Genomic DNA, 288,358 nt, shown 5'->3' with positions numbered 1-288,358 from the left:
GCTCTATTGGTAGCTGTAAAGTACATAAAATAAATAAATAAATAAATAATGCAGAATGAATATTATGTTATGAAATAATGTAATTGAATAGAATTTTAGGTGTAAAAAAAACATGCTGACCCAACCCATGTGGACATGATGATAATGTCTAATAATTTTAATGGTTCCTTAGTTATTTACCTATTTATTGAGATTAAGAAAGAAGAGCTGTGCTGATGAGCACTGTACTACTTTTTTTAATCACCACAGTAACACCTGCATTGTTTTACCCTTTTAAAATACTTATAATAATAATTATATAATAATTATTATTCAACTGAATATTATCTGTTAACTGAATAGAGCTGCAGCCCTTAAACAGTGTCTTTAAAAATGAAACCAAAATCTGTACATACCATCAACCCCTGTGAGCTCATACATAGACTCCAAATCTCGAACGTTTTTGATATCGCCATTGGCAACGACTGGGATGGAGAGACTATCCTTAATGGTCTTTATGGCATCATAGTGCACGGGTTGATGCCTCTCATCAGCTGTACGTCCATGGACTGTGATCCACGACACCCCTGCTGCCTCCACCTTCTGACAAAGGTCCACAGTCTTCCTCACATCCTTATGAATTCTGTAAGTAATTATAAACAACAAAAGTTACAAAATAAATAAATAAATAAATAAATAACACCACTACAGTTTGATGTGATTCTGTTGATTATAACTGATGGTACTGTATATCCATACCTTATCTTAATGGACACTGCATAGCTGGGATTGTCTACTTGGTTTTTTACATGTCTCACCATGTCTTTCACTAGTTGTGGTTTATTGATCAAGCATGCCCCATAGCCCTCCGCCATGGCCCACCTACAAATAACACACAAACCAGCCTGACACCAACAGAACATTGCAGTACAATTGAGAGATTCTGAACCCTTACTCTAAACATGTGGTCAGACAATATTAGAGCGTCTTCCTCTTTCTTTTAGCCACAACCATTTAATTCAGGAATACCTCTGAGGGCAGCCGCAGTTCAGATCCACGCCATCAGAGAAGGGAGCAACCACGCAGGCAGCATCTGCCAGTGTCTGAGCATCTTTAGCAGCAAACTGGATGATCAACGGTCTGTCAGCTGGTATGAATAAAGAATAAGAGGCATTAGTTTCTGAAATATTATTACAAAAAATTGGAAACCTTCAGGCGTACGTACACTTGCTGGTTGTGAATTCACTGTCCCTGGCTTTGACAGAACGCATGAAATCAGCCGCAACTATCATAGGAGTGTAACAGATGTCACACTCATATTTCCGCACCAGGGATCTGAAAGACAGCCTGGCAGAGCGAGGGGAATAGATTATTATAAAATCAGAGAATAAATATTATATAGTAGTACGTTCGTTAATTACTCCACTTACTTAGAGTAGCGTACCATTGGAGCACAGACTTTAACAACTTTGCCATTTTCGAATAAGTCCATGGCGCTGTTTAAAGATCTAGCCGTATATACGAGCGAAATATCAAGAGCACACAGAAGCCGAATGGATCTGCCTAAACGAGACACTAAACGAGTAAATAAAGCCGCGTGGTCTCAACTGAATGAAACTTCGTTTCCTGGCTAGCTACTTTATTTTGTTTTGCCTGATCTGGCATGCATGCGGACCGACATTGTAGTCAGCGCTGCGAATGCATGCTCCAATTCTAAAATAGCTCCCTACTCCCCATGTAGTGCCCTGCGAAGGTCCTGAAATGTCTTCCGCACCCAAAAAGCGCAACTGGCATTGAGCCGTGTAAAACAAGTGAGCGTAAAGGCCATAAGTTGGTAACTCACATAGTGCACTATATAGTGAGTAGGGAGCAACTGTTATTAGGACATTTAGGGAGACCATGGGTTACAGATCCGGTTTAGTGCATATGCATACACCCCGCCTTGCTCTTACTCGATTTCCGGTTGCGATTTGCACAATGCCATTGGATAAATTGTCTAGAACGGGACCGTCAATCAACGACCCGGGCTAGACCCAAGATGCATAGGTAGATATGCATGTGCCTGACAAATCTATTTAGCAAAATATTGTAAACATGAAGCCGACTTTAGCCTAACACGCTAATGTCAACATGGTGGACTACAGCTAATATCGGCTAACTGCTTCGACTAACTGGTTTGTTGACTCTGAGAGGAAATTAGGACGGGGGTGTACGACTAGACATCCCACGGCTGTGTCCGAAATGGCACAACTGCCTGAGAACTGAATTCTCCACTGAATCTGACGTTTGCTTGATGTCGCAGAGTTCGTGCGTCATGAATGAGGTGGCAGCAATGGAGGCTGAAGGCGAAGAGTCAACTACAATTTCGCTGTTAAAAGAGTTAAAAGACGGTAATGTAAACGTATATGGCTCCTTTCTTTGTATGATAAAATACACAGACCCAGTGCAGTATTTCTGATAAACACGTCTTAACTGGTGATGGTGGCATCTCCTCTAGAGTGTTATGAGGAGTTCCTGAACGAAGAGTTCGACGCGAAAACATACACAGCGCACGCCATTCATCATGCAGTCATCGCCGAGCATCTTGCCAAACTCGCACAAGGCATCAGTCAGTTGGACAAAGAACTTCACTGCCAGGTAAACTTTCCAAAGGCTTAGGAAATGCAAATGTGCAGCTGTTTCCGTGTCCATGAGTGCACTGTCTCTGTTGCCCAAACCGGTCTTGTTACTCACTCAGGTGGTGGCTAGACACGAAGATCTACTGGCTCAGGCAACTGGGATTGAGTCTCTTGAAGGTAACGTTTTTAACTCCCTACTAAGAACTTGGTTTTGTTACAGAGGCGATCTGTGTAGTTAGCAAATGAGATTAGATTTTACATTGAATTGGGCCCCTTTGTAAAGGTAGCTATCACCTTTGTCAATTAGCCAGCACACAAACCTATGCATATTAGAGAAGTGGGGGCCACTGCCCTTGAAGGATTTGCTAAGGTTCCTCAGAAACACTGCCAGCAAGTCGTAACAGTAAGTAAGGGTGGTCTACTAAGTACTGAAGACGCTTGCCATGAAGGGGTTCAATAGATCTGAGACTGCAGTGGCTATTTGGTGTTGGATTTGGAGAAAGCACTTGTTTTATTAGTATATTAGTGTTGAGCTATTTAAATTGGTCTTGTTTGACTGGTTTATTTCAAACATCTGAGATTTAGATTTTGCTAATAAACCTGATTTGGAAAGGGGGGTTGAATCATTTTCATTGCCACTTTATCTTAAATCACTAATCTATTGGGTGCTGCATTCTAAACTGTTTGCAGTAACAGATGCTTTGACTAGGATGCACACTGTACATTTGCATGCCACTGTAACCACACGTAATAATTGATAATAATAATCTGTAACATCTTAATTGGACAGTCATGTAAAATTCACAAATCATGAATTTATTTGACAGTTGTTTCTGTCAATCTTAATCTTGTCTAGTGATACACATGAAAGCTTATGCTTAACAGTATTGCTTAATTTGTGATGTTTTGGCAGTCATTGAATTTGGCAACTAATTCATTCTGATTGTCAAGTTAATTTTTTAGGCCTTACAAATCAACACAAATCAGTAATATGTTGTGTGTGTTTGTTGTTGTTTTTGTTTGTTTTTTTATATGAAAGACAACTGATTTTTTTCTGGTTAATGTAGGTGTCCTTGAAATGATGGAGACAAGAATTGCAGCACTGCAAAGTGCAGTGGACAGGTATCCAAACCAGCTCCCTTCTAAACCTTGTCATGTGTTCTAGTGGCTCAGTGTTGACAATCAAAATTAATCACTAACTTCTGCTTCCTTTTCCTACCTCTTTCCCCTCTGTCACCCCCCCCCCCCCCCCCCCCCCCCTTACTAAGGATAAGGACCAAAATTGTTGACCCATATAATAAAATTGTGGTTCGGACAGCCCAGCTCGCACGACTACAGGTATCCACACTGCTTCATGTGTCTTTCACAATGTCTAGTATTTCAGTAAGCTTTGAGACTTTCATTTGTCAAATGAAAATGTATTGTTTTTGTTTGTTGTCTGCATAGACTAAACAGTGTGTAATCTAAAAATATCACTAGGCATACAGCCAAACAACATGCATTGCTTTTTTTCAAAGTGTTTGGACAAGGGTATCATTTTTATTTCATGTATATCTGTACATAGTCCACAGTTTGTACACTCTAAAAATTCATGTGTTTACAGTGCAGTGTTGTCAGATTTTAATAAAGCTGTTAAAAAAAAATGCAATTTAGCCTGAATATGTCATGTTTTATACATAGCCTGCATTGTAGTTTTGAGCAAGTGTTGTTTGTTGGTGGTATTTATCTTATGGTAGTCTATATTGGTTTTGAACGAGATGTTGAGCAAATGAGGTGATGTGGCAAGCTAGCCTATTTGTGTTTGATTGTGAAATTTTTACCACTTTTGTTTTTTCTACATTTAGAAAAAACATGTTTGGGTTGAATCAACTTTTAGTAATTCAATTTAATTTAGTCTGTTGGATACATGGATATTGATCGGGCCATGCAACTTACAAATGGTACACATAAAAAAAGAACGCTGCTGGATTATACGTTTTCTTGCAACACATGCCTGCAAGGCAAACCCAGCTTTCATATAGCGTGATCCGCTTCTAATCACAGACAGTTGACTCAGTGTATCATTTTGTATTGAGGGTGACATTTGTATGACTTAATTCGTTTGCATGTTTTGAGAGATATGAGGTTGTGTTGAAACTCAGTCAAGTGTTGATTAGATTATTTCAGTAAATTCACTTATACTGCTGGTGTTGAAGGTGAAAATCATACAGGAGGTGGGTAAAATCATACAGTTTGACTGGTGAAGAGGAAAGCAAGAACAAGCCAACCTTTATACTCTAAATAGTAACAGTAGAGGAGTGATCATAAAAGATTTAAAGTTAGCACTTACTGTTAAGGTACGGTCTGAACCTAGGCCCTCTTCCTATTATAGATGTACCCTTGGGTAGGTATAAGGAGTAGAGGTATGTATTTGTTCTAATATACCTTGTTTAGTACTTTCAACCTAAACTTTATTTGTTCAACAATTTTAGCTATTTTTCTTTAAATGAATGGGTTGCATAAAGGTTTTTATGTCAAGAATTATTAATGGTATTTCAATAGGGAGTTTGGGACCAAAACTATATGGCATAAAATGACCTCTCTTATGTTTAATTCACCATTTAATGGGACATTTCTGCCTGGTAAAGGACTCAAGCCTTGCCCTCTGAACCTTAAGATGTAGACTACATATTTAAATAAGAGTATATACCTTATGCAACTTTTAGATGTAAGTGGCCCAGGACCTCATGAACATGGCTTGTGCCTCACTCAGACACAGTGATACAAAGCTTTGGTTCTTTGTGTCGATGTACTTGTTAACACAAAACCATGACTGGAACTTTTGTTTGCTACAGATTTGCGGTACATGTGGGAATGCAGAGTTAGTAGTTGTTTGCTGAAGATGTTGTAGGATTATGTACCAAAACATAAATCTGTAGCACACACTTTATGCTGCTCTCTCATATTGCTCAGTAGTGCTTTCTGTACACAAATTTCATTTTAAGAGTCATAATTCTGCAAGAATGTCAGTGGCCTTCCAACAATTACGTTCTATTGTTTTTGATTTATAAAAGTGTCTGGTGAAATTGCTGACCACAACTATTGTTCATACAGGTGGCATGTGATCTGCTGAGGAGAATAATTCGTATCCTGTATCTGAGTAAGCGCCTGCAAGTTCAGCTTCAAGGGGGAAGCAGGGAATTGACCAAAGCTGCCCAGAGCCTCAACGAACTGGGTGAGAGATCAGCATGGTCTAGAACATGTTTGATGTCAATTAAATCAAGTGATAATCCTCAAATGTCAAAGTCAGTCCAATAATTGTAGATCATTGTTTTTTGTAAAAGTTGACACGCATCAAGTTAGAGCACTTAATTACAGGGATGGTTTTGGAAAGTTTTGAGACAAGCATTTTCTGCATAGATGAATATTAATGCACTCACTTTTATTGTTATTATAACTTTTTTTTTTTTTTTTTTGCAAAACCAGTGATCTAAACACATCATCTGCCTTTTGTATTGATAGCCCAATTATTCATTTTGTATGCACTGCTTATTTGTGGTCTACCCACAGAGTTTTACATTTTTGAAGTCTGTGGCCTATGAGGACCATGGCAAAACCATTACCTCCAACCTCTTCCATTGTGGATTTTGAGAAATGCTGGGTATCATTTCCTTGCCAAAAAAGCCATCCTCTTTTTATCATCAGCTTTTTTGTATGTTGTGGTGATTGCTTCCAGAATTTAATGCTGTTTTAATTAATTTCTTCCTTTTTCCAGTTACATATTTTCCATGCCACTGGCTGCAAAACAAGCCCAAAGCATGGTCGTTACACCCCCTTGTTTAACAGTTGGAGAGGTGTTCTTTACATTAAATTCTCTACCCCTTTTCTCTATTTTAATCTAATCAGTCCACAGAAGTTTCCTTTATTCAATATTTCTGTTGTGTGGGAGATAGCATCATCTGGCGTTTAAGTATGCCATTGCCAGTGTCTGTGGTGCGTGAGGTATGAACATAGAGCATTGTGAACGGTTTGTCGCCATGGCACACATTCAGTTGCACATTCATGTTTGCACTGTATGAAACAGTCAATAGATAACACAGTGGTTTTACTGTGTTTTCGATGCCTTGGGTCATTGGGAACTTTAGCTTTGAATGTAACCGACCAGACTTAAGCCAGAAACGACTGACTGCATGTAAGAAAAAAAAGCATTAATTTATTGTTATTTGAATTGAAGAGTTTTAGAGACCTAAAAGGCTAAATTCATCATCTACTGCGGCGACTAATTGTGGCAGCCCTACAAGAGAACATATGAATATCTTCCGTTATTAATGCTCTCTTGTATTGTAGTTCTATCCAAACTATCCTTTTTGAAAAAGCTGCCTTTAAAAGATCCAGATCTGTGTGTAAAATAAAATTTTTGTCTTTCAGACTATTTGTCTCAAGGAGTTGATCTGTCTGGGATTGATGTCATTGAGAATGACCTGTTATTTATCAGTCGAGTGCGCCTGGAGGTGGAGAACCAGGCTAAAAGGTTACTGGAGCAGGGAATGGAGATTCAGGTAGATACACACTCTTGTTGCTGTTTCAGCTTGACAGAACTGGATGTTTCTGGAATTTGATTGTCTCTGTACCATTCTGGTTTGCATGTTGGAAATGCATATTTGTGTTTGATTAGTTAATATTTTGTCTGTATGAGTCAGCCAACAGAGCGTCTGGGCCAAGTCCAGATTCCAGACTAGATTAAATGATTTAGATGCTATTTAATGGTGGTTTTGCATATATATTTATCCTTTCTTGAGCAAGGTGATATACAGGCCAACATTGTAACATTGCCAATCAGCTGATGAATATGAAATGTTTTGATTGCACTGTTGATGAAAATAAGGGTGTATGATAAATGTATATCTATATAATGTATGTATAATAAGAAATGTGCCCTAAAAGAGAATTAGAATGGCTTTTGGATCAAATGTAAATTAAATGTTTTGTGATGGAGTCTACATTTCTGAAAACTGTCAAAACACTGTGCAGGGTTGACATTTCGTCTTTTTTTCTGTTATACACATAACATTAGCATAACATTAGAGTTAGTAATTAAAAGGCCAAAAGTCTGCTGAGTACAACAGTAAAAATTACCGTTGTGGTTTGTAGTTTACATACATCCAGGACCTGTATGCCATGGGAATATTGCACTCACTTCCAGTGAGTTGTTTTGTTTTTGTTTTTACTGGAGCAGCATGCTGCTGGCTATCAGCATCCGGAGTCAGAAAAAACACAATTGGACTTGCTCTCTTAGGGGTGGGTTGATTGCATTTCCTCCCCACATCACTCCTAATGTTGGTCAGCACAGGTGTCTGTTAGCTGTTGTATCAGAGCCAGATAGCTGTGCTTTCCTCCAAGTGTGCTGGCTGCCTAGCAGTGCTGCTTCACTGTGCTGGTCTGCCCTGACTTCTCTGATTACCTAGTAGAAGCACTTTGTTGGTTTTATCTGCTTTTACCTGCATGGTTCAGTTTAGACTACAGGGATTTTATACAAGGAAGCTGTAATGGACGTATTAGGGCCGCTACGTTACTTTTCATGGTTATAGGTCAATGGAATATGGTTTATTCAACTGCCAACTTTTAGATTCAATCTTTTAAACTCCAAATAGGGTCATGTTAAATTAGAGAAATGCTTTCTGCTTAATTATTTTACTTTATAGTGGTGCTACATTATCTAAAAGTATACTCTAAGCATTTTGAAGAGCTGATGAAAGTTGTCTGGGAGGCTATCATTAAAACTACAATTGCCATGGACAATATTAGCTGTATTTTTTGAGTTGAGTTTTGTTAAGTCAGGTGTGAGGCTGCATTATTTTGAACAAAGCCAACAGAGTTTAGCATTTACACACACAATTTTCCTAGTGTATACTGTGCTTTATCGAAGTTTACTTCATCGAATCACACAAACTAGATGGTGTACAGTATACACACACAGTAACAAACAAATACTGCAGCATAATGTAGGAGCTTCAACTTTTTTTCTCCAAGCTTTGTTAGGGTATTACAAAATCTAGATTTTAGTATTTTCATAACTTTAAAATATATTATCTTCTCTTCTCTGTTCCAATTCCAGAACCCATCTCAGGTGGGCACAGCATTGCAGGTTTTCTACAATCTTGGCAGTTTGAGAGAGACCATCATCAGCGTGGTAGATGGCTACAAGGCCTCTGTCCAGGAGAGCATAGCAAGTGCCCTTGATGTTAAAGTCCTTACTCAACCTGCTAACATCAGAGGTGAACCTTTGCTTTCAGTAATTGGTGTGACCCCCTTAGCAGTAGCAGTATATTCAACCAAGTGTTTACTGGTGATCAGTCCTGCACAACAGTGTTGGATGGGTTTTTGATTCATTCTTTTATTCACAACTGCTTGAACTAAGTGATGTTTGTAGGCTTCTTTGCCTTTTTAGGTGCTTTAACAACATTCTAACGCAACGATCCGGCTGTTCCAAAATGTTGAATGTCTCTTGCTTTACTTATTTGTGTGCTTAAGGTTGTCATGCTGCATGATCCAGTTACAATTAAGTCTAAGTTCACAGCCAGATACCCTGACATTCTTCCGTAGGGCTTCAAGTATATAAAATTCAAAGGTCTCTCAGTAATGGTAAGCCATCCAACAACAAAAGCCCTTACATGCAATTTCAATATTGGACAAAGATCTTGAACCTTATGGTCTTAGTCAAAATTAGAAGAGGATCTGGTATAACCAGTACTTCTAAAAATATATCTTGTCAGTAGATTCAATATAAAAACTAAATATAACAAACAAAATATAAAAACAGTTTATTGCACTTACAAATCCTGGCACTTACAAAACAGGCCTGATTTCTGAAGATCATTGTGAGTTCTGTTCTGGACATACAAACAGTCTTGTGTAACAGTTTGGGAACCACTGGTTAATAAATAAATGAATAAAATGGCTTAACACAACACAGTCAAACCCTTTCAAAAAATAAAACAACAATTATAAAATAACAGTTATGTCAGCCTAAACGATGCTTAAGAATCCAGAATCTAAAAGCTTCTCAAAGTGGCTGTTCCATTTGTAATTATATCTCCAGTCTTGCAAAGGATATGTGAAGAACATCTTATTAGGAAGAATGCCCATTTTAGATTAAGTGATCAGAATGCTAAAATGAATGCTAAAATTTGTAATTGATAACTATCTATTTTTGTCTTTGTGCACATTTTTTCATTACATGCAAAGTATCAGAGTGTTTGTTTATGTATTTTCCATTTAGGTGCCCCAGGTAGGGCTGTTATACCAATTCCAGGAAACACAGCGACTTTTCGTGCTGCTCTTTGGACCAACCTAGAGAAGCTAATGGACCATATTTGTGCTTCTTGTAGTCAGGTATGCTAAAAACTAAAGTACAATTTAGGCTACTTTTATTTAATATTAAGATATTTACTTGTCTCTAGTGTTTACATAAGAATGGTTATGGGTTGCAAATATTTTCCAAATGTAGTGTATCCAAGGTTTTCACAATTTCTTTTAAATGTGTAGGTGCAGCACCTTCAGAAGGTCCTAACCAAAAAGAGGGATCCTGTCACACATGTGTGTTTCATTGATGAGATTGTCAAGGTAAGCAAACACTTAAAATAAATAAAACAAAACAGCATTTTTACCCCATTAATCTACACACGATACCCCGTAATGACAATGTGATTATAGAATTGTGGACATTTTTACAAATTTGTTCAAAAGGAACATCTAAAAGCATTAGGGGTGTTTTTCAGCAGTTGGGACAGGGAAACTGGTCAGGGGATGAGGGAAAGCTCAATGGAGCAAAGTACAGAGATATTCTTAATGAAATCCTGATCCACAATCAAATATGGTACTACCCAAATCTTAATAAATCTACTGATAATGCTATATTAAAGTAAGAAAGATTGAATCAAGTGGTCAGAAAACCTTTGAGATAAGATAAGAAAACCCTTTATTAGTCCCACAGTGGGAAAATTCACAGTGTCACAGCAGCAAAGGGATAATTTGTGTGGTCGTGTGGGAATTTTAGGTCACTGACTGAACTAGTGTGTCAGTGTGTGTCAGTGTGTGTCAGTGTGTGTCAGTGTGTGTCAGTGTGTGTCAGTGTGTGTCAGTGTGTGTCACACCAGAGTTATTTCCAAAGCAAAGATTTAAAAAGCAAAAACAATTAGAACCCTATTTTGTATTATTTTCTGCAGGATGGCCATCCAGATATCTTGTACATGTTCTGGAATTCAGTCACTCAGATGTTGTCTGTGGAACTCCAAAAAAGTACAGAAGGTAAGTGAGTTTAAGTGTTTGTATGTTTCCTACTGGACGATTCAAGACAAAAAAAGATTAAGCCTGGTGTTGGATGGTTGTTGAAGGGAAGTAAGAAGGAAAAAAGGTGTCTAATGTGTTTTGATGAGAGCACACTGGAGCTGAGTTTACACTCCACTACACTAAATAAAATGGGTGTTAAAATTAAGATTTGTGAAGTGGAAGCTTCATAAATTCACTTATTCCTCTTTTTTTGGATGGAATAATAGCAATGCAGAGAATTCCTCAAGCTGAATGTTTTTTTAAATCATAAATGCAGATAAATCTACAAAAAGTTGATGCACAATGAGCGGACAAAAAGAAAATGCTGCATAAGGCATGAGACAGTTAAGCTATAATATAATAAGCTTCACATGAAACTCTTAAACATGAAATCTCTACCATTTAAGATGATCTTAAAAAGCTGTAGAACTGATACATTAAAGAGTAAAGTTCTCTGTAGAGAAAAGTTTCTCTGTATCTGAACGCAAGTGTTAATACGTTTCACTTATTTTGTTTTTATCTTCTCTCATACATTTGCCTTCCCCTTTCTCCTCTTTTGTCTGATTTTGTTTTTCCTAAGCCTCCACATTCTTAAAACAGGCTCTGGAAGGAGAGTACCCTAAGCTCCTGAGACTGTACAATGAATTGTGGAAACGGCTACAGCAGTACAGTGCCAAGATACAGGTGGTCCCGGTAGGCAGTGGCTCAGGGCTGGAGTTTGATTCGACAGTGTCCGAAAACGACATTCAGGACCTCTTCACAAATACAAAGCAAGATTATGAGTGAGTATGCGGTTTCATGCATATTTATTTGTGCAAGGTAAACATATGCCATTTAAGATTGGTAAAGTGCTTACATATGTTCTAATTCTGTGGTAACAAGTTGTTCATGTCCATAACAAGTTGTTAGATAAATCTTCTGTTTTTTCAAAAGAATGTGGGTAGTTGGTGAGAAAGCTTTTACCTAAATCCACTACGATTTCATATAATTCTGTCTTAATAATACAGCACATGCATCCTTTGTGTTCCCTGAAAGCAAGATAATGTTTCTATGTTCCAAAGCACATAAAGGCGCAGTAATTATTTAGGTGATGTAAAACGTCAAAAACTAAAACTCATATCTTTATGCAACCTGCATGTGCACGGGTTTGGCTGAATAACAGCTCGGTTTACTTTCTTGTTACACTTGCCAGAATGTCCTAAGATCAAATGTAGGCTAGAAATTTAGGCTGAAAGCTACAAAAACACATTCAGACAGCCACACACACAACCACTCCAACGCTGTATTTAAGTCTGTTCTTTCCCTAGCATATTGCTAAAAATTTTACTTCCTCAGGCTTAGCCTTTTTGCATTGTAGAAAAATTATAGCATCAGATATTCTGTTTACTTTGCAGTAGGAGGGATAACCAAGTAGACAAAGATGATTTTTTTTTTAAACCATGTTAGTGTAATTATACTTATATACTTATTTCAAACTGATGCTATCACTTGTAGAGAAACAGTATTCTGTCTTTCAGAGTCTATTTAAATTGTTTTTTGTGCCATAGGTATGTTTGTATATCATACTATGGCTGACCATATAAAGGCACAGTGTAATAAACAATGCCGAATCAGGTCATTATTTCTCAGTTCTAATGCCACATAATTTCATAATTTAATGTATTTGTAGAAATAACTACTCATAATAATGAATTTAAATGATCAAAAATAATTAATTTTATATAGTGGTAAAGCAGATATTCTACTGTAAAAGCTGAACACGCTGTACCTACAAATGGTAAAATGTATGCTCCAATGCTTTTTTTTTTTTTGTATTGCTCATTTTAACTTGTCTTTTCACATTTCACAATCTTTAATATAATAACTAATATGTTGTAAAATATTTTATTTACCAGTGATTACAACATTATTAGATAATTAGACAATTAGATAATAGCAAGTAAATAATTTGTTTGGGTAAAATAGAAGAACTAGAAAGTTTAACTTTTTTTGGTAAGCACAACATAATTATTTTATTATTTCATCTAAATAAGTAAGTTTTGCTGCCATACTATTACCTCATTACCCACTCATTACTGATCTACTACTGGCATAATTTGCATTAGTATTTGAGTTCAGACATGCAGCCACAACAGCTTTTACTAGGAAGCACTTTTATTTATTTTATTATTGAGTGTGCTTGTGTCTATGTGTCCATAACGCTTTTTAATCTGTAGCTGAACTGAACCTGTCATTTCAACAGTCCAGAGAAAGCCCTGAAGGAGTCCCTGCAGCCATATGAAGCAGCCTACCTCTCCAAATCACTCTCACGTCTGTTTGATCCAATCAACTTGGTTTTCCCGCAAGGGGGGTATAGCCCCCCGGCCAGTGATGAGATGGACAGTATCATCAAAACCATTGCCAGGTTTGTAGCCCCATTACACATTTAATGGCTACAGGTATTACTGAGAGTTTGTGAGCTAGGCTTCATATATTGTGTATAATACCACAGCTCCAGTTCCAGCCTCACAATATCACTGACCAACAGGCTTTCTCATGAATAATGGTACCCATGAAGTGGGCGGCGGCAACAGAAACCAAAACGCACTTAACGACAAAAAACCTCTCTACACCCCCACCTGCTGCAGAGGAGATAGCACATTTTAGTATTTGAAGTGTCACACTGATGCTCCATCTCTTACTTTAATAATATATTTTGGATACAGTACGTTATTTTTTATTTTATTTGTGTGTTTATTTGTGTTTATTTTTTATTAAAATCTTGTTTTAGATTACAACTGTGGGATAATTAGGAAATGCATAATGCACCGAGAAACAGTTATGCCATGTATTTTTGATTGATATTGTGTGATTGTGCATATGAGATGCAACTAATTTTGACCTACTGAATGTATTTAGATACAATCAGAAATGTGCCATTATTTTATTTTATTATTTTATTAGTATTTGTTCTTACATGAAGTGCTCGAGAAGAAGAGAAAATATATGCTTGAAATTCACTAAATTGTTTGGGTCATGTATGTATCATGTCCTACAACGCTACTATAAAGGTTAGCTTTTGTTCTATGTTATTAAACTTTTAAGGATTTACATCATCATAGTGTAATAGATTTTATTAGATATAAAACTGTTGACTAAAGAAACAGATCTCAATTGTTTTTCCTTTTTTTTTTTTCTTAAGCTTCTGTCTTTAAACTCTTCATTTACACAGTGGAGTGTTGAATCAAGTAGAATAATTTACACACTGTGTAAACTCTAAATGTTTGTGTGGTGTTGCAGTGAGCTGAATGTTGCATTGGTAGACCCTGGACTGACTATTGCCGTGGCCAAGAATGTTGCCAAGACCGTGCAACTCTTCTGTGTGAAGTCTGAGCAATTGGTAGGTGTATCATCATTAGAACTTGTATTAACATATGGTAATATTATGGTAACAATTTGTAGTCATCTATGAATGAAATGCCAGTTGCCTTATTACTAAATAGTAAGTATGTAATTCTAATGGTAGCAAGTTGGTAATAAAAATGGCATAAAATAATGATAACACTATGATTACCTGTAAATAAAATACTTATGTTCCCAGTTATGAAATAGGTGGGCAGTAACTGTCGCAGTGAAAATTAACAATATATTTGCAATACATGTAGAATATATATTCAACTAACTATAACACACACAAACATATGCAGGAAATACAGGTAGGAGACAAAGCTTTTAATGCATAGCTTTTGTCAGTCTGTGTGTCATAATCAGTTCTGAAGAAACAGCTTATATAGTTTGTTCTTGTGATGAGTAACTGCATATATAAATACAGTTTTTTTTAGCACTTTTGTGGGAAGGAGAATACACAGGCAAGTAACAATGGACTGTGAAGAAAGAAGACAACTAATCATGCTTGTATACCACATCCAAATGCTAATTAAGGAACAGCCGTTTCAGAATTTAGCTATTTTGCTTAATTCAAAGTATTTCTTGCTATTATTAGTTGATACTTTATTCTTTTCAATGTTTCACAAAGTCCCCTTCTCTTACTCTCTTGATGACTTCACACACTCTCTCAGCTCTGTACCCAGGGTGATGCCAGTCAGGTGATTGGACCATTAACGGAGGGTCAAAGGAGAAATGTAGCAGTGGTGAATTCACTGTACCAACTGCAGCAGGCTGTCGCTAAAGTAAGTACCAGACAAATTAGACGGGTTTCAGAAACGGAAACTGGTGTCTCCCAGTGAATTCCCAAAATCATGGTGAGGATACACTTATTTCACTGATCATCTCTTTTGTATTATGCTGCTAATATTGTTGATGTATATTCAGAATACACATTATACATAAGCATATGTTGACAGTTGTGGTCTGAAGTTTACATACACTTATCATGGACATAAATGTCTGGACATAATGGATATAATATATGACATTTCTTAGAACTTGTATTTGTCTGATTGGATATTTGGCCACTTTTGTTGGCAGAATTGAACACAAAAAAACAAATTGCTTGGTGACAACAAAGAAATTACTGCAGGTTGAGAGAATTTATTTTGCCCCATTGTTTGCATTGCATTGTACATGATCACATTCGCAAGAATTGCTTCCAAATATTTGTTTGAGGTCAGTGAAATTAGTTGGTAATTGCTATGGTGAGCTGAAAGCATCTCAGACTGTAGCCATGAATAACCTTAAGATGTATTGGCTAAAGCAGCTGAAGACCACCTTGGGTTCCACTTCTGTCAGCCAAGAACAGAAAGCTGAGGCTGCAGTGGGCACAGGTTTACCAAAATTGGACAGTTGACGACTGGAAAAACATAGCCTAGTCTGATGGTTCCATCTGCTGAGGCATACGGATGGTAGAGTGCAAAAGTGATCTCAAACTGATTTCATTAACATGATGAATTTAGGGATCTCCCATGTGCTTCCAATCACTAGATTTAATCTAACAGAGGATATTTGGTGGAAATCTGGGGATAGGGCATTCTGTCTGGTCCAAAGCACTGCAACTTTTCATTGGCAATACTGGCTGAGTTTTTGAGGAGTAGTTCTGGAGAAGCTAAAAGTGTTTGCCCTTGCTCTCTAGTGATGCTCTTGTTTTGTTTTTGATTTTTTTGGGGGGGGTTTATGTCCTGATTAGATTTTTGTTGTCCTGATTCAGTGTTATGCACCACTGTCTTTAGTTGGTATTTGGTTAGAATATAAAAAATAAATAAATAAATAAACTGTGCAAATAGTTGTTGGCTATGTAGTTATAATTGATGTGATGTGAGTTCATTTGTTTTATAAAAGTCATTGCCCCAAACAGGGGCTTACAGGGCAAATGGAGAAACCCTTCCTACTTTCAGTGGTATGCTAAACGGACACTAGAGCAGGACACAGATCTGTTTTGGATTCCGATTTGTACCCGTACCATACCGCACTGCACGTATACCAGAGTGACTTTGTTTGTTTGTTTGTTAATTTTGTTTTGTTTGTTTTATTTTTATTTTGTTTTCCATCATAGGAGCTACCTGTAGGTCTTATGATGACATTTTAATATTGTTGGAGACTTCTTTATGCATTTGTCTGCTCTTAGGCTTAGCCTGGAATCCCAGACTCCTATACATCTTCAAGTCTTTTTGAATTTCTAAAAAATAAATAAATAAGTAAATAAAATGGTTTAAATAAGATGGGTTCCTCCAAAATCCTCTGCAGCTGATGTTCGGTGCATGATTCTAATTTTATTATCAACAATGCAACAATCCCAGAATGTATTTCACACCACGTAACTGTTCCCGTTGCAGAAGCATTATTGTCAATCAAAAGACTAGCTAACATTTTCTCGGTGGTGCTGTATCTGATTGGTAAATATTGTGTTAAAAACATTTTTAAGACATGTACCAATTCTGTGTATATGTTTAGGTGATTTCTGGACTTGTCATCTCTGTGGATGCAGAGCAAGCACTTACAACGTCTTTGGAGGTAACAAACACATTGATTTAATGCTGTTTTATTCAGTAGCTTATACAACATATACAAAGTATAAGTATAAAATATAAGTATTTGTAAATGAATAAAGTGACTTTAAATAGCATATTTAAAATGCAATATTTGATTTTTTCTAAACATTCTTACTGTCACACAAAAGCCATTTTAACTTCATCACTCTTTGAGAATAGTCTTGGTGGAACCTGTAGCCTGGAACTCCCTGTTGAGTCTTTTTAACACCAGAAGCCCAAAGTGCCATGCTTGTTTGACCTACTTATACCACAGAGCACCAGCCATGTTTTAAAAAAAGAAAAAAAAGTTTACATGCATTCTTCTTTTTTAAGGCATTCCAGTCTCAACAGTAAGGGTTACCTTTAAGGAGCCGAACTATCTTTATTTTAGTGGCCAAAACACAGTTTATTGACGTCTAGTTTAACCAAAGAAATTCCCCTGTACTGTCTTCTTTTATCTCATTGTCATGATTATTTTTTACAAAGTTGTCTTGCACACAAGTAATGCTATGACCTATGTATGTTGTGTTTCAGTCTGTGCAGGCTCTCATGGGCAGTGCAGTCCAACCGTTGTTGATGTCCGTCACAGACTCTGTGGAGGCCATTCTCATTACTATGCACCAGGAAGACTTCTCTGGGTAAATAGATACCCGGACATTTTACATAACCACATTTATGAAAACAAACCATGTGACCTTAAGGCACACCTTCCTCTGCTTATAGGTCTGTGTGTTGCCTGGTCTTGTCTATGCCTGGTTAGAACTCTCATTCTCTGAACGTGCTTACTTACATTGCTCTCAGTTTCATGGTATAATAAACTAGATTTAAATGTGGTGTGAACAGCATAGAACGCATAAACTGAAGAATGGAAACCTGTCTATACAAAAAACTAACACACAAAGTAACACAAACTTTCTTTTAGGATTGTGACACATTTGTAAATAATGCATGTTTACACTCAACTTTTACAAGCAGCTTTATAGAGATCCAGATTAAAGCCCTAAGTAAGCAAGCAAATTACGCAAAAGTTGTCCATCACCCACAAGGGAGTATCTTGCAAGCAAGACGTGTCTTCAGTAAGCTGTAGAGATCCAGCCTACTCCAAGTAAAAGGTTTCTTTTAAAATACTGGAGTTTACAGTATTTCATGTAAATCGCAAGTCACAGGTCATACATTATCGGTTTTTGTTGTTTTGTTTTCTAATGTAATTGTCAAAATATACTACGTTCTGAGGAATGGAACAGTCCATGAGTGACGATGCACGGTGTCTGATTCAATGTGTACTTCCATTGGAAATAATTGTTTCAAATTCTAAATTTAGATTTCAAATTGTTAGAAACTTATCACCGGGAATAAAGGTAACACCTAAGATGTTAGTCTTTGCGTGAATAAAAAAAAAAATATATATATATATATATATATATATATATATATATATATATATATATATATATATAATTAGTTACGTCTTTAGTAATGTTTTTAGTATGCAGGGGTCAGTCTTATCAGGGGGATGAAGCATACTGATAAGATTTCATGGTAAGGTGCACATGCGGGCGGCTCCATGGCAGGCAGTAAGAATTCCAGTCAACTTGGGTGCTAAGACACTAAGATTCTGTTTGAGGTGACTAATTCAATTTGTGTAGAAAGCTAGGTCAATTTGCTTTCAAATTGATTATTGTTGAGCCTTTTAAGGCTCTGTTTAGATGTGGTAAGAAGGAAGGTTGGTATAGGAATATGAATTAGCATGGTGCATGCAAATATATTTAAACCTAGTTACAGAAAAGTTAGTTTAGAATCATAAAGGCTACAGTTTGGTCCGGTTTTATGTAAAATTATTTTTTTGTGAATTGGCATTTGATTATGTGAAAAAGATTTGATCACATTAAAATGTGATTTTGTGAAAAACATTATTATTTTTGTCACTGTAGCCTTTAGCCTGTAAAGTTCTCAGTTTATCTGAACTGTCCTGTAGCTGTGCTCTACCAGACATGTCAGCTATGGCATTTTCAGAGTTTTCATGGGTATTTATAAGTAGCAAATATTATGTTAACATGGTTAAAATATGTGTTTGCTTTTTTGTGTTCTCTTTAGTCCCATCCCTGCAGGAGATAAGCCAGACATGCCTTGCTCTCTATACATGCGAGAGCTGCAAGGGTTTGTGACCCGGGTTATGAATGACTACTTCCGCCCCTTGCAGTGCCTGGATTTCCTTTATGACAGTACGGAAGGCATTGCCCAGCGCGCCATCACCCTATTCATCCGGCATGCGTGCCTACTGCGGCCACTTGGTGAGGGTGGAAAGATGAGATTGGCTGCTGACTTTGCCCAGGTGAGGGCTGTGAATGGGAGGCTATACAGAACTGTCCATAAGTGTGTCCATACATATGTGTTGATTTACTATTGCATGAAAAGTTCTCTCTCTCTCACACACACAAACATATACAAACACACACACACTTACATCAGTGGTCTTGCCATTTGTACCTCCACTGAGCTAGCTAACTAAGCTCTAAGGTCTTGCAGCCTCGGAACTTAAAACACTGAACAACTTTGGTTTGGTGCTACTGTTGATCACTATAATAGCCAATTAGATTGCTGTGTATTATATCACTTTAGTAAGCTAATTGTTTAACTGATAAAAGTGTTGCTGATCAGATCATAAACAGCCACAGTAACCTTATTTCACTTAGAAAGCGAAATGTTTAACGATAGGAAATGTGGCTGATCAGATAATAAATGGCCACAGCAACATGGGCACCTCCCTTCCTACCTAATTGAGCTTGAGATGTAGTGGGTTATTAGAGTATGGGGGAGGGGATGGACTCAGCCCTATGTGTAACTCCAGTTGTTTGATGCAGGATTTTGTCATTTTCATGTAATATTTCATGTGTGGTCTTTCTTCACTTTATTTATTTAAGATCTTTCTGTGACCCAAGTGCTTATAGCAGAGGCAAAAGAAGCCCACATCATTCACTGTTCTCTAAATACAACTTGCTGTATTGTATGCAGTAACCTTGAACAGGTATTTATATGTGTGTCTGTGTTGTTTAAGATGGAATTGGCTATTGCTCCTCTCTGCAGACGAGTATCAGACCTAGGAAAAGTATACCGCTTGCTGCGTTCGTTCAGGTAAGTATGTGTGTGCATGTGTGTAATGATTTGAAGAATGCTTAAGCTGTAATATTCATTTGTATTCTACCACAAACACTACAACTGGTCTGACCATCTTTTCTGTGGCATTTCTCTTTGAAAGGCTGAAATTTTGTTAAAATGTTCGTTTTTCATTGGTATTCACCCTCCTAAGCATTGCTGTTAGTTCTGTTACTGTAATTAGTTAAGAAAGTAGAATATAATTAAAGTAATACATTATTTTGAACATTTGAAGCAAGATCTGTTTTGCACAGTTCATAATGTAATGGCAAGTTACAAAAATGGCAGTTAATAGGAATGGTAGAGGTCAAGTTTAGAAATGGAAGACCTGGAAAAGAAACCTCCAAAAAGAATTTTGAGTTTGTGTTGCAGGCAGTAGCACTGAAAACATTTTAATGATAGAGAAAAGAATGATGAGCAAATTTTTAAACAAACCTCACACATGTTTGTAATCACAGCTGGAGATGAAGAATGGTGGCTTTTGCAGCAGGATAAAGATTCTAAGCTACACTGTACTACCAAGCTGAAAGTTTTGGTTTAGCCCTCACAGTCCACCGACCTAAACATCATCAAAAATCTGTGGGTAAAATTCAAAACAGCAGTGCAGCAAGAAAGTCCAGGAAACTTAATCTTATTAAGCTTAGGATATGGCTAAGACAAATGCACACACATCCTATTGCTCTAACTACTTTAGGAGGTGAGCTGCTTCTCTGCAAGACACATTAGACAACCAAAAATCCTCCCAGTACAACTGAATATTTGCATATTCTGTCCCACACAGCAGTTGGATTTCAGACTCATTTGACTACCTAGTGAAAAAGCATGTGGATTGAACAACACCAGATTGCTCAACAAGTCACATAAAATGTTATTTATTTGAGGACTTTGGAATTTGGAATTTTTGGGAATTATTATTATTATAAAATATTATAAATATGATTCGCATTTTAATACAATCATGTGAATAACTTTCCCCATTTTTAAAGAACTTTTTGTGTTTGTGTGTGTGTTTATGAATGCATGCATGTCTTTCAGGCCTCTTCTTTTCCAGACAAGTGAGCACATAGCTAGCTCTCAAGCAGTGGGTGATCTGATTCCATACAGCACCATCCTGCACTTCCTCTTCACTCGTGCCCCAGCTGAACTGAAATCTCCTCATCAGGTACAAGGACATACGTGCAAGAAATGATATGCTTGCACACAGAGGGCATATTAGCTTAGCATATTGTATATACCACATACTGTTGTCATACATTTGAAATGCTGTTTTAACCCTATAGAGAGCTGAGTGGTCTATAGCACGGTACTCTCAGTGGCTTGACGATCACCCTTTAGAAAAGGACCGTCTCGTTCTGATCAGGTAACCTTTCCAAGTTTCTAGTACTGTTTGTGATAGTTGACTATGGTACACTTAAAGCCCTCAGAGTAGGCCTGCTGAAATCTTCATCAGAGTTTAGTTATAGTCCTTATTAATCATACCCTTTTCAGTTAATCAAAACGTTTAGGGGCATCTAAATGTTGCATCTAAATGTATTAAAACTAAACTGTTCTGGGACTTAATACAATGAAAAAATAAAAAAAGATTAGTCACCAAAACGTGCATAAGCAAAAGATTTCTACAATACAAGCCTGGCAGGGCAAGAAGATGTCTCAGAGGTGATGTCTCAGTTGCAGACTTGAAGCAGGCATTGCATGCAAGGATATGCAATAAATAACAGAACATGATTAATTTACTGTACATACCACTTCTCTTTGTCCAACATTTATAAAAATAATTTCAAATGAGGGAGGGTCATGATTTGTACATGTAAAGAGCATTCAGTAATTTTACTTTGTATTTTTTCCTCTATGTTCAGGGGGGCTCTGGAGGCTTATGTGCAGTCTGTAAAAGCCAGGCAAGGGAAGAATTTTGCACCTGTGTATCCTGTCATGCTCAATCTTTTGCAGAAGGCCACCAGTGGGACATGAGGATTTTGAAGAATCTGGAATTAACGGAATCACAAAATCACTGTTAAATAACTAATATTTGTAATGGAATGTGCAAGCAGTGCTTATCATTTTATGTTTTGTATATCTTCAACATTTACATTTACATTTAATTTTCTCCAACATTATATGCTTTATATGACCATATTATGTGCATATGCTTTTTCATGACTTTTTTTTGTTGTTGTTCAGGTTTCATGCGTAATAGCAGTGAGATAAGAGGTGTAAATGATTAATAAAGTAGAAAATAAACCTAAGCGAAGCTTAAATGAAAAAAGATATATATAGCTTTAGGCTATTCTAGTATGGATTCCCCTATCATTGATAAAATATAGATTCAACATACAGAGTCAGTCCTTAAGCTGTTTTCAGTGGAGAGCCACTGTAGCAACACCAGATCACCCAGTTAGCAATACCTTAGCAAACACTTACTATAACATCACAGCAATCACCCAGGATACCATAGCAATTTCCCAACACTAGAACCAACCTTGAAATCACATTGGAACTACCAAAGCACACCTTCTCAGTTCCTATAGTGTTTTGAAACCATTTAACATTAACTGCAAAAAAAAGGTCTTGTAGTCTTGAACAAAGAAGTTGGAATCAGATCTTCCCCAGGTTTTCCATGCAGCCACAGAAGAACTATTTTGCATATCATCCCAAGATGGCACTGGTGCATAAAATCTGCAGGGAACTGCTGAATCATGTCCATGTCTGGAGTATGCGTTATTTACCTAAGGGCAGGTTGGTGCTCTTCCTAATATTGCTTATGGAAAGATGCATCTGGGAGCATAATTTGTGGTCTCTGGATAAATAAAAGACTAAAGACTTTCCCCACCACCTGTAACAACCAGAGTATTCATTTGTGCACTTAAGTGTTTTAGCTGTGGCATCACAGAGCACAGATTAACCCTTATGAGCCAAATGTCTGTCACTATTCGACTCTACAGTCTTTCACTATGGTGACCAACAACATGTCAGAAAATCAAGACTGACGGGCTTTGATGCATGAAACCTAGGCCACCCCAGCTAGCAGAGAATGTTATAGAATTGCTCAGCAGTGTTTTCAAAAGGTTCTAGAAAGGTTAGCCAGTCATGCTATTGAGACCATGTTCCAGGAATAAAAAAATGATGGAAACATCTGAAGTAATGTCCAAAATACTAAAAATACAGTAAATAAAATACAACAAAAATGTTAATAAAAATCATACTAGCTGGGACAGACTTTGGTAACTGCTATTGTGACAGCAGTGACAGCCCTCAATGTTCAAAGAAATGTCCAGGCAGGTTATCTGGGTGATGTTACTGTTTGCTATTATATGTTCAACATTTGCTCCCTACCACCAAAATAATCTGTTAAACATAACTTGGATTTTTTACTTTGTAACCTTCAACCTTCAGCCTGCATTTTGTGTTTCATAATGTGTCTTTTTAATTTAATTAATTTTGTTGTTTGAATGTATTGTAATGGCTTTAACTTGCATTAACAAACAAGTTAATAAATGAATCACCTGTCTGTACAGCACTCTTAAAGTCCCAACAATTAATAGAAATGATTCATATTCAACACCATTACAAATTAGGTTTATAAGCAAAATTGACAAACTCTTGTAAATCTGGTGGCAAATCAGGGGCTTCATTAGTTGTATCATTTGTGCTTGTGATAAAACACATCAAATTCCTGGACTGGAGCTTGTTGAGCTTGTTGACACAAACAAGGGCTGCGTCCCAAGTATGTACTACACACTAAAACTGTATGGTTATATACTATATACTAATCTTAATAGTTTGACAAGCTAGTACATACTAGTCTTACCCATTTTGTACTAACAGGAAGTGATTAAGCTTTGCTTTGCCAACATAGATCACTGCAAGTTATCTTGCAGTCATTGCCGCTACACTTGCATTATCCATTATTTTTGTTTAATAATGAATCTATTAATTTATTTAATGTATTCTTTCTATTTATGTTTAAATCATGTATTTTGGGGTACTTTAAAAGACCATGTGATATCAAGAAGAGTGGTAGGTTTTTATTACAAATAAGTTAATCAACATGAGTTGCCAAGATGGATTTTGTCTCTTCCCAAAATGACAAATAACACTGGCAGATGATTTAAGCTCATTTCGGAGATATTTAATTACCCAAGAACAATTTCAAGTTCTTAAGTATTTATGTTGTCGCCTCAGAAAGCGATTCCATCTGAAACCTAAAACACACATTCACAAAATATACTTGTAAAACAATAAAAATGGGGATTACAGACTAAGAAACAGAGAATGTCAGTCTCACTAGGCATTTAAACCACAGGCTTTGACGTGCATCATTCTGAGATGTTAAAATGAATGTGTGGCTTGTAATACTTAACACATACGGTAGGCTACATCTCTGTCATTCGCACCAATAGAAAGTACTACAAAATTGTCTCTGTACAAAAAAATGCCATATTTTGTTAGAAATCATTTCTCTGAACACAAACAAAATAATCAAAATTCTACCTGCTATCCTTTAAACACATATGGTAGATGCTAAAAAATGCTTTTTTGAAGAGTTCTTACAATGACTGAACTTTGGCTTGATAAAGGCATAGGTAAACTATATGATGGAAAAAAGTAATTCAAAAAGCAGGAAAATCAAACATGAAAAGTTGTGAATTGGGCTACTGAGAGATGGCTCGATGCAGTTTAATTGCTACGTACCATCTGACACTTTTACGCCTTATAATTTTTTTTTTTTTATTGCAATGTGGTGTACCATGCCTCGCTCCATTAAAGGATGGGACAAAGGAGCATGCACTCTAATTGAATGATGTCAGCTGATGGTATGCTGACAGTGAGACAATCATGGTAAATCATAAGAGAGAGAAGTATGCTTTCACTTGACTTTGAGCTTGTGTTGCTTCAAACCATTCACAAACTTTCTTTTAACACAGTGTGTACTGATGATAAGCCTGTTTTTTATATTTAACTTCAGTGTTTACTGTATACTTTGAACATAAACAAAAATGTACATAGAGTCCTAGTAAGGTGGTATTAATGTAGTATTAATGTGGGCTATCATGAGTCCCTGGAACTATACAGATTGGACCAAACACCATTCTTCTAAACAATATTTCCACAGGGATCGTTTGATTATAGTGTTTGTAAGGTTTTTTAACACGTCAGCTCAAAAACTCCTATATGTGTTTAATTGGGTAGAGAATACAAATGTTTCATATTATAATAAAAGTAATCATTTAGAATAACGTGTCAATAAATTTCATATTTTTTTCATTGTGTGTTTACTCAGGTTGTCATTATCTTATATTTAAATTAGTTGGATAATTTGAAACATTTAAAACATTTAAATATGCAAAAATAGAAGAATTTGGGAAAATACTTTTTATAGCACTGCATGTGCAATTTTGTGTAAAGTTTTCTTCGTGTTAAGATCACTTTAACAAGTATAAAGACTGTTTGGTGTGGTCACTTGAGATTTAAGTACCATCTCTCTTTTAAGATGCTTTCAGGAAACCCAGCCTAGATTAGTTACACCTAGCAACAAAGGGGGAGTTCACAAAAAACATCCACATCTGATCTTTGTGTTTTGAACATTTCCTTGAAACCTTTCTTTACCAGTGATTGTTTTGCTAAATATTTTTCAGCAGATAAATTTATACAGTTGCAATCAATTATTTAACCCCCATTGCAACTTAAGATTATTAGCAAAATTTAAACCAATCAATCATGATTATTGCAGTCTTAGAATTATTCAAACTCATTCGTATTTAGTAGAGCACCCTTCTGCTGTTATGACCTGCTGCAAATGTTATGCATATCCAGACTGCTGGATTTGGCAGCATTCCTGAGGAATCTTAGTCTATTCCTCATGGGCAATGGTAATTTGATTCCTTTTTTTTATTGCAGTTTGTAGTTTCTAGTACATGGGGCCAAACAGGGCTCCAAGCTAGCTGGTAAACTATTTAGCAATATTTGCTGATTCTAGCTGATTCAAGTCTGGTATTTCCCTCATTTCGACAGTGGTTTGATCATATGTTCTGTTGAACTATTTTGCAGAATTGGCATCCTGTACCTGCAAATAAAGTTCACTAAGATTAGGAATTTTCATTGAAGATGAATGTTTTATCATGCCCAATAAAGCTCATGATAGTTGTCATTTTTTAACATCAAAGGCAGGTAAACAATATAGGTTTGTAGAATGTTGTTTATGATTAAAAAAATGTTGACAAAGTTATTACAAGGAATTATTACAGTCACTCAAGGCGTGTCTGTATAATGTGTGTAATATTTTGTCACTGAATTGAGCTCTATGGGAGTGCAGGAGTTTTTTTTTATTTACATTACTTTTAACAAAGTATTTTAAAAAATAATAAAAATGCTTAGAAGGGGGCTCAACCAAAAAATAAGGTGAACTTCTCCTTTAAAATAATAACACATAGCTAAGGTAACTCCTCCTTAGTGCTTGTAAGGACAGTACTACAATATACACTGATCAGAAATAACATTGGCAGCACTGACAAGTTAAGTGAAAAACATAATTGATTATCATCATCTACAGTGGCATCTGTCAAGAGTTGGATATATTAGGCAGCAAGTGAACATCTTGGCACCAGATACCACAAGACACCTTGAGAGGTGCAATTACATCCATTGCTTGAATGTTCAGATCTGTTGTAACGGCACAAGGGGGGACCTCAATATTAGGCTGTTAGTGTTGGCTGATTGGGAAACTACAATAAGGGGAACAAATCAAAATATGCAGTAGTAAGGTGAGGTAATCTTTTGTGCTTTGTCCTATGTCACATATTTTCATCACTGTGTTTACCTCTGAAAATGCACACTCCTCTCTAGCCATGCCTTTGCCTTGGTGTTGCATTTGTTGGAACAGACCTTTGAACATTTTGAACGAATATTTTTTTAAAGGCTGAAATGGCCTTGGGCCAGGGGTCTCTTTACAACACTGAATTTAAACACGGCCTCTCATAACAATGTTCTTTGTTGTTATGTTTCTTTATGCCATGGAAATAAGCCAAATCTGAAAATCAGCAAAGACTTGCAATAATCAGTTCTGTCAGATAGCATACAATACTTGCTGTGGGTCAGAATATATTATGTTACTGAAAAACAACTGCCACATCAATAGAAGACCTTTTGACAATTACATTTTGCACTGTTCTGGGGAAGAACCTGCCACAATGGTTACATTTGACCAGGTTTTGCTGCTTAATTGTGTTCCATACAACATTCTTTTTCATATTAGATATGTGGCTTTGATTAAAAACACATGAAAAGCTAGATGAATTTGATCATTATATCCTGCTTTCTAAATAATTCTGTTACACTAAAAAAACCAACTATGAACCATTTAAATAAGGAATGAAGTGGCTTCACTCTTCACCCTGTGAAACTCTGTTCAGTGATGTGCTGACCATCCACTGGTACTAAAAAAAAGAATGGTAAGAAAGAGTCATAGCATCTGATTCTGTTCCTAACAGTGTGAAAGAAACTGCCTACATTGCTTAAAAAGCTTGAGACTCCAGGATGATCGGCAGAAGAGCCTATACAGCCTATGCAGTTCAGTAAGGGTTTGCAGATCTGTTATGCCCAGTTTTCTGTATTTCCACAGGAAACAGTGTTTTGGGACGAGAGCTTGATCTTTCCAGGGCGGCCCTAACGCATTGTGGGATGCACTTCTGGTTCAGGCTCTCTTGTGCCCCAAATGGACTCACCCCCTGAGTGGGAGAGAGGTGGGGGAGGTGATGACCTTCAGGCCATGGTTTCTTTTCCTGGCAGTCTTCTGTCATTGAAGGTGTGCATGTTGATCACCTCCTCTGTTTTGACGATCGCGGGAGGCTGTGGTTTTTGTTTGAGGCGCCGCTGACACTTCAGAGATACAGTGAGCTCATCCACCATGGCACTACAGAACGACCTCTGGAAATGAGGAAGAAGAGAAGAGGGAAGTGTATGAATAACATCAATCATGAATAAGACAAGCTATAAAAACTTCCATAAATGTAAAAAAGCCAAGGAGAAGTGGTTTTCTTTAATTCACCATCAAGCTTTTAAATCATTTGAAAAATATTCTTCCAGAACCTGGGGTGTTGCCCCCTACATTCAGAATAGTTTTAATGCAACTGCTAGTCCAGTTTGTGCTTGTTTTATTGTTGTGCTTATTGCATGACTGTGAGATACACCCAATAAAGTACTAATAAAGTTTTGGAATTCACCATTAAACCAAAAATTCAAAACCCTTACCTTCTCCATCTGTGCATTCTGCTTGGATTTGTAAAGCACTTCCCCTACTGCCACAAAAACAGAGAGGACCAGGCCCGCCGCCAGCACGATAAAGATGCCCCCAATGTTTTGCACTCCTAGAGCACTAGCCTCCTTGCTTTCCTCCTCCGGACAGCCATTTCCTCTCCACCACTTTTCCTTCATCATGTGCAGCTTCCCTTCTTCCTGCAACTGCAGAATTGCTATGGTGATCTTGTCTCGGTATGGAGAGCCTACAGACACAAGGACACACAAAAATCAATGTGACATTGGATCCATATTTGCCAACTCTTGTCATCTTATTCTACCCATATAACACTTTAAATTCTTTGCATAATGCCACAATTACTATTCATTTTTTGAAAATATTTTTTTGTGAAAAAATATCAGTAATTGCACATTAACATTTGCAGAAAGTGCAATGCTGAGGTTGTCTTTCACAAATCAACAAAAATTCCTTTGGACAAAACTTATATAATTGCATATAACTGTAAGGTGTTTAGCAGATGCTCTTATTCAGAAAATGTAGTTTTTCTCCACTCAGAAAATGCATCCATATCCAATGCAAATAAGAGAAGTCTAAAGATACTTAGTAATACTTAGATGCTATGATACACAATACCAGACTGCAAGATACAAAAATACACAATGTGGAATAAGACATTTCATAAATGTTATCACAGTTTAATTTCTTGTATTGAACCGTGATTTTTGTGAACCATTAAATGTATTTTCAATGCAGATGAATAAATAAACAAACCAAAAATATTTCTATGTATATTACCTCTCCATGTGCATGTGAATTCATGGGATGCTCTGTTCAAGCACTGGAGAGCCATCACTTAAAGAAACCGCTGTGATGGCAGGTTTATGGTGTTTGTAATGGCCATCTGAATCTAGCTTTCACTCCCTTGAACTCCAGGCTCATCAAGTACATAGTATCTCAGATGTGCAGAGATTTATGTCTTTGTAAAAGCAAATATGAAAACAATGTCAGGAATAAATTTACTGGGTCTGAGCTGTGGTCTACAGTGCAGCAAATATGAAGTTGTTGAATGGTGGTCTACGCTGATAAATGTGGGAATATTAGATCTAGGAGATGTTATGTGCCAGATTCCTGCTAATTATGTACTGCAGTAAGAAAAGCTGTAATTTACTTATTTAATTTGCTTGCTACAGTTGCATGCCATACAAATATTTACCCATGGGTGTTCCCACTCCGTAAGCCTTGGAGTCGATGAGGCCTCCGATTTGAGTGAGGTTACAGTTTCGCTGGGTGACAAACTCGATAGTGGTGGATTCCATGAGGAATGCATAGTCGGATGTGAGAACACGCTGGATGCCTTCCTCTACACTCTTCACCATGACAGATTGCCGCCTACTGTTCATAAACTCCCACATTTTATCATAAGTGGAGATCTTTGTCTTCTATAGGGGCCAGAACAAAAGAAAAGTGCAGCAAACATGTTTATTGCATTTTCACTTCTGGACAATGTTTCAGGCAGTATTCTGGGCGAACCTTCAGATCATGCTTTATGATATCACTGACATTTTGTATCACTGAAAATGAAGAATTAAAATGGACCTGAACCTTCTACAGAGCTTTAAAAAAATATGATATATATATATATATATATATATATATATATATATATGTGATAAAGAATTGCAGTAAATACACCCTGGCCATACACATCTGCGTAACCTATCCAAGCAGCACCCGCAAATGTGGATGCCTTTTTGAGTTGTTGCCAAACAAACTTTAGAGTGCCTCATTCATTTCTAAAGTACATTCTAATATACAATCTACATTTACTTGTATTGGTTGTTGTTGGACAGTCTCACCCTTCCTAGCAGCTACAGTGTGCATTTGTTAATAATCACATTTCCCTTTTATCTCCACTTATAATGTAATAGTTATCAAGTACCATGTCAACATTGTCAATATTGGCAATTCCCATAACATTTAGCCATGCTATTGTACCTAGCTAACCAGAAGCCTAAAACCTTTATGTTTAGCATATTTAATTGGATGTTTATCCCTCAAAAGCTTGATTTCACAAAACAGAAAATACTGATCTAATAGAGTGACATGCAAACAAAATAAATATAATTTGAAACTGATTGATTCTCATTTTTGCCAATGTTCATCGACAGAGCATGGGCAGGTCAATTCTAGTTGTAGCACCTTGAAGAATGCCATGGTAGCTCCATCCTCCACTACACCGTAAGGGATCTTGGTCTGCTTGGCCAGATCGTCAGCCGAGTCAATGGGAGACTCCATCCTCTCCACAGTGAGAAAGGCAGCCAGGTTGGCCGTGTAAGAGGAGATGATGATCAGGGTGAAAAACCACCAGATACCTCCAACTATTCTGGTGGACAAAGCCTTGGGCATCAACTCAGACCCTGTCCAACAAGAGTGACATATAGAAGACAGTAGAACATTGAAAAGGACAGAAAAAGGATGGCAAAGTGAACCATTTTACCTGATGAGCTCCATTGCTCAGTCTGGGTCAAAATCCAAAATCATATATCACTCACTTAAGCTTGTACATCAATGTTAACTAGATGTTTTAAAGCAGTGATTTTCAGCATTTCAGGGTAGTGGCCCTCTCTCTACAGAAACACTCTACTGCAAACGTCTCCACATTTCTGCTGATCCACACTACAGCAATTGCATTTCTTATGACGTATACTAAAGTAACCATCTTCACATGTCTTTTGACACACACTGCAAAAGTTTGGGCACCTTACACATCAGCATACGAGCAGTACTCTCTGTGGGTTTTTGTGTTCTTTCAAATATTATTTTGAACTCCATAGTTCCTGTGAAATAACATTCAGCACAGAAAAACTCTTCTCTGTGCAAATCACATCACAGGCTATTAAATGAGCCTTTCCCTGTGTAATAGACAATTTGCTGTGAGATTTATGCAGGGTCTGAAAGTTGGGTGCTTAGTGATTTGACATTTTCGTCTTATAAAACTAGCATGGCTCTGCTTGACGATTCTAACCAATTCTTTGGAAACAGGAAGGCTGTGTCAAAATACGGACAAGTATTTTTGTCTCTGACACGAGACATGAAGCTGGATAGTTTAGGCTTACAGTTATGATTACAGTTACAATTATGAGGGTATTTAATGACGCCAATATTTTAAAAAATCAGGACAGTGAAATTTAAGCACATTTTCCCATGAATTTAGAAGGGGCATAGTAATGAGTGTTAGTGTGAGAGAAAAACTATTTCTAGAGCTTAATAGTTGCAAATAACAACTGGTGACATGTCACTGGCCTGATTTGCTAAACAAGGAGTGAGACATTGTAAGAAATCAGAGCTTTTACAATGCTTCAAGTGTGCAAACTTTTGCATAGGCCATTAAAAGATGATTTAATTTTTTAATTTTCTTATAAAATTAAAATGATAAAATGATTTAGTGACAACATTGTATTTTATTAGCCTTTGATTAGCTACAATGAACTCTCAAAAAAATCTAAATGAAACTAAATGAAACACATTATAATATTTTTTCTGATGCATCATTAAGCAGAATAGAACAAAATACTATACGATAGATAAACTGTTTTCAGATCCTCCTCTCACCCAACTAGTAACTTGGTTGGATCTTACGATCATGTACCCAAGGTAACTTCATACCCTGTCACCACCGCTCACTGACCTCTATGGGGCAAACCACAGAGGCAAAGGACTCAGTCTGTAATGCCCACTCTCTAATGTACAGTGTGTAATAAAGTAACATATGATAATATAAGTAAGCTCTTACAATAACACTGTATTTAATAACAACCAAATATCCTAAAGATCTCAACTCATACTTAACTGAAATTACAAGAGTAAGCTTACCATGTATATCAAACACTAGTATTATACAAAATAATGAAGAATTATAGAGTATAATAATAGCTGTAATATTCAAATGGATGCAAACTGGTGTTCCTTAGCCTGGAGGGCCAAAACACTGCGCAAGTTAAACATTTCACTACTTCAGACAATGAAAAAATATGCGCAATGGTGCCCCACTATGAAGTCGAAGTAAAGAACTGTATAGAGTAAAGCACAGAATTATAAACATGTCAAATTTGTATGTCAAGGTTTTTTTCAATATGAAGCATGCATAGGAGTTCAGTGTAACTTACTGGACAGCAAAGTGTTATTAAATACATTCAGAGTATCTGTCTGACAGTTGGGTCAGATTTATAGCATTAATATAAATCTATAAACTAAGACTAGCTTATCCTCAGTAACACTCAAAATGCATGAACACACAGAGTCCCTTGCATCCTGCAGTACAGCACTAAAACACAAGGGGGCCCCAAAGAGGCCAGGTAAGTGGTGGAGAGCCGTTAAAACAGGGCAGCCAGGCTGAAGCGTATACCTTGTTGCATGAGAGCTCCAACTCCGAACCAGAAACTATTTAGCAGAGTGAAATTATTCTCCACCATGTCAGAATCTGGGTTACAGGGGTGAGGGTTATACCACTCATATGGGCTGAACCTGATAGAGAGAAAAAAAACATGGATGATTAGAAAGTAGAGAAAGGGAAATTTGCAAAATAATACATTGACTGGTGTGCACACATATTTTGAACTTTAAGCATGCTTTAAGCATCCTATGACTTGTCATAGTTTATTAGGGATACCTACACTATACCTATGCACATATGCCATCAGGTACTCCTGTAATACATGTGCACTTTGTACAGGTTTACCTCTGTTGCAGCACAAATGATCTGTTTCCCTCTACTCAGTGGAGTTTGCTGGTTTTATACACACTCACAGGTCACTTTTCTAGACATACCTCTTACCTAATAGAAGCACTTTTCAAGCATTTCCAATGAACACTTTTTGCTGTGATCTCTTCTACTTCTTCATCAGTGGTCAGTTCCTGACCACAGGGTCGTTATTGTCTGGATATTTTTGTTTGGCAAACTATTCTTAGTCCAACAGTGATGAGTAAACCTCAGTAATTCTACTGTGCCTAATACACCACATGTGAGGTTGATAAATTGGATGGCACATTAGTGGCACAGTGTCTTGGTGGTTAGCACTTCTGCATCTCAGCACTGGGGGCTTGGGTTCAAGGCCCAATCTGGCAGAGTTTCTGTATTCTCCCTGTGTCTGTGTGGGTTTTCTCTAGGGAGATTGTTTCTGATTGAGATTATGTGGTGAGCAATTGGCTGCTGCTTCTTGCCTGTGTGTGTTGATTGAGTTGGTTGGTGCGTGCTGAGTATAAAGAACTGTGCAGAGTGTTGATTGTAAAGCGTCATTAGAAAGATGCAGCATAAGCATACCTTTCATTCAATGATTTAGGTCTCTCAAAAACCTGTCAGTAATTGTATACACACAAGTTGTACCTAAGGTAGGTTTAGCTGGTTAAATGGACACTGAACGTATTCCACGCCACACTGATTTGTTTAAAGTAGATGTACTTAATAAACTGTCAAATCAGTGTAGTGTGGAATGCTGCTGTATTACACAAAATGTAAGGATTCTCTTTACTTTGATTTACGCATAGTTGTCCAGGTTTCAAAACATTAGGACATGTCGGAAAAAAGTGGGTACTGTGCAACTGTTTGATGCCGAATAGCTCTTTGAATAGTTCAACAGGTTAGTTACAAATGAATAAAGATTCTATATTCAGCAGCTGAGACTTTGACAAATAATGTCTAAAGGAGCATGGGCATTAAATGATTAGGCAACACATTTTGAGTTAAGACCGCAATGTCTCTTAGCACTGAAATCCACCCAAGCGATGTCTCTTGGCTCATTAAAATTCATGAACTGAGTGGAAGCCCCCCGAAGGAAGCATATGATCTCAGCCGAATACCTAAAATAGCATAAGCTACTAATCATTTACCACATTTTTTGAGACAGTGAAATTACGAAATTGTTTAATATTCCAGTATGCATTTAGTGTAATCAAATGATGGCACCGAAGCTCCCCTGCAGCGTAAAATCTGCACTCTGCTAATTTGTTAGCAGAGTGCAGATGAGTCAGTTGTAATACAAGTTACCAACATCACTGCATAAGCCTGCTTACTGAGGTCAAACCAGTTCATTAGACTGATTGGGAGCAATTAGGTAAGCATTATTTTTCAAGAGGGCTCCAAGGATATTAGCTTTTAACTGCTCTAAGGAGAGCCAGTTTATACTGCATAATGTTTGTTCGTCCATATATTCTTATTACAATATTATATTATTAATGAGTCTACATATTTCGAGCTTGTGTAGAGTATGCCCCCCCGCGTAATAACCAAATTTATCTATAATGTCTATAAAATAAATTGTAAATCACGTTGCATTTATAAATATTAACACAAATTAAAAAAAAAAAACATTTGCATAACTGCAACAGTTGGAGTAAACGCCATAGAACAAATTGGAAGAAAATGAGTAAATTAGAAATCAATCACACATACACAATATAATCAGCAGAAAGTTCTGCCCTATGAACTGAACAATAAACTTACCTATCACACCCAAACAGAAAACAACATTTTTCTATGCATATTCCGAACCAACTTAGGTGACAGTTGTGGCTTTCTGTTTAATAATCATAGTGCCAGTAACAATAAGAGTCAAAAGACATTACCCACAATACTTTTGAGGGCCTTAGAAATCAAGACAAGCCAATCAAAAGTCTTGAGGTTAATGCATGCTGTCATGATTCTATCATTTAATTAATTCATGTGCTTGTACAGAACGAACTAATGAGGAATACTAATAAAGTAGTATCCTGTCCTAGGTGTTATTGACAAATAATTAAATAATTAAACAAAGTAAAAACAAAGAAATGTTCAAAAGTCATAGGAGTCATTTTGTAGAGGTTGAAGTGCAATGAAGGTGAGTTGGGAATCTGGGTCTACTTTTAGATTCTGACCTAGGTTTTAACATACATATTGACAATGGCACTCAATCTGTCTTTTTTCACTTGTGGAACATTGGTCATGTTGGACCATACATTAGTCTGCATACAATACATAGTATGCAGTACTATGCAGTACGTAAGAGAAAACCAGTTCTGCCATCACTACACTGACTTCCAGTATATTCAATGATATGTTTTAAAGTATTGCTTCTGTTTTTAAGCATTAAATGGATTCGCACCATCATACATTACTGACTGTCAATAATTTATGTTCCAGGTCAATTTTTGGGATCAAGTACTGTGAGTTTGCTTAAATTACCAAAAGTTAATAAGAAGACAAGTGGGGAAGCAGTGTTTTGTTTCTATGCAGCAAAACAAACAAACAAAAAAATTACCAACTTACCAACTGATATTAGACAAGCACAAAATGCAAGTACGAAATTTTTAAAGGCAGCTGGACACATTATTACAACTATGTTCATGATTTCTCTGATTTTATTTGCCTTGACTAATTATCACTTTTTTATGCATTTTTTAATAATTTTTTAAAATAATTTTTATATTTTTAGTAATTTGTAGTTAACCTTTTGTATTTTCATTTAATTTGACTTTTACAGTTCTATAATATCATACACTGTTAATATCATTTCTCTGATTCTACCGTTCTACTTATTACTAAGAGATTATAGATTTTTTTCTGTTCCTTTTATCATTTATTATAGATTTTTTCTTATTTTATACCAATAAGAATAAGAAATAAGACCTTATTTTCACTTTATTTTATAGCTTCTCTAAATTGTATTTATCTGCTCCTTTATAAGGCACTCTGTGAAGGTCTGTATGAAGTAAAGTGTGAAGTAAAGTCACTAACACTAACACTATGGTCACTGTAGTAATTGCAGGCTAAACTTTACCTGTTACCTGCTATATCATGCACAGATTCAAATGTTATTCAGAGATAAATTTCTTAGCAATGATGCTGAAAATTGTTAGCATGCCTTTAGAACTTCGTCTTGACAATGTTTTTTCACTAAACTTGACATGTTACCTGGCTATGACAAACAGCACACAACTGACACCCAAGTAAGCCAGCAGAATATACATCCAGATATCGGGAGAGAGGGGGTTGAGAAAGGAGAAGACGCCTGGGTTGGTGCCATTGGGCTTGCGGTACAGGATGCTGATGCCCAGTGTCATGAAGGGCTTTGAGAAATCAATCACCTTCTCCCTCACATATGTTATGGCCAGGGGAGCCACTGCCAGGTCTGCTTTCTATCAAACACAAAAAACAGTAATAAGAAATTAAAACATGGATTTATCACCTCTGTATAATGCCTAAACATATTATTTTCAAAGGAATATTCCACCATGTTTAACCTCATTTTGTTACTCCAACTGTGACATGTGATGATGTGTTAGGAAGTTAGGAGTTAGGAAGGTCTAGCATATGCTTCCTCAGAGATATGTGGAGCACCACCACACCACTGCTGCTAATGCTGGGCAGGGTGGCTAAGGCATAACCAGGGATCCAACATATAATCTAGCGCCAGTTGTAATAACTGTAAAGAATATTAAGGACCTGCCATATTAGGTTAAAAATATAAACAACTAATAGTGTTCCTAACCATTAGGAACACTATATTAATAAGACCAAGACCTTCTTTAACCATTAAATTATTCATGACACAGATTCTACAAAATATTGGAAATATTTCCCTTTTTTAAATTCGTGTCCATCTTGACATGACTGTGTTCTTCTGAAGCTTTTGTGCACTGAAGAACACATGTTCATGAAGTTATTTTGAAACAACATTTGCTTTGTGCCATTGTGCATTATTATGCTGGAGATATGGTTGCAATGTAAATTATTTAACCTCCATTGCAAATTAGGATTATATGTAAAATGTACTTTTAGCTTTGTAATACATTAATCAAACAAGAACAGTTTAAATAGTTCAACACAACTAATATGACAAGTGGTTTCTTCAAATTCAACATAAAATGCTGAATTGCACAAAAATGAATTTTACAAAAACTACATCTCAAATCAGGTGTTGTCTCAGGCACACCTGATGCAATAATCAAGGGATTTATTAGTTGAATTAAGTGTGCCTGAGATAAAATGGGCAGGCAGAGATTCCTGAGGAGGCAGGTGCTCAAAAACGTCCTAGGAGAAAACATCATTACTTTAAATAGCACAGTGATCCCAAGCATTCCTCAAAGTGCACCAATACTTGGTTTCAGAAGACATCCTGGAAGATTCCAGAGTGGGAGTCAAAGTTGGCAGACTTAAACTCCATAGAAAATCTTGGGGGGATTTGAAGAAGGTGATCACAGCGCGCAAACCCAAGAATATTAATTTGAACTGGAGGACACTGAACTGGAGGATTCTTGTGAAGAATGGGCTAAGATTCCTCAAGAACACTGACAGGTCATAACAGCAAAAGGGTGTTCTACTAAGTAATAAATATGCTTGTCATGAAGTGGGTTGGTTAATTTTGAGACTGCAGTCAGTTCTCTGTTGACCTCTCTCATCAACAACGTGTTGCAAAACTCCATAGGCAAAACTGCATTTTGCTGAATGTTTTTTTTCTTTATTGCACCATCCCCTGTAAATTCTGGAAACTGTTGTGCAACTAAAAATTACAGGAGACCAGGATATCAGCAGTTCTACAAATCCTCAAACCAGCCTGTCTGGCAGCAACATTTACGTTCTGCTCAAATTCATGCATTCAATGCATTTCCCCCATTTTGATGGCTCACGTGAACATTACCTCAAGCTGCTGGCCCATATCTGTATGCTTTTATGCACTGCACTGTTGCCACACAGTTGGCTGAAAAGATAATTGCACGAATCGCTGTTCCTAATAAAGTGCTCTGTGGGTCTAAATTATAGCAGTTTGCAGCAATCTGAACCCCACTTTAAAATGTAGAGTAAGTAATGATGATCCTATATTATGAAATACTTAACCAATCCACTAAGATCAAAAAGAAAGGAGCTGCTCTAACTAATCATCATTCAGCTGATCACACACTGCTAATTTGAGGATTATATCACTAATTCGTGTAGTGGCCCTCCCCTGTGTCAGGTTAGAGCTGCTCTCACACATGGACATGCTCTGACTACAGTGTCCGTTAATAAGGTCCCGGGAGGAAACCATGTTCCTATAACCCACCATGTTCTCCATTTCACACTGGCAGGACCAAAATGATGATCTGGTATTGAAGTGAACATCAGATTTGTGGATCATGCACAACATTTTCAGAATTTTAATTTGCATGTATTTTTTTTATGCAATCATTATGCAATCATTATCTGCTCAGAAGAATTTATATCTAAGTTGTTATTCTATCCAGAATCCAATACCTCACATTTATGACTACATATCTTATATCTTAGTTTCATTGTCCATCTCGTGAGGACTGGTGTTTTAGTCTGACTGTCTAAATAATTAACTAGCATGTCAACATTAATTAAAGTAACATTTTCTCAAATGTTCACAGTCTCAAATGAAGTTGTATATTTAAAGTAAACATGTGAAACTATACTTGAATAACTGCAAACATCTCCCTCCTCTACCGCAGATTTCGGGATTCTCTAGTATATTGATAGTGGCTCCCTGAGGCCTGCAAAGTACATACAATATCAGAGAATTCTGTATATCGGGCTCGCTCATGCAGTTTGGGAGTGAATGAGTGAGACAAAGCGAGAGAGAGATACAGAAAACATCCTAATTGGTCTCTCATTTTGCTTAGTTGACTGCTCTCATTCATTGTGCATCAGTTCAGTTTAGTGTCCTGCAGCTTTGTGCCTATATGTAGGGTTTAAATAATTACAGTGTTGCATTTTTTATTGCCTCAATAGTTAAATAAATATAAATGACAAGCTCAGGTGAATTAAAAGCTGTTATTCCTACATTAGCATAGCACATGTTATATACCAGCTAACTAGTTGTGCTGCTACATTGTTGTCTATTATTATAAGTATTATAGTTATAATAGAATACAAATGTTGATGCTACCTACCTGAAATAGGGTTTTACAGGGTGAGATGTATGTACAATATATAGGGATTACTCTACTTTCCTATTTATTGAAGGGGATAGTGGGGCTTTACAGCCTTTTGTTGACAAATTATTTTAATACTTGAGAGTGTCTGCTTGATTGCTCTGATGAGTACTGATGACTTGCTAAACTTGACTATGTGCTCAAATATTTTATTTTTATTTATTTATTTATGTGTAACTGTTCATGATAAACTAATAGTTTCCAGTAGAAACCAGCATATGAAATGTTACTTGTTCTTAGAGTTCAAGGCTTTTATATACAGATATATAATGGATTATTTGTGTGTGGAAGTCATACTTTAATAACCAGAGTGAGGGGACATGTGAACAGAGCTGAAGTCAGGGGTGCTCACAATGTGGTACTGCTGTACTATCTGCAGTGACATAACTCTACAGTACCTGAAAGAAGAAATTTCTGAAATATGCCCAAAAACTGTTCTTCTGCAGTTGGATACAATTGGCGCTGGTTGCAGATTTTTGCTCAACTTGAGCAGCTCCCAAAGCCTCCAAGCCAACACATACAGATGTAATTAAAATAACAATAATAGCTATCCCAGCTAATATCACAATAATCCAAAGCATACATAATAAGAAGACGATAGTTTTACATTAGAGTGTCAGTCATTGTTTGGTTGACTGAGGATAGAATCTGCCTCCACCCAATTCTGATCAAGCCTGGACTATATCTAGCCTATAATTCTTCTTGCATGCTATTGCATGAAATTTTACATTTTGCATAAAATGCATTTATCCACCAATTTCTTTACCAGACAAATAATCGGTGTATGACATTCAGCCAGTACAGGTCTGTGTTATGCTGATAAGAGACCACTAAAACTGGCAGAATTTGTTGCATAAATTTAGTGTTTTCAGAAATTGGGCATGTTTCCTGCAATTTCCATCGCTGCCAGTTTCTCTACTAGATACAGCTGTTTCTACAACATGGTGAATGCAGTCATTAGTGAAGCTATTTTTAATGCAGACACAGAAAGAAAGAGATGCAGATATGAAACCACACAACAGATATTCAATAAATCACCACCAATACAGTGCCTTTGATACTGATACTAAAACTCATGAGGTTCATGAGCTCTTGTACAATTAAAAAGCATTAGTTCATAAACATATTTCTGTCTGAACAGAAGTGACTCTTTGCTGAATTTTGTGCAGAAGTATTATTTTAAAGGGAAAATGTAAAGTTTGACCCTTGGAGCAAAAACATCTTCCCATTTTTACCAACATTTTCAACAAACATTTTCAACATATATTTGCTCCATTGTTTCACTGGACAGTTAGCATTTGTGGTTGTCATTAACATTCGTGTGTGATCAATGAAGTGCTTTTCACTCAACGATTAATAAATTGCTCCTGCTATGCCTGTCTCTTTGCACTTCCTGTATGAAAAGCATAGCTCAGCAATGCGTTTCATTCCTCAGGAAAACAATTGCTCACTTTTCCTCTGTGGCAACTATAGTGGCACTGCAACACTACCTAGGAATCATTAAGTTGGTGTAGACTTTAAACACAAAATAGGAATAGCAGAAACCAGAAAATAGGAATCTAAAGAAACAACCACTAACTAAAGGATTAAGTGCTCCTCTTTTCTTGCCTCACAAAAACTGCCCAGCAGTTGTCTGACAGCGGGCGTATGGTCATCTCAGTGACACACATGTCGCACAGCTCGCCATTCATTGCAGTTTATAGTGGGGCATGTGATTGTTGCTTGCCCTCTGCAAAGTCCTTTTGAGCGGTTTTCTTACAGTGGGTAGTGGGACATATGTGAATGTGTAGGATGTGTAGGAAACAAAAGGCAAAGCAGTTATTACAGCCCAAAAATGGGGCTGTAATAACTGCTTTGCCTTTTGTTTCCTACACATCCTACACATTCATCCTACACATGCTAAATTTATGTACAAATATGGTTTAGCTTTACAGTAAACAGACACTCTTGAGGGGCCTTTTTCCCTATATTCTTCAAAAAGTCACCTCGTATGAAAGTGAAATAAAGACTTACGTGGTCCATTAGTTCACGGACCATGCCATTCCACTGGCCTGTGCTTTCCTCCAGTGCCCCGTATTTGCCATCCTCCACCAGCTGGATCTCATAACGAAAGCCCAAAATAGAGGCCAGTTCCCGCAGCAAATCCACACAGTAGCCCTCAAAGCGGTCATTTCCACACAGAGGCTTATCTGACTTCTTAAACATCACATAGGGTTCTTCCTGCAGGCATTGGAGAGAAGACTGAAACTCTGGTAAAGATCCAATGTGACACAATAATATAGAAACAGAGAAGTTGGTGGCACTCCAACTCACTCAACTACACTGGCAGTAAAATAGAATTGAATATATGCTTGTGGATTACACACCAATGTTTAGCAGCTGTTTTGGATGTGTGTAACCACAAAATAATGACTTGATCTGCCACCAAGACAATGCAAGATGCCACACAGCTCAACAAGTGATTAAGTAAGTAAAGTCGAGGCAAGACGAAGTTCAGATGACGTCATGAACAACACAATCACAAGATTTAAACAACACAGAGAGCTTGTGGTACTGTGTTGGGTAAATGTGCGGAGAGGAAAACTCCAGCCACTGGATAGGGGTGGGAGGTGTGTCAACAGCGGTGAAAAATGAGTGTGAAGCATTTCATTTAAAAGAAGGAAACGTTATATGAATATATTAAAGTAGTGTGAGGCAGTTATCAAGACTTTTCAGTTTTCTGTTAGTTTCATTTGATTTTTAAATTTGTGAATCAGTGATCACTATATGTTTGTGCATGTGTGTGTGTTTACCAGAATAGTGGCAACCCTTAGCGATTTGTTGGACAAGGAGTTTGTAACGTTTGTCATTTTACTCTTGTGAAGCTCTGTCATATTTAGGCCATTCACAGGTTCCCATGTGCCAATCTAAAGATGCAGATAATAAGACGCATGTGAAACCAGTACATGTACACACATAAGCAAATTCACTCAAAATAAATTTGCTACTATACTGCTGTGGAAATTCAGACTAGTGTCTGAATAGTGTACTAGACTGACTAGTCTGTCTAGTCCTATGCTGATTCTAAATGTTTGATTGAGATCCCATTTGTGTTCCTATAAGAGAAGATTATTATATTGTGAAAGTGTACTGCACTGTGCCCACAATGCACAGAGGTTATTTAAAGGGCCCACATTATTATTTAAAAACATTTATTTCATTAGATCCACATAATAATTATGTAGATTTCATGGTCCCATACAGTTGTAATTCATTTACATGACATGACACAACAATAATGAGCAAAAAAATAGTAGCTCTGCTCAGATTGTCTATCGATTTATTGTGTCTCATGCAATGCAGTCCGGACAAAAACCAAGCTAACCAGACAAAGAATTAGTCACCTATGGCTAAAACGTACCTAAACGTGTACATAGGCGACATCAGGGTTCAGCCACTCTTGCATAAAAGAATTAAGCAGTCCGGACATATTTTTACATGTTTTACAGGTTGTTCTATGTAGTCACACAGATTTTCAGGCCAGTCCAGTGACTACTCTTGAATGTTCCTTTAAACTATGGATTTGGCATACCCAAATTCAATCACTCATTTTTGCCAATCATTAACATGTACTGTACCACCTCTTCTCAATGTATTGGGTGCATCCAAATTACATACTAATTACTATTACTAACTAGTTTTTGTGTATAAAATATGTAGTACAAAACAGTATGTTTGTTTTTAAGTGTGGTTTCGAAGGATCCCACAATGCAATGCAAAACAGAAAGGGAGGAGCTACTCACGTCAGGAACAATTATTAGAAAAAAATGGCGGACAACAATGCTTGGGCAGTGACAACGGTGGTTGGAAAACTTACAGAAACTTCCTGTACGACGGAAAATGGTTATAACATTACATTTTGTGTACTAACCTGCCAAACCTGCCCTATTAAGATTAGTAAATAGAATATGCCTCATAGAATTCATCTGTAGGACGCAGTTGGGACGCAGCCTATGAATCCTGTTGCAAACCCTGCAGGTATTTATAGCCCGATCATCCTCGTGCAAAGCCATGCAGGAGCATGGCGTTACTACCACCTTAAATACCTTAAAACCCTTTTAAAGGTGACTAATTTCTTGTCCAAGGAGCTTGTATATGGACATACACACACACAATACACCTTCCAACACATACACACACCCACAGAGTACCTTCTCCAGTCCATCCTCCTTCAGACTTATCACATCTAGATCAAACTCTGTTCTCAAGCCATTTGTTTTGTTGAAGAGAACCCGCCCTGTCAGACCATCCCAAGAAGCCTTTAAAAAAGACCATATAGTGACACTTTATTAAAACATTGTAATTAACAATCTATGAACAGACATTCTACGGGGCATTCACGTATGCATCTCTCTATCTAGTTCTGTGATAATGAGAAAGGTGATCAAAAAGCACACGCTGCTGGCATCTGGACAGAGTGCCACACTACAAAGACACTGCCAGCTTCATTGTTCAGGAAGCTGACTGTGTCTGAAGTCTGACATCAAAGCTTTCAGAACATCAAGCAGAGAATGAGAGAGAGAGAGAGAGAGAAAGAGAGAGAGAGAGAGAGAGAGAGAGAGAGGGGGGGGGGGAAGGATAGAGAGAGCAAGGAAATGGATAGATTAAAGTACAAGATATATAGAGAGTACAAAGAGGCAGTAGAATGTGCCATTTTCACAAATTACCTACAATGACATTGTCTGAAGAGCAGTAGAGGCACAAAAAATACAACAAAGAAAGAAGACATAAATGGTTGTTGCATGTAAATACTGGACAGTATATCTGTACAAGGCTGAACATACAGACAAAAAGCCAAAGGCTCACACAGTTCCACTCTAAAAACGGTTGGGTTGTTTTTTGTACCCAAATGCTCGATTAAACCTGCTGGGTCAATTTGCTGGGTTGTCCATAGGGTTTGTGAAGCCCAGCTGTTTACTGTTTACTGACTATGGCACAGTAATAACCCAGCCAATGGGTTTATTATCAGCCTTGTAGATTTTATAATGAACTGCACCTAAGAAAGCTGATTAGAACAACTGCAACAACCAACAGATGGATGAAATGTCACGCTGCTGAAAGTATTCTGCATGGAGGAGTGGAAAAAACCTTCTCCCAGCCAATGTCAAAAAATTGATAGACGGTTATATGTCTAATTGAGGTTATTTCAGCTGAAGGGGAAAATATCAGCTATTAGGCTAAAGGGTAACTTTTTCCTCACAAGAAAATTACATTTATATTATTTCTATTTTGCAAATGACTAACTCTATTAGTCCCACACCAACAGCTCAGAAATCCAATGTAAAAGAAGGGTAAGAATATATAATGTTTGTTTCCACTGACTTACTGAAAGGACAGTAGTACTTCATGATATTTTCAATTTATAGCTGAAGAATAAGCTATTTCAACATATATATGAATATTATCTGTGCAATCATTTTATTTTATTTGATTAGCTTATTGTTAACCTATTGATTACCTTGTTAGTTAACAAACTACTACTTATTGGCCACTTATTGACATAGAAAGCCCTACACAGTCTCACCCCTGAGTACATGCTACTTCCCAGAATTCAATTCAGAAAGGTGCTCCCGTGTCTGTGTTACCTTCTGGCTCTCTTCTATTTAGTTATCTGGCCATTATGATCATTATGGTCAGATGGTCAGATCAGCCACACTGATAACATCCACATTCCCCGTACTCCATAAATCCACACAGATCTTTTTCGTGTCAGACCAGCTTCCCACCCTCTGGTTACTGCTATCTGCTTTGGAGTAGTTTACCACTATTAACCATAATCATTTCTTTTACCGCTATCATTTCTTTTTTCTTCACCGCTATTATTATTTTACTTATGTGCAATGTTGTGTGTTTACCTCTTTTATAAGGCTCATGAACCTCCCTCCGAAGCGCCAGGGCTTGTGTCGGTTGCACTGTAGAGAGCTAACAGTGATCTGCTGGGACTGCTGCACTGCCACTGCTACAACATGCACTGCATCATACATTAGCGCTGCATCTGTCTGTGAACACATATCACAAAAATGAAGCAATGGAGAGGTATGTAACTTCCATTAATTTCATTTGTAATTCAGTTTTTGGAACTCTTATGGTTCAGTTAATTTCCTATGCAAAAGGGGGGGAGTAAAAAAGAGAGAGGGAGAGAGAGAGAGAAAGAGAGAGAGCAAGAGAGAGAGAGAGAGAGAGAGAGAGAGAGAGAGAGAATGTGAAAGAGGGAACAGGAATCTGTTTTGCCAGACATGATGAGGCATTTTTCTTGGCAGGGGTGCCCAATTATCATCATGCCACCCTGCACACATGCAGTCTTCAGGCAGAAGGCTCACTCCATCTCTAATTACAGAAACACACTCACACAAATGGAATACCAGCCAATTATTTACAATAATTCAAATTATAAAACATACCAAGAGTAGCAGTTAACAGTTTAGATTACAGTTTGAGAGAGCCCTAAAGGAACATGCAGGCTAAGTGATGAATCTTGACAGCATGTCAACCAGCTGGCCAGCAAAGGTCTGTTGATCCCTAGTTGTCATGGCAAGAATCCTCTCAATCTTGGCTGTGCTTGTAAAGTAGAAATATGGAGGGCGGACTAAGTCTGCTTCATCAATCGCTAGGGACAAGGAGCATTCATTGTGAAAGCCGCTGGAGGTGGCTACTGATGCAAATGTAGACTTGTTAGCATTTCCTTCTTCAGGGGAAAATTTAATTTTCATTGCATTAATTAAACTAGCCATACTGCTTGGGCAGTGGCAGCGACTGCCTGAATTAAATATTGCCTTGAGCAACTTTAGCTCTTTGGTTGTCTGTCTGAAAAAGGCACATCAAAGTCTATTTAAAGTCCAGAGCATTTAAAACATACAAATCCAATCATTCAAATGAGTTCAGGAGTTCTATGATGCATTTGAGTTTTGAGTACATGGTATAGAGTGTAAACGCATTCGTCTCTCTGAGACGCATTCGACAACCAAAACCCCTCTAGTACAACCCAAACACCAGTAGTAATTGCTGCGCAATTAGCGAATTTGCAAAATCCAATCCACATTTGACTACCCAGTGTAAATGCATGTGGCTAAAATCTTAGCAGGATACAATCCAGATGCTAGTCACATTTCACCAGTTCCCCTCAATGTAGTCATTTCAAATTCCTACCCATTAGTTGGGACTTCTCCGTGATGAGATGCTACTAGCACTTGAGAGTTCCTCCATATGTTCCTTTTTGAACTGCTGCTAACACAATGTCATTGGATAGCTGAATGCACTTGGAGGAGAACTCCAGTGTTGTTATGTCAACTAACGGACATCCGCCCTGGCTGGCATCTCGCTGAGTGATGAGGGAAAGGGTGATACAAAATAGAAGGGAACAAAATGAGGCAATAGGACCCTAACATAAACACTGATTTGCTCACCATCACAGACTCAACACTTACACTTACATTTATTTAGTGGTAAAGAAAAAGAAAAATTGTGTTGAAGAAGAGGACGATGAGGACTGTCTACTTCAATCACTGGTCCCACTGGTCCCATCTGTTTTTTGTTTTTTTTTTGGTGTGTGTGTGTGTGTGTGTGTGTGTGTGTGTGTGTGTGTGTGTGTGTGTCAGATGAGCTGACACTGTGTGCGGATGTATTACTAAGTTAATGATGGCTTCTAGCTCCAAAGGCTGTAATTGCAGACGAGTCTTAGCAGTGGGGATGACATTTCAGTGAGTGTGCATGTGTGTGTGCGTGAATGATAGCTTTTGTGTGTGCACTGTCAAAATAAGGCAAAGAGAAAAGGGATTGTCTTCAGTTTCATCTCCATTCTCTTTTGCCTTTTTTCATTTGTTGTTTGTTCCCAGTTTTTGATGTTAGTTTCTCCCTTCAATGTGTTTAGTTATGTGGTTTAGTAAAATCACAACTTTTTGACTTACTTTGGTGGTGTCACAGCATTTACTATCTTTTCTAAAGTACCTAGGCTTACTGTAAAATACTGTACTGTGTAAAATTTGTCAATATTATTGACTTACTGAAACTTCTCGAGATAATTCATAGGTTAATAAATAGAACAGGCTCCAAGTGGCTCAGTAGACACAAGTTCAAATCATGCTTCTTCGCCATCTACAGCCGGAGCCTGAGAGAGCACAATTGGCCATACTCTTTCTGGGTGGGTAGATGCTGCTCTCTCCCCTCATCAAAATAAGGAAAAGAGAAAAAGGTTTGTCTTCTGCTCCCTTTTCTGTCTTTTTTACATTTGTTGTGTGTTCTCTGTGTTTTATATTATGTGCTTAGTTCTGTGTTTTAGTAAAACTGCAGCACCCAACTGCAATGCTGGTGGGCACAGGTGTCAATTGGCTGATGTATCAGAGCTGGGGATCTGGGCTCCTTCCTCCAAGCACGGTGGTTACCTATTAATGCTGCATTGAAGGCAGTTCAAAAAGAGGCAATGGCAGACTTCACATGTATTGGAGGAGGCACGTGCTTGTCCTTACCCTCCCAGTGTACAGAGCATGCAAGTGACAGGGGGAGTCCTAGTAAGTGGGTGGTTTAATTGGCTCAGATAAATTGTGGAGAAAATTGGGTAAAATTAAATTAATAAATATAACAAAATGATACAGTTAAATAAGAGGCGCACAACTGGAATCTACCTCTTTTTTTACTCCAAACAACTGAAAGGCACCTAAATGACTATTCCAATTTTGGCAGATTTGTGTTGTAGTGTGTTTTGTGTGTCTATCCTTGTATCATTTTATTTGAGTTCATGTTATTCAAATAAACAACTGATTATTTGTTTGGGAGAGTGCTAGTTTGGTCTATTAACCATTATAATTTGTATTATTATATTATTTGTATTATTATTTGTATTGGATTGTATTTTGGCTAACAGAAAGTAATGTGTTCATGTGTTTAGTAACCCCACACAGTGGGGTACTACCAATCTGCCATTGACCAGTTTGGTTGATGTTACATCCATCTTTTTTTTGTTTTGTGTGTCTGTGTTTATTTACTGCCATTCTACAACAGCTTCATTTCGACTGATTGCTTCAGTTTCACTTGCATGACCTATCAGAAGAAATGACATTAGCAGGCGTAATTGTCCTCAGCCTAAAGATGCTGTTAAGATCACCATATGTCACCATACACCACTCAGAAACTTTCAGACAGATTTGTGGTAACAAAGATTTTATCTTATCGTGCATGTGCATGTGCACATATTGCTGTAGATTACCCAAATAGCAAGTAATTCTTGCCCAAATACAGCCTGGTTAAAAGCATTTCTATTCCGGGCAAAAACTAGCCCAACTGTCTTCTGGCAGCTGAATGAATTCATCACCATCATTTCACAACAGTATGTGGAACAGATGAGACCGGAACTGACAGGAGTGGTCTTTGTTCACCAAACATAAAACTTTGCACCCTCGTCCCACCAAACATACTTTTGATCATTGCGGACAAATATCCTATTTTAACTGTTTTAACAGGACTTTCCAAAATGCATCAGCCTTGTTTAAATGTTCCTTGTCTTGAGGATGCGCGAAAGGCTTCTCTTGAAGACCATCTTCTGAATCCTAAAGGTCTTTTGCAGACAAAAGCCACATTCCTTTTAGCAATCATTCAAGCAGGCTGCATCTTGACCTCCACCTGTTAACTGCTATTGCTTAATTACATTACAAACTGAGAAAAAATATAAATTAATTTATTTTCACGACTGTACTCTTTCTGAACTTAGAGTTCATGACACACATACTTCCAAGGCCCAATTATTTTGGACAGTTGTCGTTTGATGTTTCCATGACTGAACAACAACCATATCTCCCTCTCTCTTTCCCCCCTGCAGTGGCTCCTAGACAGCAATAAATCACAGGACACTGACGAATGGGCTGAAATCACCGTGGCAACCCTCATCCCACCATAGCCCTCCCACCGTATGGCAGCAACGTAGCTCCACTATGTCAGCTCCCGTTTCCATGGTAACTCTGCCTCTCCGGTAGCAACCGCTGTAGAGATGATTGGCCAGGGCTGAAGGAGTGAGAGAAGAGGTGCCAAGCTGCCAGGGGCCATGATTGTGCCAAACCACTGCATGTGTGTCTAGGCGGATCAGACCAGGGTCGATGTACGTGTCTATGTGTGTGTATTTCTGCATATACATATGCAACATGTTATGTCTTGACATTGTATAAAAACAAGTGTTAGTTTGTGTGTGTGTATGTGTGTGTGTGTGTGTGTGTGAGTGAGAGAGAGAGAGAGAGAGACAAAGATGTTTGTCATCGTCAAAGCGGATGGTATTTCACACGCTCAGCAGGAGATGTATATGGCCAGATCCTTCTTACTCAGTGTCTCTCACTTTCTCTCATTCTCATCCCTCTTTTAGCACAGGATAAACACACTGAAGGCGACATGGATAACGGGCTAACACTGAGAGAACATTTGTGTTGCAGTAAAAATCTTAGATGTGCTAGCAAATCTTACTTCTTTTTATCAATGTACACTTTGCCTTTAAAATGCTTAAACAAATAAGGTGTGACCATCATGATTTGCATATGTCTAGTATGTTTCACAATGTAACCTACGCACTTAGCATAAGATCATTTTAAAAAGTCTATGGCATTAGCACAATCCACCAATTCTCATTTTCCCCCAACACAAACTCATTTATTCAGATTTCAATGCAAATCATGTGGTGCTGTTGTCAGCAGCTGGTACGCTCAAATAAATCATTCCCATAGAAATGCTGCTTGCATTGCATACTGCAAAAGCCATGTTTTTCCATGTTTTTCTAAGATGTAACATTCAAGACTGTTGCATGTGGACTGAAACTAAATATATTAAAGAAATTAAGCCATAAACCATAAACTGAAAAATATGAAATGGGGAAAAATAGTCATCAATTAACTCTCTCTCTCTCTCTCTCTCTCTATATATATATATATATATATATATATATATATATAATATACTTTGGATTTCAGATGTGGAAACAATGCTATATTTCTGGTTATTGCATTTGTAGATCACATTGTCCCTTCAAACAGTTTTAGCAAATAGACAACAGCTGCGAATTGAATCAATGTGAAGGTGGTGTTACAGCATGAGATATATATCTCTAGGGGAGAGTCTTTTAATGAAGCTCTTTATCACCCTCTTCTCAACCACTAAATCATTTATTTATTATTTAGCAAACTTCTTCATGCTCTGTGATACATCATAACGGTTAGAAGGGGACATGCCCTGCATTTTATTTTTCCTCCTTAGGTCCAACTTCAGGATTAAGCAGGCTATTTTATTCACTGTACACTTTCAGTCGGATACATGTGAATGATCTTCTTTCTAACTAGCTGCTCTGTATTGGACACAATTACGTTTCCAAGAAAAAAATCCTCAGACCTGTATTTTAGAATGTACAGCTTTGTTGTAAAGCTGAGATTGACAAAATTTGATTCTCATGCCACGAAAAAGACAGGCTAAATACTTGTCTAAATTGAATTCAAACTGATCCACATATTATACCCGTCTGATTTGCTCATCAAATTAACATACCACAGCAAACCACAAAAACAAATGTACTAAAACATTTACTATATCAATACTTCTGGCCCATGTTTTAGTTTATAAAATTATATTTGAAGAACATGTTAGGTGTAAGAGCAGTAAACAACTATTTTATTTTGTACTGCACCAATCATGTTATCATTGTACCAACCCTGTTAAAAACACCCTCAGCCTTGTTATTTACAAATATTTAAGAAAATTATATATTTGATTGACATATTTATGTACTAAACATTAAGGGAACAGAGGAATATTAAGCAAGCTGTGCATATTTAATAATACAATTTTCTCTACAGAATAAGAGACTGTTGATAAAATGTATTTGGGCACTAAAGAAGTGATATATAAAAAATGAGTTGCAAGACTTTTCCCAGTCGCTTAATTTGAGTCACATATCTAAAAGTGGGCTTTCAGTCAGCCAGACTGCAAATGTCTACTAAGTAGTCTTATTAGCCTAGATGGTCAAAGTCTTGGAATCAAAATCTGCAGAAATATAAAAAACTGATTTTCTTTTACTACCTTTTACACAGCATGTGATGACTGATGTAGACCAATAGTGGCAGTGAGAAGACAGCACTTAAGTAAATTACATCAGGTGGAGGAATTACATTACTGGATAAACATTTATGTGTGTACCCGTGTGTATAGCTAGCTTGCTATGTGTGTTGGTGCATTAGCTAACTAGCACTAGATAGCTCCATTTGGTGAAGCTTGTCACTGTTTTTCATTTGATTGCTATAACAAAATTACATAAGAGCACATATGTTTATAACCCTAATTTATAAGTAAAAAAAAATAATGTTTTAATAATTAGATTTCTCTTTTACATAAGTACTCAATAGTGAAAAACAAACCTTAACAGAACAATATTTATCTGATTTGTGCCTGTGCTTAAGAATCCTTTGATATGTAAAGAAAGTCAGGCACATCTTGAAGGCAGTAGAGTAAAAAGCTAGACTGTGTTCTGAAAGTGTCCTTAGTAGAAAAAACTGGAGACAGTCTGACTTTTTTCTAACAGTTTGGAATATCTAAACTATTACAGTGCTTCTGTGAAAGAGGGTACATAGTGTCTTCGTCTTTCAGTCGTGAGTGTGCTTTACTCGGCGCACACTAACTTAATTATGGAATAAAGACCTTGAATCTGACCACTGCTGGCACAACACCTCGCTCTGGAGGCATCACTTTAAAATCACCTTATCACAGACTCTCCTTGGAAAAGTACCCCGAAAAAGCCCTTTATTTATATCCAATTCTCTCTTACCCGTCTCTCTCTCACTGTCTCACCTGACAGGCCCTCATGGTTTTGGCAGGGAGCCTCTTTTTAGAGCATTAGAGAGTGGACGGCGGTGAGGATAAACGGTCATTACTACTAACACCATGTGGAGACTTTGGCTCCAAGATCAGCTGCCTGAGGAGGCAGAGTGTCTTGTGTGTGAACACAGCCAAATAGTGCATGTATAAGCTGATAGATCTGCATGTGGGTGAGACTATGTGGACATATCTATGTGTGTGTGTGTGTGTGTGTTCATACTGTGTCAACAAATGGCTTTCCGTTGCTTGATCCCTATTTACTCTGAGAATGCTATTTAGTTACAGTGAGACACATTTTACTATCCCATGTTGCACACACCACAGCAGAACACTGATTAAGCTGTATACAAGCTGTAACATAAAGCAGCACCACACATATTTCATATTTATGTTCTTAGTGGCTCACCGTCATGAATCCGTCCAGCAGTCCTGAGTCTGGCTTAGGAGGAGCTTGCAGCCTCTCCATAGACCACTTTTCTACAATAGAGGACACCTGCGTACTCTCTGTGTTCAGGATCCTAAAGCCGGTCATGTTCACACCGCTGTACCGATACGGTTCCATGTCCAATGCAAACAGGTCCTGGAATAACATATTACTATTAGACCATTACTTTCATAAGTATAATAAATATATAGTATAGCAGGAAATCAAATAAACACAGCTTTTACATTGTAATCAATCAGCCAAGACATGTTTGACATCCAAAATGTGCTTCTTTAGTTTTGCACTAAACATGATGCTAATGTAGGTAACTGGCATTGTGCAAACTGCATGCCATACCACTAGTCTAATCTTGCTTTTGTGACCCCTCATTTTGGTAGCAACTCATAATGTAATTTGTTAGTTCAGACCAAACCATCAGCATATGATGATTTGGGAGGAAACTGAAAAGAGGAAAGAGAACTCAGAGAACTTTGGACTGAGGTTCAGGTGACTTCTGCTTGTGGTAGAAGATCCACTATCTGCTTGTGGTAGAAGTCCCTCTATCTGATGTTGGATGATCACTACCCCACCTCATTCTTAACTCCCCATCTCATCCCAAAAGTACTAAATGGAGCATCATTATTCCAAAGAACACAGTTCCACTGCTCCACAGCTTCTAGAGGAAAAAAAAAATTCCTGACCTCCAGAAATGGACTGGACAAATTTATTGGCCACTTTTTGAAAAAAAAAAAAAAAAAGTAAAGTAACCATGAATGAGTTTCCTACACCTCTCTACTGGAATTTTGGACAAGATTTGAAGGGTACCTTCTCCCAACTGTTGTTTTGAGATCTCTTCACAGGTGTTTTATAGGTTATACCTATATCTAAACTCATTGCTGGCCACTTTAAAAGTCTCTAGTGCTTTATCATAAAGCATTTCTGGGTCCTTTTTGTCCTGCTGAATCACACATGACCTCTGACAGAGACTCAACTGTCTGACGCCGGGCCCTACACTGCAATCAATTCTTTCGTAATATTCAGATTTCATAATGCTCTGCACACAGATTATTTTTTTGTAAATGGTACAGTGATGTGCAAGTGCAGCCATGTAACTCCTCTGCTGCATTCTCTTCACTGGCTTCCAGATTCAGACTCTGGCCTACAAAGCCAAGAATGGACCAGCCCCTCTGTACTTGATAGCAATGGTCAAAAGCTGATTACTACCAAAAACCCTTTGAGCTTTAAGCGCGGCTCGGCTTGACATCCTTTAAAGTCCACAGAAGAGAAGTATCCAGGCTTTTTTTGTTCTGGCACTTCCCCTGGGTGTCCAAGTGGCTGAGTCGCTTGCTGTCTTTAAACGCTGACTGAAAAACCACCTCTTCAAAGAGTACTTGGGCAAAGTGTAGTGTCAAGTATTGAGGTCTACATACTGACTTTTGTATTTAGTGGCAATTAATAAAAAAAATTATTTATACAAACTAGCTAAGGATATTTTCTGAGTAAACAGCAAAGCATTTTTGTAAGTCGCTCTGGAAAAGAGCATCTGCTAAATTCCTTAAATGTAAATGTTTACCAAAACCAAGCCACCATTAAAAAGTAATTTGTTGCAATCTTCCATAATTTCTTTTCTTTTGTCCACATCCAGGAAGGTTAGCTACAGTGCCATGTAGACATGTGGACACAGGAACATCTCTGGAGACAGACTTGTAGCCTTGTAGAGATTATCCATATTTTTCCACAGTTTTGGTTTCTTACATTATCAGACAATTCTTTGCTCTTTTTTCTTTTCTTCCTGCTCAAGGTGGTTCATAAACACAAAGACAACTTTTTGCCAACTTCTATGTTCTATATTTTTCCAATGTAAACATAAGTAAATAAATCAGCAAATTGAAAACTGCCAACATAACTGTAATCCTGTTTCTCCTCTAAAGTGTTCTATATGCAACTGCTTTAATGTGTCGCAAACTGCAGAGAGCACAGGGGGATGTTTATAATAAAACTATGGATGAATGTGGGTGCATGTGTATGCGTGCAGCCTGGCAGCCTGAGATAGCTGGCATGATTGCTGAACGTCCTCCAAGGTTGTGTGTGTGCACTGTGATTTTTCACAGAGGGAAACAGAGTTAGAGAGAGCCTTGAGCACCCGAGCGCACACATGCAGATACACAGCCAAATCCAATCACACACAATGACAATGAAAGACTAAGCACTGTACAGTTGAGACAGCTGTTACTTAAGCTGGCTTCACATGAGAGAAGTTCTTAATGTTCAACAATTATGGATGACCATATAATCTAGTTTTATTGTTGATACAATTGTACTCTTTAATTAAATATTTGTGTCCCGTGTATAAGTGCTGAAAACACAACAGTACAAGAGACAGTATGAGAATTCTGCTGTACATCAGGGGTCTCTTCCGGCTGTTTTCAGACTCATAATTCAACATCAATTCAAAAATGGACTACACAATCAAAGGCCAGATTTTACTTCAGAGCTCCCCTTCCCCAAGGCTTACTTGACCAATTCATTTTAGCCTTTGTTTGTTTAAACAGTTGTTCAAACCTGGTGGATCCAGTACTGGGCCCAAGACATAAATCTGCCACACGATAGCACCCCATTCATATCTACACAAGCCACAGAAAAAAATCCTTTTCCATGAGGGAGAAAGGTGTTCCAAGCAGTGTTACTATAGTTATGATAATGGTAGTTTATGATTTAATGTGATTTAATTACATTTTGTTTTTTGGCATTTTATGAACGTCTTACCAGTGTTGTGAAGATGTAGTGATAATACTCTGTCATCATGCCCATAGATAGAGCCTACAGAAAACGATACAAATAACAATACATTAATACATTTGCCTGAAAGTACCCTAAATACAAAAGCCTAGCACTAGATTTATGCGGTAGCAGATCATGCTGAGACATTGTGTGTAGAAGATCATGCCAGGACAAGATTTGAAGTAACCCCTCTAAGCATTATTTTTATGGCTGACAAAAGGGTTTTGTTACCCTCACCAGAGAGCATGTTCTTATTAATATGACTGTATTTAATCACATCATCTCTAATTTCTCCTCTTTATGCCTTTGGGGCAAATTGTCTGATTTAATTACATTCACATTTTGAGATGCTGCTCTCATAATGATATAGTGCTAATAGATTCAAACAGATGAAATATGACTGTGTTCTAGGAACTAGCTGGAGGACCCTGCCAATGTCCTGAAACAGTAAAGTCAGAGTAATAAATGCTGCTGTTTTATTAAACTGTTATGCTTAAAAATACAAAAGTATTTGATCTTGCACATCTAGGATTGAAGCACACTGAACCTTAGCCCTAAAATCACAGGTTGTTCACATTCTTGTTTTGCTTTTTTTTGCAGTAATATTCTTTCCACCAAATGAAATGCATGCTTTATTGAATGGAATTATTATACAATGCTTTGGCATTGTATAAAAACTATTATGATTTAGATGCAGAGTGAAGCAATATCAAATTTAATCTGAATATATCACAGCCAACACGTTAATGTGGGGCTCACATAGGTAGAACATGGGCTAGATTGGTTCCAGGTGGGCGTGGGCTCTGAGTGGGTTTGTACATACTGGTTCCAGCCCACTTCAATCTCACATGGGTCTTCTAGGCCTCATGTGCAGTTTACAATCCAGAATGGGGTCCATGCTTAACCCCTCCTGGCCCCACCACTGACCCTGGTGACTTTCTGGTTTCCAGTTGTACACCTACAGGCCCCCACATGGTTAGCTGGGATATTTTTACCAAACAAGTAAATTCTATGATTTTAGCATCATCAGGCTTTAGTTATTTTGCAAGGAAACAATGGAGAATAAATATGTGAAAGTAAGAAAGGAGAGAGAGACAAAGGAGAATCAGAAAGAGTGGGGTAGAAACCTGCTTGAGTATCCAGGCAGCCATTTCATGGCCACAGTCGAAGATGACGTGGAACTCTTTTGCTTTTTTCATTTCCTTAAGCAGTGGTTTGGCATCCTTGGTCTCTGCAGGCAGCTGGCGTATCTTCAGACGGATGTTGTATCTGGAGGGAGCCTTGATCAGCTCTTGTAGACGAATCAGCCCTAGAGAGACAGAGGGAGAGAGAGAGAGAAGAACAGTTACTGCTGTTTTTTACTGAGTAAAAGTCCAAATCTACACAAACAAGCACAGTATAAACTTTGTTTAATACTCAAATGTTTAAAATTCAAATTAACTGTTTCAAGGATGTCATTGTAGTAGAGGAAAACCAGCATTTTCAATATGTTTTAATAACTGGAGAATGTGATTAATTTAGAATTAAATATGCTTTCTTTAACAAACTTTCATCAGTTGTGTTTTGGAAAGTATTCTAAATTACTTCTTAAGCAGAAAACATAGCTTAACTAACCATGGAGAAATGGAGAAACATTCTTCAAATTGTAGTAATTGAAGTAATTAATTTTTATGGTTTTGCTGCATAAGCAGTAGTTTTTGCTGTCGTTTATTAATGCCTAAAAACCATTTTTAATTACTCATTGTTAACTTAGTTAGTAGTTCTGTATCCTGTGCTCAATTTACAATTTTGTCCCACGTTGGAGAACTGTCCAAAACACTGCTTCATTCATAGAAAGCTTACACAAGCTGCAACAGATCGATATTTGGCTGTATGTCTCTATCGCTGCAGGATAAAGACAGCAATGCATGAAGGGCAGCCAATGCAATTACACTACAGGAGAGGAGTACAAATGGCCACAAAATATGCTCTCTCTCTTTCTCTCTCTCTCTCTCTTTCCTTTTTAATGAAAGAAAATCCACACATCAAAACAAGATCTGTAGTATGCCTGTTGATATAGAGTGAACAATACACTTATTGCTTTCATTGTTTCTTCTGAAATCAAGGGTATTAAATATTATTTATTGATTATGTTGATTTCTTGATTTTGTTGGAGTAACTGTTTCTACTTTCCAGGGAAGAAGTCTTTCTATTAGATTTTGGAGCATTGCTGTGAGGCCTTGATTGTATTTGACTAAAGCATTAGTGAGGGTAGGATATCGGATGATCACTATCCCATCGCATCCCCAAGTCTTCACAAAAATATTGGAAGTATTCAAGAGAACACATTCCAGAAAACACATTTCCACTGCTCCACAGCTCAATGCTGAGGGGGGCTTTACACTCCTCTAGCGCATACCTAAAATTAGGTATGGTGATAATAGATTCATGTTTATCTGCTCCAGAGAATCCTATTCTATTGGCAATACTTATCTATAGGGACAATATAATATGTTAGACTCTCACAACTACCTGGAACACATCAAATATTTCAGGACCATGGACAACATTTTCTTAAAATGCACATAATACTGTAAAAGCCAGCATGAGCTTCTCCAGCACACATAATTTTTAAGCACATGTAGTGATGATGGGTCCGACATTCAAGGCCCATAAAAACACTTAAAATACAATATTTACAATTTTGCAAATTAAGCCAAGGTTTATTCAGTGTAAGTGAATATGCTTAGGAACTGACAAATACAATAGATACAACATCTATCATCTGAGATAATAAGGAATAATTAGTTAAGAAAGAAAAGAAAGTAATTTATTGTCTTAAATTATAACAACGTAATTGAATCATACGATTGCATTTGCTCATCAAATGTAATTTACTCCCTTGGAACAAATTACATGAATGGATTACAAATGACAGTCTCTCTATCTACTGGGGCCATGTGAGTTTTTTCATCAATATTATTTTGTATTCCTCCCCATTAATATCAGAAATAAAGCTAGGGAATTTGATGTTTTAGTCAAGTCTAGTATATACCATGGATATCATATTGATAATATTAAACTTAACTCTTATAAAAAAGAAATTTAGACAGATTCAACAATTAGTTTATAGTAACTGCATAGTAACAAGTAGCTCACTGGCTGTCCTATGGTGACAAATATTTTTAAATAGGTTGTTTTTATAATCAATAAATTAAACAAAATGTTATATTTCTAGTTTTCTGCCATTGTTTAAAATATAGCTTTCTGTTTCCCCTATAAAAATGAAAGTGTATACAAAAAATGATATTGTATGCAAATATTGTTGTATGTGGAAAATTCCAAAATGTACATTGAACACTACCATATTGTTAGTGTACACTTCTTTATTACAATTTCATTCTTTGTCCAACTAAACTTATTCACAATAATTTTCATAGCCTTTTTAGCAGTTATCTCATTTGAGTGTGCTACTCACCTGTGCTGTCGTCATACACCACAGTGACTGTGTCCCACCTGAAGAAGTGAACAAGGTCCAGAATGGCACGGCTGAGGGAGGAGAAGTCAGGGTATAGGCTGACATAATATGAGTCCCGGTTATCTGAGACCTGGTGCTTCCACCTGGTCTGAATGTGTGGCACACCCAAGGCATTGGAGATGGACTGTACCGCGTTGGCTGAGGAGCTGTGGGAGGGACCAAATATGGCTGCTACACCTAAAGAAAGCTGCTCACAAGCTGGAGATTGAAGGGGAAAACTGACGGTCATTAAAAGAAAAAACAGTTACTTAATCATAAGAGATGTGAAGTTCCGTGAACTTGTGCCTGATGTTTCATAACAAAAAAAAGCAGTTCAATTAACCTCTCGCTACCTCTCACTTATTTTTCTTTTTTCATATCCTACATGGGTTTATGTACCATACAATTTATTTCCACATGATTATTTTCTAGATTTTTTTTCTTCCTTTCTTCCTTAAAATATGATGTATGTAATTTATATATTATGTATGTATCTCTATTATTATTGTTCTATTGTGCCTTATCCAAAGCTGCCTGAGCTGAAACACTCTTCATTATTGAAAAAGCAGTATGCTCACCTTCTATATAAGGACTATATTAATTGGGGAGTTAATGGTACATTTCAAAACATTATCAGAGTTTACATTCTACATCAAAGTTTAAAACGGGGAGAAAGATTATATAAGCTCTTTATATGTAATTGCCCACTCTCATAAATAAGATTAGTCTAAAAATAGCCAGCAGTTTTTCAATGGTCTGCTGTGCTATGCCTCATATTCTGTAAATAGCAAAAGGTGACTCAGAGGTCACAATTAGGCCCTAATGCACTTTCATTGTGTGATTTCCTGGGTCCAAAAAACAATGGAAAATCCCCAAACAACTTTGTGCACAAACCCTTAAGGCCATTTTAAGAGCATGCATGAGGTCACATATTTGAATACACTCCAGGAGCAAAACAGCTCTGTGGTTTTACATGCAAATGAGCTCTGCAGCCACAAAACTGCCTCACCTTTCCTTGAGGCCTCAAAGCTGTCAAAAACGTTGATCCTCTGAATGTCGTAGGTGAGTGTGGTGTTGGGCAAAAGTGTTCTGTTTCTGTTGATGGTGTTCAGTGCAAATTTGAATGCTAGCTCCTCTGCTCCAGAAGGGCCACTCTCAATGGATTCAAAAATCCCTCCTGTTCAAGAAAAAAATAATAATTAAAGCTTGACATTCTGTATTTATAGTGCATCTGGAGAAGGATGTGACTTTCGGAGATTTAAGAGATCTGTGTGGCTACTAAAAACATGGATAGAGCCATGGCTAGAGCATGGGCATAGACTTAACTTTAAAGTTATAGGGACACACAGGTGGGGACTATGTTAGAGAAGGGGTAAACTAGGATTATTATTATAATAACCTCATCATACAGGCATAGAAGGTTTTTCACAACTTTTTTCAACTTTCATATACTTTATGACGCACACAAACATAAACATACAAATAACCCTGTTAAAAGTATATAATTCTGAAGGCGGTTATTCAGTTTAAAACTGTAAAGGAACCTCTTTTTGGAAGTAAAAAGTTCCTTGAAGGTTCCTCCATAGTTTCAAACTGAAGAACATTCAAAAGTTCCTCAAGGATCTTATACTTTTAACAGTGTAGGTTACATAATGTAAATGCACTGTTTTGCTTTATCAGCATGTACAGAAGTACACACAATGGACAATATCTAGATGCTGCAGATTATTTCAAAATCTATGCATGTCGATTCACTTAATCAGGCATAGTAACTGATCACATTTGTTACTATTTTTGCATACCTTTTATTTTGGTGTTGAATTGTTTCCGTCTATTTTCAATCTTTTGACAAAACCGGACGCTTTTTTTGTAGTATACCAATGGCTGAACTTGTCATGCTACAAATTCTTAACTGTGCAACTTCTAGTGAAAATGACAAATTCATGACAAATTAAACAGAAAAAAGTCTGAATTAGAGTTATTTCTATGGTGAGAAAAAGTCCCTCACAACAACTAATCAAGTCAATAAAAATCTTGAGAAGGTAGGCATATCATTGTCAGAGTCTACACTGAAGAGATACATTCATTAATGCAAATGTACAGGGTATACTTAAAGAGACAACTTTAAGAAACAGAAGTAACAGAAGGGCAAGGACAGATTAAAATAAGATTAACTTGAATATGGAAATGAAAGGAATAGTTCATGATCTGAAACAATACAACATCATTTGTCAAACACAGTGGAGGCACTGTAATTACATGGACATGTATACCTGCCATATACTAAACACAAAATCCAAGGCAGAAACATCCCACAAACTCATAAATACGATTATTCTAAAAACATTGCCAGCAGTTTTTCAATGGTCTGCAATGCTATGTCTCATATTCTGTAAATAGCAAAAAGTGACTCAGAGGTCACAATTAGGCCCTAATGCTCTTTCATTGTGTGATTTCCTAGGTCCAAAAAACAATGGAAAATCCCCAAAAAACTTTGTGCACAAACCCTTTTTAAGAGCATGCATGAGGTCACATATTTGAATACACAAATTCTCTACATACTAAGTACTAACCAGGCCGACCCTGTTCAGCTTCCGAGATAAGACATTCTTAGTGTGGTGTGGCCATAAACAGAAGCAAGTTTGTAAACTAGAGTATTCATAATTCAAAGCTAAGATTTAAACATCTATATGCTCGCCATTCGACCTTTAGACTACAGTAGAACATCCAACTTGTACAGATTTCTACAATAAAAATTTAACATCTCCCCTGAAAATCATGAAAATGAGAGTTGTTCAAGGTCCATGGAGTAGTTCATGGTGTATGCCACTGAAGAAGTTTTATTTTCACTATTTTGGTTGGATTTATTCAAAGGTATTTCTTTAAGTTAGACAATTTTTAAGATAACTATAGGTGCAAAGGTGGACAATCAACAAAGATAGTTAATTTCTCATTTGGCACAGGTATTTTTGTCAGGGTCAGGTATTCCACAGATTTTAATATTTTTTTTACAGATTTTACAAATTTGTGTTAAAGATATAAAGCAAATAGAAATGTAAGCTTTAATAATTTTATATTAGTGCCTTACTAATGTTACATAGTGCAGTTAGTAGTGTGTCGAGTCTGGAGTAGTGATTCTGTTATTTTAGGGTAAAAATGCTACGTAGTGCTGTTTTTAATCAGATCATCACATACAGTTTCAGTGTTGTAAAACCAACCCCCAAGAGCCTCAGAAAGGACAGCTGACTGATCAAATGAGTTTATCAGACTGGCATTAAATGTGTTAATGTGGTGGTGTTCCAAGAGTGTGAGTGTGCTAATGATGCAGTGTTAAGAGGGCAGACTGACATTTCTAAGTGTGCAACATTCAACAAGATATATTTCAAATGGAATTTCTCTCCCTCTTCTCTTCTGTTTTTTGTGTCAAACTTGTTTCAAACCGTCATTTCCTCTCTGTGAACTCTTTTTTTTTTCTGTCTTGCTATTCGCGATGTGCGTTTTTTGGGGCTTCTGAAAAGGCCTTTGACATTTTATCTGTTGTTCATGTTTAGAGGTGTGTGTGAAGGAGGTGGAAGGTTGGGTTTTTGTCATGATTTCTCATTTTCTGTCATCATCTAAGGGCAGCAGGGTCATTCTGTCCATTTCAGTTTTCTACAAAGCTACAGCTCAGCCATCCAGTGAAGTTGTATGTAATAGGATTCTGCATACTGTTAAGGCATATTGTTGATTAATTTGTTTGTGCTGTTTACTTCTCTTATACAAAATGGAAACGCTGCAAAGCAAACTACCAATGATAAACATTTAAAACAGGTCCAATAACTACTTCACCAACCAAATCCAGAAAATCACATGTTTAAAGAGCATAAGGGAAGTGTATTGATAAACTGTTTTTTTTATGTGCAATGCTGATAAAAAGAATCAGAAAAGGACTTGATGCGCCTTTTCAAAAGAAGGAAATTGATTAGTTGTTTATTAGGACTGCAAGATCACCTAACATAGCCCTTCATTTCTAAATACTAATTACTACTACTACTACTTAGTACATATAAGTTTTACAGTAGTTACTGAATAATGATATTAATATCTGAATAATACCTTACCGTTTACCTTACCTCAGTAGATTCATGGGATACTTCTTTCTGGTGGGAATTATAGGTCAGATAATAAAAGTTCTATTTAACTGTATATAAGATTTATCTATATGTGTTGGTGTTTATACATATTAAGGGGTGTTCTTACAAGCAAAAGGCCTTTGCTCACTTCTGCTCATGAATGAGGAGAATCTCCTGTAGACTGGTATTTTAGTCTCTGCTGGTAGATACACCAGAATACTTCTGTCAGCCAAGAACAGAAAGCTGCAGCTACTTTGGGCATATGTTCACCAAAACTAGAAAGTTAAAGACTGTGAGTCTTAGCCTGGTCTAACAAAACTCTTTTCTGAATTTCTAATTTCTGCTGAGGCACACAGATGGTAGGGTAACACCTACTGTTTGGCACCAACAGCATGAATCTATAGACACAACCTGCTATATGGCAGTGGGCCAGACAGACAACTACCAATCTACCAATCTTATCTAAGAGCCTGGTGTTAACATGCATTTTTCGTGATCGGATCACATTTGGATTTTAATTGCCCCTATGAAAAGCCAGGTATAAACCCGCCTGGAAACATTGAGATCAGATTATGATCCAATCACTCAAACAACATTTGGAAGTGGTCAGAAATGAATCTCATCCACATTTAATACAGGTGTAAAGGAAAAAAACTACAAGATTCTGGCTTCTCTTTCCCACTTGCTCTCTGTATCTCCCTCTCCCTGTGTTTATGTGCGTGTGTGTGCACATGCTTACATTTGTGCTAATACACCAATAGGGGAGAGCATTATTTTAGAGTTAGTCCCCTTGCGGTTTAAATAGTCATATTTACTTTACATTTTTGATAGAGCTGTTACGAAAACCATTTATTATTCCACTGTGTTGTAGAACCCACACAGTTCCTCTATACTGTTCACATACTGTTCACCACTATACTGTCTCCCAAAGCCAGACAACCATGATGAGAAACTGTTGTTTACAGGAGGTGAAACAGAACGTATGTGTTCACACAGGAAATCGGATTTCATCTGATCACAACTGTAAACAAAATCTGGTCAGGGCATATCCAGACACTATCCAGTTTCAAAATGCATGTTTCATAATGCCAGCTATGAACAGGCTCTTAGTAATTTTAAACAGGTTTCATGAAAACAACATGAACAATGTTCTTCAGTGGATATCCTAGTCATCAGGAAAGTCCACAAAAAAAACCTTGGGATGTGATCGAATGGATTTACAGAGATTTACAGCACAAAAGTGCTTCTGAAAAAAAACATTAACTGCGAGACGCATCATCTTTTATAACCCACCTGTATCCACTTTTACTCAGTATGTTGTTATTTTATAACCCACCTATATCCACTTTTTTATAAACATCCAGTTCTATTGAAACATTAAACATTAAAATATTAAACAACCACATTGACCCTCTGTGACGGGCACAGATAGAATTCCACATCTGCATTTATCCCATCCATGCAGTGAACACACACATACACACCAGTGAAGCACACACAATGCACAGTGAGCACACATGCCCGGAGCGGTGGGCATCCATTGCTCGCGCGGCAGGAGAGCAAAGAGGGTGAAGGGCCTTGTTCAAGGGCCCAACAGCGGCAGCTTGCCAAGCCCGGATATCGAACCCACAACCCTGTCATCAATAGGCCGGAGCTCTAACCACTGAGCCCCCATTCAGCACACTGTTCTTTTACAACCCACCTGTATCCACTTTTATTCAGTATGCTGTTCTTTTATAACCCACCTGTATTCACTTTTATTCAGTACATTGTTCTTTCATAACCCACCTGTATCCACTTTTATTCAGTACACTGTTCTTATATAGCCCACCTGTATCCACTTGTACTCAGTACACTGTTTTTTACAACCCACCTGTATTCACTTTTATTCAGTACACTGTTCTTTTGTAACCTACCTGTATACACATTTCCTCAGAATGCTGTTCTTTTATAATCCATCTGTATACACTTGCACTCAGTTCACTGTTCTTTTATAACCCACCTGTATACACTTGCACTCATTTCACTGTTCTTTTATAGCCCACCTGTATCCACTTTTACTCAGTATGCTGTTCTTTTGTAAACCATCTGTATCCACTTTTACTTAGAACACAGTTTTTTTGCACCCCTCTTGTATCTAATTTTATTCAGTACACAGTTCTTTAGTAACCAACTTGTATCCAGTTCTACTTAGTACCCCGTTCTTTTAAAGGCCCACCTGTATTCACTTTTCCTCAAAACGTTGTTCTTTTATAACCCACCTGTTTCCACTTGTTCTCAGTACACTGTTCTTTTATAACCCACTTGTATCCACTTTTATCCAGGACTACAAGACAGAATTTTCCTCCACAAATTAAAGATCCCTCTGAAATAATTTAGCAAGGTTCACATGAAACACTCTCTCTACCATTTAAGCTGATCTCAATACTTTGACGCTGTAGAGTTCCTTTTTATCTAATCACTGTCAGTACTGGTTTCACTAGTGTGTTACTAGGTAAAAAAATAGTCACTGCAGACAGAGGGGATTATTTCTGACCAGAGTCTAGCAGCAGGGACTGGCGTTATGCAGCAAAAGTGGGCTTTCACACAGGCACGTGTTTCAAGCACAGTCATGCGACGCAGAATACTCAGCTTATCCGTTTGCTTACGCAACACTCTATGCAGTTCTTGCTCGTGACAATCTGCAAAGAACATTGCTTACATTTCTGGGTGGAACTCGCACTTGTGAACTTTGGTTCCACATTACATTCATCAATCTGATCACATACTTATTCTCTATGAGAAACCAAATCATGACCCCCCCTACCGTAAGTGTTCAATACAAACATTCGTACCATTATACCGCTTTACACACCATTGCACACCATTTCTGCTTCAGTCCAAACTCTCACTTGTTTGTGCTTGTTTTTAGTTGTGTAGATCTGCTCAGATCTGGGCAGATTTTAGTTTCTTTAGGCAATTTCTTCTTAGTCTGCTGAGGTCATTTCTTTTAGTCCACTCTAGCAGATATGTAATGGATGGTATGGGCTTTATTAATGTATTAATCTAGCTACAGCCAAGCATGCATAATGTTCATTGTGTGTGTGTATGTGTGTGTGTGCATGCATGCGTGTGTGTGTGTGTGAAGAGACTACTCAAACCCTTGGATTTGAAATTAATAAGAGATTTTCCACTGTGTTAGTCATGTATCTCTACAGATATGTGCTCATAAGTACATTCATTGATGCTGTCATCAAAAGCAAAGCATAGTTTCAGCTCTTTATCATCAAAGAATACTCTGTGTCTCTGTCTCTCTCTCTCTTGCTTTCTCTCTCTCTATCTTCTTTCCTGTATTGCAGCAGCTCTCTTGCCATAATCCTCTTTTTCTGCTGCTAAAATTGTTCATCGTTTCTGCTGTATTTAGCTCTCAGCATAAAGGTCATGTCTCTAGAGAGTGAGAAGCTTCACATCTTTCATCCATCTGGAGATGAGTGTCCACAGCACAGTCGCAAAGAAGATTGTCCTATTGAGAAGAAGTAGATAACTATCAGAGATTAACAGGCTCCATCTCTGCATCAGGCCTCAGATGATTTACAAAAAGGACGTGACTATCAAAGAAGGAACTGTTCCTTCCACACAGCTCAGCGATGTGCTGTGAGGGACTGTACAGGAGGAAAGAGGCAAATATTGCTGCTGTTGCAATAAAAATGATTCAACCCTCCTTGCAAATTAGGTTTACTAATAAAATGTCCAAACTTTTAGCAGTTAATAAATCAAGCAAACAAAACCGATTTAAATAGCTCAACACACTTAATATACCAACTGGGATGTGATCGAATGGGAGATTTACAGCTTCTGAAAAAAAACATTAACTGTGAGATGCAATCATGTCAACAGAGTGCCTACTTGTATTATGCTTTTACACTGTTCTTTTATAACCCAACTGTATCCACTTTTACTCAATATGTTGTTATTTTATAACCTACCTGTATCCACTTTTTATAAACATCCAGTTCTATTAAAACATTAAACATTAAAATATTAAACAACCACACTGACCCTTTGTGACGAGCACAGATGGAATTCCGCATCCGCATATATCCCATCCGTGCAGTGAACACACACATACACACCAGTGAAACACACACAGTGCACAGTGAGCACACATGCCTGGAGCAGTGGGCATCCATTGCTCGCACGGCAGGGAGCAAAGAGGGTGAAGGGCCTTGCTCAAGGGCCCAACAGTGGCAGCTTGCCGAGCCCAGATATCAAACCCACAACCCTGTCATCAATAGGCTGGAGCTCTAACCGCTGAGCCCCCATTCAGTACACTGTTCTTTTATAACCAAGCAAACAAAACCGATTTAAATAGCTCAACACACCTAATATACCAACTGCTTTCTCTAAATTCAACACAAAATGACACTTTTAATGACTCCTGCAGTGTTTTATTAGTCAACCCCCTGAACAGAATCTCTCATAATAACACATATTTGCAATTCAGGTGGCAAATCGAGGGCTTCATTTGTTGTATCATTTGTGCTTGAGATAAAACACATCAAATTCCTGGACTGGCTAAGAGTTTGTTGACTGTGATGTTTGATAGCATGTTAGAAATTTGGTCAAGAGAGTTGTTCAGAAAGTCCAAAGAGATCATTGCCTTGCTGAAAAAAGAAAACGCACTGAAAGCACTGAATGTTGCAAAAGATACAGTTGAAAGCATAGTTTACAAGTTCAACATTAAAGGAACACTACCTGGACATAACAAAAGAGGACACTATCACTAGCTTCAGATTCCTGAGGAGGCAGGCAGTCAAAAACCCTCGAGTGACTGCAAAAGACCTTAAGCAAGTTTTGGTGGCAGCAGACACTGAGGTTTCAGTTTTTAACCCACATACTTGGGTTGTCAATTTATAGAGAATTTCTGTAATTTTACAATGTTTTGTGTACACTTAAAAAAAGAAAACTACTTTTAAGCATATTTATTTTCCAAAAGGCTTAAATAATTGAATAATTCTGAAACTGCAGTAGTGATTAAGTGTCATTTTGTGTTAAATCTGGAGAAAGCACTTGTTCTATTAGTTGTGTTAAACTATTTCATTTGGCCTTGTTTGATTGGTTTATTGCAAATGACTGAAGGTTTGTACATTTTCCTAATAAACCTAATTTGCAAATAAATTATTTTTATTGCATCTGTATATTGTGGCTTATTGCTACTAGCACTGTGTACAATGCCTTATGGTGTTTATTATACATATTTATATATAAAAACAGCTGATATCAGTGTAGGAATTTCAGATGTTTCAGTGTTTGTACATTTATTTTAGAATTTAAGATTTATAATTTCAAGGTTTATAATTTCAAATTGGCTTTGAAAAAAGAGAGAGAGTGAGAGAGAGCAGAAACAAAGGAACAGTGAGAGAGTAATATGGGAGAATGGAGGATATGAAGCATGTTCTCTCAGGCTCTTGAGATAATGATTAGCCTTTCAAGATCCCTTTTCCATCATACTGAGAGTTGCCATGGTGAGCATTAGACATGTTTACCAAACAGAAGCTGACAGGTGTGTGCGTGTGTGTGTGCGTGCAGCAATTTCAATTGCTGTACTAATACTAAAAAAAGATTTATGTGTGTCAGAGTGCATAGTAACAGTACTTTATAATGTTTAATGGTCACAGTACAGTACTTCTGGGATAAGGGGTGATGATCATCCAACATTGTGTGCTTAATAATGCTCCTGAACACAGCTTCTAATCTGTTGGACAGATTTTTTTACCATAGTGAGGATTCTTCTGCCATCAGCAGCAGGACTAAACTCTTTGTGATTAATAGCGATTAACCAGTGCACTCTTTCTTTTTAATGATTTTCCACACCGTTGATTCTGAGGTTTGACCGATGTCTAATGGTTTTAATCTTGTTTTTGAGCCTTATAATAGCTTCATTGGTTTTCATTAACACAGCTGTGTATTTATAATACAAAAGAGATTGTAAACCGATTTGTTGACCCCTCCCCTGAAATGCAATAATACAATAATCAAATCACTGTAACATAAGATTCATTTTGTATTTTTGGATTTTATTATTTTGTATTTTGTTTAAAATACATGTGCTTTATTTATGTCTTTATTTATTTATTGTCTTGTTTTTGCTATACTTACTGGAGCAGCCAGCAATCAGAATTTTGTACTGTTATACATTTTTATAGATAACAGAATGTCATAAACCACATAATCAGTTGGGATTATTTAACAACTCAAATGTTTTTTGAGACAAGTGTTTAATGATTCAGATAGTTTGTCCTGTTCTAACATGTTAATAAAGCTTTCCTTTCGTATTAGTTATAATAACTTTAGAGCTTCAGTGCAGAAAAGTAAGGAAGCAGATGTTGATCACAAAATACATTTTGGATTAATTACTTTTATTGGCATTAAATTTCATTTTTTTACTCGGCTACTGAATTCTTTTACTTGGCTACTGCGATTAAAATAATAAAATAGTTGTCAGTCATTCCAACACATTCTGTTTTTAGTTTCTCTTCCTGTGTGATCAGAATGTCATTTTTGTCCTTTTTAGTGATATTTTATGCACTTCTTGGGCAGTGTGAGGACTTCTAATAAATTACATTTTAAGAACGCTTTTAATCATACATTTCTGAACCATAAATCTCACAGGAAGGACCTTGGACTTTGAGCATGACCTACTGAATTCATGCATCTCTCTCTCCCTCTCTCTGTCTCTCTTTCCCTCAACCCTTCCCTCTAGCCGTTGTGTGTGATGCATGCTAATGCCTAACACGTCTCGGCTTGGTTACCTCAAAGCTGTTGTGAGCGGCTTCACTGTGGCTCCATGTTTCTCCATGTTAATACTGAATGGCCAATATGTGAGGCAATATTGGCTCTGTTTAAACAGCAGAAAACAGATTCACAACTAAATTACTTATTTCATTTTGTTGGAGAAAATAAGCGAAAAAAAGCAGTTGTGGATCAGGCTCCAATATTAAGAATATCTACAATCGCATAAGATCGCATCACAGGTGTGATTCTATACAAATCTGCAGCCTGAAACCAGATTTGGCTGCTCCAGCTTTATCAAATGTTTTGCTTCACCTTTGCAAAAAAACAAAAAAAAACAAAGATGTGGTATACGGTATTACCAGGGCCGGAGGCTGTAAATTGCACCAGTACGCAAATGGTTCTACATTTAGGTGGCTTCTGACCCACCTCTGACCCACCTCAACCAAGTCTTATTTTGCAACTGAAAAATGATCAAATATAAAGCTCTGTTTGCTCACAGAGTGAAAAACAAAGTGGACAAGCGCAATTTAATATTTTCTTGAAATGTTTGAAGTTTTTTTTCCTCCATGGTTTTAGACCTGTGGCCCACTCGCTAAGCTAGGCTTCAGTTTAGCTGTTTGACTAACTGCTAAGCTACCAACACAAGCGTTGAGAATGCAAACTTGTGTCTTGGAGCGACTGGTCATGGGAGCCATGTTTAGACTAGTCAGCTAGCACTATCTTGCTATATTTTTCCAGTATGGCAGTTATCAGAATACCAATCCATGAATGAAATCCATGAATCAAAATTAAAATTCAGAAATCCAAATTATTTAGCACATCTCTACTATTGCTCTGATATTTTGATTTTTCTCTACATCACTTGCAGTTTGCAACAATAAAAAACTACAGTTGCCAGGAATTTTATATGGTTGCCAGCAAATGAATCATTTATTTTTATATCACCCTTTTTCAGTGGATTCATTGGAGGGCAGCTTGATCCCACAGATAATAAAATAAATACATTCTCTGTTACATCTGCTAGTAGAATAATCTTTTAAAACATCAGGGAAGGCACACTGTTACAAGTATGATGTTTTTTGGAGGTTCTTCTGTTTGGAACTATGGAAGAACCTCTTAAGGTGCATTGAAAAACCTTCAAGGAACCCATTTTTTCTAAAAACCTTTTACTGAAGGTTCCTTAAGGCACCCTAAACACAAATTAAAGAACTTTCAAATGTTTCTCAAGGATTGTATGCTTTTAATAGCGTATTCTATCACTGCTAATTATATAAGTGATGAGGTAATATTATTAATCTACTAACTGTTTTGATGATTACATATCAAGGAATCAGAGTTTTTAAAGTGACCAAACAATACAATTGTTCGCCTGTGGGGTTCCAAACGAAAACAGAAAACTACTTCAGGCATGTTGCTGAAATAGCTTTTACAAATACATTTTAAGTGAAAATCAACACAGTCAGCTGAAACCTAAGTGGCCCACTGGGAAAATTCCTGTTTTTTCTGATTTGCCACCAAGGCATTTTGGATGACTCTTCACACTCAGCAACAGCTCATCTCAGGAACACCCTGCTGGGATGCCTAAGGAAGCATACTGAGCAGCCAGAGCAAAGCCAGCAGTATTCAAGCAGTAAAAGAAAACCTGCACTAACACACATGTGCTATGTAATTCGTTACTCTGGCATTGGAGTCAGATGCAAGGCACAGGCTAACTTGTGTAAAACAACCTGAACAGCAATCAATTAAAGAAAATCAATTAAAGAATTCACAGAACCACAAAAAAAACATAAGAGCAATGCATAGACATTTCATACATTAAGCAACAGTGTTAGCTACTTTTAATCTGGTCAGTGTTGTTGTACTGTACAAATACAGACATGAAATTAAGCAGGGCGCTGTAGGGTCCTGTAATTCATTCTGAATGTTATGCTTTCACATAACAGACATCCCACCTCTCAATGCAACTCGCAGGATTCTCCCACATTTTGACAGTGGCTCTCCTGAATCCTGGATGTCCTGAAATGACATACAATATCCCAGGAATATGAATTGTGAATATCAGGCTTGCTTGTACACTTTTTGGGAGCAAGCGAATGTGACGGAGCGAGAAATTGACACAGAGAGCATCCCGATTGGTCTCTCTTTTTGCTCAGTGTTCTCTGTGGCAGGATTTACAGTTGAACACTCATTCATTGTGCATCAGTTCAGTTCAGTGTCCTGCAGCTCCATAGCAGAGTGTTCGAAATAAGGAAATAAAGAACTACCCCTGCCTATAGGGTCAAAAATAATGACACTGTTGCTGTTCTGTTTACAACAGTGACTTTTTCTGTTGCCCCTGGGGGTTAAATGACTGTGAAAGACAACTGCTGTCAATCTTTTATTAGAATAGCTAATGTTATATACTAACTAGCCAGCTGTGTTGCTCCACTAATGTCTTTATTGATAAATGTGATGAAATCCCAATATATAGTAATATAGTACATATTTATAGTACATATTTTCAGTATAGCTACCCAATGTGGTTTACAGATTACACAAAATGACACAAAAGTATAACACATGTATTTCTGTGTGTGTGTGTGTGGGTTTGCTTAGTGCTGCATCTCTGCAATTTGTAGGGTGGTATGTCTCACATGATCGCTTGTGTAAAACAACTACATGAAAACATTTTGGAAGCTCTTAGCAGTGTTACAGATACAGAGCACTGTACATCTTGTGGTGCGAACATACAAGTGTATGGGGGCTTAACAATCTACCAAAAAGAAGCTAAGCTGAGTCAGGCTTTCAACTGAAAGAAGCAAGGTGTGTGAAGGATGAGTAATGTGCTGTCACTAGTGTGCACGCACATACGTTCTGGGATTTTATTCCATTATTCCAGACTCAGCTTTCTGTGATGCTGATATAACGCCCTGTCAGGCTTGTTCAATCCATGTGGCTTGAAGGAGCTTTTTTCATAGATAAGAAAGAAATGATATGTAAGCAAATTTATCTCTACTTTCCATCAGTTTACAGTGTCCATGATTGTAAAGCGGTGTGGTTTTGCAAGGTGTCAAGCTTTCACAGTCATTCTAGAGTGAATGACCTTCTATAATTTGCTGAGTCTGGAGCTTTCTCAGATTAGTCCTGTTCGAATCCACCTCATGGTAATGGAATCACAAACCTGCTGCTGGAGAAAAGGGTCATTCGGTGTGTTGCTAATTGTTTATTGAGTGTCACGTCTGCAGTGAAATGCTGACATCTCTGCCCTGGTAGTCTCACGAGCTGTACTTCTTCCTATCATCAGACTACCATTTTCTTTCCTCCAATGGCTATTTGTGATAGCCAATTACTCAACCCACTCGGTAGTACTCTCCCCCTATCACATGTAATGCTCTTAACACTGACACATGTGTAATTATCTACAGCCTCTTATCAACTGCTGACTGTGCAGCATCACCGGGCCACCAACATGCAATGGTACCTAGCTGTGATGCATCAGCTAGTAGATGCCCCTGCCGGCCAGCATTACACTAAAGTCATGTGAAGAGAGAGATCAAGCCATCTACACACCGGGAGTAAGCAAGACCAATTGTGCTCTCTTGAGCTCTGGCTGCTGATGGCAGGCAGCATGACCAATTGTGCTCTCCATCCTACATTATCCTCGGGTCATAGTGGCAGCACCTTAGTCCGCTGGACCACTTGGAGCCCATCAGAGTACCATATTGTTGACTACCAAACAAAACAAGCAGTCACAGCCCACTTAGGGTTTGGGTGTGATGTATATAATGTGGTGTTATATTCCACTGATATATCTCACTCTAAAAAGGGAATTCTTCATCAAGGTGTCCAGTGCAGGCAGATGTTCGCTTTTCATGACTAAATTGTAGCTTGAAAAGCAATACTTCAGAAGTGCATATTAACTCTTAGCACAGAAAGACTTATTACACACTAAGGCGTATTATCAAGTAACTACAGGTCAGATTAATGCATAATAGATACCAGATATCTGTTATCTGTATACATGTGGGTGGAACATCTAAGGCTGAGATTAGCTTGGGAAAATTACATAAATGCAGTGGCATGCAGACAATTTCGTACAAAAATGATCTTATCTTTCTCAAATACTTTTATCATTATTTAGAAAAAATAGGTTGCTAGGTTGTGCCCCACTTCCTCTTAGTCACTCTTCTGTGAGAATGATGTCTAAGCAATCTATTCTTCTATTGGAGATGAAATGGTGCAGATAATGAGAGCAGTCAGATAGGAGGGTGAACGGCTTGCAAAGTGATTATTTACAAATATCTCTGCAAGGAGAGCACACAAGCTCACACGCTAACCATACAGCAAAAACCAAAAAAGGTGGAAAAGCGAATTCAGACAGTGGTGCTTGTGGCTTGACTTTGTTCTGGGACAGAGAAGTCAAAGTTCTGGCCCTGAGAGTATAGGTTATTTCCTTCTGCTTGCTCATACTGTCTAGCTCCTCATCAGCAGTGCACTGAATGGCTAGGAGCTGCACAGTCTCCACAAATAAGCCTCAGAAGAACAATTCCCATGGTAAAGAACCGCTGCAAGGGAATGTCTCCTCCTCACAAACAAGTAAATGAGACCAAAAACAAAAGCTTTAATTTGTTTGTTTGCTCTGATGTTGTCATGCCTAGCCCCCTTCACAGCTTACTGATATACAAATCAACAATTTTAGCAATGCTGTGCAGCATATAGTTTGAACTAGCATATATGAATACTCCTATGAAAATGTCACAGCTTAGTCCCATAATTTAGATTAGCTTCCATGCATGATCTTTCACATAGTTTCACAACTTCCTCTTTCTTCAAAACAGTGAATTGATAAATTAAGTATTCATCTTGGTTGTCTTAATTTTCAGGTAGGAAATGCTTTACTCTGCAGGGTGTTTTGTTTTTGACAGACTTGCTCTTATTTGTTATTATCTTATTGTTCTTTCTATGTTATTATTTTATGTGTACATTGTTGTCTGTTTTCATGGTATTGCATCGCAGTTGTGAAGTAACAGGTTTCAGAAACACTGTACATATAAAAGGTTTAGTATTATTATTTAGGCTTAAATATATAGCTTTACACTTGCTAGCCTTTTTGTAACCTATCGCTCCTGCGCACATACTTTTAAGTCGGTGCCTAGAGAGCTTGATGATTAGCTGATGAGTTGAAACAACTGTGCAATATGTCTATATGTCAAACTGCAATACATCCAGGTCATCTGGAGTTTACTGGAGCTCTGTGAAGAGTGTGTCCCAAATACAGTCCTGTGGTTATCAGGTATCAGGTCTTTTCTGAGCTATTTAGATATGTTAGAATAGACAAAACACAACAATGGTGAGGGCAGATGGGCCACCAGGGCCAGAGGTAAGAAACTTTGCTCCTGGTGATTGTAATTGTTACTGTAAATTTGTTTGTAAAAAAGTGTTATTTGAAGCTATGCCTTTAAATTAGCCCATTTGGTTCTCATAAGAACCTTTCTTCTTTTTTTCTTCCTTAAAGAATTTTTTTTTAATTAGATGTGTGAGCATGGAGAACATTTTTAACACTTTAAATAACCTCCACACAACATAAAGTTTCTGTTCCAATAAAATTTATTTGACAATATAGTTCTTTAAAGCCAGGCCAGGGTGGACAAATTAAGTACTTAAGTGAAAGTGTGGCAACTGTCAAAATCTGTTTTAACAATGCTTTTAACAGTGTGACAACATTAAACATTGTTAAACTCACTGTTCCTTTTCCAGTACTTGGTTATGTATCCCCTTGCTTTAATAACTGTCAGGCAATGATTACACTAGTCTCAAGTCTCTCTCCAGTTTAGCCCACTCCTCTACTAACTTTATGTTCAATTAGAATGGTGGATCCTGGTACATGGTGGAGAACAGGGACACTTGAATGACATGCAAAATCACCAGATCTCAATTTCAACAAATTCACACAAACTTCAGCTAATGTGCATGTAGTTAATGAGAAAGAAAGGACTTAAATGGACAGGAACTGAAGAGACTGGTGAGTGACACTAAGGCAAGAGGACACATAACTAGGCATTAGAACCAAAATGATGCTTGGAAAGTATTTTTTATTGCAGGAATACAGGTTTGGTTGGTCGTTCTCATGGTCTTTTTTCATTGAGAGTTACTTTGTAATTTAAAAGTTTAAAAAATATAAGGAGTAATATGGCTTTTGTTTTGTTTGTACACATGACAACTTCAGTGAATAAAATATAAATGTTCCAATATAATGCTTAAATATGGTGGCAACATAATTTTTAAGAGATCTGCATATTCCAATTATTGTGATTTTAAAAAGGTAATATATAAATAATAATCATAAAGAACTGTTACATATGAAAAGACATTTTGTTTTGGGATTTTTGGGAACTACCAACATGTACCTTATTTTAAATCAATGAAACATCAATGTGTATCAGCTTTCTGTGAGGTAGCTTTTTGAGACTTCAGATATCTGGTTCCCATCACCACCACTGTGAACAATTCTGGATTTGTAAGTTTAGTGTATTTTACAGCCAATTAGTGCCCTTATCTGCATCGTCATCATTTAATTGAGCTGCAATTGCAAAAAGCCTGTGGAATTCCCCTTTGGTATTCCCACTTCTGAAACCAAGAACCATTTAGGAGCCTCTGTGTTAAAGACGGTAGGCCCTGCCACGCTTTTCTGCTCCGCCTAAACTGAGCCGCTGTCCGCGGTGCTGAAACTGACGGCCTCTAGTTGCAAACAGAAATATAATCAACGCAGAATCAACGGAGGAGGGCATAAATACGGTTTGGCTCCACAGCCAGGAGGGACTACCTCTCGTGAATCACTGCAGCGCGTCTGATTTGTAGTACACAAGTCGTCTGTTCGTCTCCCGAGTGCACATGAAAAGGAAATCGGTGTAGCACGGAAGCGAGGGCGACCGACTGCATGCGTGCACCCCCCCCCCCCCCCACACACACACACACACACACACCACCACCTCAATCCCCACCCCCAGGCTCCACAGCGGCAATGTGCACACGCGCTTTGACTCTCAAACAGGGCATTCAGACCCCTCGTACCCCCTTCGTGTTGACGCCGATGGATGACAGCGGTCACTAAGCATCTCGCTCACACTCGGCTGCCACGTTCTAATGACCGGGGCAGTGGTGCAACTCACAGTCATACATCAGCTAGGGGGTCGTCGCCCAGCGGCTTTGCATAACATTGTTTGGGTGAATTATGAACGGTCGGCAGTTGGAGCCTTTGTCTAAAGGCAAATATTGTGTACTCGGTGTTATAGTTCCCACTCAGCAACAGTACTGACGAGCATGCAGCTAGATCACTTTTTGTAGCTAGGTTTTGAGAGAGAGAGAGAGAGAGAGAGAGAGAGAGAGAGAGAGAGAGAGAGATGGAGAGAGAGAGTATCTCCCAGGGCTTGTTAGATCTGTGTCACAAGCCTCCAGGGGCAAGTAATTCGTTTTAACGCTAGTGTTTGATAGATCTCCGATCATGTCGGGCCTCGTGGGGTTCTGTATTCAAATACAGATTAGGAATAATAGCTTACCTCCAGACAATAAAGCTGGTGTTAGACACAAGCTGTTTATAAACCAGCCCTTGAGACGATCTGATCTGATCTTGCCATACACACACGGGCTGCTAAAGTAAGTAGGCTAAATTCATTGCCATGTTCAGACGCAAGCACTAGGTTGCACAAATGCATTCTCTGAAAAGCCATGTCATGTTTTTGGGGCTATTCTGAAACCAAAGGAAGGTCTTTTCAGTCTTTAGGCTCTTGAATATTCACTGGTGAACTTACTACAGGGGATCGAATGCAGGACACACACGAAAGGCAACCAAACGCACATCCAAGCAAAATGTAAGCAATAGCAACAAATGTCTCCTACCGAATCTTAAAACGTGAGGCATCCCGAGAGACCAGCCTAGGAGCAGCATAAAAGGCAGCAGCAGCCACGGCGAGGAGCCCGGCATCGGTCCCACTAACCGTGGAGGACTTCTGCTCATCTTGCTCGCCTGCCCTAAGCGAGCCGCGCGCGTTCGTGACTCCGAATCGTCCACGAGCGCTTCGTCAGGGTCGAAGGGGAAGCATCACGGCATGGTCAACTTCTTCTCAACACCGAAAACATCAGTGCTCGACCCCCCTCCCCACCCCGCTGTTCGTGTCTCCAGCGTCTTTACTGCGCCAAGGAACCCCTCTCCTGCTCAGGAGCTGCAAGGGCCATCCATCGCTGACGGAGGAGGAGATCCGGTAACGTGTACTGCAAACGAGAAAGAGGAAGAGGAGGAAGAAAAAAGGGAGGGGGGCGCGAGAGGACGAACGGTCGGCGGAGAACCGCGAGAACCGCGAGCTCAGTGTAAACGTGGAGCCCGTTACTGCTGCACTGCTGCACCGCTACTGACGTCGAGCCAAGGTGAGTGGGAGCGCGCGCGCAAAGAGGAACGGAGGATGAGACTGGTGAGAGAGAGAGGGGGGGGGGGGGGGTGCGAGAGTGAAGGAGAATAAAAGTATGAAGGGAAAGAGAAAGAATAGATTAGAAGGAATACAGAGAAAGAGATGGGGAGTGGAGGAAGAGGAAAAAACAATGGGGAAAGGGAGAGAGAAAGGGAGAGAGACAGAATGGGAGAACGAGACTATGGAAAGAGAGAAAACGGGAGGAAAAAAATGAAGGAAGTGGAGGGAGAAGAAGAGAAGAGAGAATGTGTAGACAGAATAGGAGATAATATATAGAAGGAATGTGAGAGGGTGTGTGAGAGAGAGAAAGAGAGAGGGGGCGAGAGTGAAGGAGAATAAAACTTCATTATGATTTAGTGTGATAGTTGTTCTACCGATTTATTCTTCTGATTTCTGATCCATAGAGCAGGATTCATTTATTCCCTACATTTAATGACCTAGCAGCTTCACAGAGCACTGGGTCCAAACCTCTTTATAGGAAGGTGAAGGCAACAGTGACAAGGAAGAACTTCCTCACACTGAAAGGAAGAAACCTTGTGAAAAAGCAAAGTTTAAAAGGTGAACCCATTCTCCACCAGATAGAATAAAAAATAACAGAACAACAAGAATAACTGCACAGAAAGAGTAAGATGATGAAGTGTATTGCTAATGTGACAGCAAAACATGTGTTTTAAAAATGTGAATGAGTGTAGGGCACATGCTCAGGCAAAGTCCATGCTGGCAAAGCAGTCAAAGGCACAGATATGTAGTACTTAGAGTGGTGTGAATGAATCAATGGGTAGTAGAGATCTGGGTTGGGCAGCACTGAGACAGAACTGTAGGAACAAGGGATCTTAATACATGGGAAAGAGATAGGAAAGAAAAACAAAGGGGGTAGGGGAATTCTGGAAAATATTAGCAAGTTTACACAGCAGGAAAGCCTGAACCATGGGGTAGGAAGGCAGCAGCATCCAACCAGGAATGGACTAACACTGGCATGAGCAGACAACAGGGGCCAGCTCAAATTTCATCCATCTGAATATGTTCACCTAACAGGAAAGTGAAGGACTGTTATTCAGAACCTACACTGTGAAACATTTTGCAGAATTGTACAATATTTAACACCATTTATTAAACAGTAAAATACTTTATTCAGCATTTTATTGTGAACTAAACCTATCCTTAGATATCTGCTGTAACAACACAGCAGAGTACTGTAAAGCTGATGAAGAACAGTGTCATAGAGCACTATGGGATATGACAACTGAGACTCCATCATTGTGAGCAGAGCTGTGGGAGGGATGGATTGTTGGAGGCAATATTTTAGTTACTTTAACCATAACAACTAGGCACAGGAAGCAGAGTTAGTATCCAATTAATTAGTTACTTAATGTTTCTCACAATGCTTACAAAGGTTTGTAAAGCTATATTACTTTAAAAAGCACCAACTAAGAGAAGCTGCATAAGTTGTAGTAGCACTGCTGTTGGCAGGCTGTATGTTCTGTTTCTTTTTTTTACAGTGTAAAGACAGCATACATTTGTCAAACTGCAAGAGGCACAAAATCAGCTGAGGTTGTTATAGGAAAGACCACATGGTCACAGATTTAGTTAAACTTAAACTCAGATCAGAGCCATATAGAGACAGAAAGAGGGTCACGCCAACTCTGTTCACTCTTATGGGTCACTTTTTTACAGCAGATCATGGAGCCTTTCAATAGTTCCCGGAAGTTAGCAGCAAATCCGAGCAGTGCAGCCGAGCAGAGCAGAATAGAGTATTTATGATACATTTTTAAAAGGTAAGACGCTTAAAATATCAGATGGAACATCAGCAATATTATCTGAATCAAATTAACATGTGTATTAAAGCATGTTCGTGGAGTATCCCCCATTAAATTAGTAGATGTTAATAGATAACAGGTTGGACTAGGATACAGAATAATAGCAAGTAAGCAACTCATGACATTATCCATCAACATCAACCTATTCATTGTAAATTTTATTGTGATATTTATATTTAAATATAATAGTGTATGATTCAAGATTTTATGACGTTTTATGATGTAATTCAATTATGTATATGGATTTTGAGTGCATATTTCTAACCAGAAAACAGAAAGGTAATTTATGAATTAAGCTTTTCCATTTCTCTTGATTGACATCTGTCTATGGTGTCTATGTTATGTTGAAGCTCAGTTGATTTTGGACTGATGGCAATTTAAGTAAGATATAACTTAAAAAAAAAGATTTTAAATAGTTTTTGGAATGTTAAAGTAAAACTAAATTATACTAGGCCAAATGGGAAATTATACTATAGAAATAATATGCTATGGTGCTATATTGCTGCATTTTATTTGTTATACTTATAAGTAATCTTGTTAGTTTTTTAAAGTTTTAGGGTGAAAACCAATTACATTACAGGTCAGAAGTTCTGCATGGTGATGACTGATAATGTTATAGGCCAGGAGCGATGTGGTCCAATGATGTTAGAGGTGGAGGAACAGTGATGTTGAGTGGTAGGTGGAGAACTTCATACTTTGTTAACCTTTAGCAGCAAGAGCAGTTGATGATCACAACTAATGATGCTCCATAACTTATGTTGGGTAGCAAAGACATCATCTCTTTTCCAAGGCAGTTTCCTGTATAAGCCTATTGAAATGTGTCTTTTTCTTCCTCTCTTACTCTCTCTTTCAGTACAAGAACCACAGAGAGATTCAGTGAACCCAAAGACTCCCTGCAATGAGACCACACTTTCAACCTGTTCCTTGAGTCTCAGCTTCTTGTTTTTTGCAAGTCTTTCTCCGTTTCTTACTTTTAATAAACCAAACATTAAGCTTCCCAGTGGTGTAGTCTAAATATGATTACCTTAAAATTATAATTAGCTCAAAATTACCATTTTGTGATTTACATGATAAAATGTGTTTACTGTAGAATTCACCCACCGCTACATTTTTCACCATGATGCTTATAGAGCTACAGTTACATACTGTATTCAGGTTCTACAGTAAGAATTTGTTCATTAAACAATAGAAGTGATGTGAAAACTACTGAAAAAGAAATTTGTGTCAGTGTAGGACTTTATTCCTTTATTTGCAATTTATATCCAAATTGTTACCTATGGTGTGCTGCATGGTGTCAGTGTTTGCATATTTACTCACTGTTGGTCTGTGGGTTAGAGCATGTAACTTCACACATTAAAAGCACAAGAGTTGAGCTACTATGTCACTTTACATCGTCCCATCGTGCCACAGAGAATCCTTAAGCTGGATTTGCATGGTATAGTGGGAACTGTAGTGGTTTCGGAATATTGTTTGTCCCCTCTGCCCTTCTTCCTCCTTTCCATTTTCTTTGCTGCGTCTAGAGAGAGTAACTCTTATTTCAACTCATAAAGTCATTGTGGATTGGACGAGGACAATGTCTGGGTTTTGTGTGTGTGAATGCGTGGAAACACATTGATCATGCTAGAATATACAATTATCACACTATAGGCTGTATTAACCTCAGTGGGTCAATATGATATTAGATAAAATAATTTGTAACTTGCACAACTGTTGGTTCAAATTAAATGAAAAGAAACCTGGGTTAGTGTTTTTTTCCCCACTTTGCCGTACTGAACATTGAGGTCTAAGCCATGCTTGCAAAACATAATAGATTCAACCCCATGCTTCACAGTTGCTTCAGTTGTCAGATTTTTACACAGTTGCTTAGAGAAATTCATGTTTGATAGATAACATCAAAATATGTAGATATGCATCAAAATGTCTGATGTTTTTTTTCTTCAGTTTAATTAAGCTCGAATGTTATTAATATAATAACTTTATTTAGATGGTGTAAAAACTCAACAAAGTAAATGTTTCGTAGAAAGAACTTTATGTATGATCCTGATTATAGCAAAGCTGAACACAGGGCAAGTCTTCCTCCCAGTTCACAAACCAGTCAGTATGTAAACCGCTTACACATCATATTTATATTCAACTTTTTTTAGGTCATAAATACAAAAAATATTTAAGAACATGTTCTTTGAAGAAGGTCTTTTGGATTTTGGATTTAGAGCAGGCAATGTAATAGATTATTTTCATGAGCTTAAGATAAGAGTATAATAAGATAATAAGAAATGACTACCAACTCTCACTTATTAGTATGAGATGCTGTTATTATATGATCTGCATTACTTCTGAAAACCACACAAACTTTATGAGAACTGGATAGAATCTGATGCAAATGGATGTATGAAGGGGATCAAAATCAGCCACTGCAACATGAAACCCAAAGAAGCTTATTCAAAAATTAAGAGCTGCTGCACCAACCTTAGGTCTAAGCAAAGCCCAAACATGGGGGGCTCACTGCTTGTTTCAAACAACTATAAACCTACATATTTAATTTCTATGCCATCAATAAATAGGTACTAATCACATGCTGCTTTGACATCCTTGAGTTTGTTTTGTATATTTAAATAAGAGTATTTGGGCAAAACCTGTTTCTCTGTAATAGGATATTCCTCTTCCCCTGTAATATGGTTAAAGTTGTCCTGGATACAATTATGTATTAAATAGCATAAATTCTAGAAGTACTGATGACACCCATGATGTGCAAAAGAAATATATAATAACAGTGTAATTATATTTTAAAATTAGCTAGTAGGTTTTACTTACAGTATTAATGAAATTGGAAGATTATTTCATCATTTATCATTGTAGTTTTAGATCTGGATTTTTAAATCATCTGTCCCAAAATTATTGTAATATAACATTCACTATAAAACAGGAAATATCAACACTGCAGTCAGTGTCAGCACTGGCTTTGCACTGGCTTTACACATTTGAACAGATGACGATGCATTTGTTAAAACTTTCCTTCAACTATCAGTATGTCCTCAAAATATATTAAAGGAATTAATGTAGCAATCCAGAATATTTTCTACCTAATTTTCTACCTTATTTCTGTCTATTACATCTAGAACAAAAAACACTGACCCATAATATGTATTGTATTTACATATATTTTATCACATATAAGAGTGTTTTGAGTGTGTTTCTTTTTTTGGTTTGTTTTCACAGAATACAGTAATTGTATTCCCAAATGATGGCCTGTGGTAATCATGCGCATGCATATTCATGTTCATGTGAGAATTCTTTTATAGAGCTTTTTATATTTATGTATGCTTTTTCAGCATTCCATAGTACCCAACAAACAAAGAAAGATTGACCAAATGCGTTTATTAGTTTGCATTAAGTAAGTAATGCTTATTGATTAACCAAATTAAACCTCTAAATAAACATCAGGCTCCTAGTCTTTTACTTCAGTCATGACAGGGTACAGGTACAGTTTTATATTTTATTTTTCATATTATCTTTAATAGTAGCCAATTAAGTTTGATTTCTTATTGTTAAGATCAAGAATGAAGAAGATATTAAGTAATAAAAAGTAAAAACAAAAACAAACAAAAAAAGTTTGTCTGTGTGTTTGAACTTTTAATCTGAATAAACAACAAAGTACTGTCACTATAGTGGTCGCAGCAGCCATTATACTATGTTAGTATACTATTTCTGAGAAAATATTGCGGGGGAATAATGTGGGGCAGCTTCATCTTGGATAATCTTGGACATGGTGGATCAGATGGGGATCACTGCCCGTCCACTGCTTTAGCCCCTTCGGATCACCTCTTTGGACGACCAGCCCATGAGGCCAACCCCAATCACACACGTCACGGCTCCTGTTCAGCTAGCTGCCAACTGGCTCCACTCCGAGGAGACGGCCTTCTTGATTCTACCAGTCTCTAACTACGCCGTCATCCTCTGTGTCCCATGGCTCACTAAGGACAACCCCCATGTCTCCTGGCCGGATAGGGAGATGGTGTCCTGGTCTCCTTACTGTTTAGCTCATTGCCTTGGTTCAGCCCCCCTTAGCCCCCCATTGCCCCCAGACTATTATGACTTCCAGGACGTGATCAGTCCCAGGCCACAAAACTACCCTCCATCGCCTGTTTGACTATGCTATTGATTTAGAGGACAATTACACCCTGCCCAAGTCACAGGTCTACCACCTCACCCGTAAGGAAGAACGGGCGATGGAAGAATATTTCATGGAGCCCTGGCCCAAGGTTATATCACACCCTCTAAGTGGGATTCCTCCAGTACCAGGGTTGGGGCTGTCCTCTCCCAACAACATGGAAGGGAGGACAAATTCCATCCCGGAACCCACATCAGGCTAGGTGGTCCCTCTTCTTCTCCCGGTTCAGGCTCTCCATCACTTACCGCCCTGGTTCCTGCAACACTAAAGCGAATGCTCTGTCTTGCATACACCAAGACCTTCCTGCGGTGCGACAAAGAGCAGGCAGACAGGTGGAGAGGGTAGACCCCAACCTTCCAGCCTGGAGACCGCTTGTGGCTATCCATGTGGGATGTAAGGGCTGGGGACCCTCTCCTCAAACTCAAGGCTAATTTTACTGGTCCCTATGTTATCACTAAAGCTAATTTAGAAAACTAAGATCAACGATGTGTGTTAGAAAATCAAGTTGCCCCCCGCATTTGCATGTCCATAATTAATTTCATGTCTCTAGGTTTAAGCCTGTGGTGCCTGTCCCCTTGGACAAGGGACCCCTTGCGGAAGTGCTGGACTCATTATCTGGCTCTCCCCTGGTGCGATCCCTGGACTCCAAGCCCAAATAAGGAGCTTGGGATTGAAGCTTTGCTTCATGTTTTTTGTTAATTGTTTTGTTCATCGTTTCTCCCGAAGCTTTGCTTCGTTGTTTTTTGTTCATTGTTCTTTTCATTGTTTTTTCCAAAGCCTTGCTGCATAGTTTTTTGTTCATCGTTATCCGAAACCTGGCTTCATAGTTTTTCATTCATTGTTTTGGTTTGTTTATTCCCCTGGTTTTGTTTTATGTGTTCCTTGTTTTATTTTGAATACTGCTCAGCTTCCTCCTAGTCCCAGGTGTGTTACTTTGTCTGGTTTTGTTTGTCATGTTCTGAAGTTGCTTTCACATTTTGTCTATATTGACAAAGATGTGATAGATTGCTAGATAGATTGCTGTCACCCTCATTGTGTTTTCCTTTGTGGTTTCTGTTTGCTTTGCCCTGTTGTTCATTAAAGTCTTACATCGTCCATCCCTGCAAGTGTTTCCTTGCTGACCAGGCATGACAAATGCAGTGTAAGTGATAATGTCTCATTCCAATTAGTATTGGTTATTTGCAGAAATAAGTCATACATTTATTTCTAATTTTAAAAACACATTTCAAATTGGAATATTTATGCCACAGTCTTACTTGTTCTTCCTAGGGGCACAGAGCAGTTTGGGGGCTTTAAAACAGTCTTTAAACATGTCCAGGCAGGCTAATGTGTGAATGACTTCCACTGATGTAATAGATGGTGATACACTGTGAATAGCGAGTAGAGCTGAAAGGGGGCTTTGATTTAGACTTGCTTTCACTTGGAAGAATCAACAGAATCTTTGTGCAACTGGAAAAGTGACGGAAGTGTGTGTGTGTCTGTGTGTGTGTGTGTAATGTCAATATCATAATGCTTAATAGCAAAACCCAAATCTAACCTTAATCTTATTCAAAGACAGCCATATACTTCATTGCTATATAGTATGCACATTTATGTCTACATCATTTGAAAATACCAGGTGCTGATGAACACCTAAGTAAAATAAGACCTGATATTTTACACTTGAGGACACTGAGTATGTTCATCTGTTCTGTAATTAAGACATTAAATATCATAAATTTGAGGCCACTAAGTACATTAATGAACACCTGAGGACACTGAGTACACCTGAAGACATTGAGTGTCTTACTATACAGTATCATACACTAAGTATCTAGTACATATGTGGGCATTGAGTGTCCTACTGTACACTTGAGTACATTTAATATGTTTCTGTACACCTGCGGACACTAAGGACACTGACTACTGTACACTTGAGATCACAGAGTATCTTACTGAACACTTCAGGATGCTGAGTAGCTGACCATACCCTTGAGGACACAGAGTATATCTTTGGACACTGAGTCTCTTACCAGACACTTGTGGACATTGAGTATCTTACTGTACACTTGAGAACTACATACTGGAGGACACTGAGCATATTGCATACACTTAAGGACACTGAGTATACCTTGTTACACTGAGTGTCTTACCATACAGCTGAGGACACATCGGAAAACTCACATCCACTGTAAAAAGAGTAGTTCACCATCAGAGACACACACCATCTGTGACATTAACATAATTATGGAAATAAGCTGTGAGAGCATGTTACTGACAGATTGTGCCTTTCCCCAGCAGTTACAGTCTAAACACACACACATACGCCTGCAAGTACACAAATTCATTTATACCCTACTTTCAGCTTTTATAATGAAATTTGTATGGCAATCCATTGCATTACTCTGGATGTTATTTAAATGATTAGTCAAATATAACATTCAAATTATCATTTAAATCAACATTTAGCTTCAGCACAAGTGAACAGTGATGTTGCAGGACACCTAACTCTGTTAGATATGCCCATAGCATACTAAACCTTTTTTTCTTTTAATGTACTCATTTTAAGTAAATGAGTACATTAAGTACTTAAGTAGGCTATGGTCCATCTGTGGGCCGAAGGTATCATTAAAAACTTTTATTACCAAAGAATACCCCCTCTTTGGGTTCTTCAGTGTAAAGACTTGCTACTTTAGGGAGTTAATGTCATATGATTACATATACTTTTCCTTTTGCTGATTATTCTTATTTTGCTCTTGACAGCATTATTAGGTGCACTTGATTGTCTGGAATCAATTGTGTTCTCCTAGCACTTTGTGGTTTCTCTGCAGACTGAGCTTAGCTTTATCAGGCAAATGTTGTGCTCTGTGATGGTCATCCTCCCAATTTCTTCTCTGAACAAATTTGCTGATATTCTGATAAATTCATTGGTCCTTTTGGGCTAAGATGAAACAATTCAATGGATGCCTCTGTTCATTGAAAAGTACTGTTCTTTTGTCTTTCTCAACAGCACAAGCCCAGAGGTGTGGTGATCTGCACTGTCCTTGTGGTAAAACTGGCCTCTGTCTTCATTATACTCATTATGTCTGTAGGGGGTTTTGTTTCTGTATACCCTTATTCTGGAAGCCTGGTTCAACAACATGTACAGATACTGGCAAATGTTAACTGTATAAAGATGTTTATTGATTTAATCTGACTCCATGGCAATACAACTCTATGAGTAATGTTTGAATAACTTCAGACTTCATGTGTACCCAACGAACATTACTGAGAATTAGTATGGTATTACAGTATGTTTTTAATTATAATTCAGAAAAAAAATATACACACTACAATTTCGTAGGCATATACAGTTGCAAAGAAAACAAGTCAACAGCCATTGGATATTGTGTTTATTTTTACTTTCAGCTGTTTGCAATAAACCAATCAAACAAGAACAATTTAAATAACAAAACACAACTAATACAACAACCGGTGTCTCCATATTCAACATAAAATGCCACTTTTAATAACTACTGAAGTCGTTTCACGCCGACCAAATCACTGAAAATGACAGAGGGACCAGAACCAAGACAGTGACGGGGACCGAAACAAACATCGTGACAGGGACTGAACCAAAACCAGAAACAAGGACAGGGACAAGAACAGGAACAGACATCGGGACAAAAATAAAGTTAGGCCCAGGACTGGCAAAAGGCTGAGGTGCAGTCCGAGGGGCCAGTCTGGGCACAGTTCTTGGTACAGGCCGTGATGCACGACCTGAAACGAATGAGACCGTCGGCACTGGAGCAGACACGGCGGGCGCCGCTGGCACTGGAGCAGATGGTCTAGGAGCCGGCACTGAAGCAGACGACCTAGGAGTCGGCACTGGAGCAGACCAGCAGGCACCACTGGCACTGGAGCAGAGTTTTCCATAGCCAATTCAAAGATAATCCTGCAGTTCCCCAACACGTGCACTGTTTGGTCTTGGGTAATCCTGCTTGTGTTGTTACTGTTTGGTGTTTTGTTAGCTGTGTTAGCGCCTTGCCCTTACTTCCCTTGTTGTCCTAGTCTTGTGTTTGCCCTTGTCCCCATGCCTCTTTGGTTTTGTTTTGTTTTGTTATTTATTGCTGTTTAAAGTTTTATTTCTCCCTGTCTGCATTTGAAGCGTTGTTTCATAGTTTTTGTTATACTCCTGTTTTTGTACACCCAAGCCCTGCTTGTAGTTTTAAGTTCTCTTTCTGCCCCTGTTTCCTCCTGAACAAGGCTCAGTAGTTTTTCGTTTATCCTGCCCTGTTTTGTTTATCATGTTTGTCCCTAGTATACCCAAGCTCCTGTCTCTTCCTAGTCCCGAGTTTGTTTTGTTACAGTCCAGCCAGAGTTGTTAAGTTTGTATTGTTTGTTGGTTTTGTCCCTTAGTTGCTGCTGCCTTGGTTAACCCATCTTGTTTGTAAACCCCCATCTTGTGTTACTCTGCCTGTGTCTTCTTGGAAGTCTTGCCTCGTCCATTCCCTGCAATTAACAGTTCCTAGTTTTTTACTGCCACGCCTGACCAGGCATGATGGGTAGTTACTATATTTTCTGTAGCAGTTGTTGTTGTTGTTCTTCTTGTTCTTAAAACAACCTTTCAAAAAGGATTACTATATGCCTAAACATGTAGTAATCTTTATTTTAGAACATGTGCAAATCAGCCAACCAGTCTCCTGATTCAGATGCTCCACCTGCAGGCAAGATAGAAGTTGGTGCAGTTTAGTACTGTACATTCCAGAAGACAGAACTGAGTATTTACAGCACCACTCAGTTTGTGGGGACATATGTGCCATATACCTTCCATTTCTTTTTCCGCCCACTTCTTAGTTATACAAGACAGTATGTAGTTATGCTAATACTGCTTGCCCTAGTCTCATATTAACTGAATAAGACATGTTTTGTTTTTAAGTGTATTCAGTATCACTGTTACTTTGTTTTAAGTAAATAAATGGAACAGAAATCTTGCATGATATTTGGATGAATAATCAGACTGTATTGAATGTATTTTTAGCCATCATGACAAAACATTTCCTTCTTTTACATAGTAAGTAATAGTTTTTTTGTGTGTTTTTTGCCTTTGTGTCGACATAGGATGTAAGATCAGACTAAAAAAACAATAAAAAAGAGACAGATGGTGGGAGATAAGGGAAAGAGAGTTTGTGGGTTATTGTTAGTTGCAAAATCAGAACGCAAATGAGCTAATCGCTAACTGTTTAGAGACACCTGAGTTGGCAGAAAGCCACATCAAAGCTTCAGATCACTGTTCGGAGTACTACATGAGTGTGTTTCTGTAATTCTGTCTCTCATTCATACCATGCAGCATCACTGGGGCGCAACTCTTGTCACCCCTGAGCCGAGCTGCTGCATAAGGAGATATAAAATATTATTTCCATTTGAGGCTTTTATTAAAAACTGTATCAAAAGTTTACCATATTCTGGTTCTGAGGTCTTCTAAGTTTTCAAAATGCCTTCATAAAAGTTGGCTGGATTTGGCTGTGGTCTTCAGAGACTGCTTTTTCAGTCTTTAGTTGTTGCTACACAAAAAGTGTTACAACGGTAAGATTGTTTTATACATGTAACACAAATACAAAGTATTTTCCAATTAGGAATCAATTTTACAGCATTATACACTCTTTCTCTTTCAAATAAATGGAGATGGATGTTATTTCCAAACTGCTCCAAAGACATTGTCTGTGGTAATTTACAGTAAAAAAAAAAAAAAAAAAACATTTAATGCAAGTCAATATTAAAAGTTTTTTTCCAGATCATTTAGACCATTTCTTTTGGTGTTGTTTATTCACCATGAAATTGTGACACAATGACACTGCTAGAGTCACATTAGGCCAAAGAGTGAAAAGCACCTTTTCTGAGAATTTGGACTGAAGTCCAGGGTGCTTTTGCTTTAAGCTAGCTTTTGCTTTGAACTAGAAGGCCAGCCACCCTCTGTGAAATACTGAGATGCTGGGGTATCAAATCTTTGTCACAGGAAACAATATGTAGAAATTGACATTTGTAGGATGCTTGGCTAGAAAAGAGCTTCCGCAGTGGTTCTCTTTCTTGTAGATTGAATTCCATTTGAGCTGCAGATATGTGTCAAAACATCTGGAGCCAAGAGTTTTGGTGGTGCTTTGGTGGTAAAGAACAGATGATTTAGTCAGTTATGCAGTATTAAAAAGACTACAGTGGTCCAGCGGACTAAGGCACTTTCACCATGTCCCGAAGAACTCTGGTTTGAATCCTGTTGCATTAGAGCTGGGTACTTTAGAGCTTGTTGGTTGCTTGGTGACATTGTTTTAATAGTAGTTCAAAAGAGGCGGTGGCTGGTTGCGCAACATGTTGGACGAGGCGGAGGAGGCATGTGTCAGTCCTCTCTCTCAGTGTAATGGGGGAGAGTACGAGCTTGTGGGTTGGGTAATTGCCAACCTGAGCCAATTGTGGATACTTACAACAATTTAAAAAAATATTATTATTATTATTATTATTATTATTATTATAAAAAATAAATAATAATAATAATAATAATACTGTAGACAAACTACAGTCATAAAAAATAAAAGTGCTATAAAGGTTTCTTTGAAGCTGTGCATGATTTCCCTACTCTGCACACCTGAGGAAACCCACATGGAGCTTGTTCATTAGTTCAGTTAAATCAGGTGTGATAGATGAGACAAAGCCCAAAACTGGTGCCATGCACTCTACACTATACACATAGAGGAACTATGAGCCTCCACCACAAAAGAGACATTTTGGCAAAACTAATAGCTTGTTAAGTTATGGTCCTGGACATAAAAAGCATGTTTTATGGCTCTCAATATGGCATCTTGTACATCACTCAGCCTGAATGGGTGTGAAAAATAATATTAATCAATCACATCATGTTTTACCTCCCCCTACCACTGAGCAAATATAACTGTGCTAACAACTTTCAGAAGACTTCAAAGAATATATTTTGTTAATGAGATGCGAGAGTATAAAGAATCTATTTAAGAAGATTTATTTTTATGAAGGTCATGAAAACATAATGAAATCCAAAGTATAGTCTGATTTGTAAAGTCCAGTAAAGTACAAAGTAAAGTCCTGATTTGAGTCCTGTGGGAGATGTTAAAACAGCTGTTTGGTACAGCTTAAAAAAAGCGCACATCATTTAAAAAATTTGTTTTGGATATAATAAGGCCAAAGGTTCTTAAAAGCATTGTTCTCTCTCTCTCTCTCTGTGTGTGTGTGTGTGTGTGTATTTGTGTGTGTGCTTTATTTCAGTGCCAGTGACTAGCTGTTTGCCTCACACCTTCACAAACAGACCAAATTCTCCAACCCTGGGTAGACTTTTGTACACTGACTGCGTGAGTGAATATGTGTCAGCATTGTGCGCATCCTGATTAAACCCACCCAGATACGCCATGTCATCCCCCTCTCCGTCATCTCTAATACCCACTTCATTCATGCACTCATCCCTCCATTCTTTCATTGTCATACATTCAGTCGTCCACACACAATAGATTTACCGTTACACCCATTCAGCAGATTTGAGGTTGGTCACATGGAATATCCTGTCTATTTACTGACCTTTCTCTTTCACACAACTCTCTCTCTCTCTCGCTCTCTCTCTCTCTCACACACACACACACACACACACACACAGAATTCTTCCACTTGTATTTCCTCTTTCTCTCACTCTGTCTCTGCATTTCTGAAAAGTATATATAACTCTTTCACACTTTCTTCTTTCTTCATGCATTTGCACAATCAAGGTTTATCCACAGTGGCCTTTCTAGGTCATGGTTACAGTCTAAAAACACCCAGTCACACTTTCCAAATACAAATTGTAGGTGTTTTTTTTTTCAAATTGGCAATGGTTTCATAAATGTAGAATGTGCTTGTATGTGCATGATGCTCTTATTGAGCCTTAACTAACCAATAGTAGGGAATTAATGGTTCATTACTGCCAGAGTAGTTTAACACCTTCCCATGTGCTTTACGATGGATGTACTGACAATAACTGAATTAATACACCAAACAAAATAATTGTGATGGGACAATCTGTCTACTTTTGTAGTTCATTACATGTTTAGTTGAGTGTGCATAATTTCATGATATATTTACAGAAAAATGCTCAAATTACTTAAGTTACTGCTTAATAGTAATGTGATGTCAGCTAATTGCCAGCTACTGGCTTCTTAAGGCTAAGTAAATGCATTACAAAGTCTTATGCCCTCATACTGAAGTGGAAAAGTTCAAAAGGGCATTCAAACATTCAACATTACAGAAATGACTGTATTGTTACTGTACAATTGATTTTATTCTATTATATTTTTCCCATCTTACAATCACAGGTATTTGTACAAAATATAAGCTAAGAGGGTCAGAAAAATGTCTGAGTTCCTTTCCATAGTAACACTCAAACATTCTACAGGCGTCAAAAGGTAGAAGATGACCAGCTCTCAATGTGTTAGCTCACAAAATGTACACGCAAAGAACCATGGTGGTAATTTGAGACAAGTGTTTGTGAAATATCTCTTAAAGTGGTATCAGACTGTATTCATCCCTCCCAAATCTCTTTTTTGGACATAACTGGAATGAATAGCCGTTTTGGTTGCAATGTTGTGTGTGCTCTGGGAATTATGGTTGGACTGACTTTAGCACAAAAACAAAAAAACTAAATCCATTCATGGCAAAAACATCTGGGTTTGTTCCTAAATTTTGAAACTTCTGTTCACTTCACATTTATAGACGTGTTAGCAACATGGCAGGATCTACATGTGCTTGCTGTTGTTTGGACCTCACAAATAGAACAAGTAAAGTCCTAATTATCTATGACAGAAGCTTTAGTCAGCACTGGTTCAAGCAATGGCATTCATTGAACTGTCAGATGTGATCATCAGGCATTTTGTCCTAGATACTATATGAAGGATTATAATGAATACATTTGAAGCATATGGTAGAAGAAAAATGTCAACCATGTAATTTCCAGAGCTCACACATGCAACCAGTAAACAGCTATCTGTATGCCTAGTTTAAGATAATAATACAACAGACACAGTACAAGCTTCTGCTTCTCTATACAGTCCTCCCAACTGCTATGGTGGACTCAGAAGAGGAAGAAAAGAATTCTACCTAAAGCAAACACTTTGAGACAAAAACTTTGAAAAAAGAAATGCATTGAACATGCTTGATTCAAATGAACAATAAATGACATTGGTACAGTTTGTCTTTCTGTTAACTTTTTTGGTAATGACTGTGTTGAAGTACACTCTTAGTAAAAAGGGTCCCCTGTAGCATTAATATTATTTTAATATACATATTAAAAAAACATTTGCGTGACTAAATGGATCTTTGCCTGGTTCTGTGGATCTTCTTCTTGATGGAAAACCAATTTTAGATGGTTTTGTAAACAATCTTTTTCAAAAAATCTGCACATAGCTCTAAAAAAGTTATTAATAATGTTACAAATCAAGGAAGTAAGAGTGCATGTGGAACACATTTGAATCAAGCAAATTGAGTGCATTCATTTCTTTTCAATAAACAACCATCCCACTGAAAGCAAGTAAGACGACTACCCCCTATTCCAACGTTGCAAACAATTTTCTTCTGCTCTTGAAGGGTAGATAAAGTCCAGTGTGTCTACACTCAGTACTGCTGTGATCAGGTTAAGGCTTAGGCGGAAGATCGAGAAGAAGCAGTGGCAGCAGGTTACAGCTGTGACTCAGCAGCAGTAGTGAAGCAGCAAGGTTGCCATGGCTCCAGATATTACCACAAAGAGGGCGCTGGACCGCAACTGGTAGGCGGCGCCGGCTGGAGCAGTGGTGGCGTTCAATGGGCCACCGTATGTGCTTGTTGCCATAGTGCCGTTGAAGTTTGTGCTAACTGTTTGGTTCCTCATTGGTGACAGAGTTGAGTTTGCAGACACTGTGGTCTGAGAAACCACCTATGCAGTGAAAAAGAAGAAAGATTTTTTTTATTATCTTCATGCTTAGGGAAATTCATAGAACAGTTGTCAGTCTATGTGATCTGGAGGCTGCATAGATTTGAACACCAGACCGAACACTGAATAAAGTTAAGCAAATTAATATCTTAAACAAGCAAAATTATAATGAACTGTCATAACATATTATTATATCAAAATTACTTCATTATTAGCAGAATTGACCTACAGACTATGGGCATGGGCATGTCTACTTTAATGTCTTTCTAATGTCTGCACCCAAATTGCCCTAATTGTCACCTTTTCAGGATGACCTGAAACACATTCTAAAGCAGTTTTTAAAATGTAGGTGTCAAATGGGTTATTTTGTCTTTTGAGGCGAAAGTACAGTACATCATGTTAGATTTCTGCATATGTCTACACTGGTGCCATAACAGTTGCTGAATTGCTGATATAGAGCCTAGCCATCATTAAATGTTTGTTCGGTTTTTACGAGTATTGCTTTTTAGACGCTGGGAAAACATTACTAGAGATACCCAAGTTGTCATTATTTCATATTGTTGTGGGGAAATCTGGGACACATTGGAAATCCTGACCAACACTCCTAAATAAAGGTTTCAAAATGGTTGTATGTAGCCATGGATGAACTACTTAACATTTGTATAGACTGCTGCCCCCCACATGGCAGATTTGGCAAGATTGGTTGGATTCCCCGCCCAGGAAAACATGCATTGTTATTCCAATGAGTGTTTGTGCTCTGTTAAGGACTGTTAATACTATATTCATCTTCTGTTGTGACACAATTAGAATTTAAGTCTCTCTGAATGTGGTCAAAATTATTGCCTTTTGACATTAACTATAATATACAAATGTGACAAATATCAGGTACACAAAATGCTGGAAAATTCATTTTACAGTATTACTACAAAGAACCCTTCTGATACCTTTATTTTTTATAAAGGTCTTCTTCATCCCCTTCCTCATCATTAATTTTAATTTTACAGGGACAGAAAAGAAAGACAAAAGAGGTCTTGAGGACAAACACTATTACTAGTACACTGCTACTGCTCTACTAGTAAGCCTCCTAGTAATGCATGTAAACCAACCTAAAGCCTGATTTTATGGTTTTAGCATTTCGGCTGCTATTGTTCAGAGAGAAACAAAGGCTTGTTCATTACAAGGAAACTAATCACCTTTTTAAAAGCAACTCTGAAACTAAAGTGTGTCTTAAAGAGGTAGTTCTTCTTCCAACCCATCACACTAAGGTGTCCTCCAACATATCTCCATTGTAAGAGATATTTGTGCCAAATTGTAGCTTCCTTTATTCAACCACTGGAATAGTGGGACAGGATTTGGTATGGAGGACTAGCAGGTATTTTTGGGTCATAAGAAGACAAAAAAACAAAACAAAGAGAGAAGACAAAATTGATCTTTTGGGATGCCAGGCTAATGCCCATTAAGAGAGTGAAACACACAGACACAAACAAACAAAATAAATAGCTTCCACAATTACAATGTCCAAAACGTTAAGACTGCTTTCTTAAAGTGTCTTGATTTGTAATAATAAAAATTATCCAAAGATACCCAGCTTAGTGCATTACTCAGAGTCAGAGGGAAGCAAGAACCATTCAAATATAGGATTTGTTGTTAGTTGCTAAACTAGCTAATACTTGTATTGATCTTAATCCTGATTTCTAATTTTAAATGTAATGCTCTTGCATATAAAGCTTTCTGAGGCAGGTTTAATCCCCTCATATTGTGCTTTGGCTTGATGTAAATTACAGGGCTAATGGTTAAGTTGCTGCTAACTGCTGAGGAGAGTCAACCATATGTTAACCATACAGTAAGGTTCTAGACCTTAAAGAAAAATACGGTTCAAAACAACATTTATTACACCGAGATTAAGAATGACTAAACTATGCAGAAATGGTGGTGGAAAATGTTTTTAATGTTTTTTGTTAGTTTGTGTGTGTGTGCCTGTTTGTGTGTGTGTGTGTGTGTGTGTGTGTGTGTGTGTGTACATGCCCCCGTCTCTGCCCTAGTGAGTATATGTGTAATTCAGGGTGTGGATGTGGCCGCTCCCCAGTCCCTGCCCTCAAAAATGACACTGCACTGAAACAGCATTGGCTGTGTATGTGCAAAAACAGAACGGATAAAGTGTAGCATCAGGTTTCTACAATGTGCCGGAGATCAGAGACACTCGATCTCCAGCAGAGACACGGATATGCGGCCTTAATCATTTATTTACAAATGTTTAAAAAAAAAAGGGCGTGCGCGAAATACAACTAACATTTAAAGTTTTTTTTTCTCCAAAGGTACCATCGCGTCTTGTTACCAACACTAAGGCTTCTCTGCAAGACATACACATACATATATACATATATAGATAAATACTTATAGGGACATATGTTGGAATTATACGGTATTTATTTAAAGCCAACACACTGTATTACTTATTTCAACCACTTGTTAAAGTTTGTTTCACCGAGTAAATAATATAAATAAACAGTTCTCATAATCCCCCAAAATATGCGCTGTTAACAAAACGATTCTAGATGGTACCACAGAAAGGTTCTTTGACTTATAAGAATAGTGGAAGCCTTTTAGGTTTTACATTATAAAACCATGTCATTTGTTATTTAAAAAAGACCCAAATACTGTTGAATGTATTAAATAACCCTTAAAGAAACCCAGAAGAACCCAACTTTTCAAGGGTGTAGCGCTGAAATATCATTAAATGCCATACTTAGACAATAAATTAAACCATGACGTCAATAAACCAAGTCCACCATACCTGCGCTGTTAAACAGGTTAGAAAGAAGATTGCTCCGAGATGCATCGCTGTAAAGGGAGCCATTGTGAGCTGAACTGGGAAGTGTCTTTGAACTGTCGCGTCGTGTCGCTGCGCTGCGCTGCGGGAGACTGAAGCGGATGAGACGCGCGCTTTTTATACAGCGCCGAGGAGCAGCAGGAGTGACGCGCAGGAGCCCGAGCCGCATCTGCCATGTTTAAAACTACACAGGCTCGGGGATTACTATGTCAGAGTTAAGCTGTTCGCTTTTTCATGCGTGAAAAGTCGTCACACTATAATCAAAAATCATTTCATACTAAACAAAACCTAATGCCAGTTGCGCATCGTGCACACGTCCAGGTTTGATACAGGTCAGGCCATTCCAAAAGCTTCCAGTTGTTTGAAGTGATGATCTTGAAATCTGCAGTTGTTCAAAAAAAATGCCTCTAAGAGGCTTCTCTGAGGTCTGCACTGAGCTCTCTAGACTTTATCTAGGCCAAAAGTTTTGAGACTGAGACAAATCTTGGTTTTCACTAAATTCACAGCTTCAGTTTTAGTGATGGCAATTTGCATTAACTCTAGATAGTAAGGAGTGATCAGATGAAGTGCAATGAATTGCAACGTCATTCATTTGACATACATGTCAATCCTATTGAGAATCTATGGCCAATCCTCAAAACAAAAACACAGAAACTGTGATCAACTCCAAGCACTGATTAAGCAAGAATGGGTTGCCATCAGTCAGGATTTTGCCCAGTAGCTAATATCCAGCATGCCAAGGCAAATAGCAGAAGTCTTTGGTATGTCAATACTTGAAGGGTCAACACTGTAAATACACTGTAAGTCTTAATACTTAAAATATGCTTAATACTGGCATATTTGTCAATAAAATATTAAAAAGATTATGAAATCTAAAGATGTAAAACTGAGGCAGTAAACTTTCCAATATATATATATATATATATATATATATATATATATATATATATATATATATATATATATATATATATATATATATATTGAACCCTGTATGTATGATTTTGATCCTGTTCAAAGAAATCATTTAAAGCCCAATATTATTCTGACATTTATGCCCATTATGACTATATGTCATTTTCTGACCACAACCCTATTCTACCTATTCAGCCTATAGTATTACTACCTGTTCACTCTGTAGTCATTATATTTATTTATATGTATTAAAAATATATATTAATTTTAATTAATTTAAGTATTTTAGCCAATTCTTACTGAAGTAAACATATGCTCTAATAGCTGGTATTCTTCCTTTATTTTGAGATAATTAAGATAACCACAATTATATGACATTGAGTGTGAGAAGATTTTTCCCACTCCTCTATGCAGAATTTGTTTGTTTAATCACCCCAAACCACCTCCATAGAATTAAGATCTAGGCTTTCTCTTGGCCATTCTAGAACTTTCTGTATCTTTCTTTTGAGCCACTCTTGATTTACTGGAATGTGTTGAGTCATTGCTATGTTGTATGATTCACCTCTGCTTCAGCTTCTGTTTTTGGACAGATGGTCTCACATTTTTTTTACACAAGTCCCCCCTGATACAGTTATGACCAAAATATTAGAACCCCTGACATCATGCCACTTCAGAACTGCTGGAAGACCCATAACCTCTGACGGAGACCCAGTTTTCTGACGCTGGGTTCTACACTGTGATTGAAACACAGTCTCCAGATTTCATAGTAAATTTTTCCCTTCTGTTCATGTCCAGAGAGGTTAGTTACAGTGTCAAGATTTCTGGAGAAGGACTTGCATCCTTGAGATTGTTCATAATTTTCCACAATGTTGGACAATGCTTTCTTTTTTTCCATCATTAGTGTGGCAGACACAAGGACAATATAACCTTTTCTTCATTTAAACTGTTGAACATGCGATTTCTATATTGCCAGCACAAATGAGACATGATTCATTTTTTCAATAATTTTGTCCAGTCTATTTCTGGAGTTCTGTGTGGAAGGATTTTTTCTCTGCTTGTTTGTGGAGTTCCAGCACAAACAAAATAAATGCATGAGTACCAAAGCATTTGTATCTGCAACACATTTATAGGGGAAGTGGTTCATTTTCTGAAAGAAATGCTGGGGTAGATAGTTATGATAGATAGTTATGATAGATAGTTTGCCAGACCCTGCTGCAGCAAAGCAGCCCTAAACCCTGACATTTTCACCACCATGCTTCACAGTTGGAATGGGTTATTGTCCTTAAATGCTGTGGTGGGTTTGCACCAAACATGTCTTCTGTTACCATGACCAAATAAAAAGTCCTGGTCTCTATCTAGGTGTGCTCTGGCAGCAAGAGTTCCTTCCTTGCACACATCCCCTGAAAATCAAACTTGTGCATTCTGTTTCTGATGGTAAATGCATGTACTTTGACAACTGTAGCAAGACCTACCTGTAGATCCCATGATGACATTTTAGGACTGTTGGGAACTTCTTTATACATCTTGGGCTGCTCTTAGGCTGAACTTGCAGGTACGGTCTGACCTGGCCGTTTTGAAAGTTGTTTTCAATATTCTCCACGGGTCATTTATTTTTCAAGACAATGGAATGGCTGTTTTTTTAATTGTCTGTGGATGATGTGGTAAATATGGGAGATCACCTTATCCTTCATTTCCTTGACCAGCCAAGGGCAATCAGCCAGAATCCTTCTCTTTGATTTCAGCTCAGTGTTTAACACCATCATTCTAGACCTTCTCCACCCACCAGCCTTCTCAGAGGCAGAGAGCAGCTGGTGAGGCTGGGAAAATTCTCTTCAATCAGTATTCAATCAGTGTATGCTCCATCCAGAGAGAGAGAATAAGTGGCAGTGCGAATGTGTGGTAGAAGTCAGGTCTTTGTTAGTCCAACTGTGAAATGTTTATTGTCTGCTACTGTGCACTGTGAATTACTGTGTAACCAAAGACATAAACATATTTTGCCAATAAAGCTTGGTACTGATTCTGATAACCAGAAATACTGGCCTTCCTCGAGGGAAGGTTAGGCCTGGAAACTATCACACTCACACAAAATCCCAATGTATTCTTTATTTGTTTGTTTGTAATTAGTGTAGTTTTAATGTGTTTTCAATGTGTACTGCCACCTGCTAGTGATTAGCTCAGTAAAACATGCAAGTGAGCTACAAAAACAGTCCATAAGGGCCAGTCAATAGAACTAAGGCAATTTTAAAATAAATCAGTATGCTTTCTTCACTGACAAGTGCCCCATAAACATTACATATATATGTATATCTGATCATGTGGCACAGCATGACAATGCAGTGAGTTTCTTCAAAGGGAAATACATTTAGAGCAGGGGTGGGCAACAGGGGGCGGAGTCTAGCAAATCTCCCTGATTTCCATGATCTAACAGACCTACTAAACTTGGCAATTAACGGAGTTGAATCGGGTGCATTTGAGCCAGAAAAGCAAACAGGAAACGCAAGAAGCCGGCCCTCCAGGACTGAAATTGCCCACCCCGCATTACAGATTTCATGTCAACACATAATGTAATTAGACCATTGGGCCACTAGATGGCGTCTTGTGTCAACTCTGTGACCAACTGTTTATGAATTAATTTAATGTGAATATTGCAGATCACACATCATAAATGAGAAAAGTTGAAGCCAGTACAAGAAGTTTTAAATGTATTTTATTTACATTAAAGTCATAGTATATTATATTTTATTCTAAATTGAAATCCTTTTCAGCAACATCTCAAATACATGCAGTTTTAGTGAGTAAAGACTAAATGTATTCGGGATTATCATAATCTCCTGCATGCATATGTATATATTTATTACTGCCTAGATCTCTGAATATATTTATTTTAAATGACACAGAAACACTGAACAATACACTTAAGTGACTTCTTTTATAGTATTTTATGTCACTGCAATGACTGTAAGATGCTAAGCACATAACACAACAAGCAACACCCATTTGACTAAATATAATAAATAATAAGTTCATGGAAATGTGTCAGAATTAATGTCCGTGGTAATTAACAGCAAACTACCAATAAACAGAGGTTAGGTTAAACAATTCTGGTTCATCACTTTAAAGAACCATCCACTTTAAGGTTGTTTTAGGAACTTGGTGCTAGGAACTAAGTGATCTCTCCAATAGACACCTTTAGCATCATAATGTACATTATGTGTATATAATATATAATGTGTAAACCATTTACACAATGCTCATATACACTTATTTCTGATCTACATTAGGCTTTTAACTTGAAACTGATCCCAGTTTTTGTTTCATGCTATATTGGTAGCACAATTTCACAACGGATATTTTTGTGCAATAACAATTCTACATAAAGTTACACGATGCAAGCTCAACACTGAAAACTGAAAAAATGCATGGTCAACATATTAAATGTTGTCTAATTTTTCATGCATACTTTTCGGATAAAAGTGATTCTGATTTAGATTTGTTGTCATACCTTCGTAGCTGCAATGATTACTACTAGTTGAGGTCCAATGTCAGCCACAGGGCTCCAGATAGGCCTGAAATCTGAGCTACTCTACACTCTAGTGAAAGAGCTTTCAAACACATAAACACATGGATCCTTCGAAACATGAAAACAGAGATCAGCACTGTATCTGTGAGAGAGAAAGAAATAGTAAAACTTATTTTTCATCTTACGACTGCTGATCATCCACGATTGTTGTATTTATTTAAAAATATCTAAATGTCACCTTTACTGTAAGACATGAAGATACTGAATATTAAATACCGAGTGATGCCTTAGAATAGGGATAATCAGCCTCTGGTTAATAGATAGATTGAATTCAAATACATTTTATTTGTAAATTGCTTTTTACAGCTAACATTGTTGAAAAGCAGTTCTGCAGGATTCCAGTAATAAGGCAAAAAGAAATTATGGTTGGTAATATTAATTATAACAGTAGCAAATAGTTCAGCATTGCCTGTAATGGAGATGGCAACTAGTTTGCAGCAGATGGCAGTAGCTCAAGGCAACTAGCAGGAGAGCCCGGCGGTCAGTCTTCAGTGTCAGGCCAGACAAGTGGGCAGTCATTAACTCTGAAAAATGCAAAGAGATAGAATTAGTTCTATTTTGATTTAGGAAAGTACAGAAAACATTTGGCTAGATCTCACTATAATTGATATAGAACTGACTATAATAATAATCAGGACTATAATTCCTGATTAAAAGGAAAATGCCAGAAGGTAACACAAACACGGAAGCACCATGAAACACTGGCATCTATATGCCCCATGGTCTAGTTTCCCTGTTTGGATTGTGGTGTTAGGATAATCCTGATTGTAAATTAGGATTATTTTAGAGTGCTCAGTATGAGGCTGGCTTGACCATATGGGCAGGGGAGTCATCTAAATACGCTGGACATCAGCCCTCAAAAAACACTTTTGTTTTGTGAACCTGAACCATCTTTTATAATTGAAATGGGTGTGAATAAGCTTACAGAGTCATTGCAAAAGTATGAAATAAGAAATAAGCATACAGTAATGAATACAGTAATGAAAAAAACAAGAACACAATGAAGCAAACTTACATTTCTCCAGGACCATTGTGCCACACAGAGCAACATAACACTACGCAAGACACATACAGTTCAAATGTGCTAACATCTGTGCAATAATTATGTTATGCATTCATTGTACAATGGAATTTCTAGTCAGGCAAAAATGCAGCTGACAATCTACAGTCCCTCTGGTAAGGATGGGAGGTAGAGGTTTCTCAGTCTTTGCAGAAAGTAGAAGCCCTGCTGGACTTTCTTCACTGTGAAGCTGATGTTGAAGCACTAAATACGATTCTCTGCAATGTGAACGAATCTCTAGAACAGAGCTGTCAATGGTTAGCAGGGGAAGTTCAGCAAACCACTGCCAATCTACGGTACAGCACAACCTTAAATGTATTATTGTAATTTTGCTACAGTTTCAGTCCTGGTATTTATTTAGATGAAGACACGAAACCTGATCAACAAGTAAAAATAGCTCTGATCTGTAAGAGAGCGCTGCTGCATTTAAAGTTCACTATGAAGGGTAATATAGCTCTCTTATGGGTTTGTTTCTCCCCATCCATGTTTGGCTAGGTTAATCATGTCTTGATAAAAGCACACAGTTATACTTAATTCAGCTTTGGAGCTCCCTCTGAAGGACATGCTTTATACATGCATTTCTGGACAAGCTCAGAGATACAGAACTGTCTGATGCAATAGAGTAATACTATATAATTTTACACAAATATGACTTGGCTTATGCAGCGATATGCAGTTCTTGTCTCATGCAGCTCCTCCAAGTGCTGTAGCCAAAGTGCTGAGCCTGAAGTAGCAACAATAGAGATGCTATTCTCTCTACTGCAAATCAGCGGAGCATCAAAATGATTTTGAAGCTGTTTTTTGTGTATTATAAGCTATGAATGCTACATAATATTACTTGTAATTGTTGGTTCTGCAACACTGCTGATTTTGTTGTGTAGCTCTGAACCACATGCCCTAGTCCAACACTGGTCATTTAATAGGGAAGAGTGGGGAAAACACTTTTTTTTTGCTAAAGACCTAAGGCTAATAGTACATGGAACTGCAGATTTAACCACTGAAAGCCAGAGATTGATGTTAGACTGGAAATTAATATTAGATATATGATCGCTATGTTAAAATATACAGAATGAACTGAATATAATTACTTATATGAGTAAAATGTGTTTAGTAAGAGTGCATGCAGGATCGGTCTTAACAGGGGGATAAGTGGAGCATGCTGGTGAGTTCAGAAAGTGAACCAACCATGCAGGTGGTCATATATGTCAGTTACAGGTTGGAAACGCTGGTTAGGGCTGGTTCTCTACCATGATGTGTCATGAAGAGCAGACAGTATCAGTAGGCCTACTGAGAGCTCAGCACATATACATCAGTTTGCTCGCAGGCAGTGTGTGAGAGGTGGGCTCCAGGTGTTTGGTTGCAGCTTGAGCCCCTCCCCACTCCTTCCCCCCTCGCGCATTGTTTCAGCGCGCATGTTCGCACCGCTATGTGCACTTTAGTGTCCAGAGCGAGAGCGCTTTCGCGTCTCTCTCTCCCTGTCTGTCTCGCTCTCGCTCTCTCGCAGCGCTCTAGTGCAAACGATGCCAAAGATGGAAAAAGGGAGGCCACCGGAAAACAAGCGGAGCAGAAAGCCGGCTCATCCCGTCAAAAGAGAAGTCAGCCAGGAGATGAAGGTACGGGCGAGTGTGTATTTTTTTTTTACTTTCACTTTGGAAGTTTGTGGGCGCGCAATGAGTGAGCGTGCGTCGTCGTCGTTGTCCGAAGTGCTACACCATGACGCGGCAGCTTCAACATGCTGCTCGCGCGGCGGATTTACTGTGTATGCGCACGGTTGGCTTCATTTGTCCATAGAAACGATGTGTGGTTTACTGTCGTTTAGGGACGACCGTTAATTTTGAAGTGTCCAGCCCGCTTGACCATACGCAGCTGGCCCAGATGTGCGCTCTCTGTGCGGTCATTTTGCGTAACGTTAGGTGCCCTCAAAGCGCAACGTGCTTATGGATTCAGTTAAGCTGATATAAGGAGGTCGCTTTTTCACGTTGTGAAATGCGGTGACTTCTGTCTCACATCGTTTGTCATTCATTTCAGATTGAGCTCTACTTGTGCTGTTGTGACATTTGGAGGCTCTTTTAACAGCGTTTTCCAGACCAAATATGATTATTAAATGAAAAAAAAAACAAAGCAGTTTAATGCAAGACTATGATTCATCCATCTCAGCGAAATCCTGGCAGCTAAATTTGACATGCAGTACCACGGAGTCTCTTCTAGGTTTACAGAACAACCTCTGCGTGAGAGACATTTGAAGGGTGTCCATGTCTGAGTTGGAGGAAACGGCGCAGGTCTCTTTGTGTGAGCCATTTTGGATGGCAGCATATGATATCCATGGAGGCGGAGAGTGTAGGGTTACAACTTAACTAATTTTAATCCAAACACGTGAAACTGTAGACGCTCCTGATGTAAGTGCGTCCAGAGCTCGAGCAGGGGGTCACCGTGGGTTTTGTTGCCTTTGGCTGCGGCGCTCGCTGCGATTTGGGAGAGGGCTAACTCCCACACTGAGCAGATGTTTGTCTGAACTGCAGAGATAAAAAAAAAAACAAGAAAAACATTGTGGGAACTGCGGAGAAGCGGGGGAGAAAGGCCCACCTCCCACTAATGAGAAAACAGTAAAACAATATGTGTGGGTTTGGCGTAATCTTCGGGGAGATGGACACTGATGCGGTCTTTCGTGTAATCAATCTCAACAGCGAACAGAATGAGAACACACACAGTGCGCTCCACTTATCTGAAGCACTACTATGAAAAAGTGCTATAAACCCAGGGCGATGCACAGAAAGCACAACTTTCTGGGTTATCTCTTTATGCATGATAAGGATAAAAGGATTCACAAAAAAATATCATATGATTCAGCAGAAATTATGCTGTGTCTGAAAATCTGCACTATAGTTAAGGTGTGTTAGAATGGAAGACTGTATTTGTGACATACCTTGAACCTCAAACCCTGCTGTGTCTTCCTTCAGAAACAAAAAATGTGTTGATTTCAAAACCCCAAGACTGTTACATAACAGTCTTTGCTCATTTTATTTAAAACCAAAACCAAAGCCCCTTTGAACCCTGAAAATGTGATGCAGTCAAACTCATTGACTGCTTTGGGAAGCATGCATGCTACAGCCTGACAGCAACTTTTCCTGTACCCGTATTCAATCATTCACGTCCTTGTGTGAGTTCATGGATCGAGGAGGCTCAAAAAATGGCTTCAGTCATGGCTACAGAAGCGCTATGTCCCAGAAACAGGATGCAGCAGTAGCCTCCCTCTTCACCATGTGTATATATGTCCTCCTATTTTTCAACATCAAAAAAATACCAAAATATTAAATCAGGCGAAACTTTTCGCTAGAGTGTTACACCATATTAGTATGGCAGCTTGCTACACTTCAGTGAAGTTTAGTTCATAATGCTAATATTTTCGGACGGAACTCTAAAATCTGGCTGGATATAATTCTACTAAATAATAGCTGATTTACACATTTAAACATTTTACACATTATTATGATGGGTTTATTTTTATCCTTTATGTCTGTTCTCTTGTATGATTTAATGTTTTTGAATGTAGCGTCACATAGTCTTGGACAAAATATGTAGAAATAGCATCACCGGATTGGGCATAGGAGGCTAGATTAGGATGGGGAAGCAAGCAGGTATCAATGCTTAGCTAAAAGCTAAAACCAACCAACCATTTTTTATCATTACTTCTCTCAAACTGACTGCTTCAGACTAGAGCTAACCACTCATTGAAAGAGGAACTTAAAAGGCTAACACTAGCCAACCAACTACAATCTCTTTAGATATCTAAATGCACATAGTGCTGGAAAGACAGCTACATCCAGAAACAATTACAAAAAAATAACTACAGTCTTCTCATTACAGTATTAAATCAAAAGGAAAGCTTTGATATGGTAAGCTATGCATAGTATGCTATGCTCCTGTGAGCTGTTGCAGGGACATACCAGCCAATTCAAAAATACTTTTTTGAAGAAGTTTCTGTTTAATGCTTTTTTAAGCAATTACCCAATATTAAATATAATGATTCTGGCATTACTGTGCATCCTTACTTATTGTAAAATAGTGTGATTTTATGATGGAGAAGCCAGGTTAAAGACAGAACATTAACTTACTGCATTTAGAGGCTCATACTGAAGGACACTACAATACAACAGTTCTTCTCTAGAGACCTTCTGACTTGGCCAGCTCCCATCAATAGCATGAGCATACACACAGTTGTAGGTTTTTTCTATACTGAGCCGTTTCTGTGGATTAATGTTATGAGTGGCAGAGCAGAGGAGCTAAATTTGCCCTGTTTTTGCAAGAAAGAGTGAAATAAGAGAAGGGCTGAGGAATCAGGTAACAGAGAGAGAGAGTGAGCGAGTGAGTCACCCTAACTGTTTGTTTTGGTTGTGAGAACTGGAGGAGAGATGAGTGAGGAGAGAGCTTTAAAAGCAACTGGAGGAGTGGAAAGGGAGGACGAGGGAAAAGAGGATGAATTGGATCCTTGAGTGGGGAAAGCAGAGAAGACGAGAAGGGAAAGGGGGAACTGGAGGAGTGTAGACGTGAGGGCTACAGAGGAGGGGGATTTCTGGGAAGCCCAAAGCCCAGCTGTGGTGTTTTGTGTCCTCCTCTGATTTCAGCTAAGCATGAATCAGATTACCTCTTTAATCTGCAACAGACAGAGGGAGCGAAGAGGTCTCTCTGCTCTTTAGCCAGATTTTATGTCAACCGTTCATAATGAAGTATCCCTTCTTTGCCAACAAAGAGCAATTCAGAATGTTTGTGGGGTTCATTTATTTTTTTAGGGGTGGGCATACAGACATTGATGCATAGTGAATATTCCACTTAATCTTACATAGCCTTCACGTAAACAAAACTGGTTAACCCTTTAAAGTCAAATGACCAGTTGGAGGTCCCATGTTTTAATTCTTCCCTGCAACTGCATAGCTTTGCTGCATAGAACATTCTGTTCATACTGGATAATCATGACAATAGTCTTAAGATTAATATCTAAATAATAGATACAACAATAATTAAAGCATTCTATTCACTCTTCAGTGTATACAGTAGACAAATGGAAATTAAGCTATAAAACAGTCCATTGAATGAGGTGTTTTTGTTTTTGTGCACTGAGGTTTCTTTTTGCATAGTAAGGTGCAAACTAAATGCTTCATGCCCACATGCCTCTCCATGCCCACACGCCTCTCCATGCCCACACGCCTCTATTCTGCTGACCCGAAAGCACAAGAAAAGTCAGCTCAAAACCATATAAATAAGAAACAGACATTTGGGGTTCTGTTCTGTGGAAACAAAACTGGGCCTTTTCGGAAACTGGCCCCAAAAGTTTGTAAATTTTGCTAATAAACCTACTTTACAATGGGAGCTGAGTAATTTTGATTGTTTTTGGTACATAAACCATAGAAACAGGTGAACCACATGGACTCAGGTAGCAATGAAGGTTACTGCCCCTTTAAAAGTGACAGTATCTATTTCTATTAGAAATTCTTAGACTTTGAATTTACTACACCGTATATAGTGTGTGTTTGTGCGCATGTGTGTTTCAGAGCTTTGCAGAAAGCACGATGAATGAATTGCTGGGATGGTATGGCTATGATAAAGTGGACCTACAGGATGCAGAGGCCGCTGACGTCAGGAGTTTCTCCAACAGAACAAGACGCCATCATGTATCTGTGCTTAAAGGTCAGACAGACATACCCACATAAACATGTAGATTTGTAATTTGTCTGCTTGTCAAATAATGCAATTAATATTATTGTGATTTGTGAAAATGCATTTAGATATGTTTACATATTTCTTCACACACCCCTACTACTTTATACTGTATTAAGATTGTTTATTTTAATGTTATATTGTATTCTGACAAGCAAAAACATATTTGAAACACATTTATATATTGTTTTCCTAGTGAATTATTAGACTCTAACGTTATTTTTGCACTTGTTTCAGTTTTCACAGACATGGCAAAAAGTACAAAAGTACAATATAGTTTTGTTATTGCTAGTGTGTTAATTAGCTACCTGTATGTTAGGTTGTTGTTAAGTTTTAATTACTTTGTGTTCTATATTTAAAAATTTGATGATTTCTTGCCCTCTCAATTCCTGATTTATGTTTATGTTTCATGGTTATTCTCCAGAGAATTCTGATCCAAAGCCCAGTGTAGTGGAGAGTAAAGTCCCATCCTGTTCCTCTGCATCTGCTAAAAATGGAGTGAGAGAATCTGCCTGCTTTCCACGCTCTCCTTCCTCGTCCTCATCCTCTCCCCACACAAAGGACTTGCACAGCACGCATGTCGTAGTGCCACTCATCAAGCCGTCCACAGGTGTGCATCAGCAGCTACACATACACATGCTCACAGTCACCCCATCCGTAACAAGCACAGTAACCTTAATCTCTCTGTTTCTCACTTCCAGTGGAAGAGCAGCAGAATATTCAAATAGTGTGTGTATGGTGTCAGAAAGAAGGGCTGAAACGCTACTCTCTGATCATGGGCTCTGAGCTGAAAAGCTTCTGCAGTGAGAAGTGCTTTGCCATGTGCCGCCGTGCCTACTTCAAACGCAACAAGGTCTGTGTCTGTTCTTTGTCTCATCAACAGAGGTTCTTTATTGTCTCCAGATTGTCTCTGGTTCACAGATAGTCTGAACAAGTCTCAGATTCTGGGAGCTGGAATAAAGTTCATTAAGGCCCATAATCCAGATAACATATGGCAAAACTTATCATTGCTGTTTTAAACACACAAATAAAATCATGTAGTTTGTATATTGTTTCAAAATGATAAACTGGCCTGTATAAATAGTCAGCCATAACATTAGCATCACTGACAGTTGAATGAAAAACACTGATCATCTACAGTGGCATCTGTCAAGTGGTGGACATATTAGGCACTAAGTGAACAGTCAATTGTTGAAAGCAGGAAAAATGGGCAAGCGTAAGAATCTAGACCACTTTGACAAGAGCCAAATTGTGATGGATAGACACTCGGATGGTCAGAGCATCTCTAAAACAAAAAGCAGGGGTTTTCTGGTATGCAGTGGTCAAAGAAAGGACATGGGGTGAACCGGCGACATGGTCATGGGCACCTGAGGCTCAGTGATACAATCTATGGATCCATTCCTCTCTACTAACACCTTGGTGCCAGATAGCACAGAAATGCTAATGTTATGGCTGATCGATGTATGGCAGCTAAGCTGTAGAAACAGGAACTTTTTTTCATGGTTGTGAGGTCACACCAATAAACATGTTTACATCTGATTGCCCATTCAACCTACAGACATTTCCTTACCAATTTACGTTGACTTAGTAAGGAGTGCTGTTACTGCAGATACTAATTGAGCATTGAGCCTTTATTCTGAATGTAGTGTGCCTCATGTCACTTGGGAAGGTGCCTAATTAGAACAAAGATAATTTACATAAAACAAAAACGTTTTAATTGAGTTCAGTTGTAAAGAACACATGGAGGTTGAAGAAAGTAGTTATTTTAAACTCTTTAGATTATATACAAAGTTAAAGTGCTCCAAAAGTTTGGGGTGGTTTCTGAATTTACTGACTGGTGGCCTCAACCTTGGCCTGCACACATCCTAACCACAGTGGAATGTATTTAAGTGCTCACAGAGTCAGGTGTGTCATGATCTCATGGCAGTAGCATCCATAAGAAGAGCTCAAGGCTGCTGATCGTATGCCACTATGTGTGTGTGTGTGTGTGTGTAGGGTCTTTTACCCTGTAACAGAAAGAAGGCTAAAAAGGATCCCACAGCCAAGGTGACAGATTCTAAATACCTTACAATAATAAACAGAATTATTGTGTATTCAGCACAACAAACTCTCACAAACACTTTTATTGAAATATTCTCTAGTAATCTGATCAAGCCACGTTCTCAGCAAAAGTTCATTCTGAATAGCAGAGGTGGGATACTCCTGTGATGATTAGTTCAATAGGATAGCATTAGCTAATCCACTTATACCAAGGTTTCATATTCACACTGATTTATATGCTACTCATGGAATGCTCTTCAGTGTTGTCTTAAATGCATTTTAACATACACACCACCACAAATGTCAAACATGCACCTATACACATCACTTAGTATCTTTGAAGCAGTCTATGGAAGACTTGGTTTATAGCTCGTTTCTGTTTATGCTATTAGGTGTATTTCCACAAAAAACCAAGGGGAAGATGGAAAAGAGCGGAATCTGAAACAGAGTAATTCAGCCAGACCAGCAAGAGAAAGAGAGAGTTACACAGACAAGTATCAGCCTGTTTGAGAGGAAGGACTATGGGCCGCCATGGGGAGACGGGTGTCCTCTTGCAGTGCATACTTTACCGCAGCAGCATCAGGTTTCAGACTCTACACACACTAGCGAGACAGGGAGAGCGCGGGGTACAGCCAACACAGGATCAGCTTACCGCAATCTGGAGCAGTCACTACACACACATACTTGCGCAAAACACACACTGAATAGTCACAAACAGAGCTTGTTTTCAACAGAAACATTGAAAGCACAGTGATGCACACACTAGCTACTGCTATGGTTTTTTAGGTTTTATGTGAAAAAAACACACCATTTCACAATTTACTTTGTTCGTTTTTCAGGCTCGAGACGAAGATCGGCACAGTGACCAATCTCCTCCATCTCCTGGACAAACAGTGGAAACCCCTCCTCAGCTGATGCTCAAGATGAACAGCAATACACGAGTATGCGGGTTCAAGCTCTTAAGCATAGTCTCTGGGTGACCAAAAATGTTCCCACTTACCAATGTTCCCACTTAACACTGGCATATTTTACCACTTTAACTGCAAGAGCCAGCATGTGCACCCATGCTTTAGTGTTTATAACTGAACCTTACATATGTTTTACTGTTGTGCCGTATCCAGTTTCCCAACTAGAGGGGGCTGATTTGTTGTAGGTATTTTAGGATGGGATATAATTTCACGTCTATATTTGCTCCCTTTTTTCATGTCACACATGCACAATAAAAGGCTGACAACGCAAAATTATTTAGGCGTCTGTCCTGTACCCTACAGGTGTGTGATTGGTGCAAACATGTGCGTCACACCAAGTACCTGGACTTTGGTGCAGGTGAAGAAAGGCTTCAGTTCTGCAGCACCAAGTGCCTAAACCAGTACAAGATGGACATATTCTACCGGGAAGCCCGGGCCGCACTTACTACTGGTGCTGAATCCAGTCCCAGCCACCCAGACAAGGAGAGTCATCCAGCCTCTGGAGCCACTGGAGAGAGTCAAACTCTTCTCACACCAGAGTCCTGGGATAACCCTGCCCTGGAAGGAGACAGCAAAGCAGTTTCACCCAAAGAAGCGCCTACACCGGTGTCATCGTCAGAAGCCACAGTGTTGTCAAGTTCTTCTGCATCTTCTTTGGTGAGAGCGCCTATCCCAGCCCAGCATCAGAAAGAGCAGGAGAAATTGAGTTCTTCACAGCTCCACAGTGGACGTGCTGCCCCTCGGCTTGCAGTAGACCAACCACGGGTGCTTCAGAACCCTACACCCTTCCTCCGGCTGCCCCTCCATGCCCAAGGCCTCCACAGCCCAGTACACCAGCCACTTCGCAACCCCGCTTCCAGCCCAACCCAGAGACCTCTGCACCCATCTCCACAATTACAAACACCTTCCATTCACCCGCTTCCCCCAACGCACCTCTTGCACCCATATACAGGACCGGTCTTGCCCTTTGCACCCACGTACCCTCACCCCATTCCTCCACTTGTACCATCTCTGGGATTCCCATGTCCTCAACCTACACTCCTTGTGCCATACCCAATTATCGTTCCCCTCCCTGTGCCCGTGCCTATACCCATACCTATACCTATCAAATCTAGTGTTTCTAGTCATACAAGTGTCATTCAGAACCCAGAGGGGAAAGGAGAAAGTGGGACAGAAACCATGTTAGTTGTTTCTGGAGATTTAGTGGAAGAGAAGGTTTCTGAGAATAGTGAGATTATCACTCACAGTTTAGTTGAGCACAGAGTAAAGACTGAACAGCCCCCATCCCCTCCAGATTTTTGTACTTCCCCTTTTTCATCCTTGACTTCACAGAGCTTATCTGCTCATCTAGAGCTTAATACCACTCCTCCTCTGCCAGTGGTTAAAGTGGCAGAGCACAGGGATGATGGTAGGGAGCGGCAGGTGATACAGAGAGTGGTCCACAGACACCCGGTGAAACAGGAGCCTGATGCCCCTGTTGTCCTTGAGCAGAGAGAGGCTGAACAAGGGCCTGGCTGGAGCACCCCAGAGGATGAGGATGATTCAACTGCACAGCAGTCCCCTAATCATAACACGGGCGCTTCAGAAGTACCCTTAATAAACACACACAGTTCAGCCCATAGTACATGCACATCTTCACCAACACACACACTAACCACTTCACTTGTTCTACGGAAAGCTCTTAACCCATGTAGCATTAATGCCCCTTCCGTAGTCACTGCTACAGGTTCTGTTGTACTAAGCAACTCAATTGCTACTCCTGTCTTGTTGCCCTCTGTATATTCCTCAAACCACTTGCCCACCATTCAAGCCACCCCAGTGACGTTGGACAGACTTGATGCACCTTCTGAACACAGAACAAACTCCACACAAATTCTAGCTCCATCCCCTGACCCAGAAAGAAAACTCTGTGAAAGAGAAGACGTGAAAGAAAACTTCTCAGAGAGCCATGATCCTAGCATAAACCATTCTTGCTCAGGAGAGCAAACAGACTGCCAAACAGACCAATCAGAGGACAGCAGGACAGGGCCCACAGATGGTGACACTCCTATGGCTGATGAGGAGCACACCTATGCGCGATCAATCCCACCAAAATTACGAGAGAAGAATGCTCACACCATCACACAAACAGCTGCACATACACTTTCGTACACAATTATGCACACTTGGGACAAGAGTTCACACAGCGTTGAACAGAGCAACGTCCATCTGAATGCAGAGCCAGCTTTGAAGAGGAGATGCCTAAGAATTAGAGACCAAAATAAGTAAAAGACAGGTAAGAAAGAATTTCACATGCACATTTTTACTATAATTATCTATAGAAGCTGATACCCTTGTTGTCATAGTTTGGATATAATCCGGAATTTAGCTTTTTTTAGTTAAGGGCAGGAGCTTTGAACAGGGGTGTGAAACTTTTGGACAACCAGTGTCAAGTACAGTTTAATCACATACCTGGTTTAACTTGATGAGCCTTCAGTGTTGGAAGGCTGGGAAATCATTGAACTGTGCTCGATTCTAGTCCTCTAAAAGAGAGTTTGGACAGCGCAAAGTGAACAGGCTAATGAAGCTAACAAGTAACAGATGCTGGGGGGTTATTTTTGTTTTGAACGACTCATTAGTTTCTTATTAAGTTTGTGGAAACATTTTTATTTTTATCACAGGTAGCCATTATACTATTTCACCACTAGTTTTTGTTTTAGTAATAGTTTTCGTTAATCCTAATAACCCTGATGATTACTAACATTGTGTGGACTCTATATCTCAATCACAACACTCTTGACTTGATTCATGTTAGAAACCATTTCCCCATTAGAGCCATTTCTCTTCAGAAGTTTGTGATGATTTACATAGGCATTTAGCACTGTGTTAATTAGTACAGTATTCCATTACTTGTTCATTAACCTTATAAAAAGAAGCACACTTCAAACCCCCAGCATGGCTAATCAGCTACATTTGAGTTAAGGGAATAATATTGTGAATGAGATGTTTCACTAATCCCTATCTAAATACGTACATCAATCAGTAAATCTATAATAAGTAAATAAATTTAAACACACACACACATACACACACACAAAGTAAAAGTACACAGTGTGTGTGCACTGGGTTGTCCCACATAGTGGCGCCAAACAGATGAACAGTCCTTCTCATAGTTCTAAAGTTGCATTAGTAGAGAAAAAGGCTGAAACCAGAGAACCTTACAAAAACCCAGACACAAGTTTGCCTGTGTGTGTGTGTGTGTGTGTGTGTGTGTGTGTTAGAAGAGAGAGAGAAAGAGAGACTGTGTATAGCTCCAGATGTTGCCTTTGGAGGACTTTTCTGTGCAGTGTTCTCAGGTTACTGCAGAAATGAGAAGGTCAAATATAGGGTGCATGTGTGTGTGTGTGTTTGTGTGTGAGACTACATATGTAGTTTATCTTAGCTGTTCACATTACATGTACATTTTTTAATTACACTGTAGGTATTAAACGTATTGAATGGAGCACCATCATTCCAGAGTACACAGTTATACTGCTCCATATATATATGTTCCATCCAATAGTTTTGGGATGAAGTGGGTTGGTAAACATCTAACATCCTGACCTCTTCTCACTGAATGCAATCATATCCTCACAGTAATAGTCCAAAATTTAGTAGAAAGCCATTGGACAGTAGTGGCAGTTACTCAAACAAACACAGGAAAACCTGTTTGCAATAAACATTCCAAACCAGGGGAGGTCATCATATTCTGATATGACCATGTGTATATATTTTTTTATGCAAAGGATTGGTCATGAAAATTTCACATGCATGTTTAATATTTTAAGCAAAATTCTTTAACACTTTCAAAAAAGTGAAAAGGGCACAAAGCAAACAAAATGGGCACCCTGGATGATCAGTATGTGGTAACACCCCCACTGGCAATTATCACAGCTTGTATAGTGGCGGAGTAAGTAAAGTGGCTGATTTAAATGGGTAGCCAAGAACAGCAACTGTCAGGGGTAAAATTGGTGATACTTGCAGGTCAGGTCAGTGATGTATTCATTTATCTGTGTAGATCAATTAACTTTGTCGTTGTAGACACTCCCCTTATTGTATCTAGGTGTTATCAATATCTAGCCTTGTTCGACTCTGCAGTTAGCTTCTGCTGTAGTCTATCCACAGATTTCTGATGACGTTTACGTCAGGGAATTGTGAGGGCTATACCAAAACCTTCAGCTTACACCTCTTGTGGTAGTCCCTTGTGGGTTTTGGTGATGACTTTAATAATGATAGTAAATATGTTATAGTCCTAACAAGTTTATTCTGAGACCTCAAATCTGAACACTCAAATCTGTTGGGGTTGTACAGAACAACAATAATAATAATTCACTAATCCTGCTTAAAATGTTTTAAAATATCATCCTCAACTGGCAGTTCAGTTAATCTTTTATTCTCCAGTTAACTATTTACTGTAACACAAAGTTTGATCAGGAGTGTACACACTTTTGCATTTCTGTATATCTGAGCTAAAGCTAATTTACATGAATTTAACTGCATGTGTGTTGTGTGATTGTAACCTCTGCATGAGGCCTCTGCAATACTAGCCCTTCAAAGCGATTCTCAGAGCATATGATTCCAAAGCTGTTACTTTATACTTTAATAACCCCTGCAGCAGGCCTGAGCACTATACCGGAAATACCATCTCCTGCAACTGATAGTGGAGTGTTCATTTTCCATACTGCATACTTTTATTGTTAAATGATTTTACATTTGCTCTGCCAGAAAGCAAAACTATGAAAATGATACATTTTAAATATATAGAGTGTCTTTTTACTAATCCACAATTAATTTCTGACTTCTTATTAATCCCACAGTTTTAGGTAGTAGGCATGTACATTTGCTTTAAAGTATAAACTTTACCAGTGTGGTGCTTTGGGGTATTGTCTCAAGACTGGATAAGTAGAATTTTGATTGATCTTAGAACCTTCTATCAGTCCAAGTTCAGTTGGTTCACAAAACCCAGCTGTCATAGATGTTTTACAGACCAGCAACTGTGATCGGGCTGAATTAAGCTTCCTCTTAACCAATCACACTGTACACCAAAGCCTGCAGCACTGCCTATGCAATACCAGTTTGCCTTACTCCACTGAGAGCAGCAAAGAGGACTGTACAGCACAGTTTTCCTAATCTCCTGTCACATATCGTATACATGTGTAATCTACTGCTTGTTACTGTCTTATAAGAAATGTTCTGTTTTACTGCATTACAGTCTATATTTACTTAAAGTGAAGTTTCAGGAAAAAAAATAATTCCCCTTACCACACAATAATCTCACACACTTATTTCAGTTACAATGCAACATGGGTTGAGGCGACCACATGATGATTTAGGTATGCAGATTGGATGATGCTAATTGGTGGGGGTATAATGTTTCTTTATTTGTTAGCTACATTAGTAATCTATTCATCATTGCTCACAGCAGCAAGAAATGTTCTGCTTTACCACATCATGATCTTTGCATTTAAAGTGTTGGTTTGGCCTAAACAAAATCCCAAGAGTTACACACTCACCTCAAAACACTGGATTTTATTATCCTTGTAACAAATGCCCCAGGAAACTTCAGAATAAGATTTTGAGAGTGTTGATTCTTTTAAACAATATTCTTGGTTCAACCTCGCTGCTTTAAAATGTAAAGTGTTTACAAGGTCTGTATAATAATAATCACACAGTGATGATGATCTCCTTTCTACAGTGTGTTTCAGATATTTGTTGACTGAACATATGCATCGAATGCTGGACAGCTGAATTGAGATACAAAATGCAGATGTTTCCTGCGGTGGTGAAACTGGACATGGAAACCAAGAAACATCTGCTGATGACCGCGAATCATGATTCACGCAAACCAGTGTTAGTGTGAGATATCTGTGTACCCGAGGACTAGGCAGAGGAAATACAGCAACAGCTTGCTGTCAAACATTTAGAAATTCACACAGACATGGGGGTATTTTCAGCCTTGTGCTACAACACTCAGCTGTGTGTTCATTTGTTTTTGGCTCACTGTTTACAAAATGCAAGCATTTACTTTTTTGCCAATATATGTGTGTAACTTGACACACTGCTTAGCAAGCAGGCTTTAGGACTCATTTAAAAAAGCCACACTCATGCACACATAAGGTTGAGCGATATCTACTTTTTTCATTCTGTCTCCAAATACCATTTCAACATCTCTGCCTCCCATTTACTGAGTTAGCCTTTGCCTACACAAGTTTTAGACAGCTCAGTGTTGCTGCAAGTGCCACCAACATGGGTGTTGACGACCATTAAACACTGCGATATACAGTATTACTGTTATACTGGCCAATGCCTTAGTCTGTTACTAACTGAACAGTAGCAACTTAATTTGATGAATTCTCCAGCAAACAGGATTTGAAAAGAAATGTTAATGGAATGTTCACATAATTTTGAGGGGATGTGATTTATTATATATATATATACACCAAAACATTTTTGTAAAAATGTATATATATAAAACAGCCTTTTCTATACATAGTCTCTTCTCCGAATAATTGAAGAAATTACCATTTTTAAACAAACATTTTAGTATTTCACAGCAGAACTTTTATCTTTTGCATTCAGTGACTACATAAGGTGGTTGTACACATCGTCACATACTGGATATCTTCAGTGGGGATGTTTAGTCAACAGTAAGATAAATGTGTACCCTGTTGGGTAATTCACTTGGCTAATTACGAATACTGCATTTTATAGGCAGTGAAAGAGTTGGATATGATCAGTAAAAGATGCTTCTGTGCACTTCAGGATTAGTCCTGCTGTTATGTCAGTAAAGAAGAGTGATCCAATCAAGCCAGACATACATCGTGAAATTTTATTGGCCTCAATTTGATGTGTCGTGTGAGAAGGGTGGCTATATCTGAATAACTGTCCAAATGAGATGCCAAGGGCCCTTTTTTCCAGTAAGTGTTGAAAGCCACAGGGGCATTTGTCAAAAATGCAGAAGGTATTTGGACAATGACACAATTTTATTCCTTTTATCTCTCTACATCAGCTCAGTGTATTTGAAAGGAAGCATTCAGGATGTGCTTGATGTGTAGACGTTCAAAATTGTGTACCTGTCCAAATACCTATGGATCTGAAATTAATTATTCCTTAATTAGAAGACAGGCTTGTAAAAATACCTCTTTGCCATTTGTATCCTGTTCTTAAGGCTGGGTTTGGTAGGTTGCCTTTTATGATAAACCCTGAGGTCATGTCAATCTGATGAGTCCTTGATATTCTCAGTTTTTCTTTACAATTGACAGTATCTTTTGGATATTCAATTCTGCTTGCTAAGCACACCTGTCTTTTCCAGCTTACGAAACATGTACCAAATTGTACACTTAAGTTTTAGTGCCATGGTCTGCTATACTGACGGTTCTGCTGTGCTTATGTCGAGAGACAATGGTGATAGACCACATCCAAAATCAACTGTAGACATTTTGTTAGGTCAATGAACTAATGCACTGCCAAAGTTCATACTTTTGTTTTATTTGTTTTTTGTTTTGATTGTTTTATTGCTATTGCTATTATCTCATGTTGAAGTGCAAAGCTAAAGCATCAAAAAAAATTGTCACTGTCCAGTTACTAATAGACTACCCCGTATACACACACAAACATACCAGATACACACAGATTTAGTTTGCCATATCAAGTTCCCAGAAAAGCACAGGTATTATTTTTCACATATGTATTTTGTTAAAATTTATATTTGAAGATTACAGTACACAGTCTCAATTATGCTAGTTCTGCTACATACATGCACTTAACCATGTCCAAAATACTAAACTCTAAATGTGGCAAGAAGTGTGGAGGATTGCAAGAATAGCAAATTATTCAGCCAGAGATTTAAAGCTTTGCCAACTGTATAATTATCCAATAAATCTGAGGATCATCTTACAGGTTATTACCATTTATTGTGGTTGTACACTTTTCAACATGTTACAATATTGACTGCATAATGCTGTTACCTAAAATTATTAAAAATCATTGATATTTTATCTTTCATGTTTAACTCGTGAAGATCAGCATTATTATCATTATTATCATTACTTAGAGATCAGCATTATTTCAGAATTTCAATGGAAAAATTACCAAACTCTGAAGCAACTTCCATACATGAGCCCTTATTACTGTATTTTTTGTAATGTAAGACATGGGCAACATGGTAAAATTGACAACAAAGAAAAAAACGTTACTAAGGAAAGGCAGCAGTTCATAATTAGCTTTATGTCAGATCACTCTCTTTTTATTAAAGCCACATGAGTGTATTATATCAGGATATTTTATACTATTTGGTTTCTCTTAACGTATATATAAAAAGCACCCCTTGAATGTCCAGAACCCACCAGACCAGACGTCTCTTACTCACTTCAGAATAATAACTCAGTTTGCATTGTTCTCCATGTAATTACTAGGTAATACACCTTACAATGTAACACGCTTGGGAATTTCAGAGGTTAAAGTAGTCTGAGCAATTCTGAGACTTTTTATGAGGGATGGGACTCATCCAGGACCAGGGTTAGGCACTGTGTCCTAAGTTAAGATTGAACTGCCTCAGATATTGTGTTGCTAGTGTTTCTATATTTTAACTACAACTGCAAGCAGGAACTTCCTCTACTGTGATCACAGAGCCAAAGGCTGGACCCTTGGTTTGATGCGTAAAACTGATCATAAAAACATTTGGACTGGTTTTAAATTATTACTCTAGCATCTAAACATTTTGCATACTCATATTCTGCATTTTATATTTTTAAATCTAATATACCTTAGTTCAGAATATGTTATGACAATGTTTTAACTGCTGTCTGATTCATCCATTTTTGGAAAGTGTATATGTGGTAATGATAAATGCACTGTAAGTGCAAAAATTGTTAAATAAGCCATGGTTTGTTAAATAAGGTATTTGTTTGGACATGTGGCTATATTTGATGCTCTTGGCACACTGTGTTATAAAATATTTGATGTTAAATCTGATTACCAGCTCATGTCCATGTTCAATTATTGAGATGCCATAGTCTCCTTTGATTAAAACATAAATACCTTATATCAGTGGCTCATATTTTGTTTTATTATTATTAATGATCTGTGGCTGTACACCATCCATGGCACCTGAAGTGGTTAAGATGTTGTAACACGGAGACATCAAGTTGTAGGACTACGACTGTCACGTCGTAAAAGGCGGTCCCTGGCCACGGCTCAGAGGCGAAAATGAGCTCTATGTTAATGAATCATGTCATGTTTAGTCAAAGGAAGGACTTTTATGTTAAAAGGGACTTTTAAGTTGACACCCCTCGTCGCCATTTTGGTTTCTGGTTATGTTTGTCATGTGACTATTCCTTGTCTGGTTAATGTGTTACACCTGTGAGCTGGTGTATTTAAGTAGGGCTAGTGTCAGCTGCCGGTTGCCGAGAATTACTCTTAGTGCACCGCATGCACCCAGGTTATTCAGTTAATGGTAGAGACTAAGGATTCATCGGTCTAGTCTGTAGAGTCCATCCTCGTACCGAGGACTCTTTCTACCTAGCTAGCTTAGCGGGGAAAGCTAACTAGCTAGGCAGTTCTCGTCTCAGGGTCCATTAGGGAGCTACTGCAGGTCTGCGGCGATCTCTTGCCAGGCTTCATAGGTTCACCAATCTTGGGTCCAGGAGCTCCGGGAATGAGCGACTCTCCAGCTCGTTTCAGCAGTTAGCTCTCCTCACCGTCGGACCGGATCAATCGTCTAGGTTTGGCGGCTGACTCCTCACGCCCTCAAGTCTTGTAAGTTCAACGCGCCTGACTAGCGCTACTCTTTATGTCTTAGTTCATAGTTTCCCCAGGCTCGGCTTGGAAGTTTATGTTTCGGAGTAGCAATATTGGCTTAGCCCCGGCAGCTGGCACAGCCCTAGTGCCTCGCCAGCCCCAGGTGTGTTCTTTTGTTTTGCCCAGTATTGTTTGTCACAGTTTTGTTAAGTTACTCCTTTTCCCTTGTAATCGTTGCTGCATTTCTGTTTTGTTTACGGTTTATTGTTATCAGTAAACTCCTCGCTTTGGTCCATCCCCTGCGAGTGTTCTCCCGTCATTGTCAGACCGAGTGGACCATGACAGAATTCTCGTCCGACCGCCTCCGAACAGCGGGGATGGAGGCCCTGAATCAAGCTGTTCACGCCCAAAGTCAATTCTTGGGGCAACAGCAGCACAGTGTGTCCGATACTGTTGGTCAACTGGTGCAGCAACAGGCAGACCAACAGCAACAGGTCACCCAACTAGTGGGTGGCATCCAGGGGCTCGCGAAACTGGTGCAGACTTTGCTGGAGCCCCCTAGTCCTCCCAGTCCTGCCACGACTTCCCCTAGCCCGTATACTGTTGGAAAAACGGATATGTACCATGGCGATCCAGAGCTTTGCAAGGGGTTCTTGCTACAGTGTGCTGTTTTCTTTAATAATCACCCAACCGGCACTGACCAGGCGAAGATCGCCTTTCTCGTATCCCGGCTCGCTGGAAAAGCTCTGGACTGGGCCACAGCCACCTGGGAGGACCTCAGTGAGAAGCCCTTCTCGGACTACTTGAAGCAGTTCAAGGCGGTGTTCCAACACCCCCGAGAGGGGCTCACTAAGGGCGATCTCCTGCTGCGGATGGAGCAGGGCTCCAAGCCGGAAGTCCAGTATGCACTGGAGTTCGGAACGCTAGCCGCTGGTAGCGGGTGGAACCAGCCGGCCTTGGTGGCGCTGTTGTGCAACGGACTTAATCGGCGTCTGCAGCGGGAGATGGCATGCTGGGGTGAGCTTGACGAGCTTATCACGCTCGCTATTAGGTTGGACCAGCTTCTTAGTCGCCCCACTAACCCCAGGTTCCCGAAAGCTGGGGGTTCAGCGGACAGACCGGTCCGGCTGTCCAAAGTAGAGAGCTGCTCGCTGGTTCATTGTCAGCAGGAACGGCCTGTGAGCACATGGAAGTGGGCGCCCAGGGCCTCACACAGAAAGAACGCAGTAGACGGAGCTGAGAGTGACTCTGCTACTACTGCGGGGCTGTGGGGCACAGAAGGAAGTCCTGCCCTCGACAACTCCCATTGAAATCCTGTCTATTCACAGAGGAGCGCGAGGAAGGGACCCCTCCGGGACCCTTATGCCGTATGGGTTAGCAAACGGCCCCACCGTCTTCCAGGCTTTCATAAATGACGTCCTGAAAGACTACCTTGGACGCTTCATGGTGGTCTTTCAGGACGACATTCTAGTGTACTCCTCCGCCATGCATATGCACATCCTTCAAGTTCGTCCGGTCCTGGCGAGGCTTAGGGCCCACCTGCTATTCGCTAAATTAGAGAAATTCGTGTTCCACGTCCATGAGATCCCTTTTCTAGGGTACATTATCAGCGAGCGGGGGTTCAGATAGACCAGACCAAAGTAAAGGCAGTCTTGGACTGGCCGTCACCTGGCTCCGTTAAGGAGGTCCAGCGTTTTCTAGGTTTCACAAATTTTTATCGGCGGTTTATCTGGGATTTTAGCAGGTTGGCAGCCCCGATAACGTTGTTACTCAAAGGAGCTCCCCAGCGCATCACGTGGACGTTGGCTGTGGAGGACTCCTTCCAGGCGCTCAAACGCGCATTCACGACGGCCCTGCTGTTGCGCCACCCCGATCCCCGTAAACCGTTCGTGGTCGAGGTGGATGTCTCCAACGCCGGGGTGGGGGCGGTTCTCTCTCAACGTCACGGAGAGCGACAGACTCCATTCGGTGGCTTTCTACTCAAAGAAGCTCACGGGGACCGAACGGAATTACGGGGTAGGAGAGTGGCGTCATTGGTTAGAGGGTGCTGCCTACCCCTTCCTAGTATTAACGGATCATAAGAATCTAGAGTTTTTGAGAAATGCCAAGTGTCTGAACCCCCTGCAAGCTAGGTGGTCCCTATTCTTCGCCAGGTTCAGATTTTCGATCTCATATCGTCCGGGCTCCTGCAACACCAAAGCGGATGCTCTCTCTCATATTTACCAGTCTGCGGATGAGGGAGAGATCGCTCCAGCATCCATCCTGCCGTCATGTGTCACCGTTGCGGCAATTCAGTGGGACCTGGATACTGAGATAGATGAGGCCCTCAAACGCACCATCATGCCCCCATCATGCCCTGTGGACAAGGTCTACATCCCGGGGGCTTTCTGGGAGAAGCTCATCAGTTGGGCTCACGCTTCTCCGGCATCGGGTCATCCAGGTCCCCACGTACTATCTGCTCTCTCCCAAATATTGGTGGGAGGGGATGAGGGCAGATATACATCGGGTAGTGGCATCATGCAGTGAGTGTGCTCAATGTAAAACCCCAAAGACGCTCCCGTCGGGGAAGCTCATGCCGCTACCCGTTCCTGAACATCTGTGGTCTCACCTGGCTGTCAATTTCATTACTGACCTGCCTAAGTCTGAGGGGCACACGGTGGTGATGACGGTAGTGGACTGTTTCTCAAGGGGGGTTAGGTTTATACCATTCTCTGCATTGCCCTCAGCAATGCACACCGCTCAAGCCTTGGTAGACCACATCCTCCGGAATTTCGGGATTTCGGAGGACATAGTATCTGACCGGGGGGCCCAGTTCACGTCTAAGGTATGGGGTGCCTTCTGTGAACACCTGGGGGTGAGTGTAAGTCTGTCCTCGGGTTATCACCCTCAGTCTAACGGCCAGTGCGAGCGCACTAACCAGGAGCTGGGGGATTTCCTACGGCTGTACTGCCATGACTACCCCAGCGACTGGTCCCGGTATCTGGTCTGGGCCGAGATGGCCCAGAACTCGCTGAGGTGCGCAACCACTGGCCTGACCCCATACCAGTGTTACCTAGGCTACCAGCCTCCGCTGGCCCCCTGGACTGCCATGGAGACCCAAGTCCCAGCAGTGAATGCTTGGATGCGTCGCAGCGAAGCGGTCTGGACCGGAGCCCACCAGCACATCCAGACGTTCCTGCGACGCTACAAGGCCCAGGCGGACCGGAAGAGAGGGGAGACTCCGACATACCAACCAAGTGACCGGGTCTGGTTGGCCACGAAAGACCTCTGAACGAGTCTCCCTTCACACAAACTAAAAGTTAAGTACTCTGGTCCTTATGTAATAGAAAAAAAGAATCAACGAAGTTGCATATCGTATCCATGTGTCTCAGCTCAAGCCCGTGGTACCTGGACCCCTGGACGAGGCCATGTGACTATTCTTTGTTTGGTTAATGTGTTACACCTGTGGGCTGGTGTATTTAAGTAGAGCTAGTGCCAGCTGCCGGTTGCCGAGAATTACTCTTAGTGCACCTCATGCACCCAGGTTATTCAGTTAACGGTAGTTAGTTCATAGTTCATAGTTTCCCCAGGCTCAGCTTGGAATTTTGTTTCGGAGTAGCGGTATTGACTCAGCCCCGGCAGCTAGCACAGCCCTAGTGCCTCGCCAGCCCCAGGTGTGTTCTTTTGTTTTGCCCAGTATTGTTTGTCACAGTTTTGTTAAGTTACTCCTTTTCCCTCGTAATCATTGTTGCATTTCTGTTTTGTTTACGGTTTATTGTTATCAATAAACTCCTCGCTTTGGTCCATCCCTGTTGCATGACAACGACAATGTTTACAGTGGGGGAAAAAAAGTATTTAGTCAGTCACCAATTGTGCAAGTTCTCCCACTTAAAAAAATGAGAGAGGCCTGTAATTGACATCATAGGTAGACCTCAACTATGAGAGACAAAATGAGAAAAAAAATTCTGAAAATCACATTGTCTGATTTTTAAAGAATTTATTTGCAAATAATGGTGGAAAATAAGTATTTGGTCACCTACAAACAAGCAAGATTTCTGGCTGTCACAGACCTGTAACTTCTTCTTTAAGAGGCTTCTCTGTCCTCCACTCATTACCTGTATTAATGGCACCTGTTTGAACTCGTTAACAGTATAAAAGACACCTGCCCACAACCTCAAACAGTCACACTCCAAACTCCACTGTGGTAAAGACCAAATAGCTGTCGAAGGACACCAGAAACAAAATTGTAGACCTGCACCAGGCTGGGAAGACTAAATCTGTAATAGGCAAGCAGCTTGGTGTGAAGAAATCTACTGTGGGAGCAATAATCAGAAAATGGGATCTGATTATTAATCTCCCTCAATCAGTGGCTCCACGCAAGATCTCAGCCTGTGGGGTCAAAATGATCACAAGAACGGTGAGCAAAAATCCCAGAACCACACGGGGGGACCTAGTGAATGACCTGCAGAAAGCTGGGACCAACATTCGAAAGGCTACCATCAGTAACACACTACGCCGCCAGGGACTCAGATCTTGCAGTGCCAGACGTGTTCCCCTGCTTAAGCCAGTACATATCCGGGCGCGTCTGAAGTTTGCTAGAGAGCATTTGGATGTTCCGGAAGAGTATTGGGAGAATGTCTTATGGTCAGATGAAACCAAAGTAGAACTGTTTGGTACAAACACAACTCGTGTTTGGAGGAGAGTGAATGCTGAGTTGCATGCAAAGAACACCATACCAACTGTGAAGCATGGGGGTGGCAACATTATGCTTTGGGACTGTTTCTCTGCAAAGGGACTAGAACGACTGGTCCGTGTACATGAAAGAATGAATGGGGCCATGTATTGTGTGTATGTATTGAGTGCAAACCTCCTTCCATCAGCAAGGGCATTGAAGATGAAATGTGGCTGGGTCTTTCAGCATGACAATGATCCCAAGCACACTGCCAGGGCAACAAAGGAGTGGCTTCGTAAGAAGCATTTCAAGGTCCTGGAGTGGCCTAGCCAGTCTCCAGATCTCAACCCCATAGAAAACCTTTGGAGGGAGTTGAAAGTCTGTGTTGCCTGCCGACAGCCCCAAAACATCATTGCTCTAGAGGAGATCTGCATGGAGGAATGGGCCAACATACCAGCAACGGTGTGTGCCAAACTTGTGAAGACTTACAGAAAACGTTTGACCTCTGTCATTGCCAACAAAGGATATATAACAAAGTATTGAGATAAACTTTTGTTATTGACAAAATACTTATTTTCCACCATTATTTGCAAATAAATTCTTTAAAAATCAGACAATGTGATTTTCTGATTTTTTTTTCTCATTTTGTCTCTCATAATTAAGGTCTACCTATGATGTCAATTACAGGCCTCTCTCATCTTTTTAAGTGGGAGAACTTGCACAATTGGTGACTGACTAAATACTTTTTTCCCCACTGAATGTGTGAGTCGAAGGGTAGTAAATACCTTAAAAACCATGCTAGTTAATATTTTAATAAACATTTATACTAACTAGCTGATCTGGTGCATCTGGTCTATGTCTAACACTACATCTACACCTAGGAATCTCTTGGGCAAAAACTCATTAGTTGTATCAGGTTGTTTGGGTAGGGAAAACACTAAAATACACAGGACAGGTATACTCCAACATCAGGGTTGAGGAACAGTGCCTTGTGGTGATTTGCCATTTATATGTACAGTCTTTGACTGGCCAGTGCCATTCTGATTGGGATACCTTTTAGGAGATCAGGAATGCCCACTCAAAGACTAGTCCAGATGAAAAGGCAAACAATTGTTTACACATAATACCTTTCATCCAGAGGTTGTAAACAAGCCTGAAAAATGTATGTCTGTGATATGTTAAAACACCACTTTTTAGCATAGTGGAATCTTATGAAATAATTTCTCAAAAAGTCTAAAACACATCAGGTAGGACAAATTTTCATGAATGCTGCTATTTAGTGGAATCCAGTTCTGAATCAGGTAAATTTAGGTTTAAATTTTATAGTGTGTTTAATATCTTACAACCCAGTCTGACTGACCTATCTGACCACTCAGCTCTATGTTCCTTTAAAACACTGCAGTTAAATCACTCTGGTTTAGTTTGGTCTGGTTGAGTTTCCACAATAGTTTCCATAAGGCGTAATTGTGCAAAAAAGTAAAAGTGTAAAGACGAGGTGGGAGTGTATCTTTTAACTATATGTTTTTAACTGTTGTTCTGTGTACTGTTGGTCGTAGCTGCAAGACATTTAAAACAAAGCTCTGAACTAATGGATAACCTGACGTTCCCAAACTTTCCCTTCTACCTGATGTGATGCAGAAGTTGAAATGTACACAATGTAACTGCTGCACGTAAGATGGAATGGAAAGTTAGAAGCCAACTTCAGCCTTGTTTTGGGTGCTAACTGCTAACATCACTACACTTATCGGTTAAAATAATACAATGTAATGTATAGCTTTCAGGTTCCACTGTAAAATAGTTCCACACTACTGTTTTGGTACTGAGAGGTTTCTCACTACAATACCCTGAAAATCATGTAGTTTAATAGCACTTAGAGGACAGCAGAGGGCCCTCTTCTACAACAAAACTAAGGATCGAAACTTTGAAGATTGCCAATACATATTGCAGAACACGCGCACACAGTGCAAGATCAGATTAACCCTGTCCCAAAAGTAGGGGGATTCTAGAGCAGGGGTGGGCAACAGGACCAGAGGTTTGCTGATTTCCTTGCTTTCACAGACCTACTAAATCTGGACAGGAACTGCTCAAGCTCACTATAAAGCCTTATCTTAGAGGGTAAGAATGATCTTCCCTGACCTTCTTTAACACAGCACAGCTGTATCAGTCTACTTTTCAATGTTGCTCTGCTTTTTTTAGGGGCGAGTGCAGGGGATGTGTACTGTTGAAGCAACAAAAGAATGTCACGTTTTATTTCTTTCCCAGATATTAACTCCACCATGGGATCTTCTCAAGATTTCAGCTGTTATCACATAAGTGTATCAAATGTCAGATCACTCAGGTCAGGTCCTTTGTGCAAATGTAGCTTCCCCTTTTTTAAATAGAAAATGTACACCATATTAATGTTCAAAATATGAATGCACACATTGTCTCTACAATAATTCAAATCCACCACAAGTGGGAGGTATTCATTCAATGATAGAGCAAAAAAACTGGCATAAAACCTGGACAAAATGTAATATGGCAATGAATAACAGCACTAACACAACTTAAAAACCATGTCAATATAAACACATAAAGCTGCAATCAATCCCTTTGCAGACTTAAGTTTAGAAGAATTTACACTTTCAGCTGTTTGAAATAAACCAATCAAACAAGAACAATTTACACAGCTCAACACAACTAACAGAACAAGTGCTTTTTCCAAATATGACACAAAGTAAGGGCAGGTTTGCGAGATCCATGTACAGGCTTTAATTAAGCAGAGGTCCAGGAGAGCAAGGTCGGGGTGGAGCAGTAGTCAAAGGTCAAGGTATCAAACATACTGTTCAAGTAAACAGTCCAGTAAATGAAATATAATAATCTAAAGTCACCAGCCAAACAGAGATCAAAATCCTGCACACTGTCAGAGACAACGACTTTTCAGGAGTGCAGTAAATATGAATGGTGTGGTATGGTGTTGATTATTAAAAACAGGTGTGTGTGTGTGCAATGAGGCCGTTGCTAATGGCAACTGTTAAAACTGTTAAGGTGCCTCTGGTAGCCCAGTGGGAGTTGCAAATGACAACACGTGCAAATCAGGTGTTTTCTCATTCACACCTGAGACATATAATCAAGAGTTTCATTAATTGCATCAGGTGACACCAAATGCTAATCCCCCCCCCCCCACACACACACACACATATTTTCATTTCTCTCTCTCTCTCTCCCTCTTAGTGCGTATTCGTGAACAGATCAGGTTGTTGAATGATCTATTTAAATATATCTCTATATTTCATATGTTTACTTATGAATTTATTCATATGTTGTTATTGAAGTAGTAGTATTTTGAATTTAATTTCACTATTACCAGCAAACCAAATTGGCTTCATATCGTTCACCCCCTAGCAAACAATAATGTAATGTTTACGTCGTTGTCAACGTCTCGTTCCATAGCAACGTGTGAAGGAACACGGTTGCACCTGGAGTGTTCAGTTTGAAAGCTTACGAACTTGATTAAAAATAAAAATAATAATAAAAATAATAATAATAATAATAATAATAATAATAATAATAATAATAAAGTCATCAGTTTCGTCTGGTACATAGCCTGTATATACAGCGTATGGTCCACTTCATGTGACGAAGTAGGAAAAATGTCTTGTGGGCGAGCGCTTCTCTCCTTTGGCTAATTCGTGTGTCATCATAATCGGTAGTGGTGGGGCGTTCGATTCAGTTCTGTCGAACCGATTCCCTCGAACTGTCTGATTCACAAGTCAGCTTTATTCCTATCTGCACGGATGGTCGCTTCTATAATAGAGACAGACTCAGAATGCATTAGCACAAAATATGTGAGCAGACTGCAGTCTAAAGAAAGACAAATTCACAAAGGTTGTTAGTGTTACAATATGGTATTTTAAGTCGTGATTATATGTGGCGAAATAATATGCAAACGCTTATTCAGATCTCTTATATGATCCTAAACTGAACCTAAACTTTAAATAAATTGCTGACTATAAAACATTCGAGTCATCTAGACTGGTGAGTCGGCTCGACTGGCTTGTTGAAACAACTCGGATCCAAGAAATGATTCGTTTACTAGTCGGACATCGCTAACAGATACGCAGCAACGGGAGAGGGGCCGAGGGACACGCAACACAACAAGGACCTCTTTTGAGGACTGTGAGTAAAACGTCTACTGCTTAAGCTCCTGTCGTAACTGACATGATGTGCGAACAGGGTTAACGTCACTGTGATTTTCGTGCGACATAGCAAACATGTAAACACATTAGCTAGCGTTATAGGTTACTATGGTAGGAGTCCTGGCCCATTTGCGATTGTGATTAAAACGTTTGTGCTAGTTCTTAAGCTTAAGTCGTTTGACGGTGTGAAAATTTAACAACCATTCCCAGCCTTACTGCATAAAGCAAAACTAAAGCGCCTAATGAAGAATGTAGCTAGATAGCTAGTTCGTTGTCGCAGTAGGGCTCAGAGTCCTGATTAGTGCATCCGTTGAGCTGTCAGTTGAACAGTCTGTGTTTTCAAAGGCCTCTGGAAGAATTTCCCTCGTTTACAGCAACTTAGCGAGCTGTTCTCTCATCTGTACTGTTATCTACTGACGTGTTAATCAAAACCTAAATAGTTATGTCTTGCCCTCGTCGGTGGCATGCTTTTGCAATCTTTGCTGTCGCTAGCTTGCTAGCTAACTAAGTTATTACCAGCTTAATAGCAAAGTAACTAGCTAGATAGCTAACTAACCAGTTATTACTAACATAGACGCTCAATGTGGAATAGACTGATAACGGGATGATTCAGGCCTACTTACTCCCAAGTTAATGTAATTTTGCCTAGGATCAGAAATGGGTACCACATTCTAAAATCCTTCTCCAGACAAAACATTTATTTTTAGTGAAGTAATGACTTAAAGTAGATTACAAAGTTAATACCTAATAAATAAATACATAAATAAATAAAGTAATATAGCTAGATAATGTAATAGAACTGCATTTCATAAATTCTGCGCTGTCCCTTTCTTTCTGGTATCATTTTTAATTGAATGTAAAATACAGAATAAAATTGAACATACAAAAAGAAAAATATTTAGTGAAGTACAGTGCATTCAAAGTGCATGAAGAAGCATGGATACTGTTGCCAAAGTCAAACGGAAATAGACTTTTTGTGGAAAGGTCATGTTTTTGGATTGTTCTTTGTGTTGAGTTCACATTTGCATTGTTCTCTGTATGAAAAGTTATCAGTGTTTCAGAGATGGGAGAGTCAGCCTGATGTTTATTAAGAAATTACATCAACAGTGGCCAATCATTATATATAACATTAGCACCACTGACAGGTGAAGTGAAACACATTGATTATCTTCATCTACAGTGACATCTGTCAAGGGGTGAGATATATTAGTCAGCAAGTCAACAGTCAGTTCTTAAAGGTGGTGTGTTAAAAGCAGGAATTAGCATAAAAACCCGAGCCACTTTGACAAGGGCCAAACTGTGATGGCTAGAAGACTGCAGGCCTTGTGGAGTGTTCCCAGTATGCAGTGGTCAGTAGCTGCCACACATGTTCCAATAAAGGACAACTGGTTAACCGGCAACAGGATCATGGCCACCTACACGGCCTCACCTCACAACTCATTAAGCAGGACGTAAATTAGCTGCTGTTAAAATCTTGGTGCCACCCATTCTCTAAATTGCTCTTTTGACTGTATGTTACAATACTGGGTAAGATTCAGTGTAAGAAATGTGTAAAGAAAGAAAATAGGTTTTCAGGTTTCTAGTGGGGCAGTGGTTTCTAGTGGGGCAGCGGTTAGAGCGCCGGGCTATTGATAACAGGGTTGTGGGTTAGATTCCCGGGCTTGGCAGGCTACTACTGTTGGGTCCTTGAGCAAGGCCCTTTACCCTCTTTGCTCCCCGGGCGTGGGAGTTGGCTACCCACCACTCTGGGTGTGTGGGTGCTCACTGCCCCTAGTTCACTAGTGTGTGTTCACTACCGCCTCTGGGTTAAATGCAGAGGACACATTTTGCTGTATGCTGTACAGTGACTAATACGTGCACCTGTACAACATTCTCTGTTGCATAGAACGTGAGCACAGAGAAAATGGTGTTATGTTGCCCAAATAGTAATAATAATTTAATAATAATCTTCATGCCTTATAATTTAAAAGGCTGTGCCTTTAAGACTGCTAGGTCTCCTATGTTTTGATTAGTTGTCTCATTTAAAAAGCATTTTATTCTGAAACACTCCTTATTCACTTCAGAGTAAATCAGTGGATCTAGACTGATCTTGGCTTAATAGGCATGGGGATGTTAATATGTTGATTTTTGTAGCATCTCAATGTATTCAAAGCATAATTTAGGTCCCATATATGAACTGCCTGGACTGGAGAGTGAACAGTACACTTTGAGACCTAGTCAGTGTTTACACACTACATCAAACTTTCAGTACATGAAAAAGAGGAAAATCCAGTTTTACACAATGTGGGCCCCTTAAATATAGAATTAAAAGCATTGAAAGTTAACACACTAAATTGTTTGCCTAGTAGTGGCTTTGAAAAAATATTGAACGTCATACAATACTTTGGAAGCCAAATTTACATAATGGTTCCAACATCCAAACATTTTTAAAGATACAGAATTGGGACTGCACCTGGTTCTGAATTACATAGAAATATTGTCATGGTTCTATATAGAACCACTGGCTTTAATAAAAAAAAAAACATACAGAATGCTTAGAGTACACATCTGCCAACACTGACTAAGATGGCTGTAGACTACATTTACATTACAAAGCAAGTTTTGCATGTGGATGGTTATTAATGCAGTAAAATGGGTGGAGGGGAGAATACAGAGATTTTAATGCAGTAGCCCACCATCGCTCAAATGTTCTGTCCTGCCGGAGTTCAGTAAATACATCAAATATCAGTGTGAAATACTGGTCACATCTAAACATCTGTCCACTGCTGATTTATTTTTTTAAGCAGTTAACTTCTAATGTGACATGGTTCTCCATTTCTAGTAGAATGTAAAAATGTCTCCAGTAGATTCATCTTTGCACTTTGATTTTGCCCCAAGTTTTTAGGTTATGGTTCTAGATAAATAAGCTTGTTTGTTTACCCTTTTAAATCTTCGAAACCACTGCTTTCCCCCACTGAGAGGTTCCCTAACTCTGGAACATCTCTGCCAGTTTGCATTGCTTTGCATGTATAGTAATCCTTAAGGTGTAATGAAAGTAAAAGAAGGTTAGTTAAGGCAGGTGTTAAGCAGGGGTTAAGTTCAGGCTCACATATCAGCAGCAAATGAACTGCAGATGATCTCACACTGTGTTTGTTTATATGAGTAAAAGTTACAGGTTGCAAATCCTGTTGGACAACGTTTTCTGGTGCTTGTCGGTTCATTGACCCCAAAGACTTTGGTGCAATTTCTGGGAGTCTGCACCAGTTAATCTGAATCTCTCCTTCTTAAAAAAATTGGTTTAGTCATCCATGGCCAGTTATGCTGATAAGCGTATCAGTGCCTTTACTAATGTATGTGTTTGTCTGTACTGTCTGAAGTGTGTGCTTGTACCGAGCACTCTCTAATGTGAGAAGATTTAATGTAATCTTATTACTGAGGACTAAGAACAGCACAGTTCACCAGCAAAGAATTTTTACACACACACTCACACACACACACCATGCCCACATACCAACACACACCACCTAATCTTAGATGCACACTACAGTTCCATTCTAAACATGTAACAAATACAAAACTTTGATTCTTGACTACTTTTCACATTAATAAAAGTACTTGATATTGCTACTTAGGAACTTTGTACACTTATTTCTTATGCTGTTTTTTATAGATGTGGTCGGAAGTTACACACACTCATCATGGGCATGAATGTCAAAGAAATATTAGGCTTTAAACAAATATATGTTTACACGTACTTACAATATAAATTCAGTGGCACTGAAAGTTCCAACCTCTGTTAACTTCATGTTAGTGATCATGATTGAATATAGCTGGTAGCGTCACTGTGCTCATGTAAAAAATGGTTTGTCTGACAGCACTCAATGGATTTCGCACAATTAAAATATATTTTGATAAATAGTATTGTTGTTGAATCAGTGTATTGGTAGTAAAATAAGCCACTCTTAACCTGTAAAGACAGGTTTACTGTTTCTAATATGATTTCTATTCAAAAACTAAAAAAGTCAATTAGTATGTTTCCAGAATCACTTTTAAATATTCTGTGATATGATTTGTCATCCATACCACCCACTACTCGAAGAGCCAAGGGAATTGTGACTGATCAACAGCCATTTTAAAACTTGAATATAAATATAAAAATGGCTTCCATTTTGTATTTCATGCACACTTCAGTACTTCATATATTATGTCACTTTGTGGGGCAGAGCAAATCATGTAGTACTTTTTATATTCTTTCTACTCCTGACAATAGAATGTTAGTCTCAGTTACGATTACTAAATACATTTGTGATATAGCTGAATTTTATTATGATATGTGAAACTAACAGAATCTAAAATAATACAGAACATGGAAACAACATGAAGGAGACTCAAGTAATTATGGCCGGTGTTACACCCTATAAAAAACATGGATTTGCTTTTATAAGTAAAATGGTTCATATGCACCAGTGTTAGCTTAGCACTAACATACTATTACAAATTCAAGGGCTTCATTAGTAGAAATGTGCATGTGGCTTTAACCAAACTGACATATATGACCCAATATTCTATAAACATCCCATGTTTGATTCACTAACAAGTTGTATGTGTGGAGTATAGTTTTTAAATAAGAGCTTTGAGCAGGAATGTTCAAATAAATTATTCTAAAGCGTCTCCCAGTCTGTGTGTTTAACACAGAAAATTACTTACTAATTAATTAAATTTATTAATTACTGTGCTAATGTCTAGCCTCCATTATTTGTTCTTTACTGTATTGTTAATAAGGATGCATTATCCTCTCTCCTTAGCTGGGGGATGGCGGTGAATGTGTACTCCACATCCATGACCATAGAGAACCTAAGCAGACATGACATGCTTGCTTGGGTCAACGATTCTTTGCAGCTCACCTACACCAAGATAGAGCAGCTTTGTTCAGGTAAGTGAAATATTCTTTTTAAAGTGTACACAACAGAGCAGGATAATTTTTTTTTCTGCATCCTGAACTTCCAAACAATTATTTCCTTCCAATTCAAGGTGGATTTGGTTCTTCTCATTGGAGAGAGTGCTTTATTGGAACAAATAAAATCACAATTATTTTCATCCTCCATAATTACATAATAGCTTCTTGTTTACTAAATCAATTGTCATGCTAACATGCATGTTGTTATAAGGTTTGCAAATTTAAATAGCAAGACCAAGACCAATTTAAATAGCCCAGACGATTTATCTTTTGATTCAAATTTTGTACATGTGAAAGAATCTTTAAAAAGCTACAAATATAACATGGATCTCAACAATTGTATTTTGGAGAGTCTTAATTGTGGTTTAGATTTTAGAGATTTGGGATTCACAGTAGCTTTGGGCTATTAATTGGTATCAAATATTTCATAATGGGCATGAATGAGGATTACTGGCAGTTTTATGGTTCTGCAGTTTACTGCAGTTACTGGCAGTTTTATAGAACTTGAATACCGTGACACACTTTTTGTGTGGCGCAGTGGCGATATAACTCTTTTTTTGTGTGTGTATAATGTCTCTCAGGTGCATCATATTGCCAGTTTATGGATATGCTATTCCCTGGATGTGTTTTGCTGAAGAAAGTGAAGTTCCAGGCAAAACTGGAGCATGAATACATCCACAACTTCAAAGTGCTGCAAGCAGCCTTCAAGAAAATGAATGTGGACAAGGTGAGAGCCATTAGTAACTACATACTGTAAAGTAAATTTCATGAGTGTGGTGAACTTATAATAACCCTTTTTATTATTACTTATTTTTTACTGTTACAGATCATCCCGGTTGAAAGGTTGGTGAAGGGAAAGTTCCAGGATAATTTTGAGTTTGTTCAGTGGTTTAAGAAATTTTTTGACGCAAACTATGATGGCAAAGAGTACGACCCCCAGGCGGCACGACAAGGACAGGAGATCACCCCCCCACCTAATCCAGGTGAACTCATTGTTTGCTAACCTAAAAATATTTCCCTGAAAAGCAGGAAGTATTGGAAGAGCCATATTCCAAAACTAATTGGATTATGTCTGCTTCCATGTGAGTTTCTTAAACATGCTCAGTGTGTGAAATAGATCGAAATTAGGTCACCTTAGCCGGCCCCAGAAAAACTGTGTATTTGGGGAATTTTTGATTGGTACTATGAGCCATTCTGTAAGATGCTTGTGGCATATTAAAAATAAGCTTTTGCTTTTTCAATTGTTTCAATTTTTTCATGATTTCATGTTTTATTTTACAACAGAAATGGACCATGAGAACTCTGCTAGTCAACTCTTTTTATATTAACACACCTGAGAGAACATGTTGTTTTAACAGTGAGGGTATACACTTTTGTGATACTTGCTGGCAGAAACAGCTACTGTTCTTAGCATGTGTTCTAGCTTTGGGCAGACTCACTTGTTGTTCTTGTCAGACACTTAACATCTTCACTTGAAGGTATTTATACGTGCAATGTGCTCTGGGTTTTTAAACCAGTAGTGGGTCAACTGGCCAAGCTGTGGCTTTATTTTTTTGAGGCACATTTACTGTGCACACATAACAAAGATGTGTGAATAAATGTTGTGGTTTAAGCTCTGTTGTTGTCTGAAAGCGTCTCAGTCATTAGCATCAGCTTTTTTTTTTCAAAATTTTAATGAAAATGACCTCTGTTACAGATTTCTTATGTTGACGTTAAAGGCATGAATTGCCATCATGTAAAAGCACCCCCAAATGACTTCCTTATCACAGCCAGGTATTAAGTGAGGAGTAAAATTCAGTTTTCCTGTAAGGCTACAGTTAACACCATGGGCACTATTTTAGCAATCTCAGCTTGATTTAAGGTGCGAGTTTGTCTTTGCTATCGTAGAGTTGAGAACAGTACGCCTTGTGCGGTTAAAAACACGCAAAAGTAAACAATAGGTGTCGCCAAGTGTTGGTGTATGCGCGTTGGACACAAGCCTGGGTTGACAATTCACTGCCAGGATAGCAATTGCGTCTGACTGTTTATGTCTGCCTGGGTTGTTTTCAGTCAGTGATGCACCTGTGTTTTCCATTCGCAAGATCGCCATACAGCAGAAATTTACCTGAACACACCTCATTTTGAGACCACCACGCCCATCGGTGTAGATATATTCATATATATAACAGCACAGACGGGAGGTGTGAAAATTGACTGTTGGCAGGGTGTTGGCAGATAGCAATGAGCAATAAACTTGCCTTTCACAGGGTGTATGATAGACCCTATATAGGAGCACACAGTCAATGGTAAAATTATATTAAACATTTGCTTCTTGGTAGAATGATTAGTGAGGCAGTTTGATTGTAGTTGATGAATTCAATTCACTAAATTGACTGATAATTCTGGTTTGGTGCAGGGCCTCAAAGGACGTCTCCAACAGGACCCAAAAACTTGTCCACGCCCCAGCGGCCACCTAGCTCTGCGCCATCAGCTGGTCTAAGACGAAACATCCCCATGTTGCGAAATGGAGGCAGTGATGCTGAGATCATGGAACTCAATCAACAGGTGAAATACTACACACATACACACACACACACAAACAGTGAATTGTCAAGTATTTCTAAGTCTACATAGCAGCAGCTCCTGCCTACAATGATAAATAAGAGTGTGAAAATACTATGCATCCAACAAGGCTTGGATTTTTAAAAAAGCTCAGTACATTTTCAAAATTACAACATGCTAATCAATTTAATACACTATACTTAATTCAGATAAGCTAACATTAGGTTGGCATTATTTTCTCCCTTTAGCCTAATCAAACTGTGCGTGTTCATTTGATTCAAATAAGCAGAGACACTCATTATAAAACATAAAATATTCAGACATGGGTTTCTCCAAAGCATGTCAACACAAATATGATGAGCATTGCACGGCGATAACATTAACACTAATATGCTTTTGGGGTACTGGGCCCAGGTAAGAGTAATTGACTTTTTCTCCTAGAAACAACCGACACAATGTATAATCCATTTTGTATTTATTTTAAAGAGAATGATAAATGTCCTTTGACAAAACCATTGTAAAGTCAGCTGAAACAATTGTGCTGTGTTCAGTTTAAATAACATGGGATGTTCACTGGAAATGGAATTAATTAAATAAGCATTGTGATGCACTTGATATGAGTTTCTGAGTCAAATGCTGGTAGCATGACAAATCCTCTGAGCAGTAAAGATTAAACCTTGTTTGTAAACTTGGATTGTTCTTGTTGTGTTTTCCTCTGCATGTAGTTGATGGACCTGAAGCTAAAAGTAGATGGTCTGGAGAAGGAGAGAGACTTTTACTTCAGCAAACTCCGTGATATCGAGCTCATCTGCCAGGAGAATGAAAGCGAGAATAACCCCGTCCTTGGCAAAATTGTTGACATTCTCTATGCTACTGAGGTATGATGAACTCTTAATGATTATTACTCCAACAAAACACCTATCAGCCATAACATTAATGCCACCTCTTTGTTTCTGTACTCATTGTCCATTATATAATCTCCACTTACCATATAGATACACTTTCTAGTTGTATAATTCCAGACTGTAGTCCATCTGTTTGTCTGCATTTGGAAGCGTCATGTCACTCTGTGCCTCAGTGGTCAGGACCACACAGGACCACCATTGATATACTCATACAACTCATACAAGTGCAACACACACTAGCGTGCCATCATAATATCTGCTCTGTAGTGGTCCTGTGGGATCCTGACCACTGAAGAACAATGAGACTCCTATATGGTAAGTGAAGCTGATAAAAATGGACAGTGGGTGTATATAATGCATATAATGGGTGGTATGATGTTGTTGGTGTTATGGCTGATCGGTGTACATTTAACACTTACACTCTAAGAGCTAATCAGTTTCTCATGCTCATAACTACTTAACTTGAGTAGGCACTTTCATGGTTAGGATTGGCTTTGAAACAATGAACTGACAGAAGCATGCACATGCATTTGTGGACAAGCTGAGAGATACAGAACCAGTGACGATAGTGTCAAATGACAAAATAGAGTTTACAAGATTTTACATAAATATGACAAGTAAAGATGGAAGACCATATCGGCAATGTATCGTTATCGAACGATTTTCAGCCCAAATATGCAATGCGGACCTATCATTTGATCCATGATTTCATAAGATGCTGTCACTTTGTGACAGAACCCTGCGGTTATTTACTCGACAACTACATGACAATACAGACCTTGGGGCACGGCTTATATACAGGCCCATTAACATGACCAGTGTGGCATTTTTAAATCATAATTGACTTTCTAAGGTGTATTTTACCACTTTAAGAGTACATCACTCACCCAGTACAGTACACAGCAGAACTAACAAACAGCAGAACTAACAAACACCACAACTCTTTAAGCTACACAGTGCTGTTTAAAAAGGTTTTGAATGTGGTTGATTCCAAAGAGCTAAGAGTTAATATGACAAGGCTTGATCGGTATCAGTGATCGGCCAATCGTGCTAAAAGGCAAGTAGCAATGACAGAGATGCCTTTCTACCCATTTATAGGTCAGGTGCAATTGCTACATATTGTTCCTTTAAAGGGCTTTAACTGCACCGCACTCATTTAAATGTATTTACCAACACAGTGTACGTTTCAGCACTTTTACAAGAGCCCCTCGCTGCTGACAGTATTATTGATTCAATTTAGTCAATGCACTGCTTGCTTGGGTGTGCTGAGTGTATCTGTGTATAGCTGCTGATTGTGTCTTTCTGACTCTCTCACTATTCTTTTTAGGCTGGCTTTGCTCCCCCAGAGGATGAAGAAATCGACGAACAGGCCCCAGACCAGGAAGAATTTTAAACACTGAAGGAGAAAACAAAAACACTAATGTATTCGCTTGTCCTTCACTCTTTCCCCCATATTATCTTTTTCATTCCATATTCTCCCTCTCACAGCTTCTCTCTTGCCTTCATTTATTCTTTTTACATTCTTGATATCTTTTTTTAACAGCATTTCTCATTTGAATTTTACTTTTGCATCTTCCTAAATTGTTTAGAACCAGCAGCAAGTGATTAGAATCAAAGCCTTTAACACATGGGTGTGGTGAATCATTTGTGTGAGTTCTGTTAGCTAACAGTTTTACCATTTTGGTTCGATGAGAGAAGCTTCCACTTTAACTTTACTATACCATTGGTCCAAAAGGGTATTCATTTTAGAGAACACAGAAAATAACACAGTCTCTTCAGTGTTAACCTTAAATAAACGTAATATAATCTAAACTAATAGCTGTTGAGATTTTTTTTACATTTGCTTTACTAGATAGCAACATGCCTACTGGATTTTGTGTTTTTATTTTATTGTGTTTTAAATGCTCTGAGGCTTAATGGGAAAGTGTTAGGCCTAATAGAAACTAATTTAATGATGAAAAAGGTATGATCCAATAGAGACCCGATGATTTTAGAATCAGCTGAATTGTTAGCGCTGAAAAAAATCTGCAACTGATCTGTAGGATTCACTGATCTGTAGAGCACTGACTGCATCGACTTTAGATGGGACATGGAAACACAGATAATACTGAAGCATGCACCTTCCTTCCCAAGTGCTTACACTATCTACACAGAAGACTCATGTTTTATTGTATAAACAAAATATGTTTTGGTGGCTTGGGGGAAACTTAAGTCTTGTTTTTCTGTGATCACAGAGTTGTTGAGCATTTAGAGCATTCAGAATTTTCTGCACTGTAAGACTTTGAGATTATTTATTTATTAAGAGCACTGCAGAATGACCTTGTACTGATATGGCTTACAGTAAAAAAAGAACAAAGTAACAGCTTTACTGATGGTTATTTGTGACTGACTATACTATAAAACTGACTATTTTTGATCTAAGTCAGTGTTATATTCTTTTTTTATGTTGCACTGCATTAAAGGCCACAAAGATCGGTTTTGTTTGAGAGTACATGTCTGCTCATTATTTCTACTACTCATTGTCTTGTATGATGTCAAGGTTACTTGGACATGGCAACTGTACATGCAGTACATGCATTTATTTGGAGTTTTACTATGTAAAATAAAATATATTCTAGAATGGAAACAGTGAAAAGTCGTTGTCATTCTTATTTTGCACTGTTTGCTGGATTTTGCATAGATGCATATTTACACCAAATACTATGTCATCCCATGTGAGTTTCTGATTTTTTTTGATTCCAGTGTTGGAACTTTTTCCAGTAATGATCTACTGCATTTACTAGTGCTAAACTTTAAAATATTTAAAATTGAGCCACTTTACTTAGGGATGGGCACTTAATTATAAATTAATAGAAACCGACATTTATAACCTCTAATCAGCGTAATATTAACATTAATTTTTTACACTCTGGTAATGTTTTTTTATATTATTTATTCCGTTAAAACTTCCCCATTAGAGGTATCTTTTGAATTATTAGCCTATTCTAACTAGCTAAGGCTTTTCTTGGGTAAATAGCAAAGCACTTTGTAAGTCGCTCTGGATAAGAGCGTCTGCTAAATGCCGTAAATGTAAATGTAAATGTAAATGTGTGTTCATGTACTGTCCCCTTACAAGCATGCTACTGCATGTGTAGTCATGTGACCATTTTTTTAATAATGTAGAGATGTATTTTTCTAAAAAAAATAATAACAAAATAATAATGCAAAAACGTCTATCATTAGACCACCAGTAAGCCAGTGAGAGACAGGACAGAGGATACTTATGAATGAAGCATGTGGCCACCAGTACAAAAGCCGATAGTACAATACAAAGACAATTAAACAAAAATAATTTTACCCTAAATAGAAGTATATATATATATATATAAACATTCACAGAATACCACTCTAACTTTAAAGCACCTCTGACACTTCAGCACCTAAAATCATAATTTGACCCTCAGATTCTTATGCTTGCCCATTTTTTCTATATTTAACACATTACTTGATTAACAGGCCACCCATTCTCTTTGACAAGGGCCAAATTGTGATGGCCATGCGACTGTCAGAGTATCTCCAAAACATCCAAAGGAATTTTGGGGAGTGTTCTTGAATTTTGCAGTGGTCAGTACCTACCAAATGGCACACACAAAACATTAATTAATTATATTATTATTAATTATTAATTATTAATTGACAACAGGAGAACGTAACTTTAAGTTAAGGTGAAAATATTTTATTATAGACATTTTGGAACACTTCTATTTATTATATAATTCTAATACAATATAAAGGAGACCTGCCGTATTCAAAGAGATTTTTGTCCATTTTTACTTGACAGTGACTTCATATATTTTTGTATGTTTGGCTTCACACTGGGTTTCTTATTTGACTTTATATTAGTTATGTTTGTCACATAATCAAAATACACTGGTGCAAATGCAAAAACATTTCCATGTTTCCATGTTTTTGTTCGATTTCCAAGTATTTTCTTTATTATGTTTCTGTCCAGTTATTCCCCTTGTTCTGTTATTTGTCCTAAGTCAAAATGCTTTTCAGCCAATGTGGCCTTGGTTCCAGAAAATAAAATATTGTAATTCTAAACCTCTGATGCAGACTGTAATTTAACAAGTTTAACACTACTGGCCACTGTATTAGAAATGCCAACCTTGTAAATTCACCTTACTGATAAAACAGTTAATTTTGAATGCACAGCTTGTGTTTGTAACCATCCTGATAGTAGTAGACTTTTGCCTTTCTAAAATTACACTGGCGTGTTTTACCACTCCAGGAACACTGTTCCATGCTGAGAAATCGACCACTGTTCAAATGATGTCTCATCAGTGGTCCTGTGGTCAGAAACTGACCAATAATGAAATGGATAAAAGCAGACAGAAAGTTGTGATTGGAAGTGTGAGTTGTTTTTAACATGGTGGACCACTTATCCACTATCAAATTATAGTACATATTATTCATTGTTACATTTTAGAGAACGTAAAAAGTTTTTGGGCACTTTTGTTCTTTTTAGGTAAGTATTTCTAAAGTCACAAATAAAGAGATACAGAGTTATTTTGTTGTTGGTGTCGACTGATGCCTGTACTTTTCACTGACTGCAGTGTTGCTTTCAGTACAACGAACCGCTTTTTATGACAGTCTAACACAACAGAAACACTCAGGTGTGTTCATCATATGCACTGTGAATATGGAGATGAACTGTGTGGAGTATAGGTGGTAACCTGTAGCACCATCTGCGTCCAGTAGAGTGTGCTACAAGACCAGTAATTGTTTGAGTTCATGTATACAGTTGCCATGGGAACTTAGTCACGTATCTTCCATCAGAACTGCTCATTAGCTTTTATCTACTCTGATTTTGAAAAGTAATGAATATTAGCTACTGTAATCGAATATGTAATTGAACACTTTAATGCAGAGTAAGTACTCAAATTTTACTTTACTGGTCGCGCAGTCGGCACAGTGTCTGTCAGATGCGGCCAATACTTGATTTAGCTAACAGCCAGTTCTCAACGCACTTATGTTGGAAGCCAAAGCTTGGGCATCATTGGACCTTTCAACATGACAGTGATCCCAAGCATACCTCAAACTCCACCAAGGCTTGGTTTCAGAAGATCACAGTTGCCTGACGTAAACCCCATAGAAAATCTTTGATGGGGTTGAAGAAGGTGATTGCAGCATGAAACCCTGAACTGGGTGGCATCGATTAGAATAGCATTCAAAAACCAGATATTTCTGAGAGGAAGTTGACTTTAGTCAGTCTTTTGAGGGAATTTAAGCTGTAAATTCTCCGGTCTGAGTGCCAGACTCCAATATTTTTAGCTAGTTTTGTGATATTACAGCAATGTGATTTTTCCAGAGTTAGTACCGTGGACACAGGATATATTGTTTGTATTAAATAGTATGTATAGTATATATTGTATTGTTAGACATGAATACAAACAATAGGGTATAATTTCCATTTCTGTTTCTTGGAGTAGAAATCATGTAAGAGCTTTTCTTGATGTTAAAAGACAGTTGGTGTCATCAGAAATTTCAAAAAATTGTCGCTTAGCAGACAGATAAAGGTCGTTCACATACATTAAAAACAATACGAGCCCAGTATTGACCCTTGAGGAACTCCACATGTAATTGTCTTTAGTTTTTTACCAAGTGGCACACTGCACTGCACTCTATTTGGGAAGTAACTTCCGCAATAGTAATGACGTTTCTGATGTTTCTGTCGCTTCTGGTGTTTTATTTCTTGTATTTTTTCTTGTGTTTTTATGTGAGCCGTGAGTTGGATATAGACTATTTTTTGAAAATACTTGATTTGGTAATTGCTTGGTGATTTTTCTGGTTGTATTCAGTGGTTGGACTGGAATTATTACCCCTATTTATGAGTTCATTAATAGTTCTCCATGTGTTTTTGACACCATTGTGGTTTGTCTGAAAAATGTTTAAATAATATTGCTTTTTTATATTTCTGAGTTTACTCAGTAGTTTGTTAAACTTGGACTTGTTAAGCATTCTTCATAAAGTTTATATGGTTTTCTTATTTCTTTTTAAGTTCTGGTAAGCCAACATTGTTTTATTTGTGCGATTAGATTGATATGCAAAAGCTAAACTAACCACTGGGTAATAGTTTAATTAAGCAGCAGTAGAAAAATAGTATTATTTTGGGGCATTTGATACAGTCAGAACATGATTTCATGACACATTTAATATAGGCTTGATGAATCCAGTAATATTTCTATTGCTAAAATTCCTAACTAATCTTTTCATGTGATTTGTAGGTAAACTTATACGTATGATACTATCCATTGTAGAGATGAAACAAGGAACGAAATCTGCTGCTCTCTGTTTCTGCTTTAGCACAAAGCTACTTAAAATATTTAAAAGGAGCCAGATTACAATCCATCAGAAAGATGTAGACAATCCAAAGACCCTGAATTTTTCCTGCTTTTAACACACTGTTCATGTGCTGCCTGATATCTGCCAGTAAAAGATGCCAGTGTATATTAAGTTAATATATCTAGTGATATTTTATCATTTACTATATACAGTATATAGAGCCTTTTACACTAATTCAGTTATAATAATGCGCCAAAGCAGCTTTTTCTCAGTCTAGACCTGAGACCGTGATCAGACCTTATAATAGACATACATTAGGCTGATATATACATGAGGCTTATGTGTGTGTCTATGGGTCAGATGCGCGATGACGTCGTACCACCAAGGCAGACGTGGCACAGAGGCGTTTTAAAACAGCGCTAAGGCTAACGGAGCTAACTACGACCATTATCCCTGCCATCATTTGTAGGGGAAAGGGGGAAAAAGGGGAACTGGCGTATAATAGAAATATATTGTAGGGGTTTGTGTTTTTTCAGCGTTATTTTTCGGCGCCCTCAGTAAAACAATGGCATCACCAGTAAATAACAGTTCTGTGGGGAAATGGGAGGTAGTGAGGAAAGGCAAGAAACATAGCGCTGTAAAAAGTCAAACTGACAAGAAGTCTGGCGGCGGCAGGAAAGCGTTAAGCGAGTCCAATTTACCAAGAGTTGACCCATTTCGTAAGTTGTTTTATTTTATTACTAAAAATGCTGGACGTGAAGTGCCACGTCGCTCAACAGCGTGCAGATTTAAAACGTTGACTTTGGCGCTAGCCATGTTCCTGCGGGATGTCACTTGGCTAGCTAGCGCTGCGTTACTGGCACACTTAATTACACGAGATGTTTTCTGTGGATAGATTTTTTTGCAGTTTTAACAGAATGGGTTTTATTATAATTTTCGAAAAACCTAGAACAGGCTTGTTTGCTAGCAGCTAACTTGGCTACTAACCTTGCCTAACTAACGCTAACCAACTAGAGAGCTAACTAGCTAAGCTAAGCAGTGTCGTCACGTTTGGCTTGCATACTATAGCTAGCTATATATGTTTTATTGTTATAAATTGATGTGCACATTAAACATTCATTAAGCATAGTAGAAGTTTGCAGGAAATGAATAACTTATAATTTACAGACTGACAGTCCTTGCAAAGGTGAATAAGCAACACGCTAGCTTAGGAATAAGCTAACGATGTAGCTAGCACTAGCTAGTTAGCTATCGCTTGCTTAGTGATCATTGACCCTTCACTGGCTGTCTCTGACAGTATGGTTGTAATTATGTATGGAGAGACCCTTCAAGAGAAACTTTTATTTGCATGCGCAAATCACGACATGATTAACTTGCAGAAAATAAAAAGAAATAATCAAGCTACTCTGCTCTGCGTTTCTTGGGTATGATTTACAGAAGTTTAAAGCACATTGACTCCGCTTGCTGTTTGGTAGCCCGTCTCCTTGAAGCACTTTGGTTTCATAAGGCTGTCACAGTCTCTGCCCTAGAGTTAGGCTCTCTTTTTATACAGAGATAAGACATATGACTTTAACATTGCTTTAGCTAAGGATAGATTTTGGCAGGGAGGGTGTACAATGGTCCTTATTCACTAATAAACTTGTTTGAGATGTTCTCTAGCAAAAAGTCTGTTGGATTCATGCTGTGTTTTCAAAACGTAGAATTGTTTGCGTCTGTGCTCTTATGATTGATCACATTGTCCTCATTAACCGAATTAATCTCAAATAAGGAAACAGGCGAATGTCATTGTGTCTAACATTTGACTTTACGTTTCTGGTTGTCTTCATGATCTTTTTCGCCTCTTGTAAAGTTTTTGTAGAGCACCAAAAGATTAGAAGTGGCACAGACATGCATTGTTCTACTTTGTGTATGGTTACTAATATGTATGGTTATTTGTTGTGTTTTTATTGATTGTAGTTGTGTAACAGTGTGCTGTTTTGGTGATTTGATACTTCACATCTGGAACATTGTCTTAGTTGAGTTTTATTAAATTAATTCAACCTCATATCATATTAAGAGACCATAATGGAGGTCCCATATGGCAGGTTTTAAGGCTTTCATACGAAACTTTGCTTGTGTTACGTTAAGGGTGTACATCTAGTTATATGGACATTATTTTTAGTTTGCCTGCTGTACCTTATTTGCTTATGGAATGAGGTATTACTGAGGACATGTATATACTCAGGCCTAGTTGCATGTGCATGGTAGGTGCTAATAGTACTACCTTCAGTAGAGTGTGCGTCTTCTGCGCCTTTTGTGTTTCTTTTAAAAAAATGATGTAGGATTTTACATGTTTCTAATGCAATGTTTATTTAGTGTAATGTGATGTTGGTGTGTGATTTGGTTTAGAATAACTTAAGCTTCAACACATCTCTCTTAAGTAAATGGTGTTAAGTAGATATAAGAATCATGCATGTTCTCAGCACTTTTGTGGTCCTGGTTTGACTGTCTTTGTCTAACAACACTTTAGACTTTTTTTTTTTTTTTTTTTTTTTTTTTTTTTTCTCCTCCATGAAACGGTAGCCTTGTAATAGTTTAAAAGGAAGGTGATCCTGTAGGAGTCACTGAACGACTCCTGTACTGTGCTCTTTTTAAAGACTGTATGAAATATGAATTATCAATAAAGCGCGGTATCTTAGCAGGACTCCTGTAAGTTCATCTTGTGTAAGTAAGTTGTGCTTGGAGGTCTGGCTTACTTTCGAAATGTGTTCACCCTGCCTTACTTTTTCTCAGGGTTGCCTTCTTGCTCTCATTTTAGGCATATTGTTGCAAAATAGGAGGCTAAGGGTGAAGAGGCTATCCTATTTGTTCTAGTTGCAAAAGATTGGTTTTGAGTAATCTGCTCAGAATATTTTAGTTTGTCAGTTCGCCCTTTTACATTTATCATTTTTCTCCTTGTTTGATTGCAGCGGCCGTGAAGATGTCCGAGACCATATTTGAAAGTTTTGAAAAGATTGTAAAGAAGCAGAATAAAGAGCAGGTCCCTCCACCAGCTGAGGCCCAACAGAAGAAGTCCAACACAGGAAAGCAGAACAAGAAATCTCCCACAAACTGCAGTCCAAAAGAGATCCACTACAAAACCTTGGAGGACGCAGTCAAAGCTGTGAGTGTAAACTCTTATTCTTACAAACCTGCTGGTATGCACCCTTGTCATGTAAAACTCATTCTAACAGTGGTGCGCGCATATATATATATATATATATATATATATATATATATATATATATATATATATATATATAAAAATTACTTATTTATTTTTTAACTACACACACATTCACACACTCATGCAATTCTCTTTCTAACTAGTAGGCTTGCACTGTACAGTCACTTAGTTACTTGGACTAGAAGTGGGCAAAGACTGTATGTATAAATCAGTGATGAATGTAACATTTATTGCCCACCTCTAGTCTAAATTGAATTTTTCGTTTAGTTTTTTTTATTATTATTATTTATTTATATATTTTTAAATAAATTTAAGGTTGCAGCTGTTCTAAATAGAACATTCTCAAACAGTGCAGAGAAACAAGTTCGATCACCTTATGGCTATGTTATATAAAACTAACAGAATGCCCTGATCAGTAGATTTAAAAGTATGGCATGGGCAAACAAATTTTGGAGATAGAATCGTGTAAAACACAACTTTTCAAAAGAGAGAGTGTGTGAGAGTGTGAGAGAGTGACATGCCAGAGCCCCAAGAGCTGAAGACTAGTGTCCTGAGGTCGTGGGATTGCACTTTTCTTAGGCAGTTTTGAAATGTGTGCAAGTGTTTTGTCAGCATTACTGTAATGGTGTCAACAGGGTGTGTTTGCTTCACAGTGAGGTGGACCCTGGGCTATACCGCTATCTGTTATGTTTTGCATTGTAGCACCCTCCAAACCGTCCCTTCCATTTTCTGAACATTTCTCAAGGGTGGAGTTTTCTAAAACTGTTGGTTGCTGTTACTGTTAATATTGCTGTTGCTGTTAATATTGCAGTCTCATGCATCATGAAATGTCTTTTGTGTTGCCTGCCCCTGTTTTAGACATCTTTCCAAATGATCCTCACTTCTAGATTTCTCTTTTCCACTCTGTATTTTTCACAGTTGGATGTTGTAGAGCTGAGGCAACAGCTTGAGAAAAGTCAGGCTTTATTTCCTGAGAATCCATGTGTGTGGGTGAAGGATCTGGCAGGATACCTCAACAGCAAACTGCTTGCACCCGACACAGACCCCACACTCAGCAGCCATGCTCATGGTGAGCGTCTAAAACCGTTCAGTCCTTTCCGTGTACTGTTTATTGATGGGGATATTTGAGTTGCTCAGAAGTGCCTGGAAAACATATTCAGCATATTCTGCGCCTTTTGTGTTTCTTTTAAAAAAATGATGTAGGATTTTACATGTTTCTAATGCAATGTTTATTTAGTGTAATGTGATGTTGGTGTGTGATTTGGTTTAGAATAACTTAAGCTTCAACACATCTCTCTTAAGTAAATGGTGTTAAGTAGATATAAGAATCATGCATGTTCTCAGCACTTTTGTGGTCCTGGTTTGACTGTCTTTGTCTAACAACACTTTAGACTTTTTTTTTTTTTTTTTTTTTTTTTTTTTTTTCTCCTCCATGAAACGGTAGCCTTGTAATAGTTTAAAAGGAAGGTGATCCTGTAGGAGTCACTGAACGACTCCTGTACTGTGCTCTTTTTAAAGACTGTATGAAATATGAATTATCAATAAAGCGCGGTATCTTAGCAGGACTCCTGTAAGTTCATCTTGTGTAAGTAAGTTGTGCTTGGAGGTCTGGCTTACTTTCGAAATGTGTTCACCCTGCCTTACTTTTTCTCAGGGTTGCCTTCTTGCTCTCATTTTAGGCATATTGTTGCAAAATAGGAGGCTAAGGGTGAAGAGGCTATCCTATTTGTTCTAGTTGCAAAAGATTGGTTTTGAGTAATCTGCTCAGAATATTTTAGTTTGTCAGTTCGCCCTTTTACATTTGTTTAAAAAGTTCACCACTTCAATTTTCAGTTTAGCATCAGATATTTAAGTTAAGCTCTTGATTGATCTTATCTACAACGAAGTGTGTCATCCACTTACTTTGTGTAAATTTATTATTTAAATTACATAATTAAGTAGATGCACCATGGGACCAAGACATTCATTTTTGGAAAAATCTGTTAAAGTGGTCAAAATCCCTGAAGCATTCTGTGGTGAAGGGTTATTGACTCTGCTGTCTAGTTTGTTGACAAAGTGAGATTAACCCTGAAGCATGAATGAAAACCTCAGTATAATGTGAAATAGCTTTGCTAAACAAGAGGCTCTCTGTCTAGATTATCCGTATTGTCTTGCGGGGAAGGAGCTGCGCAATGTCATTAGGAACCTACTTGGAAAAAGCACAGACACTCTGCAAGACTTCTTTGACCACTGCATACTCGCCATGCTCAGAGAGTTGGACAAACCAACAGGTGACGTTCATGCTAAACATAATGCTTTGTGTTTGTTGCCGTGCTTATTGGCATAGTTAAGACGTATGTCTACAGTCAGTCTGCAACTGTGACCTTTGTTAGCACTGTCTGATTCTGTGCTTTAACAGGTGAACCCCTGCATGGCTACCGGATGTGCATTCAGGCAATCATGATGAACAAACCCAAAATAGCCACACTCAACCTGGCTGATGTGAGTGGGTGTGGGGATTAAGCTATATGGGCTGCCCCAAAGTGCTTTCTCTGTTCATAGCTACATATTGTCACTGTCACTCCAAAACCTTGAATTTCCATTCTTACCGCTTTCCCTTTTTTTTTTTTTTTTACATCTCACAATTCTTTAAATAAATTCCTTATAAATTAACCTGTATATATGCTCCATTTTTTTTTGCAGGACAGTGACAATATGTTGATCTTGTCTCCTTTTGTAACTTCAAAAATATATATATATTTGGCTGACATTTTTAGAGAATTCTGTAGCAGAATATAACATGGCATGTGCAGAAATGTTAAAAGTTGTAGCCTAAGAAAGACCTGATGTGAACACACAAGTATGTAGTGATGGGAGTAGTGAATAGTAACTACTAGAAGGCAGTTTGGTTTTTTTGGGGGGTTTTACCCCCTTCTTTTAATGTAAATTTGAGCTAATATTGTGTCCTATTCAGTGTTAGTTTTCCCAGGTGTAGTTCTTTAGAATTAAAATAACTCAAAGATTCTTAATCAGCTTACTTTCAAGTTGGCCATTGTTCATTCCTAGCATTGCTAAGAGCACAGATTCTTGGAGCAGTTCTCAGGGGCCCCAGAGGACTAATTTGCTCAACAGCAATCTTATCATGTATAGATAACACGCATTTGGCTCCAAATGACCTCAGAATGAATTAACAGTAGAAAAGCTTTTAATTAGCATTGTCTTTATTTTGCATGTATGTTCTTTAGACACTGACATGATTGTTGTCCTTTGTGTGATATCTGCAGCACCTGGAGCTGCTGCGCTCTCACCAGAATCGCCCAGCCAAATGTTTGAGCATCATGTGGGCTCTTGGCCAGGCTGGCTTCTACGACCTTACCCAGGGCATAAGAGGTGAGGAAAAAGTTGAGAGGGAGAGGGAGAGGGAGAGGGAGAGGGAGGGAGAGGGAGGGAGAGAGAGGGAGAGAGAGGGGGAGAGAGAGAGGGAGAGAGAGAGAGAGAGAGAGGGGGAGGGGGAGGGGGAGGGAGGGAGGGAGGGGGGGAGGGAGAGAGAAATAAATATATAAATAAAATATTTAAAAAAGAATTGCATTGCTAAATAAACTTTTGTCCCCCCTTGTAGTTTGGCTTGGCATCATGCTGCCTGTTCTTGGGATAAAAAGCCTGTCTGCATATGCCATTGCGTATTTGGAGAGATTGCTCACGTGAGTAAATGTTGACCTGTGGGTTTGTGTGCCATATTTGTCATAGTTATAGGTCAAAACATTGGTACTTTATCTTGCTCCATGATTAGTAGCACTGATGCACATTTACTAAATGCATGTTTAAATCTCTCTTTAAGGCTCCATGCCAACTTGACGAAAGGATTTGGAGTTATGGGACCCAAAGAATTCTTTCCTCTACTGGATTTTGCTTATATGCCCAAAAATGCACTATCAGCAAGGTAAGCTACTGTTCAGCCAAATATGCTGTCATTTGATGAAATTGTAAAATGTCACTTACCTCAGTGAAAGCTGTATACTTTAATCAGTTTTACTTGCCTTAGATAGAATTTAAATGATGTGCCATTAACTACTTGTTACACTAGATGCTAATTTCCGACCCTGATCTGGCGCACTGTATGTATACAGTACCCTTAGGGCTAGGCAATATGGTAAATACTATATCATGATATTTAAAGACTTTTTTTTTTTTTTTTTTGAGATGCACAATGTTTAATATGTTATATGAAATCACATAATAAAGACATGAGTAGGGACAAATTCTATTTAGATACTCTCCCATACTGAATACAGTGATTTTTATTCAACATCTGCTGCACTTCATCTAATTAAAATTATACTCTAAAAACACGTAATAATGAAACCTGCTGTTTATTAAGCAGTGTTTATTAAGCACTAACAGTGTTAGCAAAATTTAGCACAATACGATAAAATATTGTCGTATTGGCCAGCTCTAAGTGCCCTCCATATTGTTTGGAACAAAGACAATTTATTTTCTTAACTTGCCGCTCTGCTCCAAAGTTCATAATTTCAAGTCAAACCAATCAATTTGTGAAACACTTGCTGTCTCTTATGTCTCAGTCTGCAGGAGCAGTTGAGAAGGCTTTATCCACGGCTGAAGGTTCTAGCTTTTGGAGCGAAGCCAGAATCCACTCTCCACACCTACTTTCCATCCTTCCTTTCCAGAGCCACACCCAGTTGTCCTGATGCTATGAAGAAAGAGGCAAGGCATAACTTTTGTTGAATCTAAGATTGAAGACTTTAAAGATGATTAGGACCTCATAGGTGTTAAGTTTTGTATTAACCGCTTAAATGAATTGTTTTCTGATCTTTAGTTGCTGAACAGTCTGACTGAGTGCCTGTCTGTAGATGCACAGAGTCTGGGGGTGTGGAGGCAGCTTTACACTAAACATCTTACCCAGTCCAGGTAACCTAGACACTTTCTATCATTTAATAACTTCTTCTAGTTAGTTTTTTTAACTAGTTTAATGCTTTCAGTATGGTGGAATAACATTTGCTGCATTTGTGCATTAGTATTAACTATTCACAAGAACAGACATACAGCATACAGTACATACACATACAGCAGTGAAGGGAATAAGAGAATAATTATCTTATATAAAAGTAGGGATGCACCGATCCGGCTTTTTCAGTTTCGATACCGATACGGTTACATAAACTTTGCATATTGGTCAATACCTGATACCGATACGAAACCATTGTTGAATGAATAAACCTTATACTGCTCCATGTGGGAGAGACTGAAGGTGTCGGGCATCATTGACAGTTAACATTACTTTATTAACTTTGTAAAACAAAATATAACAAATTAACGCTCAGATGTAAATGTAGTGAATTGCTATTTATTTGTCACTAAAATAAACAATGGTGCAGGACCTTGACACAGCATGTAAATTCAAAATAAAAAGGAGTCAAGCTTCTTTAATTATGTTAAATACATAAAATGTATCAGCCCAAACTGAAAATAAGTAACTTCACTTTGTTAAACACACAAACAGTAATCAATCTTATTTTTAAATATTGGCATAATTCAAAATAAAACAGCTGAACCTGAGAATAAATAAGTAACTTGGTCAAATACACAAGCAGCAATCAAAAATAGCAAACATGTAAACATTTTAGTGCAGTCTCACACCAACAAATTAAAGTGAAAGGATTGGTTCCATGGATGGACCTAATTGTCCGATATCCGATCCAGCTAATTTTGTTAATGTCGGGACAGATATCCGATCCTAATATCGGACCGGTGCATCTTGATTTAAAAGAAGGCACACAGTGGGATCTACACTATCCTCACATTTAGAGCCCATTTAAGTGTAGCAGGCTGGGATTCTTAGACAGAATATTTGGGCTAGTTTTCTAATGGGCCGGGTATAAATTTAACTTTTTGAGTACGGTTTATTCGCTGGATGTGTAACACATGTCCAAAAGGTTTTTAGATTAGGTTTGCACCTCGGATACTTTTTAGCCAGCAGTTAAAAAAATTAATGACCAATGTGTCATTGCAGATTAATCCAGATGGTAGAAAGCCTACAAACAGTGACCATGATGGGCCTAATAGTTTTTGTACGTGGTATGCATATATTCTAGTTGTAGACTTGTCATAAACCGGATATTAATTTAATTTATTATACCTTTTCTGATCTTTGTCTCCACCTGCAGCCTATTGTTGAATCATTTGCTAGGTTCGTGGACCACACTGTCACCAAAGGTATAGCTGCTGCTGAAACTATTAGAACAATTATTCTTGATTTTTTTTTTTTTTTTTTGCCTTTTTTGTTTATCTACTGTTAACTTTTATTTATTGTGTTTTTAGTTGAGAAACAACCTTCAGGAAACTATTCAGTCCTTCAGAGTGACCAATGAAGAGATTAAGGCCACAGCTAATTCTGAGGACATTTTGGACTGCAATACCGTCTGTAATGTAAGAGACAATTACACATTCACCAGAGAGGTATCTTAAAGTTGCAAAATTAAAAATGTAACCACAATAAATTATATTGAATTCTATTATGATAGAACATTATTAGAGGATTTTAGAGACGCCTGTCTTAGTTGCTGGAAAGGTGCAAAACTGTGCAGGAATCTGGCCCTTAAGAAGCCAACTCCTTTTGTAGATGCATAGGCGTCTGGGAAGGGATTTAAAAAGATCTCAAAATGATTAGAAATCAGCCATTTCACGTGTGTTGGTCTGGTGCTGCTTTTCTGCAGCAGAGACTGGCAAGCCTCCGTCATAGAATCCACTAGGAATTCTTTATCGTGTCAGAGGGTGCTCGAAGAAAATTAAGGGGCATTTCTCCAGAAGCTAAAACAGTGGTGAACCCTGCAACATGACAATGACCCAAAATATTCCAGTAAATCCGCCAGGGATTCAGAAAATATGTTTCATTTCAAAGCCCCTCACATATTGCACTGCTGAAAGAGTCTCCTTAAGATTGAGAATTGTGTAAAAGAACATATTTTATATAATATTATTAAATATATTATATTCTTCACCAAACAGAGGTCTTCATGCTTGGTCTTAAAGCCACCTGAAATTGACTATTTGACCTAATCCTTAAATGAAACTTCTTGACTATAATCAGAATTTCATGAAAATGACATCTCCAACTGTTAAGCACAGTGTGGACCAATGCTTTGCAGTTGTTCTTAAAGTTTTATTAAGTTGTTCTTAAAATTGAATTATATAAAATACCAACAAATTCTGAAAGCAAAAACTGAAGATGTGAAGTGGCTTCTACAGTAAGAAGATAATCCTATGCACACCTCAAAAACTACGAGACGTGAGCTAAATGTTTTTCCGTGGCCCTCAGTGCTATTGCCATGAATGAATCCACAAGTACCTAGACTCTGACTCCATGAAAGAAAATGGGACAATTTACTCATTCTTTGGAAGACGAAAAATATATGTTTGTGACATGGACATGGCTATAAATCTGTGCACCTTAATTAATAACTATAGTGACAATCTATTACTAGTTTTGGAGCTTTGGCATGGCTTCATAGAGAACCACTGCATTTAAAAAATAAATAAATAAATAAAAATAAAAAAATAAATAAAATAAAATAAAAATTTCCATGATCGAAATGGTTCTTTGGCTTGGTGGAAATTCTTTTGTAGACTGTAGCTCCACTGTCATCACAGAGGTCAAAGAACACTTAGTGTCCTTTGCACCTTTAATCCACATTCTATTCCAGGGTTGTGAATAACTCCTAGTTCTTTGAACTTTGGATGTAACTGATCAGTTACACTAGTAAGATTCTGGATATCTAAAGGGCCCTTGGGGGGGGGGGTGGAGAGACAGACTCTTCCTGATCAACTGCCTTATTATTTATTTTTTCTTTTTCTTTCACCAGTCTCTGCAGATGAAGATCCGCTGTCAGGGTTTCCCATGGTCAAGGTTGCTCTTGGTAATGTTGGTGTTTGCTGCTGGTTTTATTGCCCATGATGTGAGGTTGCACGGCACATTTACAGAGTCCACTACAGCACTGTACCTGGAAAGAATTGGGGTCACTGCTGTATCCCAACAGGCCTGGAGAAAAGTGTCCCACTGCAGCCAGCAGGGCATCAGGTGAGGAAGCACAAAGTACATACTAAGAAACTTAAATGCATTGTTTAAAATGTCATATGCGAAGAGATCAAAACCCACCAGTCTCTTCTGATTTTTTTTTTTTTTATTATAATTTTTTTTTTAAGACTAAAGATTTAACTGTACTGTGTGTTGCAGTTGGTTAGCAGAGAACACTCCTTATTACTATTCCCTGGCTGTGGAGACTCTGAGTCCAGTGCTAGAAGCCACTCTTGAGAAGCTAAAGGTGGCTGCGGTTTTTGTTGCGCAGAAGGCTTCAGAATTAATACTGTGGGTGCAGCAGAACACACCACTGCTCATAGAGTGGGTGAGTTGCAGTCTTACTTTTATGCTACAAACACTGCATGCTGAACAGCACTTAAGACATTAGGACAGACATGTATTTATCTTAAAGATTTATTCTTAATCGTTAGGGGTGTACAATCTCCATTGGCCAGAATTGGAAGCACCAGATGTTTGCTTATAGAATTCAATTGTGCCTGTGTGTTACAGGGTGTCCAGTTAGCCTCAGTGCCAGCTGAGTATAATAAAATAGACTTGACAAAACAAAAAGCCTTTGGTGCATTGGCTAGAAATTAAATTGTAATTCACCATAAAAATGTATAATCTGTGCACCTCTCAGTTATTTCAATAAAGTAGATTAATTATAATGTTAGCTTGTATATCATGTATTCATTCAAACTTGTGCTCTGTCTGTAGTATTGAACAATGCTCTCCTTACTCCTTTGTCTGCTATTCTCAGATCAATGCAAACACTCCAAACAGTGTGTTCCAGTTTTTGGAGTTTATGAAGGAGCTTCTGCTGTTTGTGCATCAGAACTACGTCCTACCCGCCTTTCAGTACTTCATTACAGCACTGCAGCACGGTTGGCAATCACTGCAAGACTCCTGCAAGTCAGTACCACTCACTGCACACTATGGCTCTGTATGCAAATTATATCATAATGTTAGTGTTTGATGCCAAACTCAAGAGTGTTTGAGGGTAGGATTGTCACAATGATTCCACTTATTTAAAAATTGAAACATTTTCTGAGCATTACAAGGGGCATGTGTGCGGGTGTGTGCTAATAATGTATTTGCTTTTGTTCTCCAACAGTGGTGAGGTATCGCTTCATTGCATGCAGAACCATGTGGTGGCGCTCACCAACAGCACATGGATCTACCTACAACACACCACAACAGCCATCAGGAGCTGGGCTCAAGAGCTCCTTTCCAAGGCATAAGGCCTACACACACATACTCACAAAATTGGACACTTTGCCCTCTGCTGTTGTTATCAAACACTTGCTTCATTAAACATTTTGTTATCTGGAGGACTAGAGATGGAACATACATCCTTTTTTTCTTTCTCTTTTCTTCTTTTTCTTTTTCTTTTTTTTCTTTTCTTTTCTTCCACCATTTCATGCCATCAATGCTTTGGGACATTTGATTTTATGATCAGGCTTGTACCTGGTGGGTGGTGAATTGGTGGGTGCTCCTATACATTTCTTATTTTCTCATGGAATTACAGATGCTGTATTTATTTTGCCAAACTAGTTAAAAAAAAGACCATAGACTATTGAGACCCACACACCCATATCTTAGATAATTGTAAATAATTGGTCTTTGGACTTTCTAAACAGCTACTGATTTTGTTAAATTTGTTGCGGGACCTAATTTGTTTAACATTAAAAGATGAGACTATTAAATATGCTCTCAAGCTCATAATTTCACACAGAGCAAATTTGTTCACAAAATATGCACTTAAACACAAAGGCCTTAATAAAGCATGTCAATTATTTGCCATGACTGATGTTGACAGCTGTGAATGCCACATACTGCACAACAGTATATTAAATTATGGCCGTGTGTGTGAAGTTGTAATGACTGGGGTTGTCTGGGGTATTCATATGTAGCTATCCATATTGATTACTGTGAATATTTTGCTTGGGTGTCATTTTAACTCTAGCTGTCTCTTGTGTTCCTTATATGGCAGCATGATACAAATATTCCATTTGCAAATGATGTTTGTTGTAGTGCACCACCCCCTCCCTTCCCTTCCCAGCGTTTGCAAACTAGCTCAGTGTTTTCCGTTCCAGCTGTGTCACTTGGTCTCATATCTTTGATTTTCCAGCAGAAGCTAAATAATGTGAACATTTACATAAGCTAGCATTGCTACAGCTCTGAAGTTTTGATTATTAAGCTAGAGCATGGCATGATATGTTGATACTTATGTTGGAATTTTGAACACGGCTTCCTCTGTGATAACCGTCTACTTTCCGGGTTAGTTCATCTTTTTTTTTTTTCTAGGCTGCCATTAAGAGTGACAAATCCAAATTTGCACAACTGGAGAAAGCGCATGGGGATGGGCACTGAATGATTACTGCTGCTACTGTGTTCTACTTGAAGATCCGTCTTTTAATGTGAAGTGGAAAGGCATGTAGAGAAACCCTTATTCCATACTTTTCACATTTCCTCTTGCTCTGTAGTGTGCGTTAGACGTGCTCTTAGTTATAAAACACAACCCTGGAATCTTTAAGAACTGAAATCTACCTCCAATGTAACATTGTCCCCATAAACCCATTCTCTGCATATGTTACATATAGAATGCATTGGTACAGTGTGCTGCATTGGGAAAGTAGGATGTGTTTTTGCTTTACCTGATTGGATTTGTGTAATACCACATGACTGCTGAAATGTCAGTGTTTGTATATCATCCACATTGAGGAAGTCAAGCTTCATGTTTCTAACAGATGCTGCCCTACAAGCAGTGCGCCACCAGTAGACAACTGACTCTCTTAATAGAAACAAATTGACTGTGTACAAGGCAGGCCAAGGTGGACATGGAATTATTCCTTAAAGACAACATGGCTATTACAAAATATTAAATAAATATTGACTTTGTATTAATGGTTTATAAATAAATTAAATAAAAACATAATGGTTGGCCCTGCCCACAGTATATGTTCATACTGGTGTTGTTGACATTTGCAGTAATGTTAATTATTTTAAATAGTTTGGTGCAGTGTATTCTGTGACTGTACTCTATATACTGAATAGTGAATTTTAAAATGTAGTGTGGACTGAATACAGACACTTCATTTATGTGTAGTGAGGTCAATAAGTATTTTGTCAATAAGTCATTTGAATTCATTTTTGTATTTGTGTTTGTACTCCAATGCCTTTCAAATGAAACAATTATTGTGTGATTAAGGTGTAGTCTTACAGGGAGTTAACAAAAAATGCAGTAACAGCCATTTTATATCAAAATCAAAAGTGATTTGACAATTAACTCATCAGCACTTTTGTGGTCTATAGTTCCTTCAGAGTGTTGATTTGTATTTGTGAACCTTTCATAGAAACTCTTCATATATGGTCCAAAAAGGTGACGATGCAAGCTGAAAAAATTAATGTATCAAAAAAAAACAAAACTGACATCCCCACATCCATTATGGAAATCTGTCCTAAAGAGCAATGAACCAAAACTGGAATGTTATATGGATGTTTGGATCAAGGTTAAAAAAGAACAGGGTGAGATGGAGTATCAGGGAATCCTAGGAGAAAATGTCATGTCTTCTGTAAAGACAACTGAAGCCTGGGTGTCATTGGACCTTACAACAAGACAGTGATTCCAAGAATACTTCAAAATCCAGCAAGGCTTGGTTTCAGAAGAAGTCCTGGTAGATTATGGAGTGGTTGTCACAGCCACCTGACTTGAACCCTATAGGAAAACGTTGGTGGGAATCAGAACCAGAAATGTAGCGAGCTAGTTAAATTGAGATTGAATAACTTGGATTGCTACTTGTATAATATGCAATAAAAAGGTCAGTGGGAAAACATCACTTACAAAAATGCGTTCAATAAAAATGCACATTTGCCTTGTTTAGACAGTTTCAACTCCTGTCATCGCACCGTTACGTGTACATGTTTTTATTTATGTACACACGCTACAACTTCCACAAGCACAAACCAATAGGCGCTCATTGTCGTCCTGGGTGCTCACCGTGAGCTCATCGCACCAATCAGCTGCCGCCTTATTGTCGCTACGCGGAGACGGACGGACGAGTGGGTTTGTTTGGATTTAAAACCACTGCGCTGATGTTTGCCGAAGCGACGCAAGAGGGTAATTTTCGTTAGGAAACGTGGAACCGTACGATGCGTTTCTGTAGATTTGTACTGTACTGGCTGCTATTCATACGCGAGACTGTGGACAGACAGTTGTGCTGGTCATGTCATTGTGTTTGGGCTACCTCAAACGCAAACGCTGACGAACCCAAAGACAGTTGGCTGACTAGGTGGCCAGGAGTTACTAGCTAGCTAATGGATTTATTCTACACTTGTGCTTAAACACAATATGAAGTAACGATACGTAGGATACAGCTGATGTCATGCTTTTGCTTCTGCATGACAGCTGTTAGCGAACATGGGTAGCTTGCTACCGTGCTACCTGCTATAGTGGGTTGTGACTAAAGGATAGCTGGCTGTGCATTTGCTAGCTCGGTTAAGTTAGCTAGCGAGCAACACAACTATTTGTTTTCGTTCGAGGCGGTCTTACAACTAAGCAGTGCTAGCGAATGCCTCTGCATATTCGTCGCAAAAGGGCCGCGCTGAAGCTTTAACGTTCTCTTAGCTGTAAGTTTCACTGAATGTCAGCGACGGCTGAAGAGATTATCACCTGTCACCTGCCACTTAGCTATCTAATATTAAGGCCGTTTCGATTTAATGAACAGTCATTTCGGTTGGATTGAACTGCTGTCAGGAATATTTTAGCTTCTAGCTAGCTAGCTAATGTTGGTTTCTTTGAGTTTTTCTGCGTTACCTCATTGCAGCTACTATTAGCTAGGTTAGGTAGTTAGCTAGAGTTCTGTGGAATTGAGATTAAAACATTTGCAGTAATGTTAATTATTTTAAATAGCTTGGTGCAGTGTATTCTGTGACTGTACTCTATATACTGAATAGTGAATTTTAAAATGTAGTGTGGACTGAATACAGACACTTCATTTATGTGTAGTGAGGTCAATAAGTATTTTGTCATTTGAATTCATTTTTGTATTTATGTGTCTACTCCAATGCCTTTCAAATGAAACAATTATTGTGTGATTAAGGTGTAGTCTTACAGGGAGTTAACAAAAAATGCAGTGCGTTAGCTAGATACCTCATTGCAGCTACTATTAGCTAGATAGGTTAGCTAGAGTTCTGTGGAATTGAGATTAAAACTAATAGATTTCATTCAGTTTTTCGCTGTCACACAATGTAGCTACACAGCTAGTTAACGTATAGCTTAGTGCTGTTTATTTTTTAAACAGGTTAGGACCACGTAGCTACTGGCTTGCTTTTCTATCCCCCGTATCAGTTTACAGAGGACGAGTAGTGGGAAGAAAAAAGTAAAACAACACCAAAACAGACAGGAGAGTGCCTTGTCTGATGTGCAGCTTGCAGTTAAAGTTATTCTAATGATAAAGAAATTTCCTCAGAATATTGTAGTGGTAATACAAACCAGGCGTTCACCAGAAATAACCATTGTCTTTAGCTACTACTCAAAGCCACATGTGAACTTACTGTTGTCCTCTGAATGGGAATATGCTAATAATGATAAAATACTGTGGAATCTATGTAATGTTATGATGCCCTTCATGTGCATTTCCACATAAATGATTAAAAAGCCTAATGATTAATTATACAGAAAATAAAAAAAACGAATATAATGATTAGTAAAGGTTTAAAAGCCTGACTGTAGTGGGGAACTTATTTTGTGCTTTGTTTTACATCTTAAACTCTCTTCTCATTTCCATCATGTTTCCTCCTCTATACAGATGTGAAGTGCAGATGTGAGTTGCGTATGTGAGAGAGAGAGAGAGAGAGAGAGAGAGAGAGAGAGAGAGAGAGAGAGAGAAACTGTCTAGGTGCAGCATAGTGAGTGATAGTTTGAAGCCGGAGCTCTGATCATGGAGGTCCACTTTGGCCGTGTGGTGTTTAGCTCACGGTTCGACTCTGGAAACCTGGGGAGAGTGGATAAAGTAAGGCAGTCAGATAGTGACAGCTACAGCTCCTCCAGCAATTCTGTACCTGAGGCTGACTATGAGTTCAACGTGTGGACCAAACCTGACTGTGCAGACACAGAGTTTGAGAATGGAAACCGGTAAGAGTGCTAAGAAAAAAGAATGCTAGCTACCTTTTAGACATGATTTATCTAAAGCTAAAGCTTTGTGTGTCTCTTGATGTGTGAGCAGGTCGTGGTTCTACTTCAGTGTACGTGGAGTGTTGCCTGGTAAACTTCTAAAGATCAATGTAATGAACATGAATAAGCAGAGTAAGCTGTACTCTCAGGGCATGGCTCCGATTGTACGAACCTTACCGGTCAAAACGCGCTGGGAGAGAGTGCGAGATCGCCCCACATTCAAGGTACTGCTTGCACACGTTTTTGTCCTGTCTTTTTTTATGCGTTGTCACACTATATTCCAGTCCATGCTGTAATTATGCTTTATGCTGCGACATTTTTGTTACCAAGAGTTACTCAAACTTAAGACACAATCATGAGATCATGATTGACCAAATACTGTTTTGCAATGCTCTATTATCTGTGTGGTAATCATGCCCTTAGAGTGAGTTCCTGGTTATGTTACTTTTAGCATCAATTGCTGCAACGAGTTATTTCTTTAAGTAATTGATCAGGCGGTGGAAATCTCAGAACTGTTCTCAAGCATGATGACATTTGGAGGATGTTTGAGCAGAACTCCCTAACCTTTCAGTTACTGTACCTTTTAAGACTAGAAAAAAATATAAAATATGTTTTTTAATATAAATATATATAAAACAACCTCTGTTCTGGTTGGTGCCCTGTGTCATGCCTCATCAAAAATTAGTCCAGGCTGAAACCTGTTTTTTGTGCATAGAGGCTGTAACGAATAAGCTCCCTATTTATGTTTTAGGGCACTACTGAGTACGTTGACCTTTTTTTTTTTTTGCAGTGTCCGAATCGTTACATGGAATACAATCGTCATTATTAGGGTGGAACAAAATGGAAGCCATGAATCCCGATAGTTTTCCATGTAGTTTATTAATGAGAGGCTTATGTTTCTTAGCAACACAACAGTTAAAGATTATTCCATGAACAGCTCATTGCTTTATTATAATTCATTTAGAAAGTATATGCAGCTCTAAACGTGACTCGGCTACTTACATCTTAGTTTATACAACCGGTACTGAAGCGTGATGATGATGATGATGAGTAAGTGTCCGAATTCATTTGTTTTTCTTTCTGTTGTTACTTTGTGAACTAAATAGTCTTTCCCTATATTACATAATACTAATGAGGGAGTAGGGATCCATTTACAGCCGGGGACTGTATGGACTAGGAAAGTAATGTAACCTCAAAAAGGTTTTCATAAGACATCGTACTGTTTAAAGCAGATGTGGGGTTCCATGATCTGGTCCCTTTAAAGTGATTTATTCAGTATATCAGGTGTTAACAGCATAACATGTTACTTCATGACAGGTTTGATGTTGGTTCTTATAAAAAAATAAAAGCTTATACTTCACCAGTTCATCATTGCACACTTGAATGTCTAATCAAAAGGCATCAAAAATGTGTTTAAGGAAGCTTTCTTATGTTTCTGACATTGCATTTGACACACTGTTCTGTATAAAACTGCACAAAAGTATGGATATAATTCAGATGTTACTAGCTACAGATTTAAGTTCAGAATTTTTTAGGTCCAGGGTGACTATAGAAGCAATCCTTGGAAACCAAGCTTGTCTTAGCTGGTCAGCTGCCTTTTAAGGCAGAAAATTGTAAATAATGTTGTTGTTTAACCAAACTATGAATTTAGGAGAATGTAAAATATTACTTGTTAAAATACTTTCTGCATCAAACTCAAACCCAAGCTCTGAATGTAGCACAGTCAAGAAACACACAAGCAGTTTTATCCATGCAGTCATAATCTGTCACATTTATGTTTTCAAACTACTGGTTTAAAATAGCTACCTTTTATTTTAGGTTTGCATTTGATCTTTCCTTATCTCAAAGGTTTTCTAGTCTTTTTATCTACTTGAATAGAACTGCTATTTTTAGTCCAACCAGGAATAGCTTATTCTTTTGCTTTTCCAGTGCCTGACTAGTACCAAGTAAAGAAATATGACAGCTGTTTGTGTTTCTTCTCCAGATGTCTGACAGTCACTTCACTCTTTCGTTTGTGCATCGTGTGCTGGATGTGAGAAGAACCACCACATACTTTGCCTTTTGCTATCCCTTCTCATACACTGAGTGTCAGGACATGCTGCTGCAGGTAGACCAGAAACTGCTCAGTTACTCTCATGCACTGGGGCCCTGCAGGTAAACAAACACTCACTGTGACTGTGACCAAAGTGGCTGTCTATTTACGTTTTAGGGCACGATTGAGTATGTCTGCCTTTTCCTAATGTGTCTTAATCGTAATGTGGATTTAGAATGTGATTTTAATTTTTTCCACCATCTCCAACAATGCATTTGGAATATTTAGTGAGCTAAATGTATTCCAAAATATGTCAAGTTTCTAAGCATCATGGTAATGGAAAATGATCTCCTCTCCATCTCCTTTACATACTCTCTCTAGTCCGGCAGACGGTCTGTATTACCACCGTGAGTTGCTGTGTAATTCGCTGGATGGACGCAGAGTAGACCTGCTGACTGTGACATCCTGCCATGGTATGCTGGAGGAGCGAGAACCTAGACTGGACAAACTCTTCCCTGACCACAGTACACCACGACCACACCGCTTTGCTGGCAAACGGGTATTACTGCACACAAGTTCAAACAAAGAACTGACAATGATACCTTTAGGTATTCTGATTGTAATTAGTGCAGTTAGGAGCAGTAATAGCATCAATATTGTGTGGCATCACTTCATCTAGTTAATATGCAGACAATCTATAAAGTTATTCAAACTTTTATTTAGGCACGATACAGCCTTAATGGCCATAGGTAAACCACACACACACAGATTACTACCCAATATTTTACTGACTCTGTGCATGTAGACAAATGTAGCAATTTTTTTGATGTGCACATAAACCGGAACGCACAATCATGATCTTTAATGGAGGGGAACCTGACGATTTCACAGAGGCCATGTAATCAATGTTTCAATGTAAACCGTGCCCGATATCTTTGGTGATTCTGTGTTTTTCCATGTGTGTGTGTAGGTTTTTTTTCTCAGCAGTAGGGTGCACCCTGGTGAGACGCCCTCCAGCTTTGTGTTCAATGGTTTCCTGAACTTCATTCTGAATCAGGAAGATCCTCGTGCACTGGCACTTCGCAGGATGTTTGTTTTTAAGCTTATTCCCATGCTTAACCCTGACGGAGTCAGCAGGGGTCACTATAGGTCAGTAACCCAAGGCATATGAAACACTTGCATGTCTGTATTTGTGTCATAACTTCTATCTTCAAGACTGTTTATACTTTGCATTGGTATTAGATTACAATCAGGTCTATTAAACAGATTCAACATAAACTAAATGTGGTACATTTCCATATACCTCATCAGGCATGTATAAAGTACTAGAATCCCTGACTTGGGTAAAAGTACAAGTGCTCTATCAAAAAAAAGTGACTTGAGTAGAAGTAGAAGTGCTCTTTAGGCACCATACTTAATTGGAAGTACTAAAGTACTTTTTAATTTGTACTTGCGTATTGAAAGTAGTTTATTCTAAAATGTATTAAGTCCTGAAAGTAGGAGTACAAGTGTTGTGCGATGTCGTTATTAAAGAAAGCAGTCAAAAGTTTGAATATTATTGTTTATATTTATTCAAATGCTTAGATTTAAGGATGGTCACAGTTCCTTTGGCTGTAGAACAAGGACAGGAATGTACAAGACAGAGTTCATGTACATGAGTTTACAATTCGCTCTTTAAACAAACAAAAGGCTAAACAGAATTGACCGCAGCTTGCCACATAGTGGGGAGAGCACCTTAAAACACTGAGCTTAACTCTTTGTAAACAAAACTACAACTAAAAGATCTCACATACAAGTATTTAAAGGTGGTGAAGATGGTGTTTATTCCATCTCGAAATAAACTAACAAAGCTCTAGCGTTAGTGTTCTCAATGCAGCAGCGGAGTGAAAGTAAAAACGGCAGCATGCACACACACGGCTTGATTGCTTGTTCTGCTCAAGGTTGAGGTGGCTTCATCAAACCCAGCGACTGTGCCATCTACTCCTCTGGCGGTGATAATGTGGCTTTGAAATGATTCATACCATTTTTATAATTGGAACGAGTAACAGCTGCATTTGTTTAAAGACTGAAATGTCTCACAAATTCATTGCTAATGTTCTAGTATGGGCTTGAGAAAAGACACTAAAAGAAACAAAAATCAGCTGCTTTCGTCCCCACCCTGATAGCCACAAGACCCCACAGACTGCTATGGGCATGTAATAGAATTGGGCAGATTGATGGGAAAGGGTCATGCTTTGAGCACTCACTGATGAACAGTGGCTCGCATATGTTCTGAGAAATAGCCTGTCATAGTAGATGGCATAGTAGATAGTTATGATAGGAGTGTTCCAGTTTTCTTTGCACAAATGGCATCTTGTTTTGTTGGTGCACTAGCCATTCTACTAGCCGCTCTACTGTGTTGTGGAGCATAATGCTGCGTAACCCTAGTCATATTTGTGTAAAATCCAGTAAAAAACATTAACTTTGTCAGTCAAAATGGTTTGTGCACAAATCTGTCCATCAGCTTGTCAAAAATGCACAACATCCCCAAAACATTATACCAGTACCACCATGCTTTACAGTTGTTAGAGGGTTTACTTTAAAAAGCACTAATTTACAAATTTGGATAGAACAATATCACACTTTTTACTGCACTGTTTGCTGTATGTGTAAATGAATACATTTTAGGCAAGAAATTTGTAGTGTCTGAACAAAATGTATCTACATACATATCTGGACATATTGATGTGAGGTGTATAGAGCAGTTTTCATTACATTGTTTGGTGTTTTTTTTGTTTGTGTTTTTTTTGGTCTGATTTTTTTTTTATACACTGTGTGTGTTCTTGTATTGTTACATCCTGTAGTCTCATGTGAGTATAGAGAATTCCAGAAAATGGTGTTTGTAAACAACAACTTGTTAAGCCCATCAGATGTTCTGCACAATCTTTTATGTGTTTTTCATACAATTGTTTAAACAAATAATTAAATAAGACCAGATATTGCTTTTTACAACTCCCTTGGCAAATTAGGTTTATTTACAAACTCTAAGTTTAAATTTTAAAATTTACACACATTAAATTTACACACATTAAATACCTGGACTGACTAGTCCAGAGAGTTGTCCAAGATGTTCAGAGGATGGGTCAGTGGTGTGTCTGGAAGGGGATAAATAAAGCAAACGCTGAAAAGAACACTCTGCCTACAGTAAAGCATGCCAGTGGCTCTGTGATGCTCTGGGGCTGCTTTGCTGTCCTGGAATATTCTTGAGTGGTCATCACAGGTGCCTGACTTGAACGGCACAGAAAATCTAGTGAACTGGAGGCCATTATTATAGATTTTGCTTATAATATAAGTAAACATAATTTGCAACAGGAGTTTAATCATTTTGATTGCAACTATTGTAAAACAATATTTGTGTGTATGTTTCTGGTTGCACTGAAAGGACGGACTCTCGGGGTGTCAATCTGAACCGACAGTATGTGAACCCAAGTGCAGAATTACATCCTTCTATCTACGGAGCCAAATCTCTCCTCCTGTACCATCACCAGCACAACCGTCTCAACCCCAGCACTCCGGCAGCCCTCAAAACTTCCAACCAATCAAACACTACTATCTCACCTGTGACCACAACCTGCGAGTTGGAGCACTACCTCAACTGTCGTAATGAGGCAGAGCGGCTGGAGGGTCCGACCTTCGACTTGTCAGAGATACCCATGCAGCTGGAGGAGAGCTGGGCGAAGACTGGAGTCGAGGGAGATGTGGGGCCTTGTGATGAGAATGAATCTGTACAAAGCCGTTGTGAAGCCCAGTGTGTTTCTAACTCCAACTCCACAGAGAAGATTGCACCCCAGGAGAGTGGCGTGGCTTATTACATCGACTTACATGGTCATGCCTCCAAAAGAGGGTGCTTTATGTATGGAAACAACCTAAGTGAGGTGAATCAGCAGGTAGGTCTGTGTGCATACACTCACTTTGCCCTTTATTGAAGTATTTATTGATTTGCCATGTATATCCACTCCTTGGTTACTTTGTGAGGAATTAAGATCCACTATGAATGTGTACAATTATAATGTATTGTAGTAATGTAGTTTCCTTCTTTCCCATTCACATTGAGGAAATGTACTATGTCTCCAGACATAGTATACATTATGGCGCCCTGAGATGATCAATTTGTGGGGGCTTAATTTTGTGTGTGTTGTGCTTTCTCGCACAGATGCATACCCATAGAAAAGGACATGGAAGAAAACCTCATAAAACCTATTTAACAGGCAGGGAGCAGCCACACTTGAGCCTTAGGTCACCATGGCTAATGTTAGTGCAAAATAATTCCACCCCTAAAGTAAATTAACTTTTCAGTGCAATAAACCAATCAAGCAAGACCAGTTTAAATAGATCAACATAATTAATATAACAAGTGCTTTCTCCAAATGCAACATAAAATTACACTTTTAATGCAGAATTATTTAACTCCTTTATGACACGCATATTTAGTACTTAGAAGAGCAGCCATCTGCTGTTATGACCTGCTGCAAACGTGATTCACACCCAGACTCCAGCATCCATCTGGCAGCATTCCTAAAGAATCTTAGCTTCCAGTTCACTAATATTTTTTGGTTTTTGATCTGCAACTGCCTTTTTGTCCCCACATTTTCTAGGGGATTCATATCAGGCAAATGTAATTATCACTCCAGAATCAGTCAGGATGTTTTAATGAATCTAAGCCTTTAGTGGGCTTTGAGCTATGCTTGGGATCATTGTCCTGTTAAAAAGTCCAAGGATGCCCAAGCTTCAGATTCTCCTAGGATTTTCTGACAATTGATTGGTTCCATTTTGCCCTCCACACGCTGCAGTGCCAGAGGAAGCAAAGCAGCAACAGAGCATCACCATGCCACTGCCATGCTTTACTATAGGCAGTTGTTTTCAATGTATTCTTCATTTTTTTCCTTCTTCAGACATACCCCTGATCCATTTGGTGTTTTATCTCAAGCACCCCTGATGCAACTGTTGAAGTCCTTGACTTCATTGCAAATGTGAATAATTCTGAAACTGCAGTAGTCATTAAAAGTAGCATTTTTGCTACTTGTGCAGTTTGAATTTGGAGAAAGCTCTTGTTCTATTAGTTGTATTGAGCTGTTTACATTGTTCTTGTTTGGTCAATGTTTGTGAATTTTGCTAATAAACTAAAATTAAATAAATAAAATTTCAATTAAACCAACTCAAAATCATTGGGGGAGAAAAGCAACAACCAGCTTGGAGAACGTCTGGGATCAGAGTGCATGTACGTGATGCCAAAAAGCATGCACAAGGTCAAAGATAATTAAACACTAATCTGCAAAACATGCAACATGCAACTCTTTAACAATACTGTTGGACTGTTCAAATATATATACTTCTGGAGAAGCAGCATGTGAGTGGGTCACCATGTTTTTAATGCTAAGCTGATGGATATAACTGTTTTGAAACGTCGGTTTTCGCCATGCAAATAGCCTGTAGCTAATGTGGTTGTTTTGTTCCTTATTGTGAGGCAACAAAAATCTAACATATGGGTTCAGTACGAATACAAAAAATCCATTGCATGTTGGTTTTTCTTTTCTATATCTCCTTTTCCCTAAATATTCCCTCCTCTACTCTTTCTTTACTTTCACCATAGGTGGAAAACATGATGTATCCGAAACTGATCTCCTTAAACTGCGCCCATTTCGACTTCCTTGGCTGTAATTTTTCAGAGAAGAACATGTATGCACGAGACAAGCGTGATGGTCAGTCTAAAGAGGGCAGTGGGCGCGTAGCCATTCACAAAGCCATCGGCCTGATACACAGGTAAACCATATTCAGCAATCACAGTTCGTTACAGCTCAACTTATTTTTTGATTTTTGGGTATTAAGAGTGCACTCCTGGGTACAACCTTAACACCCAGGGTGTTCAGTTACAGCTTGCATAGCTGCCATAAAAAAGGAACTACCAACAACTTCTGGAGAAGCTGCATGTGAGTCTAAGGTCACCATGCCCAGTGCTGAGTGTTGTAAGCTAGAGTGGTGTTTGCAATCCAGAATTAATCATCCAACATCAGTACCTGACCTCACTAATGCTCTTGTGGCTGAATGTCATTAAATTCTCAGAGAAGTATTCCAATACCTATGACTATGACACCTAATGACTTCCCAAAAAAGTATAGTCTGTTACTACAGCAAATGTGTGACAAGATCCCTATTCATATAATTGTTTTCATTAAAAAAACTGATCTGGTATCTATGAATGTCATAAAAATTACCTGGTTTCTATGAATGTTTGGGCTTATGTGATTGATGTGATTCATAACTTGACTGGATTATGTATGATCATGCTATGCTATGATTTGAGGGGTGTTACAAAATATGCAAATGTCAGCATAAAAAAAAATAACCGTAACATAATTTGTGGTTTTCAACAACTAGTACAGCTGATTCAGGCTTCATGATTCTTTCTTTTTACCTTATCTCTTTTTCAATGAAACAGGTTTTTTAGAATATAAATAAATGTGCACGTATGTATGTTTGGGTTTAAAAGAAAAATGTTTGCTCATAGGCTTTTAATTTCATGTCATTCCATAACTGTAGGTTGACTACAACTCACTCCTCTTTCGCGTCATCACTTTATGTGCTTTTTTAATTGATATTAGGAGATGGGAGAGTGCAACAATATTTTTAGGTCTATTAGTACAAGGTAAAACAATAATGATCTATAAGCCATCTTTAAATACACATGTGGACAAAATTGTTGGTACCACTTGGTTAATGAAAGAAAAACCCACAATGGTCACAGAAATAACTTGAATCTGACAAACGTAAAAAAAAAAAAATCTATATAAATGAACAAATGAAAATCCGACATTGATTTTGAACCATGCTTCAACAGAATTATTTTAAAAAGTAAACTCATTAAACAGGCCTGGACAAAAATGATGGTACCCCTGAAAATAATGTGACCAAAGGGACATGTTAAATCAAGGTGTGTCCACTAATTAGCATCACAGGTGTCTACAATCTTGTAATCAGTCAATGGGCCTATATATAGGGCTACAGGTAGTCACTGTGCAGTTTGGTGACAAGGTGTGTACCACACTCAACATGGACCAGAGGAAGCAAAGAAAGAGTTCCCAAAGCTTCTGGGAAGGTAATATGGACAGATGAAACAGGCACATCAGCTCTATGTTAACAGATGGAGAAATGAAGCATATCAAGAAAAGAACACTGTCCCCGCTGTGAAACATGAAGGAGGCTCTGTTATGTTCTGTGGCTGCTTTGCTGCATCTGGCACAGGGTGTCTTGAATCTGTGCAGGGTACAATGAAATCTCAAGACTATCCAGGGATTCTAGAGAGAACTTGCAACAGGATAATGACCCAAAACACACAACTAAAAACACCCAAGAATGGCTAAGAGGAAAACATTGGACTATTCTAAAATGGCCTTCTATGAGCCCTGACCTAAATCCTAAATCTTAAAACATCTTTGGAAGGAGCTGAAACATGCTGGAAACATGTCTGGAAAAGGCACCTTACAAACCTGAGATAACTGGAGCAGTTTGCTCATGCGGAGTGGGCTAAAATTACTGCTGAGAGGTGCAGAAGTCTCATTGACAGTTACAGGAATCGTTTGATTGCAGTGATTGCCTCAAAAGGTTGTGCAACAAAGTATTAAGTTATGGGTACCATTTCTGTCCTGGCCTTTTTTTTATAATAATAATAATTCTGTTAAAGCATGGTTGAACAGCAATGTCTGACTTTTATTGGTTAATTTTCATAGCATTTTTATTTATTATTACTTATGTCAGATTCAAGTTATTTCTGTGACCACTGTGGGTTTTTCTTTCATTAACAGAGGGGTACCAACAATTTTGTCCACTTGTGTATTAGTGTAATGTGACCTTAGTATGTCAGTGACAAATCTGCTTTATCCCCTGTGAAGTTACACATTGGAATGTAACTATAACACCGGCCACTCCGTCAACACCATCCCACCTGCCTGCCACGATAACGGCCGAGCTACTCCACCTCCTCCTCCTGCCTTCCCTCCAAAATACACACCAGAAGTATATGAACAGGTAATTTACTTTGTTTCCTTAAATTACCTTATCTCCGCTGTCTCGCCTCCCCCCACTTGCAGTAAAGCCCTGGAGTGCATGCACACACACTCTCTCCATTTGCATAATTGGATCAATTTCTTTTCCCTAAAGCTCACAGGATGGAGGAAGAGGTGTATGGAAAAACCCAATGTGCACCTTAAAGTGTTGGTGGTGTAATGAAAGAGGAGAGTGAAAATGAGACAAAACAGAATGCAATTAAAACAAAGGAAAAATCAGGAAAGTGTCCTGGCAGCATAATGGATTATGGATTGATTCACTCTCTTCTTCCATCACACCACCAACACTTCCCAACATTATAACTGCATCCACACTTGACCCTTGATCTTTGAATTTCCATGTGAAAAGGCTACTGTTAAGGTTGGAAGTTTCCAAACACTCATCATAGACATGAATGTTTGGCAATATTAGGCTTTCAATGATTTCTTTGAACTATTCTACATTTAGATTAAAAAAAGGTGCACAAGATTTCTTTTTTAAGTGTGTGTAATAAATATATTATAGGTTTATAAATTGTACATACACAATATTGTAATGTGCAGCTTGGGCAAAGTGCTTCAACTGCTGTTTAATGTTTGTCTATCTCAGGTGGGTCGCGCAGTTGCTATAGCAGCACTGGACATGGCAGAGTGCAACCCTTGGCCACGGCTGGTCCTTTCTGAGCACAAGAACTTGGTGAATCTGCGTGCCCGCATGCTCAAACATGTGCGCAACAGCAAGGGCTTCAGCACAAGGGTCCGCAAGAACACCAACAAGCCCTCGAGCCCCCCTAAACCCTCGTAAGAGCTCTCTAAGCTTCATTAAACCTCCTCCAGTTCAAAGAAACCTGTTAAATACTGTGTATAGTGCACTGTATTATAAACACTTGAAGTATACAAATAGACCAAAAAAAACATCTCTGGAATGGTAACTTTACATGGGTTTATTCAGAATTATTGTTGATCATTTTTATATGACAAAAATGGTGTGTCTGTGTAATGGGAATACATGGTGGACAAAGGTTATAATCTCATTTAATCTAAATTTTGACTGGCAACAGTATTAAATTAGCAAATGCATCCAAATACATTGTTTTACCTATTGTTGCCCTGGGTAACTCCGTATGTTTCAGAGGTCTGAGCAGCTCTGTTTCGGGGAACTGTCTAAGTCGGAACCGCAGCAACAGCAGTGGTAACTGTATCGTCACTGGAAGCCGGCAGACATTGCCACAACTGAAAAGTTCCCCCAGCTTCACGTTCGGCTGGAGTAACTCCGTAAACGCCTCCAATGCACACAGACCTACCCACAAAGCACTGGGACCAGTCAGAGGTAAGAGCACTTCACTTCTCCTAACTCAGTTTACAGTGTTTTTTGAGACTGCGTACTGAAGCCTATTTTCTAAACACTCCTGTTAAATGCCAGTGTGCACCAATTATGTGTTCTTCCAGTGACCTTCCCTCATAATTGCTTAATGTTATTAGTAGTTGTACAGCCTATTTTTCCACTGCCATCTGTATACCTGACTAGAAAGATTTGTAACATTGTATCTAGCAGCACCTCTCCACTGCATCTTTTGGTGTTTCATCAAACCAACACCACAACCTAAAAATCAGCAATTATTTATCTAGCATTTCCTGAGTTGATGTTTGTCCTCCTCTGTCTCCTTTGTACTACTACTACTACTACTGCTGCTACTACTAGTAGTACTACTACGAGCTGAAACCATTTTCTGCTGTGTTTGTTTGTGACCCCAAATGTAACTGGATCCACTAGAATTTAAAGCAAATAAGCAGTCCAATTTAATCCCCAAGTTCTATATGTTTTAATTACATTTAGCCTTACATTACAGAAGTAATAAGGGATAACTTTATAAAAATACATGCAAACCAAGCAGGCTTTATCAAGTGTGCTCGTTAAGTGACTTTAGCAGTACTATACTATAGTTTAAGCAGTTGGTGTTATACAGTAATGCTAAAATAGTTATAATCTATAATACAGTGTTCATAGTCTTGATCTCCATCCTGTGAGAACTCTTTATTAGTGTAGTGTGGTGTGCATGCCTAGCAGTGGAATCAATCTCTACTCGGCCATAGGGAAGGCTGTGTTGTTACTTCCTCTGCCACACCAACCGCAATAATACTAATGCTATTCAGTTTGTTCGTAGCATGTATATTTGTATACATTTTGGGATAAAACATACATAGGAGGACAGTGTTTTTCAACTTGTAAAAAGGTTGTTTACATAGATAAAACTAGCTTATATGGCTTGAATTCAAATACAAGGCTTGAATACAAATACAAAATAGCCTATTTTTTTACCATTATTTAGCTGTAATTAAATGTAAAAGGCCTTAGGTATGAGAACAAACAGTATTTAACTACTAAATTAGGGCGCCGAAGAACCTGATCTGTATTTTCTGAGACAGTGTAGTTTAACAGTGCATTTTTTAAATTATTTTTTTCATTTTGTGAACGAATATGCCCAACCAATGTATTTTATACATGATTCTAGAAAAAAATGCTGGCCGTTCATTCTGAGGATGTCGCATCCGGTACCCCAGGTTTATCCAAGGCAAAGGCTGTACACTGTTAAGCAAAAGGTTGCAATGGCTTGTTTAAAAACAGTACTGATATAGAGAGCTGGTGTTGTGTCCCCAATTCGCCCAATCCCCAATCGTATTTGTATGTCTTCCTGTAGAGAGTAAAGCTCAGGACAAGAGACGGCCTCATCACCTCAACCATCGCCTCTCTCTCCAGTCCTCCGGAAACTCTCCAACAACCCAATCCCATACAACTCTCTCCCCTTCCCCCACCTCATCTTCCTCCTCCTCCTCATCCTCCTCCTCCTCATCTCCCTCATCCAGTTCATTGGGGTGCGTCGCAGGCGACGCTGCTCCTAGCACCTGCTCCATCAGCACAGCAGGTCTGTATTCACTGCAGCCGCCCTGCCTGACCCAGCTGCGACCCTCCATGCAGGTCGTGCCCCAAAATGGCCTTCCCATAGAGCCACTACATGCATATCTCAGAGACCCTGCTGCACAGAAAGGCCCACCACAGGCCATGCAGCCCCAGCAAGAGTGACTGAACGTTCCCTATTTATGTGATCTATGTGAGTGTGTGAGAAGGGATCGGCGCTACAATGAGGGAGGCCAAACAGGCCTGGGCATTGTACTGTGGAGTTTACTTCTGCTTGTGTGTGTTTTTGTTTTATTTGTATGAATTGTTATTAGATTTTATTTTTTAAATTTTCTTTGAATTTATTTGACTAAAAGGGCAGAAATGGACCCACTCAAATGGTCACTGGCATTAAACGCCAGAGAAACACTTTTATATTTATTATTTTTCACAACAGTAGCAGGCTTTAGTTTTGATTATTTAGAAGCATTGCACTTTGATCATATTAATGGAGTATACACTTAACGCTAGTGACTGAATGTAATGGTAATCATGGGAACAAAAGGCTGTGTGTGTGTGTCACTCTTTTCAGGAACTTTTTTCTGCAGTATGCCTTCTTGCACTTTTGTCTTTTGTTGTACGTTTTTCCTGTTCTTATTTTTTCAGTACAGTGCCACCACTACATTAAACGTACAGCCCTACTCATATAGGATCACTTTAGTAGTCCTCTGTAATTATTACTCATATTGATGTTTGTATTACACAGGACCAGTGTCTCAGTATACTTGACTTGATTTGAAGAACTAAAGCTGCAGTGCCACTGGACAAGCCTAGTACTGTAGCTTCATTTATAGGTTTTATTGTATTGGATTTTATTTATTTTTTTCCTTGTGCCATTTAAAACTAATAATCAGCCTGTGTTTGGGAGAAATCTGAGCTTGTATTCAAGCAGGATTAGAACATCTGTTCAATTATTTCTTCATTCTTTCTTTTATATTTATATATTTCGTTTTGTTTGTGTGGGTTTTTTTTTATTTTTGGTGTGTCTGTGCATTCCGAAAAAAAAAGTTTTGGGAGTGCTTGTAAGAATTAACTATGAATAAGCCATCCATGCTCGGCTAAAGAATTGCGTTCTTTCGTGGCTGCTGCTGCCAGGCTGGACAAGCTATTCAGAATGTTGGCTAAAATCTGACTGAACCCAAAAGACCACTGAAATTATGATTCTATTCTGTTGTTGTCATGCTCATTCTGGAAATCAAAACTGTTTTTTCTTTGTTGGAGAAATGAATAGGGTTTTTTTTTTTTAATTGTGTGTACATTTTGACATACACTGTCACTGGATCCTCTGAATTACATTGTTATGAGTCAGTTCACATTTTGCTAACACAGCTACACTTTGCTATAACATCATAAGACTGGCACTTTAACAAGACTTCCCCCAGAACAAATCAGGAAGCTTTGCAAACTTTGGTAAGAGAGTTGGGGTTAGTATATAATAGTAGACTTAGTAGACGCAACATTGTTTCAGTGCGCATGAGTGTTGGCATGAATGTAGCATTTATTCATATTTTTACTTCTTAGTAAAGAATACAGTGACCTTCAGTGTGAAAAATGTGAACCTTTGTCTACCAAAGGCTCTCAAAGCATTTTTAAAAACATTCTCATAGAAAACTTTCATTTAGAATTCCTACTATGGGCATGATGCACAACATCAGATGTATATCATAAGTCATTTTAGTATACTTTAGAAAACAATTTGGCAAAAGGTATGAAGTATATATATATATATATTTGTGAGGAAAGTCACACTATTAGGACAGATCAGTTGTTAGGGTAGCATTTTAAACCATGTAGGGTCTTTAAAAAAGTGCATTGGTGTATCATCAGATTGAATGACCTATTTGCCAAGTCAGCTTCGACAGAACGCATGTGTGCAGGCATAACATGGATAGATCACCTGTGTAATCCTGTGTGAAAATGGCTTTTTGGTGTCATTCTGTTCAATCACAGAGACCTCCTCCTGTCACTGTAACTATTACTTCCTCTTTTTAACGGTCATTGTACGTTTTATTTTTTCACAAGCTTTAACAAGCAATGATTATGTGTGAAATTGTTATGCAGTGTGCTAACTAGTGACTTTTATCTCTCTAGACTTTTGAAGGAGTTAGGAGTTACTCAAACTTTCCTCCCAAAGTCTTGTTCTTCTAAAAATTAATCTTCTAAATCTTGATCAAAATATTATTTCTTTAGGGGAAAACTAAGTAAGTAAGTAATAAGCAAGTCAACAGATTATGGTGTGCTGTGTAGACTGAGCTTACTTTACTAAAGGCAGCACTACCTGCAGGTTTCTAGCCCACAAATCTTAATAGTACATTCCCTGATCAGACTTGGCAAACCTGGCCTGCTTAGCGTGTGTTTCAGGTGTTCCAGCCAACTGTCGCCTCAGTATTTAGGCTCTCTGATGGTAGTAAGGTTTGTTGTCTGTGCTAATGGCATTATGGTTTTGCTATCTGCTCGAGACTAGAGACTGCCCGATGCAGGTTAGATGACGTGGTCCGCTCGCCAAATAGATCATGTGATTGTTTGTTTCATGTTGATAGGCTGTGTTTTTGCTGTCTGTGGTTTTGGGATGTTTTCCTACTAAACTAAACATTCTCATCTCATAGTGGTGATGTACATAGTTGTGTCACCACATCAATATAAACTGCCTTATTTTTGTTTTTCAACCCTTTCTTTTTTTCCTATTAGTTAAACTGTAATTCCATTGTGGATTGCTTACTTGTGGAAGGATATCTAAAAACGAGTTGTGCCTAAATGTAGTTTCTGATGGTTTTTATGTCTCCAATTTTAAAGTAATCTCCTGCCTATGTAACTTTCTCATGTTTTGCCTCAATCTCCTAATAATGTACCAATAAATGTGCTTCATCTTTATCTTCAGTAGAAGGCAGTGGACACAACATATGTATACAACTATATTGAAATAATATGGGGGGCTGATAGAGGAGCTAGTGGTCCAAACTTTTCACTTGTGTGATCTTTTTTTGTTGTTGTTTTTCTTAAATAAACCTGACATCTGGGTAAGTGAATAGACATCTGACCCTTTTTCCACACTTTCACCCCTGTCTTAGAACCCAGAGGACTCTGCCTAAACTGTTTTGTCTGTTTGGTGACTTTTCCATTACATCTCTAGTTTTTCTAGTCTCCTTCACATTACGGAGGCAAGTATGGCATGAAAGTAGACCTCATATAATAAGTCTTGCAGCCAGTGCTTGAGAGTTGGAAGCTCTGCAGGTTGTAGGGAGGAAACATGTGTCACAAAGCAGTTTCTTATAACACAGAGGCTTCATATTCATGAAGCATAATGGGTTCTCTCCAAAGCTATCTTCATGTCAAAGATATGACGTTTTGACCTAAACCAGAGATGATAAATGGCGTAATAATTCTCATAACGCGTAACGTGTTGTCGGTTACAAAGAAAGTCAGGAAGACATCTGCTCTTCCGACCTTTTATGGTCTCTCTCCATTTATAGAGATAGAAGCCTGGTATTGTGTGACTGGAAACTGGCGTTTTAAAAAGGGAATGCACAGAATTACTGTTTGAACATAATAGCTGCATTCCAAAGCCTAGGCTGCAGCCAAGGTAGGTTTTCTGTATACATGCAATGCAGGAAAAAAAGAGCCCCGTAAAGATGGCGGAAAACGAAGCCCCAGATCAGAGTAACTTTTATACGTTTCTGGAATTGTTGCCCTGCCTTACTCTCAGCAGTTAACCAGATCTTTTCTCTAATAGTTTTACAGTTGTTGTTTATGTATAATTGTCATCTTTTTGCAGAGCACTCTGAATGATTGATACTTTACCTTACCTCCATCTACAGAATATTATTTTGTAAGTGTTTGATCAATATTATGTGTTAATCAATAACATAACACAAACTAGCCCTTTTCTGGAGTTCAGCTTCTGACCTTAGAGCCCTTTTTGACTGGATATATATTTTTGGTGGTGGACTAGTATCAAACTAGGAGTGACCCAGACATTTGTGAAAACTCCAACATCATCAGTATGCCTAATATTACTTATTGTTACTCTGCTACATAAGTCCCAAATACACAGGTGAGACATAGCTGAGCAGTTCATTTTCAGTTTAGTCCAACTGAAGAATAAGGTATTTTTTTCTGCGGATTAATTATCCCCTGAAAACTAAGCTACCGATGGGGCTGGTTTTTTTTTTCGGGGGGTGGATTAAGTTAGTTAAGTGATATTTTAATCATATACAACAGAATATAATATATTTTGGCTCAACCTGCCCTATGTTTGAGCCACCTGGAAAACAGTAACTTACTATTATGTTAGTGTTATTAATGTTATTAATATGTTAGTGACAAGGACATATTTTTTTCCTTGATATGCTCCACTGTGAAACAAGTAAAAAAATGATTAACATCCTTTGCCTTTTACTTTTGTCCACTGATTCTCCAACATACTGTTATTGGCAAAAACAGAGGGAAACTGCATTAGTGTCTTGCTGCCTATGCAATAACTCAAAATGCTGGGAAACTTAACATAATATATAATATTATATTATAATATATAATTTAACGTACTGCCACCAAAGTAACTTACAATTTGCCAAGTTTTAAAATCAATACACATAATACAACAGACTTCATATGTAAATTCTGCAATTATGACCCCTGCAAGTGTACATACACATATTAGAAACATTCACAGACTTATTCTACCATACAAGGGCAAAAACTTGAGCAACCAGCATATCAGAGTGTAACTACTCTTAACTTGAGCTTTATGATGACTCACAGAGTATGTGTGTTCTATACATGTGCCATAGTCTTGCATACTGCATAGGAGAGAAAACATCATAACTTAATTACAATACACTGAAGTACACTTGCATACTACTAGATTAAGAATCACACACATAAAGTAAGTAAGGTTTCCCGTAACAACAGCTAGTTGGGAAAGTTGTTGAGAGAAAGTTGTTTTCAGTAAACTGTTACATATTTGCTCTGTTATTATGGAGCTTATTCAGGTTAAAACCTTTCTCACTTGCATGACCTTCTGAATCACATCATCAGGATATGAACAGCAAATTTGAACTACATATTTGTATTGTATTTTAAAATGTGCTTCTCAATTCCTGCCCACACTTTTGACACCAGACGGAAATGCAGACACCGAAATTCCAGTAACCTCATCTACCTATCTTGTTCTAATACCCATGGTGACTGGGGGACTCTGGAATTACCCGTGTGCAGTGCAGAAAGCAGATTTCATTTCAGCCTTTGCTTCTGCTCCAACTCCAGCTGCTTCAACTGCAGCTGCCTTGTTATCTGCCTTTGCCTTTTCCCACTGTCCACAAAGGAGAGGCAGGGGCAGTGGCACAGGCTGGCTCCTTTCTCCAATGTGGCACTTCATCCCGCTCTTTTTTTCTAATCTTGACATCTCCTATTTTGAATACCATGTTGTTACTGTCTTTTCTCCCACTAGATTTCAGATCATTGTTCCCTATTGCCCTCCTGGTCCATTGGGCAATTTCACTGATAAACTGATGTTCACTGATGTTCTCCTGAGTGGACTCCCTGTTGACGCCTCACTTATTCTGCTTGGTGATTTCAACCTTCCATCAGAGAAACTTCAGTCATCATGGCTTCTCCTACTGCTGTCATCCTTTGATCTCACATTCAACTAGTCTGCACCAACACAGAGCAGGGAACACTCTGGACCTAATCTTTAGCAGACCTATTCCTGCTCTGAATGTGGCTGTGATTCCTCTGCTCCCTCTAAAACCGCTACTTCCACAAGTTCTTCCACTCTTTACCGCAATCTTCAATCCCCCTCATCTCTTGCCTCAACTGTCCTGAGCACTCTTCCACATCTTGAATCCTTCTCCTCTTTTCCACTAGAAACTGCTACAAACACTCTCCTCTCATCTATCTTCACCTCTGTCAACCTTCTCTGTCCTTTCTCATCTAGGTCAGCAAGTTCTTGTCCACCTTCCCCATGGCTGATGGATGTTCTCCACAACAATCGTAGAGAGCTAAGAATGGCTGAAAGAAAGTGGAGTAAAGTAACGGCTGCTAAATCATCATCCTACAAGAAGAAACTGGAAGCATCTGTTGAGCATCTGATCCACCTACTCCTCCACTACCCTGTCTGAGGAAGATTTTGTCTCCTTTTTTGAAGAAAAGGTTGACAAGATCCACCAATTCTTCCCACCTGCCTCTACACTTTTCTTTAGACACAGTCCTCTTTCTCCTCTGTGTTGCTTTTTTCCTCTTGTCAGAGATGACCTTCTTACCTCTAACAGTCTTACCACCTGTTCCATCCACACTATTCCAGACAATTGCTCCAACCCTCCTTCCTTTCATCTCTTCTATCATTAACAGCTTTTTATCCTCAGGTCATGTACCATCCGCCTTCAAGACTGCCAGAGTTGTCCCTATCTTAAAGAAAACCAAATCTAGACAGCTTGGATAACTGCATCTCATCTCTCTTTCCTCTCAAAGATTCTCAAACGTTCTGCCTATAACCAACTGTCTCTTTCTTAGTCCGAACAATCTACAGGACCCTAACCAGTCTGGCTACAAAGCGGTGCACTCTACTGAAACTGCTCTCATCGCAGTTACAGAGAAGCCCCATGCTCCAAACCACAAGATCCTTCTGTCTGTCCTAGCCAGCCTTGGTATCATCGGCTCTGCATGGGGACACATTCGTTTCTTTTAGTCTCTCCACTGGCGTTTCACAAGGCTCAGTGCTTGGTCACTCTACACTTGCTCACTTGAAAAAGTAAAACTCCCATGGATGCTCTTACCACTCCTACGCTGATCACACTCAACCCATCTTCTCACACACAGGTTTCTGCCTGCATTTCAGCATGTCTCGCTGACATCTCTTCTTGGATGGCAGTTCACCACCTCAAACTCAACCCCAGCAAGACAGAGTTGCTGTACATCCCGGGAACTGCTTGAATTCACACTGATCTTGCCATCTCCTTTGCGAACTCACTGGTCACTCCATCTACAGAAGCACAAAACCTTGGTGTACAAGACCTCTCAAGAGAGGCCACCCAGGTGCTTGTTCAGTCTCTTGTCACTTCAAGACTTGATTACTGTAACTCCCTTCTGGCTGGTCTCCCTTTGCACACCATCAGGCCCCTGCAGTTAATCCAGAATGCAGCGGCATGGGTCGTCTTCAACATTTCTAAGTTCAGCCATGTCACTCCACTGCTGTGTTCTCTTCACTGGCTTCCTGTAGCTGCTGCCCACATCAGATTCAAAATCCTGACGCTGGCCTACAAAGCCAAGAATGGACCAGCCCCTCCATACTTGAAGGCAATGGTAAAAAAAAAGAAAAACGTTCAGTACCAAGAGCCCTTCGAGCTTCAAGTATGGCTCAGCTTGACCCATCATCCCTAAATACCAACGGAAGACAAGCGTCCAGTCTTTTTCTTTCCTGGCACCGAAGTGGTAAAACAAACTTCCCCTGGGTGCCCGAACTGCAGAGTTGCAGACTGAAGACCCACCTCTTCCGAGAAGACTTTGGCAAAATGTAGAGTATTATGGTCTCCATGTTGATTTTTGTGTGTTTAGTAGTATCTAAGCTTAGAGGTACCTTTGGATCCTAGTCTATCCAAACTAGCTAAGGTTATTTTCTGAGTAAACAGTGAGTTTTTTGCTGTGGCTTTTGCTGCCAAGACAGTCTAATGACATATTACAGATTACAGTATGAACAGTGAGATTGTTACAAATTAAAACAACATAGTCAGGGACCAAGCTAGATGTGTTGTACAGAATTTTCTTTTTAAAATAAAAGTGCCCTATAGAGAAGCCCCATTAGACTGTGCTATAAGCTCAATGAAGCCTCTCTGAGATGATCGGTCTGAGAAGGGAGTAGGTCTAACTAAATGATTAGGCATGTCTGGCTCCACCTCTCTATGTCTCTACAATGCAAATTTTACAACGTAGAGGATGGTTTTGGCTTTGTTTCTATAGGAGGGAAGAGGGACGGAACCATGATGTCCATGCTTTTTACAGTCACTGAGTGCTTTCACATTCACTTCATAATTCGATGCAGAACATGAGATTTTGTCAGTAATCTGATCTTCACATTAACATGCACTTGAGTAATCAGACAATGGAAACCTTCAAGTCTTAACCAGCCATTTTTTACACATCGAGACAAAAGTGTTTTATCAACATCTTGCAGGTGCTCTGTTGAATGCTGATTGCTTATTTCCAATACCATGGTCTGCTTTCATGCATGCACAGGCTGAAAAATCAGACAATTCAGGTTAAAAGTACACATGCACTAAGAAATATGCTGTGTTCCATTTGAACTGGGATGTTGTATTGAGTTCCAAGTAGGAAATTTCAACTGGAATGCCCCCACAAGTTGGATTTCCTATTCGGGATCATGGGAGAGCCTTACTAACCAGTTCCACCAAGATCCACAAACTCAAAATCCAAGATGGCCACACCAGTAGTATTATACAGTCAATTAGAACCTTTCTCTATTTGTGTCTCATTAAATCAGTCATACACACAGTATTCAGAATATTTTCTGAATTTACACTGATAATAAAAAGTGATTAACCTTTTGCATCACTTTCTTTGTTTCCCATTTACAGAGCCAGAGTTAGGCATGAACAATGGGCTTATTTGCCAGCACTTAGACTGGAGACCTAGCAAACCAATGTTCAGCAGGGCTCCTGACTTTTCAATCAATTTGCTTTTGGAAATTTTCTGTTGGAGGACCTGTTAAGGCCAGTGGATGCAGTACAAAAATAATAGACAGGCAACTCCTGTTAGTGATTGGCTCAATAAAAAGTGATTGACAACAAAAATGTAGTATCTGATTGGCCTGCTCACTGACCCCACCTACTTGTGCTCCAGCCTGCAGCATTACATACTTGGGTTTAAATCATGTAAATGTAAAGTATTTTGCAATGCATGTAATGCTCAAAAACATGTTTTCTGGCTTGCCTTTACATGCTATTTCTAATAAAAGTGCTATTTGTTTTCCTACATTTAGAAACAAAAAAGTTTTCTGGCAATTTTAACAAAAATGTTTTGGACAATCCAACAACTGCTATACCTTAAACAGAGAGGTATTAGCCCTAAACATGACAGCAAGTCTCATCTTTTTGCTGTCAAGTCAAAGTAGGTGGTGTGTCAGTTGAAGTACCAGCCAGCATTATAATCACTTCCATTTTCAAATCAAAGCTTAACTTTCACTATCATGTGTTTGTTAGATTCAAGATGGTGAGATGCTGAGGAGGGGCAGAAAAAAAAAAAAAGAGTAAAAGGGATTTAAACTGGTATACTGAGCTGAAGTGGCGAACTAGGAAAACTACAGCAGGCTTTTGCGGTACTGAACAGTTATGTCTCATTAAAGTAAAACATAAATATGCTGTCAGCACAAATAAGCATTATTTCAATGTAAATATTACTTGCTTTCATTTTCTTCTGGTGCTGGTTGGTTAGAGTTAAAGAGTATAAAACTGTTGCAAGCATTCATCAAGGAAAGCCTATGTATTTCTAAGGTTTAGGCAGCTATAACCTTCCAGAATCCTGTTCTTTGATAGCAGTTATTTTAATGAGAACATGTTTCACACACCTTGATCATGGGTATTACCCGGTACAACGCCTGCTCAGAGATGCTCAATTTAAAAAGTGTACTAAATCTGTTTTAACTTGATCATAAATTAATTAAAGCCTTAAAATACGGTCTAAATTCACTACAAATGTACACACAACACTCAGTAGGTTGTTGAAAGTAACTGTGGTAATATAAATCAAAAGCACAAAATGGGTCAAAGAATTACAAATTTATTAACATTTTCTTAAAAAAAAAAAAACCCAAACAAAAAACATTTACAGACAATCATCCTCCTTCTGCCTCTGCCAGTGGTCCCTGTGACATCTTGAACCTCTGGAAAAAGACAAAAAATGTTTTACTTCTAATAGTGTAAGCTTATATATATATATATATATATATATATATATATATATATATATATATATATACATACACATACACATACATACATACACACACACACACACATTAAATATATATATTTTTTTCAACATCGATCACAAACTTAACTGAAATTGTGATACACAATTGTGTTTGCTTTTCTGAGCGTATTGTGAATGTCATCAGTGCTGTTTAATGAGATGAAGTGCAGCAGATTTAAAATATAAATCACTGAGTATGGGGGCAGTTTTTAGGAATCTGCCACTACTGATGCATTTTGTCTGCATGTCAAAATATTGCGACAAATATGACGAATTGTGAAATTGTCTTTAAATATTGTAATATAATATATCACCCACCCATATCTTCAGGCACTTCAATCAAGCAATTTATTGCTATTTTCTTATATCCTGCTTTTGTTGGAGTAAATCTCTACTGCCCAGAGCTTTTACTACTTTTTGAAACATTGCAGTGAGCAGTTGATTGCATTCAGCTACATAAGCATGAGTGAGGTCAGGAGGTTACAAACATGTGGACATATAGTGTCAGTTAGCTTCCTCAGGACTGGACTGAGGCCATTCTTTCAGTGATTACCTTATGGGTCGCATCCATGGGAAAATCACTCAAGTTTCTTGGGATTGTTCACAGCCACGTAGTGGTACAGCACCACCAACAGGAAGAGAGAGACTCCAAGCATGTTGGCGAAAATGGCCAGCTGTACGTCTGTCACCATGCTGAGAAAACAAAAGCCGACAAAACTGTAGAGCTCATGAAAATATGGGGTCACGGCCCTTTCAATGAGGGCTTACAAAAGCTTAGCCACTGATGTAGCCCCAGTCTTGTGGTTTGGAAGGCATCATCCGAGTGCACTCGTCGACAGACCTAGCACCAATCTACAACTACTAGATATATTCACGACATGGACTAAAAGCAGAAAGACGTCAGAACCTGAATAATTGGAATAATCCAATTCACTGTTATTGATTAGCTAAACACAAGACGAAAAAAAATCTTCGGTCATAGACGGAGAATAGAACAACTATCTACATGGCCCGTGAAAACCCTGAAAAAGCTAGCACTAGCTAGCTAGCCTTTAAGACAGACCCGTTCATAACAGGCTAATATAAAAATAAATGTGCTAAATCAGCATACTTTTTTTAAAAACACGTAGGACTGTAGTAGCTGGCTATGGCAACATATTAGACTGACATCGGCTAAAACACAAAAACTGCCATGGTTAGCTTAGCTTGCACAGCTAACGCTAGCTACTTCAAAACCTTTTAAATATTCAAAACATCGCTAGCTAGCTATGTACAGACACTATTGTCACAACACATAATTATATAGTCTACCTACAAAAACACATTTATTACCACATACATTGGATGCCGCCGTTGGTTGTAGTCTTTTGACAGGGGTTGTAGACAGAAATACCAGCAACGCTCCTCAGCGTAGCATCAGCTAACAGCCTAGAAACTCCTGAGACACGTCATCATGCAGGTCAGCCGTGCAGCGTTCAAATCACTGCAGAATTACCGGATATACCTCTGAACACGACTCCGACATGATCCTTTTCATTTCACTGGGCAGTCACCATATGGGTTTAAAATAAAGAGGTTAAGCCTTAACTATCTGTTGTATCTGCTTTGGTCATTTTTATCATTAATGTTTAAATAGTTCTGACCAGAGGAGGACGGGTCTCCCTTGTGAGTCTTGGTTCCTCCCAAGGTTTCTTCCTCCAGCTCTGAGGGAGTTTTTCCTTGCCACTGTCTCCGTTGGCTGCTCACTGGGGGTCTTTGATCCTTCATGTCTTATGTTATTTCTTCTTTGTCTCTGTCTTTTATTAATTACTAATTATGTAAAGCTGCTTTGTGACGACAACAGTTGTAAAAAGCGCTATACAAACAAATCTGACTTGACTTGACATAGGCTTAATTATTTTACATAATAAGGCAAGACACTGCAGGTAAATAGGGTGAAAATGGTTAGCTAACAGAGATGAATGCAACACAATGAAACATCCCCACTTGATTACTTACAATAAAAACTATTTTTTTGTATTGCAAGTTTTCTGAAATGTTATGTTTAAATATGCAAATGGAACATTGTGGACTTAAGTGTGCGCCAATGTGCATAAATCTGAAGTACCGAAACAAGCAGAACAAAAATCAAACATTTGAACGTTTTTATTTTTATTACTCCATAAATGACAAATACTGCCAACAGCCTTAAAACATTTTTGCCATGGCCATCTACATACACAAACAACGTGCTGAAAAATAAACGTCTAAATGTAGCTATATTCTGGACGTTTTTCTCAGAAGTGGCAGAATTCAGATGTTAGCTGGATGTTAGATGGAAGCAAAGCGGCCCAAAAACTTACAATTTACCAGTTCATGATGAAACTTTTGTTTTCTGCCTGCCATACCATATTCTAAATATCACCGAATTAGCGATCCATGCATTACAAAACCTTTTTTTAATCAAAAAAAGAAAATTTGGTCACAGAATAATAAAACTACAAATACAACAAAAGCCAAAAATACACTTAACGTTCAGACTGAGACCAAGCAGTCAGCGCAAGGCTCAGTAGTCAGCGCAAAGCGACAGGCTGCCCTCCTCAACACTAGGGGCACATGCGGGGAACTCTTTCTTCAGGAAAGAGGCGCCGAAACAAACTGCAGCGCTAAATTCAAACAGTTAGTCATTTAAACCCCTGTCTATTGTAAGTAACTGTAATCCATGGATATTGTTGGGTTTTACTACAGTAGTGTCGTTTATAAAGGTTTTTCTTAGCGCATATAGCATATAGCTATGCTACGTTACTAGCTAAGCAGACGTCCCGAGTTTGATCGTTACCACTTATTGCTGTTGTCAACAAACCAGCCAGCAAACGTTTAGTAGGATATCTGTCTAGGTAGGTGGGTTTTAATGCATCAGTCTACACAAGGATGAGCACATTTTAAATATATGCCAAACTACTGCCAAGCTCTGCTCTAATCTGTTTTATTTCACACTCCCACGATATGTTTTAGCACCTTACAGTCAACCCCTGCTGCTACCGATAGCTAGCTAGCTATAAAGTTAGCTTGGACGTTCAACCTTCACACTAGGTGATGATGCACAGCCTTTGATTTGATTTGTCATGTAATGTACAGAATCTGCTTTTTATTATTTTAGATTTTAGTAGCATTTGAACTGTAATACACACACGCCTTAAATCCTGTTTAAACAACCGATTTTGTGACATTATTCGCATCCGATTTTGAATGTCAATCAGACTGCATACAACACTACATACACTGATATCAACTGTTAATAGTGTATCTAACTGAAAGTCACTAAACAGAGAACCATTTGGAATTAATGCAGTTAATCGCACCCAAAGTCCAAAGGTTGTGTGCTATTACTGCCAACTAATAAAACACATTCATTCTTTGTTAAAGCAATGTGTAATCAGGTCAATTGCAAATGAAATTCATAAATAAAAGAAAAGTAAAAAGACACATAGCGTTTGCAAATAACATTTTAGATAAGATACTTCACATCTTATTAAAATGAAAAATCTTTAATTGAATGTAAAAAAAATATATATATATATATATATATATATATATATATATATATATATATATAATTACATTACATCGGCAATTAAAAAGGCTGTGCATCATTGTTGTCACCTTGCTTAAGTGATGTTCAATTAATTAATTGAACACATTAAACATCACTTAAGCAAGGTGACAACAATGATGCACAGCCTTTTTAATTGTACTTTCTGTTTGGGTTTTAATGTTTGTTCCCAGTATGTCTGTTTAGCAATGGCCCCTAACTCACAAAAAACTACTTGGAAAAATGTACAGTTCTTTATAGTTCTGTTGATCTTAAGGAAATGTATTGTATAACACTGTTTTATGATTTATTTTTATTGATCTGCGAGACTGGAGTCTTCACTGTTTTGTAAAATTTGTGTGGCCTTAAATTCTGCAAGTTAAATTTACACAAATTTCCTCTTGCCCTAAATGTTTTTGATCAACAAGATATTGTTGAAGTGTATTTAGTTTAGCACGGAAGTTGACATACAGTGGAGGAAATAAGTATTTGATCCCCCACTGATTTTGAAAGTTTGTACTCTGACAAATAATTAAACAGTCTATGATTTTTATGGTAGCTTCATTTTAACAGTGAGAGATGGAAAATCAAAAAGAAAATCTTGAAAATGAAATAATATTTAAATAAAAAATAATTTGTATTACATTGGGAACTAAGTATTTGATCCCCTAAAAACCATGACTAATGTTGGCTCCCACAGACCACTGACACACCCTAATCTCAGTGAAGTCCTTAGCTGCATGAGAGATACCTGTCCTAAATTGTCACCTGTGTAAAAGGCCACCTGCCAAGAGACTCAGTGACACACCAACATCTCCACCATGGCCAAGACTAAAGAGCTGTCTAAAGATGTCAGGGACAAAATTGTTGATCTACACAAAGCTGGAATGGGCTACAAAGCCATAAGTAAGAAGCTGGATGAGAAGGTGAAAACTGTGGAAGAAGTACAACATTACTGTCAGTCGACCAAGGCCTGGAGCTCCATGCAAGATATCACCTCGTAGAGTCTCATTGATCATGAGAAAGGTTAAAAATCAGCCAAGAACTACACGGGAGGGGCTGGTTAATGATCTCAAGGCAGCTGGGACCACAGTCTCAAAAAAAAAAACATACACTGGTAATACAGTAATACACTGAGACGTAATGGTCCTGCAATCCTGCAGTGCACGCAAGGTTCCTCTGCTCAAGAAGGCTCATGTCCAGGCCCGCCTCAAGTTCGCCAATGAACATATTAATGACTCCAAAAGACTGGGAGAAGGTGCTGTGGTCAGATGAGACCAAAATTGAGCTCTTTGGCCTCAACTCAATTCGATGTGTTTGGAAGAAGAAAAAGAACAGAATATGACCCTAAGAACACCACCCCCACCGTCAAGCATGGTGGTGGGAGTATTATGTTTTGGGGGTGTTTTTCTTTTAAGGGCACAGGCCAACTGCATGGACGGGAAGATGAACAGGGCCATGTATTGCAAAATCCTGGGTAATAACCTCCTTGCCTCTGCCAGGGCACTGAAAATGGGTTGTGGATGGGTCTTCCAGCACGACAACGACCCACACCATACAGCCAAGGAAACAAAGGAGTGGCTCCATAAGAAGCATATCAAGGTCATGGAATGGCCTAGCCAGTCTCCTGACCTCAATCCCATAGAAAATCTATGGAGAGAGCTGAAGTTTCGTGTTTCCAAATGCACACCTAAAAACCTTGAGGATTTGGAGATGATCTGCAGAGAGGAGTGGGCCAAAATTACTCCTGAAGTGTGTGCAAACCTTTATAAAAAAAAGCTACAAGAAACGTCTGACTGCTGTGCTTGCCAACAAGGGTTTTACCACCAAGTGTTTTACTAGGGGGTCAAATACTTATTTTTACTTATTACTTACTTCGATTAATCGGATAAAACAAAAATCCATGTCTTTAATTAAACTCACTCTTATTTATTTTTTCCAGCGTAGACGAAGCACCGCAGGTAACGTAAGCGGATATGACAAGACAAGTAACACAAATCGTGCAACACAATGAATCGACAATGATTCGTTGACGATGCTTTTATATAATCGATTATCGTTTTTATCGATTCGTTGTTGCAGCCCTACATATAACCGTTTAGTTAGCAACTGTGTTCATGAATCATTATACTTTGCTCGACGTCTGAAGTAGACCTGCTTGTGTGGTATGTGACAATGTGTGGTATAACGTTACCTATAAACACGGACAAATTGAGGTGCTTGTCCCAGAAAGTTTACACCAGAGCACATATTCATGAACCCTCTTAGAATCTGTTCCTAAATCAGCACTGCTACCTGAGAAGCTTTGCAAATATAGGCCCTGGTTCCACTGTCTAAGCTGATGAATGGCCGTGATTGCTTGGTCACCTAGAATGGGTGTGTTGCTCCTCTCTCTCCTTCACAGCTATAATAGCTTTGACTCTTTTGCAAGATTTTGGAGGGTATCTGTGAAAATTTTGCCCCATTCATCCAGAAGACCATTTGTGTGGTCAGGCACTGATGTTGGAGAAGAGGACCTGGCGTGCAATCTCCATTTTAGTTCAGGTTGAGATCAAGGCTCTGTGCAGACCAGTCAGGCTTTCAGACCAAACTTATCTAACCATGCTTTGTGCACTGGGGCATCGTCATGCTGAAACAGAAAAGGAACCAAAATTATCCAAAATGTCTTGATATGACCAAGCATTAAGATTTCCCTTTGCTGGAACAAACTGACTTGTTGCAATGGTGGCATTCTATTCCAGTACCATGCTTGAATTCAGTGAGATTTTTAGAACCACCCATTCTTTCACCAAGAAAGGCAGACTTGGCTTGGTACATTATTTTATAGACCTGTGGCAATAAAACACTTCAATTCAGTTAAGAGGTTTGTTCATATTTGTATGTTTACAGTCTACTTTTCTGTGATTTTTATTTTTTGGTCAGTCATGGGGGTGACTGAGCTGTGGTCAATCCTGAGTCCAGTGCAAGAGTCTGTACCATTGTACAGTCTTACTGGCAAGACTCTGGCTGTGGATCTAAGTTTGTGGATCTGTGAAGCCCAACACGTCCAAGCAATGATGGGCAGAGTTACAAAACCTCATCTACGGTAAGAAAAAGAAAGTTCTTTACAGACAAATCCAATTTGAGGATGTGGTAAAGTGTTAACATTTATCATGTTATTATGCTTATACAGCATTGACTGATGAACTTGTAATGGCATAATTGAATATATTGCTAAAATATATAAAAAGGGGGTATGAAACTAAGTTTTGAATTATTTACTGATCGTTAGTATCTGTAATACCATAATTTACAATGTTTTTAAAGCATGGTTAGCATTACTTGAAAATGCATTAAGTACACAAATGTGACTGAGCAAACGGCTAATAAAAACTGTAATAATAGAGTTTAATCTGCCCTGACTTCTAGTGGTTCCTAGTTGGAGCACTCTAATTTCCCTTTGGGGATTTAATGAAGTCTTTTATTGAAGTCATTATTATATGTCTTTTAATGAAGTCATTATTTTACCTTATTAAAATTGGCACAGTCAGATCTCTAACTTCTAATCTATATGTTCATCTTTGCCGCTGTCTGATATTCAACATTTATCTGTAAGCCAATCAGTGGCTAGAATGTATTGACTGACTTGTTTGTTTGTTTGTTTTCTTTTGTTTTGCAGTAATTTGTTTTTCCGTGCGTCGTCTCTTCTTCGGATGGGGGTTAAACTTGTGTTCGTTATGGAGGGAGAAGCCCCAAAAATCAAAGCAGAGACTATGAGCAAGAGGACAGAGACTGCGTTTCGTGGTAGTAAAATGAAGAGTGGTCCCAAACCCACAAGAGCCAAAAACACAAGCAGGGGGCGCTTTAAGGCTGTCCTTCAAGAGGTAAACTAAACAAGAAACGAATGTATGTATTCCTGACCCCTAGTGGTCCTTGAGCATACAATATTTTGTATCTGCTCTAATTGGCTCTTCTGTCAGGTGTATTTTCTTGGTTTTCAGTTGCCACTTTTGACAATGGTGCACTTGTACCAAAACCACACCCACTAAGTTAATCTTCTAAATCATCACTAATTTCTTGGCTAAAGTTTTATCTTTACAACTACATAAACTCTGTCTCTGTCTCTCAAGCTATGTCTGTCTCTGCCTGTTTCTCTCAGGTCAGTTCACTTTTTAGGCACCTAAAAGTATCAAAATACATACCTTGTAATTTCAAATGTTGAGCTTACACACATAAATATTACCGATTTATATATATTTTGTTCTTGACATTATGGGCAACAGAGACAGGGACAGAATAGACTCAAATATCTAGTCTTTGCAGATCTGCCCTTAAGAGATTCCGTTTGATGGAGGGCTACTCCAATAATCCTCTGTCCTACAGATACAATCCTCTTCAGGGCTTTTTGTTTAAGACTGTTCAGGCTTCCATACTGTTGTAGAATAAGTTCAAATACTCTCTAGAACCCCCTAAAGATACAATAGAGTGTTTATGTTTAGTATTTGAAGTTTGGTTAAAAAGTGACTTTGGTCACTGGGCCAAAAGGGGCCATATGCCATATGCCTTTTGCTTTGACCGGACTGGACAAGACAGGGGTTTCAGTAGTGTATGTAAATTGTGTGTGTAATTGTGAGTATTGTGAGAATTGTGAGATGTTATGTAACAGTCTTGGCGTTTTGGAATTTGTTTTATTTCAATTTAATTAAGAGACAATTGTGCTTGTGGTTTAAGATGTGTCACTTACATCCAACAGCCAACTTTCAATTATGCAACAGTAAATATAGTTTTCCCGTTCTAGGGCACCTTCCAAATCTCAAGCTCAAAGTACCACTCTCTTTTGTTCAGTGTGCCGTGATGTTAGACTGTCTGGGCATACCATGGGTAGCTGCAGCTGGTGAAGCAGAGGCAATGTGTGCCTTCCTGGATGCACAAGGTTTGGTGGATGGCTGCATTACTAGTGATGGAGACGCTTTTCTGTATGGCGCCAAAACTGTCTACAGAAACTTCAACATGAACACAAAGGTTATGGAATTTTATTGCTCATTTCAATTCTGCAAGGACTGGTTTAACAGTTGGTTTGTTGGATCAGGTGTGATACAGCTGGAAAATTAAGCAGGGCAACAGGATACAAGAAGTGAACAGAATCATAGCAACACAATTTAGCACGAGTTCTAAGGGGTTCAGAGTCTTTTCCCTTAGAGAATGTTTGAGGTCTTGTTCGCTTGCTTTTAATCATGCTAAAGCAATGACTTCAGAGAAAATGTTCTTTATACCACATCTGAATGCAGTAACTAAAGGTAGGGAGAAAAGCCAATCTTGATATTTTCCTCTCTACACATAGTGAGTAAATACAGCCGCTCTTAAAAACAAATGGTCATAAATGGCACTTGGTTATTTAAGAAATTTTTTTCATACTTTGCTGCTTCCCCATTTCCTCCTTATTTGTAACTATTAGCTTTTTAGCTAATAAAAAAATAACGCGTCTGGCGTTATATTATATTATATTATATTAGTGGTGAATAGCATATGGTTGGTATAGCCGTTAACCATAATAAATTAGCAATATGTTGATTTCCTTGTGACATACCGGGGTTAATGTTGTCCTCTATGTGGCAGAGTACTTGCACATCAATGCGACACATGTATTTGTTTTCATATTTACTGTACTGAAAATATCTATCTACCAATAGAACAATATGCAAAATGTTTTCTACCAATCCAAAGAACCCATTATCTATTTCCTAATGTATTCCTAATACAGCTGCAGTTTACTAGGGTAAATGTTATTTGTCTTTTACTTTTTGATCTTGAAGACTCCAAGTGTGACCATCCATTCAAGCTTTCTGTGTTGTCCAGCTACAAAGCTTTGTATCGCCTTGTCAGGCTTCTTAGGAAAGGCTGGTAATTCCTCTAGACTGACCTTGCATGTTTGTTTTTTGAGCACAAATGTAAATGATTATTTCTTATTTTTTGGTTCCTCAGGACCCCCAGATAGACTGCTATAAGATGTCCAGAGTGGAGACTGAGCTACAGCTGAAACGAGAGACGCTGGTTGGTCTGGCTGTGCTCCTCGGCTGTGATTACATACCTAAGGCATGCCATTTGCAAAATGTATCACATTATTTTCATTAATATCTATAATGATTTTGTTGCATGTTTTTGTTGCAATGTTTTGGGTTTTGTTGGTCACTGTACTGGACAGGTTTGTACTGCATAACAACCATAAGAGTATAAAAGACTATTTTAAAATGAAAAAGGAAAAAAAAAAGCTAAAGGCTTTATTTTTTTTTCTTTTCCCTACTAGGGTGTTCCAGGTGTTGGAAAAGAACAAACTCTTAAGTTGATACAGAATATGAATGGACAAACTCTTCTTCAAAAGTAGGCACACAGATTTAAAAAAAATGTTTGTTTATTTATTTATTTATTTATTTATTAGTTCATTTGGGAATGAATTACTCAAATATGGTAAGGTAATAAAAATGACTGGGTGTGTTTATTATGTAGATAATATATACTGGCCCCCAAGAATGTTGTCTTTAGATCACTCTCAACTGCAGGATGATCTAGGAAATCAGATTCACATGCACACCAAAAACAAGGGTTCAGTTTCATGATTTTGTTCCAAGAATACAAAAGTATTGGAACACTTGATCATTTATTGTTTCTTTAAAAATTGCTTTCGTTGGAGTAACTGTCTCTACTGTCCAGGGACAAGATTTCTACTAGATTTGGAGCATTGCTGTGAGAACTTAATTGCATTCAGCGAAAAAGTGCTAGTGATGTCAGAATGATCACCATGAAATTAAGGTGTTCAATTAATTGTGTTGTTGATTTGAGGTCATATTTCCCTCACTGCCACAGAAGTCTCCTTTAATTCCATAATGACAGGATTATTTCATTTGTTATGTACTGCATCCAAGTAAGTACAATTGTATTGTGCAGTTTTGTAGAGCAAAATATTTATTATGTATTATTGTCATTTAAAAAAATTATTATTTTTGATGTACAATGAGTAGTTTTTCCTTACATTGTCTTCTGTATTCTTAAGATTCAGTGAGTGGAAGAGAGATGGTTCAGAGACTACAGAGGTTGCTGTGAAAAAGGTCACCCACTGTCTGGTGTGTCGTCACCCTGGTGAGGTTATCATTTTTAGTGTTCGTGTACACATCTCTGGTGCTATATGGAAAAGCATTGCTAGTATTAATGCAACAATATTATTTTTCATATTTTAAATTTCACATTTAATAAAGTACATTGACAGTAGTCCCTCACATGGCTGAAAATACTTAATACTTAAAACTAGATGTTTATTGTCATGATTCTGGAGCAATACTGCTAGCTCGCTGTTTGTCATTGCTTTTTATGCTATCTGTTCTTTCCTCTTCCGCCTGCACTAGGTTCTGCCAAATCTCACGAGCGTAATGGATGTGTGTACTGTGACAGTAAGCAGTTCTGCCAGCCCCAGGACTATGACTCCCAGTGCCCCTGCGATTGGCACCGTACTGAGCACGCTCGCCAGACCACCTCCATTGAAACTAATATTAAAAAGTGCGTTAGCATTCTGATTTTCATAGAGGCTGTTTCATGTATATTAAAAATCTTTGTAAATAGACCATCATGTGGAAAAGTTAGGACACCCAATGACCTATGCCTATTTGGCTGGAATAACCTCAATTAGATGTTTCCTATAACCGTCTACCGTCTATCGATTGGGTTTTTCCCTCACTCCTCCACCCAGAATTGTTTTAAGTGTGTATGATTGGGTTTTTTTGTTTGTTTGTTTGTTTGTTTGTTTGTTTTTTTTGCACAGCCCGTTTTAAATCCCCACACAGCATGTAAATAGGACCAAGATCTGGGTTTCTTGGTGGATTTACTGGAATGTTTTGGGTCATTGTCATGTTGCATGGTCTACATCAGCTTCAGATTTTGTATGGGAGGTCTTACATTTTCTTTAAGCACCCTTTGATACAATAAAGACTTCATAGTCAATACTATGATGGAGACCATAGACAGCAACAATATTACAAATCAGCAACAAAATATTTTAACCAGGTGTACCTACATTTTGCATATGACTTTATATATTTACAAAGTGATCATGTTTAAAGTCTTTATAGTTCTACCAATTCCACTGTGTCTATCTGTAGGAAAACACTAGCCTGTGACAGGTTCCCCTTCACAGAGGTGGGTATGTCAATATATTGCAGTAAGGTATACTAAAATACTGGTCTAATTTTGGCAATGTGATTTGAGTTACATATGAAATTCTTCTTGCCTCTCAGATCATCAGTGAATTTCTGGTTCCAAAGGACAAAGCTGTTCATAGTTTTAAAAGAAGGAAGCCCAACCTACTCCTCATGCAGGTAACAACCTCTGTAGATTTGACATTGAGTTCTGGTCCACTTAATCCTTTTTACATGTGAGATAATAGCCTAGATGTTCTAATTTGATCCCCAAAATACACATTCTATGTCCAATACATTAGTGTTGTAGTTGAGATCGTTAGAGGAGAAACTGAAAGAAGATCAAGACCAGTTTAAGATAATTACATTAATTATACATGGTTTTGGTGGCACTTGAAAATTATGTTAAAAATGAAAAATTGAGATACAAGGTTTTTGTACTGAAGAGACAAGCCCTGCTTACCCCAAAGACTTGGTGACAGTGGTGCTGAGACCAAGACAAGAACCACACTAAGCTGTAAAACAACGGAATCCCCATGTTTAACACCTACATAAGCTATGTATATATTTTAATAGGGAGCTTCTACCCCAGTACCTTATATTTTTCTAATCTGTTGTGTTTGACAGAACTTTGCTCTGGACAAGATGGAGTGGCCTAAACACTACACCAGTGAGAAAGTACTTGCAATGGTGACCTACACTGAACTAATGAACAGAAGACATGGAACAGAAACTTCAGTGCAGATAGAGCCCATTCGGTTTGTTTGTACTTTATGCTGCAAAAAATCAGAAAAAAGTTTAAAAATCTGAATGATTTTTAGAAAATAGCTGCATATATTGTGTGGTTGAAACGCCAGTGTTTTTGTCTTTATATAGTAATTTCTTTAAAATGTGTTCAAACAGAATATACAAGCGCCGAATAAGGAATGGCATCTCCTGCTTTGAAGTCCTGTGGAGGAAACCAGGTGTGATTACACTTTTTAAATTTTTTTGGGGTTGTTATTATCTAAGATAATATGATTGTAAATCCTCACATCTTCACTTCTTATGCCAATGATTGCTGGTGTGCATAATGTATATATTAGCAGACCTGAAATATAGTTATTAAAATCCTGCATGCTTATTTATGTTCAGACAAAGCTGCTGCTCTGTAGCAGTTGAAGTGTGATGAATGTCACTGTTGGTCTTGTTAGTGTCTTGTTGTGAAGAGAGATGTGAGGAAGGTGTGGGTGGTGTGATTTGTGGGTCACAGGTGACGGAACAAATGTATCACCCTAAAGTGCTAAACTTGCTTCCTCTACACACACCCTGAACTTTGAGTACTCACCCCTTCATCCTATACAGACACTGCATGCATGCTAGCATAGAAGTTGCATTTAATAATGGAAAATTCTAAAAATGTGAAAAATAAATAAATAGGGCTATTAATAATGCAAACAAATGTATTTTGGTTAATGTTGCTTACAAATACATTGCTTAAGCATAAAACAGACCTTAGCAAATTTGGGCTAAATGTATTTTTGTCATTCATCACACTGTTTATTTATTCCACAGCTGAAGTTGTCATTTATTTATCCATATTCATCAGACCATTTATAACCAGCGGAACTGTGCCGGTTTACTAATAAACTGGTTATGGTAATAATAGTTAATAGCAAGTAAATGTACTCAAACCTTAGAGGGGCAAATGTTGGTGTCTCTTCCCTTTATGTGGGTTAGTACTGAATATTTTATTTAGGTTAGTGTTTTGTATTTTATTTGGCAAATGTTCTTTTTTGGATGACCACTTATAGTTTCCTGGGCTTTTGCTCAACCATGTTTGCTGGATTGTCAGAGTATGGCATCATCTTGTTAAATTTTAATACATTTTTGAATGAAGTATGTCTTGAGCAGCATTAATTTCTGGTTTGCAAATGACGTGTAGGAGAATGTGATTTATATTCTAGTTTTTTATTGTTTGTTTTTTGATATTGTTTTTGATTTATTCAGTTTTGATTGGGAACTTGTAATGTATATGACATTATGTGTTTTCAAAAATGGTACAGTATCTGCGAGGGGGGGGGGTATTTTCTAATCAACTTCCATATTGTCGCAGTTGTTCATTTACAAGCTCAGAGAGCGGTACTAACACACGAGTCATTAACCAATTTATATGAACTTTATATAATTATAATAATAATAATCTGGAACACATTAACACTTTTAAATATTTCTATAAAAAAGCTATATACTATATGCTACAGGTTCAGCAGATACGGCTTATGAAGCCTGGAGTATTTATTTCATCAGCATCACTAGTAAAGAGTCCTGATGGATATTTAAGAAAGTTTGTCCCTAGAGCTATTTATCTGTTTCTTTCTGAGATACAAGCGCCAGAATTGCAGCAAAATAATATTTTAGCCATGTGTGATTTGTGCAGATCATTATGTATTTCCTGAGGATAGTCCTCCAGAGGAGCCGGATGTAGTGAGGACGGTGGAGGAGGAGAACCTGTTCTCTGCAGCTTTCCCACACATCGTCCAGCTTTTCCAGAAGGAAACAGAGGAGGCCAAGGACAACAAATCGAAGAGTATGTAATTTTTTTTCTGTTCTTTTCCCACACTTTCTTCAAGGAATTCTCTTCAAGGATTTCATTTCCATTTTCAAAATGTTTTCATTTAACCCTTTCCCAAATTTGTTGCCCCAAAACAAAGAAACAAACAAAACAACACTCAACATAAACAAACTCTGAAAGGTTAAAAAACAATTCCTAATGCAGTTATTGATCCTGGTCATACTGCAAAACCACAGATTGGTAGGGTAGTGTAATCATGGGCCAATAAATTAAGTATGTAGCTTTGTAAACTTCTGCTGCCGCTGCTTCTTCTTCTATATATTTTTTTTGTCCCTCTCGTACCATGCCCTTTTTAAAACATCACACTCATGTTTATGGCTTCTAATGAGACACTTCGGCTTTGCTGGTTTGTTTATGCAACTGTTGAATTCAGGCTGATGATGAGAGTGCCTGGATCGATTTAGTGATTTTACCGCTATTTTACCAAGAATTCAATTATTTACCCCTATATAGCACTACCATTTAGGGTGTAGGGATTTTAGTTGTGGGCACTGTTTAAAGTATAATACCTTAAAACATAACAAATCAACATGTAGTTTACATAAAAGTCTATGTAAAAAGTCTATTTCTGTGCATAGCCCAATTTCAGTAAAAAGAACAGTGCCATTTGGTGAAGGGGAAAATATGTAATAATTGCTTTTAATATAGATCTGATGGAGGTATTTTAAGATTTTATGATCATTTACCTGCTAATATGTCGGCTTATGACAAATGGGTTTTGTGTGTAGTGAGTGACAAAGGCAGTACTGTCTGACTATGCAACTGCTGCATTTTTAACAGTACATGATTGAAGCACTAGATACTATTGCAAGGTTGTAATTTTACCTTGAAAAATAAGCTGTATAACTGTTAAATCCATTTCTCACTATCACATTGTTCAGTCATGCAAGTTGTTGCTTTCCTGGCAAACTGTGACCCTGAGAGTTTTTGGGATGGTTAAGTTTTGACGTGGTTTTCCTTCTGTGTAGTGACAGAGATCAAAGCCTGTGGCTGTGGATGTGACACCCTCTAGGCTTTGGTTCGCTACTCTCTCACACTTATACAGTCAAATCCCAGCAGTTCCTCCACACTCGACCGCTTTGATTAACCCAAGGTGTTGCACTGGGGTCCATGTCCATTAATCCACGTTTCCCTGTCCTGCCACCTACTGCTTCCTTGCCCTTGCCCAATCATTTACAAAAACCTCTTTTTTCCTTTTTATTAATCCTGGTTATGACCAATTACCCGACCTAACCAATTAGTGTTGGTTGCTCATTTCTGCCCAGTCACAGGAAGGTGACTAAACAAATATGAAAGAAAGGGTTTGTGCATGTGTGTTAAATGTTCTCATTTAACCCTTTCCCAAAGTTGTAGCACAATACCAAAGAAACAAACAAAACAATCCTCACAACATAAACAAGCTCTGAAAGGTAAAAAAAACAATTACTAATGTAGTTGTTGCTCCTGGTCATTTTGCAAAACCACAGACTGGTAGGTTAGTGTAATCATGTGCCAATAAAAGAAGTATGTAGCTTTGTAAACTTCTGCTGCCGCTGCTCCTTCTTCTTCTATTTTTTCCCTCTCATACCCTGCCCTTTTTAAAACATCACACTCATGTTTATGGTTTCTAATGAGAAACTTCAGCTTTGCTGGTTTGTTTATGCAACTGTTGAATTCAGGCTTCCTCTTTATTAATCCTGGTTATGACCAAAATGACCTGACCTAACCAATTAGTTTTTGAAAGCTGGTCAAATTTTACATAATTGAGCTGGTTGCTCATTTCTGCCCAGTCACATGAAGGTGACCAAACATTACAAATATGAAAGAAAGGGTTTGTGCATGTGTGTTAAATGTAATTAGGTTTTTTTAAAACATGTATTTTCTCACACAGAGCCTACAACAATCAAACAATGCGACACACGTTGTCCTGAGCATGGTTTCATTAATTAAAATAACATTGAAAAGGAATTTCTTTTATTTATATGTATTTTATTGTGCTTGCAAACAGTGAGTGAGAAACAATAAGGGGACCAATGTATTTGAATTGGCATTGCAGAGAAATGTAGCTTTAGGGTTATAAGCATGAAAACAGACATTTAACGGTCACCTAAACATTCTGCTTTTTTTTTGGAGTATAATAAATACATCACTAAGTATCAGCAACGTCCATACAGCTGTCAAATGCCTTTTTAATTATCTGATGTCCTGATATCATAATGCATTACTAACCTCAACAGAGGCTTTCTTACTGCTTAATCAAGTTCTATAAAGAGGTTTCCCCATTTCTCTGTATTGTTTTTGTTGCAGAATATGTATATTTTGCCCTCTGACATGGCCATTGTGACTCTTTAAAATTTGAACCCATTTCTTGTTTATTTGTTTTAGTTTGCTGTAGTGTTGTTTAGATCATGGAACAACAAAATATTTTTGTGGTCCATCTTGAGCCATATTGCACTTAGGATTCTGATATTAAAAGCAGGTGACCATAATTATTTTTTAAATGTTAATAATAGGACAAAACCACACGTGAGTTGACTGCAAGACATAACCTTAGTTAGACGTTAGACGTTCAAGACAGTCATGGTCTTTTAGTGACCTTGGCTGTTTACACAATGTGGGCAGTTTTAAGAAATGTTTGCGTTCTTATCTTTCAACAGGAAAGAAACCGAAGGCAGAAAAGCAGAAGCCGGCAGATTCCCCCGATGTAGTCTCTGATCTCCTTGCTCAGATGTCTCTGCAAACATCTACAGAAACAGAACCCTCATCATCCTTAGAGACTGTCTCACCCAGCATAACGACTCTGGAATCCACAACAGACCAGTGCCCCACTGCTACACTTGATGCACCGAAGCCCCCCCAACGTTCATCAAATCACTGCGAGATCAAGCCAGAAGTTCCCCCTTCCCCCTACCCTACAGGCACGTACTCTCAGGCCCAAAGCTCTCCTTCTGTGTCCGCTGTACTTGACGAGCTGCACCTGAGCAGTATTGACTGGGATTCTTTATCCTTCACTGCCTCCCCATCTCCTCAGCCTCAGTGCAGTGTGGCTAAGCTGCCGGCAGTGAAAAAGTTGGACGAAGGAGCCAAAACGGCAGACTGCACCATTGCTCCTAAGTCAGAAGGAGGAAAACCAGCAGTCATTAGGAAAGATTCTGAACTGAGGAAAACTGATTTAGGCCCACCCTGCAAACTGCTGTCTAGGAATCAAAAAATTCTTCCACTCTCACTAGGTCAACAAGAACCCCCTACCTCTACAAAAATGCAGCAGCCCAAACGCTGCCTCCCTCATCAGGTGCCTCTAAAATACACGTTTGTTAAATCAAAACATTCATTCATTTCTTCTGTACTGCCTCAGAGAAGTTACTCTGACCCCAGTTACAACAGACCTCCTAGCGATCCTGACCAGGCAAACCAACAGAGTTTGTGTAAGAGAAGTGTTTGTATGAACCTAGGCTCTTCCAGTGAAGACAGTGATGTGGAGAATCGCCCTGAAAAAGAACAAAAGAAAAGCAAAGCCAAGGATGAGTCAGAAACACAAGTCGCGCAAAAAACTGTTTTACCGCCTCACCCAACTAAACTGGATCGCATCAGTACGCCGTTTAGAAAAGGGAAGTTAAATAATGCACATCCCAACCAGTCGTCAGATTCTGATCAAGATGATTCTGATGCGTTGACAGATAGCCCTCTACCACTAGCAGAGAGGTTAAAACTTAAATTTATTAAGTGAGGGGAAAAAACTATATATATATATATATATATATATATATATATATATATATATATATATAGTTTTTTTTTTACTAAAAACTAAGTGGTAAGCACAGAGGCCAGATGTTTTCTCGAGTGTTCAGTGTCTTTACCACAGGGACATACTAAAACAGTGTGAATGGAGGAGAACAGGCTCTCTCCCAACAGTCACACAGCAGGCTTTTCTTTACCTTAAATGGTGGAGATCCTGCAGTACAGGTATCATTTAACTGCACCATTTAAGGTGGTACGTAAAAAAAAATTGAAAAAGAAAACTCCTCCTTTTCTTATCTGTGTAATTAGTGGGAGTATGAGTACGTCCTTCTTTATTCACATTGTTCTTGAATTTACCGCTGATGGTTCCTGGAGGATGCCAGTTCTAACTGTGGTGCATATACATATCAGGCCTACTGCTAATTGCGCATTTTATATTACTGAGGGAAACCCAGTTATTTCTATAGCTACGTGCTGCTTTGTGTATTCTGTACGCCATGTACTAACGGTAGACTCTACAGTAGAGATGCAGCTATACGACAAATCGACGAGCTGAAAGTCGTTGTCTAGCCTACATAAAATAACTTAGGCACAGCCATTGGCTTTTTACAGATAAACTAACAGTCCGGTTCTAATAAAGAACTAAACTGCCTACATGTGTGGCTTCCTTTCTGTGATGGGCGCGTAAGCGTTTGGTCACTCAGTCCCCAACACCACTATTTATTACCCAGCCGCTTCTGCTGCTGCTTCACCGGTGTAGTGCCATGTTGCACACCTTTGCAGACATGAAAGGCCTCTACGGAAAGAAGCGGACTGACAGCTGCTGTCCGCTGCCCTCTTCAAACTGTTTTTTTGCTGTTTTTTTGCTGGTCGGTCACGTTTACAGACAAAATACACGTTAAAACAATTCATTTTAGTTCAAACTGACCACGAGCTGTAGCACCACTCCGTACTGAGCTCTGGTCGTGGTTAGGTTAGCCGTATAGCTCAATTTCCCGTATTAACCACGGCGTTGTACAGTTTGACACGGGTCCCCCTGAAGTACACAGAAAAACCCCCAGTGAAGTGTCGCTAGTCTACTGCATTTCCCTGAGACGTGTCGCATTAAACTGTCAATGACCGCCACATCCACTTAAAACTACTTTCCCACAAAAGGCAATCTAATTATTTTCTTTTCTCGGACGCATTACCACGTCGTATCGACTTTATTCGCACCTCAGTGACAACGAACGTCGTTTCTTCGTCCCGTTTTGCCACTCCGGGGTCTCTTTGAACCCCCTTAAAAGCTGTGAACTCGTAAACTCCACGCTGGTATAAAACTCTCCTCACCTGAGGTTTTTGTTTACCGCAAGCCAGAGCGTCTCCCCATCGGCCACCCGTGTGGACTAGCAGCGACATGGCTAGCCTCGCCGAAAAGCTCGCTCAGACGGACGTGGACCTCCTGACCGCCAAGATCTTGTCTCAGTGGGACTGGAGGGCTCTAGGAGAGCCGCAGCACGCCTCGTTAAGATACGCACCCTCATCTCCCGACTCGTCCCCCTACTCCAGCCGCTCCTCGCCGGAGCCGCAAACCGCGGACGGGGAGCAGACTTTCGCGGACTTTCCATATAACGGTCAACACGGCAGGAGAGCCCAGAACGGCCAGCGGAAACCGAGCAAGCCGAAGATGTCGAGCAAAAGGCGCATGAAGGCGAGCGAGAGGGAAAAGCTGCGGATGAGGAGTCTGGCGGAAGCTCTGCACCAGCTGAGGGATTACCTGCCCCCGGTCTACAGCCGCAAAGGACAGCCGCTGACCAAGATTCAGACACTGAAGTACACGATCGAGTACATAAAGGAGCTGTCGGACATTCTCAGTCAAGAATGACTATCCTGAGCTGTGCTCGCGAACACTGTTAGCCACCGTTTGTACAGATGTTGAAGCTCATTGACTGGCCTGCTGCTGTGCCATAATTCTGGTGTATATAGTCCTTCTGGCACTTGATTGCTGTGTCTATTTTTATTTGACCTATGTCGATTTGTGTTTGACCTATTTACGTATGTGTGTTTAATATTACGAGAATGATATGGCAGAATAAACATTCGGTTCATTTTAATACTGTGTGCTCGCTTACTAATATCAGAGATGAGGTCTGAGAGCTGCTGGAGATGAAGTTTACTGATATGTAAGTTTGCAAGTTGCTGAGGGGGGGGGGGGATTAAACCCGGTCCTGAATTGTTCTGCATTTTGAATGGAGATGAAAATAGAGATGACTTGGCTTTGATCTCTTTGATACAAGACTCCAGACCTAAAGCCTGGTCTCCCAGATTCACAAATAAAGCTAACATTACAGACTTGCATCAATTCCATGCTGGTCTGCAATGGATTGTAGTGGTCTGGTGCTGATTGACCAGTATGTTTAAAACATGGTACTCTGTGGTGTCATTTGCAACTGATGCTGCCAAAAAGGCAGGGAGTTGGTCACACATATAGTTGATTCTCTGATTCTAGGCATTTGGAAATCAAAAGTTGTCTCCAAAGCTTGGGACAAATTTTCCATACATAGACACACAGTTTTGCCCACACTTCTGCATATTCCCTGAATAGACAGCATTTCTATTCTATATGGAATTCTTGCTGATCTAAGTTGTTTGTTCTTCCAGCAGGGCTCAGCAAGTTGTGCTCAGGTAGGCTTTTGGGCATGTTAGTTTTGCCATTAAGAAAAAAATAAATAAATAAAAAGATTAATAGCATGCTTAGATCAGCATGCAGTCCAGGGCAATTCATTAACACATTAAGTTAATCTCAGACAATGTCATTTCTACCACCACATCATCACAGTGTATTGTAAGCATCATTAATATTTTATAGATATTGTATTCATTATGTCATAACATTATTTTACTGGATCTACTTTCCCATGTCTTGGTTTTGGAATAGAGAAAATGATTGGTTAGGACTGATTGTCCTATTACATGAAGTTAGAAGCAGCTCCAGAATTTCTGGAACCAAACAGCTTTACACAGCAATAACACAGTTGCTGATTAGTCAGAGAAACATTGATAAATGACTTTTGTTTAAAAGGCTTATCTGCACCACATCAATCTTATAAATGGTTCCACCCACCTGCCATTAAAGAAACATGTGAAGAACCTTTTAAATGTTTAAAGACGTGGAAAGGTACCAATTTATAGTTTATAACACTCATGGCTCCTGTACTAAAAATGTTCATGATAGATAGACTGATAGATTGATTCAACTTTGTAGTTTGTAGTACAATGCAACAAAATGCAGTTAGGACCAGAAGTGCAATGTTTTGGAGCATTACTGTGAGGATTTGATTTAATTTATGGTCAAGAGCATTAGTGAGGTCAGAATGTTGGATCGTCAGTATTGGATGACTCCATGATTCCAGAGAACACAAGTCTCCACAGCTCAATGCTGTGGGGGAGGGGGGGCTTTATATTCATGGTGCCAATAAGTTCCATTTTTGTGCTCCATAGAGTCCTGTTCTATTGGCAGTACTTCGCTACAGGGACTAGACAAGCTGTGTGTGTGCATTTGCACATCTGTGTCAGCAATAAGTGTAACTTGTAAAGTAGCTAAATGCATTCATTGTGTATATAAGTATGAATTTCTAAACATTTTCAGTGTTCTATTGTTATAATACAGAACAATTGTGTCATATTCATTGCATTACTGCATGCTTGGTCTAAATAATTCCAGTGTGTGCAGTATATGGGACATATATAGGCACAGTTGTGTTAATCTGTGTGGTGGAGTTCAGCAGAGTGATGGTGGATGAAGGCCTGATCCTGAAACAACTGGTTCCGATACGGAAGCCTCTGTGTCTTCTCCTGGATTTTTAAGAATGTACAGTTTGTCAAATCAACAGTTTGGTCAATATTGAAGCAACAACGGTATTCTGACTTGCTTTTGTTGTTCTGCACAACACCTCGTATCTTCATTTTATTTTACTTTCAATAAAATCTTGCAGCTGTCATTTACTTTTCATTTCATGATAAATGGACCATTTGAAATGCTTGAAGAGACAAAATCCTTTTACATTGATTTCTATTAAAAGTTAATATTTTTTTCTGTCTCCTGTAAAGTTGCCATTTTAAAAATACAAGCTTTTGCATTAATATTTTTGAATATTTGTTACTTTTGATAATTAAACTTATTTTAACATAAAATAAAGAGAACAGACCAACACACAATGCTGCCTTTAAAAAATCTATCAATTTATTAATAATAAAGGACTATTCAAGACCTGTATCACCTACTTGAAAAAAGTAGTTTCCCCCTAATTTACTAACTCAACTAATTAACCAAATCCAATTGACAAATGGGTTCAATTTCACTAGCCATACCCAGCAATATTTACTGCCTGACCTGTTGAATCTAACCATCACTTAAATAGACCACTAAAGTTGTGGCATCATTCTGTAGTTGGCACCATGTGGTTTTGCCCATATTTGGAACTCTCCATTAGAAAATTCTAAAGGAGAACAGCTGAAGTGCAGTTGGGTTTTGCAGCAGGACAATGATGCTGTAAAAACAAGACCTTAAACACTCAATGTATTTTAGTGTGTGTGTGTATATGTAGTTCAGTCAAGCCTAGTTTGCATTTTTCCAATAAGCCAAATGTTTTTGAACAACATTTACGCAAAAGTATTAGCAACTATCATCAAACAATTCAGATACCATAGCAACCACTTCTGAACACCACAGAAACACCCTGGGATACTACAGCAACCAACTAGCAACACCTTACAAACCACTTTCTGTGGTATCATCCTATATTATTTGGTTTGTAAGGTGTTGCTAGTTGTTTGCAATGGTTGGTCGCTATCACAGGTGGTAACCACCTAGCAAGCATCTTGGATGTCATAACAACCACCTAACAACCATTTAGCTATTACTTAACACCGTGGCAACCGATTGCTATGCCATAGCATCATCTTAGCAGCCAACATCTATACTATAGTGACACTTTAGCAACCACCTTACAACACCAATTTCACAGCAACACTGCTGAGCTGTAATGACACTTGCCTTTTTCTTCAGGAAATGCACTACTGTAATCACACTGTGGTTCTCCTTGTATTTATGTTGTATTATTTTCTTCTTTTTTTATTATTATTCCACTTGTTTTTTTGTTTGGCATTACTCCTCCCACAGCATTATGCTTTTTAAACAGATTCAACTTAAGTTTTTCTTAACATTAATGTAAATTTTTTCACAGAGCAATCCACCATTCAAATCCACCAAACTCCAACATTTAGACAAAATTATTATAAACATAAAACCAGCATCATCTTAGCAACAACCTAGCAACCACTTAGCAACACAATATCAATCAGTTCAGATGCCAAAGCAATCTCTTGGCAACAGTATAGCAACCACTTAGGATCACCATATAAACCATATGGGATACCATAGCAAGCTCTGCACCTTAGCAACTGTCCACCCAGCAAACCATCCAGTTCATCATCTGTCCAGTTATTATTATTATCAAACAATTAATGCTTAATCCACACAGCAAAGTCTTCTCACCTGAAAATAGGCGTTACTTTTGGTCATTCTACGTTGTGAGCGTTTGTTTGTAGTAACAAAAATCAGCTGTCCTAGCACAAGCTAACTGCAGCCCAAGGGTGAAAGTGACCACCCCTGCTAAGCAGAGAGGCTTAAATTAGGTACATTATGCTGCACCATCTGACTTCCAAGTATCGGTCATCCCTGACTGAAGGTTACAAAACGACAACAGGGCTCCTGAGATGGCTTGAACGCTGCACTATTCCTGCTGTAGAAAAAATAGAAAATCCAAGCCTTGGAAATCAGCGAGTCGGACTAACAGAAGCCGCCATTTCAAAGCGGTCTAGATACAGAGCTACTGGCGTATGTTGCGTTAGAGCTCATTATTTACACTTTATGGTTGAAATAGTCGTCCGTTTTATTGAACAGAGAGTTGAAAATATTCATAAGGAGTCAATTGCACGAACTGCCTTACAGTCGAGGTAAGCTCTATGCTTCTGCCCGGTAAAAGAAATGAACAGGTCTGTGACAGCGACTCGTGTCTGTGTTGATAGCTAGCTAGTGTCCCTTACTCGGTTACTAGCGCTAGGTTACCTAGCCAGCACAAGCAGTTCCTAACACTGTTAAAATACATCTCACGTAGGGTTTACTGTTCATGAGCAAAGAGGTACAAAGCCGTCAGCCTTTTTGTTAAACACGTTATCTTGTAGAATACCACGTGAAACGTTTATTTTTCTATTTAGGACACTGACTGGCCTCAATATCTGATTCCTTCAGGTTAGCTAGCTAGCTAACCATTAGCGATAAGAATAAATGCAGATACAATGAATAGCTAGCTAGTGCTATATAGCGTTATCTGTGTCGTGTAGCGGGAAGGATAAATAACCTTATACGAAAAACGCGTTCTTAAAATTTACTGGAAAATATTGGATCAAATATATTTAGGTTTTAGATTTTGCTTAATTTACATTACAGCACTACACTAATGTCTAGACTAACTAGCTAAGTCTGAAATCTGCATGATTAAACTCCCCCTTTGACACATTTCTCAGGTGGGTTTGGATGAATCAAGGGTGTCAGGGTGTTCTTCCTGAAAATTACCTAAACACACACACACACACACACACACACTTATATGTATATGTAAAATTGTTTTTATTGTTTATTTCTTTATATTTGTTTGCGAAGGTACTTGTGATTTTATAGAAAACAAAACAAAATAACGTCTGTGTTCTTAGTAGTTTCAGAACATGCAAGACATTGCAAGACTTTCAATTAAACCACAAAATCATATGTTCCAAAATACACATAACAAATAAATAAAATATAGTTTAGAGCAATGTTATGTCTGTTGAATGCAGCACATATTATAGAATACATAAAGGGTGTTTTGCCAGGATTATATTAATTTACTGATAAACAGCACCATGAAATGGAGTTGAGTATATCTGCCAGTTAAAGAAAATATTGTAAGGCCAATGTGTTTAGTACTTTTAGAATCCTCACAAAGCAGATGACCAAGGACTATATTTAAAATATGTTGTAATAATTTGAATTGCTGTTTTTTGGCTGTTTAACAGATGGAAGTTGACCCAACTGAGCAGGTGGAAGAGTCTACGGAGATAACAGAGACAACTGAGACGCATGCAGAAGAGGAACCAGCTCCAGATTCCAATAAATCCAGGTAGGTCACATGTTTGGAGCTTACAGTGTTGCTGGTTAGTATCTGATCCACCCAGCGAATTGGATGAGCATTTGTCTTGTGGTTGAACATTTTTAAATTTTGTATTATTTTCACAGAGGTCGCGGATTCAGGGGTCGAGGTAGAGGTGGCCGAATGGGCCGAGGAGGACGTGGTGGACGTGGAATGATGATGAAAGGCTTTGGCCCACCGGGGAGAGGAAGGGGCAGAAGTCATGATGGGTTCATGAACGGATTTGGACCAATTAGGTTGCGCCAAAAGCTTTCAGAATATCTGAGTTTCTTTAGTATCCTAAACGTTCTCCTAATCTTAAAGGAATAGTTTGGTGAAAAAGCCTAATTTACAGTTTTCCCAAATTCGATTATCCAAGATATGTTTGGTTCTTAAGTTTTTCTGTGGAGCTCCAAGGTTAATGTAGCTTATTTCAGACGCAAAGCGTGTTGTAATGCAACAATTGTGTACTTTTATTTTAAAAATTTCCTATTTTTTTGTGCATGATATGTAAAACCTTTTATTGTTTTTAGAAGAGGAATGGGAAGACCAAGACCATATCCGGACATGCATGGAAGAAAAGGCAGAGGTGGTCCTATGGGAATGGGCATGGGGCCACCCCCACCACCTCCCCCACCAATGCATTTAAGGGGACCTCCCCCACCTATGCACAGGTGCATACTTTTCTGTTTAAAAAAAAAAAAAAAAAAGGTTTAACTTTATATATCTGTTGTCTGTTACTCTAGTTGCCTGTGTTTTTGTGTTTTTCTCTGTAGTTGCTTTAGAAACAATACTTTTTTAGAAACAATGTTTTTTCAAATCAGTAAGATATGCAATTTGGAGAAGATGCAACAATGAATACGTTTTTTCAAAACAATTCTGGAATCTTCAACAGTGTTCAGCTGACTTTGGAAGCAGATCACTAGCTCAGAAATCCAATGAAATTGTAAAATGATTTTGTTTTCAGACATGGCCCTCCACCACCGCCCCCAGGGCACCCAGCCTTTAGAGGGCCACCACTGCCCCCAAGAGGACGGGGCATGATGCCGCCTGGCTCCCCCCGCCACTTCCACCCAAGAGGGTAAGACCATTACCTAAATTCCATCCCCTGTCTTCCTTTCCTCTCCTCTTCTTTCACAAACTCATTTGGCTGCACTTCTCTTTACATCTCAGCATCATGTTTTCTGTGTTTACAGTGACTAAGTAAATGTAAAGACAAAGTTGATTGCTGAGGAATAAAAAAACTATAAACCATGAAAGCTAAATTATAAAACAATATTACAATAAATTAAAATGTTGTAGCTTTGGACATGGATTGATATAGAAATGAGTAATGCATGAATCTATTTTGTAGTAAATGCTATATTTCCTTTTAAGGAAGAACTTGCAAGTTGTAGCACGGGCCCTTTTTAATGCAGCGCAAGAATCCACATGTGTAATTTTATCCTTTCATGCAGCTACCACAATGGACCACCCCCTCCTCCTCCCCATCTGCCTCCAGGCAGGGGTCAGCGCTGGCCGGGGCCCCCAGGTGGCCGGCGGTTTTAAAGCAGCTCAAACTCTCTATCAAAATTAGTTCGTTATGTGTAGCGCAGGGTGTTGCCAGCGGGTGCCAGTAATTCATGTCCAAATTGACACTCCAGTCAAGTTGATACTGATCGACCACGCTCCATTTTCTACAGTGTTATTAGAGAGAAAGCCCCAGATCATTTAAATGTTTTTTTAAAAGCACCACTTGTTTTAACTTTAACTGTATAAGAGAAGCTAATTATGTATCCCCCTAAACATTGTGTAGTTTGCGTGGTGCTAACCCTGTGAGCCTTAATTGGTCTTTTTTCCATGAATCATGAAGAATAAATGTGAATTTGAGAGAATGAGAGAGAAACAAAGTGAGAAAGTGAAACATAGAATAGCCCTCACTTATCATTGTAAAAGTAGTTAGTTTGTTTTCATGGACTCCTGGGCCTCTCAGACATTTTCCTTTTGTTCTATGGCTTTAGTTTTTTTGTTTGTTTTTTGTTTTTATTTTTGTTTTGTTTTTTAGATATAACTACACAGTATTTATGAACAGCAGTTCATGCTCCATGAACATTTACGATAAAAATAACCTATTCTGTATGTATTCATGATTCAAAAGTTACTTCATATCATAAATGTGCAGCTATTTTTAAGTAAAGTGGAAATATTGCTGTCAGAAACCCTTCATGTTTGTGTTCAGCAGTCCATTCTATTGACTGATTTGATACTCATACAGAGAGATGGATTGATGGTAGGATAGCACTACATTCACTGTGTTTAATGTTGAAGTGTTACCATTATACTTTTACTTACTGTGATTGAGTTATGTGGATTTGTCGATGTAAGTTCTTTAAAAGTATTACAGTTTTTGACATAATCAGTCAAAATAAAGTTAAAATAACTTTAATCGACTTCTCCTTTTTACTGTTTATTGAAACACAGTACATGAATGTCCATTTGTAAAAGTTAATGACAGAATTGGAGTGCTCTGGAATGGACAGTTGTATTTATATACCAATAGGCATGTATATATTTAAATAAAACTATATTAATTCATGTATGTTCCATGTGAAACTGCACATTATACTTAATATAGACAACCTGTAAGAGCACTATCAGTCATTGGTAATGTAGATATACAGTTTGTATTACTGTGCTACATATCATATTTCCAAGTGTCTCACATTGTAGAACTAAGAATGGTCTGTTAAATTTAGGTGCTGAAATAGAAATCATGTTACCTTTCATAAGAGTTGATATAAAAATACTGAGAAGACATAGAATGTGCACCCTCTAGAAAAACTGTTAAAATTGGCCCACAGCTGGAAAAAGGAGTCCCTTTTGCAAATGACAGTCTTTCTCTCTCTTTCTTTGTAGCAGTGTGTAGACAAATGGGGGCAATCAAAAAATAAATCTTGGTTTGTTTAAAATTAGCTAGGATTTTTTTTTTGTTGTGGTTTTCTTCTCTTACGATCAGTGTCTAAATGTAGTCGAGCCTTAGTGCATGATAATGTATGCAAAGGTGCAATATCTTAAATCTTATAAAGACATAGTAAAAAGATGACCACTTACTGGTCAGTTCAGACTGTTTACACAGCAAGCACATCCTGATGCTGCTAAGGCACAAATAATAGTGTAAATGATTTGTTTGTATTGTAATAAACTGTAAATAATGTTAAATCTAGTCATGCTGTTCAAGTACAGTTAATCCAGTTGTTGGCACAAATGATTGTAAGAGACTTTTAATGTGAGTAGTTATTTGTTATGGCATTTAGTTGGTGATCAGTGTGTTAATGAAAACATTTACATTTCCCAGTCGTGGATATTTTGGGATATTTGAGAATAAACAATGATGATATAAATGATGATGCAGCATTACTAAGAGCGAGAAACAAAGAGTCAAACACACTTGATCGAGTAGCGATGGGATCTTTGAATGATGAACTACTGGTAAGTTCATTTTTGCAGATAAAGACTAAAGATAGATAAAAAAATAAATAACTTGATATTTATTTGTTTATTTATTTTTGTAATACCTGAAGACAACGCAAATCACTTGCTGTGCTGTATCCATATTCGTAAAGCACATATGACCTGGTGACCGGCTTGGAAAAGTCTCAACAGGTGTTGCACCTTTTCTTAGCTCTGCAGTTTACCTCCACTATCTCCTCCTTTGAGGGTTGAGTGCTTCTCTTCTGCTGCCTTTGCTGCTTCTTCTGCTAGCCTGTGCTGTTGATGCTGGACTGATTCTTGTTGTCTCCTGAAGGGGGACATAGTCACCCTTTTCGGAAGGCAGCTGGACTCGGAGGCAGGATGCTCCCCCTCTTCTCTTCCCCCCTGCCCCAGTGAAGTGCAGTGTGTCGCACCTGCCCCTGCACCCCCCCCCTATAATCAAGGTGAGTCTTTGTGTCCAGACACCCCGCTCCCTTCCTAAAACGTATCCTTTCCCCATCCGTCCCTACCCAAGGATCTCTTTTTGCAGATAAGCAAACAGTGAAGCATGCAACCCTGTTGCTTCACAAGTACCTGCAGACCTGAGAAGGTAAGAACTCTATGTAGGATGGTGATCAACAGTGTTTGCATTTCCAATCAGAAAAATGTCTTTCTTTACATTTATAGTGATTCATAGGACACTCTAGCTTGACATACAATCGTACTGAAACAAGTTTTTACATCATTTTGCCCTGAAATTCAGCCTGGTATTTCCCTAGTAAACACAGTGTTGGAAGAGTAGCAGCAACACATTACTAAGCAATATGATGAAAATATGATTCTGTGAAAGACATTTTTATGATGCACAATATGTGCATCAGTATATCATGTGCATCAATATTTAGTTTAGTGGTATTTAATTGGTATAAGGGCACGCTTGAATAGCACAAAGCACCAGGAAAACAGGACCACCAAAAAGGACAATCGAAAAACTACAAAAAACAAACAAAACAGCTAATTGTTACTATACTATCAGTTGTTGTTTACAGGGTTCGGTTAATTGGTTTAAATATCAAACATACTTTAGTGTTCTTAAAATACTAACCATTTCCACACTGTATAAGGGAAATGGAAGGAAATGTCCTCACTTAAGAACAGTGCTTGTTTACCATGAGGCTAAACCACATGCACGCAGTGAGTTTAGCATGTACAGAAAGATGAAGCCTAAAACTACAGTTAGGAGGAAATATACTAAACTGACAGTTGTTCAGTATAGTAGTGGTTTTAGCAAAACAAAAACTTGTAAAAAGGCACAAATTGAGTATAAAGTCCATCTTGCAAATCTTGTGTTACCAAATGAAGAAAACTTTTTTTAAAATAGATTTGAGACCTCTATTTATTTAATGATTCCATTTTTAGCAGTCTTACAAATAAAACATTGCCAAAAGTGGGATTGCATAATTCTAATCTAAACAGAACAATAGAGCAACTGATTACTGCACATGACATAACAGCAAGATGCCTGCATGTAGCACTACTGCTACCACTGTTTCAGCATCACGCTCAAGAATTCTGGCCATTGTATTTCCCTCTTTAGTCGTTCATCTGTGTGTTTTTGTGTTTTTCGTTATCAGTTGAACAATTACATAACTTACCAGAACTGGTCTGACTAAAACTGTCCAGAGGAAGGTTCTGAGTAGGGTTTTTTCTAGACTAAATCTGTGAGCCATTCAAATTTTTTCTAAGCTAAGAGCACAGTGTGTTTAACTGAAGAACTAAATTACCTCATTGTATTGCACATGTATACTATTTATCCAACATTTAAAACTTATGTATTGTGGTTTAATATTATGGAGCGTTCCCATCTAACATATAGATGGGATGTCATGGTATGTTTACACCGTTTAACATTTAATTTGAAATCAGTGTTTTTAGTTGGTTGCATATAACACATGTTAGTCCTGTTGAGCCCTTTATAGGATTCAAACAATCAGTAGGAAGTAGTCAAGCTATAAAAAGACATTTAATAATGTGTATCATTTATATAATAAGATGTTTTAGTTTTTACAGCTTTCTAGCATGTTTTCACAGGACAGATTGTTTCTGTATACTCCAGATACATTAGTCATTTCAAATCGACTGTGGACATGGGAATGCAGAGGAGACTAAAATAGAACAATGAGAGAGAAACAAACCATTCAGACAAAAATGCAAACATTGAACAGGGCAGAAAATAAGTATTTTGTTTATGCAACGTTTCTCTAAATTTAGGGCCTATTTCAACATCAAACTGAAGGCATGCATAACATAATCTTCATCTACTGCATCTGAAGTGAAAATTAGTTAAAAAGGAACAAAAAAACATTAACTCACACACTTATAACAGAAGCCAGCTTTTATATTATCATTATATGAAATAACAATTTGAACCGCTTACCCCTTCAAAAGTACTCACGTATTTATATGTGTTTTGAACATTTTGAATTAAAGATGTAAGGTGAGGGCTTACAGCAAGATAAAGTTACATTGGACACTGATAGGAATGTGCATTTGTTTTGAACAATAGAATCTTTTTTGTTTTAGTTTCCTGCTTTTCGGTTTACCCTTGGGTGGGGCAAATTGGCACCATCAAAATTAATTTAGAAATACATTTTTATTCTCTTCCATATACTTTAAAATGGACAGACATGACCGTCTACTCCCTTTTTAAATACAGTACCTTGGCATGGTTTTATTGGGGACATGGTAGGATTTGTTTTGTTTTTTTTTTTTTACTGTCTGCACTGGTCCTTCAGATTTATCCATCTTTTCAGTGTACTGTTTTCTGGCTTTTCTGTTTTTCATGGCAAGTAGTTTATCTTTTAGCTTAGCTTTTAGAATATATACAGCAGGTGATGAGTTCAGTGACTTGTTTGTTGATTATAATTTTAGTTGTCTTCCTCCAACCCTACAAGTAGTTAAAGACTGATTTTTTTTTTTATTAGTCCTCAACTACACTTGTTTAAGTCAACTTGCTCAGTACTGATGCTTTTCTGACAGGTATTTTTACCCACATTTATCTTATTTAACTGTATGTACTATGTACTATGATTATACAGCTAAAAGATGATTTTTCTCTTCACGGTCCTAATTCTTAGGGAGGGCACTCTGATGTGGATGATCTATGTTCCTTGTGTGCACCCTCTGAATTAGGTGACCATAAACCATAAACTAGCCTAGTCATGACTTAAGGTTTTAGACTAGATTATGTTTTTGAGTACAACACCATCAACTCTTAATGTGTACTAAACTATTATTTGCAGACAGTCTGATCAAGACTGGAAGAGCATTATTATTTGACTCTTAGAGCAAACTTTGCTCAGATTCTGTGCCTTTAAAATGCCAGGATAAAAAAATCTATCTATAGGAATATGTTAGATCTGTGTGGTATTTGGCAGTTAGGTTAGATGTTACAACATGACTTATGTGAATTGTGGTTCATTAAAAGTTTTCTTTTTTTCTTTTTTTTTAAAGCTGTGGTGTGTGTCACTGTCTCCCATCCTTTATCTGCACATTTTATTAAACCTTTAGCCCAGATCAAGTTTGTTCCTAGAGGACCCCTGCTTTGCACATTTAATCATATTCTTGTTCCAACATACCCACTTTAACTGAGGTCTTGTTATTGAGCTGCTTATATGGATCAGGGTGTGAAGACTCGTAGTGCAGGTGCACTGCAGGACCAGGTTTGGAAATCACTGGCCAATACTGTTAAAAAACAGGGTTCACAATCACAGTAAAGTGACCAGTTGATTTTCATGCCCAGTTAATGACAAAACTGAGTTGATCTTAGTAAAGTTAACTTCTAGTTTGATATTTCATGTCTAAGTTTCCCATTCTTTAAAACAATTTACATAGAACATTTCTTTGCTTGTCTAACAGTGTCGTTTGTATTCATAAATATTTAGACTTTCATATTTTATATGTAAAGACACTTCATTCTTTTACCTTTTATTCTGAGCTTTCAGTGTAAATTATTAGTAGGAAATGGTAGGAAAAATTCTAAAGATTGTGGAAATGAAGTAGTTTGCCCATACGGTCTGAAACTGTACAGTCTGTAATAGGCATGTTTCATAATTATAATACAAGCATTTAGGTCAGTAACTGTTAGACAAGTCAATTTACAAGTGATATACCTATATTACAAATCCTTTATACTTGAGCCCAAATACTGATAAAAAAAATCCAACTGTTTTTAATATTAACAATGTGATATGAATACAGCAGCATTCACTTACACACACACACACACAACATATTGTACACATAACTTCAAAAGGTAATCCATTCTCTTTCTATTTTTAGAATTAGTCTCGCCAGTCTGAAACCAATGTGAGGTCCGTCCGTAGTTCTTCGCCATTTTAATCAAATCCTCAATAAGCTATGTTTACTATCTAATAAAAGCCAGACATAATAAAGGGCATCACGGGCTGGTTTTCTCTTCCTGGCTCTGCTCACCCCACATGGGCATCTGAATATGCTCTGGAACTTTCACAACAGCGGTCTAGAAAGAGAAATATACCATTTAGAGAATGTTGGGAATGTTCAAAAGTTCTGTCAGAGCCTATTCATTGTTATAGCATGTTCCACCAGACTGGAATACAGTAAATGATGTTCACTCAAACACACTTTTGTTTCAGAATAATATTACCTTGGTCACCACCATGGCCACTCCCTCAGGCAGGTTGCGCTGAATGTACTCCAGATATACCCGTGCAGTGGAGCCTGTTATCCTGGATATCTGAAAGCCAAAAAGTCTTTAATGCAATGCAAAACAACCTTAAAACTTAAATCTCAGTCGACAAAGTCACTCATTCAAATGCCACAAGATCTCACCTCGATGCATCTGAAGTGTGTCCTCATTTCATACTGCACTCTATGTTTTTTAAAAATGTGCACAGACTTGAGAAGCGTAAGTCTCTCTATGTTCTTCGGAGGTTCAAATCTACAACAGAAACACACCGAACACATTTCACGTTCATCTTGGATAACCAGCGATCGTGCCAAGGCCTCCTGTCTGATTGTGAATGAACTGCAAGACTCACACTTTTCCCAGGGTTAAGCCAAGCTCCCTTGCAGCCATTGTTGCAAAGAACTCATAACTGTCCAGAACAGCTCTATCGTGACCTTTAACCAGTACAGTCAGCTTCTGGAATAGTGTGTCAGGCTCATCCGTGACTGTGATCTACAGGAAATGGCATAAATTAAGGCATAAGGTACGGTACTATTCAGCACTCCGTGTGACTATTTTGACCAAACAACGAGATGAATTATGGGTATTTCGTGTCCAATAGGGTACATCATTTTTACATATATATATTCTGGTGCATTGAAAATTCCGCACTATGTTTTCGGACACCACTACAAAATGACGGAACCCCAGAGTAGTACACTAGCTACCTACTGAACAGGATACATCTCCAGAGAAATCCATGAGCAATTCATTATTAAAGGTTAAAATGCAATATCAAAACAAACATGTCCTAAACTTGAAATGGAACATAGCTACTTTACAAGGAACTTACAGAAGGGGTCTGCGTCCGCGAGACATGTCCTGTGTGAAGGAAGGCTGCAGGAGCCACACAAATAGTGCTGCTGCAACCATAAAGAGTAAGAAATTAAGCGTTTTTATATTTTCTAACAAAGTTCATACATTTATCTGATTAAAAACAAAAAAGTGCTGACACTTGTTTCCATAACTGACTTCACTCTAGTTATTAAACAATTCGTATCGCAACCCCCTTGGAAAACTACCACTTGCTTTCTATCCACTTTAAACGGGTCTGTCATTTCTAGACCTACCAGGGCGCTAGCTGGCTAGCTACAATGACCTTACCTAGGATGCTCCTACTTCTTGTAGCTAAAATGTTAGTCGAACCACCTCTATTTACCCTTTGACTAATACAGTGGATATTAAACCAAACACAGAGCACGACTCAAACCCACAAACCGAGACTTACCGTGTTAAAGCTGGTTGAAGGGAACGTTTGCAGACAAACCGCTCAGCAGCAGCCTGAGAAACAGACCAGGGACAAAAGAGCTCAGATGCAGAAATAGACGAAACCATGTAGTGACTGACTGTTTCATAAAGTGAATATTTCTGTACCTTAGACGAGAAATTTCGTATTGTCTTTGACAAGAGTCGTATGCTCGCTGTCCTCATGGAGGTCGCCATTATTGTTCAACATCAACGGAAGAAAACGAGCCGCGAACCGTAGTGTCTTCTCCAGCAGGGCGCCGCCAACCGACGGTAACTAAAACTATTATAATTGTTAAATTACACACTAAATGTGGTGTGTTTCGATTAAGCATTAATTAAAGTTTTTTTTTTTCAAACAATATCAGCCCAAAAGTTGAAGTTGATGGACCCTGGAGTAAACTTACCATTGCATTTGCAGAACATGTGATTTAAACAGTGATGAGATTTTATGATGAGATAACCTGCATAACGTTTTTCCCAACAAATGATTTTTTTTACAGACCCTTACAGAAACGCCACACACTTCATGTTTGATCACAAGATATATGTTTCAAAATACATGTCTTATTAACATGTGATATCATTTGATTGTATATTATAACAATATTATATTATACTTCTAGAACAATATTATATGTGAGCATGTGTTACATCAAGTGATTTTTATGCACTCACGCGTTACAGCATGCGAATGTGACCACATGCTAAAAAATTTTAATGTATTTACTTTTATGAAAAAAGACGTTTATTCAGGTAATGCTATTAGTATACTTCTTTTACACTAAAAACAAGTGAGTATGCCTTTTTATTTTGTACTTAGAGACCAACCAAAATTATACCTTACAATGATGACAATTTGCAAACATTTATTTGTATAAAAGTATATTTGGCTTATATTTATTCCATTGCTCTAGATATACTTTTCAAAAAGTATAATTCATCATTTGTTCCATATACATAACGTTTTATATGTGTAGACCACTGGTAATGTTTAGAATAGTTAACTTCAAGTGTACTTAAAGTACAGTGAAAAGTATGTTTAAAATATAATAAAAAACCTAAACGTAAAGTGGCATACCTGCCATTAAAATTTGTCCCTTGTCTCATATCCTTATGCTTATATTCTTATTCTTTAGAAGCTAACATGAAGTGTAGAAGTGAGTGAATTTGTGAGTGAAGTTTTAAAATAGTTTTCACTTTTTTTCTGGGGAAGACCTTATTTCCATTTGAGAAACTTGCCGTTCCATGATCAGTGTATTTGTGTGATTTTGAATGCCATCAAATGCTGCCAGCAATCTGTCACAGACCCAAATGGGCTCAGGCAGTGGTGAGTCGGTAAGAGTGTAAATAAACTGTGTTCATTACACAGTTTGTTTAAAAAATAGTTTCCTTGAAGTGTTTTTAAACCCACCTGACAGTGAGTATTTATGAATATATACTGGAGAACATTTTCAGAATGTACGCTACAACCGCAACCCAGAACTGGATTAAGTGGATAAACAGATTATGATGATGATGATGTACATGTATAGAGAAACATATGTCAACCTCATAATCTTTCTCAGTAGCTGTGGTAAACACATTTAGGAAGACTGATATACTGTTTGGGGTTGAATTATGTTTATTCATATTTTAAAGCAAAATACCTCAGTATTGTCAGATTATTATCCAAGAACATCCATACTTTACATGGAATGGAGTTTCACACATTAATACCTCAAAACTCAGCATTACAATATCTGTATCTTAAATATATATTAAAAAAAAAAAAAAAAAAAAAAAAAAAAAATATATATATATATATATATATATATATATATATATATATATATATATATATAATATTAGTGAAGCATAATAATGGCAATGTACAGTATTTTCAGAGCCGGTTGGAAAAAAAAGAAAGAAACAAAAAAATTGAATTAGTTGAATGAAACTAACCTGTAATTCAGGTCAAATGCACCAAACTTTTGTTTTTCTGGAAATACATTTGTGCAGTTTCATCCCCCGAATATTTTTTAAAAAGCATTAAAAATGGAATCACGGCAGCTGTTTTGATTTTCTGTTTTTAGTTGCAAATGTATCTCACCTCATAAAAAAGACACTTAGAACAGTGTAAGATTACAGTAGTACAAAGACACATGTCTTAAAATTACCCAGTGAATTAGGTGCTTGAGCTATTAGCTTGTATTTTACTATAAGTGTGGTTGGACATGTTAGGCATTTTTTTTTGCGCTGTTTAGCTCTCTTCACCTCTCTACTGTTAATCACAACAAATGCAACCCGAAAGTATAATGTTAAATTTGTTCTTGAGAAAAACTTTTTTTTTTAGATTCAAGATGTGTAAATGATATAAAACATGTCCTGGCCATTCTACACTATGTTTCCAGGCTTCTATTGAACTACTGATTGACAGAATAGTGCACCATATAGTGAAAATGGCACAGACAGCATGACTGTAGGAGAATTCACTTTTGCTTTTGCATTTGCATTGAACTAGAGGGCTGAATTGTGAGGATCCCCAGTAAGGAGAAGTTTTTTAGATATGAGCTCATATGAGGAAACTGGAAACTGAAAATAAAACTAGCTGCCATGATTGTTCTTGTGATTTGCCAGCATGCTGCCCCATGAAGTGTTAGCCTACTAGCGTCCAAAATGCCACATACTCTTGAAATTTTGAGGTTATACAGCTCACTCATGTAGGAAAGAGGTTATATGGTTAGGATTAGATCCCGTCAGGGCATTTTGTCCGGCTGAAGCTCATACTTCGTCCTGCTGTTATCCTCAGAAAGGCCTGAGCCTGGTGACCGTGTGTGAATTCTATACCAAAGCAACAAGGCCGTTACCACAGCAGCAACCTGTTTAATTACAAAAGATTGATTATGATTAGGAAAGGAGTATTTCAATAAAGTACTTCTCAAACAACTTTGCCTGCATATAACAAATACAATTAAACTCCTCATTAGCAATTAGATCTCTGCTGAGTTTTTAACCCTTTTAACAGCCTATGGCCAGCCAGTGGGTCGAAAACGTTATTATTAATTTGTATTCTTAAAGAACAGCCCCACCAGTTTGTACAGAAACCTTGGTAGTTGCTGAATAATACGACTTAATGTCTAAAAAGCCTTGCTGCATTAAGGGGTTAATAACTGTTCACTGATCAGAACAAGTGGATTAATTTCAACTTATTGATAAATGATGAACTGTCTGTGGGAAAACAGCTATTTGCTATTTATTTTTAATTATATATGTTGTACATTCAAATGTCTTCCTTGGTCTAAGAAGCAGGTCTTGCCTAAATAATATTTTTGGCACATTACTTGATAACTGGTTTGTTAACACATATATGATATTATGTATTCTTAATCTCCCAACCAAACAATATGTTTTGTCTCACCTCAATGGTTGATAATGTAAAAAGGATTCCAAGTAAGATCCGCCAGCCATTCTTCGCATATTCTATTAAGACTGGTCCACATTTCTGAGGAAGACAATCTTGTTAAAAATGTGCTGTGGGACACTAATCCTATAGATATACTTTATACTTTATAATACACTAATCCTATAAATATACATTCGGCAATGGGTCATACAGGGCCAGAATTGCTCACTGGTGACATAAAAGCATTTTTTTACATGATATGATGAATATATTATGATGATATATGAATTGTGTGGAAATTATAGATTTGGACAATATTATTACAAAATTTTAATACATAGTACACTTTTTGTGTAATTTGTCCTGATATTTTCCAGATTGTCAATCCGTATTCTGTAAGTCTTTCACTGACACATCCAGAAGCTAAAACAGCATCAATACTGTATGGTACATCTGAGCAATTATTTTTATATAAACATAAATGTCAAGCTGAGATTTCTATTACAACAGTGGTATTACATTTAACTTAGTTGTATTAAAGTGAAGTTTGTGTTCTGTCAGGCTTATTTTCACTTTAACTTGACTTAAAAGCAAGACAATATGCAATTTAAACAGTGGTACCCAAACAATTGCATATGACTGTATATATCTGTTATTTATTGATACATATTAACACATTTTCGCTGATGCTGATTGGTGGAATCTTAATATCCAGTATCAAGGCTGTCAGAGAGCTGTAAGAAACATGTCTATAATTAAAAGGTTTCTATAATCTCTTACCTTGGCATAAACATAGTTTTCTGATGATGGTGGTGGTGGTTCACTGTGAGGATTTCTGATCCACTGCATAAATAAAGCACATATGCACACCTCACATAGTTAAAACAGCTTAGTGGTTAGGACAATGACAGTAATCTGCTTATAACAAAAAAATATATATACTAATAAGAAGGCAGATTTAAAAGGGATTTTAATCGCAATGTACTGGCTGGATCAGGTTTATTAGGTTTGAACATTAAACCATCTGAAACTTCCTTGAAAAGGTCTCATCATGGTATTAATGCAGGGGCGTCGTGGTGGGGTGAAAAGTGAGACTGAGTTACCAGGGCCCCAAGTGGGGGGAAGGCCCTCGAGGAATCTGTAATTTTATTTAATTTTAATATTATTTAAAGATCACAATAAATGTTGCTAACTAATGTAAATTTAATATTTTGGGTAAATAAATTGGGCAATTGATAGATTGAATTGTGTATCCTAGCCTACATATAGTGTCTGAGGCCCCCCTGACCCTTTCCACAAAGTGGCTTAGTCCACCTTCACTGGGCTTTTTACTTAGATGTGTTTAACTTGGCGTTTATTCTTTTGCGGCAGTGCTCATTGTATCCACGCCATGGAAGATGATGCCTGGTTTTCAAAAAATAAAAAATAAAAAAATAAATGAGGGAAGCAACTGCTAACAAACTTATTTCCCAATAAAGGTGAGCCCAAATGTGAAAGCAAATAGCCTACATTAAATGAACTCCTGTGGTTAGAAAACGCTTCAATACCACTGCGATTGTCAGTGTTAAAAGCAGCATAACACATAAATTAGAAATAACATAAGCCATGACTTGACTTGACTTATCTGTAATCTGAGGTAAACTCTAAATAAACCTTTGTTTGCATAGTCTACCACACCACTGCAATAGTATACTAATTAGAAAATGTAATTAATATTTATTATTCAGCCATAACAGAATTAGGCTAATAGCCTAACTTAGTAGGCTTAATGTCATGGGTTCATAAGGATAGGCTGTCCAATTAGTAGCAAAGCTAAATTGTGGAACGCATGTCACTCAGTTTCAGAAACTGTTACAGAGGTGGGTCTGATGCAGCAACAGACCCTTCATCCTCTGATACAGTGGACCTGAGACAAGGTGAGCCTATAGTTTAAAATGAAAGCACATAATTTTAGCTATTTAACTTTTTTTTTCTATTGCAGTGCAACAGCAACATAGTGAAATACATGAATGGCCACCATTATACCATTACACACCTCAGGGTTAGGGATTGTTGTCTTTGCAATTACACACTTGGCTTCTCTCTCTGGGTCGGCTAGAGTACAGAGGCACGAGGGTGGTATCTTTTCTTTCCAGTCAGCATAATTATTCAGCCCACAGCACTCAGCCTGTTAATAAAAAGAAAGACAGCAGTAAGACCCAACTAACATTCAACCACATCTACTGTAATGGTTGAAGACAACTTTGTTGTCCAGGAGATCAACCTAATTTCATATTGATTTAAAACTGTGAAAACTGTGTCCAGTGATTTTAGAATGTTAAAGTTGCTCAAATGCAAACTGCGTGTTGCACATTCTTAAAAAAAAAAATTTCCTTGCCCTTGGCCTAGATTTAGGGTTTCTTGCAAAATACACTCACATGCCAAAAGTCATGGGACAGAAACTAGTATCATGTAGGACCCTTTTGCCCAGGCAAAGTGCAGTAGTTTAACATGGCCTCGATTCTTTAGGTGGACAGAAGACATCTAGAGGGCTGTTGGGCCATGCTGTCTGTACAGCCATCCACAGATTTGTAGCTAATAGACCTCTCCACCACCTCCCATAAATGCTCGATTGGGCTCATGTCAGGTGCAGGAGCTGGTCACACCAGTCATCGGAACTCTCCAGAATGGACCACTGGACAAAGCCCATGCCATAGAAATACACCCCACATCAATTTAGAACCACAACTGGCCTGCATGGTGCCTTGTTGACAACACGATGCCTTGTTCATGGGGTCTGCTCCACACACAAACCCTACCATCAGCCTGAAACAATAGGTACTGGGACTCATCGGACCACACCACGTGTTGCCAGTTGCCTAGCAACATATCATAGTGTTATTAGAGACACTCTGGACGGTCTTCTGCTTCCATATCCCATGAAAACTAAAAAACGCTGCACTAACATGCGGGAAATACGTGTAGAGCCTCCGACATTGTGCAATGTGAATGTGATTTCTGCTAGAGTTGCTTGTCTGTTAGCACGGACAATTTTAGCCAGACACAATCGATCATGATTATTATGCACCTGTGGGGCTGTGGGTGGTAATGCCTTTCATGGTGTACTTCTGGTACATACGTGACACTGTGGATCCAAGAATGTTAAACACCCACACAACTGCAGAATGTTCCATTCAAATGGTAACTTCAGTAATTCACATCACCTTGCAATGAACACTCTGGCCAGTGTTCAGCTTTACTCACAAGAAAACTCCTCACAACTTATACAGGTGTGGGCGTTCATAGGCCTTCCCGTGAGGTAACACTTCATTATCAGTTTACATACTGCTATCTCATGACTTTTGGATTGTCAGTTTAGGAATCTATATCTTTTGCTCTATTAGGAATAGCTCTTTAAAGAACCATCCATGTAAAGGTTCGGACAAAGTGGTGCAGCAGTGGTAGAAGTAGTAGCATCAGAAGTACTAGTACTAACAGCAGCTGTAGTAGTAGTAGCAGTAGTAGCAGTAACAGCAGCAGCAGTAGTCGTTGTAGTAGTAGTGATATGTACCTCCTTTTGTAGTTTGTTGAGTTCTCTCTGAAACACTTCATCTAATTTGTAAAGTGAGGTCATTTTGTTAAAGCTTTCTTCAATCGTCTTCTCCATCTGATTAAACAATAGCAGTGTCAAGTCAAGATAAGATAAACCTAAAACAAACTTGACTGTTTAAAAGCAGCAAAAGGCTTTAAAACAGCTGATAATGCAGTTTACCTGTGGCTGAGCAAGAGTTGCTATGATTGCCAGAACCAAGAGCACAGTGAACTCAATGGCCATGAAAACACTGTACTGTAGAGAAAAAAAACACAAAAAATACAAGCTTACTTTAAGTGTTGTGCCTGATTAGAAAACTCAAGACCTTTTTACTAAAACCCTTTGAAATGTGCAACTATGTCAAAAAACTCTCTGGAGCAGAGGAGCAGCACTATGCCTAATATACTTACTCGAATACACTCACTAGTAAATTTAAATGATAAATGATTGTTTTCTATGAAGCATTAAAATGCTAATCAGTATTTTTAATTTTAAATGGAAGTTTATGTAAATGTGAAGCATTCAAATATAAATATTTATAATAAAAATAATTCCTGTATTTAGCTACATAACTTGAATTTTCCATTATCCTGAATTGGTGAGCAAGATGAACAGCCTTGAGCACAGCCCTTAAATAAAGTGTTACCAATACATCTATCTATAATCTAAACAAAATTTTGGAACACATTTTTTACAATCTTGAACAGGATTTTAAAGATTACTTTCACTAACAAGATTTTTGAGTTTCTGTATTCCTATGCCATTAGCAATATTGTTTTTACTTGAGTGTAATATGAAGTGTCAGTGGTCTGCAAACTGTGGTAATGGATGGTCTCCAGAGACACTCTATTTAAGGTATTAATATTCTTCTGTTAATGTGACTTGTGAATGTAAAGGGAAAAACTGACAAACCAAAAGGAGAGGCAACACTTGCTCTCTGTAAGCTCCATACACTCCTAGAACCGAGAGCAGGATGGTGGCCAAACCAAATCCAACACTAAGGAGCACGACCTGAGGAGTCCAGTCCTACAATCAAACAACAAAAACACAGTGTCTTATAAGCCCACTGAACAATCTGTACAGGAAAACATGATGATTCATCAGCTCCGGTTATATCAAGTTAATCATCTATTCACAACAAAAATGTATACTTGTATGTTAAAAAACAGAGTGGTGTTTATCAGTCAGTCTGCAGAAAATCTCTTTAGTCCGAAAACAAAGAATTAGGACTGTATCGACTAGTTTTGACAAAAAGACAACCATTAATGTATGTTTTCCAGAAGTATAAAACTGTATTAAACATTGTTCACTATAACGGAATCTTACTTGCCTCCACAGGGGTAGCTTTAACACTGTTTGCCACTATACCAAACAGAAGCAAGATCACTCCAAAGATCTAAGGGTAAAAAGTAAAGAAGAATGACTGTGCATATCCATAAAATAAAGTAAAAACACCTGCACAATCACCTCATCTAATAAAACACCTCAGCTGATGCCTTACCGTGAGCAGAATGTTGAGAACGATGCATAATCCTCTCATGTAGGTGCTCCCTTTAGCCATTCTGAGCAGAGAGAGGGCACTTGGGATCCAGCTCTTAGGATAAATAAGCAGAGGTCCAGGCAGTGTTTTTAATGTGGTTCTTGGCAGAGGCCAGGCTGATTTAGTGCTGTTTAAAGATACCTCATCAAAATGTTTTGGTTATAGCAGTGGAAAATGACCAAATTTGGAATCCCGAATGCCTTTACTGGACCCTTGAGCAAATCTCCACGACATTCTTGGCCACAAGAAAGACTGTGTTCGATTGGATGCACCTCGCAGCACGGCTGCTCTGCTTCTGGTAGACGGAGAGGGCTGTTTCTAAGTCTTACTGAAATCAGTGGTGAGAGATGTCGGGGTTAGGGCGTATTTCCTCAAATTATGAGAAACTCTTAGGACCACTGGAGCACATAAACAAACTCTCAGCGCCAGTGGTCATTATCTCGTAACACACACACATACAGAGCAAAGTGGACATGGTTGGCATTTCCTTTTCTAAGACAAAAATTCACATGCGCACATACACACATGCAGAGCCAAGTGGACATGGTTGGCATTTCCTTTTCTAAAACCAAAATCCACACACACACACACACACACACACACACACACACACACAATCTATATACAGTACATCATATTTTATATGATGATATAAATAAGTAAAATCTGATATCATTACACACAGAACTCCAGAAATGGACAAAACATATTAGCACCTTCTCAAAATTACAAAAACTAATTTCAATGAAGTGATACTTCTTTAATTTGTATCTGTGGCAAGTAACAGGTGCTGGTAATATAGAAATCTCACAATCAACTAGTTAAAAAAACACATTGGTTAAGAAAAGCTGACCCAATCCTTCTATCTGTGTACTACCTTGAGCATGGAGAAATGAAAATAAAGCAAATATTTGTTAGTGGGTGTGAGAACCAAAACTGTGAAGTTATGGAGCCTAATGTAAGGCCCAGTGTCCGAAAGCTGGGTCTCCTTCAGAGTTCATGGGTCTTCCAGCAGTACAAGGAACCAAAACATACATACCAGAAATGGTTTGGGGCTGGAGAGTGACTAGTGATTAGTCCAGTTTTAAATTCAATAGAGAGATCTTAAACCAGCTGTTGGAAGAATCTCTCCCCTTAAATCAACCTGGAGCAGTTGAGTCCAGTCCATTTCTAGAGTTCTTTGTGAAATGATATTGGATGTAATTAAATCTAATTAAACTTTTTTTCTCTGCTTTCTTGTGTTGTTGCAATGCAAACAAAACAAATAATAATGTGAATACAAAGCTTTTGTAACTGCAACAATGTTCTGGGATAAGTGGTAAAGTTTCTGAAATAAGGTGCAAGGGTATCAGTATTTTTGACCATGACTGTACATTTAAAGAGTTAAAACCATCTCAGTAAAATCAGCTAGCCTATTATGACTAAATTCCATTTCCTAAAACAGATGGTTAATTGGTTGTCTATCTAGAAAGGAAGTCACATTGCTAGGAAGACTAGGAGGACAACTAGAGCTTGCTTATATATACAGTACAGGCCAAATGTTTGGACACACCTTCTCATTCAATGCGTTTTCTGTATTTTCATGACTATTTACATTGTAGATTCTCACTGAAGGCATCAAAACTATGAATGAACACATGTGGAGTTATGTTACTTATGTTACCCAGTTACTTAACAAAAAAAGGTGAAATAACTGAAAACATGTTTTATATTCTAGTGTCTTCAAAATAGCCACCCTTTGCTCTGATTACTGCTTTGCACACTCTTGGCATTCTCTCAATGAGCTTTAAGAGGTAGTCACCTGAAATGGTTTTCAGGTGTGCCTTATCAGGGTTAATTATAGAATTTCTTGCTTTATCAATGGGGTTGGGACCATCAGTTGTGTTGTGCAGAAGTCAGGTTACTACACAGCCGACATCCCTATTGGACAACTGTTAAAATTCATATTTTGGCAAGAACCAATCAGCTAACTAAAGAAAAACGAGTGGCCATCATTACTTCAAGAAATAAAGGTCAGTCAGTCCGGAAAATTGCAAAAACTTTAAATGTGTCCCCAAGTGGACAAAAACCATCAAGCGCTACAGCGAAAAACTGGCACACACGAGGACCGACCCAGGAAAGGAAGACCAAGAGTCACCTCTGCCTCTTAGGACAAGTTCATCCGAGTCATCAGCCTCAGAAATCGCAAGTAAACAGCAGCTCAGATCACAGACCAGTTGAATGCCACACAGAGTTCTAACAGCAGACCCATCTCTAGAACAAGTGTTAAGAGGAGACTGTGCAAATCAGGCCTTCATGGTCAAATAGCTGCTAGGAAACCACTGCTAAGGAGAGGCAACAAGCAGAAGAGATTTGTTTGGGCCAAAAAACACAAGGAATGGACATTAGACCAGTGGAAATCTGTGCTTTGGTCTGATGAGTCCAAATTTGAGATCTTTGGTTCCAACCGCCATGTGAGACGCAGAAAAGGTGAACAGATGGATTCCACATGCCTGGTTCCCACTTTATTCAAAATTGAAGGCACACTGAACCAGCATGGCTACCACAGCATCCTGCAGCGACATGCCATCCCATCTGGTTTGCGTTTAGTTGGACCATCATTTATTTTTCAACAGGACAATGACCCCAAACAGATGACTTGGTCTCCACAGTCACCGGACCTGAACCCAATCGAGATGGTTTGGGGTGAGCTGGACCGCAGAGTGAAGGCAAAGGGGCCAACAAGTGCTAAACACCTCTGGGAACTCCTTCAAGACTGATGGAAAACCATTTCAGGTGACTACCTCTTGAAGCTCATTGAGAGAATGCCAAGAGTGTGCAAAGCAGTAATCAGAGCAAAGGGTGGCTATTTTGAAGAAACTAGAATATAAAACATGTTTTCAGTTATTTTTTGTTAAGTACATAACTCCACATGTGTTCATTCGTAGTTTTGATGCCTTTAGTGAGAATCTACAATGTAAATAGTCATGAAAATACAGAAAACGCATTGAATGAGAAGGTGTGTCCAAACATTTGGCCTGTACTGTAGGTGAACATATTTTAAATTGATGTATGTCTCATTAAACAACCTCTATGCTACTTCCAAACTTCTACACTCATATTATCCACCCTCTCCTCAGGCAAGCTTGGAGAGCAGCTGGTATTGCGCTGTTCTCTCCCCAGCATAGAGCGCTGTTGTTGCTGAGCAATGCCTAGCCCTGCCATTAGCACTTTTGTAAGTTGCTCTGGAGAAGAGCCTCTGATAAATGCCTTAAATGTAAATGTAAATGCACACATAAAATCATAATCAGTGATTCCAATCTCATGATGCTGCTTTAAGACCTACTTATGGCCTTGCAAACGATACAGTCCAGTGCAGTTGGGACCCCAAAGTGTCTTCAGACACTCGGCTACATCACACAGGATCTTGTGTGAGCTGCTGGTAGTTTTGTGCATGGTTGTTGCCAAGTCTGGCTGGCTCAGATGCCTCTCTCAGATTCCTGCAGAGCCACTCTATGCCACTGGTGCCGGGCTATGTGTTCGACACAGACAGTAAAAGTGGTGCCAGAAAATGTTGACAGTGTTAGTGCAGGTACTAGCACTGGAAACTGAGATGTGGCTTTTGGGACTCCAGAGCGTCAGGGCGTGGCCTTCTGTGGTGGCCATGGGCCAGATTCCCTCACACAAAAAAGTGGTGACCACAAGTACCTTCACCACGAGGAGGGTGCAGTTTGGTGCCACAGGTTTCTCTCCCTAAGACCTGTTCACCTGCCTGGTGTGGCCAACATGACAGCAGATGCCCTCTTGTGCCAGATTTTGAATGGGGGCCATTGGCAGCTTCTTGTGAACATGGCCAGTATGATTTGGGGGATGTTCTGAGAAGCAAAGGTGGACTTGTTCACTTCAGAAGAAACATCCCACTGCTGCCTGTGGCTTTGCTGGGCCAGGGTGTGTTAGTTCATAACTGGCTCAACAAATTGCTTAATGCATTCCCACTTTCACCTTATCTTATTTCACCCTCCTAAACAGAGTCTGGCCATGCCAGCCTTGGTTTCCACTCCTGAAATCCCTGCTCCTAGCAGGAGAGACCATCTTTCCCAGTCTGAGACGTTAGGCACCCTCGTCCAGACGTTCTCCAGTTGTGGTGTTGAGTCTGTGTGATATCAAATTATGGATCTACTGTTTGAACATCACTGTTGGAGGTTGGGAGGTCTCCTGCTATAAATAAAGTTCATTTGGCCAATTTTTAGTTTGCAACTTATTCTTGAAGGAGGCTCTTCTTTGCTGAAGGCATGCGTAAAAGTAGTTTTTGGGTGTTTCACTGGGGCTAAGCAAGGCTCACCACAAGCTCTCACACTGCCTTGTAGAGGTCAGGCTGGTATACGAGGGTGCCAACTGCTCTATCTCTGCAACGCCCACAGCTCACTCTGTTAAGAGTGTTGCACCTTTTTGGGCTGCCCATAGCCAGCATATGTGCAGCAGCCACATGATCTTCTTCCGTTTTCCAGGTTGTGCAGCGTAACCATGGCTGCTTAGACTAACTTGCCACTATGCTGCAACTTGTCATTCTGTCCACCTCTTTGTGACTCTGTGGATATACATATCATTGTCATGACTTACGTCATTAACTTGTAAGTGCTGCCCTTGTGGTCAGGACCCATGAAGCATAACGCTGGTTACAAATATGGTTATGTGATTAGTGGATGACCGCCAGGGTTCCCAGATCTGCTGTTTAAACAACTGAGGCAGATACAGATACAGCAGAACTGATTTTTTAACCTTGTGGGGCCGTACAAACCAGGTTTGGGACAGCAAAAGTGTTATAGACATAAAATGGCTGTTGTTAGACTAATCATGTGTTTTATGTGATTGTGTGTGTGTCAAAATGTGAAAAAGAATGTGCAGAAGAGTTCCCTTGCGCTTTAAAGCTGCATTACACAAGAATTTCTTGCTTCTGGGCTTCCCCTACAGTTGGGAAGTGTAATTTATGCTTTGGGCCACCCTACAAGAACCATCATTGATACTGAAAGAAGCATATGGACCAGTGCGGAAGAATGCAGTTGGCAAGTGTTCCAAGCCAGGAGAAGGATAATCCCAATTACAAGTCAGCGGAGAATAACTAATTTATCACTTTTTTTTATGTTTCTATGATCAGATAATTTCCAGGTTTTCCAGGATGAAAAGTTGACAGAATTGACAGTGGTTCTGCAAACAGATGTCTACACATAAAATTCCACCTTTGTTATATTGGGTTACTGTCTAAAAAGTATATAAATGGTACCCTGTCATGATGACATTATTTGTCAACATGTTTTTGTTTAAGTGACAATAAAGGGCCATTTAATTTTGGTGATTTGGTGATTTTGTTTTTATTTTGCTAATGGAATATTTAATTGTGCTGCAGGGTACAAAAACAATGTGGTGATAGTAATATCAGATTTGATCATTATTTCAGTGTCCTAAAGCAATTCTGAAGAAAATGTCAAATAATAATCATTAGCTCTAATGCTTCTGTAATCGCTAATCAGTATGTTTATACAATCCAGATTCTTAGACTACAATTGACACAAAGCAGAAGCTGCTGTGGGAGGATGTGGCTGCCCCAGAGCCCTTTCTGGGATTTCCTGGGACAGATCCAGTACCTGTCAGCCTCAGCTAATGCCTTGAATGGCGTGCCTGGGGGGTAACTTTTACAATGATACTGGTCAGTTTTAAAAGACCAACCTTTTCCTGAGGTTTGCAAGACAGTGGTATGCAGACTCTACCTAATTGTTAAAGACATTATATATTATATCATTCATATTACATGTCAGCTGTCAAATTGGTGCTAAGCACTGGCAGACCAGCTCCCTTTAGCTAACAGGAACAGTGGGAGGAGCTAGCAGGGAATTATAAGGTAAGATTCATTTTGGTCATTTGCAAAGTAAATTTGGATAAATGATTAATAAAAAAATAGATTAATAAATTCTTTTCTACAGTCAGTCACCACAGTTGTTTTCAGTAGCTGCTCACTGTCATTCACTATGCAAACGTGCACCATCTGTGCAAAAGCCACCCAAAACCACCCAATACCTTTACACACATCACAGCATACAATCCAGTCAATCACTACAATACTTCTCTTCTCAGGACCATACTTTATATCATTAATGACAGATTTTGTTCTCACTGTTTAACACTGTTTAACTCTGTTTAACATGTTGTGGCATGGTTGCACTACGTAGGGGATACTCTCAAGTCCATCAACTATTCCAAGCATCCAGAAAAGAGTTTAGATAATAGATAATTACTAAAATAACTAACTTCCGTACTCTAGCAGGGAGGAAGAAAATTATGCCTTCCAAATGCAAGGAACTTCCAGTGATAAGAATTTGCTGGAACTTGCTGGAAGACCAATTCACTGAACAGAGAACAGTAGAAACTACAACTTTTTATACTTCTTCTATTCTACTGTACTCATATATCATTTAAATAATGTCCTTGATTGTTAGTCATATTTCTATTGTATATTTGTTAATAGTTTAGTGCGCTTTCTAAGTCAGTTTATAATGGTACAAGTTTAATGGTGTAAAATTCCTGCATTTAGATATATAGCACACATGCTCCTACATGCAGTCAGATGATGAAGTTTCTGATTTCTTTTTCCTTCTTTTCTACTTATATTTGCACATATGCACTATATGGTCATTTATACTATGAAATGTGTTTAATGTCTTACTCAGTGAAATTGAGAATTCACAAATTACAGATTCAATTTATAGTTAATCTCTGCATTAAAAAGTTTTCAAACTTGAACTTGAGCAGCAGTCAAATAGATGTTTCTCTTAACACTGGCATTGCAAAGTTTTATGTTTAAAAGAAAACCTTTGCAGGGGTGCCATAATGACTCGAGCTGTGAGGAGTATATTACTGCAAAGGCCCAACAAAACTTTCTTCAGATATCACCAGGGGGCAGGAGAGTAGTACTAGTTTGTCATGCAACAACATACAGTACCAGGGTCTAGCAGTACTAGCAGTCTCAAGACAGACACTGGTGATACATAAGCTATATAACAACCAAGTAAATAAATCTAGTCTTAATATCTAAATAGTTTACTCATATTGTTGTAAATATATTGTGAAATAATTTAAAAGGGACATATAACAAAAACACATGATAAGATACTGAGTATGTAGAGTACCCACTATCCCACAAGCTTTGAAATAAGATAACCGTGTTAGTTTTTGAAAGCTGCCTATAAGAGAAAACTTCACTTCCATTCTAAATAGCAGTAAAACACATTAAATAGTATTTATTTATAATTTGTGTTGGGTAAAATGGAGATATACAGTGGTGTGAAAAACAAAGTACCAGAAGTGTCAAGTAACAAAGTGCAAATATTTAATTACTTTCTTAAGTAGAAATTTTTGTTTACTAGAGTAATTATTTTTCAGCTGACTTTTTACTTCTACTCCTTACATTTTCACACAATTATCTGTACTTTCTACTCCATACATTTTGAAAAATAGCCTTGTTACTCCTGTTTCATTTTGGTTTATTTTCATTTCGGTTTGTCATCATTAAAAAAAAAAAAAAAAAAACCTATCCAGATATATCACGTCATCCAGAAAGTGTGAATTTGATTGTGGTTGGATGAGAATAAATATAGAGATTCATAATAAATATAAAGGTTACTGATAACATGCCTCTGAAGTTTGACTTTTTGCACCATTACAATACTTATAGGCAACAACTCACTTCTGTTTCATGAAACACATGTTAATGCTCAGTAGTACTTTAATATATTTGATTTTAGTATATTAGATTAGTAATATTTGATATTACTAAAATGCTTTAATTTAATTTTTAAAAATTTAATTTATTTTTTGTTTTCCTTACATTACTTTTACTTTTATACTTGAAACCAGTACTTTTACACTTTTACTAAAAGCTTAAGTTGATACTTCAACTTCTATAGAAGTCTTTTTAAACCCTAATATCTACACTTCTACCTGAGTAATGACTTGTGTTGCAGTGGCTCAGTCAAAGTCCAGACCTCTGTGCATAATTGAATGTCCACAAGCCTTAATAAACTGAAGCAACATTGTAAAAAAGAGTGGGCAAAAATTGCTCTAAATTGACACTGAAAGAGACTGATAAAGTCATACAGAAAACCATTACTTTAAAGTTATTGCTGCTAAGTGTGGTTCAACAAGCTATTAATGGGGTGTACTTAGTTTTCCACACATGACATTTCCATTTTGGCTTCAGTTTTGTTAAGTAAATAATGACACGGTAGAATCTGTTGTGTGTTGTCATTCAGCTAAGGTTGTATTTACCTAATTTTAAGACCTGCTATTATGTTCTGATATATAAAACCATGACATTCTTAGTGGGGTGCCTTTAACTATGTTTTTCACATAGATTAAGATATGGTTTATCTGTACACTATAAAGATGTCCATATGTTAAAATGAGTGATTGTTTTATTTAAAACATTTATGTAAGCTAAATAAACATTGATTGCTTGTTTTCACATGAAACATTATTTAAGCTTTTCTCTTTTTACAGTGTATGGTGTTCCAATTTTGAAATGCTGTTTTACATGTTTACATAATAAAAATTATAATATAAATTGTTTCCTACTCTTTCACTATTGTGGTTTGTGGACTAATAGTAGTGAAAGTAGTGAAAAACATTTCCTGGGTTGTTTTTGGTTTATGCACATACCCATCTCTGCGAAGTGTTTTTAGTCTGCCCATTACATAGAAATAATCTGAAATACTGCAGATAACTTCAGGAATTTCGAATGATGGAAGTGTTCTAATGATGGAAGACTAAAAAACTACAGCCATAATTTTATATTATTGTATTTGACAAAGATTGAGCCACAGCACATCCTCTGTAATTTAGTTTAATTTAGACATTTAGTTTAATTTGCTCTTGACAGCTCAAGTGAGAGGTCATGATGATCATAATGAGATCTGAAGAGGATGCATATGAGTCTGGGAAAGGAATGAAAAAGATTTTAGAATGACTGGAAATAAGACTTTCCACTGTCCGCAAAATAATTTACAATTATGGGAGGTGTTCAAGGAGACCCTTGTTGTCAAAAAAACACCAGGGCAAGACTAAAGTTTGCCAGAGAACATAGGCCAAGGCCAAGACTTCTGCAACAATGTGTCTTGAACAGATTATTTGAAAGTTGAATTACCTTTTTGAATTTGTATTTACTTCCAACTCTAACTGCCTTTTTACACTAACATGTCACAACACATGTAAGTGTTGCTGTCATTTTTCCCACTGTAAAGGCAACGCTTCTTTCAAGTTGTTTGACCTAACTTGCAGTCTTATCTTAGGAATTATGTCACTGCAAACACTGTCAGGCTCTCTCCTACTCCCCTATCTCACCCAACCAACCCAGCACCCTCTCCGTTTTCCCATAGCCATTTTGCAGATATACCCACACATTTGATGTAAAAGAATTTAGCATTTTGTCTGTGACAGTTTTACATCCGAAAACAGAAATGTTAGTTTAGGTAATGACTCATCTTCCTGCCCTCAGATGGAACAGTACATATATCCTGTACACAGACCTACACACACTACAGATGTTTGTAGGATGTAGGTTCTTCATACCTACTTTAATATCTGTTTGCCTGCAAAGGAATCCCTAGCTCTCTCCATGTTCACTCTCAGGCCCTCTCTGCCTTCATCAGAACAGCTTTCCTTTAATAGAGAATTAGGTGCTTTGAATATTAAAAGTCATCACTAGCTAGATAAACAACCAGACTGAAGGATGGGTACCAACTGAGGAGCTACCAACTGAGGAACTGGGTGGCAGATGGTGCAGTTGAACTCTCTCTTACACATTCTGATCATTCATAGTCATTTCTCCATTCCTCTCTGTGTTTCTGTAATTTTCTCTGTGGGGTACTGCGCTCGGACACTCGGCTCTCAGGTGAATTTGTCAAGAGAACTGTTAAAAAGCAGTGCTCTGGGAAGCGAAAGTGAGGCAAGCAGGGTTTATCACATACAGACTGACCTGCTTTAGTGGTCTAACCTCAAAAATATGGAAAAAGATGCAATTTTCAACACAGAAACAGATGTGATTTAAAAGGTAGCAGCACAAAAGTACAATACCTAAGACAAACAGAATAGTAAATTACAGATTTTAAAAACTTAAAAAAGTGCAGGTACACAAAAAGCTACTTAAGTACATTTTTACATGTGTAAGATGGCGTGAAATTCACTTCCTGACAACACTGCAATCTTTGCCGTTTTACAGTGAAATTATTTATAGTGATTATTGTATATATTGTCTTAGCACTAGGAATAAGATAAGTAGCTTACATACAAAACAGAAAGTGTCAGCAAGTGTGACGATCTTGGCTTACACTAAACTATCAAGCGATGGATGCTTAAATTATATAATTCAAATTACATGTAAATAAATATATGTAAATAAGATTTAACACAAAGCATACTGATATTAATTGGTTTTAAATAGCTCTTTCTAACACGCTGTATTGCCTGTTGCAGATCACTGAATGGTTCAGATGGACAAAAGGTGCGAAGAAGCTCAACTCTCCATCACAAATGCCTGTCCTGTAGTGGCCTTCCTGATTGGGCGCCTCTGCCAACAAGCATGACGTTCAGACTGCCTTGTTAAAGGTGAAAAAGGGATGTCAGGCCAAAGAAACAGTGCAGAGGTAGGGGAGAGGTAGCTGTAGCTGAGGAGCTGAGGTAAACCCAAACAGACGGTGTTCGATACTCGCGGCGCGCGCACCATTCAAATCCTAACGGTTGGCCGCGAGCTTTAAAACGCCTCCATCCAGCAACAGCCAGAAGTGTCACAGGTTTTTTTTGTCGACAGAGGACCTCCATCCGACTTTTTCGCAATTAGCTACGTGTAGTGAAAGTGATGGCTCCGTGTTTTGCGTTTGTCCTGCGGCTGCTTCTAGCGGTATGGAGCCGCGAAGCGTTTGCCCGCCTGGGAGAGTGCCCGGAGCTGTGCCGTTGTGAAGAGGACGACGGCATGCTGCTGCGGGTGGACTGCGCGGACCTGGGGCTCACTGCTCTTCCAACAAAGCTTAGCATTTTCACCTCGTTTCTGTGAGTGTCTTTTCTTAGCATCCAGTTTCTCACATTGAACTCTCGTTTGGTTTTTTAACTTTTGTGTGATCGAGCAGTTGCTCAGGCTGCGGGGTTGTCTAAGGGAGAGGGAAATATATCTAGCTAGCACTAAAAATTCAAGAAGTTAGCTAGGATACCTTTCCAGCCTACTTTACACCAATGGGCTGTTCAACGGTATGCAACATATTCCTGTCTCAGTGACAACCACGTGTCGTGTTATCATGCCATGTTAATCATAGAGGCATATGCCTGATTCATAAGATACAAGATTTAGGGTAAGGGTATGTAGTCCTCCCTACCAGTATTCAGCATTCCTCAGTGTGCATCATCTAGTATAACACTGCTTTGGTTTGAACCTGTAATCAGCGGACACGTGCAGTGTTGTGCCTCCTAGCTAAATGGTCCCATGTAGGGTTCTTCTCTGGCCAGTGCAGAAAACCAGTGCGGTAATCACCTGCGTCAGCTTGCTTTTCTTGCCCCATTGCTCAGTTTTGTGTTGCTCGCTTTTTTCACTTTTCTTTCCACGTGCACGCTCTGGAAACCCAACCTGATGACGTGCACCACCTGTGGACTGTGTTGCGATCAGTAACCTGCGATCAGTGGTTAGTTTAGAGCTAATTAAAGTAGGCTTTGAGCAGGGGCCTGGGGGAAAGCAAACATCATGGGCATTACACAACCTTTCAGCAATCATGAAAAATCACGAAAGGAAGAGCAAGGAAATTCAGCTTAGATTAGTGGAGGGCACTATATTCTGTAACATAGCATGTAATCATAGACAGATACACTAGGTGGATATCATTTAATTAATCACATTTCAGAGTCTTGCTGTGGGGTATTAGATGATTTACCATGTCTCACTAATAATCCCACTCAAAATAATCCTGAGGAATTATGCTTTACATAAGTAGAGAGCTTTGGTACATGACATGGGTGGTAGTGATCCTCTTTCTCATGACATTCTACAACGGCTGTGGTTTTACTGTTTGTTATGTGAAACACAATAATAGGGCATTACCACATAAATCTCTTGTTTACTCAGTAATGTTTATTGGCTGCCTAAATGGCTTAATAACGAATGCAGTGAATTAATAAGTGCAATAACGTCACACAGATGGTGTAGTCAATCCTGTATCAGTGACTTTTTTTTTATCAGCCACATATAAAGCTTACTTTAAGCGTACAAATTAATTTATAGTGCAAGTTTCATTTATAGTGCAAAATAGAGAGAAAAAATATTTAAAGCTATTTACTTTGGCAGTAAGCATTTATATCTTAAAAACAAAAACATCTAACATTAGAGGAAATACAAATAGAGAATGCATTGGGATTTTCTCTCTTTGAGGAAGCCCAGTATTTATAGTTGCCATACAATACCTAGTTAACCTAATGTCCTACTGTAAGCATGAGTGTGTTCTTCTGACAGCATTTTCTAACCAACATATTAATAACTTTATTGACAACAAATTAAATTTATATTTATGGTGTTCATGTATATTTGCATTTAGTCTAATTTGATATTGTATTTTGCTGGCAAAAACACATTTGCTGCTGAAATATATTTTTAGGTTTTAGGTTATAGGTTTTAAACCATAAAATTGGTTTATATAAATAGGAAGTATTTAAAGGTTTAACACACACACTTGTTTCTAGTGTAGGGCAGCTTGTCCTGCCAAACCCTTTTTACTTTGACCAAGCAAAAGATGGTGCCAGATGTTCATTGTGGCAGCAGAAGGAAGCCAGAGTGCAGCAGGTGCAGGCCGCCCCATTCTAAGGAGCTCAGGGAAACCTGATTCACCACTCGTTTTATTATTCTGCTCTGAGCCAGATTTTCAAGTCATGTAACCTAATACCAGGCAATTTACTGCCACTTATCAAACTTGCTTCACCAACCTCACTTGCAGTGGTGAAATGAATGTGAATGAATAAATTATCTCATTTAGTTTATTTTCATACTCATATTTTAAAGAAAGCCAAAGAGGGCATATTGTCTTGTACTCTCCGTCTCTGCTCTCTTTTAAGGGACAAGGAGGTAATTTACTTTGGCCCGAGGCTATGCATTTAATTGCAGTGACCATGGTAAACAAACAAAGCCTCTATCTGTTCTTCTTCTGCTTTGTGTACCTTGCAGACACCGTGACTCCATGAACTGGTAGGCTATTCAGGGTATTCAGATGGGTCCAGAGGAATGAGGCTGATAGGATTACGAGACTGTATGGTAGCTAACAATTTCATCTATCTGATAAGATTGATAGGCATCCTACAACTTCACCTAGACACAGTAAGTAACCTGGCAGAAAGCTTGCTTTTGTTCTCCCTGTTTAGGATGAGACACTCTTCTACTGCAGAGAGCGAGAGAGCAGGGCAGAGAGTGACCATCAGCCTCTTTGAAAAGGTATCCCTACCCCATGCCAGTCAGCTGCCCTGTAATTCACTTCACCACCAACCCACACCCCCCTCCTCCCGCCTGGATACTTTAGACCCTTGGGAAAGACATTGAGGAGCTATGAAATTGCCCCCCCCCCCTTTGCTCTACTAACTTCACCCAGTCTTTCCCCATCCTTGCAAGCAACACCAGCTCCCTCTCTGCTACATTAAACCTAATTACCTCTAAGTGCAGCCATTGCATGTTGATTAGAGTCAGTTTAGTTTCCTGCGGAGCATTGCTGTTATTGCAGATCCTCTTACTCACTGCCTTAGAGTTAATTTGTCATTTTTATTACCAATAGAACAACAACTAGCATTTAAATTGCCACAAAAATTGCGTATTAAAATAAAAAAAAGGTTAATTGTGAAAATGTAATGTAATAATGCGTACTTCTCAATAACCTTCCCTTTATTGTTTGGAGTGAGAAAACATGTGGCATATATTTATTCTTTGTCATTCATGCACTTGTTTTTGTCTACAAAAGGTTGTCTACATTGTTATATACAGCAGTAGTATCTCCAACCAACAGGTCATCTATGAAGTAATACCCATGGGGCTGGACCTTAGAGTAGAAGATTTTAAGACACACAGTGCATTACCTTTTTTTAGATAATAAGATTGACTTTAGAAGCAGCTGTTGTGGATGGAAAGCAAATTACATACTTAATTTGGGCAACAGTGGATGTTTTCTTTTTTTGGAGCCTGGCAGACACCTCAGTGTCAGCAAGCCTTAGTGGTAACTGTCATTCTTAGTGCTTCTGTAGATGGTTTGTTAAAGGCAGCATGAAGAAGGTTCTTTATTTACCTCTATTAAAAGCTGAGCTAATAATTAAACTGCTACTCAGTATTTAGCAGTTATAGTATATAGTAGGTTCAGTGAGCAAGTGATTAGTTGGTCATTAATCTTGTTTATGTTCTCAAGCCTGGTCTTGGTCTTGGGATAACAAATTAATAATGTGTTTGTCATGTCTTAATCTCAACATAATAAATTATTTTATATCAGTTTACAGGTTCTTCTTTTTTATAAGAACACAGTTATGTATAGTGAAGCACACTTTAAATTAGAAGCAGCTAGTTTTAATTGTTCATTACTGAGGTAAAAAGTTAAATTAATGATGATATTGACTTGAGGCCACATTGTATATACTAAGTCACACTTTATAAATTATGTCCCTTAACAAGTATTCTGGTTGTATATTTGACAATTCTTGCAGAATTCAACTACATTTGTTGGTTTTCTGGCACAAACCCACATATTTATTATTTAAATGTATTATTTGAAAGGCCCTTTCAAAAGTGTAATGTTAGCCTGCTTTATCCATTTCACAACCACCTTTGATGTGAGATCAGTATCCTGTTGATCTAATTGTGTCCACATAAGGTAATGAGGTAAAAGCAGGAAAACTGGCTAGCATACGAATCTGTGCCAGTTTGACAAGAACCAAACTGTGATGGCTGGATGGTCAGAACATCTCATGTGGGGGGTTTCTGGTATGTAGTGGTCAGTACCTACCAAAAGTGGTCCAAGAATAGACAACCAATGAACCGGCCACAGGGTCATGGGCATCTTAGGCTCATTGATCTATGGAGGCCCCACCTCACAACTTATAGGATGTCTTGGTATCAGATACTACAGGATGCTTTCAGAGGTCCTGTGGAGTCCACGCCTCAAATGATCAGATCTGTTGTGGTGTCACAAGAGGAAGCTACTCAATATTAGGAAGGTGGTCCTAATGTTATGGCTGTTCTGTGTTAATCTATCTTCACCCTATGCAACCTTCTGCTGATACTTTTTATATTCAACAATTTTAGGCATTCTATTGTGAGCTATATATGGTATAGACAAAACATGTTTGCACACACCAAATTGACACAGTTGAGATTGTACATCCTGTAAAAAAAGTTTTGTGGGTTGATTGAGTTATTATCTGTTTTTTCCTTTGTCTCCCTCTCTCTCTATCTGCAGAGATCTTAGTATGAACAACATAAGCCATCTGCCCAGCAATGCTTTCTCCAACCTTCACTTTCTTGAGGAGCTGTGAGTACACATTCATACCTGGCTGTGGTCTTAAAAGGGGCACATTTAAATGGTTGGCTATATAGTGCAATGCAAAATTATGCAATTATATTTTTATATTAAAAGTAAAATAATGAGTAAGAAAATATTTGTATGACCCAAAGGAGAACATTCTTCATAAGCACTGTTTTTAGAAGCACTTCACTGTGCTACATTGTGCTACACCATGCTGACTTGCCTATAGCTTTTATTAATGTGCCTATGAGGACACAAACATCTTAATCATTTTGATTTCTGTCTTTCAAAAAACTGTTGTATTGTGAAATATCATACTTTATAGGTTCCATATATGCAATTATTGACACTCTTACTTATAAATCAACATGGAAAATGCCAATGAGCAAATTAAATATATAGAAATGTGCTGACTTTAGCAGTAGTTATACTATTACAGAACAAGTTGCTGGGACCTCATTTGAATTTTCTTTAATGCCATAAAATCAAGTTAAGTTGAAAATTAAGTTAAGTTTTTGTCAAATTAAATTTTTGTTGTGAAATAATTTAATGCAATTACAAATAATTGTGATATGTGTGTAAGTCTTCATTGTTTTAAGTGTCTTAAGTTATACAGTGGTGTCACACCTGCTCTACTGTGTGGTGTTGCTTGCACAAACACAACCTGCTTGGAATCTTATCAGGTGTACCTGTGACCTCATTACAAAGGTCAATGTCCAAAGTAGGGCTGAAATCTCAATTATTTTAATCTTAAAATGTACTTTTTAAAAATTAATGATGTAGCTATCCACAAAAAGTTGTCCATACAATGTGTGTTTCTCTGAAAAAGAGATTAAATAATAATTATTATTGACATTTATTACTAGGCCTAAATATCATACATAAGGACACAAGACTGGCTACCGTACCTTTGTTTACTATGTTGAAGTGTTGACTCAACTCATTGCAGTCTGAATGTGTGCTGTATTGCATTGGGTCATTTTAAGCTCCGCTCACACGATCTGATATTATACCCTCTTTGTGGGATATTTTATGCATCACTGTGAAAGGAGTATGTGCATGTTTTTGTGTGTGTGTGTGTGTGTGTGTGTGTGTGTGTGTGTGTGTGTGTGTGTGTGTGTGTGTGTGTGTGTGTGTGTAGAATTATGGTCATGAAGATAACAGAAATGAAGCTCAGGCTTTCGCAAACTTTACTTGAGCAAACTTAATTTAGGGACATCATAATTAGCCATCACGTTGATTTGCTAGCCATTAAATAAGCCATAACTAATGTACATGCTACTTGCCCTCATCTCAACTAGCAGTCACACTTGTTAGTGCTACATGCTGACGTTAACGTTCCCTTGTGTCAGTTCCACTCTGTGGTTTGACTGGATGCGTCAATAACATTTGCAGTCAATAACATTAAATCCCGCCTTTTTATGTACCTGCCCAAAGCGTAAGCATGTTGATCAAAAGTATGTGTTGTTTGTTTTACTTTTGTGCTGTTTTGCATTGTTTATCTCTCCATTGTCTCTGAAAATACCTGGCTGCGGGTTTATACATGATAACTATGAGTTTTCCTAGGCTGCCTGAGTGACTGCTACATCACGATTTGTACCTGCTGCTGACAGGACTTGGTTGGATGCTTTCCCAGGCCTATTGTCGTAGTGACTCTACACCACTGCTTAAATGTTTCACAGGCCCGTCGTCGAAGTGAGTTTATATCGCAGCTCGAATGTGCAGACCACTGCATTTGCTCTGCATTGTAAGTGTTTTGCAGCTGGAACAAAAGAAGCAGTATTTAATGAAAATAACCTCTTGCCGATTAAGCATGGGGGTGGATCTGTTTTTTGGGATTGTGTGGCAGCCAGTTGGATTGGAAACATTGTATGAGTAAGTAGAAGAATGGATTCCACTGAATACTAGGAAACTCGAGTGTGAAACAGTCAGTCGAGGAACTGAAGCTGAAAAGAAACCCAAAAGAAAGCTGACTTCTACCACAGAGCAGTGATCCAAAACACTTAAACATCATTAAAAATCTGTGGGAAGATCTTAAAAAAGCTGTACAAGACAGCCCAAAAACATGATGTGTTATACAGATAGATGTGTTTTACTTTTTGATTTCATCAACTCATCATTTATTTTGGCTGTCTCTTACTAGCATAATTATAATGGTTTGTTATGGCTGGTGGTTTTGTAATGTAAGCGCTGGCATCACAGCTAGGTAATGTGTGTATGTGGCAGAGTACTACTTGATAAGTTTCAGTCACAACTAACTATGATATGAATGTTCAATAATAACTTATACAGTGTATGTTAACATACCTTACTCTTGATTCAATAAGATTCTAAAGATATGTCTAATTCAACTCAATCTCCAGCAAGTAAAATGATAAATGATGGACTATAATAATGTGTTTATTAAAAGCATGGTGATTTAAAACTGTTGAATGGTAGTGTTCATCAGTGCGTTACAGTCAGCCAAATGTATATATTTTGTACTGACCTGGCCCCTGGACCTAAAAGCTAGGTTGTGTACAGGTCATAATAATTCAGATCTAACAAAACAATAAGTTCGAGATCACAGAAGTTTTCTAAGGGACATGCTAGGGTATGAGTGCAAGAGTAAAGAGTCCACAAAGAGGACCAAGCACGTTGCATGGAACAAGATCGTTTGTCAGTTGATCTGCTGATGTAATCAATAATCATAAGCCTTAGTTTGGCCTTAGCTTCTGTTGTTGCTGTGTCTTTTTTCTGCCTGATCCCTTTGCCCACAGCTGGGAAGCAAAGAGTTCCCCAAGAGCAAAGCAAAGCTGAGAGAGAGAGAAAGAGAAAAAATTCTCCCAGTGTGCTCAGGTGTAGTGAATGTGATTTCATGTCTGGTCAGAGCAAACTGTCCTCTTTGGTGGACACAAAATGACCTTTCTTGGAAGCCTCAGAACATGAGGGGAAGTGCTGTTCCAATTCTTTAGCTGCATTTTGTCTGTCCTGAATCTATGTCTTCATTCATTAGCAGTCCTCTCCTGCTGATTTCCCCACAAGGGGTGAGATACAACACCTCTCTGCAACAAATGGCACTATCGTGTTAGAACAGGCCCTTTGACATAGTGGGTACTTGCAGATCCTTGGCCTCTTTCCTGCCATGTTTCTTGAGGTGGTTCTGAATTTAACATTGGTGCAAGCTGGCAAGAATGAAATTGATTGACTCAAAGAGGTCAAATACGATACTGAACTTTTCGACTTCATTATGATATCATATTTTCAATACAAAAGGCTTTTTTTCAGTACAAACATATCCAGATAAATATATGGTAATAAAACATGTGAAATATGCTTAATGAAATGAGCAACTTGTTTTTGGGATTCAGCCAATTTAACACCTTTTTGTGCTTTAATACAGAGGGACACCATGAAGCAAAGTAGTATCACCCTCCAGCAATGAATTATTTTATTAATTTAATGACCAAATATTATTGAAAAGAATGAGGAGTTGTAACTTGTGGGCCTTATGAGCAGGTTTGAAATTAAATAAGAAAAAACTTTTCTTGAATCAAGATGATTAAGAAATACCCTACTCTTGCTTTGAAATTTAGCAGCAGCTATAATTCCATGTATAATCCTCCTTATACATTATTGGGCAGAGGTGGGAACAAGTGACTGAGTATGATTTGTAAATTGAGTATGATTTGTGAAGATTTATAAATGGAGGCAGCCCCAGCTGCACTGTGGGCCAGGCATTAAAATGTGCACCTTTGATGAGAATGTTTTGACAATTGATGTTATTTCAGTGGAAACGGAAGCTATTTATAACTATTTTAGATTATATTTTTGCTCTCTTCACAGGCGATTAGCTGGAAATGATTTGAAGGACATTCCTAAAGGAGCGTTTGATGGTCTCAGCAGTCTCAAAATACTGTGAGTGGACCCTTTTTGCACTGCAGTATTGTCTTTGTCTCTTAAGAAGGCTTGTTTTTAAATGCTGCTTAATTACCTAATTACCTGATGTGCTTTCTAAATAAAATATTACATCAGCAAAACTATGATCATTCTATTGACAGTGACTGTGTAAATGCCATTCTTATGGAATTGATTTAAAGTAGGCAAAGCACATTCATTTCTGTGCAAACAGTAGATATGGTAAAGGTCGGAATCTTTAGAAATAAAATTAACTAAAATATTGTTTATGAATGGCATTTTTATAGGGGTTAATATCTTTCCATGTAACTTTTTTTTGAGTCAGGCATTTGTGCCTGAAGTCCAACAAATGTTCAGTTATTATTAGGATGCTTGAAGTAGTGAGGTTCACACAAAAAATTGTCTGTTTTGTTTTTAGTGAGCAATGTGTATTACCCACTTGTTGTACAGTACTGTTATTAACTGAATTTCTTGTGATGTGGTACTGGTTACAGAAAAAAACAGTGGATTTACATATATTTGTAACACGGTAGTGTATGCTAGTGTATGTTGTTTTAAGTTTCAGTATGTGCAGTTGCAAATGTTTAACCTTCATTGCAAATAAGGTTTATTCGCAAAAATAAATAGACAGAACTAATATACCAAGTGGTTTCTCCAAATTCAAAACAAATTGCAATGTTTTTAAATTATTCAAAGCCTTCATGCCTTTTCTTGTTGTCTTTAGTACTTTAGTAGTAGAATACCCTTTTGTTATGACTTTGCTGCAAACGTTGCATGGCCATGTACCAGCTTCTGGCAGTGTTGTCGAAAAATCCTAGCCCCTTCCTCATGGGCAATAGCCTCTGTTTCACTAATATTCTTGTGTTTGTGTTCTGCAACGGCCTTCTTCAAATCCCACCATAGAGTTTCATTGAGGTTCAGGTAAGTTGACTGTGATGACCACTCTTTCAGGACTTTGAGGTATACTTGGGATCATTGTCTTGTTGGAAGGTCCAGTGTAGCCCAAACTTCAGCTCACAGGAAGCATGACGTTTCTCCTAGGATTTACTTACACTTTATTGAATTCATCTTGCCCTCCTCATCCTGCAGGTTTCCAGTGCCAGAGGAAACAAAGCAGTCCCATGGCTTCACAGTACCACCACGGTGCTTCACTGTAGGGTGGATGTTCTTTTCAGCGCATGCTTTATTCTTCCTTCTCCATACATACCACTGATCCATAGGCCCAAAAAGGTCAAGTTTTCTTTTATTGCTCCACAGAACAGAATTATCTGGTTTTAGGCAGATTGGAGCTGACCTTTTTTTTCTTTTGATTCAGTAGAGGTGTGCACTCATAGGAGGGATTCTACCGCAGTGGTCGAATAATTCTAAGACTGCAGTAGTCACTAAACGTGGCATTTTTTGTTGAATTTGGAGAAAGCACTTGTTATAGTAGTTGTATTGAGCTATCTAAATAATAAGAATAAATAAGAAGAAATTTTAAGTGCTGCATTTGATTGTGGACTGTAAACGCATCTTAGATTTTACTATCTTCCATCATCATCCTGAGGCTAAATGGTGGCCTCTTTTTATGCGGTCTCCTGTTACAGTTCTCTCCTTAAACCTCCCTGGCCTCTTTGTGTCTTCTAACACTTTCTCACACAGAATGCTCCAAAACAACCAGCTTCAGGAGGTCCCCAGTGAGGCCTTTCAGAGTCTGCGGAACCTTCAGTCCTTGTGAGTACACATGTACACACATACAGTTTAATGTCTCTTGGGCACTCTCTTTTTCTATTTTCTCCTCTCTTCTTGTTTTGGTTTACCAGATTAAGCCCCCCTAGTGCCAAGGCTCCATTAATTATCATAAGAAACAGAAGGTGGATGGGGGGGTGGGGGGGATGTAACTAAGGAGAAAGACACACAATATGAGAAGCAAACCCTTAGACTTCTCCAAATCAATTCAGTCCTCACGAGGCCTCAACTTTGATCAATTTAAAAAAGACAGACAGAGGGCTCGTAAGAGAGGCTGAGCAGAGATTATCTTTCATTGAATTCAAGCTGGAAGCCATCTGCTCTATTTTATTTCTTTCTCCTCGTTTTCCTTCCTCAAATACATGCAAAATATCAGCCCAAGATCACATTAATCCATAAGCATTGTTCCATACAACACTCTTCGTCTCTCCAGTGCCTGGCAAAAGGAACAGTGTGGGTATTGTTTGAATATCTTGTCGCTCTGGGCATCTTTGGTAATAGTTGTCAGGGAGAAGAAAGTACTCTCTTTCTTGAAGCAACCTCTATGTTCTCAATGGCCAAATTGAGGTGAGTGGGGCGAGCTGCATTTACACAGGACAGATAGGCTATCTAGTTTCTTCTAATTTCACAGTGAACGTTTTGCCATCAATTAAAGCTTTTCAGACTATTTAAAAAGATAGCACTTTATAATGTCAGCATTCCTTTATAGCTGAAACAAACCTTTAGTTGAAAGCATGTCCTTAGAGAAAGAAAAAAAGGCTCATTTTGAGCTCCTCTTGTTTATTTTCTACATCACATAATCCCCGTAAGGCTGGGAATACTATAACATTTACAGTTTACACAAACACTGCCAATACAGTGTTCATCTAACATTATTATTAATAATGTTATTAAAAAAATAAATAAATAAATAAATAAAAAACTGTGCAATTAAGACAACATAAATGTAGTTGTCAGTTTTATTAGGTGCACTTTCTTTGGCCTTCAGAAAAGCATGAATTTTCCTTTGCCTGGTTGTTTTATCACATAGAAATGACAGCATTGCACAGTGTTTACTGCAATGTGAACATCCTCATCCCAAAGATGGTCAGTAGGGTCAAGAGCTGGGTACTATGCAGGGTATTGACAATATGAGCCTTGTGGCATTATGCATTATACATACTACAATAAACAACATAATAATGATAATAGTAATAATAATGTAATAATAATAACAATAATCAGGACCCAGTTGTATAAAATCATCTTAGTGTTTAAGATCATTGTAACTGGTTAAGAGCGTTCAGTGTCAGAAGAATGATATTTGTGCTAAGATGCCTTTTTTATCCTTAACAATAGAACACTGTGAGCTGGTGTGCAACACAAAGTTTTCTTTATTGTATATACAACACTATATTAGCTGTATTAGTTCTTGAATTGTTCCTAACCATCCAAGCCAGTTTCTTCTCATTTACTGGCCTGTAATTTAGAAATGGACAGTAAATAAAACAAAAAAAAAACAGTGCCAAGTGTAAAGAGCCAAAAGTAATAGTTATGGTCCCAATACTGTGTCCCAATCCTAACAACAAGCAACATGAAGAAGTGCCAACCACAAAGCCAAATTTGGAATGTTTTGATGGGCGACTCATTTCAGATGTTCCACCTCAACAAAAACACTACTGTGAACGAAGACGTCTTTCATCAAAACACGGTTAGGGTAGCTAAACACGAACAAAGAGAAAGTAATCCATTAGGTGGAGAAAGCTGTGTGACACTGTCAGTGTTTAAATGCAACAGAGCTTGCTTATAGATAAGAGCTGTTTTTCTTTGTGCATGTGCGCAGAAGACAAGCGTCCAGGCTTTTTTCTGTCCTGGCACCAAAGTGGTGGAATGAGCTGCCCCTGGGTGTCCGAACGGCCGAGTCGCTCGCTGTCTTCAAGCGCAAACTGAAGACCCACCTCTTCAGAGAGTATTTGGATGAATAGTTCTATGGTCGCCTTATTGTATTGTGTTTAGCAATGTCTAAAGCTTAGAGGTATCTTTTGAATTATTAGTCTATTCTAACTAGCTAAGGCTTTTCTTGGGTAAATAGCAAAGCACTTTGTAAGTCGCTCTGGATAAGAGCGTCTGCTAAATGCCGTAAATGTAAATGTAAATGTAAGTAAACATTCTTGTTAATCAACTTTTATGTCTTTGTTGTCTAAAATGCAAATAACTATAAGTACTATCAGACCTGCAGCACTGTATAATCACAATAATGCACTCAAATCCATGGATATCTGCTCGGGGTACTGATCTTTGATCTTTGGATTAAACTAAATAAAAAAGGGACAGTTTCCTGGAACAACATTTTAACATGTAAATAATGTTAATATGTTTTTGAAAACTCTTCAATCAGCAACAAATACACATTTTTAAAATAACTGTTACTTACTTTTGTGTGTTTTCCCAGGCGTTTAGATGCAAATCACATATTCAGGGTGCCACAGCAATCTTTTGATGGGCTGTCTACCTTGCGCCACCTGTGGCTAGATGACAATGCTCTGACAGAAGTACCTGTTGATGCCCTGGGTTCCCTCTCCTCCTTGCAGGCGATGACACTCGCTCTCAACAAGATCACCTACATCCCAGACCGGGCATTCGCTAATCTATCAAGTCTGGTGGTCCTGTAAGTGCAACATTTGTAAAGCCAGAGAGATTATTTACAGAAAGGGGCACAATGGAAACAAATGGAAAGCTTCTCTGGTCAGCCTTCGCACAAAGTGTACAAAGTGCATTCCTCAGTGCAGTGGTTGGTAGCTATGGTAAGAAGCTTAGATACTTTTTTGATTAGTGTGATTTTGTTGAAGCACAATATTATGCATAGATATCAGAAACTTTGAACCTTGATTTTTGCAGTTATACAGAGCATAATTACAAAAACTGATTGTTTTGAGCTTGCTTGTTTATCTCTCATGATTGCTAAGTTTATTTTGATGTTAATTCTAAATTAACTAGAAACATTGAAAGTGAAGTTACTTCTGTGCCAATCACAACAGACTCCAAGCAGACCCAATAAGAACTGCTACTTTTGAACAGCCACTTTCTATGCTGCTCCACGTTTCACAGTCAGAAACCTTCCATAAGTCTATAACATTTCAATCAAATTGTCTTGGGTTTCTTGTTAGTCAGATTTTCATTTGTAAATAATTATTCCTCTTTTCCTATGTCTTCATCCCTTCTTTTGGACAAGGCAAAAGGTACAGCTTGGAAAGGTCATTCCTTAATGACAGCTGAACCTCCAGTAGAACATCCTATTCATTTTATTTAAATTATTTCAAGGACAAATGATTGGTACTATTTAAGTTTTCTCTGTAGTTGTGAACAGGCTTTTGAATCTGAGAGAAAGCCTAGTGAAAGAAGCTGTCCGTAATCAAAAGCAGAACTGCGTCTCTTTGATCTTAACATCCTTTACAGTCATGCTAATATGCATGCAATAAGCAAAGCTAGGGGGTATTTATAATTAGTCTACAGTGGCATAGGACACAATGAACAAGCAAGGGGGAAGAAGCCTTGAGCCTTTGTTAATTTTTTGTCTTCATCTTCTTTTTTGTGCCAATCAGCTTTCTGCTTGGTAGGCGCAGAGAGTTGGGTACATCTGACTGTTCTCTATGCCTTCCCTCCACAGGCATCTCAATAACAACAGAGTGCTCTCCCTGGGAAAACAGAGCTTTGATGGGCTACAGAGCCTGGAGACTCTGTGAGTTGACCTCTCATTAACATGCAGCAAAAGTGCCATTCCAAGTTCCTTCCATTGTGCCGCCATCCTTCTTTTACCATTCTGGTTTCTTCTTCCTTCTCAGATAAAGTAGATAAGAGTTTCAGCTCAATAAAGGGAGTCAGTAGTTGCTGTCTCATGGAAGCATTTTAGAGGCAAAACAGGACATTTTTATGGGGGTGTAGAAGCAGGATATATCTGGCATATATTATGTAAAATATATTTAATATAGTCCTGGAGCATAGCACTTACAAAAGGTGAGACATTACATTCATCTCACCTTTCTTCTGATTGGCACTAGATTATATGAATGTCATCATAATATGCATTATAATCTTATATTCAGTGCAAACAAAAATATGTCTGCAGACTAGGTATTTTTTTTTCAGACTGCACAAGGTTGTTATTTCAGAGTTTAAACTATTAGTAAGCCACTGCAAAAATATTAATAGCAAATATTTAACCATGGCTTGAATCAGTATTGGCAAAGTTCATTATTAGTGTATCTTGGATATACAGAGATCTGAATTACAACAGTCTGGAGGAGTTCCCTGTTGCTATCAGAACTTTGAGGACCCTAAAAGAGTTGTGAGTATATGTAGTTAATTGTTTTGACAATCTCTGACAATCCTACCTTCATTTTCACCAGCCCCATCAACTTTTTGTCTACTTCATACTTTCCAGGGGCTTTCACAACAACAACATTAAGTCCATCCCTGAGCATGCCTTCACTGGAAACCCCTCTCTCTTGACAATGTAGGTCTCATTTAATAGCAGGGCTAAAGTTTTATAAATTCTGAAGCTTTCAAACTGTTAGTGGATGCCCTTAGTATCTGATTTTAGCATATACACATATAAAGTTTTGCTCTTGTATGAAGAGATGAGAGATTACCTTTGATATTTGAATGATCTTTCCATGGATTTAATGGGACTAGATATCTTGAACTTGAATGTTGTTATGATTAAGGAAAATCTGTTACTTTCCTTTTAGATCAATTCATTGTCAAAAGAATTTGTAGATACAGCTGAAACCAGAAGTTTACATACACTACAGTGGGGAAAAAAAGTATTTAGTCAGTCACCAATTGTGTTCTCCCACTTAAAAAAAATAGAGAGGCCTGTAATTGACATCATAGGTAGACCTCAACTATGAGAGACAAAATGATAAAAAATTCTGAAAATCACATTGTCTGATTTTTAAAGAATTTATTTGCAAATAATGGTGGAAAATAAGTATTTGGTTGCCTACAAACAAGCAAGATTTCTGGCTGTCACAGACCTGTAACTTCTTCCTTAAGAGGCTTCTCTGTCCTCCACTCATTACCTGTATTAATGGCACCTGTTTGAACAGTATAAAAGACACCTGCCCACAACCTCAAACAGTCACACTCCAAACTCCACTATGGTGAAAACCAAAGAGCTGTTGAAGGACACCAGAAACAAAATTGTAGACCTGCACCAGGCTGGGAAGACTGAATCTGCAATAGGCAAGCAGCTTGGTGTGAAGAAATCTACTGTGGGAGCAATAATCAGAAAATGGGAGACCTACAAGACCACTGCTAATCTCCCTCGATCAGGGGCTCCACGCAAGATCTCAGCCCGTGGGGTCAAAATAATCACAAGAATGGTGAGCAAAAATCCCAGAACCACACGGGGGGACCTAGTGAATGACCTGCAGAAAGCTGGGACCAACGTTACAAAGGCTACCGTCAGTAACCCACTACGCCGCCAGGGACTCAGATCTTGCAGTGCCAGATGTGTTCCCCTGCTTAAGCCAGTACATATCCGGGCACGTCTGAAGTTTGCTAGAGAGCATTTGGATGTTCCAGAAGAGTTCCAGAAGAGTTCCAGAAGAGTATCAGAAGAGTATCTTATGGTCAGATGAAACCAAAGTAGAGCTGGTACAATTGGTACAAACACAACTCGTTGTGTTTGGAGGAGAGTGAATGCTGAGTTGCTTCCAAAGAACACCATACCAACTGTGAAGCATGGGGGTGGCAACATCATGCTTTGGGGCTGTTTCTCTGCAAAGGGACTAGGACGACTGGTCCGTGTACATGAAAAAATGGGCCCATGTATTTTGAGATTTTGAATTTTCCTTCCATTAGCAAGGGCATTGAAGATGAAACGTGGCTGGGTTTTTCAACATGACAATGATCCCAAGCACACTGCCAGGGCAACAAAGGAGTGGCTTTGTAAGAAGCATTTCAAGGTCCTGGAGTGGCCTAGCCAGTCTCCAGATCTTAACCCCATAGAAAACCTTTGAAGGGAGTTGAAAGTCTGTGTTGCCCGTCGACAGCCCCAAAACATCACTGATCTAGAGGAGATCTGCATGGAGGAATAGGCCAACATACCAGCAACAGTGTGTGCCAACCTTGTGAAGACTTACAGAAAACGCCAACAAAGGATATATAACAAAGTATTGAGATTAACTTTTGTTATTGACCAAATACTTATTTTCCACCATTATTTGCAAATAAATTCTTTAAAAATCAGACAATGTGATTTATTGCATAAATGAAGGCCTTTGTCCCTGTGTGCATTTGCAAAGATTAATCTGGCTTTTTTATGTTTCTTTTGGAGTAATGGCTTCTTCCTGGCCGCATGGCCTTTCAGCCCATGTCGATACAGTACTCGTTTCACTGTGGATAATGACACACTCTTACCAGCTTCAGCCAGCATCTTCATAAAGTCTTTAGCTTTTGCTCTTGGTTGATGCATGTTTGCTGAGCGGTATGATGGCTGGACAGTGCCATCTTGTTTGTACTTGCGTATAATTGCTTGTACAGATGAATGAGGCACCTTCCGGCATCTGGAAATTGCACTCAAGGATGAGCCAGACTTGTCCTCAATTCTCTTCCTGATATCTTGGCTGATTTATTTAGACTTTCCCATGATGTTACACAAAGAAGCAGTGTGTTTCAGATGTGCCTTAAAATATATCCACATGTGTATCTCTAATTAACTCAGATGTTGCTAATCAAAAGCTTCCAAAGACAGCATCATATGTGCTGTCCCAAATTGTTTAAAGGCATAGTAATCTTAGTGTATTTAAACTTTTGACTTTGAAAAAAATAATAAAATAGTAAATAAAATATAGTAAAAAAAATGCATATGTGTCTCTTATATAGTGTATGTAAACTTCTGGTTTCAACTGTAAGCCAACTGACAACCCTAGTTGTACATACATTGTTAATCTTTTATCCTTTATTTTTTACTTTAAGTAATATTTTCCCATTTTCCATCCATCTAAATTTTGCAATGATCATAAAGTAAATGTCTCAGTCCAAAACAGAAATGTCTGATCTTGGATCTTGGATCTTTTTGCACGTCTTGTCAAAATTTCTGTTTCTGTGAATATCTAAGCGAGTAAAAGATGACTTCCAAAAGACATACAATTTTATTTTTTTTTAATAATTAAAAAAATATATATATTTTAACCTTTATCCTACAGTTTTGGGCTTTTGCAGTCAAATGGAGGAGGGAGGTTAAATTGTCTTTCAGGTATTTCTTCAGACAGTTCTTTCTTGGTCTTCAGCTTGACCTCCCTGCCCCTGTTAACTGCCATTTCTTAATTATATTATGAACTAAGAACAAACTACTATTTAAAACTCTTTGTTATCTTCATTTAATGTTGTCCTGCTTTTTTTATTATTGGAGTGCAAGCAGCTGCTTAGAGTAGCCCATTGCGGCTGATTGTTGGGTAAGCTTTAATGAGGCAATTTTTACAATCTCAAATCTCTTAGGGTGCCCACACTTTTCCATTGCGCTCTTTTTGCGTTTTTCACAAATTGTACCAAACAAATAAAATACACCAATCTTACTTAAAATGTTAAATGCTTTAAAAAACCTATTCACAGTAACATATTTTTTGACCTGGGTGCAGAAACCTTTGCATACCACTTTTAGGCTAGTCTTTATACATAGACTATAAAAGAAGTTGTCTATGTATAGAAGGTAAGACCTAGCTTTATTCTTTGCTCTTTTTTTTTTTAAAACAGATTCTTCTATGACAACCCAATTCAGTTTGTTGGTCAGTCAGCTTTCCAGCACCTGCCAGAGCTCAGAACACTGTGGGTAGAACTATCACATGCAGTCTTGTGTTTTGTATATGATGGGTATTGGTTTTGTTTTCACAGAAGCATCAGAATGCTTATAAAGATCTTTTTTTATTGTATTCAGGTCTTTAAATGGAGCAGCAAATATTACAGAGTTTCCTGATCTCACCGGAACATATAGTCTTGAGAGGCTGTGAGTCCCCTCAGCAATGACATCAAATACACACTGTTTGATCTTCCACTTTTCCCAAGCTAACATGTCAGTATGTAGAAAAAACATATTGCACTTCTATAAAATGTGGAATTACAAAATATCCTGTATTATTGCGTCTTGACTTTTCTCTGTTTAGTGCTATAACAGGAGCAAAAATTACATCTCTTCCCAGCACTCTGTGTGAGCAGCTTCCCAACTTGCAGATGCTGTGAGTCCTCTTGATCCTTCGAGAGTTATCCACTTAATATATACCATATCACTACATGCTGAAAAGGGTGCAACGATTTCCATTGTCTACAATTTTCACCTGGATAAAATATATGGCATAAATGTCTTTCAATCTGATCTCATCTCATCTCTTTCATCTATTTTCAGAGTGTATTCATGTAATATATAATGTAATATTTTAGTCATGTAGAAGTGATACACATTTGAATCAAGAAAAATGAATGCATCACTTTTTCAGTGTAAAACATTTACACTTTTTGAGATGTAAAATGAATAATTAACCTATCATATCATTAAATATATTTATTTTTAGTTGAATAAAACACTGAAATCCCTTAGGGCATAATTTGTTAATACACTTATCATGACATCTCTCATAATTCTATATAAGAGTATACTTTTGTCAGTTTTGAAATAATTCAATCTTAAAACGTTTTAAGACAATTAGTGCTGTTGGTTGGTAATTGTCTATGCATAGTGCATTAATCATGGACATAAACTTCATGGAATATTGGGCTTTCATTTTCATCTTTAATGAAAAATTTGCACAAATGTTTCAGTTGTCATAAAAAAGTATTTTTTTTGTCTTTAGGTAATCTTATAAAGTCTGCTCTCTAGTAAATGTAGTTGTTATCACAATGAATTGTTACCACAAATTAAACTGGCTGAAATGAAAAATATTTTTTTATGATTTACTACATTAAAATAGAGAATGTTTCTAGACATTTGTTAAAAATGAATAACTAAAGATCCCAGTACTTGATCTCTTTTAATTGTGCTTGTAAGAATAAAAAAATAAAATAAAGATTATTATCCATGGCTTAAGCTTAACCCAAAATGTCTTTATTATAGAGATCTCTCATACAATGAAATTCAAACTCTGCCCAGTCTCCAAGGTTGTACGAAGATCCAAAAGATGTGAGTTACAAATGAACACTGTAATTTAATGGTCAACTGATATTAACAGCAACAGTAATAGTAACTAATACTTGTTGTTGCTGATTAGTGATCTCCATCATAATCTGATCCATGAGCTGCGAGCGGACACGTTTCGGGGTTTGCCTTCACTAAAGTCCCTGTGAGTATAAGTACCTATGACAGATGTCTCCCATTCCTAGTGTAATATGTGGTCATGCTCTAACACCCACAAGCCCGGTTAGACATTAAACACTCAGTTTGAACCTTTGCACCCTGATTTCCTTCCTAACTAAAAAAATCCTTCCCAATTTATGCAAGCCAGTGAATTAGTAAACACGTACACAGGTACAAATGTTTAAGTTCATTGATCAGCTCTGCTCTATGGCACATCTGTTGATAGCTTAAATGTTTGTGTGATCATGTAAGATTTTAAATGTATTAAATAAAAACTCATTTCAGACTCATAATCTGGATTTTCTAGATCAAATCAAAGTTTATTTGTCACAGTAGGGTGAAATGCTTTGATGATTGCCAGTCATATGAAAAAGAAAACATGATAAACTGTCAGAATGTAATATACAATGATTCAAAAGTAGAAATATGTAGGAATAGAAAATAGACAGACATTTGATTTAGGAATCAAAACTGCACAGTTTTATGTGCAATGCAGGAAAAGGAAGATGATATGGTGAAATGTTGGATTGAGGTATAAAGTTTAGTATGTAAATGTGTGTGTGCGTAATACAATGTAAATAATACAGATACAGAAGGGGAAAAAAGTATTTAGTCAGTCACCAATTGTGCAAGTTCTCCCACTTAAAAAAATGAGAGGGACCTGTAATTGACATCATAGGTAGACCTCAACTATGAGAGACAAAATGAGAAAAAAATCAGAAAATCACATTGTCTGATTTTTAAAGAATGTATTTGCAAATAATGGTGGAAAATAAGTATTTGGTCACCTTCAAACAACCTTGTGAAGACTTTGACCTCTGTCATTGCCAACAAAGGATATATAACAAAGTATTGAGATGAACTTTTGTTTGTGACCAAATACTTATTTTCCACCATTATTTGCAAATAAATTCTTTAAAAGTCAGACAATGTGATTTTCTGACTTTTTTTCTCATTTTGTCTCTCATAGTTAAGGTCTACCTATGATGTCAATTACAGGTCCCTCTCATCTTTTTAAGTGGGAGAACTTGCACAATTGGTGACTGACTAAATACTTTTTTCCCCCTCTGTATTTATGAATGTAGAATGTCTATTGTATGTCCATGTATTGACCTATGCTATGTAAGTGTAGTTATTGTCTTGGTTGGGTGCCCAAATAGCCTGTGGAAAGACATTCCTCCTCATTCTCTCAGAGTAGGTTTTAGGAAGCAAAACATGCTTCCTTGACCATAACAGAGAAGAGTCCCTTTAACTTTTTTCTGAGACCTAAGAAATGCCTATATTTTAAGGCACTAATTGCAGCCAGCATACTGCTGAGCTGCAATTCAGTGAATTGATAATTTAGAAGTGTAAATTTCAGGTTTATCTCTTCACTAAGTTGGTTTAACTTAACTCTGAATATGACACAATGTGACTTTAGTATTTTCAGCACTGATATTTGTTTGACTTTTTGACTGTGGCTACTTTGCCTTTCTGTTTGTAGTAGTAAAGCTACAGCAGAATGGGGGGCACTAACTGCTATGTTGTGCACACCAGACTGGCTTTTTAGTCTCTTCTGTTTTAAATATGTATGTTATCAGTTCTATATAATACAAAATGAATCAACATTCTGTTTTTGCAGTGACCTGGCCTGGAATAAGCTGTGCTCTTTGGACCCTTTCTCCTTCTCAGGGCTGCCAGCCCTCACTAAACTGTGAGTTCTAAACTGAGCATTTAATGATCATGCTTTTAAATTTTTGGCTTAAAGCTATAAGACAGTAATGGTGTTCATGATGTTTTACATAATTACCAGCATTTGCAGGATTTGGATAACTGTACCTCTCTGCAGGGATCTCACTTCTAATCAGCTGTCCTCAGTACCTGTGGGAGATCTCCATGCTTTAACCCACTTAAAACTGTCTGGCAATGTGGATCTACAAGAGCTACTACCAGTGAAAAGTTTTCCCAGACTAAGGTGGGAACACTGTCAAACACTTATGTTGGATCCTAATTCTAATGAAAAAAAAATATATTATATATATATATATATATATATATATATATATTGAGAGTATAATATCCTTGTATTTATCTTTCAAGGGTCATGGAGATGCCGTATGCATTTCAGTGCTGTGCATTTTTGACTTGCGAGAAATATGGTAGTCCTGGTGGAAAAGAGAAGAACAACAGCAATGATTTAGGAAGAAAGGAGGTCATAGTGCCCAGCCAAGGTATGTACAATATGACCAGTATCCCCTCATTTACTCATTTTTTCCAACTTAATAAAGACCCTGGTCCTTAAGCTATACTTTCTTGTTTATGTTTATGGGCATAGCATTGCAATTAGGGCTACAGAAAAAAACACTAAAATTGTTACCTTGATTCAAGGCAATTGGGGAATGTGGGCTGAGTTTTTAATGTTTACATTTTTTAACCTTAAAGCTACCTGGGTTTGGATTATAAAGAAAGGACTACCTCAGAAGTATTTGCTTTCAGCAACAAGAGCGTTAGTGAGATCAGGATGTTGGATGCTCATCACCCCACCTAATCCCCGACACCCCAGTTCCTCCCAAAAGTATTGGGTGGAGCACTATCAATCCAGAGTAAACAGTTCCGCTGCTCCACAGCTCAATGCTGGGGGGCTTTATACCCCTTTAGCCCACACCGGCAATTAAGCAGGGTGCCTAATTCTATTCTATTGGCAATACTTTTCGACATGGACTAGACAAGCGTATGCACAATGTGTGTGAGAATTGGCCATGTCTGTCAGCAACTTAAAGTAGCTGAATGTATTCATTTGAAGGGATGTCCATAGGGCTGTCGCGTTAACCACACTTTCACAATACCACACCATTAACAAGCGAACCACAGGGAATGGCAATCAACTGCCACACCACAATGTTCATGTTTTCTTCATTTTGTAAGATGGAGACAACAGCAGGTGCTCTGGTCACAAAACCAAATGCAGCTTCACCAGTTTACATAAGGCAATATGCAAAATTTGTGAGACGAAGCCTGCACGTTGGGCGTCAGCTATAGAGGAGCCATGTCAATGAGTGGACGAAACCATGCACTCAAAAAGATTCTTGAAGTGAAAGATAGCACCACCAAAAAGGGTCTTGGACAGACAACGACCTCTGCCTTCATACCCTTAAGAGCCCGAGCGGTCACTCAGCACCATCAGAGAGAGTGTTTGGTGTGGTTGGGCATATTGTTAGTCCATGGAGCTAATGAGGTGCCGGAGTGGTTACGTGAATTAGCAGAGGAGTCTGGGAAATTGAGTTCATATACAACGACTGACGGTAAAACCACATATCGCGATGTTGAGCCACTCTAAATCACCACGGGGTTAATTCTTTCACCAGTGACAGCCCTAAGTGTCCACAAACATTTGGACATAAAGTGTGTATATATACATATATACTGTATATACAATACAGATTTAAAATCTAACATTCAAATCTAAAATCCCTTGTGTGTGCAAACCTTTCTTCCATCAACTAGTTTCACTGAAATACCAACAATAGGTGAAATGTATTTTGACTACCAATCATGTAACCCTTCACATTCACATTCCCTTCACTTAGTTCTGTTTTGTTAACAGGAGATGAGCTTGAGGATTTTTTTCTGGACTCTGAAGATGAGCCTGTATCTCACAGCTCTATCCAGTGCGCACCAACACCAGGTAAAGGAAGCACAACTCACAGCAGTTCCATTGTTAGTTTTCCATCTATTTGTCCATATGTTTTGTTTCTTATTCTTCCAGGTCCGTTCCGGCCATGTTCTCATCTATTTGAGAGCTGGATAATCCGAAGTGGAGTTTGGATCATTGCAGTGATGTCCTTAGTTTGTAATGCTATGGTGATGGTTTCCATCTTCCTATCTCCAACATTTTTGTCTCCTGTAAAGCTGCTGGTGGGGTTGCTTGCACTGGTCAACAGTCTGATGGGATTATGGAGTGGGGCTATGGCTATTGTGGATGCCCTCACCTTTGGTAGTTTTGCTTTATATGGTGCTCGCTGGGAGAGCAGTACTAGCTGTAAGCTCACAGGGGTTGTGTCTGTCTTTGCATCACATACTAGTGTCTTCCTCTTGACTGTGGCAGCTGCGGAGAGGGGCTTTTCTGTCCAGAGAGGGAAAGCTACAGCAGAATGCAGGACATTGACTGCAGTGGTTAAGCTAGCAGTGTCACTTTGCTTTATCATTGGCTTGGCCATAACAGCAGTGCCTCTCCTACATGTTGGTGAAAACAGTATTTCTTCGCTCTGCCTTCCCCTGCCACTTGGTGAACACTCTGGTCTGGGCTTCATGGTGGTACAAGTGCTGGTGAACTCTTTGTGCTACCTCATTATGACCATCACTTACACACGCTTGTACTGTAGCCTGGAGAAGGGGGAGGCTGACAAGTTGTGGGACTGCTCCATGATCCGTCATGTGGCATGGCTTCTTTTCGCAAACTGTGTCCTCTACTTCCCTGTAGCATTTCTCTCGTTTTCTGCCCTGCTCAGACTCTCTGCAGTGGGCCCAGACATGGTCAAATCAGTGCTCCTGGTGGTAGTACCCCTCCCTGCCTGCTTTAACCCTTTGCTTTATGTGCTTTTCAACCCCCACTTTAAAGAAGACCTGGGACTCCTGCTCAGACAGACTCAGGTTACACTGTTGAGAAGCAGACACTTAAGTCTGTTATCACTTGATTCAGAGGACGCAGAAAAGCAGTCCTGTGACTCCACACAAACATTGGTCACTTTCACCAGTTCAACTAAACCAGGAAGCAAATCAGCACCTCCAGCACCTTTGGCACAGAGTATGAAGGCCCACCACCTTGCCATGCACTATGTTTGTACATCATAATGTGTTAATGCTAAAATCTGTTTTTGTTTTTACTGATCCTTACTGGAGATGCGAAATATTAAGAAGCCAGTAGTAGTGGTAGCTGTGCTTTTAAAGTCACATTCACATTTTCATTTCAAGTGACTGATTTTCGCCCCAGCTCAGTGTCATAAGTATCAGATGTTCATTAAGTTGATCAGCATGACAGCATCCATGTGCAGAAGTACTGGCAATTACAGTTGAGTTGATTCAGCTGCAACAGAGTTAAGAGATCTTTTTCTTCACGAAAACATTTGATTGTGTTGGTCTCTTTCTAAGCGTGCATGAGGAGAATACAGATATCCAGTTCTTTGGCACACTTTAATGGCCAGTCTTGGTGGCAGGGTTTTAACCTGTATTGAGCCATGAAATGACAAAATCCCTGGCACAGTTGGACTCTTTGCAGGCCAAGTGCCTTCATCAGGAGAGGATCAAAAAGCAGTCATATGGTTGCTCAGGTTACTTTTTCTTAGCTTTTTTGGGGTTGCATTTTCTATATTTTTTTATTGGATACAGTACTAACAAAAACATAGTATCTTTTAAAAGAATATCTTAGTGACTGAGTAGGATCTTCCTGATTTAGTTTATTGCAACATTGCCTGTACGTGTAATGCAGGAAATAGTTATAAAGATTTGCCTCCTAATGACTGGAATAAGCAGCATTTTTCTGATACATTATAAAGCATTAAAATGAAAAAAAAAAGAAAAAAAAATATATATAGTCATTAGCTAACATTGCTAGCAAACACTGAACTGGACACTAGACTGTCACAAATCTCATTTCTGTGAATACGTGCCCTAAAACATCTCTAAACCCTCTCAAAATGCATACATATTTAATAGTATATGTAATGTTTGGATGCATTCTAACCTACAATCCAATCCACTTTTGTGTACCTGTTAGCCAAGAGAATTAGTGGAATAAGATGCTATCCAGTGGGAATCTGTGAGCTGACAACGGAATTAGCTGTTAGTACTCTCTTCATAGCTCATTTAGCAGTTTTAAAAGATGCAGTAATAGGCTTCACGTGTTTTAGGGCAAACACTTCTGGCATTGTGTGATGGGGAGTTCAAGCTAGTGGATGGAAATTGGAAATGACTTAGTTGGGGAGGGGGGGGGGGGCATATGCTTTGCTAACTGAATATTGTAAGGTCTAATGCTAAGAAATTAAGATGCTCCAAGAGTGAATAAATGAAATATTGTAATTGATGAGTTGTATTTCATCTCCTGTGTCTGTAATAATAGCAAATTAGCTACATTTTAGTTTGATTTCAATCATGCAATCAAATGTGCCAGCTGAACTGAATAGCTCAGCTACTTCCAGGTTGTTGAAAGGTGGTAAAAGGTGCAGCAACTGAATTTTGTGATCATTTTTCATGTTATATAAAAACATGTTATAAAAATGACTTATGCCAAACAAATAAAATAAAACAGAGATTTGTTACACTAACATATTTGTTGTTTTTTACAGTGTACCTTATCAACTAATTCAATACCATTTGCTGAATAAAATATATAGTTCATTGTGTATCTGAGTCATGTGACTCCTCCCACCCATGTGAATTTACATTTCATTTTAAATGCTCTGTTGATGTTCATCATTTATCTGTTTTAGGCATTTTTCATCAGAATGGGAATGTGTTTTGTCTGAACAACAAGTAATAGAAACAAGAAATATGTAAAAATATAAAGTAGTCATTGTATTATTAATGATTTGTGTATTAAGAAAAGGTGGCACTTAGTAGGTTCAGGCTGTATGGGGCCTGTATACTGCTGTTGTGGCAACAGATTGTGTCTGTGCATATTTTATACCAGATCATATTATTTGTAATAAATACATTTAACAAAAATAAAGCATATTTTTATGTGTATGATGAGTAATCACACGGAATACATGTTTTACACAATAGCTTTTTATCCAAAGGAATTTACATTATGATCCAGTGCTGTTGTGGAGCAGGAGAAATTCTTTGATAGCCTGAGTTATGAAATGCAACCTGTAGTATTATTAAATTCAGATTATTGATGTGCAAAGTAAATTTATACATGATCATACTAACCATATTCTGCATAGGCACTTATCAGAAGTGTTATTATAAAATAAAGGCACTGTGTAGATTACTGACTGGAGCCCATCTGCTGCTGTACATTTTCTCTCTAAAACATCCATCAATAGGCAACAAAGTGAGGTGCAATCGACCACTGTAAAAAGTGTTATTGGAATCTGGCAAAGTAAATACAGATACAGTTGAGGCACACAAGTTGGTAATAAGGTGTAAACAAGCTCTACCTCATCCCATTCAAGGGTCACCCACCAGCCTATCAAAATAACAAGAAGGGATCTCAAAATAATGAGAAATAAACTCAAAATAATGACTTATTATTTCAAAATAATGATATAGAACTACACTTAACAATGGAAAAGTATAATGATAATAAAAAGAACTAGCTTATAAAATTTAAACTAGACTATATGTATGATTATAATTACAATGTACAAAATGTACACCTGTAGTTTAGTATTTTAGTATTTTTGCACTTTGTACAATATTGAGTGGCACTTTTGTCATTTTGACTTTGCAAAATAACACTTACTGTCACATACTATTAAATACAAATGTTACAGTGATACAATTACATTGTATATTTTAATCATAATTTATCACTCATTTTATCAAAACTTTTTTCACATTCATGTTGATATTATGCAGACCTGGTAGCCATATTGAGGTAAAATCCCAGCAATGCTTCTGTGTCTGTCTCATTTCTGTATATTATTAATTATTAATATACATTCTGTATATTATTCTGGATATTAAGTTGTCATGTTCCTTACTGATATTTATTCCAAAACCACACTTGGCTGTTTCACATAATTAACTAATAAACATCACATTCTTACATTTTTACAGCTGAAAATTCCCCTACATGATTCTTATTTCTATAAACTTGAAAACTAGTTCTTAAAACTGAAACGGGGGTAAAACTATATGCTAAGGCAGCGTTAAATAGCTGTGAAAATCACTGTGAAGAAAGAATCAAAAAGAGTTTTCAGTTTAAGAGACATTCTTTATCTCATGTGATTCCTCACATTTGCCCTGCTTATCTCAGCAGGGTGGACCCTGTGCTGGTTTAATCTATAAAGCGTGGTGAGAAGAACTTTAGGATTTTAGGATTTACACTTCTCAAACTGTTTCTGAAGATACGTTTCATTATTTGGGTAGGTACACTTTCCTTGCTCCTTTTTCTATGTTATTTCTATTTAAAGCCACAAATGTGATTATTGTGCTATGAGTCAAAACAGATGAGGCGTCGATTCTGCCTTGTTAGACCTTGTTGTTTAACATTGTTAAACCTGTTTTTTGTGTTCAAACTTATGTTAGTAAATGTAAGTATCATGCTCTAGAAACTGTCTGAAAATCTGTGTCTTTACAGGGAAATTGACACATTGCAGGATTGGGTTATATATGGTAAATAAACAACAAGACATTTATTCAGGTTCAGCTACAGATGAAGTAAAAGTTGTGACATAAAATGCTAAGTTACTCCTTAATCTTTTTAATGCTTAATGGTGACTATAACACACTTTACAACAACCATTCATTAGTGACTACAATTACATGCAACAACCATTAATTAACTATTACAATTCACTTTACAACAACCAATAATTATTGACTATAACATGCAACAACCATTAATTAACTATTACAATACACTTTACAACAACCACTAATTAACCATTTCAACAAACTTATATTAATTATATTATTAAGCTTTACAACACATTTTACAACTATTAATTAACTATTAATTAATGACTATAACACACTTTACAACAACCGTTTATTAGCCACTATAACACACTTTACAAGAACCACTAATTAACCATTACAACATGATATACAACAACTAATTAACCATTACAACATGCTTTACAACAACCACTAATTAATAGCTATAACATGCTTTACAACAACCGTTCATGAACTATTACAATACACTTTACAACAACCACTAATTAAACATTACAACAAACTTTAATAAATTATAATATTAAGCTTTACAACACACTTTACAACAACCATCAATTAGCAACTATAACAGGCTTTACAACAACCATTCATTAACTATTACAATACACTTTACAACCACCACTAATTACAACAAACTTTACAAAAAATTTACATCCTAACATTAATTTGGGACTATACCACACTTTACAACAACTATTCATTAACAGTTGGAACACACTTTACAACCATTACAAGAGGATAATATTAATAGTCATCAACAAGCAGAGAAAGGTTTCAAACAGGTTATGCTTCCAACGTCATCCAAAAATAACCCAGTGACAGTTTTACAGAGAAAATGTGACGTCACGGTTTCATTCTGCTTCTTGGGAACGGTTCTGTGCTCCAGTGAGGAGCAGAATGAACAGTCTGCAGTTCTGAAATACACCAGCAGGTGCTGCCCTGCCTGTTTACATAGGCGACCTGACTGAGGGGGGGTCTTCCAGCAATGCCAGTGAGCACTTTCCCACAGTCTTACAGTCTTTAAAACCCTTTTTCTTTGAGGAGCTTTTTTAACTGATTGTTTTCAATTGAGGTTTTAAAGTACCAAATGAAAAAAAGTAGAAATTAAAAAGTTAAATAGTGAATCAAACGTTATTCTTTTTAAGTTAGTCTTTTTACACACTAAAAACACACTAAATTTACAAGACTACCAAGACTGTAATCCATATAAGATACAGAACAGTACTTCAGTCTTCTCTGAAAATGACACCACGGCAGACAGTGGGTGGCAGCACGGGAGCAATACTCATACTCGCGTACAACGCTCATAGAAGCAGAAGAAGACAGGCAGTTCAGGACGCAGCACCAGTGATTGATCGGCTGTTTAAACGCATGTATTCCTATTTATTGGACACTGGCTGAGTTTCAACATGGGACAGGCACCACAAAATCGTTGTGGCAGTAATTACTGCAGGTACACTTCGGAGCTAACGCTGTTATAGCATATTAGCTTCAGAGTCATTCAGGCCTGGTTTGTAATGTCATCTCCGATCTTTATTTTTCAGGAAATGTTTTATTATACTTTAGATAGGCTGTAATTTTTTTTTCTTAGAGGACATGCAATGCCGGTAACGTCAGCTATCAAACACGCCGTTAAATGACATGAAGTTCATTGGATCGCTAGATAGCTGTGTCGTTTTTTTCACTGCCAGTCTAAGGGCAAAATCTCAGCAGCAGCAGCAGCGACACTGCTGTGGACATTGTCATCTACTCCCGACGGCGCTTTATCCACGAGTGGAAACGGCTTTAGCAGTGCCACATGAATTCATTTGCATCTGTCTGACACATGTCTAGGCGTGTTTTAGCTCACTTTTATGTAATGTGTATTGTTGTCCTAAGCATATTTAATGACCGCATTTCTAAAACGGCGTAACCAATAGTACAAAAAGGACCAAAATAAGTCAAAAGTCTTGAATACGTTTCGTGTTTATACGTTGGTCCCTGTCACCAGCACTGTTACAACTGAGTTAGACCAGAGCAATTCACATTAAACCTCTGATTTTACAGTGGAATTATACAGAAGTTCAGAACATTGAAATTCCCCTTTAGATAATAAACGCATTTAGTGGACGAGCTGTGGCCGTTTAGAGCTCTATGAAATATGACTCAAGCAGCTGAAGGCAAAATGATTTCTTTTCCACAGGCTGTGTCTGTGTAAGACCTTTTTCCTTTGCTTTGTGTAGTTCCAATGCTGTGTAGTCCAGGCCCAGACCTAATCCCTGTCTGGTAAACTGACCCTTCTTGTTCAGTGCCTTTGTTCAGATACATGTAAACACTAGAATAAAGTGTGATATTAATTTTAATAACTACCGCAGTGCACAGCATTAGCCCTCACTGAGTCTGAAGATTTCTGACCAGTTCTATGAAGGTCTGAATGAAACTATGAGCAGTAAGAAATGTGATTTCTCTTGGAAATGCAATTAATTAAGAAAGCACAACAAAGTACGATCGCTACAGCCTCTTATACACACTTTTTTATGCTTTTACTGTGAATATTTTATATTTTATATATTACACAGACTTTCAACATTCAGCTACCAAAGTTCAGGATCCATGTTAGTGAGTGGTGGCATAGAAATGGATGGTCACAGTTGCCTGACTAAGATGCAGCTTCATACCATTTATGGGTTCCCTCTGTGTTCCTCAGGTACACCTCTCAAAAAGAATAATGCATTTTGAAGATGAGCTATTGGTAAAGGAATACATCAACATGATGACTGATATTATAGTATTGTGTTTCACCTTGGCCATCTCACTGTCCTTCTGGGTCATATCCATAACTGCTAGCACATACTATGGTGAGCTCACACCTTTTTACATTTCTGCCTCTCTTGCTTGGCCTATATACTGTTACATACTACATACTTGTTTCTTTAATTGGTGTGTGTGTGTGTGTGTGGTAACATCTGGCTATAATTAATATGTTGCAGGTACGTTGCAGCCTGTATCTCCATGGAGATGGCTCTTCTCTGTTCTGGCCCCCCTAATTCTCACGTCTCGTGCTTTGAGGAGAAAGAGTCTTGATCATGGTGGTGCCCTGGGAGGTCAGGCATTACACAGTTTTGTTCTAAAAAGCTCTGGGAATCATTTTAACTGTTTTCATAGCAAGATCTGGCCTGGACTTTAGCAACATTAAGAGCTATGGTAATACATTTAGGAGGTTAACTTATTTATTAAAGTTAATGGGAAATGAATCTGAAATCACGAACACTCAGTAGACTGATTATCTAATAATTGCTTAGTATTTTTAAAACGTCTGTTCCTAATATGTAGTGTTTAATTGTTTTGTCTTGGTCTGACATATAGAGCATTTGGGTAATGCTTTAAGTCATAAAATTCATCTTTACATCTTGCAGTTTAGTAGTTATTCATGCTTAAGCAAAGTAATGATTCCTAAAAGTTTACATGTCTAATATACAACAGTTTAAAAGTAAAGGATTTTCTATCTCATTCATTTTAAGGCAAAAATAAATGAATACATAAATAATAGTAAGGCTCACTTTTTAAAATGAGGATACAAGCCTAAACATTACACACTTACTAATTACTAATAAAAACGCCATACAACCAGCTTTAGGGAACTTATACTGATGACTCTCACATGATGTGATTACATCCTTTTTAGTAGCCATTTTGTAGCCGTTGGTCCTTCTTGTGGATGGAAATACTTAGAAATTGACAATCAATTTATCTAGATGGAACAAGTCTCGGATGTGTCCTTTCCCTTTGACGTCACTGACATTGAGTGGGCTATAGAAAATGAAAATGTGGGACTGGAGAATTGATCAGCCACACCACTGAATGAACATTAGCATGGAATAATGCATGACCTTTAAAACTGAGGGTTTTTCATAACCTGCAGTGCTTGTAAAACTACACTATGTATTCATATGTTATTTATTTGTACTCTGCTTGTATTTCTCAGCATAATGTTCCACAGGCTAGCTTGAAGAAAGTTCCAACTATTTTGTACTGAATAATCATTATTACTATCTAATGTGGACTGTCATATATGTGTGTGTGTGTGTACACCAATCAGCCATAATAGTTGTCAGATGGTGCCTCCATGGATTGAATTAATATGTCTTTGGTGCCCATGAACCTGTTGCTGGTTCACCAGTTGTCCTTTCTTGGAGCAAATTTGGTAGGTACTGGCCACTACATAGCAGGGAAAACCTCAAGACCTGCCTGATGTTTTGGAGATAATTTGACACATTTATCTGGACATCTCAATTTGGCTCTTGTCAAAGTGATTCAGATGCTTATGCTTGCCCATTTTCCTGCTTTTGACACACCGCCTTCAAAAAATGACTATTTACTTGCTGAACAGATGCCACTGTACATTTTTCATTTCACCTGTCAGTGGTACTACTGTTATGGCTGATCAGTGTGCAATCAAGGTTCATCAGAAAAAGTAGTTAACAGCATAATGTAAATATGAAATGCAGAGAGAGAAAATCACATTTTAATGTTTGAATGTTATATGTCAACCCATATTTAACATTGTTGTCTGTGTCTGTGTTACAGCACTGCTGGTTGGCTTTATTCTTACCATTGCCAACATGAGTTTCTTTGCAGCTCTACTTGCATTTTTTATAACCTCCACCAAACTGACAAGATGGAAGGGTGATGTCAAGAAGCGCATTGACTCAGAATATAAAGAAGGTATATTTTAAATGTATCAACTCCAAACCAGAGTCTGAATATAAAACATTACCCTCTGTCCAACAAAGGTTGGGAGACGCCCAGCTAGTCAAAATGGTTTTAAATTCATATTTAAATGAGGGTGGGTTTTTTGTCAGTGTACTACAGAAATTGAAAACAGACATCTTTCTTTGCCAAAACCAAAGGAACAGCTGCTAAAAGTTTGCCAAGTATATATTTTAAAAGCATTGTTTAATTTTATATACACCACTAAACCTTGGGTCTTGTCTTCCTCTCTAAGTTAATTAAGAATTACAGAATTCTAAATATACCATACTGTATACTGATATAAGACAACTAGCCTGATTTGTTGGATAATAAATAATAAATACATTTAAAAACCGTTAAAAAGAACATTTAAACTGCTGCTACTAAAATAAGTACTAAACTTCTTCATCTGGGCTCTGACTGGGAGTTCATATATTTATTTTTAAAGACGTTACAGATGTCATTTTTATTTCAACATGTCTCTTATCTCAGTCATCTCTAAACAAATGAATATAAAATTTCACAATCGACAGGCTGCACTGAGAAAGAACTCTGGTGTTACAACACAGGCTTGGTAGAACTGAATTTCACTGGACATAAATACTAGCTGATGATGCATGATGACACACATACACACACAGCCCTCTCTTACCTCTCTTACTTACTCCCAAATGTTTTTGGACATGTCCGCCATACCCACATACACAGTCACACACACGCTTTTAGCTCTTTTCAAGCGCTATGTATTTTCTGGAATGGAAACGCTTAACGCTGCATCTTGAAGGTCTTGGCAGTGAGAGATGTATTTTTGGAGTCGATTGGATTTGTCTCCCCTAGAAATGAATGGCAGAATGTTCAAAATCAAGAAATTCAAATTTTAGCTGCCATTGCCAACTCCCATACTTTGATGAACTCCCAAGATACTTTGATGAACATCACAGTTTTAATGCCTTTTTATAAATATTTGGTTTATGTTAACAAGCATTAGCTCAAATTTGTTATTTCTCATTTAAAACAGAACCGTGATGAACAATGATGGCAATGTGTTCTGGCTAATGACTGAACAAAAAGAAAGAACAAAGTGAAAGGAAACAAGTTTAAAAGAACAGTTGATTGTCCAACCTGTTTACCTTTATGAAACATATGTCACGGTCACGTCTGATTCTGTCCTGCATTCCTGAGTCTGTATCCTCTTGCAGGTGGCCAAAGGAACTGGGTTCAAGTTTTCTGTAATGGGGGTGTGCCCACAGAACTAGCTTTGCTCTATATGATTGAAGTTGGTCCAGGGGAGATGCCTGTGGATTTTGAGAAGCAGTATTCTGCTTCCTGGATGTGCCTGTCACTGCTGGGAGCTTTGGCTTGTAGCACAGGAGACACATGGGCTTCAGAAGTAGGTCCAGTTCTTAGTAAGAGCAAACCCAGGCTCATTACCACCTGGAAGAAAGTCCCGGCAGGTAAGGATGCTTGCCTCGTAAGGATGCAGTGCTTGTTTAAGCTTTTTTGTTGCATAATGGCATTACAATATGTAAGATATGCAGACTATAGGAGTATAGGAGGAGGTTAGGTGGTGATTATCCTGACCTCACTAACACTCTCTGTGCTGAATGCAATAAAATCCTCACATCAGTGCCCCAAAATCTAGAAGAAATTCTTTCCTGAACAGTAGACACTCCACCAAAAGCTTGATAAACTTCTTTGTAATACCCTTAAGAAACAGTGAATGAGCAGGTGTCCCAATACTTTATGGGGATTTGGGGAAATGCTTGGTAATTGACAAACATTCTTAAGAACTAGTTAACAAAGTACCTACCGTGAATGACTACTTTAGCCGACATGTTACATTTTTGTTGACCCGGAGGTTTTATTTTCTCGTGCTGTAAGAACAGATTTGATCTCTTCTTTTGAACAGATTTGTTCAGGAAATTATGTGCTCGGTTCCAGGGACTAAGTAGCAATACCATTACTATTTGTCTTCTTGCTGATATAACAAGCCTTTCTGAGAAACACCTAACATTAGTTAAAAAAGCTGTTGCTACAGCTTTGCTGTTGCTACATAAGTACATTTACGGCTAGATGATATGGTAAAAATACTGTCACGATATTTAAACATTACATTTTCACAATACACAATATTTGTCACGATATATGTAATCACAGACTAAATACATCAGTAGAGATCACACCGTTGGTAATGCAACTTGCAGTTGATCAGTGTTCTTTAAATACTAATATGCTTAAAAGCATATTGTGTATCATGATAACAAAATGTATCATAATACAATAAAATGTTGTCATATTGCCCAGCCCTAGGTACTCTGTATATCTATGATGTTTCGTATGTGAAGTTTATTCAGAGATTTCATTATAGCAAAGTGATTCATGTTGTAATTCATATCATAGGTACCAATGGAGGAGTCACTACAATTGGTCTTATAGCCAGCTTCCTCGGTGGAGCCACAGTGGGAACAGCTTACTTTATCACTCAGCTGCTGATGGTTAATGAACTGCACCTAGCAGTTCCTCAGTGGCCCATTGTTGTGTATGGAGCTATGGCTGGCTTTCTTGGCTCTATGCTTGACTCTTTCTTGGGAGCAAACATGCAGTATTCCGGTAAGTTCTAAACACGCCAGTATAAGAAGCATTTGCAATTGATTATTATTAACGTTTTTAAGACATACCATATTGTTTTTGGTATGAAATGCATTCCAAATAAATAATAGTAAAATGGTATATCATGATGTTTAGAGACATTGTCATGCATTTGCAGACATTTTGTCTGCAGATTTTATAAACTGCTATCCAAACACAATCTATACTTAGTACAGTGATTTGTACTTAAAATGTGTTTCACTCCATTCAATTCAAAAGAACTTAGTACAGCCTCTGTAATGTAACATGAAGTTGATTAGTATTCTTCAAGCACTGATGCGTGAATGCTTGTATGCTCAAAAAAAGTATATGGTGTTTCAGGATAACTGTCAAATTATTATTATTTTTTTTTGTTGTTGTTGTTGTTGCTTTTGGTAAACATTTAACATTAACACTTTTCTCTTTATCTAGGGTATGATGAAAGCACTGGAAAAGTTGTAAACTATGAGTCTCCAACAGTCAAGAGAATATGTGGGAAGCCCATTCTGGATAATAACGGTGTAAACCTTTTTTCCTCTATTCTCATAGCTCTGTTCCTACCAGGATTTGCGTGGGGATTCTGGCCAAGGCACTGAATTTAGGAATATATATATATATATATATATATATATATATATATTCATTTGAGATGAATGTATGGATCTGCCATGGAAGACATTTTAGTTGTAAACATGGGAATGGGTGGGAATCCTCAGTGTTTATCTTTTAATACATGTCTTATCACAAATTCTGAAAGTGTTTTTTTTTATGCACAGGGAACAAATATTTCATATGATACCTTTTGGATATGGTTATAGTGTTGGTTGGTTTGGTGCAGATTTCTGAAGTGACAAGTTAAACGCAATGTACTCCAAAATTACATGAAGTACCTGAAGAGTTTCATTCCAAATTTCACAAAAGAAAATGGCCTATCCATTCACACCATGTTTGGTTGTTGGCCCTTAGACATCATTTATAATAAAACAGTTTTTGTTCTGTAATGATGAGAAAATTCATCATATTGCTCTGAAATTCCTAACCTGATGAATGTGAAATTAATAAATGGCTTTCAATGCAAGTTAATTATTTATATATAGTGGACATTTATAAAGGTACTCACATTTTTGTAAAGCAATATATTAGCTTGGAATAACAGTTTAGGTTTTTCCCAGTATGCATAAAAGTCAAATATTCAATTGAGTTCAACTTTATTGTCATTATACTAATACAGGGTTGTACAGTACAACAAAACATGCAAGGACAATAAACAAAACACAAGACTGGGTGCACAGACAATAAATACAAAGTATACAAACAAATACAAATATGTGCATGAGGGCTGGGTGATTAAGGTTGAAAATAAGTTACTGTACTAGTAAATATAATGGTATACTGGAGTATACCAGTTTAATAGTAACCATCATACCAGAGAACACAGTTCCACTACTCCACAGCTTCATGCCCCTCTAGTCACTGACTGGCATTAGGCATGGTGCCAATAGGTTTATGTTTATCTGCTCCAGAGACTCCTTTTGACAGTACTTTTCTACAGGGATTAGACATGCTGTGTGCGCATTTGCACATATGTGTTAGCAAGGAGTGCAATTTGAAGTAGCTGAATGCATTCATTAGAAGTAGTGTCCATACACATTTGGACATATGGTGTATATTAATAGTTAGAATATATAGAAGAAACTGCACAATAATGTTGCACTGCCCAAATTGAAACAGTATTATTATTATTATTATTGTACTATTTCTGATTCATGGCAGTGTGACTCATTCAGTGTATCCCTGAGTCTTCTTAGGCTCCACAAACATGGAAACTAGATCTTGGATTAAATTGCAGTGCCCAATGGTAAATCACTGTTAGAAATGCTTTTAGTCTAGGCCTTGGTTTGGGAAGCTGGTTCATAGCCTAAAAATGTAATTCTCAACTGAAGCCTAGGGGATTATTGTGTTGTGGTAGGGAATAGTTTTCCATCTTATAAAGTAGTTTTCAAACTTTTCATGAGCTTGATCAGGTGTGCAAGGAAACTGGTCATGAGGACTTAATTTGAGAAACACTTGCCTATAACTCCACTGCAACAGAGTTGATCTATTCTGTGTTTTGTCTTTGTGTCCAGCAGATGTCAGTAGTGTGCACATATTCTCTTCTTGGGGAACAGTAAAATGACTTAGTTATTCCAGGCATTATATTTACTGTCATTTATTTTGACCTGTGTGTTTAAAAAAACAACAACAATTAATTAAATACAATTTAAAGCTTCTGTTATCCCTGTATGTTAATGATATTATTGAAAAAATCAGTATTTATATGCAAGGGTTTATTTAAATGTACGGTATAATTGCTTTGAAAGTGCTTTGTATATTTTTCAGTTTTCTCCCATTTCAAAGTAATACTGCATATAAAGAAAACCTTGCCAGCTTTGTCCATTAATAGCTTGCAAGCTTGCAAGACATCCAAATTGTCTTCACTATGTTTTGGTTTTACAGTGAAGTCTTCTAAATATTTCAACTTAAGGCCAAACTGCATTGAGCAGTAGTTCCAGTTTCCATTCGTATTTAGAGATATTTTGCTTGCCTCTGAAAATGCATCTTTCCACAATATATTTTAAGGGAGGGGGGACAAGGTCAAATGTACTGCAGGTAACACAAAATTACAATCAACTTCACCAGTGCTGAAACATCTACCAACCCAAAGCTAACAAAAGCAAAATCAGATACAGATTCCCCTTTTAATAGACTACCAAGTTTAGTTTAGTTTATTTTAACTAGTTATGTGTCTGATTCCATTGTAATGTCTCTTGTCCCCAAAGAACAGTGAAAATGCATTAGCATATTATGTCAAGATCTCTCATCAATCATTCCATAAATCATAACAATAAACTATTTTTATGGATCTCCTTCCACACCATAACATAACCTTTTTGGAATAAAATGTTTTTATGCTGAATTGTATGCTGTATTCTACTGTATTGAATTTCAGGAACAAATCAGTCTCAACCAGGTGTTTTCAATAAATTGGTTCCAATTTGGAAGTCACTCTAAAAAATATCTATCTGATAGTATATTTGCATTGTTTACATCTCAATCTGAAGAATTCAAACAATATGCTACAAATATTTTTTTTACGTACGGTAACACAGGGTTTTGATTATTCTATTGCTTTTATACAACAAGAAAATAAATAAAGTAGGAAATAAATCCATTGAGCTGTGAACTTGACATTCAATGTGTTTTAATGTTAGCATTTCCTTCCGCCAAATTCTAGTTCCTTAACAAGCAGCTTGTTGCTGCATCACAGAAACAAACTCCACTCACCCGTTGCACAGTCTACGGTTCATTATCCAGCTCCATACATTGACCAACTAAGTAAACTTTGTTCTCACTCAAAATATTTTGTGTCTCTTCTTCTTGTGACTTTTTGTGTTTATTCGTGTCTTAATCATTTTACTTAGTTTTGGGTTGTTCTTGTTTTCTTTTGCTCATAATTTACTGCAACGGCGTTCAGCGGAGTAATACAGTGTGAAAGAACTGTGCTGTTATGGCGAAATAACAGCAGGGCGAGAACGCTTCTCAACCAATCAGACTGATTATCATTGGGTTAGTGTTCTCCGATTATTCTAGAACATAAGTAAGTAACAAGTAAACAAACAATATTCTAAATACTGTATTTTCAAAGTGTGAGAAAAAAAATCCACATAATTAATTCGTATTCACAATACTGGAATGTCTTTACATCCCAACACTTCAGACAACATACCTAAGCTAGACACATCTGGCACCCACATATCGCAAGGAATAACTGGCCAGAAACGGACCAGATATCGGGTGGCAGTCATTTTTAACTAAATCTAGTTGTAAAAAGTGATTAAAACCTTTAACAGGGTCAATGACAGTGATGCCTGACGCTGGTGGTTTACAAGAAAAAAAGACTGCTCCCAAACGGCTTAATCACCTCTCCACACAACAGCACGCCACCGTGATATCTGACGCTCTCGGTACCGTTGAGAGTTTCTGACTACATGTTTACATCATTTGGTCTGTTGTAGTTACCCATATATGATTGTACCTAATCGTTCCTTAAACCTTGTAGTCCCCACTTATATTTATTGGCCTATGGGGTTCCTTAATTTTATGCTGTATTAATGTTGCATCTCAGACACATGTTTTCATCACAGCTCACAGCGATTTGATTCTGATTCATATATAAGTCGAACAACATAACGCTTTTATTTTGAAAAGTTTGGCTGTTGGGTGATTTTTCATGCCGTCCTCTTCTCGAAACTCCTGCTTGTCATATGATTCCAAGTGTGTGACGTAGCAAAGGACGCCATTAGGCTGGGCCGCAGACAGGAGACCGACAGAGGCGAAGTACAGATTTGTCTTTCAGTGTTTAGCGCCGAACAGGGGGAACGTCACCCCTCGTTTTTCATTTTGTGCTCCATTCATGTAACTAGATATCTCATGTAACCAAGCGGGCGGTTAAGAGTTGGTGTATCTTCCTACCGGAGTTGAAGACAAGCTTTTTCCTTCGCCATGGCGGCTGGCGGAGCAGCAGGCAGCAACAAAACATATTCCTTCAAGGTTGTTTTGTTAGGGGAAGGATGTGTCGGCAAGACCTCACTAGTGCTGCGGTATTGTGAAAATAAATTTAACGACAAACACATCACCACTCTACAGGTACGTGCTTCAAATGGCCAGCTAACTTAGCTAGCTAGCTAACTTCATTGCGAATGCGTTACGTTGCTGTTTTAGGAGGGCAGAAATGTTAAAGCGCTGTTTTCGCTGTCAGCTCGATCGTGTCACCCATTATCTTTTGTAACGTGGTGAGGGGTAACGGGTGTAATCTTTAGGGCTCGTCGATGTGACACTTGTCGTCATGTAGTGGTTTGCTACCTAGGACGTGTCTGCAGGGCTTTTCCGTGTTTTTCGTGGGGCTGTGAAATAAAGTGAAGGCTGTTTATCGACCTCACACACAACAACATCAACGTTGGGAGAGAGATGCCTGACCTGAAAACCCTCTGGGTGCCTCCCACCTTCACAGTCCGCGGAGAAACTTCGAGTTTTGCATTTTGGCATCGTGTTAGTTTTCCTATTCAGTCAGCGTACCTTTCGTTTTACTGCTACTGACTCACTTTCACTTTTTGGGAAACGCACAAATGCTGTTTGAATGCTAGTTCAGTCTTAAGCAGTAGTCCCCAGGTGCGACAAACGCTCTCATGTCTCATGTCCTCTGTTTTTGCATATTTGTAACGTGGTGTAGGATCCTTAAACAATGGAGTACAAGACAAGGGCAACATGAAAAACACACAATTTTGAATAGGGGAGACAAGGTTTTACACCTATATAACCCATGTGGAAACATAATTGCATAACTGGAGATCAGTCTTTCACATCCATGCAGAGGAAGTGTGACCCCATTTTTATTGAAGAATTGCTGTAATTCACAAACATGAGGGCTTTCAAGCAGTAACTATCTGTTTAAGGTCCCGCCACAGCACCTCTGTGGAGTTTAAATCAGGAGTTTAAATGGCTAGATCATTCTGAAACACATTTAAACATAAAAATATTCTCCATATCACTTTACTGCTTTTTATTATGTGACATATTGTTTAGAAATAGGAATAAACTGTATTATAGTGTTAACTCTCCCAATATCATGGTCAATATGCTACCCTTGAGATGTTTTCTCACTAAATAACCTGTCCCTGTATTTTATTTATTTATTTTTTTCATTTGGTAATTCATTTTCATGATTATTAATAATAAAGGTTTGTGAGATTTATGCCTGCTGCTATGAGACCAGTGTCCTTCCTGTTCATTTTAGGCATCTTTCCTTACAAAGAAACTCAACATCACAGGCAAGAGAGTCAATCTGGCTATTTGGGTATGTTTATTTCACTGCATATATTTTAATGGTTATGCAAACCTGCATGCATAAGGAGTCAAATGACATCATTAGATTATGTTGTATAGGCTGTGTTTTAAAATGGTAATTGATTTTGTATCATTTTTATTTTTAGTGTAAAGTAGCTTGTATTTTTTGCTCTTGCTTCTGCTTTTTTTTTCTTCATGTGCAAGTTAATATATCTTACTTTAGCTACTACCCTCTGAGTAACCCTGCTCAATTTGTGTTTTTTTTGCAGGACACTGCTGGACAGGAGCGGTTTCATGCTCTTGGGCCAATCTACTACAGAGACTCCAACGGAGCCATTCTGGTCTATGACATCACAGATGAAGATTCTTTCCAGAAGGTGAGGTTCTTTCTGATCATTATGCTGGTCTCTGTTGTCATGTGCCAATACAAAGGCAATTTATTTAAACTGAAATTATGCTGATGGATTTTTCAATACGTAATTAAAAAAACAGTTCAGCATTAGGAAACACAGACTATCCTGATATGATAACCCTGTAGATAAGTAACGGCTGTGGCAAATATTGATGTGGAGATCAATGTGACAGAATTGTGGTAGTTTGACAGTTCCTGATTATACAAATTTTTTTTACTTGAAACAATTATGGAACTATTTCTAAATGGTAAGAGGTATTCAGGCAAAAAAAACTTGTAATAAGTTAAATCAGGCAAACAATCATTTAAGTATTTAACTTTAAATTGCTATGGCGTTGTATGAATTTTCTATTTACCCACAGACCCCTAAATAACCCAATTTGTAAGTGTGTATCCCTGTAATTGTCTTGCATCCACTGTATTAGTATTGCAGAGATTTTGACCTCTGGGGCTTGGTAAGAATCTCAGTACATTTTAGTAATGTTTATATGCATTGTATATTCATTGTCATCTCACCGTGACTAATCTCTGTGATCTGTATTCTCCTCTAATGTCTTACAGGTGAAAAACTGGGTCAAAGAATTAAGGAAAATGTTGGGGAATGAAATATGTTTATGTATAGTAGGTAGGTCATTCTTTTTTTCTCAGGTTCTTTTATCAAAATAGGAATCGCAAGGGCTAAAAAGTATTGGTGGCAAATTAACTTTGAACCTTACTCTGAGCAAGCAGCTTTACACATTGTGTTGCATGCATCGGAGCGCTGTAACAGTCAGTCACGTGACTTGAGAACCGATAGCTGCATTTTCACATATTTTTCACATTTTTCATATATTCACATCACATATTGCCCAGCTCTACATCAGAACCATTTAATATGAGAAGTAATAAAGAAATGTGCTGTGAAAAATTGTTACTCTGCTGATTTTGTTATGCATTTCATTTATGTTCTCAGGATTTAAATTAAATTGACCTTAATTACCCTGGTCTCCAGATGTAGACCGTAGCCTTAGGATCATGTTTTTACTAAATAACTGTCAAACTATTAGCTGCTCTTGAATAAAATCTTTTGTCATTGTCACCTTGATATATACTCTATATACGGTATGGTCAGAAGAATTGGGACACTACTTCGTCATTGTTTGTCCTGAAATCAAGAATATTCAAAAATAGTTTATCCTGTAACTCTTCCCAAACTCCCCAACTCCCAAACGTACTGGGTAGAGTGCCATCACTCCAGACAAAACTGTTCCACTGCTCCACAGCTCAATGCTGGTGGGCTTTATACACCTCTAGCCCATGCCAGGCATTAGGCATGGTGCCAATAGGTTCATGTTTATCTATTCCTTGTCTTTAGGGACCAGACAATCTGTATGTGTGCAGACACATCTGTGTCAGCAATTGATGTAGCTGACACAGTCTATGCCAGTCTTCCCCAGATCACTCCTTTAGAGACTCTATAAGAAATTTCTCTTTGTCCGGCTCCCAGCAGAAATACAGTAGTTTCTGAGTGTCCTTGATTGGATTGGTCTGGTCTGGTCTGGTTCTGGAATAAAGCTTAATGATTATGTTTTGCTTGGGGACTGGATTGGACTGCATAAAAAAATCTTACTTTGCATATATACTTTGTTTATACATAGTACTTTGCATGACTTCTTTGCTTATTTAGTTCGCTTCAGGCATGCTTAATTCACAGCTATCTAATGATACTGTTTTACTGTAATACTGCTACAATTGATCTCCAAATCTCTCCTTCTAGGTAATAAAATAGATCTGGAAAAGGAGAGACATGTATCAGTGGAAGATGCTGAGGGGTAGGTATCCTTTTTATATCAGTTTTTGATATCATACAGTTTTATTGAGTGAATAGTAATAGTTTTGTTTTTTGTTTTGTTTTTTTGTTTTTTTTTGTTTTTTTGGACATGCACCAATACAGAGAGGTCAACTCTGTCACCTCTCTGTCAAAGAGGTGGTAAAGAGATTTATGGAGTACAGAGAAAAGGTCTAGCCTTCTGAATTCTGGGAACGAGTAAGAAGCTAATACCCTGTGATCTAAGTAATTGTCATAGCTTAGTATAGAAAATGAGGTCTAGCAGGTACTACAGGTACAGGAGTCTTTGTATCGCTATATGACAACAGAAGAATTGTATGTTCATTTAACTGGAAGCCAGTGCAGTGTTCATAAAACAGGGCAGATATGACAATTTTCTAGTTTTAATAAGGTTCCTGACTTTTGTTTCTGAACTTAGCTCAACTTAGCTTCAGGTTTATCTGATATGTACAGTTGTGAATCGATTGCAGTGATAATGTAAGTCTTATGCAAGTATGAACATAATTCTTCTTTACTCCGTAAGGCTGTCCTTTCAAACAGAGTGAAATACTTCCAGCTTGGTCGACCACCTCTGCACTCTAATTTGAGCTCTAGTCACACTAATCACAGTTGTTGTGTTCTGTGCCGCCATGGTGCGTAGTTACGTTTCTGGGGAGGTGCACACCAGGCTGCAGAATAGGGTGCAGCTACATGACAACCTCCTGTGTTGGGTTGACACCATGCCTACCTAAAAGACTTTCCCACAAAGTTTAATCAATTGTCTATAGGGCCACAGCAGTTCAACACTAAGTCTGCTCTAAGTTTTACCACAGTGTAGGGTACTGTACATAGTTTGATCACCTCTTTAATATTAGCGAACCACTTTAGGTTCAATAATATTAAAGAGTCTGGTGCTCTGATGAACAGCTGTTAGTGCTGCAGCCTCTAAAGAAGTAGCCAATTTTACATGTGATAGTTTCCTTTCACAGTGACGTTTACCAGAGCTATACAAACAACACCAAGAGAACACACACACACAGGGTGTGTGACTTTATTATTTGCCCTGGATGACTACTCCACTACATTTTTACATAGAAATTAGTAGTTTGCTTCTTTATTAGTGTTTGAAATGAAAGGATGCAGCAGTTATGCTCTGCTGTTGAAATTGTTGTTTCATGTTCTACATTGCTCTACACTGTTACTTTCTTAGCAGCCGAGAATCATGTCTGTTAATGGTGCCTAGAGGACGGCAAAGGGCTGCTCTGCTATAACAAAACTAAGAATTGGAACTAGATCTGAACTTTAAAAGTTGATTCTCAGTCGACTCATACCAGGTTTCTGCCCGCATCTCAGCATGCTTCACTGACGTCTCTTTTTGGATGGTGGCTTACCACCTCAAACTTAACCCCAGCAAGACAGAGCTGCTATCGCGGGAACTACTGGACCTAAAAACGATCTTGCCATCTCCTTTGAGAACTCACTGGTCACTCCTTCTACAGAAGCTCAAAGCCTTGGTGTAGTCATGAATGATCAGTTATCGTTCTCAAGTCATGTTGCAAACGTAACTCGGTCATGCAGATTTCTCCTGTACAACAGCCGGAGAATTCAACCCTTCCTCTCTAGAGAGGCCGCCCAGGTGCTCGTTCAGTCTCTTGTCACTTTAAGACTTGACTACTGAAACTCTCTTCTGGCTGGTCTTCGTCTGTGAACCATCAGGCCCCTGCAACTTATCCAAAATGCAGCGGCACGGGTCGTCTTCAACGTTTCTAAATTCAGCCATGTCACTCCACTGCTGCGTTCTCTTCACTGGCTTCCTGGAGCTGCCCGCATACCTTGACTCTGGCCTACAAAGCCCAGAAAGGACCAGCCCCTCCGTACTTGATGGCAGTGTTCAAAAGCTGATGCGCACAAAGAGCCCTTCGAGCTTCAAGTACGGCTCGGCTCGACCCGCCATCCCTCAAAATCCACGAAGACCAGCATCCAGGCTTTTTTCTGTCATGGCACCAAAGTGGTGGAACGAGCTTCCCCTGGGTCGCTCGCTGTCTTCAAGCACAGACTAAAGACCCACCTCTTCCGAGAATAATTGGGCGAATAGCAGGGTGGTCACCTTACTGAAACTTGTGTTTAGTAGTGTCTAAACTTAGTGTTATCTTTTGAGTTTTTAGCCTATTCAAACTAGCTGAGTTTTTTTCTTGGGTAAATAGCAAAGCACTTTTGTAAGTCACTCTGGATAAAAGCGTCTGCTAAATGCCTTAAATGTAAATGTAAGTAATGTAAGTCTTCTTCCCAAAGTGTTTTTCCTACATTTGTGTTGCTGTAGAGGTTTTCCCTGGTTATGTATTTTCTTTCTCTCCTTATAGGTATGCAGAGTCGGTTGGGGCGAAACACTATCACACATCAGCTAAATTAAACAAAGGAATAGAAGAATTGTTCCTTGACCTGTGTAAAAGTAAGTGTTTGAGCCACAAGTATTTAAATTTAATGTGGTTTGTCAACAGTATATATATGACTTTGCTTTAAAAAATATATACACTATATATATATACACTTAGCCATATACACTTTAGTAGTTGTCAGTTGTCTTCTTGAAGTCTGGAATTAACATTGTAGCACAGGACTGATGTCCTGGGTATTCCAGTATTGTTGGATTAGGTGGTGGTGGTGGTGGTGGAGTTTGTGTACAGACTGATAAAAATCATGTAGTTTTCCTTATATTAAGGAAGTGTATTTATTACAATTTAAAGTGTATATACACTGTATTCACTCATACACTCACTCATCCAAATCATTGAATTCAGGTGTCCCAATCAATTCCATGGTCACAGGTATATAAAACCAAGCACCTAGGCATGCAGACTGCTTCTCCAAACATTAGTGAAAGAATGGGTTGCTCTTAGGAGCTCAGTGAATTCCAGTGTGGTACCGTGATAGGATGTGACCTGTGCAACAGTCCAGTCGGGAGATTTCCTCGCTACTAAATGTTCCTCAGTCAACTGTCAGTGGTATTATAAGTTATTGGGAACGACAGCAACTTGGCCACAAAGTGGTAGGCCTCGTAAAATGACAGAGCAGGGTCAGTGGGTCCTGAGGCGCATTGTGTGCAGAGGTCACTCGCTACAGACCTCCAAACTTGCGGCCTTCAGATTAGATCAGTCTGGGTTTGCCTGTCCACTCAGAACTGGTGGAGTTCAGTTACATTTGTGGGTTTGGATACAACCACCCCCCCCCCACCCACACACACACACACACACACACACACACACACACACACGCACGCACACTTAAAATGTGTGTACCAAATTCATTCAGGGGGAGAAGTTTGTGTGTGTTACATATTAATACTCCTGCACTCTAATCCAGACACAATCTTACTTCTCATCCTGTGCTGTGTAGGAATGATGGAGACTGCTCAAGTGGAGGAGAGATCGAAGGGGAACGGAGCAAGTCACTCAAGCACAGGGCGGAGAGGCGTTCAGATCATTGATGATGAGCCCCAGGCTGCTACTGCTGCAGGGGGCTGCTGTTCATCAGGATAGGACATTTTCTATCGTGCACTCTCGCTCTCTTTTTCTCTTTCCCTTTTCTCCAAAAAGACTGCCTCTCATCGTCCTCCACTGGTTGTCTGCCTGAAGTCACTTACTTCAACAGGTGTGTTTCTCAGTGCTTCATCCGTTTGGAAAGCTGCAAGAGCCAGTGGACAGTCTGATGCCAAGCGCCAAAGGCCATCCTCTGTCCTAAACACACACACACACACACACACACACACTCTTTCTCTCTCTTTAACAGCAAACTGTCCTTACAATCTGTCTGTTCAGGCTTTCTTTTCTTTTGCAAGGATATTGTACATGATGGGTTGATTTCTGTGAAAGCATCATTTTCTTTTAGTTAAAAGATGATTATTTAATAACTTAAACATATACACTGAAAATCTAAAGTCCTCTGTACTTGTGGTAATTAGTGAGCTCTCTTCTGTCTTTCTTTTTCCTTAAAACAGAAAAACTCCACCATTTTCCCACTTGATTCATCACTAATCAGAACTTTTATTAAACTTGATCTCTACTTGTCATTTGGACTTTTATGTACAGCAAAAGAAAACAATGTACTATACATATGAATATTTTATCTGCTTTTACAACTTTTTTGGAAATCATACATGCAGCCATTTGCAAAAGTATTCAGACCCCGGTAGACATTGAAGTTTGTTAGAGGTTAAACATGCACGTCTTTTTCTTTTCTAACATACATGCTCCTATGGTCCGACTGTAGAAAAAGTCAATGTAATATCAAGGCGGTAAGTACATTTACAAAAGACAGAAAAACTTAACTAACATGTTGAATTGTGATGTTTGCATAAGTAGTTTTGGCTTAATGTTGATGTAGGTTACAGGCCTCTTTCCTGCCCTCTCTTCTCACATTATGCGTGGATGTGGTATTCAGTGTTTTAGTTAAAGGACATGCCCCTGTTTACTGAGTGAACTTTCAGTGTTGAGCAACAGATATTTTTAATAGTTACTACAGTGAAGACATGCGTTTAAAGGACAAGTCTGGAGCTATAGAGCTTCTTTAATGTATTTGATGCCCTATGGCTATGCTGACAGTTAATAATCACTGTTGCCTTGAATACAAAATGTCTCATTCAGCCAATGTAAAGATAAAGTTTTCTTTTCTTTTTTTTTTTAAAGCCTGTATTAAAGTTGATGGAGCACTTGGGTCTGAGTACTTATGCATCCAACATTTGAAATAGAGGGTATTTCATAAAGGTGTTTTTGTTTCTATATATATATATATATATATATATATATATATATATATATATATATATATATATATATTTAAAATGCTAAGGGACATTGCTTTTGAACAGTCTTGATTTTTGGCTAAAACTATCCAGCTACTTCGGACATGCTGCTTTTTTGAAATACCCACCATATATTCTGCATGCACATGTTGAATTTTTGATTTAAAAAAAAAAAAAAAGTATTTTTTGAAATACAGAATTTGAGTTCCATGGGTCTGAATATTTTCCCAGCAGCTATCAGTTTAGGAAAGTGTATTGTAGTTAAATGATTGTAACATGAAAATAACAGTTATGGGTGAAAGCACACTTTTTGCAACTGTATTTTTTATTTAATGTCTTGTCATTGTTTTGTAATAGAACAATTATAACAATTCCCCAGGTGTCAAAGACATCTTTATTTAACAAGATTCATGCGTAGCAGTATGGCGAGGTGAGCGACCTCTGAAATGTTTTGTATTTAATGTTTGTACATGTTTTTCCCTTTTGTTGCCTTCATGGGGGGGAGAAGGAACTTAACATTGACAATGCACTTTGCAAATATTTAGGAATGGTGTGGAAACGTCACCTATAATGGCCAGATGCTTTATGCGAAAAATTGAAGGAAACTGCAGTTTACATGCGTATAAAAAGCATTTGTTTTTGCATAATTCTTAAAACCATAGCATTATGAAATTGGGAATTGAGCCATGCGTTCAGATAAATGTAAGCATACAGAATGTGTGTAGTACCTAATGAGGAGACTTGTAAAAGTAGTAGGAGTATTTCTGTGCTATATAAAATATGGTCAACTTTTCTTTTAAAGACCTATACAGGTCCTGCAAGAAGAGTGTACACTTACCAAGCAATTCCTTAGGAAGACCTGCACAATTACTCATTCATGCAATTATCTGATAATGTGGCAGTAGTGTTGTGCATAAAATCATGCAGACACAGACCAGCAACTCCAGGTAATGTTCCATCAACCATCTGAATGGGGACAAATATGATCACAATCATAAAGTGTGGCATGACTGTTGGTGCCATACGGTTAGAACTGCTGAGCTGGAATTTTCAGCACAA

The 288,358-nt window shown here is 38.2% G+C and overlaps 16 protein-coding genes across 30 annotated transcripts in view; 11 read left to right on the top strand and 5 right to left on the bottom strand.

The window, feature by feature from the left end:
• The window catches only part of LOC140549697 (tRNA-dihydrouridine(20a/20b) synthase [NAD(P)+]-like), a 16,194-nt gene extending 14,524 nt beyond the window's left edge, over positions 1–1,670 (bottom strand). The window contains exons 1-5 of the mRNA XM_072673447.1: positions 1,410–1,670; positions 1,205–1,326; positions 1,009–1,126; positions 739–861; positions 396–622 (exon numbers count right to left, since the gene is read on the bottom strand). Coding sequence (XP_072529548.1) covers positions 396–622; positions 739–861; positions 1,009–1,126; positions 1,205–1,326; positions 1,410–1,471 — 652 coding nt within the window. The 5' untranslated portion in view covers positions 1,472–1,670. The remainder of the gene's footprint in view (positions 1–395; positions 623–738; positions 862–1,008; positions 1,127–1,204; positions 1,327–1,409) is intronic.
• Positions 1,671–2,290: 620 nt separating this feature from the next.
• cog5 (component of oligomeric golgi complex 5) lies at positions 2,291–23,534 on the top strand. Its single transcript, XM_072672784.1, has 22 exons — positions 2,291–2,369; positions 2,477–2,616; positions 2,717–2,774; positions 3,665–3,719; positions 3,866–3,935; positions 5,691–5,811; positions 7,005–7,135; positions 8,692–8,851; positions 9,856–9,968; positions 10,122–10,199; positions 10,802–10,883; positions 11,485–11,686; positions 13,147–13,308; positions 14,184–14,283; positions 14,963–15,073; positions 16,791–16,850; positions 17,402–17,505; positions 18,962–19,199; positions 19,923–19,999; positions 21,056–21,182; positions 21,301–21,380; positions 21,877–23,534. Exons 1-22 carry the CDS (start codon positions 2,294–2,296, stop codon positions 21,986–21,988), a joined length of 2,457 nt encoding a protein of 818 aa, XP_072528885.1. The 5' UTR covers positions 2,291–2,293; the 3' UTR covers positions 21,989–23,534.
• A 488-nt stretch (positions 23,535–24,022) lies between these two features.
• Positions 24,023–78,083, bottom strand: LOC140549291 (glutamate receptor ionotropic, kainate 2-like). 2 transcript variants are annotated; one of them, XM_072672782.1, is made up of 16 exons: positions 77,569–78,083; positions 59,817–59,984; positions 58,769–59,026; positions 56,439–56,620; positions 55,297–55,350; positions 52,513–52,686; positions 45,131–45,274; positions 43,427–43,534; positions 42,029–42,142; positions 41,250–41,456; positions 36,217–36,440; positions 32,677–32,795; positions 30,471–30,688; positions 29,485–29,710; positions 28,265–28,515; positions 24,023–27,940 (listed from the first exon to the last, which is right to left on the bottom strand). In XM_072672782.1, the coding sequence occupies exons 1-16, from the start codon at positions 77,684–77,686 to the stop codon at positions 27,776–27,778; spliced, it is 2,730 nt and encodes a 909-aa protein (XP_072528883.1). In that variant the 5' UTR covers positions 77,687–78,083; the 3' UTR covers positions 24,023–27,775. The 2 variants fall into 2 exon arrangements, with proteins under 2 accessions (XP_072528883.1, XP_072528884.1); XM_072672783.1 differs by lacking the exons at positions 24,023–27,940; positions 28,265–28,515 and adding an exon at positions 29,139–29,247.
• A 25,764-nt stretch (positions 78,084–103,847) lies between these two features.
• sobpb (sine oculis binding protein homolog (Drosophila) b) lies at positions 103,848–120,192 on the top strand. Of its 2 annotated transcripts, none has more exons than XM_072672779.1 (7): positions 103,848–104,024; positions 107,958–108,093; positions 108,548–108,733; positions 108,825–108,976; positions 111,003–111,104; positions 111,435–113,406; positions 116,845–120,192. In XM_072672779.1, exons 1-6 carry the CDS (start codon positions 103,932–103,934, stop codon positions 113,397–113,399), a joined length of 2,634 nt encoding a protein of 877 aa, XP_072528880.1. In that variant the 5' UTR covers positions 103,848–103,931; the 3' UTR covers positions 113,400–113,406; positions 116,845–120,192. The 2 variants fall into 2 exon arrangements, with proteins under 2 accessions (XP_072528880.1, XP_072528881.1); XM_072672780.1 differs by having other exon boundaries at positions 103,990–104,034.
• Positions 120,193–129,588: 9,396 nt separating this feature from the next.
• On the top strand, positions 129,589–140,733 carry mapre3b (microtubule-associated protein, RP/EB family, member 3b). Its single transcript, XM_072672778.1, has 7 exons — positions 129,589–129,696; positions 134,501–134,628; positions 135,234–135,379; positions 135,479–135,635; positions 137,048–137,196; positions 137,919–138,071; positions 139,426–140,733. The coding sequence occupies exons 2-7, from the start codon at positions 134,508–134,510 to the stop codon at positions 139,489–139,491; spliced, it is 792 nt and encodes a 263-aa protein (XP_072528879.1). The 5' UTR covers positions 129,589–129,696; positions 134,501–134,507; the 3' UTR covers positions 139,492–140,733.
• A 4,091-nt stretch (positions 140,734–144,824) lies between these two features.
• Positions 144,825–157,404, top strand: tmem214 (transmembrane protein 214). Its single transcript, XM_072672777.1, has 16 exons — positions 144,825–145,141; positions 147,371–147,564; positions 148,546–148,696; positions 149,763–149,897; positions 150,026–150,108; positions 150,891–150,996; positions 151,226–151,307; positions 151,445–151,546; positions 152,187–152,328; positions 152,441–152,532; positions 153,789–153,837; positions 153,943–154,050; positions 155,484–155,698; positions 155,855–156,023; positions 156,459–156,610; positions 156,813–157,404. Exons 1-16 carry the CDS (start codon positions 144,988–144,990, stop codon positions 156,937–156,939), a joined length of 2,061 nt encoding a protein of 686 aa, XP_072528878.1. The 5' UTR covers positions 144,825–144,987; the 3' UTR covers positions 156,940–157,404.
• A 2,321-nt stretch (positions 157,405–159,725) lies between these two features.
• Positions 159,726–177,965, top strand: agbl5 (AGBL carboxypeptidase 5). 2 transcript variants are annotated; one of them, XM_072672775.1, is made up of 12 exons: positions 159,726–159,818; positions 161,509–161,834; positions 161,926–162,097; positions 163,858–164,027; positions 164,287–164,464; positions 164,876–165,054; positions 167,327–167,831; positions 169,535–169,704; positions 171,831–171,966; positions 172,594–172,784; positions 173,117–173,313; positions 174,683–177,965. In XM_072672775.1, the coding sequence occupies exons 2-12, from the start codon at positions 161,641–161,643 to the stop codon at positions 175,063–175,065; spliced, it is 2,475 nt and encodes an 824-aa protein (XP_072528876.1). In that variant the 5' UTR covers positions 159,726–159,818; positions 161,509–161,640; the 3' UTR covers positions 175,066–177,965. The 2 variants fall into 2 exon arrangements, with proteins under 2 accessions (XP_072528876.1, XP_072528875.1); XM_072672774.1 differs by having other exon boundaries at positions 159,741–160,327.
• Positions 177,966–184,709: 6,744 nt separating this feature from the next.
• Positions 184,710–186,370, bottom strand: ost4 (oligosaccharyltransferase complex subunit 4 (non-catalytic)). The gene is made up of 3 exons (XM_072673874.1): positions 186,257–186,370; positions 185,471–185,610; positions 184,710–184,828 (listed from the first exon to the last, which is right to left on the bottom strand). The coding sequence occupies exon 2, from the start codon at positions 185,607–185,609 to the stop codon at positions 185,496–185,498; it is 114 nt and encodes a 37-aa protein (XP_072529975.1). The 5' UTR covers position 185,610; positions 186,257–186,370; the 3' UTR covers positions 184,710–184,828; positions 185,471–185,495.
• A 5,042-nt stretch (positions 186,371–191,412) lies between these two features.
• On the top strand, positions 191,413–202,970 carry LOC140550069 (flap endonuclease GEN homolog 1). The gene is made up of 13 exons (XM_072673873.1): positions 191,413–191,573; positions 192,147–192,351; positions 193,313–193,489; positions 194,450–194,560; positions 194,772–194,845; positions 195,516–195,601; positions 195,865–196,015; positions 196,615–196,651; positions 196,750–196,830; positions 197,278–197,408; positions 197,554–197,615; positions 199,070–199,219; positions 201,901–202,970. Exons 1-13 carry the CDS (start codon positions 191,413–191,415, stop codon positions 202,968–202,970), a joined length of 2,496 nt encoding a protein of 831 aa, XP_072529974.1.
• Positions 202,971–204,304: 1,334 nt separating this feature from the next.
• msgn1 (mesogenin 1) lies at positions 204,305–205,060 on the top strand. Its single transcript, XM_072672773.1, has one exon. The coding sequence runs from the start codon at positions 204,381–204,383 to the stop codon at positions 204,846–204,848; it is 468 nt and encodes a 155-aa protein (XP_072528874.1). The 5' UTR covers positions 204,305–204,380; the 3' UTR covers positions 204,849–205,060.
• A 3,672-nt stretch (positions 205,061–208,732) lies between these two features.
• Positions 208,733–211,736, top strand: LOC140549284 (uncharacterized). Its single transcript, XM_072672772.1, has 5 exons — positions 208,733–208,981; positions 210,080–210,183; positions 210,300–210,449; positions 210,726–210,866; positions 211,160–211,736. The coding sequence occupies exons 2-5, from the start codon at positions 210,080–210,082 to the stop codon at positions 211,275–211,277; spliced, it is 513 nt and encodes a 170-aa protein (XP_072528873.1). The 5' UTR covers positions 208,733–208,981; the 3' UTR covers positions 211,278–211,736.
• LOC140549280 (leucine-rich repeat-containing G-protein coupled receptor 5-like) lies at positions 211,189–264,603 on the top strand. 11 transcript variants are annotated; one of them, XM_072672764.1, is made up of 23 exons: positions 211,189–211,273; positions 213,977–214,106; positions 214,193–214,252; positions 238,652–238,783; positions 241,374–241,460; positions 241,568–241,637; positions 243,637–243,708; positions 247,528–247,599; positions 249,241–249,312; positions 251,759–251,974; positions 252,974–253,045; positions 253,583–253,651; positions 253,748–253,819; positions 257,065–257,136; positions 257,246–257,314; positions 257,472–257,543; positions 258,416–258,481; positions 258,570–258,641; positions 260,277–260,348; positions 260,448–260,609; positions 260,735–260,865; positions 262,239–262,319; positions 262,401–264,603. In XM_072672764.1, exons 7-23 carry the CDS (start codon positions 243,647–243,649, stop codon positions 263,483–263,485), a joined length of 2,517 nt encoding a protein of 838 aa, XP_072528865.1. In that variant the 5' UTR covers positions 211,189–211,273; positions 213,977–214,106; positions 214,193–214,252; positions 238,652–238,783; positions 241,374–241,460; positions 241,568–241,637; positions 243,637–243,646; the 3' UTR covers positions 263,486–264,603. The 11 variants fall into 11 exon arrangements, with proteins under 11 accessions (XP_072528865.1, XP_072528866.1, XP_072528867.1 ...); XM_072672765.1 differs by lacking the exon at positions 241,568–241,637 and having other exon boundaries at positions 241,374–241,523; XM_072672766.1 differs by lacking the exons at positions 241,374–241,460; positions 241,568–241,637.
• Positions 215,870–219,889, bottom strand: mrps10 (mitochondrial ribosomal protein S10). 2 transcript variants are annotated; one of them, XM_072672770.1, is made up of 7 exons: positions 219,785–219,889; positions 219,639–219,691; positions 219,204–219,273; positions 218,724–218,863; positions 218,515–218,623; positions 218,330–218,419; positions 215,870–218,182 (listed from the first exon to the last, which is right to left on the bottom strand). In XM_072672770.1, the coding sequence occupies exons 1-7, from the start codon at positions 219,851–219,853 to the stop codon at positions 218,102–218,104; spliced, it is 612 nt and encodes a 203-aa protein (XP_072528871.1). In that variant the 5' UTR covers positions 219,854–219,889; the 3' UTR covers positions 215,870–218,101. The 2 variants fall into 2 exon arrangements, with proteins under 2 accessions (XP_072528871.1, XP_072528872.1); XM_072672771.1 differs by having other exon boundaries at positions 219,204–219,270.
• Positions 221,488–251,837, bottom strand: LOC140549282 (tetraspanin-6-like). Its single transcript, XM_072672769.1, has 10 exons — positions 251,741–251,837; positions 228,113–228,205; positions 227,942–228,007; positions 227,524–227,637; positions 226,792–226,866; positions 226,591–226,686; positions 225,076–225,207; positions 223,821–223,883; positions 223,056–223,139; positions 221,488–222,516 (listed from the first exon to the last, which is right to left on the bottom strand). Exons 2-10 carry the CDS (start codon positions 228,170–228,172, stop codon positions 222,394–222,396), a joined length of 813 nt encoding a protein of 270 aa, XP_072528870.1. The 5' UTR covers positions 228,173–228,205; positions 251,741–251,837; the 3' UTR covers positions 221,488–222,393.
• Positions 264,604–268,344: 3,741 nt separating the features above from the next.
• Positions 268,345–276,674, top strand: tmem19 (transmembrane protein 19). Its single transcript, XM_072672756.1, has 7 exons — positions 268,345–268,493; positions 269,727–269,877; positions 270,010–270,123; positions 271,607–271,744; positions 272,971–273,225; positions 274,172–274,381; positions 274,832–276,674. Exons 2-7 carry the CDS (start codon positions 269,748–269,750, stop codon positions 274,993–274,995), a joined length of 1,011 nt encoding a protein of 336 aa, XP_072528857.1. The 5' UTR covers positions 268,345–268,493; positions 269,727–269,747; the 3' UTR covers positions 274,996–276,674.
• Positions 276,675–278,724: 2,050 nt separating this feature from the next.
• Positions 278,725–287,672, top strand: rab21 (RAB21, member RAS oncogene family). Its single transcript, XM_072672755.1, has 7 exons — positions 278,725–279,085; positions 280,233–280,292; positions 280,552–280,659; positions 281,256–281,319; positions 282,451–282,505; positions 284,862–284,950; positions 285,895–287,672. Exons 1-7 carry the CDS (start codon positions 278,942–278,944, stop codon positions 286,035–286,037), a joined length of 663 nt encoding a protein of 220 aa, XP_072528856.1. The 5' UTR covers positions 278,725–278,941; the 3' UTR covers positions 286,038–287,672.
• Positions 287,673–288,358: the final 686 nt, after the last annotated feature.

The sequence above is a fragment of the Salminus brasiliensis genome, chromosome 2, assembly GCF_030463535.1.
Source record: "Salminus brasiliensis chromosome 2, fSalBra1.hap2, whole genome shotgun sequence".
Classification (NCBI taxonomy): Eukaryota; Metazoa; Chordata; class Actinopteri; order Characiformes; family Bryconidae; genus Salminus; species Salminus brasiliensis.
The sequence above is the reverse complement of the archived record's forward strand: the minus strand, read 5'-3'. Positions and strand labels throughout refer to the sequence as shown.

Bases quoted from the DNA above. Each gene is read 5' to 3' on its own strand.
- cog5 (XM_072672784.1), top strand. From the start codon at position 2,294: ATGAATGAGGTGGCAGCAATGGAGGCTGAAGGCGAAGAGTCAACTACA. The intron at 2,617-2,716 runs GTAAACTTTCCA...TTACTCACTCAG, and splicing joins ACAAAGAACTTCACTGCCAG to GTGGTGGCTAGACACGAAGA. The intron at 13,309-14,183 runs GTTTGTAGCCCC...GTGGTGTTGCAG, and splicing joins ATCATCAAAACCATTGCCAG to TGAGCTGAATGTTGCATTGG.
- LOC140549291 (XM_072672782.1), bottom strand. From the start codon at position 77,686: ATGAGCAGAAGTCCTCCACGGTTAGTGGGACCGATGCCGGGCTCCTCG. The intron at 52,687-55,296 runs GTAAGACGTTCA...ATGTTATTCCAG, and splicing joins ACTACATCTTCACAACACTG to GACCTGTTTGCATTGGACAT. The intron at 32,796-36,216 runs GTAACATGTCAA...TCTCTCTATCAG, and splicing joins GTGCTGTTTGTCATAGCCAG to GTTCAGCCCATATGAGTGGT.
- sobpb (XM_072672779.1), top strand. From the start codon at position 103,932: ATGCCAAAGATGGAAAAAGGGAGGCCACCGGAAAACAAGCGGAGCAGA. The intron at 104,025-107,957 runs GTACGGGCGAGT...TGTGTGTTTCAG, and splicing joins AAGTCAGCCAGGAGATGAAG to AGCTTTGCAGAAAGCACGAT. The intron at 108,734-108,824 runs GTGTGCATCAGC...TCTCACTTCCAG, and splicing joins ACTCATCAAGCCGTCCACAG to TGGAAGAGCAGCAGAATATT.
- mapre3b (XM_072672778.1), top strand. From the start codon at position 134,508: ATGGCGGTGAATGTGTACTCCACATCCATGACCATAGAGAACCTAAGC. The intron at 134,629-135,233 runs GTAAGTGAAATA...AATGTCTCTCAG, and splicing joins GATAGAGCAGCTTTGTTCAG to GTGCATCATATTGCCAGTTT. The intron at 138,072-139,425 runs GTATGATGAACT...TATTCTTTTTAG, and splicing joins ACATTCTCTATGCTACTGAG to GCTGGCTTTGCTCCCCCAGA.
- tmem214 (XM_072672777.1), top strand. From the start codon at position 144,988: ATGGCATCACCAGTAAATAACAGTTCTGTGGGGAAATGGGAGGTAGTG. The intron at 154,051-155,483 runs GTAAGAGACAAT...TTCTTTCACCAG, and splicing joins ACTGCAATACCGTCTGTAAT to TCTCTGCAGATGAAGATCCG. The intron at 156,024-156,458 runs GTGAGTTGCAGT...TGCTATTCTCAG, and splicing joins CACCACTGCTCATAGAGTGG to ATCAATGCAAACACTCCAAA.
- agbl5 (XM_072672775.1), top strand. From the start codon at position 161,641: ATGGAGGTCCACTTTGGCCGTGTGGTGTTTAGCTCACGGTTCGACTCT. The intron at 162,098-163,857 runs GTACTGCTTGCA...TTTCTTCTCCAG, and splicing joins GAGATCGCCCCACATTCAAG to ATGTCTGACAGTCACTTCAC. The intron at 164,465-164,875 runs GTATTACTGCAC...GTGTGTGTGTAG, and splicing joins ACCGCTTTGCTGGCAAACGG to GTTTTTTTTCTCAGCAGTAG.
- ost4 (XM_072673874.1), bottom strand. From the start codon at position 185,609: ATGGTGACAGACGTACAGCTGGCCATTTTCGCCAACATGCTTGGAGTC.
- LOC140550069 (XM_072673873.1), top strand. From the start codon at position 191,413: ATGGGGGTGACTGAGCTGTGGTCAATCCTGAGTCCAGTGCAAGAGTCT. The intron at 195,602-195,864 runs GTGAGGTTATCA...CGCCTGCACTAG, and splicing joins TCTGGTGTGTCGTCACCCTG to GTTCTGCCAAATCTCACGAG. The intron at 196,016-196,614 runs GTGCGTTAGCAT...GTCTATCTGTAG, and splicing joins ATTGAAACTAATATTAAAAA to GAAAACACTAGCCTGTGACA.
- msgn1 (XM_072672773.1), top strand. From the start codon at position 204,381: ATGGCTAGCCTCGCCGAAAAGCTCGCTCAGACGGACGTGGACCTCCTG.
- LOC140549284 (XM_072672772.1), top strand. From the start codon at position 210,080: ATGGAAGTTGACCCAACTGAGCAGGTGGAAGAGTCTACGGAGATAACA. The intron at 210,184-210,299 runs GTAGGTCACATG...TTATTTTCACAG, and splicing joins CCAGATTCCAATAAATCCAG to AGGTCGCGGATTCAGGGGTC. The intron at 210,450-210,725 runs GTTGCGCCAAAA...TATTGTTTTTAG, and splicing joins AACGGATTTGGACCAATTAG to AAGAGGAATGGGAAGACCAA.
- mrps10 (XM_072672770.1), bottom strand. From the start codon at position 219,853: ATGGCGACCTCCATGAGGACAGCGAGCATACGACTCTTGTCAAAGACA. The intron at 219,274-219,638 runs GTAAGTCTCGGT...TTATGGTTGCAG, and splicing joins CTTCAACCAGCTTTAACACG to CAGCACTATTTGTGTGGCTC. The intron at 218,420-218,514 runs GTGAGATCTTGT...TTTGGCTTTCAG, and splicing joins CACACTTCAGATGCATCGAG to ATATCCAGGATAACAGGCTC.
- LOC140549282 (XM_072672769.1), bottom strand. From the start codon at position 228,172: ATGGCTAAAGGGAGCACCTACATGAGAGGATTATGCATCGTTCTCAAC. The intron at 228,008-228,112 runs GTAAGGCATCAG...TTTTACCCTTAG, and splicing joins TTCTCAACATTCTGCTCACG to ATCTTTGGAGTGATCTTGCT. The intron at 227,638-227,941 runs GCAAGTAAGATT...GTTTGATTGTAG, and splicing joins TTAAAGCTACCCCTGTGGAG to GACTGGACTCCTCAGGTCGT.
- LOC140549280 (XM_072672758.1), top strand. From the start codon at position 239,034: ATGGCTCCGTGTTTTGCGTTTGTCCTGCGGCTGCTTCTAGCGGTATGG. The intron at 257,137-257,245 runs GTGGGTAGAACT...TATTGTATTCAG, and splicing joins CTGCCAGAGCTCAGAACACT to GTCTTTAAATGGAGCAGCAA. The intron at 260,610-260,734 runs GTGGGAACACTG...TTATCTTTCAAG, and splicing joins AAAAGTTTTCCCAGACTAAG to GGTCATGGAGATGCCGTATG.
- tmem19 (XM_072672756.1), top strand. From the start codon at position 269,748: ATGCATTTTGAAGATGAGCTATTGGTAAAGGAATACATCAACATGATG. The intron at 269,878-270,009 runs GTGAGCTCACAC...AATATGTTGCAG, and splicing joins AACTGCTAGCACATACTATG to GTACGTTGCAGCCTGTATCT. The intron at 271,745-272,970 runs GTATATTTTAAA...ATCCTCTTGCAG, and splicing joins TGACTCAGAATATAAAGAAG to GTGGCCAAAGGAACTGGGTT.
- rab21 (XM_072672755.1), top strand. From the start codon at position 278,942: ATGGCGGCTGGCGGAGCAGCAGGCAGCAACAAAACATATTCCTTCAAG. The intron at 280,293-280,551 runs GTATGTTTATTT...TTTTTTTTGCAG, and splicing joins GAGTCAATCTGGCTATTTGG to GACACTGCTGGACAGGAGCG. The intron at 282,506-284,861 runs GTAGGTATCCTT...CTCTCCTTATAG, and splicing joins TCAGTGGAAGATGCTGAGGG to GTATGCAGAGTCGGTTGGGG.